General features: G+C 48.4%; 5 protein-coding genes and 2 long non-coding RNA genes across 31 annotated transcripts in view; 2 read left to right on the forward strand and 5 right to left on the reverse strand.

The window, feature by feature from the left end:
• Nucleotides 1-8,034: 8,034 nt before the first annotated feature.
• PIGZ (phosphatidylinositol glycan anchor biosynthesis class Z) lies at nucleotides 8,035-153,338 on the reverse strand. 7 transcript variants are annotated; one of them, XM_083612637.1, is made up of 7 exons: nucleotides 152,828-153,338; nucleotides 144,978-145,176; nucleotides 126,374-126,478; nucleotides 124,763-124,913; nucleotides 124,277-124,533; nucleotides 123,759-123,934; nucleotides 122,566-122,743 (listed from the first exon to the last, which is right to left on the reverse strand). In XM_083612637.1, exons 1-7 carry the CDS (start codon nucleotides 152,969-152,971, stop codon nucleotides 122,594-122,596), a joined length of 1,182 nt encoding a protein of 393 aa, XP_083468763.1. In that variant the 5' UTR covers nucleotides 152,972-153,338; the 3' UTR covers nucleotides 122,566-122,593. The 7 variants fall into 7 exon arrangements, with proteins under 7 accessions (XP_083468759.1, XP_083468758.1, XP_083468763.1 ...); XM_083612634.1 differs by lacking the exons at nucleotides 122,566-122,743; nucleotides 123,759-123,934; nucleotides 124,277-124,533; nucleotides 124,763-124,913; nucleotides 126,374-126,478 and adding exons at nucleotides 139,009-144,515; nucleotides 146,523-146,629; nucleotides 146,788-146,869 and having other exon boundaries at nucleotides 152,828-152,971; XM_083612633.1 differs by lacking the exons at nucleotides 122,566-122,743; nucleotides 123,759-123,934; nucleotides 124,277-124,533; nucleotides 124,763-124,913; nucleotides 126,374-126,478 and adding exons at nucleotides 8,035-8,051; nucleotides 142,902-144,515.
• Nucleotides 37,354-104,980, reverse strand: LOC310762131 (maestro heat-like repeat family member 5). 2 transcript variants are annotated; one of them, XM_083612626.1, is made up of 23 exons: nucleotides 104,900-104,980; nucleotides 102,111-102,422; nucleotides 94,957-95,309; nucleotides 87,607-87,746; nucleotides 85,466-85,492; nucleotides 74,348-74,464; nucleotides 72,850-72,960; nucleotides 70,745-70,885; nucleotides 69,617-69,736; nucleotides 68,383-68,456; nucleotides 68,155-68,290; nucleotides 67,326-67,421; nucleotides 66,398-66,502; nucleotides 52,805-52,940; nucleotides 51,803-51,924; nucleotides 50,576-50,725; nucleotides 42,142-42,296; nucleotides 40,964-41,111; nucleotides 40,478-40,659; nucleotides 39,529-39,657; nucleotides 38,417-38,531; nucleotides 38,117-38,187; nucleotides 37,354-37,806 (listed from the first exon to the last, which is right to left on the reverse strand). In XM_083612626.1, exons 3-22 carry the CDS (start codon nucleotides 95,306-95,308, stop codon nucleotides 38,149-38,151), a joined length of 2,595 nt encoding a protein of 864 aa, XP_083468752.1. In that variant the 5' UTR covers nucleotide 95,309; nucleotides 102,111-102,422; nucleotides 104,900-104,980; the 3' UTR covers nucleotides 37,354-37,806; nucleotides 38,117-38,148. The 2 variants fall into 2 exon arrangements, with proteins under 2 accessions (XP_083468752.1, XP_083468753.1); XM_083612627.1 differs by lacking the exon at nucleotides 104,900-104,980 and adding an exon at nucleotides 102,864-103,427.
• On the forward strand, nucleotides 40,610-41,257 carry LOC310762138. Its single transcript, XR_014547885.1, has 2 exons — nucleotides 40,610-40,739; nucleotides 40,917-41,257. It is a non-coding gene; the product is annotated as an uncharacterized lncRNA (long non-coding RNA).
• An 875-nt stretch (nucleotides 153,339-154,213) lies between the features above and the next one.
• On the forward strand, nucleotides 154,214-156,734 carry LOC310762137. Its single transcript, XR_014547884.1, has 2 exons — nucleotides 154,214-154,922; nucleotides 154,964-156,734. It is a non-coding gene; the product is annotated as an uncharacterized lncRNA (long non-coding RNA).
• Nucleotides 156,052-177,867, reverse strand: MELTF (melanotransferrin). 2 transcript variants are annotated; one of them, XM_083612629.1, is made up of 16 exons: nucleotides 176,543-177,865; nucleotides 173,521-173,675; nucleotides 171,635-171,734; nucleotides 170,914-171,096; nucleotides 170,061-170,217; nucleotides 169,184-169,251; nucleotides 168,319-168,509; nucleotides 167,883-168,063; nucleotides 166,869-167,020; nucleotides 164,932-165,028; nucleotides 163,901-164,095; nucleotides 161,158-161,314; nucleotides 160,669-160,736; nucleotides 160,393-160,580; nucleotides 157,366-157,561; nucleotides 156,052-156,185 (listed from the first exon to the last, which is right to left on the reverse strand). In XM_083612629.1, the coding sequence occupies exons 1-16, from the start codon at nucleotides 176,589-176,591 to the stop codon at nucleotides 156,115-156,117; spliced, it is 2,208 nt and encodes a 735-aa protein (XP_083468755.1). In that variant the 5' UTR covers nucleotides 176,592-177,865; the 3' UTR covers nucleotides 156,052-156,114. The 2 variants fall into 2 exon arrangements, with proteins under 2 accessions (XP_083468755.1, XP_083468754.1); XM_083612628.1 differs by lacking the exon at nucleotides 156,052-156,185 and having other exon boundaries at nucleotides 156,880-157,561; nucleotides 176,543-177,867.
• Nucleotides 177,868-187,282: 9,415 nt separating this feature from the next.
• On the reverse strand, nucleotides 187,283-269,797 carry DLG1 (discs large MAGUK scaffold protein 1). 14 transcript variants are annotated; one of them, XM_083612622.1, is made up of 25 exons: nucleotides 269,684-269,725; nucleotides 269,294-269,425; nucleotides 267,336-267,502; nucleotides 246,926-247,096; nucleotides 224,249-224,338; nucleotides 222,788-222,841; nucleotides 218,673-218,723; nucleotides 217,821-217,945; nucleotides 216,951-217,120; nucleotides 216,176-216,312; nucleotides 214,173-214,317; nucleotides 213,180-213,306; nucleotides 210,900-211,056; nucleotides 210,155-210,257; nucleotides 205,149-205,263; nucleotides 202,954-203,130; nucleotides 201,543-201,612; nucleotides 197,399-197,432; nucleotides 194,728-194,769; nucleotides 193,230-193,280; nucleotides 192,588-192,689; nucleotides 190,322-190,494; nucleotides 189,016-189,125; nucleotides 188,457-188,548; nucleotides 187,283-188,323 (listed from the first exon to the last, which is right to left on the reverse strand). In XM_083612622.1, the coding sequence occupies exons 1-25, from the start codon at nucleotides 269,700-269,702 to the stop codon at nucleotides 188,217-188,219; spliced, it is 2,721 nt and encodes a 906-aa protein (XP_083468748.1). In that variant the 5' UTR covers nucleotides 269,703-269,725; the 3' UTR covers nucleotides 187,283-188,216. The 14 variants fall into 14 exon arrangements, with proteins under 14 accessions (XP_083468748.1, XP_083468745.1, XP_083468743.1 ...); XM_083612619.1 differs by lacking the exon at nucleotides 197,399-197,432 and adding an exon at nucleotides 197,854-197,950; XM_083612617.1 differs by lacking the exon at nucleotides 197,399-197,432 and adding an exon at nucleotides 197,854-197,953.
• Nucleotides 269,798-283,634: 13,837 nt separating this feature from the next.
• Nucleotides 283,635-283,990, reverse strand: part of BDH1 (3-hydroxybutyrate dehydrogenase 1) — a 9,591-nt gene continuing 9,235 nt past the window's right edge. For all 4 annotated transcript variants that reach the window (XM_083612642.1, XM_083612639.1, XM_083612641.1 and 1 more), the window contains exon 7: nucleotides 283,635-283,990. This exon is cut by the window's right edge and continues 1,258 nt beyond it. The gene's annotated coding sequence lies outside the window, so the exon portion shown is untranslated.

The following is a 283,990-nucleotide window of genomic DNA, read 5'->3' on the forward strand; positions in this document are numbered from 1 at the left end:
TGCTCCTGATTCCCTGACAACTGCCTTTATTCCTTTCATGAATTCGCCCTCTATCCCTGCCTTTTCCATACTTTTTAATAGGAACGACCATGAGACATTGTCAAATGCCTTCTCCGCATCGATAAAAATCAGCGCCGCAGGTATCTCATTCTTACACTCCAGATATTCAATGATGTTTATAGTATGTGTCAGAGGCTCAGGAGCAGAAGAGCAGGGGAGAGAGCAAATAGAGAGCGGAGGAGAGGAATCAGAGGGGAGCGTAGGGGAATATGACAGTGGACCGAGAGATTCCATGAGCTTCTCCAGCGAATCTGAAGATTCCCAGGAGGGGGCGCCTATGGTAAGGGCGAGGCGAATCCCAGAGGGGACGATCCATAAACAAGGAACCAGAGGGGAGTCCCAAGGGAGTAGCGGAGCAGTAGGGCCAGTTCCCCCACCAGAGCACAGTGGGGGGGAAGAGTCACGTGAGTCAGGACCAGCTTCTCCTCCATCGGGGAGTGGGGAGACGGAGGGAAGGCCAGGTCCAGCTAGCCTCCCCGAAAGGGGGAGCAGTGACACAAGTGTAACGGTCAGAAGGAAAGTGGGAGGCTGCGCGCGCGCACCAAGTTCAAATGTGGAGGAGCGCGGGACAGCAGAAAACCCGGATTGGGAGCCAGGTCCTAAAGCCCGAAAGAGGGGGGGGAGGAGTCGGGAGAATCAGCGTCAGAAGAATCTCGGAGGGCTGAGACTCCGACTAGCAGAAGGACCCAGAGAAAGAAGGAACAGAGGAAAAGGTGGAGTAAGGCTAGAATCGTAAGCTGGTGTCAGGGGGGAGGAGATTCAGATGGGAGTTCTACGGTCTGACGGACAGATGTAGCGTTGCACGCTGCGCGTCTAGAAATGAGACTGAACTTCAATAAAGACTTTTAAACTTGGGCAAGGAGCAGCGTTGGTCTTGTGTGAGCTGGGACCTTGGGCAGCGCTGACAGTATGTCTTACATTATCTTTAAGAAACCTGTTTGGGAGGAATCCTGCTTGATCTTATGAATTAGATTTGCTAGACACTTTTTAAGTCTGTTTGCCATTACCTCTGCAAAGATTTTGTAGTCATTATTTAATAATGATATAGGCCTGTAGTTTTTGATGTTTAATTTATGCGTGTCCGGTTTAGGGATCATCGTGATGTGAGCCTCTTTCCATGACTCTGGTATCTTTCCTCCCCCTAATATTTTATTCATGATATCACATAGCACTGGCGTTAGTTGATTTTCTAATACTTTGTAGTATTTTGCAGACAGTCCATCCGGTCCTGGGGCCTTCCCTAGTTTCATTTTTCTTATCGCATTCTGGATCTCTTCTATTTTTATAGGTTTGTTTAGTTATGGTCTTCCCGCTGCAGTCTTCTAAATATTTTTCTATTTGGTTTAAATCTTCGTCTTCCTTTTTATACAGTTTCTCATAAAATTTGAGGAAATTTTCCTTTATTCCTTTTGGATCTTCTATCAATTGCTCCCCTATTTTTATCTTATTTATCACATTTTGTTTTTGCCTTCTTCGCAATTGCCAAGCCAGTAGTTTACCTGTTTTATTAGCTGATTCGAAATATTTTTGCTTCATTAACTTAATTTTCCATTCGATTTCATGATTTGTCAGCATTGAATATTGTGTTTGTAATCAGGTCGTCGAGTCTTTGACAGCCAGAAGAGGCAGAGGCAGCAGCTCAGGTCATTGACTCTTTGACAGCCAGAAGAGGCAGAGGCAGAAGCGCAGATCGTCGAAGCTTTGACAGCCAGAACGGGCTGCGGCAGAAGCACAGGTCATCAAGGCTTTGACAGCCAGAAGAGGCAGAGGCAGCAGTGCAGGTCATCGACTCTTTGACAGCCAGAAGAGGCAGAGGCAGAAGCGCAGATCGTCGAAGCTTTGACAGCCAGAACGGGCTGCGGCAGAAGCACAGGTCATCGAGGCTTTGACAGCCAGAAGAGGCAGAGGCAGCAGTGCAGGTCATCGACTCTTTGACAGCCAGAAGGGGCAGAGGCAGCAGCACAGGTCATCAACTCTTTGACAGCCAGAAGAGGCAGAGGCAGCAGCACAGGTCATCGAAGCTTTGACAGCCAGAAGGGGCTGCAGCAGCAGCGCAGGTCGTCGAGTCTTTGACAGCCAGAAGAGGCAGAGGCAGCAGCGCCGGTCATCAAGGCTTTGACAGCCAGAAAAGGCAGAGGCAGCAGCACAGGTCATGGAGGCTTTGACAGCCAGAAGGTGTTGATATCAAGCCATATATCAGAGGAATTTGGCCACCCTCCAGGTGCCCGGCTTGAATCCTTGTGACCTCCTGTCTGCGACTCCCGGCAGGATCAAGGGAGGTCTCCAATCGGCGATTCTTCCCAACGTGAAAGAAGAACACACCATTCCTCCCCCTCCTCTCCCAGGGAGGGGAATGAGACAGACAGAAATATATTTACATGTCTTTATTCCTGTCTTTCACCAGTACAGAGAAAACATGTCTGTACCCTCTGATACCCAGCTGCAGAGAGAGAATTACTCCACCCATGTACTTCCAGTACAGGGTCATGTGACACTCTGAGCTAACATCCGGTGCTCAGTGCACATAATAGACTGTCCCTTGTTCCCACGGTACAGTCCCAAAACATCAACATCCTGTTTGGCTTTCCAGCCATCTGGAGCACTCAGCAGCATTGCTCCTTTTTCGTAACAACCTCCCCCAAAAGAATCAATGCATGTTGCGGCAAGCAAAGCGTGATCCAGAGAAGAAAACAAACAGTTGTTATACACATAACACTCCCCTGTTGTTTCAGTTCCACCCTTGGAACTACCCGCCACTGGTTTCCCCAGTGTACCTCTCTGGTTGTCTGGCTTCCAAGGAATGAGTGCATCTGCATTACCTTGGCTAGCAACTCTCTGTTGTGTCTTTGTCTCTGCCTTAGACACAGCTCCAACCTGTCCTCGGTTGTGTACAACAGCAACACATGCAACAGCTAAATTAGCATACTCTTCTGAGTACCTTTTGGGTGGTTCACCCTTTGTGACTCTCTCAGACCTGCGTATGAGGTGCTGATCCTCTCTGCTCACTGGTTCTGTCTCAGGACTCTTAGGAGAACCAGTTCCAACAGTAAACAGTGGTTCAACCTTCACCTGTGAAGGTCTATCCTTTGTGTGAGATTTCCTCTCAATGACTGTGACAACTGAGCTCTCTGAGCTATCACTGTCACTCTCAGTACCACTGTACTCTGTGAAATCACCATCATCATCTGAATCGTCCTCTGTGGGAAATGTGTGTGCTATCACTCTCTCCTTTTCAGGAGCACTCTCTAGAAATTTTGTGAGAATCACCTGACCAGATTCAGACAAAATTACTCTGTAGAGACCCTTTTCATATCCCACAAAAATGCCTCTGGCATTCTTTACTCCACCTGGAGCTTCTGTCCTCACATGAGACCCAAAAACCTTGAAATGGGCAACAGAAGGTTTTCTCCGGAACAGTTTCTCAAAAGGAGAACTTCCCAACTCTTTTGAAACCTTTCTCACCCACGCATGACAAAACGACATGAGTGACTCCGCCCAGAACTCATGTGGCAGATGTGAACTAAGCAATTGCGCATTCATCCCCTTTTGCAATTCTTTGTTCACTTTTACACAGACACCCCTGTTCCACGCTTCCGCTGAAACAGCAACCTTGTGTCTAATTCCTTTCTTCTGCAGGAACCTCTGGAAATCCTGTAAAAGAAAAATCTGCTTCTCATCTGTCAAAAGACAATCAATGTTAGCATCATGCATATCTTTAACTTTGTCACAAAACTCCTGAAACCTTTCCAAGGCTTCCTGTGGTTTCTTTAACACATAAACCCAGACAAAGTTAGAGAAATGATCCACACACACAAGATAAAATCTTGCATTGCCTCTAGATGGTTCTAGAGGACCAATCACATCAGCATACACCCGCTGAAACGCTCTGTCGACCCTGGCCACCTTCTTGGCGCTCGTTTTGGTCACACCTGCAAGAGAAATCAAGTTAGACTCAGAATTACATTCCATGTAATCACTTTGCTCAAAGTCCAACAAATACAGTCCACCTTTCTGTCTGGCAGAAAGATATAACTCTCCATCTTTGAAGATCTCGCAGCTCTTATCATCATAGGACAGTTTCAGTCCTTTCTTTGCAATCTGCGAAACACTCAGCAGATTGAACTTCAATTCAGGAACCAAGTAAACATTGTTTATAGTCAGGTTCAGACTCTTAAGATACACAGTTCCAACCCCGGTCGCCTCCAGCTTCTGACCGTTGGCTTGTTCCACAGCGAAGCTTTGCTTCTTAAACGTCGAAAAGAGTTCTCTGTGCGGGGACATATGAAAATTACAGCCCGTATCGATCACAAAAGAGTGTCCAACATCTGGCGTGGTTCCTTTCGCCATCAGGGCCTTTGCAGGTTTCACCGAAGACTTGGTACAACCTTTGCCTGCTGCCTCAGGCTTTGTTGAGCGGCCCTTCGCTCCTTTCGGCTGGCGTGGCTTCTTGCAGCTCCGCTGAAGATGCCCAGCCTGTCCGCAATTGTAGCATCGGACAACGTTCAAAGCTACAGCATCCTCTCCAGTAGCAACATCAGTGGGGGAATTAGAACTCCGTTCTTCCCTCCCCCTGTCCTTGGCATCCATTTTGAATCCAAGTCTCAGCTCTCTCATTCGAGCTAGTTAAAATCCAAAAGCTCCTTTTTGAGCTGTCTTTCTGCCTCTCTCTCAGGCAGGCAATCTGCAAGCTGTCTCAAAGTCAAAACAAACTTTCGCTTTCCCGGCTCTGACTGAGCCAGCCCCAGGTGTCAGTAGTTTTCCACTTTCCTGACTGTCGTTGCTTAGCAACTGTGCATACCTCTTCGTTATCTCACCGCAAATATGCCTGGTATGCAAGGCTAGGCTCTCAGAGCTGTTTTTCCAAACGCAGCTCTCTCGTGAACCAGAGAATAAATCAATCTGCATTCACACTTTTAGCCCGATATTCAGCATACCTTTTTGGGGCTCCGTTGCTTTGAAAACACCCCCTCTTGGTGTCCTTCCGTCTGTTCAGCTTCTGGCTGCAATGCAGACGTTATCTTCTTTCCTTGGTGCAGAGGATGGCACACGATCCATCAACCTCTCACCTCTCATGCTGATTCCCATGGATCAGATAACCATCCTCTGCTACCATATGTTGATATCAAGCCATATATCAGAGGAATTTGGCCACCCTCCAGGTGCCCGGCTTGAATCCTTGTGACCTCCTGTCTGCGACTCCCGGCAGGATCAAGGGAGGTCTCCAATCGGCGATTCTTCCCAACGTGAAAGAAGAACACACCATTCCTCCCCCTCCTCTCCCAGGGAGGGGAATGAGACAGACAGAAATATATTTACATGTCTTTATTCCTGTCTTTCACCAGTACAGAGAAAACATGTCTGTACCCTCTGATACCCAGCTGCAGAGAGAGAATTACTCCACCCATGTACTTCCAGTACAGGGTCATGTGACACTCTGAGCTAACATCCGGTGCTCAGTGCACATAATAGACTGTCCCTTGTTCCCACGGTACAGTCCCAAAACATCAACATCCTGTTTGGCTTTCCAGCCATCTGGAGCACTCAGCAGCATTGCTCCTTTTTCGTAACAGAAGGTGCAGGGGCAGCAGCGCAGGTCGTCGAGGCTTTGACAGCCAGAAGGGGCTGCGGCAGCAGCGCAGGTCATCGAGGCTTTGACAGCCAGAAGGGGCAGTGACATCAGCACAGGTCGTCGAGTCTTTGACAGCCAAAAGAGGCAGAGGCAGCAGCACAGGTTGTCGAGGCTTTGACAGCCAGAAGAGGCAGAGGCAGCAGCACAGGTCGTCGAGTCTTTGACAGCCAAAAGAGGCAGAGGCAGCAGCGCAGGTCATCGACTCTTTGACAGCCAGAAGAGGCAGAGGCAGCAGCGCAGATCGTCGAAGCTTTGACAGCCAGAAGGGGCTGCGGCAGAAGCACAGGTCATCGAGGCTTTGACAGCCAGAAGGGGAAGAGGCAGCAGTGCAGGTCATCGAAGCTTTGACAGCCAGAAGAGGCGGAGGCAGCAGCGCAGGTCATCGACTCTTTGACAGCCAGAAGAGGCAGAGGCAGCAGCACAGGTCGTCGAGGCTTTGACAGCCAGAAGGGGAAGAGGCAGCAGCACAGGTCATCGAAGCTTTGACAGCCAGAAGGGGCTGCAGCAGCAGCGCAGGTCATCGAGTCTTTGACAGCCAGAAGAGGCAGAGGCAGCAGCGCAGGTCATCAATGCTTTGACAACCAGAAAAGGCAGAGGCAGCAGCACAGGTCATGGAGGCTTTGACAGCCAGAAGGGGCAGTGACATCAGCACAGGTCGTCGAGTGATTGACAGCCAGAAGAGGCAGAGGCAGCAGCACAGGGCGTCGAGGCTTTGACAGCCAGAAGAGGCAGAGGCAGCAGCGCAGGTCGTCGTGGCTTTGACAGCCAGAAGGGGCTGCAGCAGCAGCGCAGGTCGTCGAGTCTTTGACAGCCAGAAGAGGCAGAGGCAGCAGCGCAGGTTGTCGAGGCTTTGACAGCCAGAAGGGGCAGTGACATCAGCACAGGTCGTCGAGTCTTTGACAGCCAGAAGAGGCTGCGGCAGCAGCGCAGGTCATTGAGTCTTTGACAGCCAGAAGAGGCAGAGGCAGCAGCGCAGGTCATCAAGGCTTTGACAGCCAGAATAGGCAGAGGCAGCAGCGCAGGTCGTCGTGGCTTTCACAGCCAGAAGAGGCGGAGGCAGCAGCACAGGTCATCAAGGCTTTGACAGCCCTAAAAGGCAGATGCAGCAGGTGATCGAGGCTTTCACAGCCAGAAGGGGCAGTGACATCAGCACAGGTCATCGAGTCTTTGACAGCCAGAAGAGGCAGAGGCAGCAGCACAGGTCGTCGAGTCTTTGACAGCCAGAAGAGGCAGAGGCAGCAGCGCAGGTCATCGACTCTTTGACAGCCAGAAGAGGCAGCGGCAGCAGCGTAGATCGTTCAGGCTTTGACAGCCAGAAGGGGCAGGGGCAGCAGCACAGGTCATCGAGTCTTTGACAGCCAGAAGAGGCAGAGGCAACAGCACAGGTCGTTGAGGCTTTGACAGCCAGAAGGGGCAGCGCACAGGTCATTGAGGCTTTGACAGCCTGAAGAGGCAGAGGCAGCAGCGCAGGTCGTCGAGGCTTTGACAGCCAGAAAGCCAGATTCAGCAGCGCAGGTCATCGAGGCTTTGACAGCCATAAGAGGCGGAGGCAGCAGCGCAGGTCATCGAGGCTTTGACATCCAGAAGAGGCACAGTCAGCAGCGCAGGTCATCGAGGCTTTGACAGCCAGAAGAGGCAGAGGAAGCAACGCAGATTGTCGAGGCAGCAGCGCAGGTCATCTAGGCTTTGACATCCAGAAGAGGCACAGTCAGCAGCGCAGGTCATCGTGGCTTTGACAGTGAGAAGAGGCGGAAGCAGCAGCACAGGTCATCAAGGCTTTGACAGCCAGAAGGGGCAGCCGGAGCAGCGCAGGTCATCGAGTCTTTGTTGTTGTTTTTTATAAAATATTTATTGAGATTTTGCAAAAACATAGGTTTACAAAATACAAAGAAGACATATGAAAAGAAAAAGATAAAAAAAGAAAACATACAGAAATACATAAAAAATAAAAAATAAAAATAAAAATACAAAATACAAAAAATGAGTAGATAAATAAAAATTAAAAACAAATCATTTTTTGTAACTTTAAACTCATTAGCTTGCTCCTTGACCTCTTCACACCTCCCCTTTTTGTATTCCCATTTAAATAATCAAATCAGCAAATCCTTACCCTCTTTCGTTTATCTTAACATATTATAACTCTATATTTTCATCCATTATCAATTCATTTTTGCATATTCTTATTAACTTTGTTGCTAATGCCACTTATTTTCAATCCAACATCATTTTAGCATTCATTAATTTTACAGTGTTTCTGCAGATAGTCTTTAAATTTCTTCCAATCTTCTTCCACCAACTCTTCTCCCAGGTCTCGGATTCTGCCAGTCATTTCCGCCAATTCCATATAGTCCATCACCTTCATCTGCCACTCTTCCAGGGTGGGTAAATCTTGTGTCTTCCAATTCTTTGCAATAAGTATTCTTGCTGCTGTTGTTGTATACATAAAGAAAGTTCTATCCTTCTTTGGCACCAATTGGCCGACTATGCCCAGGAGAAAGGCCTCTGGTTTCTTCAGGAAGGTATATTTAAATACCTTTTTCATTTCATTATAGATCATCTCCCAGAAAGCCTTAATCTTTGGGCACGTCCACCAAAGGTGAAAGAATGTACCTTCATTTTCTTTACATTTCCAACATTTGTTATCGGGCAAATGATATATTTTTGCAAGCTTGACTGGTGTCATGTACCACCTGTATATCATTTTCATAATATTCTCTCTTAAGGCATTACATGCCGTAAATTTCATACCGGTGGTCCACAACTGTTCCCAGTCAGCAAACATAATGTTGTGACCAATATCTTGTGCCCATTTGATCATAGCAGATTTAACCGTTTCATCCTGGTTATTCCATTTTAACAGCAAGTTATACATTCTTGAAAGTATCTTAGTTTTGGGATCTAACAGTTCTGTTTCCAATTTTGATTTTTCCACCTGGAAGCCAATTTTTTAATCCAAATTATAGGCCTCTCTTATTTGATAATAATGAAGCCAGTCTCGCACTTTATCTTTTAATTTCTCAAAACTCTGCAATTTCAATTTGTCTCCTTCTTGTTCCAATATTTCCCAATATTTCGGCCATTTGTTGTTGTTTTTAAAGATATTTATTGAAATTTTCAAAAAATAAAGAAAAAACAAAATAAATAAATAAAAATAATAATAAAAAACACACGTATTGTTACATTCCTTTCTTTCAATAACATATTTCCTTGACTTCCCCACACCTCCCCTTCTTGTATTCCAATTCAATTTTTAGTTCAGCAAGTTCTTATCCCCAAATTTTACCTTATTATATTTAAATCCTTTTGGTTAACCAATTTTAACATAAACCTCAGTCTTTATGCATCAGTACTTATTCTTAATATCTTTTTCTAAGATCGACCCCAATTCCCTTTCACGAGTTCCCCATTTTAATATAAGTAACTGTCAGAGCTACCCTAGGTCCCAGCTCACAAAGGACCAACGCTGCTTCGTTGTTAAGTATAAAAGTCTTTATTGAAGTTCAGTTTCACTTCCAGAGCCGCAGCGCGCAGCCCCACGTCTCAAGTGTCAGACCACTGATGCTCCGTCTGAGTCTCCTCCCCCTTGACACCAATTTAAGATTCTAGCCTTGCTCCACCTTCTCCGCTGCTCCTTCCTCCTCTGGGTCCGCCTGCCCGCCGGGGTTCCGCCCTTTCTAGCCTCTTCTCCCGCTGATTCCCCTGAGCCTTCTCCCTCCCTCCGGCGGGCTTTAGGAGCTGGTTCCCCATCCGGGTCTCCTGCTGTTCCGCGCGCCTGTACATTTGAACTTGGCGCGCGCGCCCAGCCAGCAGCTTTCCTTCTGACCGTTCCACTGCTGCTGTCACTGCTTCCCCCTTCGGGGGGGCTAGCTGCAACTGACCTCCCCTCCGTTGGAGGCGTGGTCAGCCCTGACTCCCTCTCTGGAGGAGACACTGCCCCTGACACATGTGACTCCTCCACCCCACTACGCTCTGGTGGGGAAACTGGTCCCGATCCTCCACTGCTGCTTTGGGGTTCCCCTCTGGCTCCTTGTTTCTGGTGTGTCCCCCCTGGGACCCCCCTTGCCCTGACCATCGGCGCCCCCTTCTGGGAATCTTCTGATTCGCTGGAGAAGCTCATGGAATCTCTCGGGCCACTGTCATACTCCCCTACGCTGCCCTCGGATTCTTCCCCTTCGCTCTCCCAATCCTCTCTCCCCAGTGCTCCTGCTCCTGATTCCCTGACAGTAACAAAACAAAGTATATAAAAACAAAGTATAATTGTACAGCCTTTGGATACCCAAAACCCCACTCCCCACCTTTCCCGGTTTCAAGCTCCAACAAATGTCCATCAGTCTATCTGCTGTCAGCCTGGTGATCTCACATCCGAGGCTCTTAAGTCTCTCTCATTTCCTCTCTGCCGGTTTTTTTGGTAGTCCTTTATATTAAACACTAAATCTCAGAGAAGCTCTGTCCCAATAAGGTCCATGTTTCTTCCAGCCAGACCTCCATATTTAAAATTGTAGTCCAAATCTTGTTTCTTACTTCTTTTAAGTCCAAATGTCCCAGAAACTCCAGCTTCCACTTTAGTAAGGTTTGTAATCCATAAGTCTTCAGATCTCCACATGAGGAGATCTCTCCATTCCTCATTCTTCCATTCAAACCAGATTTTCATAATCTCATTCTTCTTTTCCTTTATATCCATCTTAGCAGGCCTCTGGCTCTCCTTAATCATCTGCGGCATTATAGCTCCTCCTTCCTTTCCCTCTAAATTATCATGTATCTCTTTCCCCACTTTCTCAAATTTCTCGGATTTCTTTTCTTGTTCAGCTGCAAATTTTTTTAGCTTAGATACAAAATCTTTTTGTTCTGATACAAAGACTTGAGTCAAGTCCCTTCCAGTTTCAGCAAGATTATTTACTGTTTCATTCAATGTTGTAACATTTATAGCCAAAACATTGCTTTGTTCTTGGAATTTTCCCAGAAGAAGAAAGGTCTTTTCCAGTTCAATCAGTATTTTTCCACTTACAGCCATTCTTGTAATGTCCCAGAGCCCCCTCTAGAGGAGTTCTGGTTACTTAGTATTCCTTCCAGTTCCAATCCAAAAGTCAATATAACTTTTTCTCTTTATTTTCAACAATTTATTACCTGAATGTAACAAATATAACCAGCCGAGGCAACAGAAACAAAGTTCTCTTTTTCCCCCAGCTTTGACAGCTAGTTTGACAGCTGTCAAAATCTTCTATGTCTCTTCAACAGGCTCTCTCACGAATCACTCCCGGGTCCTGGGGGGGGTGGCAGTTCCACTCTCAAAATTAGCTCTTATCCTCCAGCAAAGTCACTTATACTGCCAAAACGTGAAATCAATTACTTTTATCCTCTCAAGAAGAAGGTGTTCTCTCAACCTTAGTTATCTAGTCCTTGCTTTAAAATGTTTACAAGACGGGGAGACGGACTTCCTCTTTGCGCCTTCCCCGCTCGTGCCAAATCCAAAAAAGAAATTTTAAGTCCAATTTCCGTATTACTCACGGGTTGTTACTTTTAGTCCAAATGTTCAAAGGAAGAAGTCAGCACTCTCCGACCATGGCATGCGACTTCACTCCGTAGGGGAAGCAGTCGACTCACAGCACCGCGCCGCTCCCTGTCCCCCGTTCCGAAGCCTTTAAAAAGGCTCCTTCGCGGGTCGGGGGGCGCAAATGGTGCCCGCCGAGTCACCAGGTCCACAGGCTTCAGCACCTGTGGTTTCTGAGGGTCCCCGCGTCGCCGCCGCGGCAGGACCCGTCCCCTACTGAGCAGATTCCCTCCGGAGCTCGGAGGGAATCCGCCATTAGCCGTTCGCGCTAACCCGGAAGTCCAATTTGGCCTCCATATTGAGCTTTTTCTGAGCCTTCGCTTCCATTGGTGACAACCACCTTGGGGTTTTATTTTCCAGTAAATCTTTGTAACTTATCCAGACATTGAACAATGCTTTCCTGACAATATGGTTTTTAAATGCTTTATGTGCTTTAACCTTGTCATACCACAAATATGCATGCCATCCAAAAACGTTAAAACCTTCTAGGTCCAAAATGTCTGTGTTCTCAAGAAGCAGCCAGTCTTTCAACCAGCAGAATGCTGCTGATTCATAGTAAAGTTTAAGGTCTGGCAGGGCAAATCCGCCTCTTTCCTTTGCGTCAGTTAATATTTTAAATTTTATTCTAGGCTTCTTGCCCTGCCAGACAAATTTAAGAATGTCTTTCTGCCACTTCTTGAAACAGTCCATCTTGTCCAAAATTTGCAATGACTGAAACAGAAATAACATTTTTGGCAATACATTCATCTTTATAGCTGCAATTCGACCCAACAAGGAAAGCTTCAAATTTGACCATATTTCCAAATCTTTTTTCACTTCTATCCAACATTTCTCATAGTTATCTTTAAATAAATTTAAATTCTTAGCAGTCATATTAACCCCCAAATATTTTACTTTCTTAACTAATGTTAAACCTGTCTCCTTCTGAAACCTCTCTTTCTCAGTTGGTGTAATTTTTTTCTCAAGCACTTTAGTTTTTGACTTGTTCAGCTTAAATCCTGCCACATGACCAAATTCTTGAATCAATTCTAATACTCTTTTCGTACTAGATTCTGGCTCCTGTAACGTCAAAACTAGGTCATCTGCAAAAGCTTTCAATTTGTATTGTTTAGCCAACCTGAATACCTTTAATCAGACGGTCCCTTCTAATCATATTCAGCAAAACCTCCAGAACCGAAATAAAAAGCAATGGGGAAATTAGGCAGCCTTGTCATGTCCCTTTCTCTATATTAAATTCCTGTGTCATCACATTATTGACTATTAACTTAGCCTTTTGTTCTGAGTAAATTACACTTATACCATTTTCAAACCCTTGGCCCACCCCCATTCCCTGAATATTTTTCTTCATAAAATTCCAAGAAATAGTATCAAAGGCTTTTTCCGCATCTATAAAAATTAAAACTGCTTTGGTATTGATGTTCACTTGCAGCTTCTCCAAAATGTTAATTATGTTCCTCGTATTGTCAGACAGATGTCTACCTGGGAGAAAGCCGGCTTAATCTTTATGTATCTCTTCAACTAATACCTTTTTTAATCTGTTAGCCAAGATATCAGCAAAAATTTTGTAATCCACATTAAGCAGGGATATGGGGCGGTAGTTCTTGAGTTGTGTCTTTTCAGACTCAGTTTTCGGTATAAGTGTAATGTAAGCTTCCTTCCACAACTCTGGCGCCTTTTCCCCCTCCAAAATTTCATTACAGACCTCCTTTAGTGGCTGAATTAACCACTCTTTCAAAGATCTATAGTATTTGGAGGTTAGACCATCCGGCCCTGGAGATTTACCCAACTGCATGTTCTGAATGGCACCTTCTACGTCTTGTTCTGTAATTTTGTAGTTCAACATTATCTTATTTTCTTGAGAGATTTTTTATAATCCATTTGTTCTTAAAAATTGGCCTAAATCAGTCTCTTTCTGTGGCCCTTGTGTGTATAGTTGTTTAAAATATCTCTGGAAGCACTTTATAATCCCCAATGGATTAGGTCATCGAGTCTTTGACAGCCAGAAGAGGCAGAGGCAGCAGCGCAGGTCATCGTGGCTTTGACAGCCAGAAAAGCCAGAGGCAGCAGCGCAGGTCATCGAGGCTTTGACCGCCAGAAGGGGCAGAGTCAGCAGCGTAGATCGTTCAGGCTTTGACAGCCAGAAGGGGCAGAGGCAGCAGCATAGGTCGTCGAGGCTTTGACAGCCAGAAGAGGCGGAGGCAGCAGCGCAGGTCGTCAAGGCTTTGACAGCCAGAAGGGGCAGCGGCGGCAGCGCAGGTCGTCAAGTCTTTGACAGCCAGAAAAGCCAGAGCCAGAGGCAGCAGCACATGTCAACGAGGCTTTGACAACCAGAAGGGCCAGCGGCAGCAGCATAGGTCGTCGAGGCTTTGACAGCCAGAAGGGGCAGCGGCGGCAGCGCTGGTCGTCGAGGCTTTGACAGCCAGAAGAGGCGGAGGCAGCAACGCAGGTCGTCGAGGCATTGACAGCCAGAAGGGGCAGCGGCAGCAGCACAGGTCATCGAGGCTTTGACCGCCAGAAGGGGCAGAGTCAGCAGCGTAGATCGTTCAGGCTTTGACAGCCAGAAGGGGCTGCGGCAGCAACATGGGTCGTCACGGCTTTGACAGCCAGAAGGGGCAGCGGCAGCAGCACAGGTCGTTGAGGCTTTGACAGCCAGAAAAGCCAAAGCCAGAGGCAGCAGCGCAGATCGTCAAGGATTTGACAGCCAGACGGGGCAGCGGCAGCAGCGCAGGTCGTCGAGACTTTGACAGCCAGAAGGGGGTGCGGCAGCAGCGCAGGTCATCAAGGCTTTGACAGCCAGAAGAGGCAGAGGCAGCAGTGCAGGTCATCGAGGCTTTGACAGCCAAAAGAGGCAGAAGCAGCAGCACAGGTCGTCGACGCTTTGACAGCCAGAAAAGGAAGAGGCAGCAGCGCAGGTTGTTGAGGCTTTGACAGCCAGAAAAGCCAGAGGCAGCAGCGCAGGTCATCGAGGCTTTGACAGCCAGAAGAGGCGGAGGCAGCAGCACAGGTCATCGAGGCTTTGACATCCAGAAGAGGCACAGGCAGCAGCACAGGTCATCGAGGCTTTGACAGCCAGAAGAGGCGTATATTACACTTATACCGAAAACAGAGACTGAAAAGACCCAGCTTAAGAACTACCGCCCTATATCGTTACTTAATGTGGATTACAAAATTTTTGCTGATATTCTGGCCAAGAGATTGAAAAAAGTATTGATGGAAGAGATTCATAGAGACCAAGCGGGCTTTCTCCCGGGAAGACATTTGTCTGATAATCTGAGGAACATAATTGATATTTTGGAAAAATTAGAAGTGAATATAAACACTAAAGCAGTTCTGATATTTGTGGACGCGGAGAAAGCCTTTGACAATATCTCTTGGAGTGTTATGAAAAAGAACCTACAGGGGATGGGGGTAGGCCAAGGTTTTGAAAATGGTATAGGTGCAATATATTCTGAACAAAAGGCTAAATTAATAGTAAATAATGTGGTGACGGAAGAATTTAAGATAGAAAAAGGGACACGACAGGGGTGCCCAATCTCCCCATTGCTTTTTATATCGGTCCTGGAGGTTCTGCTGAATATGATTAGAAGGGACCGGTTGGTTAAAGGTATACAGGTCGGAGCCAAACAGTACAAATTGAGAGCATTTGCAGATGATTTAGTATTAACGTTACAGGAGCCAGAATCTAGTACTAAAAGGGTTTTAGAACTAATTCAAGAATTTGGTCAAATGGCAGGATTTAAATTGAACAAGTCAAAAACTAAGGTTTTAGAGAAAAATTTAACACTGACTGAAAGAGAGAGGTTCCAGAATGAGACAGGTTTGACTGTGGTTAAGAAAGTGAAATACTTGGGGATTAATATGACAGCAAAAAATGCGAACGTATTTAAAGATAATTATGAAAAATGTTGGACGGAAGTGAAAAAAGACTTAGAAATTTGGTCAAATTTGAAGCTTTCCTTGTTGGGTTGAATTGCAGCTATAAAGATGAATGTATTGCCTAGAATGCTGTTTTTGTTTCAAACACTGCAAATCGTGGACAAGAAAATGATATACAGGTGGTACATGACACCAGTCAAGCTTGCAAAAATATATCATTTGCCCGATAACAAATGTTGGAAATGTAAAGAAAATGAAGGTACATTCTTTCACCTTTGGTGGACGTGCCCAAAGATTAAGGCTTTCTGGGAAATGATTTATAATGAAATGAAAAAAATATTTAAATATACATTCCTTAAGAAGCCAGAGGCCTTTCTCTTGGGCATGGTCGGCCAATTGGTGCCAAAGAAGGACAGAACTTTCTTTATGTATGCAACAACAGCAGCAAGAATTCTCATCGCAAAGTATTGGAAGACACAAGAGCTACCCACCCTGGAAGAGTGGCAGATGAAGCTGATGGACTATATGGAATTGGCGGAAATGACTGGCAGAATCCGAGACCTGGGAGAAGAGTTGGTGGAAGAAGACTGGAAGAAATTTAAAGACTATCTTCAGAAATACTGTAAAATTAATGAATGTTAAAATTATGCTTGGATTGGTAATAAGTGGTAACTAGTGACAAAAGTTAATAAGATTATGTAAAAAATGTATTGATAAATGGTTGAAAATATTGAGGTATAATATGTTATGGTATAAAGTTAAAATATTTGAAAAAGGGTAAGAATTTGCTGAATTAAGTATGCAAATGGGAACACAAAAGCGGGGAAGTTTGAGGTGGTCAAGGATTTAAGCATATGAAATTGAGGATACTGAGAAAAATGGATTTGTTTTATTTCTTTTATCAAATTTCTTTTTTCTTAATTAGTTGTTTTTTGTGTATTTTTTGTGTTTTCTTTTTTGTAATGTTTATTTTTATCTATGGTTTTTTTTATTCTGTGAATTTTTATTTTTCTCTTTTGTAAAACTCCAATAAAAATTTATTTAAAAAAAAAAGAAGAGGCATAGGCAGCTGCACAGGTCGTCGAGGCTTTGACAGCCAGAAGGGGCAGTGGCAGCAGCACAGGTCATTAAGGCTTTGACAGCCAGAAAAGGAAGAGGCAGTAGCGCAGGTCGTCGAGGCTTTGACAGCCAGAAAAGCCAGAGGCAGCAGCGCAGGTCATCGAGGCTTTGACATCCAGAAGAGGCACAGTCAGCAGCGCAGGTCCTCGAGGCTTTGACAGCCAGAAGAGGCAGAGGCAGCAGCATAGGTCGTCGAGGCTTTTACATCCAGAGGGGGCGGAGGCAGCAGTGCAGGTCATCGAGGCTTTGACAGCCAAAAGAGGCAGAGGCGGCAGCACAGATCGCCGAGGCTTTGACAGCCAGAAAGGGCAGCGGCAGCAGCACAGGTCATTGAGGCTTTGACAGCCAGAAGAGGCAGAGGAAGCAGTGTAGATCGTCGATGCTTTGACAGCCAGACGGGGCAGCGGCAGCAGCGCAGGTCGTCGTGGCTTTGACAGCCAGAAAGGGCAGTGGCAGCAGCACAGGTCATTGAGGCTTTGACAGCCAGAACAGGAAGAGGCAGCAGCGCAGCTCGTCGTGGCTTTGACAGCTAGAAGAGGCGGAGGCAGCAGCACAGGTCGTCGAGGCTTTGAGAGCCAGAACGGGCTGCGGCAGCAGCATACGTCGTCACGGCTTTGACAGCCAGAAGAGGCGGAGGCAGCAGTGCAGGTCTTCGAGGCTTTGACACCCAAAAGAGGCAGAGGCAGCAGCACAGGTCTTCGAGGCTTTGACAGCCAGAAGAGGCATAGGCAGCTGCACAGGTCGTCGAGGCTTTGACAGCCAGAAGAGGCGGAGGCAGCAGTGCAGGTCTTCGAGGCTTTGACCCCCAAAAGAGGCAGCGGCAGCAGTGCAGGTCGTCAAGACTTTGACAGCCAGAAGTGGCAGCGGCTGCAGCACAGGTCATCGAGTCTTTGACAGCCAGAAGAGGCAGAGGCAGCAGTGCAGGTCATCGAGGCTTTGACAGCCAGAAGAGGCAGAGGCAGCAGCACAGATCGTCGAGGCTTTGACAGCCAGAAGAGGCAGAGGCAGCAGTGTAGATCGTCGATGCTTTGACAGCCAGTAGGGGCAGCGGCAGCAGCGCAGGTCGTCGTGGCTTTGACAGCCAGAAAGGGCAGTGGCAGCAGCACAGGTCATTGAGGCTTTGACAGCCAGAACAGGAAGAGGCAGCAGCGCAGCTCGTCATGGCTTTGACAGCTAGAAGAGGCGGAGGCAGCAGCACAGGTCGTCGGGGCTTTGAGAGCCAGAACGGGCTGCGGCAGCAGCGCAGGTCATCGAGGCTTTGACCGCCAGATGGGACTGTGGCAGCAGCGCAGGTCATCGAGGCTTTGACAGCCAAAAGAGGCAGAGGCAGCAGCGCAAATCGTCGAGGCTTTGACAGCCAGAAGGGCCAGCGGCAGCAGCGCATGTCATCGAGGCTTTGACAGCCAGAAGAGGCACAGGCAGCAGCGCAGGTCATTAAGGCTTTGACAGCCAGAAGAGGCACAGGCAGCAGCGCAGGTCATCGAGGCTTTGACAGCCAGAAGAGGCAGAGGCAGCAGCACAGGTCGTTGAGTCTTTGACAGCCAGAAGAGGCAGAGGCAGCAGCATAGGTCATCGAGGCTTTGACAGCCAGAAGAGGCACAGGCAGCAGCACAGGTCATCAAGGCTTTGACAGCCAGAAGAGGCACAGGCAGCAGTGCAGGTCATCGAGGCTTTGGCAGCCAGAAGGGGCAGCGACAGCAGCACAGATCGTCGAGTCTTTGACAGCCAGAAGAGGCATAGGCAGCAGCATAGGTCATCGAGGCTTTGACAGCCAGAAGAGGCACAGGCAGCAGCACAGGTAATCGAGGCTTTGACAGCCAGAAGAGGCAGAGGCAGCAGCGCAGGTCATCGAGGCTTTGACAGCCAGAAGAGGCACAGGCAGCAGCGCAGGTAATAGAGGCTTTGACAGCCATAAGAGGCGGAGCCAGCAGCACAGGTCATTAAGGCTTTGACAGCCAGAAAAGGAAGAGGCAGCCGCGCAGATCGTCGAGGCTTTGACAGCCAGAAAAGCCAGAGGCAGCAGCGCAGGTCATCAAGGCTTTGACAGTCAGAAGGGGCAGCGGCAGCAGCGCAGGTCGTCGAGTCTTTGACAGCCAGAAGAGGCAGAGGCATCAGCACAGGTCATCAAGGCTTTGACAGCCAGAAGGGGCAGCAGCAGCAGCGCAGGTCGTCGAGTCTTTGACAGCCAGAAGAGGCAGAGGCAGCAGCACAGCTCGTCGAGTCTTTGACAGCCATACAGGGCAGCGGCAGTAGCACAGGTCATTGTGGGTTTGACAGCCAGAAGGGGCAGCGGCAGCAGCACAGGTCGTCGAGGCTTTGACAGCCAGAAGAGGCATAGGCAGCAGCGCAGGTCATCATGGCTTTGACAGCCTGAAGAGGCGGAGGCAGCACGGCAGGTCATCGAGGCTTTGACCGCCAGAAGGGACTGTGGCAGCAGCGCAGGTCATCGAGGCTTTGACAGCCAGAAGGGGCAGTGGCAGCAGCGCAGGTCGTCGAGGCTTTGACCGCCAGAAGGGACTGAGGCAGCAGCGCAGGTCATTGAGGCTTTGACCGCCAGAAGGGACTGTGGCAGCAGCGCAGGTCATCGAGGCTTGGACCGCCAGAAGGGACTGTGGCAGCAGCGCAGGTCATTGAGGCTTTAACAGCCAGAAGAGGCGGAGGCAGCAGCGCAGGTCATCGAGGCTTTGACAGCCAGAAAAGCCAGAGGCAGCAGCGCAGGTCATCGAGGCTTTGACAGCTAGAAGAGGCAGAGACAGCAGCGTAAATCGTTCAGGCTTTGACAGCCAGAAGGGGCAGCGGCAGCAGCATAGGTCGTCGCGGCTTTGACAGCCAGAAGAGGCGGACAGCATGGCAGGTCTTCGAGGCTTTGACAGCCAGAAGTGGCAGCGGCGGCAGCGCAGGTCGTCAAGACTTTGACAGCCAGAAGTGGCAGCGGCGGCAGCGCAGGTCGTCAAGTCTTTGACAGACAGAAGAGGCATAGGCAGCTGCACAGGTCGTTGAGGCTTTGATAGCCAGAAGAGCCAGAGGCAGCAACGCAGATTGTCGAGGCTTTGACAGCCAGAAGGGGCAGCGGCAGCAGCGCAGGTCGTCGAGGCTTTGACAGCCATAAGAGGCGGAGGCAGCAGCGCAGGTCATCGAGGCTTTGACAGCCAGAAGGGGCAGCGGCAGCAGCGCAGGTCATCGAGGCTTTGACAGCCAGAAGAGGCGGAGGCAGCAGCGCAGGTCATCAAGGCTTTGACAGCCAGAAGAGGCAGAGGCAGCAGCACAGCTCATTGAGGCTTTGACAGCCAGAAAAGGAAGAGGCAGCAGCACAGGTCGTCGAGACTTTGACAGCCAGACCGGGCAGCAGCAGCAGCGCAGGTCATCGTGGCTTTGACTGACAGAAGAGGCGGAGGCAGCAGCCCTGGTCATCGAGGCTTTGACCGCCAGAAGGGGCGGAAGCAGCGCAGGTCATCAAGGCTTTGACAGCCAGAAGGGGCAGCGGCAGCAGCGCAGGTCGTCGAGTCTTTGACAGCCAGAAGAGGCAGAGGCAGCAGCACAGGGCGTCGAGGCTTTGACTGCAAGAAGACGCGGACGCAGCAGCGCAGGTCATCGACTCTTTGACAGCCATAAGAGGCAGAGGCAGCAGCACAGGTCTTCGAGGCTTTGACAGCCAGAAGTGGCAGCGGCGGCAGCGCAGGTCGTCAAAACTTTGACAGCCAGAAGTGGCAACGGCGGCAGCGCAGGTCGTCAAGTCTTTGACAGCCAGAAGAGGCAAAGGCAGCTGCACAGGTCGTCGAGGCTTTGACAGCCAGAAGGGGCAGTGGCAGCAGCACAGGTCATTAAGGCTTTGACAGCCAGAAAAGGAAGAGGCAGTAGCGCAGGTCGTCGAGGCTTTGACAGCCAGAAAAGCCAGAGGCAGCAGCGCAGGTCATCGAGGCTTTGACATCCAGAAGAGGCACAGTCAGCAGCACAGGTCATCGAGGTTTTGACAGCCAGAAGAGGCAGAGGCAGCAGCACAGGTCCTCGAGTCTTTGACAGCCAGAAGAGGCACAGTCAGCAGCACAGGTCATCGAGGTTTTGACAGCCAGAAGAGGCAGAGGCAGCAGCACAGGTCCTCGAGGTTTTGACAGCCAGAAGAGGCAGAGGCAGCAGCACAGGTCATCGAGGTTTTGACAGCCAGAAGAGGCACAGTCAGCAGCGCAGGTCCTCGAGGTTTTGACAGCCAGAAGAGGCAGAGGAAGCAGCACAGGTCATCGAGTCTTTGACAGCCAGAAGAGGCACAGTCAGCAGCGCAGGTCCTCGAGGTTTTGACAGCCAGAAGAGGCACAGTCAGCAGCACAGGTCATCGAGTCTTTGACAGCCAGAAGAGGCAGAGGCAGCAGCACAGATCGTCGAGGCTTTGACAGCCAGAAGGGGCAGCGGCAGCAGCACAGGTCATTGAGGCTTTGACAGCCAGACGGGGCAGCGGCAGCAGCGCAGGTCGTCGTGGCTTTGACAGCCAGAAAGGGCAGTGGCAGCAGCACAGGTCATTGAGGCTTTGACAGCCAGAACAGGAAGAGGCAGCAGCGCAGCTCGTCGTGGCTTTGACAGCTAGAAGAGGCAGAGGCAGCAGCACAGGTCGTCGAGGCTTTGACCGCCAGAAGTGGCAGCGGCGGCAGCGCAGGTCGTCAAGTCTTTGACAGCCAAAAGAGGCAGAGGCAGCAGCGCAAATCGTCGAGGATTTGACAGCCAGAAGGGCCAGCGGCAGCAGCACAGGTCGTCGAGGCTTTCACAGACAGAAGGGGCTGCGGCAGCAGCGCAGGTCATTGAGGCTTTGACAGCCAGAAGAGGCACAGGCAGCAGTGCAGGTCGTTGAGTCTTTGACAGCCAGAAGAGGCAGAGGCAGCAGCATAGGTCATCGAGGCTTTGACAGCCAGAAGAGGCACAGGCAGCAGCACAGGTCATCAAGGCTTTGACAGCCAGAAGAGGCACAGGCAGCAGTGCAGGTCATCGAGGCTTTGGCAGCCAGAAGGGGCAGCGACAGCAGCACAGATCGTCGAGTCTTTGACAGCCAGAAGAGGCATAGGCAGCAGCATAGGTCATCGAGGCTTTGACAGCCAGAAGAGGCACAGGCAGCAGCACAGGTAATCGAGGCTTTGACAGCCAGAAGAGGCAGAGGCAGCAGCGCAGGTCATCGAGGCTTTGACAGCCAGAAGAGGCACAGGCAGCAGCGCAGGTAATAGAGGCTTTGACAGCCATAAGAGGCGGAGCCAGCAGCACAGGTCATTAAGGCTTTGACAGCCAGAAAAGGAAGAGGCAGCCGCGCAGATCGTCGAGGCTTTGACAGCCAGAAAAGCCAGAGGCAGCAGCGCAGGTCATCAAGGCTTTGACAGTCAGAAGGGGCAGCGGCAGCAGCGCAGGTCGTCGAGTCTTTGACAGCCAGAAGAGGCAGAGGCATCAGCACAGGTCATCAAGGCTTTGACAGCCAGAAGGGGCAGCAGCAGCAGCGCAGGTCGTCGAGTCTTTGACAGCCAGAAGAGGCAGAGGCAGCAGCACAGCTCGTCGAGTCTTTGACAGCCATACAGGGCAGCGGCAGTAGCACAGGTCATTGTGGGTTTGACAGCCAGAAGGGGCAGCGGCAGCAGCACAGGTCGTCGAGGCTTTGACAGCCAGAAGAGGCATAGGCAGCAGCGCAGGTCATCATGGCTTTGACAGCCTGAAGAGGCGGAGGCAGCACGGCAGGTCATCGAGGCTTTGACCGCCAGAAGGGACTGTGGCAGCAGCGCAGGTCATCGAGGCTTTGACAGCCAGAAGGGGCAGTGGCAGCAGCGCAGGTCGTCGAGGCTTTGACCGCCAGAAGGGACTGAGGCAGCAGCGCAGGTCATTGAGGCTTTGACCGCCAGAAGGGACTGTGGCAGCAGCGCAGGTCATCGAGGCTTGGACCGCCAGAAGGGACTGTGGCAGCAGCGCAGGTCATTGAGGCTTTAACAGCCAGAAGAGGCGGAGGCAGCAGCGCAGGTCATCGAGGCTTTGACAGCCAGAAAAGCCAGAGGCAGCAGCGCAGGTCATCGAGGCTTTGACAGCTAGAAGAGGCAGAGACAGCAGCGTAAATCGTTCAGGCTTTGACAGCCAGAAGGGGCAGCGGCAGCAGCATAGGTCGTCGCGGCTTTGACAGCCAGAAGAGGCGGACAGCATGGCAGGTCTTCGAGGCTTTGACAGCCAGAAGTGGCAGCGGCGGCAGCGCAGGTCGTCAAGACTTTGACAGCCAGAAGTGGCAGCGGCGGCAGCGCAGGTCGTCAAGTCTTTGACAGACAGAAGAGGCATAGGCAGCTGCACAGGTCGTTGAGGCTTTGATAGCCAGAAGAGCCAGAGGCAGCAACGCAGATTGTCGAGGCTTTGACAGCCAGAAGGGGCAGCGGCAGCAGCGCAGGTCGTCGAGGCTTTGACAGCCATAAGAGGCGGAGGCAGCAGCGCAGGTCATCGAGGCTTTGACAGCCAGAAGGGGCAGCGGCAGCAGCGCAGGTCATCGAGGCTTTGACAGCCAGAAGAGGCGGAGGCAGCAGCGCAGGTCATCAAGGCTTTGACAGCCAGAAGAGGCAGAGGCAGCAGCACAGCTCATTGAGGCTTTGACAGCCAGAAAAGGAAGAGGCAGCAGCACAGGTCGTCGAGACTTTGACAGCCAGACCGGGCAGCAGCAGCAGCGCAGGTCATCGTGGCTTTGACTGACAGAAGAGGCGGAGGCAGCAGCCCTGGTCATCGAGGCTTTGACCGCCAGAAGGGGCGGAAGCAGCGCAGGTCATCAAGGCTTTGACAGCCAGAAGGGGCAGCGGCAGCAGCGCAGGTCGTCGAGTCTTTGACAGCCAGAAGAGGCAGAGGCAGCAGCACAGGGCGTCGAGGCTTTGACTGCAAGAAGACGCGGACGCAGCAGCGCAGGTCATCGACTCTTTGACAGCCATAAGAGGCAGAGGCAGCAGCACAGGTCTTCGAGGCTTTGACAGCCAGAAGTGGCAGCGGCGGCAGCGCAGGTCGTCAAAACTTTGACAGCCAGAAGTGGCAACGGCGGCAGCGCAGGTCGTCAAGTCTTTGACAGCCAGAAGAGGCAAAGGCAGCTGCACAGGTCGTCGAGGCTTTGACAGCCAGAAGGGGCAGTGGCAGCAGCACAGGTCATTAAGGCTTTGACAGCCAGAAAAGGAAGAGGCAGTAGCGCAGGTCGTCGAGGCTTTGACAGCCAGAAAAGCCAGAGGCAGCAGCGCAGGTCATCGAGGCTTTGACATCCAGAAGAGGCACAGTCAGCAGCACAGGTCATCGAGGTTTTGACAGCCAGAAGAGGCAGAGGCAGCAGCACAGGTCCTCGAGTCTTTGACAGCCAGAAGAGGCACAGTCAGCAGCACAGGTCATCGAGGTTTTGACAGCCAGAAGAGGCAGAGGCAGCAGCACAGGTCCTCGAGGTTTTGACAGCCAGAAGAGGCAGAGGCAGCAGCACAGGTCATCGAGGTTTTGACAGCCAGAAGAGGCACAGTCAGCAGCGCAGGTCCTCGAGGTTTTGACAGCCAGAAGAGGCAGAGGCAGCAGCACAGGTCATCGAGTCTTTGACAGCCAGAAGAGGCACAGTCAGCAGCGCAGGTCCTCGAGGTTTTGACAGCCAGAAGAGGCAGAGGCAGCAGCACAGGTCCTCGAGGTTTTGACAGCCAGAAGAGGCAGAGGCAGCAGCACAGGTCATCGAGGTTTTGACAGTCAGAAGGGGCAGCGGCAGCAGCGCAGGTCGTCGAGTCTTTGACAGCCAGAAGAGGCAGAGGCATCAGCACAGGTCATCAAGGCTTTGACAGCCAGAAGGGGCAGCAGCAGCAGCGCAGGTCGTCGAGTCTTTGACAGCCAGAAGAGGCAGAGGCAGCAGCACAGCTCGTCGAGTCTTTGACAGCCATACAGGGCAGCGGCAGTAGCACAGGTCATTGTGGGTTTGACAGCCAGAAGGGGCAGCGGCAGCAGCACAGGTCGTCGAGGCTTTGACAGCCAGAAGAGGCATAGGCAGCAGCGCAGGTCATCATGGCTTTGACAGCCTGAAGAGGCGGAGGCAGCACGGCAGGTCATCGAGGCTTTGACCGCCAGAAGGGACTGTGGCAGCAGCGCAGGTCATCGAGGCTTTGACAGCCAGAAGGGGCAGTGGCAGCAGCGCAGGTCGTCGAGGCTTTGACCGCCAGAAGGGACTGAGGCAGCAGCGCAGGTCATTGAGGCTTTGACCGCCAGAAGGGACTGTGGCAGCAGCGCAGGTCATCGAGGCTTGGACCGCCAGAAGGGACTGTGGCAGCAGCGCAGGTCATTGAGGCTTTAACAGCCAGAAGAGGCGGAGGCAGCAGCGCAGGTCATCGAGGCTTTGACAGCCAGAAAAGCCAGAGGCAGCAGCGCAGGTCATCGAGGCTTTGACAGCTAGAAGAGGCAGAGACAGCAGCGTAAATCGTTCAGGCTTTGACAGCCAGAAGGGGCAGCGGCAGCAGCATAGGTCGTCGCGGCTTTGACAGCCAGAAGAGGCGGACAGCATGGCAGGTCTTCGAGGCTTTGACAGCCAGAAGTGGCAGCGGCGGCAGCGCAGGTCGTCAAGACTTTGACAGCCAGAAGTGGCAGCGGCGGCAGCGCAGGTCGTCAAGTCTTTGACAGACAGAAGAGGCATAGGCAGCTGCACAGGTCGTTGAGGCTTTGATAGCCAGAAGAGCCAGAGGCAGCAACGCAGATTGTCGAGGCTTTGACAGCCAGAAGGGGCAGCGGCAGCAGCGCAGGTCGTCGAGGCTTTGACAGCCATAAGAGGCGGAGGCAGCAGCGCAGGTCATCGAGGCTTTGACAGCCAGAAGGGGCAGCGGCAGCAGCGCAGGTCATCGAGGCTTTGACAGCCAGAAGAGGCGGAGGCAGCAGCGCAGGTCATCAAGGCTTTGACAGCCAGAAGAGGCAGAGGCAGCAGCACAGCTCATTGAGGCTTTGACAGCCAGAAAAGGAAGAGGCAGCAGCACAGGTCGTCGAGACTTTGACAGCCAGACCGGGCAGCAGCAGCAGCGCAGGTCATCGTGGCTTTGACTGACAGAAGAGGCGGAGGCAGCAGCCCTGGTCATCGAGGCTTTGACCGCCAGAAGGGGCGGAAGCAGCGCAGGTCATCAAGGCTTTGACAGCCAGAAGGGGCAGCGGCAGCAGCGCAGGTCGTCGAGTCTTTGACAGCCAGAAGAGGCAGAGGCAGCAGCACAGGGCGTCGAGGCTTTGACTGCAAGAAGACGCGGACGCAGCAGCGCAGGTCATCGACTCTTTGACAGCCATAAGAGGCAGAGGCAGCAGCACAGGTCTTCGAGGCTTTGACAGCCAGAAGTGGCAGCGGCGGCAGCGCAGGTCGTCAAAACTTTGACAGCCAGAAGTGGCAACGGCGGCAGCGCAGGTCGTCAAGTCTTTGACAGCCAGAAGAGGCAAAGGCAGCTGCACAGGTCGTCGAGGCTTTGACAGCCAGAAGGGGCAGTGGCAGCAGCACAGGTCATTAAGGCTTTGACAGCCAGAAAAGGAAGAGGCAGTAGCGCAGGTCGTCGAGGCTTTGACAGCCAGAAAAGCCAGAGGCAGCAGCGCAGGTCATCGAGGCTTTGACATCCAGAAGAGGCACAGTCAGCAGCACAGGTCATCGAGGTTTTGACAGCCAGAAGAGGCAGAGGCAGCAGCACAGGTCCTCGAGTCTTTGACAGCCAGAAGAGGCACAGTCAGCAGCACAGGTCATCGAGGTTTTGACAGCCAGAAGAGGCAGAGGCAGCAGCACAGGTCCTCGAGGTTTTGACAGCCAGAAGAGGCAGAGGCAGCAGCACAGGTCATCGAGGTTTTGACAGCCAGAAGAGGCACAGTCAGCAGCGCAGGTCCTCGAGGTTTTGACAGCCAGAAGAGGCAGAGGCAGCAGCACAGGTCATCGAGTCTTTGACAGCCAGAAGAGGCACAGTCAGCAGCGCAGGTCCTCGAGGTTTTGACAGCCAGAAGAGGCACAGTCAGCAGCACAGGTCATCGAGTCTTTGACAGCCAGAAGAGGCAGAGGCAGCAGCACAGATCGTCGAGGCTTTGACAGCCAGAAGGGGCAGCGGCAGCAGCACAGGTCATTGAGGCTTTCACAGCCAGACGGGGCAGCGGCAGCAGCGCAGGTCGTCGTGGCTTTGACAGCCAGAAAGGGCAGTGGCAGCAGCACAGGTCATTGAGGCTTTGACAGCCAGAACAGGAAGAGGCAGCAGCGCAGCTCGTCGTGGCTTTGACAGCTAGAAGAGGCAGAGGCAGCAGCACAGGTCGTCGAGGCTTTGACCGCCAGAAGTGGCAGCGGCGGCAGCGCAGGTCGTCAAGTCTTTGACAGCCAAAAGAGGCAGAGGCAGCAGCGCAAATCGTCGAGGATTTGACAGCCAGAAGGGCCAGCGGCAGCAGCACAGGTCGTCGAGGCTTTCACAGACAGAAGGGGCTGCGGCAGCAGCGCAGGTCATTGAGGCTTTGACAGCCAGAAGAGGCACAGGCAGCAGTGCAGGTCATTGAGGCTTTGACAGCCAGAAGAGGCACAGGCAGCAGCGCAGGTCATCGAGGCTTTGACAGCCAGAAGAGGCAGAGGCAGCAGCGTAGATCGTTCAGGCTTTGACAGCCAGAAGAGGCAGAGGCAGCAGCACAGGTCATCGAGGCTTTTACATCCAGAAGAGGCACAGTCAGCAGTGCAGGTCATCGAGGCTTTGACACCCAGAAGGGGCAGCGACAGCAGCACAGATCGTCGAGTCTTTGACAACCAGAAGAGGCATAGGCAGCAGCATAGGTCATCGAGGCTTTGACAGCCAGAAGAGGCAGAGGCAGCAGCGCAGGTCATCGAGGCTTTGACAGCCAGAAGAGGCACAGGCCGCAGCGCATGTAATCGAGGCTTTGACAGCCATAAGAGGCGGAGGCAGCAGCATAGGTCTTCGAGTCTTTGACAGCCAGAAGAGGCAGAGGCCGCAGTGCAGGTCTTCGAGTCTTTGACAGCCAGAAGGGGCAGCAGCAGCAGCGCAGGTCGTCGAGTCTTTGACAGCCAGAAGAGGCAGAGGCAGCAGCACAGCTCGTCGAGTCTTTGACAGCCATACAGGGCAGCGGCAGTAGCACAGGTCATTGTGGGTTTGACAGCCAGAAGGGGCAGCGGCAGCAGCACAGGTCGTCGAGGCTTTGACAGCCAGAAGAGGCATAGGCAGCAGCGCAGGTCATCGAGGCTTTGACAGCCAGAAGAGGCAGAGGCAGCAGCGCAGGTCATCGTGGCTTTGACAGCCAGAAGAAGCGGAGGCAGCACGGCAGGTCATTGAGGCTTTGACCGCCTGAAGGGACTGTGGCAGCAGCGCAGGTCATCGAGGCTTTGACAGCCAAAAGTGGCAGAGGCAACAGCGCAGATCGTCGAGGCTTTGACAGTCAGAAGGGCCAGCGGCAGCAGCACAGGTCGTCGAGGCTTTGACAGCCAGAAGAGGCGGAGGCAGCAGCGCAGGTCATCGAGGCTTTGACAGCCAGAAGAGGCATAGGCAGCAGCGCAGGTCGTCGAGGCTTTGACAGCCAGAAGAGGCATAGGCAGCAGCGCAGGTCATCGTGGCTTTGACAGCCTGAAGAAGCGGAGGCAGCACGGCAGGTCATTGAGGCTTTGACCGCCTGAAGGGACTGTGGCAGCAGCGCAGGTCATCGAGGCTTTGACAGCCAAAAGTGGCAGAGGCAACAGCGCAGATCGTCGAGGCTTTGACAGTCAGAAGGGCCAGCGGCAGCAGCACAGGTCGTCGAGGCTTTGACAGCCAGAAGAGGCGGAGGCAGCAGCGCAGGTCATCGAGGCTTTGACAGCCAGAAGAGGCACAGGCAGCAGCGCAGGTCATCGAGGCTTTGACAGCCAGAAGAGGCAGAGACAGCAGCGTAGATCGTTCAGGCTTTGACAGCCAGAAGGGGCAGCGGCAGCAGCATAGGTCGTCGCAGCTTTCACAGCCAGAAGGGGCAGAGACAGCAGCGCAGATCGTCGAGACTTTGACAGCCAGAAGAGGCAGAGGCAGCAGCGCAGGTTGTCGTGGCTTTGACAGCGAGAAGAGGCGGAGGCAGCAGCACAGGTCATCAAGGCTTTGACAGCCAGAAGAGGCAGAGGCAGCAACGCAGATTGTCGGGGCCTTGACAGCTAGACGGGGCAGCGGCAGCAGTGCAGGTCGTCGTGGCTTTGTCAGCCAAAAGAGGCAGCGGCAGCAGCGCAGTTTGTCAAGTCTTTGACAGCCAGAAGAGGCAGAGGCAGCAGCACAGGTCGTCGATGCTTTGACAGCCAGAAGAGGCAGAGGCAGCAGCGCAGGTTGTCGTGGCTTTGACAGCGAGAAGAGGCGGAGGCAGCAGCACAGGTCATCAAGGCTTTGACAGCCAGAAGAGGCAGAGGCAGCAGCGCAGATCGTCGATGCTTTGACAGCCAGAAAAGGCAGAGGCAGCAGCGCAGGTCATCGAGGCTTGGACCGCCAGAAGGGACTGTGGCAGCAGCGCAGGTCATTGAGGCTTTAACAGCCAGAAGAGGCGGAGGCAGCAGCGCAGGTCATCGAGGCTTTGACAGCCAGAAAAGCCAGAGGCAGCAGCGCAGGTCATCGAGGCTTTGACAGCTAGAAGAGGCAGAGACAGCAGCGTAAATCGTTCAGGCTTTGACAGCCAGAAGGGGCAGCGGCAGCAGCATAGGTCGTCGCGGCTTTGACAGCCAGAAGAGGCGGACAGCATGGCAGGTCTTCGAGGCTTTGACAGCCAGAAGTGGCAGCGGCGGCAGCGCAGGTCGTCAAGACTTTGACAGCCAGAAGTGGCAGCGGCGGCAGCGCAGGTCGTCAAGTCTTTGACAGACAGAAGAGGCATAGGCAGCTGCACAGGTCGTTGAGGCTTTGATAGCCAGAAGAGCCAGAGGCAGCAACGCAGATTGTCGAGGCTTTGACAGCCAGAAGGGGCAGCGGCAGCAGCGCAGGTCGTCGAGGCTTTGACAGCCATAAGAGGCGGAGGCAGCAGCGCAGGTCATCGAGGCTTTGACAGCCAGAAGGGGCAGCGGCAGCAGCGCAGGTCATCGAGGCTTTGACAGCCAGAAGAGGCGGAGGCAGCAGCGCAGGTCATCAAGGCTTTGACAGCCAGAAGAGGCAGAGGCAGCAGCACAGCTCATTGAGGCTTTGACAGCCAGAAAAGGAAGAGGCAGCAGCACAGGTCGTCGAGACTTTGACAGCCAGACCGGGCAGCAGCAGCAGCGCAGGTCATCGTGGCTTTGACTGACAGAAGAGGCGGAGGCAGCAGCCCTGGTCATCGAGGCTTTGACCGCCAGAAGGGGCGGAAGCAGCGCAGGTCATCAAGGCTTTGACAGCCAGAAGGGGCAGCGGCAGCAGCGCAGGTCGTCGAGTCTTTGACAGCCAGAAGAGGCAGAGGCAGCAGCACAGGGCGTCGAGGCTTTGACTGCAAGAAGACGCGGACGCAGCAGCGCAGGTCATCGACTCTTTGACAGCCATAAGAGGCAGAGGCAGCAGCACAGGTCTTCGAGGCTTTGACAGCCAGAAGTGGCAGCGGCGGCAGCGCAGGTCGTCAAAACTTTGACAGCCAGAAGTGGCAACGGCGGCAGCGCAGGTCGTCAAGTCTTTGACAGCCAGAAGAGGCAAAGGCAGCTGCACAGGTCGTCGAGGCTTTGACAGCCAGAAGGGGCAGTGGCAGCAGCACAGGTCATTAAGGCTTTGACAGCCAGAAAAGGAAGAGGCAGTAGCGCAGGTCGTCGAGGCTTTGACAGCCAGAAAAGCCAGAGGCAGCAGCGCAGGTCATCGAGGCTTTGACATCCAGAAGAGGCACAGTCAGCAGCACAGGTCATCGAGGTTTTGACAGCCAGAAGAGGCAGAGGCAGCAGCACAGGTCCTCGAGTCTTTGACAGCCAGAAGAGGCACAGTCAGCAGCACAGGTCATCGAGGTTTTGACAGCCAGAAGAGGCAGAGGCAGCAGCACAGGTCCTCGAGGTTTTGACAGCCAGAAGAGGCAGAGGCAGCAGCACAGGTCATCGAGGTTTTGACAGCCAGAAGAGGCACAGTCAGCAGCGCAGGTCCTCGAGGTTTTGACAGCCAGAAGAGGCAGAGGCAGCAGCACAGGTCATCGAGTCTTTGACAGCCAGAAGAGGCACAGTCAGCAGCGCAGGTCCTCGAGGTTTTGACAGCCAGAAGAGGCAGAGGCAGCAGCACAGGTCCTCGAGGTTTTGACAGCCAGAAGAGGCAGAGGCAGCAGCACAGGTCATCGAGGTTTTGACAGTCAGAAGGGGCAGCGGCAGCAGCGCAGGTCGTCGAGTCTTTGACAGCCAGAAGAGGCAGAGGCATCAGCACAGGTCATCAAGGCTTTGACAGCCAGAAGGGGCAGCAGCAGCAGCGCAGGTCGTCGAGTCTTTGACAGCCAGAAGAGGCAGAGGCAGCAGCACAGCTCGTCGAGTCTTTGACAGCCATACAGGGCAGCGGCAGTAGCACAGGTCATTGTGGGTTTGACAGCCAGAAGGGGCAGCGGCAGCAGCACAGGTCGTCGAGGCTTTGACAGCCAGAAGAGGCATAGGCAGCAGCGCAGGTCATCATGGCTTTGACAGCCTGAAGAGGCGGAGGCAGCACGGCAGGTCATCGAGGCTTTGACCGCCAGAAGGGACTGTGGCAGCAGCGCAGGTCATCGAGGCTTTGACAGCCAGAAGGGGCAGTGGCAGCAGCGCAGGTCGTCGAGGCTTTGACCGCCAGAAGGGACTGAGGCAGCAGCGCAGGTCATTGAGGCTTTGACCGCCAGAAGGGACTGTGGCAGCAGCGCAGGTCATCGAGGCTTGGACCGCCAGAAGGGACTGTGGCAGCAGCGCAGGTCATTGAGGCTTTAACAGCCAGAAGAGGCGGAGGCAGCAGCGCAGGTCATCGAGGCTTTGACAGCCAGAAAAGCCAGAGGCAGCAGCGCAGGTCATCGAGGCTTTGACAGCTAGAAGAGGCAGAGACAGCAGCGTAAATCGTTCAGGCTTTGACAGCCAGAAGGGGCAGCGGCAGCAGCATAGGTCGTCGCGGCTTTGACAGCCAGAAGAGGCGGACAGCATGGCAGGTCTTCGAGGCTTTGACAGCCAGAAGTGGCAGCGGCGGCAGCGCAGGTCGTCAAGACTTTGACAGCCAGAAGTGGCAGCGGCGGCAGCGCAGGTCGTCAAGTCTTTGACAGACAGAAGAGGCATAGGCAGCTGCACAGGTCGTTGAGGCTTTGATAGCCAGAAGAGCCAGAGGCAGCAACGCAGATTGTCGAGGCTTTGACAGCCAGAAGGGGCAGCGGCAGCAGCGCAGGTCGTCGAGGCTTTGACAGCCATAAGAGGCGGAGGCAGCAGCGCAGGTCATCGAGGCTTTGACAGCCAGAAGGGGCAGCGGCAGCAGCGCAGGTCATCGAGGCTTTGACAGCCAGAAGAGGCGGAGGCAGCAGCGCAGGTCATCAAGGCTTTGACAGCCAGAAGAGGCAGAGGCAGCAGCACAGCTCATTGAGGCTTTGACAGCCAGAAAAGGAAGAGGCAGCAGCACAGGTCGTCGAGACTTTGACAGCCAGACCGGGCAGCAGCAGCAGCGCAGGTCATCGTGGCTTTGACTGACAGAAGAGGCGGAGGCAGCAGCCCTGGTCATCGAGGCTTTGACCGCCAGAAGGGGCGGAAGCAGCGCAGGTCATCAAGGCTTTGACAGCCAGAAGGGGCAGCGGCAGCAGCGCAGGTCGTCGAGTCTTTGACAGCCAGAAGAGGCAGAGGCAGCAGCACAGGGCGTCGAGGCTTTGACTGCAAGAAGACGCGGACGCAGCAGCGCAGGTCATCGACTCTTTGACAGCCATAAGAGGCAGAGGCAGCAGCACAGGTCTTCGAGGCTTTGACAGCCAGAAGTGGCAGCGGCGGCAGCGCAGGTCGTCAAAACTTTGACAGCCAGAAGTGGCAACGGCGGCAGCGCAGGTCGTCAAGTCTTTGACAGCCAGAAGAGGCAAAGGCAGCTGCACAGGTCGTCGAGGCTTTGACAGCCAGAAGGGGCAGTGGCAGCAGCACAGGTCATTAAGGCTTTGACAGCCAGAAAAGGAAGAGGCAGTAGCGCAGGTCGTCGAGGCTTTGACAGCCAGAAAAGCCAGAGGCAGCAGCGCAGGTCATCGAGGCTTTGACATCCAGAAGAGGCACAGTCAGCAGCACAGGTCATCGAGGTTTTGACAGCCAGAAGAGGCAGAGGCAGCAGCACAGGTCCTCGAGTCTTTGACAGCCAGAAGAGGCACAGTCAGCAGCACAGGTCATCGAGGTTTTGACAGCCAGAAGAGGCAGAGGCAGCAGCACAGGTCCTCGAGGTTTTGACAGCCAGAAGAGGCAGAGGCAGCAGCACAGGTCATCGAGGTTTTGACAGCCAGAAGAGGCACAGTCAGCAGCGCAGGTCCTCGAGGTTTTGACAGCCAGAAGAGGCAGAGGCAGCAGCACAGGTCATCGAGTCTTTGACAGCCAGAAGAGGCACAGTCAGCAGCGCAGGTCCTCGAGGTTTTGACAGCCAGAAGAGGCACAGTCAGCAGCACAGGTCATCGAGTCTTTGACAGCCAGAAGAGGCAGAGGCAGCAGCACAGATCGTCGAGGCTTTGACAGCCAGAAGGGGCAGCGGCAGCAGCACAGGTCATTGAGGCTTTCACAGCCAGACGGGGCAGCGGCAGCAGCGCAGGTCGTCGTGGCTTTGACAGCCAGAAAGGGCAGTGGCAGCAGCACAGGTCATTGAGGCTTTGACAGCCAGAACAGGAAGAGGCAGCAGCGCAGCTCGTCGTGGCTTTGACAGCTAGAAGAGGCAGAGGCAGCAGCACAGGTCGTCGAGGCTTTGACCGCCAGAAGTGGCAGCGGCGGCAGCGCAGGTCGTCAAGTCTTTGACAGCCAAAAGAGGCAGAGGCAGCAGCGCAAATCGTCGAGGATTTGACAGCCAGAAGGGCCAGCGGCAGCAGCACAGGTCGTCGAGGCTTTCACAGACAGAAGGGGCTGCGGCAGCAGCGCAGGTCATTGAGGCTTTGACAGCCAGAAGAGGCACAGGCAGCAGTGCAGGTCATTGAGGCTTTGACAGCCAGAAGAGGCACAGGCAGCAGCGCAGGTCATCGAGGCTTTGACAGCCAGAAGAGGCAGAGGCAGCAGCGTAGATCGTTCAGGCTTTGACAGCCAGAAGAGGCAGAGGCAGCAGCACAGGTCATCGAGGCTTTTACATCCAGAAGAGGCACAGTCAGCAGTGCAGGTCATCGAGGCTTTGACACCCAGAAGGGGCAGCGACAGCAGCACAGATCGTCGAGTCTTTGACAACCAGAAGAGGCATAGGCAGCAGCATAGGTCATCGAGGCTTTGACAGCCAGAAGAGGCAGAGGCAGCAGCGCAGGTCATCGAGGCTTTGACAGCCAGAAGAGGCACAGGCCGCAGCGCATGTAATCGAGGCTTTGACAGCCATAAGAGGCGGAGGCAGCAGCATAGGTCTTCGAGTCTTTGACAGCCAGAAGAGGCAGAGGCCGCAGTGCAGGTCTTCGAGTCTTTGACAGCCAGAAGGGGCAGCAGCAGCAGCGCAGGTCGTCGAGTCTTTGACAGCCAGAAGAGGCAGAGGCAGCAGCACAGCTCGTCGAGTCTTTGACAGCCATACAGGGCAGCGGCAGTAGCACAGGTCATTGTGGGTTTGACAGCCAGAAGGGGCAGCGGCAGCAGCACAGGTCGTCGAGGCTTTGACAGCCAGAAGAGGCATAGGCAGCAGCGCAGGTCATCGAGGCTTTGACAGCCAGAAGAGGCAGAGGCAGCAGCGCAGGTCATCGTGGCTTTGACAGCCAGAAGAAGCGGAGGCAGCACGGCAGGTCATTGAGGCTTTGACCGCCTGAAGGGACTGTGGCAGCAGCGCAGGTCATCGAGGCTTTGACAGCCAAAAGTGGCAGAGGCAACAGCGCAGATCGTCGAGGCTTTGACAGTCAGAAGGGCCAGCGGCAGCAGCACAGGTCGTCGAGGCTTTGACAGCCAGAAGAGGCGGAGGCAGCAGCGCAGGTCATCGAGGCTTTGACAGCCAGAAGAGGCATAGGCAGCAGCGCAGGTCGTCGAGGCTTTGACAGCCAGAAGAGGCATAGGCAGCAGCGCAGGTCATCGTGGCTTTGACAGCCTGAAGAAGCGGAGGCAGCACGGCAGGTCATTGAGGCTTTGACCGCCTGAAGGGACTGTGGCAGCAGCGCAGGTCATCGAGGCTTTGACAGCCAAAAGTGGCAGAGGCAACAGCGCAGATCGTCGAGGCTTTGACAGTCAGAAGGGCCAGCGGCAGCAGCACAGGTCGTCGAGGCTTTGACAGCCAGAAGAGGCGGAGGCAGCAGCGCAGGTCATCGAGGCTTTGACAGCCAGAAGAGGCACAGGCAGCAGCGCAGGTCATCGAGGCTTTGACAGCCAGAAGAGGCAGAGACAGCAGCGTAGATCGTTCAGGCTTTGACAGCCAGAAGGGGCAGCGGCAGCAGCATAGGTCGTCGCAGCTTTCACAGCCAGAAGGGGCAGAGACAGCAGCGCAGATCGTCGAGACTTTGACAGCCAGAAGAGGCAGAGGCAGCAGCGCAGGTTGTCGTGGCTTTGACAGCGAGAAGAGGCGGAGGCAGCAGCACAGGTCATCAAGGCTTTGACAGCCAGAAGAGGCAGAGGCAGCAACGCAGATTGTCGGGGCCTTGACAGCTAGACGGGGCAGCGGCAGCAGTGCAGGTCGTCGTGGCTTTGTCAGCCAAAAGAGGCAGCGGCAGCAGCGCAGTTTGTCAAGTCTTTGACAGCCAGAAGAGGCAGAGGCAGCAGCACAGGTCGTCGATGCTTTGACAGCCAGAAGAGGCAGAGGCAGCAGCGCAGGTTGTCGTGGCTTTGACAGCGAGAAGAGGCGGAGGCAGCAGCACAGGTCATCAAGGCTTTGACAGCCAGAAGAGGCAGAGGCAGCAGCGCAGATCGTCGATGCTTTGACAGCCAGAAAAGGCAGAGGCAGCAGCGCAGGTCGTCGATGCTTTGACAGCCAGAAGAGGCAGAGGCAGCAGCGCAGGTCGTCGAGGCTTTGACAGCCAGAAGAGGCAGAGGCAGCAGCGCAGATCGTCGATGCTTTGACAGCCAGAAGAGGCAGAGGCAGCAACGCAGATTGTCGAGGCCTTGAGAGCTAGACGGGGCAGCGGCAGCAGTGCAGGTCGTCGTGGCTTTGACAGCCAAAAGAGGCGGAGGCAGCAGCACAGGTCTTCGAGGCTTTGACAGCCAGAAGAGGCAGCGGCAGCAGCACAGGTCGTCGAGGCTTTGACAGCGTGAAGGGGCTGCGGCAGCAGCACGGGTCATCGATGCTTTGACAACCAGAAGAGGCAGAGGCAGCAACGCAGATTGTCGAGGCTTTGACAGCCAGACGGGGCATCGGCAGCAGTGCAGGTCGTCGTGGCTTTGACAGCCAGAAGAGGCAGAGGCAGCAGTGCAGGTCATCGCGGCTTTGACAGCCAAAAGAGGCAGAGGCAGCAGCACAGGTCTTCGAGGCTTTGACAGCGAGAAGAGGCAGCGGCAGCAGCGCAGGTCGTCAAGTCTTTGACAGCCAGAAGAGGCAGAGGCAGCAGCACAGGTCGTCGAGGCTTTGACAGCAAGAAGAGGCAGAGGCAGCAGCGCAGGTCATCGAGGCTTTGACTGCAAGAAGACGCGGACGCAGCAGCGCAGGTCATCGAGGCTTTGACAGCCAGAAGAGGCACAGGCAGCAGCGCAGATCGTCGAGTCTTTGACAGCCAGAAGAGGCAGAAGCAGCAGCACAGGTCGTCGAGGCTTTGACAGCCAGAAGAGGCACAGGCAGCAGCGCAGGTCATCGAGGCTTTGACAGCCAGAAGAGGCAGAGACAGCAGCGTAGATCGTTCAGGCTTTGACAGCCAGAAGAGGCGGAGGCAGCAGCACAGGTCGTCGAGTCTTTGACAGCCAGAAGAGGCAAAGGCAGCAGCATAGGTCATCAAGGCTTTGATAGCCAGAAGAGGCAGAGTCAGCAACGCAGATTGTCGAGGCTTTGACAGCCAGAAGGGGCAGCGGCAGCAGCGCAGGTCGTCGTGGCTTTGACTGCAAGAAGACGCGGACGCAGCAGCGCAGGTCATCGAGGCTTTGACAGCCAGAAGAGGCACAGGCAGCAGCGCAGATTGTCGAGTCTTTGACAGCCAGAAGAGGCAGAAGCAGCAGCACAGGTCGTTGAGGCTTTGACAGCCAGAAGGAGCTGCAGCAGCAGCACAGGCCCTCGAGGCTTTGACAGCCAGAAGAGGCAGAGTCAGCAACCCAGATTGTCGAGGCTTTGAGAGCCAGAAGGGGCAGCGGCAGCAGCACAGGTCGTCGTGGCTTTGACAGCTAGAAGAGGCGGAGGCAGCAGCACAGGTCATCGAGGCTTTGACCGCCAGAAGAGGCAGAGGCAGCAGCGTTGATCATTCAGGCTTTGACAGCCAGAAGGGGCAGAGGCTGCAGCATAGGTCGTCGCGGCTTTGACAGCCAGAAGGGGCAGCGGCAGCAGCGCAGGTCGTCGAGGCTTTGACAGCCAGAAGGTGCGGATGCAGCAGCGCAGGTCGTCGAGGCTTTGACAGCCAGAAAAGTCAGAGGCAGCAGCGCAGGTCATCAAGGCTTTGACAGCCATAAGAGGCGGAGGAAGCAGCGTAGATCGTTCAGGCTTTGACAGCCATAAGAGGCGGAGGCAGCAGCGTAGATCGTTCAGGCTTTGACAGGCAGAAGGGGCAGTGGCAGCAGCTCAGGTCGTTTAGCCTTTGACAGCCATAAGAGGCAGGTGCAGCAGCATAGGTCGTCTCGGCTTTGACAGCCAGAAAGGGCAGCGGCAGCAGCACAGGTCGTCTCACCGTCAGATCCTAAGTGACACCAGATAAAGTCAAGCAACATTTATGGACTCAAGCCTGATATTCACCTGAGAAGGTGGTGCCTTGTTTTGACCCCCAGGCTTGTTGTGACCCATGGAAGGTATAGAGCTGCCGCCCCCCCTTATCAGACAACTAATATCACGTATTTCATAAGCATATAATGTCATGGTTTTACAGTTGGAGTGTGAGCTCAGTTTCTAAAAAGCACCTCTTGAACGGGTTATTTTGTTTTTTGTTTTTTTATAAATATTTATTAAGTTTTCCAATTTTATGCAAATACAAAAAGAAAAAGAAAAAGAAAAATATTGAAAACAAATCAATTTCAATAACAATTTTTTTGAACGGGTTATTTTGGGATTGATTCAGGTTGGCCCCCAAAGCAGCTCACTTCAGTTCAATGGTCTCCAGCAAGAAGCACCCAGCCACTCATGACCCCTCCTGCCCCTTCTCATCCCAAACTGGCCGCAGCAGAAGCTAGACTGGTGCTTCCATTTGGAACTATGGAGTTCTCCGGTGGTTTCTGGTGGGCCTGGACCCCGCATTCCAACCTCTAGGGCCGGGCATGGCCCTCCCAATCTAATTTGCCTCTGCTCTTCACAGTCAGGTACATTTTGGTGGGAAAGGGAAGGAAGGAGTATGAGCTGGTTGGAATCATGCTGAACCAAATGCATCCTAAGCTGGGTCTGAACTGCACGAGGGTTTGGACCTGGCTCATAAAGAGCATGAGATGAGGCTTGAAACTGGAGAAATCTCTTCAGTTCAAAGACTTAGTGGCCTCAATAAATAAATGAAAAAAGCTTATTTGGACAAGCAAAGGATGATGATGATGATGATTATTATTATTATTATTATTATTATTATTATTATTATGTCTCCCCACCCCGATACATAGTGGAACAAAGAGAAAAAAAGATATATAATAAACCAGCAGACACACATAAATCAATCTTTAAAGCAGGCAAAAATAAATACATATGAACTTATACCAGCTTTAAGGTGTTTCCAATAGTACATATAAAAATGTAATTTTAAGAAAAATCTTAGCCTTCCAAAGGTGAAGACTTGTCCATCCATTAACGGAATACCTGTATGATTGCTGCCTGCAGTAACTTGCGCGCTAGGCCACGGAAGTGTCCGTATCGGAGTCGGACATCCCCTAAGTTGGAGCAAAGCCACTGTAAGTGCATCTTTTATTATGTATACATTCATCTTCTATCAAAAAATATTGTCCATATATATTAGACATGATAGCAGTGAATGCAGCTGAAGTTGTACAATTAAATAAAAAATGTGTAAATGCTAAAGAACATTTGACAGTTAAATTGCGAGGAATAAAGAAACCATTAGAAACATTAGAACAGGCATTCCCTTTTTCCAGTTCCTACCTCCAAGTAAAACGCCATGCCGATGGCTCTCTTCTTATTGTTTGGACAGCACATATATTTCCGTGCCAATCGGGCAATCCTCTTGTACTGTTCTGCCGAGGAGGTGAACAAGGTCCTGAAACATAAGAGTAAGAGACAAAGGATTCACAAGCCTGAAGCTGGCAGGAAGAACCGCTCAGCGTTCCTGCACAACAACCACCACCACCAGGTTACAGTGGTGCCCCGCAAGACGAACGCCTCGCAAGACGAAAAACCCGCTAGACGAAAGGGTTTTCCGTTTTGGAGGCGCTTCGCAAAACGAATTTCCCTATGGGCTTCCTTCGCAAGACGAAAGCCCATAGGGAAATCTCCAGGACAGCGGGGAAGCGCGTCTTCCCCACTGTCCTCGGACCTCCTCCGAAGGCTGGCAGCGGGAGGAGGTCTCTCCGCCCCACCGCCAGCCTTCGGAAGGCTGCTCCGAAGGCTGGCGGCGGGAGGAGGTCTCTCCGCCCCACCGGTAGCCTTCGGAAGGCTGCTCCGAAGGCTGGCGGTGGGGCAGAGAGACCTTCGGATGGCTGTCCTGAAGACTTGCGGTGGGAGGAGGGTTTTCCTTCCCACCGCCAACATTCAGAATGCTGTTCTGAATGCTGACGGTGGGGAGGAAAAACCCTCCTCCCACCGCAAGCCCCGGGAACAGAGGAGAAGCGCTGCGCGCCTTCCCCTCTGTTCCCGTACCTGTCCTGAAGGCTTGCAGTGGGGAGAAAAGCCCTTCTCCGCACCGCCAGCCTGGCAAGTGGTCTCCATAGGAACGCATTAATTGATTTCCAATGCATTCCTATGGGAAACCGTGCTTCGCAAGACGAAAAACTCGCAAGAAGAAAAAACTTGCGGAACAAATTAATTTCGTCTTGCGAGGCACCACTGTACTTGAACGCTGAGCAGAGCCTCCCGCCTGCATTCGCTCCATAAGACGCACACACATTTCACCTTACTTTTTAGGAGGGGGAAATTGCGTCTTATAGAGTGAACAATATGGTACATTTTCTGAAATAAATAAGAAGTTTATCCCCATTTCCCCAGAAAGCAGGCCTTGCTCTTCATGCCTCACCTGCCAGTCCTTTTCACCTTCTTACCTTGCCAGAAGACGAATGCCTTCGAAAAAGCTTTCTGGACTTGACAGCATATCCCAGCAGCCCAAAACCTCAAATTCGTCAAGGTATTCAACACGCCCAATCAGTTGTTTCAGGGCCTGCACAGCGGTCCTGAGTCAAGTGAAGGAATTAAGAATATTATATTTTAAAAATTTGTATACTGCCCTTCACCCATAGATCTCCGGGCAGTTCGCAACATAAAAATGCAAGTTAAAAAGCACAAAATACAGAATAAAAACAAGAACCAAAGCAAACCAATAACTCCTCTCCCTCCAACAAACACAGTTGAAAGGGCATAGGAGGTTAATCTGCCAATGGCCTGATTGAAGAGGACCATTTTTGCCTGGCATCTAAAGGCACCTGGCAAGCCTCCCTGGGGAGAGCAACCCACTAATGGGGAGCCACCACAGAAAAGGCCCCTTCTTGTGTGGAGGAGGCACGTGAAGAGGGGCTTCCGATGATGAGCGCAAGGTCTGGGTAGGTTCATCTGGGGAGTTTTAGGTCCTTGACATCTTGCAGTCCAACCCCAACCATCACCCCCTGCAGCCTCCCCCATGTTTCCAGCACAAGCGGCAACCTTTCGGCTGTGATGGAGACTTAAGGTTTCATGACACGTGAGTCCACCACACCCAAATCAGCCCATCGTGCGGGAGAGTCTCCAACATCCTCTCCCATCCTAGGGTCCTTCAGATGTTTTGGGCTACAACTCCCATCTTCAGTCCAGTTGTGCTGGCTGGGGCTGGTGGGAGTTGTGGTCCAAAGCGACTGAAGAGCACAGGGGTTGGGGAAGCCTGGGTCTCCTAGCTATCTAACCTAAGCAGAACCTCCTTGTCCAAATGAAGCCTATCTCTTGGGGGAGGGCTGAGCCATCACCGCTATGGGTCAGAGAGAGAAGGGAGGGGCCCCCCAAATGCATTAGCAGGTCCCTTACGTCAGCGGATCGAGATGCGAAGAGGGCTCCGGGATTAGACTTGTCGCCCTCGAACCTCTTCTTCTCGCCTCATGGACAAAACAGATCCGAGTGCTAAGTGCAAACAGCAGGTGGTGGAACTTGCTCTTCAGGATACCTGCAGCCTCAGGGAATGACAGGATATGACACAGAGCGTTGGTAGCCTGGAGGGACAAGGACAGGAGAACGGCATTCAGCAGAGGTCATCGTCAGATCAAGATCTCAGACGCGACTCAGAGCCCCGGTCCATCTCACTCAGTGTTGTCTACACTGACTAGCAGTGGCTGTCCAGGGTTTCAGGCGAGGGACTCCCCGACATGGAGATGCTGGGGCCCTTCTGCATACAAAGCAGGTGCTCACAGGATGGACCACTTATTAAGATGCACCCCCCTCCCAGCAAGAAGCCCCCAGCCCCATCCAGCTCCCATTCAAAACAATCCAGGAGAGAGAAACTGAGTGGTTTTGTACCGCCATTGGCATTTGAGAAGTGCTGCGTCGCCTGGAAGTGACTTCCGCTTTGGGGTCTTCATCCTGCAGCCTTTTCAGGAGGGGTCTCAGCAGCTTGACGCTGGAATACGGATCGGTCACCAACGACTTCCAGATCGCTGCGGCACTTCTGCAATTTTTCAAAACAGAATTTTTCCTTTTTCCTTTTCTTAAAAAAAGTCAGGCCTTTGATATTTTCTTTATATTGCACATACATTAGCAAAGAAAGAAACCACAACTCGGAGCACAATTTTTTGCAAGTACGAAATTCAATATCATCAGAGCTGCCCAAGGTCCCAGCTCACAAAGGACCAACGCTGCTTCGTTGTTAAGTACAAAAGTCTTTATTGAAGTTCAGTTTCACTTCCAGAGCCGCAGCGCGCAGCTCTACGTCTCAACTGTCAGACCGCTGATGCTCCGTCTGAGTCTCCTCCCCCCTGACACCAATTTAAGATTCTAGCCTTACTCCACCTCTTCCTCAGTTCCTTCCGCCTCTGGTTCCGCCTGTCCGTTGGGGTCTCGCCCTTTCTAGCCTCTTCTGACGCTGAGTCCCCTGAGCCTTCCCCCTCCCTCCGGCGGGCTTTAGGAGCTGGCTCCCCATCCGGGTCTCCTGCTGTTCCCCGCGCCTGTACATTTGAACTTGGCGTGCGCGCCCAGCCGGTAACTTTTTTCCTGACCGTTTCACTGCTGCTGCTGTCACTGCTTCCCCCTCTGGGGGGGCTAGCTGCAACTGACCTCCCCTCCGTTGGAGGCGTGGTCAGCCCTGACTCACTCTCTCTCCCTGCTGGAGGAGACGCTGGCCCTGACACATGTGACTCCTCCACCCCACTACGCTCTGGTGGGGAAACTGGTCCCGATCCCCCACTGCTGCTTTGGGGTTCCCCTCTGGCTCCTTGTTTCTGGTGCGTCCCCCCTGGGACCCCCCTTGCCCTGACCATCGGCGCCCCCTTCTGGGAATCTTCTGATTCGCTGGAGAAGCTCATGGAATCTCTCGGGCCACTGTCATACTCCCCTACGCTGCCCTCGGATTCTTCCCCTTCGCTCTCCATTTCCTCTCTCCCCAGTGCTCCTGCTCCTGAGTCCCTGACAAATATAAATAAATATAAATTAAGAAACCCCTTAAATCTACCCCTCCCCATTTTCACATCACAAAAACTTACTCATCACACTCCATCGAGCAGTCCAACAGGCTGTCTACGACCGGCTGCAGGCGCTTGGTGGCTAGGCTGACAATAGCCGAAAGCGTCTCTTCCTTAGTGCGGGTGTCGGGGATCTGGTGGAGATGGTTGTAAATCTCCTTCACAACCATAGGCAGCTGGAAGAAGATTAAAGAAGACGAGGGTGAGAAAGTGTGGTGAACCTGGAGGACTTCCGGTCAGCGCCGGCGATTAATGGCTGACTTTCCCCCGAGCTCCGGGGGAAGCCTGCTCCGCGGGTTCGGGTCCTGTCGCAACGGCGAAGCGGGGACCCTAAAAAATCACAGGCGCGGAAGCCTGTGAGCGAAGAGATCCGGCAGGCACCTTTTGCACCCCCCCAAAACCGCAAAGAAGCCTTTTTAAAGGCTTTGGAGCGGCAGCGGGAGAACGGCGCGGTGCTGAGGGTCGCTGACAAAGCCTGCTGAGTGAAGCCGCATTGCCATGATCGGAGAGTGCTGATTTCTTCTCTGAAATTTGGACTTTAAAGCAACTACTCGTTAGTAGTAATAACGGGCTTAATTTGAAACAAAATTGGGAAGAAATTTGGTACTGCACGGGAAAGGTACAAAAAGGAAGTCTGCCTCCCCGTTGTGTAAATAACCTGAAGCAAAGAGACTGAAAGCTGTAACTTAAGAGGGAATATTTTTTTGGAACTAGTAATCCATCGTTTGGAAGAGTATTTCCCCCCAACGTTTGACAGGAGCGGAGGGGGGTGGAAATTGAACTTTTTATGCCTGTAAGAAAGGAACGCTTAAAAAGAACGTCCGCTGCTTTGATCTCTGGAGTCGGACTGCCTTGACAGGGAAACTGAATGGTGGACTGTCAATACATTGGGACTGTTTACAACAGTAACTTTATGTAAAGATACAGTGTCTTTGAATGGACTTATATATAAAATAGCATTGAAAATAAATTTGAAACTGTGGCTAATTGGAAAAAAGGGGGCTTTTAAGAGATATTGGTGTTACGAAAAAGGAGCAATGCTGCTGAGTTACTGCTGAGTTATAAAGTTACAAAGTGAAGCTGGAACTTTTCCCCCTAGTGGAGACTTTGTTGTTACAATAACAATCAAGCCACCAGAGTGAGAGCCAGTGGAAATTTCCTTCTCAAAACAAAGTACAAGAGTAAGACGTGACCTTGGCTCCGAATGAGAGTGTTATGGATAAAGAAAAGGGGAAGTCTGAAGAAAGAAGTTTAAGATCAGGCAGACAATACAAGACTGATTTTTCCCACCAGCGGAGAGCTTCAACATCCGGAGGCACGGGCACAGCTGCTGCCTCTCAAACTAAACCAAAAGTTATGTCAGCAGAAGACGCTTTAGCACAAGCACTTGGCAAGATTAATGTATCTTTGGAATATTTAACGAAGCAGGGAACAGAGACAAGTAAACAAGTTGTGGAAACTAATAAACAAATTCAGGAAACTAATAAACAAGTGGCTGAGATCTCAGCAAAAATTGATCTGAACACGAAAAGTATTGATGAATTGGGAAAGAAGGTAAATTCCAACACAGAGACTATTGTAAGACTTTTGGAGGACTCGGCCACAACTCGAAAGATTGCAGAGGAAGCAAAGGAAATAGCGGTTCTCACTGAAGAGAGGATACCACCGGTCATCAGGAAATTGGAGGATCATGATCTGACTTTGTCTATGATTGAACTGCAGAGAAAAGAGAGGAATTTAAGGATAAGATCGGTTCCGGAAAGTGAGAAAGATAACTTGGTGGACTTCCTGACAAAAGAATTTTTGGACTTTTGGCAACAGGGCCTGGAGAAGGAAGAATTTAAGATAGTGAGTGCATTTAGGCTTGGTACAAGACAAAGGAAGAATAAGGCAAGAGACTGCTTAATAACATTAAGGACAAAGGAAGAAAGGGGTAAAATTTTGAATCTGCACTATCAAAAAACCCTGGAGATTGAAAATTCTTACGTGGAGATCTTTAAGGATATTCCGAAGCACATTTTGGACGTAAGAACCTACTACAGAGATCTGGTCGTTTTATTGAAGAAAAACAAAATATTCTTCAGGTGGGAATTTCCACAAGGCCTATCTTTCAAATACAGAGGAAGGAAGATAAGAATAAGAACATTGAGTGATAAAGACAAATTCCTGAGAGACCACGAAGAGGATCTACAGAAGGAGGTGGATTCCGGGCAGGAACTGACATCATTGGGAAAAGGAACACTGGATATATCAGACATATCGAACTTGTCATTTGGTTTGAAACCATCGACAGAGGAAGAACAACTACTTGGAGCAACAGGAATAAGTAAATAGTCTCATCATGGCTCTGCAACTTCTAAGTTGGAATTGTAATGGCTTGAATATGCCTCGAAAGAGGAAAGCTGTTTTTCATATATTGAAGAAAGAACAACTGGATTTGATCTGTTTACAAGAAACACATGTGACGAGGTTACAAAGGAAAATATTGGTGAATAAAAGATTGGGTCAAGAATTTATTTCATCAGACAAAGTTAAAAAAAGAGGAGTTGTGATATATGCAAAGGAAAAATTACTACCGAAATTTGTTTTTAAAGATGAACAAGGAAGATTCCTGGCAATTGAAATTCAAATCCAAGGAGAGAAATTTTTAGCCATAGGAATTTATGCACCGAACGAGGGGAAATCTGAATTCTTTAAGAAGTTGCATGAGATTTTGTTGAACTATATGGATTATAATCTTATTTTGATGGGAGACATGAATGGAGTAGTATCTACTAATATGGATAAAGCACAAAGACAGGTACTCACTAAGGATGGAAGATTACCAAAAACTTTTTTTGAAATGACTGACAATATGGACTTGATTGATATTTGGAGAACAAAGAATCCTCTTGAGAGAGAGGGAACCTTCTTTTCTGAAGCCAAAATGACATGGACCAGAATCGACCAAATCTGGGTTACTAGAGGAATGGCATCAAAGATAAAGAAAGTGGAAATCTGCCCAAAAACCTGCTCCGACCACAATGCAGTAAGAATGGAGATGAAGCAAATATCAACTGGATCCTTTAGATGGAGGATGAATGACACCTTATTTAGAGATGAAGAAGTGTACAAAAAGGCCCAAAAAACTTTGAGAGATTATTTTGAAATAAACATGAACACTAATGTGGAAAAAAGAGTAATCTGGGACGCAAGTAAAGCCGTTATGCGAGGATTTCTGATACAACAAAATGCAATAAAAAAGAGAAGCCAAAATGAGAAAAAAGACAAGATTTTGGAGAAGATAAAAGAAGGGGGAAAGAAACTAAGATCAAAACCAAAGTCCAAAGAGATTTTGAGAGAAATCAAATTGTATCAAACACAATATATGGAGCTGATGAATCAAGAAATAGAATGGAAAATTAAACAAATGAGACAAAAGACATTTGAATCAGCAGATAAATGCGGCAAACTATTGGCTTGGCAAATGAAGAAAAGACAAAAATTAAATACGGTTACAAATCTAGAAGTGGAAGGAAAGAATGTATATAAGCCAAATGAGATTAGAAACTGCTTCCAGAGATATTTTAAACAATTATATACACAAGGGCCGCAGAAAGAGACAGATATAGACAATTTTCTCAAGACTTATGGATTACAAAAAAATTCTTATGAAAGTAAAATAGGTTTGAACCAGAAAATAACTGAACAGGAAATAGAAGGTGCCATTCAAAATATGCAACTGGGCAAGTCTCCGGGACCGGATGGGCTTACTTCCAGATACTATAAAATGTTAAAGGAGTGGCTATTACAACCTATGAAGGAAGTTTGTAATGAAATTTTGGAGGGGAAAAGGGCACCAGAAACGTGGAAAGAAGCTTATATTACACTTATACCAAAGACTGAGACTGAAAAGAACCAACTTAAGAACTACCGCCCTATTTCGTTACTAAATGTGGATTACAAAATTTTTGCTGATATTCTGGCTAAGAGACTGAAAAAAGTTTTGATGGAGGAGATTCACAGGGACCAAGCGGGCTTTCTCCCGAGAAGGCATATGTCAGATAATGTAAGGAATATAATAGACATTTTGGAAAAGCTAGAAGTGAACATAAATACTAAAGCAGTTTTGATATTTGTGGATGCGGAGAAAGCCTTTGACAATATTTCTTGGAGTTTTATGAAGAAGAATCTTCAGGGGATGGGGGTAGGCCAAGGATTTGAAAATGGTATAGGTGCAATATACTCAGAGCAGAAAGCAAAGTTAATTGTAAACAATATGGTTACGGAAGAGTTTAAGATAGAAAAAGGGACACGTCAGGGGTGCCCAATCTCTCCATTACTTTTTATATCAGTCCTGGAAGTCTTGCTGAATATGATTAGAAAGGACCAGTTGGTTAAGGGAGTACAGGTCGGAGCTAAACAATACAAATTGAGAGCATTTGCAGATGATTTGGTACTTACGTTACAAGAGCCAGAATCTAGTACTAAAAGGGTTTTAGAACTAATTCAAGATTTTGGCCAGGTTGCAGGATTTAAATTGAATAAATCCAAAACTAAGGTATTGGAAAAAAACTTAACACCTATGGAAAGGGAGAAGTTTCAGAATGAGACAGGTTTAACTGTGGTTAAGAAAGTGAAATACTTGGGGAACAATATGACAACTAAAAATGTGAATTTGTTTAAAGATAATTATGAAAAATGCTGGACAGAGGTAAAAAAAGATTTAGAAATTTGGTCAAAATTGAAGCTTTCCTTGTTGGGTCGAATTGCAGCTATAAAGATGAATGTATTGCCTAGAATGTTATTTTTGTTTCAAACATTGCAAATTGTTGACAAGATGGACTGTTTCAAGAAGTGGCAGAAAGATATTTCAAAATTTGTCTGGCAGGGCAAAAAGCCCAGGATAAAATTTAAGATATTAACTGATGCAAAAGAAAGGGGGGGATTTGCCCTGCCAGATTTTAAACTTTATTATGAATCAGTGGCTTTTTGCTGGTTGAAAGACTGGCTACTTCTTGAGAATACAGATATCTTGGATCTAGAAGGGTTCAATAATATTTTGGGGTGGCATGCATATTTGTGGTATGACAAGGTCAAAGCTCATAAAGCTTTTAAAAACCATATTGTCAGGAAAGCACTGTATAATGTCTGGATTAGGTATAAAGACCTGCTGGAGAACAAAACTCCCAGGTGGTTGTCCCCAATGGAGGCAAAGGCTGTGAAAAAACTTAATATGGAGTCTAAATGGCCGAAATATTGGGAAATTTTGGAGCAAGAAGGGGATGTAATGAAATTGCAGAGTTATGAGAAATTGAAAGATAAAGTGAGAGATTGGCTCCATTACTACCAAATAATGGAGGTCTTTAAGTCAGACAGGAAAATTGGCTTCCAGGTGGAAAAATCAAAATTGGAGACAGAACTATTAGAATCCAAAACTAAGAATTTGTCAAAAATGTATAACTTGCTGTTGGAATGGAATACACAGGATGAAATAGTTAAATCAGCTATGATCAAGTGGGCACAAGATATTGGTCATAACATTATGTTCGAGGACTGGGAACGGTTGTGGACCACCGGTATGAAATTTACGGCATGTAATGCCTTGAAAGAAAATATTATGAAAATGATTTATAGGTGGTACATGACTCCAGTTAAGCTCGCAAAAATTTACCACTTGTCTGATAATAAGTGTTGGAAATGTAAAGAGACTGAAGGTACATTCTTTCACCTTTGGTGGACTTGCCCAAGGATTAAGGCTTTCTGGGAAATGATTTATAATGAAATGAAAAAGGTATTTAAACATACCTTCTTGAAGAAACCAGAGGCCTTTCTCCTGGGTATGGTCGGCCAATTGGTGCCAAAGAAGGACAGAACTTTTTTTATGTATGCTACAACAGCAGCAAGAATACTCATCGCAAAGTATTGGAAGACACAAGATCTACCCACCTTGGAAGAATGGCAGATGAAAGTGATAGACTATATGGGACTGGCAGAAATGACCGGCAGAATCCGAGACCAGGGAAAAGAGACGGTGGAAGAAGATTGAAAGAAATTTAAGGACTATCTTAAGAAACATTGTAAAATTATTGAAGGCTAGAACGATGTTGATTTAGAAATTAAGGAGTTAAAAGCTGTAATGATTATGTGGTTAAGAAAAGAAAGGTTAAAAAGTACATAGAAATTAGGGAAAGGATTTGCTGAATTGACTTAATTAGAGAATGGAATACAGAAAGGGGAGGTATGAGGAGGTCGGGAAAGTAAGTTTTATGAATATAAGGGATGGAAACTATACCTGTTTTGTATGTGTGTTTTTTTCTTTTTTGGATTGTATGTATTGTTATTGTTTTTGTTTTTACTGTTCTGTTTATTCTGTTTTATATAAATTCCTAAACTTTAATAAATATTATATATATATATAAAAAGAGAAAGTGTGCTGAACCTGTTTCTATTTGGCTTAATGTATGTAGGGTTTGGTGTCAGCGTTACTCGTGCCGGTTCTCTGCTGTTCACTTGTGTTCCTTTGGTGGTGAGAGAGGTTGGGGTTGGCCTAGGGTGTGGTTGTTTGTTTGTGATTGGCTGTGGTGATCTTTGTTTTCGTGTGTGAGTGTGGTGAGTGGGTGTTTTGGATCAGGTTAGCCATATTGATTTGTATGCTGTTGGTGGATTATTGTCATTGTCTTTTTGGGCTGTGTTTGTGATAAAGGGGAGCCATACCAGGATAAAGGCGTCTTCTTCTGTTTGTCCCCGTGTCAGTTTCAGTTTATTGGTTAATTTTTCTAGTAGGGCTGTTTCCCATACTATTTGGTACCATTGGTCCATGCTTACTCCTGACAGGTCTCTCCAGTGTCTGGTTATGGTGTTTCTGGCTGCTGAAAGTAGGTGGGTTATGAGTTCTTTGTGGTGTAAGTGGGCATTGTTGTCTTGGAAGATGTTTAGTAGGGCCAGTTCTGGGGTGATGTCTGTACTTGCTTAGTTATTTTACATATTTCTCGTATGGCTGTTGTCCAGAATAGTTGGATTTTGGGGCATTCCCACCACATGTGGAGGTATGTGCCTGTGGAGGTGCACCCTCTCCAGCATTTTGGTGAGGTTCCTGGGCGTATTAGCGCTAGTTTTCTTGGTCTTAGGTACCACCTGTAGGTGAGTTTCAGAGTGAGTTCTTTTCGTTGATATGGATTTAAAGGGGGGGGGGTTAGACCACATTCTGATCCATTGAGTGGGGTTAATCTCATAGCCTATGTCATTCTCCCATTGTTTTTTGATTGCGTCTAGGGGGTTTGTGGGATTTTGGAGTAGTATTTTGTATATTGCGGATACCATCCTTTTACCGTTTCCCTTTGTTGTTAGGAGGAGGTTTTCAAAGGTTATCAGGGGCCTAGTTGCTGCTGATTTTACTGTTGGATTGTTTAAGAGGGCATGTAATTGGTGTTGTGTTAACCAGGGCATTTGGGTGTCTTCTAGTTTGTCTTGTATTTCTTGTGTTGACAAAGGTTTGTTATTTTTACAGAAGTCTATTAGGCGATATAAGCCTTTGGTTTGCCAGGTTTTTATCTGGAGGTTTTGTGCTGCATGGTGGAATAATGGGTAGTACGGCAGGGGGATTAGTGGGGATGGGGTTGGTATTTTCAATTATGTCCCTCTCTAGGTGCACCCATTGTTTTGTCTCATCTTCTAGTATATATGGGATTATATGGAGTATTTGGCTGGCAATGTAATATGCTTCTATGTTGGGGATTCCCCATCTTCCTTCTGAGGTGGGGAGGTGCAGGTATTTGGGGCTTATTTTTGGTTTTTTATGTGAGAAGATAAAAGAGTGTAGTTTTCTCTGCCATCTGTGGAGTTGTGTTGGGGGAATCCAGATTGGGAGGGTTTGGAATAGGTAGGTTAGTTTTGGGAGGGTGATCATTTTGATCATAGCAAAGTTTTATTAATTGACCTCAGTGTTGTACACATTGTGTTTCCTTTGCACTGAAATGAACAGGGTGGAATAATGTAATTAAAATACTACCAAAGCAGACAGCGAGATGAAAAACAGGGGGGTTGATTTTTGGAAGCCGAACTGCAGCAGGATGGAAACAGAGGCGCGAGCCACAGACACGGAAATTGAAGAAGAAGAAGAAGAGTTTGGATTTGATATCCCGCTTTATCACTACCCGAAGGAGTCTCCAAGCGGCTAACATTCTCCTTTCCCTTCCTCCCCCACAACAAACACACTGTGAGGTGAGTGAGGCTGAGAGACTTCAGAGAAGTGTGACTGGCCCAAGGTCTCCCAGCAGCTGCATGTGGAGGAGCGGAGACGCGAACCCGGTTCCCCAGATTACGAGACTACCGCTCTTAACCACTACACCACACTGGCTCTTCTTACTTCCCACACAATGCCTTCTTACTTCCCAGAAACAAGCTAATTCTAAGTCTGAAGAGAATGTTTAATTTAGAGGAAACCTGCTCCCCCTGCCTCCGTTTTGAGCCTTACGTTTTCCATTTCCATCCCGCATTCCTCAAGGAAGGACCTCAGGAGCTTTCCTGCAGCCTGAGAGACGGCTCTGTCTTCCACTGTCAAGTTGTCAATCGCCTTCAACACGACTTCGTTGATCTGGCTGGGCTTGAGGTGCTCCCCAAAAGCCTGGCACAAAGAAGAAAGAAGAGGGAGTTTTCTTCTGCTCCACACTCTGACCACGTTTCAGTAGTCCAAGGGTGCCTTCACAAACCAAGTGAAAGACATCTCCACTCTGCCTTGAGAGGGTTGAACTAAGTGACCCCCGCGTCCCTTCCAACTCTACAATTCGGTGATTCTATTTATGTGTTTATTTAAATAGCTGAAAGATTTCACAACAAACAAAACTAAAAGTCAGGTGACACCTTGCTATTTTCGATCCACATCTTAAATTGGTTATGACATTGGAACATGAAGAGGTTCAATCTAAAATCAGACTAGAAAATTTAAAAAAAATTCTCGCAGGAACAGAGAGGGTGAATAATAGTGGCTATCCGTTATATAACCAGTGCCAAACAGACTGGGTGGGAACCTGCTGGCGTTGTGTTTAGTTCTTAATATACAACAAAAACACCCACCACAAGGTTGGCATAGTTCATTGGCTTGGCAGTGCCTTGTGAAAGATGTATTGAATGAGTCAACTTTTCCTATTCTTTTTCCGCCCTGAGGAGCCCAAGGTGGCAATGCATGGTTCTCTCTCCTCCCCGTTTTAGTCTCATGAGGTAGGTTAGACTGAGAGACTGTGACTGACTCGTGAGTTTCAGGGCTGAGTGGGGATCTGAACCCTAGGTCTCCCAGCACCTGGTAGAATTTCAATAAGTAGAATTCTGCATGCAGTTTAGGCTACCGGGCACTTGTCTTTGAGCAATTTATTCTAATACAATGCATTTCTGAATGTTATTTACACTAATAGCTCACACATGGATTTTTTTACACACTGTTTGGCATTGCGAAATTCAAGGACATGTGAATTTCAAAGGCGGGTTGTGTTTCAGTTCTCCTATTGTTTCTGAAAGCCTCGATTTGATAGCTTTGGCTTCCAGTGTGAACTGCTCTGAATCTCTCCCTCATCCCTAGAAGGCGTGGGCTGCCTGAGGGCAGGCTGAAGTTGGTGGGGCAGGGCCCCATTGGCCCGAGTGAGCAAATCTTTGCTAACTGGGAGTGGCTGCGGTCTTAGCAATAAAGAGTACAAAAAGCCACCCCTACCTTGGCCACTTTTGCGATGTGGTAGTGGAAGAGGGAGGGCCCAGGGATGAAGAAGTCTTCTCGGACCCATCTGACCATGTTGCCTTTCTTATTTTTATTCCTCCTCTTCTCCAGTTCCTTACCTAAGCAGGGTCGGGTTTTGGAATATGCATGCAAAAGAACCCAGCATTAGTGCTCCCTGCTCAAAACCTCCAGTTTTCCCACTGGGACCAACAAAAACAATTATCGATTTCACCTCAAAAATTATAATTCAGAACTGGGAAAAAGGTTCAGAAGGGGGCAACCAAAAGGACTGGGGTGCTTGTGGAGCTGGTTGCAGCATTTGGGGGGGGTTCCGTTTAGAAAAATGGCGAGGAAGAGGAGACACAATGTATGGCATGGAGAAAGTGGAGAGAGAAAGCTTTCTCTCTCACCGTCAGAACATGAGAACAACTGGACCTCCAATGAAACTGAAGTTTCAGGATGGTCCTTCTTCTTGCAGTGCACAGCTAAACTCTGGAACTCCCTGCCACAGGAGGCACTGATGGCCATGGACCAAGATGGCTTTCAAAGAAGATGAGGCAAATTCATGGAAGAGAAGGCTACCCATGGCTATTAGCCAGTATGGCTATGCTCTGCCTCCATGGTCAGAGGCAGCAAAGTACAGGAGTAGAAAGAGCTTGAATTCTGCTTGCTGGATTCCCACAGGCATCTGGTCAACCCCTGTGGGAACAGGATGCTGGGCTGGGCTGGGCCACTGGTCAGGTCCAGAAGGCTTTTCTGATCTTCTTCAGCAGTGAATCCCTCCCCCAAGACTGCCCTCTCGTCTCTGGCCAACAGGGTGTTGGCGTTAGGCCAGTGCTGGCACGAATTCTGGCCCTCCTGAACTCCCTGATCAACACCAGCAGCAGCCAGCATGGGCAACACTCAGGGATGATGGGAGTTGGAGCAGCCTCTGGAGGGCTACAGATCTCCCACCCTGCGGCTTACATGAAACAAGCCATTTCCCAGCATCGCCCTCACCCATTTTGGCTATCATGATGTAATGGAGATGGTACAAGGCCTCCGCTGACTGCAGGCCAATCTCCTTCACGTTGTCTGCGAGGTGAAGGGACAAGAGCGCCACCAGCTGTCCAAGAAGGGGGAAATCCTGGGATACCTAGGAGGTGGAAAGAGAGAGATGCACAGTCAGCCCTCGTCCCACAGAGCCCAGCAAGAGAAAACCGTCTGGCATGCTTTCAGTCGGCAAAGGTGACAGAGGGGCGCAGGGCAAGAGAGCTGTGCTTAGGTGGCCCACCCTAGGCTTGCCCCAGGGCTTTTTCCCCAGCCAGAACTCACTGGAACTCAGTTCTGGCTGTTGAATGGTTGAATGTTGAATGGTTGAATGTTGAATGGCTGTGTCAGCATTTGGGTGTAGTATATAAGGAGCAGCACCTAGCTCTCCCATTACCCTGGGGGATGAGTTGGTGGTTGGGTCTGGTTTGTTGATGATGTATTTAGTGTATAAGGAGTTTTTGTTTTTGTTATTAAAACCTTGTTTAAGTTATTTTTGAGTCCCTTTTTAATGCATGGTCTCCCCAGCAAGCTCTCTGCAGTGCTACTATACTGCAAATAGCTAACATCTTTGGTTATGGGCCCAGCTGCTGAGTGGATGACTGCATATTTTTGGACTCTGAGAAAGGTTTGAAAACTCCTTCTCCTGTTAGTGTAGTTTCTGTGGGTCTGGAAGAGTTCCAGAATGGTTGACCGGGTTCCAGAAGCCAAGAAGGCTCTGGTGTTCCCACAGCTAACAGATGAGAACTATAGTTTATGGTCTTTTCGGGTGGAGGCGCTTTTGACCTCTAGAGAAGTATGGACCTATGTAACTGATGACCCTCCTGACCCTCAAAACAAAACAAAAAAAAATTTCCTTCCAGTAGCACCTTAAAGACCAACTAAGTTAGTTCTTGGTATGAGCTTTTGTGTGCATGCACACTTCTTCAGATACACATCTGAAGAAGTGTGCATGCACACGAAAGCTCATACCAAGAACTAACTTAGTTGGTCTTTAAGGTGCTACTGGAAGGAAAAAATTTTTTTGTTTGTTTTGACTATGGCAGACCAACACGGCTACCTATCTGTAACCTCCTGACCCTGTAACTAATGCTTGGTCAAAAGGAGATGCGAAAGCCAGGGCAATAATTAATTTGGCAGTCAGCGACCAGCAAGTAGTCTATATAAGAAATAAGAAAACTGCCAAAGAAATGTGGGACAGTCTTGCAGCAGTGCATATTAGAAAAGAGTCAGCGTCCGCATTGACGTTTTTCAAGCAGCTGTACCAGACCAAGTTGCAGCCTGGTGGTGATTTGGCAGCACACTTTTTTTAAAAAAAATTAATATTTATTAAAATTTCAAAAGAAATTACAAAAGTAATAAAGAGATAGAAAAAAGAAAACAAAAGATACAAAATACAGAGGAAATAAAAACAATTAAAAATAAATCCATCATTCCATGTCTTGCCTTTCATTTACTTGTTTCCCTGACCTCCTCACACCTCCCTTTTTTGTATTCCAGTTCGAATGGTTAATTCAGCAAATCCTTTCCCTCTTTGTTTTTATCTTAATTCTTCATCTTAACATATTATAACTTTATATTTTCATCTATTAACAATCCATTTTACATACTCCTTTTTAACATTGTTGCTAAAACCACTTCATTTCATTCCGACATCATTTTAGCATTCCTTAATTTTACAATGTTTCTGTAGATAATCTTTACATTTCTTCCAATCTTCTTCCACCGACTCTTCTCCCTGGTCTCGGATTCTGCCAGTCATTTCCGCCAATTCCATATAGTCCATCACTTTCATCTGCCATTCTTCCAAGGTGGGAAGATCTTGTGTCTTCCAGTACTTTGCAATGAGTATTCTTGCTGCTGTTGTAACGTACATTAAAAAAGTTCTATCCTTCTTTAACACCAATTGGCCGACCATGCCCAAGAGAAAGGCCTCTGGTTTCTTCAAGAAGGTATATTTAAATACCTTTTTCATTTCATTATATATCATCTCCCAGAAAGCCTTAATCCTTGGGCACGTCCACCAAAGGTGAAAGAATGTGCCTTCATTATCTTTACATTTCCAACATTTATTATCGGGCAAATGGTAGATTTTTGTAAGCTTGACTGGTGTCATGTACCACCTGTATATCATTTTCATAATATTCTCTCTTAAGGCATTACATGCCGTAAATTTCATACCGGTGGTCCACAACTGTTCCCAGTCAGCAAACATAATGTTATGTCCAACATCTTGTGCCCATTTAATCATAGCAGATTTAACCGTTTAATCCTGAGTATTCCATTTCAACAGCAAGTTATATATTCTTGATAGTATCTTAGTTTTGGGGTCTAACAGTTCTGTTTCCAATTTTGATTTTTCCACCTGGAAGCCAATTTTTTTGTCCAGATTGTAAGCCTCCCTTATTTGATAATAATGAAGCCAGTCTCGCACTTTATCTTTTAGTTTCTCAAAACTCTGCAATTTCAATTTGTCTCCTTCTTGTTCCAAAATCTGATTTGGCAGCACACTTGAGACGTCTGGAGGCAATACGCTGCAAATTAATTCAAAGGGACATAGAGATACCTGATATTCAGTATGTTTTTATCATTTTGTTCCCTTAATGAGGACTTTGATGGTGTAGCTAGCCAGATATCTGCCGTTCCACCAGCACAATTAACTGTGGAAGGGATAACGGCAAGATTAATGGGCGAGTTGGATAGAAGGGAGGCTTGTGCCATAAGCACTCCTATTTCCAGAAACAATAAGGAACGCCATATGCAAACTTGTGGTGATACGACTGCATTTAAAGCTGCAAAGCGTTATTGGTTCTGCAATAAGCAGGGACATTTTGCAAAGGACTGCAGATCCAAAAGAAAGCAAAGTACTCCCAAGTCTGTTTCTGTTCGTCAGTCACGGTCGTCAGCCCAGCAGCCGACATCGTACCGTAAAGACAGAAACGAGCCGCGAGCTTTTCATGCTCGGAGTACAGATCGTAAAAGAATTAAAGGTGCCAAGTGGAAGTCTTTTATTGTGGACTCAGGAGCATCCCAGCACATTTGCAATGATCGAAGCTTGTTTATTTCTTTTGAAGAGGAAATTGGTAATGTACATTTAGCCAATTCACAAGTCTTGCAGTCACTTGGCAGGGGTACTATTAAACTTGACTCTTTAAACATTACGATAGCGAACTGCATTTACTGCCCGTCAGTGGACAATTTATTGTCAGTAAGATGTTTTGCTCGTCAAGGCATAACTGTGCGTTTCTTAAAGTCAATGTGTGAGTTTTTCGATGGGAAAAAAAGTCTATTGTATGCCCGGGACTCTGATGGTTTATATAGACTGTATTTTCGCACCTACTCCCAATCGCCTATAAATTGCAGAGCAGCACAGTCAAGCCAGGGGTTGAGGAATGTAAGGCCACATTCCGGGTGTGCCCATGAAGCACACAGAATTCTGGGACATCTGAATTTTGCTGATGTAATTAAGACAAAGAATATTGTTAATGGCCTAAACTTAAAACCATGTAAATTCTTTATACAATGTCTATCCTGTTGCAAGAATAACATTAAGGTTGCACTCAAGGGTAGGTGCTCAGATAGGAAAGTAACTGAGCCATTTGAGCGTGTACATTGTGATTTAGTTGGGCCACTCCCACCATCATTAGGAGGTTCTAAGTACTGGCTTACCCTGACTTCCGGAGGCGGCACCATCGGTAATGGCGGATTCCCTCCAGCTGTGAGGGAATAGCTCCACGGGAATCGGGTCTAGTCGCGACGGCGACGCGGGGACCCCTTAGAAAACTACAGGCGGGAGAAGCCTGTGTTCGTGGGACTCAGCGGGCACCTTCAGCGCCCCCCTAACTGCGAGGGAACCCCGCAAGGGGTCCCGGAGCGAAACGGGGAGATAGGCGCGGTGCTGAGAGCCAACTGCTTCTTCCGTGGAGCGAAGCCGCACAGCTGTTGCCGGAGAGCGCTGACCTTTTTCCTGGGACAATTTGGCTAACAAACAACTACCCGTGAGTAGGTCAAGTTCAAAGACCGGGGAATTTAAGGAAAATAGGATTAATTTGGCACTGAAACGGGAAGGCGCAAACAGGAAGTCCGCCTTCCTTTTTGTATATAGATCAAAGCAAAGACTGATCAAGCTAACGCTGGAGAGCTGGGTTTAAAAGGACTTAAATCCTAACGTCAAATTAAAAGATTTCCCTCCCTGAATTGCAGGAGAGGGGAGGGAAGAGGAGAAAATATATTTTGCCTGCAAAAAAAGTGGAGAGAAAAAGGAGTAAAGACCACCACTTAATCCTTGGGAACGGACTGCCAGATTAATAAAATTGCTGTACTGAGAATCGCACTATTTATGGACAATGTAACTTTGTGATAGTTAACTCTGCAAGTGAGACACTTTTACTCTGAGGGTTACTTTGGACTTGGAACTGTTGCTTTTTTCTTTTGTAGAAGGGGGACTTTGGAAAATCGGAAAAGAGACTCTATTGCAATACCATTGATCGTTACTGTGTCCCCCTAGAGGAACTTTGAAATTGTTGCAACTAGCCAGGGGATTTTCCACTCTCGACTGGCCTGGGAAACTTCCACAGCAAAACAAGTTTTGGCCGTGGGATTGACCTTGATTTTCAGATCCTTAGATAAAGTGGCATGGCAGACTTGCTTCAGGAAAAGACAACAAGATCGGGAAAGGTTAGACAGCAGCAGACTAGTGTAACGCAGCAGCGCAGAGCATCCATATCTGCCTCTGCATCTGTATCTGCCCCTTCTGCATCACAAGGAAAAGATCCTGCACAAGGAAAAGATCCTGCACAAGTTGGGTCTAAAGGAATGGCTACTGAAGAGGGATTCACTTCAGTATTAAATAAAATTTTTGAAACCTTGGAAAAATTAAGTAACCAAGTTACTGAAGCGACTACTAAAATTGACCAAAATACTACTAGCATCAACAATTTGGGGCAGAAGGTGAACTCAAATACAGAAGCTATTGAAAGACTGTTGCAAGAATCCGCTTCGAACCAAAAGGCAGTTGAGGAAGCAAAGGAAAAAGTGCTGGCTGTAGAGGAAAAGATTCCAACTATATGCAAAGAGCTAAAGGACCACCGGTCGCTTCTGTCTATGATCGAACTTAAGGAAAAACAGACTAATCTGAGGATCAGGGCGGTCCCTGAATTGGAAAAAGACAGTTTAAGTGACTTTCTTACGCAGGAATTTGCAGAATTTTGGAATTTGGATGCTAAGCAAGATTTCAAGATAGTAAGTGCTTTTAGACTTGGAAGAGGAGGGAGAAAGAACAGGGTGAGAGACTGTTTGGTTACCCTCCGAACGAAAGAAGAGAGAGATAAAATACTGAGTCTGCACTTCCAGAAGACCTTGGAAATAAACGATTCAAGAGTGGAGATAGTCAAGGATATTCCGAAATACTTATTGGATCTTAGAACTAACTACGGAGATCTGGTGGCCCTGTTGAGAAGTAACAGAATTGTTTTTAGATGGGAATTCCCTCAAGGCCTATCCTTTACCTTTAAAGGGAAAAAGTTCAAAATAAGATCAGTGGAAGACAAGGAAAAATTCCTGAGAGACCACGAAGAAGACCTGCAAAAAGAAGTTCTAGAAGAGCTAAGAGCTTTAAAACCAGGAGTACTAGACATAGTACCACCACCTTTGGGATTGGACAAATTAGAAAAAGTGATACCACCGTCAGAACAAGAGGAATTACTGGGAGCAGTTGGAGGAAAGTAGAATAAATACACCATGTCTCTGCAATTATTAAGTTGGAACATTCATGGACTTAACTCCCCGGAGAAGAGGAGGAAAGTTTTTCATTTATTGAAAAAGGAACTGTCAGAGCTGCCCGAGGTCCCAGCTCACAAAGGACCAACGCTGCTTCGTTGTTAAGTACAAAAGTCTTTATTGAAGTTCAGTTTCACTTCCAGAGCCGCAGCGCGCAGCTCTACGTCTCAACTGTCAGACCGCTGATGCTCCGTCTGAGTCTCCTCCCCCCAGACACCAATTTAAGACTCTAGCCTTACTCCACCTCTTCCTCTGTTCCTTCCGCCTCTGGTTCCGCCTGTCCGTTGGGGTCTCGCCCTTTCTAGACTCTTCTGATGCTGAATCCCCTGAGCCTTCCCCCTCCCTCCGGCGGGCTTTAGGAGCTGGTTCCCCATCCGGGTCTCCTGCTGTCCCCCGCGCCTGTACATTTGAACTTGGCGCGCGCGCCCAGCCAGTAACTTTCCTCCTGACCCTTTCACTGCTGCTGTCACTGCTTCCCCCTCTGGGGGGGCTAGCCGCAACTGACCTCCCCTCCGTTGGAGGCGTGGTCAGCCCTGACTCACTTTCTCTCCCCGCTGGAGGAGACGCTGGCCCTGACACATGTGACTCTTCCCCCCCACTACGCTCTGGTGGGGAAACTGGTCCTGATCCCCCGCTGCTGCTTTGGGGTTCCCCTCTGGCTCCTTGTTTCTGGTGCGTCCCCCCTGGGACCCCCCTTGCCCTGACCGTTGGCGCCCCTTCTGGGAATCTTCTGATTCGCTGGAGAAGCTCATGGAATCTCTCGGGTCACTGTCATACTCCCCTACGCTGCCCTCGGATTCTTCCCCTTCGCTCTCCATTTCCTCTCTCCCCAGTGCTCCTGCTCCTGAGCCCCTGACAGGAACAATTGGACTTAATTTGTTTACAGGAAACACATGTGATAAGGCTACACAGGAAAGTATTGTTTAATAAAAGATTGGGTCAAGAGTTTATTTCATCGGATAAGGTTAAAAAGAGAGGAGTTGTAATTTACACCAAAGAGAGCCTGTCACCGAAATTTGTTTTTAAAGATGATCAAGGAAGATTTGTGGCAATCGAAATTCGATCACAAGGAGAAAAATTTTTAATAGTAGGAGTTTATGCACCAAATGAGGGAAAATCTGAATTTTTTAAGAAATTGCACGAGACATTGTTAGACTATATGGATCACAACATCATTATGATGGGAGATATGAATGGAGTGGTATCTACAAATATGGACAAGTCACAGAGACAGATTGTAACTAAAGATGGCAGACTACCAAAAACCTTTTTTGAACTGACTGAGAATATGGACTTGATTGACATTTGGAGAATTAAGAACCCCCTAGGAAGAGAGGGAACATTCTTCTCTGAAGCCAAAATGACATGGACAAGAATTGACCAAATATGGATAACTAGAGGACTGGCACCTAAGACTCAAAAAGTGGAAATTTGCCCAAAAACTTGCTCCGACCATAATGCTGTGAAAATGGAGATGAAACTAACACCAATCGGTTCCTTCAGATGGAGGATGAATGACACCTTATTTAGAGATCAAGAGGTTATCAAGAAGGCCCAAAAAACCTTGAGAGACTATTTTGAGATAAATCTGAATACTACTACTGAAAAAAGAATAATCTGGGACGCAAGTAAAGCAGTTATGAGGGGGTTTCTGATCCAACAGAATACAATAAAGAAGAGAGCCCAAAATGGAAAAAAGATAAAATTTTAGAAAAAATAAAGGAGGGTGAGAAGAAACTAAGAGCGAAACCAAAGTCACAAGAGATTCTGAGAGACATAAAGTTATATCAAGTGCAATATATGAAGATGATGAACCAAGAAATTGAATGGAAAATTAAACAAATGAGACAAAAGACATTTGAATCGGCTAATAAATGTGGAAAATTGTTAGCTTGGCAAATGAAAAAAAGACAAAAACTTAACACTATCACAAATTTGGAAGTGGAAGGAAAGAACATTCAGAATCCAGTGGAAATTAGAAAATGCTTCCAGAGGTATTTTAAAGAGTTATATACACAAGGGCCACAGAAAGAGTTTGATATAGACCAATTTTTAAAAACAAATGGATTACAAAAAATCTCTCATGAAAATAAGATAATGCTGAACTACAAAATTACAGAACAGGAGGTAGAAGGTGCCATTCAGAATATGCAGTTGGGTAAATCTCCAGGGCTGGATGGCTTAACCTCAAAATTCTATAGATCTTTGAAAGATTGGTTAATTCAACCACTAAAGGAGGTTTGTAATGAAATTTTGGAGGGGAAAAAAGCGCCAGAGTCGTGGAAGGAAGCCTACATTACACTTATACCGAAAACGGAGTCTGAAAAGACACAGCTTAAGAACTACCGCCCCATATCCCTACTCAATGTGGATTACAAAATTTTTGCTGATATTTTGGCTAATAGATTAAAAAAAGTATTAGTGGAAGAGATACATAAGGACCAAGCTGGCTTTCTCCCAGGTAGACATTTGTCTGACAACACGAGGAACATAATTAACATATTGGAGAAGTTGCAAGTGAACATTAATACTAAAGCAGTTTTAATTTTTATAGATGCGGAGAAAGCCTTTGACAATATTTCTTGGAATTTTATGAAGAAAAATCTTCGGGGGATGGGGGTGGGTCAAGGGTTTGAAAATGGTATAAGTGCAATTTATTCAGAACAAAAGGCCAAGCTAATAGTCAATAATGTGATGACAGAGGAATTTAAGATAGAGAAAGGGACACGACAAGGCTGCCCAATTTCCCCATTGCTTTTTATTTCGGTCCTGGAGGTTTTGTTAAATATGATTAGAAGGGACCGTCTGATTAAAGGTATCCAGGTCGGAGCCAAACAATACAAATTGAAAGCTTTTGCAGATGACCTAGTTTTGACGTTACAGGAGCCAGAATCTAGTACGAAAAGAGTATTAGAACTAATTCAAGAATTTGGTCATGTGGCAGGATTTAAGCTGAACAAGTCAAAAACTAAAGTTCTTGAGAAAAATTTAACATCGATTGAGAAAGAGAGGTTTCAGAAGGAGACAGGTTTAACATTAGTTAAGAAAGTAAAATATCTGGGGGTTAATATGACGGCCAAGAACTTAAATTTATTTAAAGATAATTATGAGAAATGTTGGACAGAAGCGAAAAAAGACTTAGTAATATGGTCAAATTTGAAGCTTTCCTTGTTGGGTCAAATTGCAGCTATAAAGATTGCCAAAAATGTTATTTTTGTTTCGATCATTGCAAATTTTGGACAAGATGGACTGTTTCAAGAAGTGGCAGAGAGATATTTCTAGATTTGTCTGGCAGGGCAAGAAGCCCAGAATAAAATTTAAAATATTAACTGATGCAAAGGAAAGAGGCGGATTTGCCCTGCCAGAGCTTAAACTTTACTATGAATCAGCAGCATTCTGCTGGTTGAAAGACTGGCTGCTTCTTGAGAACACGGACACTTTGGACCTAGAAGGATTTAACAATGTTTTTGGGTGGCATGCATATTTGTGGTATGACAAGGTTAAAGCACATAAAGCATTTAAAAACCATATTGTCAGGAAAGCATTGTTCAATGTCTGGATAAGATATAAAGACTTACTGGAAAATAAAACCCCAAGGTGGTTGTCACCAATGGAAGCGAAGGCTCAGAAAAAGCTCAATATGGAGGCCAAATGGCTGAAATATTGGGAAATATTGGAACAAGAAGGAGATAAATTGAAATTGCATAGTTTTGAGAAATTAAAAGATAAAGTGCGAGACTGGCTTCATTATTATCAAATAAGAGAGGCCTATAATTTGGACAAAAAAAATGGCTTCCAGGTGGAAAAATCAAAATTGGAAACAGAATTGTTAGATCCCAAAACTAAGATACTTTCAAGAATGTATAACTTGCTGTTAAAATGGAATACGCAGGATGAAACGGTTAAATCTGCTATGATTAAATGGGCACAAGATATTGGTCATAACATTATGTTTGCGGACTGGGAACAGTTGTGGACCACCGGTATGAAATTTACAGCATGTAATGCCTTAAGAGAGAATATTATGAAAATGATATACAGGTGGTACATGACACCAGTCAAGCTTGCAAAAATATATCATTTGCCCGATAACAAATGTTGGAAATGTAAAGAAAATGAAGGTACATTCTTTCACCTTTGGTGGACGTGCCCGAAGATTAAGGCTTTCTGGGAGATGATCTATAATGAAATGAAAAAGGTATTTAAATATACCTTCCTGAAGAAACCAGAGGCCTTTCTCCTGGGCATAGTCAGCCAATTGGTGCCAAAGAAGGATAGAACTTTCTTCATGTATGCAACAACAGCAGCAAGAATACTCATTGCAAAGTATTGGAAGACACAAGATTTACCCACCCTGGAAGAGTGGCAGATGAAGGTGATGGACTATATGGAATTAGTGGAAATGACTGGCAGAATCCGAGACCTGGGAGAAGAGTTGGTGGAAGAAGATTGGAAGAAATTTAAAGACTATCTTCAGAAACACTGTAAAATTAATGAATATTAAAAATGATGTTGGATTGAAAATAAGAGGTATTAGCAACAAAGTTAATGAGAATATGCAAAAATGAGTTGATAATGGATGAAAATATAGAGTTATAATATGTTAAGATATAGAGTTAAGATAAACGAAAGAGGGTAAGGATTTGCTGATTTGATTATTTAAATGGGAATACAAAAAGGGGAGGTGTGAGGAAGTTAAGGAAACAAGCTAATGAGTTTAAAGTTACAAAAAATGGATTTGTTTTTAACTCTTTTGTATCTATTCGTTTTTTGTACTTTGTATTTTTATTCTTCTTTTTTCTTTTTTGTGTATTTTTGTATGTTTTCTTTTTTTATCTTTTTCTTTTCTTATTTCTTTTATGTTTTTGTAAAATTTCAATAAATATTATACCAAAAAAAAAAAAAAGTACTGGCTTACCCTGATAGACCAGTATAGTAGATATTGTTGGACTTATGCAATAGCTGAGAAGTCCCAAGCATTTGAGAAGTACAGAGCTTTTTGCAACTGGGTAAAAACGCATTTTAACAAACCAATTAAGAACCTGTTTACTGACCGGGGCGGGGAATTTGTTTCTGAGGATTTTGAGAATTTCCTGGAAGCGCAGGGGACTACACATGAGTTATCTTGTGCCCGAAGTCCCTGGCAAAATGGGCTTGTTGAAGTTGTGCAGCGTGACCTGCAGGCAGGGGTTAAAACTTATCTGCACAATGCTAATCTGCCCAAAGTCTTTTGGGCTGAAGCGCTCGATGCCTTTTGTTACGTTAGAAATCGCAGTTATCATTCTGGTTTAGATGTCACCCCTGTTGGGATACTGCCAGGGAGACAAAGGCCATCATGCCCCCACGTCGACTTCGGACGATCCATCAACCTCCCGTAGGAACGCAGTATCAGTCGAGCGACACAAGCCTCAGAAACAGCTTTCCACATTCCAAGGACTTGTGCACGCCCTTTGCAGAGTTCGCACAACGAAAGATGCACTCAGGAGAGCATTATTTACAACTTTATTCAGCGTTGGTCAGAACAAAGAAAAAACATGACTGCTTGCCTGCGTGTTCAGGCACAGAGAGAGAAACAAAAGCTATGTACAAAACATAAACTTCCTGTGAGCCGGAAGTACGCAGACTGTGACTCAAACAACAGCCTGCTCCCTGTTTAAGGTGGAACGGAAATATCCTAACAACCCCCTATGAGAAGCTGTTTAAAAAACGCCCTAATCTGAAATACCTACGCATTTGGGATTCAGATATAATTATGCATTATCCCGCTAAGCAGAAATTGGGTGAGCGTAGTGTTCAGGGAAAATTAATGGGCTACCAGCAGGGGGCGTACAGAATTTACATACCAGCAACTGGCAAATTTCATATTACCAGAAGCATGATACAAACTGTAAATTGGAATGGCGCTGCTGTTTTCCAAGATACTAACGGTATAAATGACACTGAGGAAGAAGAGGAAGCAGCAGCAGCAGCAGGAAATGGTGCTTCTGAATTAATGGAACAAGACAAAAAGCCTGTTGAATCTGATAATTTGTTTGATGATTTAAAGTCACAGGCACCCGAGGGGAGGTTAGATTCTCTTGAGTTTTCTGACTGTGAGCTTAGCCTACAGGCACCTCTTCGGTCTGACAATGATGATTTACAACCTGAAACTAGTAGTTCACTTAGTCCCATTAAGTCTGAGGAGTCTGACTCTCCTTCCGGACTGAGACATTCAGATAGAAAAAGACAGAAGCCACAATGTTTTGCAGATGAACATTTAAATACTGTGTATGCCAATAAGGCTACAATGATGTTCAGAATTTACCTAAGCACCAAGCTGTAAATTGGTATAAAGCTATGAACTCTGAGATAGCTTCTTTAAAAGAGCATAACACCTGGTCTCTTGTACCACAAACCCCAGATATGAGACTTATTGATTCAAAATGGGTTTAAGAAAATGCAAATGGGAAGGAAACGCCTATGGTGTGTGGTTTCACCTTTACAGGTGAAGATAAGCCATTTCCTAACAAAACTTTGTATCGTTCTGCTATAGGCAAGCTAAATTTCATTCAAAGAATCTCAAGACCAGATATAACTTATGCCTTTCACTTTCTGGCAAAATTTGTGGAAAAGCCCACTACGCAATGTTTCTCTGCTCTTAAGAGAGTGGTAATGTACCTTAAACATACCAAACATTATAGGTTGCAGTTTACATCATGTATTGACAAAGGTTTTGAAATTTTCTGCGATGCATCTCATGCAGTGGAACAAAATAATTGCAGGGATGTGTCTGGTATGGTGTTTTGTTATAACGGTTGTCCATTTGAATAGAAGTCCCAGACACAAACCATTATTTGTCTCTCCACAACAGAGAGTGAATTATGTGCATGCGTTCAGGCCACTCATGATGTGGAATGGTATCTGCAAGTATTTGCAGACCTACAGATGAAAGTAACACTACCAGTAAGAGTTTACCTTGATTCCCAGAGCGGACTCGCTATCCTGTGTTCAGAGACCAATACGCAGCGCACTAGAGTCTTAAGGTTACGTTTACAGTTTGTAAAGAAACTAATTGCTGATGAAATGATTGTATTTCAATATGTTCCAGGTGACAATCAAATTGCAGACATTTTTACAAAAGCACTTCCAAAGCTTACTCATGAAAGACATGTACAAAATATGCTTTATGTTTTTGTTCCACAATGATGAACCGCAGGGGAAATGTTGAATGGTTTCTTTAAATGTAAAGGTTCATTATTGTTCCACCAGTTGTGTATGTCTTTAAGGGGCCAGAGCAAGGGCCAGAGCAAAATAACGAGATCCAGCTTTACAGCTGTGAAACACAGCAGGTGCTGAGTTGTATTGATTAAGCTGTGTCAGCATTTGGGTGTAGTATATAAGGAGCAGCACCTAGCTCTCCCATTACCCTGGGGGATGGGTTGGTGGTTGGGTCTGGTTTGTTGTTGGTGTATTTAGTGTATAAGGAGTTTTTGTGTTTGTTATTAAAACCTTGTTTAGTTATTTCTGAGTCCCTTTTTAATGCATGGTCTCCCCAGCAAGCTCTCTGCAGTGCTACTATACTGCAAATAGCTAACACTGGCACCTCTCAGGTGGGCGCTATTGCCATTATAAGAGAATGAGGGAGGTGAGTTCATGGTGAGTCCTGGCACCTCTTTTTCTAGAAAAATAGCACTGGCTGGCACCTTCCCCTGGGATGGCCATGCCATACAGCTTTCATCTAGTTCACACCTGAACTTTCCAACGCAATACGATTTGAAATTGCAGCGTTAAGCCTTGGTCACTCACATCAAAGTCCAAATGCTCGGAGACATATTTCATGAGTACGTTGGTGGTCTTGACTGCTCTTTGCCTCTCACTGATTTTTGTGGAGTCAATCCAGCCATTTGTGTGCTGCGAGAGAGAAATCATCGTCATCACATGGAAGGACAACCCTTAATCCAGGTTTGCAAATTCACAAAGCTTCATAGAGGGGACAAATTGCAAAAAGGGGTTGTTTTGTAAAGGAGAAAGTTTGCTGCAATTTGTTTATTATTATTATTATTAATAATAATAATAATAATAATACCCCACCTTTTTCCCAGACAGGGACTTGAGGCAGCTTACAAACAAAACAAGAACAACTAAAGACACAGAAAAAAGAAGCCATTAAAAAAAAAGCATTAGTAGAATTAGATATTAATTGGCTCTTGCGTTGCTTTTGTTTTATTATGCATTTTCTGTTCTGATTGTGTATTTTTATGTTGTGAACCGCCCTGCAATCTGTCATTTGTGTGTTTGTGTGTGTGATAATTACAACAATACAACATACACCTCACCACAGCCATAGCAATGGAATGCAGGAAGCATCCTTAGACCAAGCCCAGCCATTGATCCACAGGTACTGAGGACTGGCAGTTGGCCCTTTGGCCTTTCAGGCAGAGAGCCTTTTCCCAGCCCCACCTGGAGATGCTGAGGACTGAACCGGGGACCTTGGGCATGCAAGACAGATGCTCTGCCCCAAGCCACGGCCCTTCCCCATACGCCATCAGCAGAGGACATATCTTGTGTGCCTTGCACAAGCATTGCTAGCAGAACAGAGGCCCACTTGACCATCAGCACCCACAACCAGCGAGTTGGCCGCAGATGCCCCACGTGCAATCATTTCAAGAGGGTCTGTCCTCCAGCATGGGAGCTGCTGCTTCCCCCTGCTCTGACACCTTGGGGGCTCCCTTACCACTAATATCTCCTGCAGCGTCTCCAGAGAGGGGGCCTCCGACAGCAAGCTGGTGAGCATGTTGAGCCAGATGTAGATGGTCTCTTGAAAGCAGTCCTGGAAGGAGAGAAGCAAAAGCACTTAGAAGCTGAAGACCCCCATGGAAATCCCACATGCTTTGGAGCCTTCTAGTCCAAATTCGTAACAAAGCTTATGCAGGGCTTCAAGCAAGGCACACAAAGAGTCATAAACAGCAAACGTTTCTTGATATATGTAAGGTTACAGGTCATGTGATATAAAGATACAGGACTCCACACTGGGCTCAACTTCCTTGGGGTGTTCCAAGGCAGAGGGCCTTCTTGGTGGTGGGGCCCACCCCGTGGAACACCCTCCTATCAGATGTCAGAGAGATACATCATTATACTTCCATCTGAAGACATCTGAAGGCAGCCCTGCATAGGGAAGTTTTAAATATTTGATGTCTGGCTGTGTTTTAATTTGTTGGAAGCCGCCCAGAGTGGCTAGAGTAACCCAGTCAGATGGGCAGCATATAAACAAACAAGCAAACAAATAAAATTAAATGCAGCGTAGGAGGGAGGCATGAGAGTCACAAAATGCAGGCATGCAGGAATCATTTGTGGATGCATTTTAGCCAAAGGTGAAATGCAATAAATATGGAAACGTGATTAAAATCAAAAATATACACCCCAAGTCTCTGGCTGTTACATCATTGTGATGGGTCAAGTGTCTCGGGCAGCATTCTTTGCAGCTTACACGGCTCAGACTCTTTGCCCTCAAATCCTTTAACCTGGCAACCCCATTTTCCTCCAGAAGCAGAAGGTCCAGTCACCTGGCTCTGTGTTGCTGGCACAGAGCTCCCGGCTTTCACCTTTGTAACCTGCAATGATGGCAATTGGAAGACCTTCGTGGTGGTTTTCCGTAGCAGCAGAGACCGGAGCAGGGGGTCCATGCGTGGTCTCAAGGCACTGAAACGAGAAAGAAGGGGAGAGGAAAGGATCAGCACCCAGCAGTCCATAAACCTGGTGAAGAAATATGTACTGTGTCTGGCCGTACTTACGTCATGCAATTGATAGTTTCCATCGCTTGGTGTAATATGGTGAGCGATGCCATCGGCTCCTCTTTGATAACCTCCTGTGGTGGGGAAGCACACAGCATGTCAGGGAACTGGAGGCGCCATCCCTGCCACCACCATACCAAGCCCTGAGTTGTGCTCTCTATCCAGCCCACTTGACAACTTCTTTGCAATTGGCAAGTGGGTCCAACTAGGGGAGAAGAGTGGGCTTCCTGGATCTGGGAATAAGAAGGACACTGACAAACTGGAACGTGTCCAGAGGAGGGCAACCAAAATGGTCAAAGGCCTGGAAACGATGCCTTATGAGGAACGGCTAAGGGAGCTGGGCATGTTTAGCCTGGAGAAGAGGAGGTTAAGGGGTGATATGATAGCCATGTTCAAAGATATAAAAGGATGTCACATAGAGGAGGGAGAAAGGTTGTTTTCTGCTGCTCCAGAGAAGTGGACACGGAGCAATGGATCCAAACTACAAGAAAGAAGATTCCACCTAAACATTAGGAAGAACTTCCTGACAGTAAGAGCTGTTTGACAGTGGAATTTGCTGCCAAGGAGTGTGGTGGAGTCTCCTTCTTTGGAGGTCTTTAAGCAGAGGCTTGACAACCATATGTCAGGAGTGCTCTGATGGTGTTTCCTGCTTGGCAGGGGGTTGGACTCGATGGCCCTTGTGGTCTCTTCCAACTCTATGATTCTATGATTCCCTTTTTCTCCTGGGCAGAGCTCTACCACATAAGAACAGCATAAGATCAGCCTTCTGGACCAGGCCAAGGGCCCATCTAGTCCAGCATCCTCACAGCATTCTCACAGTGGCCAACCAGACGTCTGTGAGAAACCAGGGAGCAGACCATGAGCCCAAGAGCCCTCTCCCCACCTGTGGCTTCCAGCAACTATATTCAGAAACATTGCTTCCTTCCTCTGTGGAGGTAGAACATAGCAATCATGGCTGGGAGCCATCGACAGCCCTCTCCTCCTGGGAGAACCTAGCCTCTTTTACTTAGGCGCTGGTGACATCCTGCTGAGGTTGCCACAATGTAGGGCTGCCTTTCAAGAGGGTTTGGAAACTTGAGTTGGAGCAGAACGTGACCACCCAGAAATGGTTTGGGGCCAGATGGTCAGAACATGCAACCCAGAGCTAGACCTACACAGCTATTTTTAAGAAAAAGCGCTCTGAAAATAAACCCCAGGAGATTCCCCCTCTTTTTTTCTTTTTCTTTTTACTCACTATGATGCCGAAGGTGAGCTCGTCTTTGTGGGGGAAGGTGACATATCCCACATTCGATTGCACAAGCGCCTTGGTTGTTAGAGCTGCTGCCTTCATAAAGCTCTTCTTCAAAGCCTCGTTCTGAAAGGAGAAGGGATTTTATAAAATTGAGTTTGAATCAAAATCACAAGGAAACATAAAGCCACACTGACCCTAACCCTAATTCTAATCCTTACCCTAACACTAACCCAATCCAAAAATTAACCCTAACCCAGAAATGGTCTTGTTAGATGGTTAAATTCATGGTAAATTGCTGTTTTAGGGTTTCTTTAAAAAAAGTCTGGAAAGAATTAATCCATTTTGCATTACTTTCTATGGGAAAGCGTGCCTTGGTTTGGAACGCTTTGGTTTCAGAATGGATTAAGTTTGAGAACCAAGGTACCACTGTAATGCCCCATCTGGTCCTAAGGGTGGAGTCAGTATACACCCCAGTCTACAACCTTTCGGTGGATGAAGCCAGAGACCCTGCCCTAGGGCACAGTCTGAAGGCATGTGGTGCAAGGACCTTGACGGAGCTCAGGAGGTCTGCTCAGTGCCTGGATGGTGACCACGGGGGAAATGGAGTCGTATGATAGGAGAAAGGCAGGATATGCCGTATTTTTTCGTGTATAAGACACCCCCTATTTTGGGGGACTCCAAATTAAGAAAATGGGGGAAGGATTGCCCAGAGTTGCTGAGCTTTGGGGGGGAGGATTACCCACAGTTGTTCAGCTATTTCGGGGAGGGGATTCCAAAAATTGCTCACCTGCTGGACCTATGCTGCCACTCACACACGTCGCAAACCTACCTATTGTCTGTCCCTCGCCGGCAGAAACCGCCAATCGCCTTCCCAATTGCCGCAGCGACAGCCAGTCAACACCACCCCTTGCCGCAGCCACCAATAACATGCACAATAGCCGCTGACTATCTCCGGCTTGCAGCGGCAACCAATCCCACGTCCCCCCTATGCACTATCTGTGTATAAGATGACCCTCATTTTTAAACATCATTTTTTAATAATAATAAAAAACACCTCGTCTTATACACGGAAAAGTATGGTATAGCTGAGAGAACAAACAACAGGAGTCTGTGTGATAATCAGAGCCATACCTTCCTGCTGTTCTGGAATTGGAAGAGGAGCTCCACTGTGATGGCGTCTATAAAAAAGGGGAGATCATCCTGCCGTGCCCCGAATGCCATTTGCCCACAGCAAAGGATGACGGTGATACTGGCATTCGTCTTGCTAGTATTCTGGAGGGAAAGGATGGGGAAAGTGAGTTTGGGAACCTTAAGTGCAATTGGAGACAAATCACCATTTAGTTGGGACCTTTTAGCAGCTGGGAAAATATTCATAGAATCATAGAATCATAGAGTTGGAAGAGACCACAAGGGCCATCGAGTCCAACCCCCTGCCAAGCAGGAAACACCATCAGAGCACTCTTGACATATGGTTGTCAAGCCTCTGCTTAAAGACCTCCAAAGAAGGAGACTCCACCACACTCCTTGGCAGCAAATTCCACTGTCGAACAGCTCTTACTGTCAGGAAGTTCTTCCTAATGTTTAGGTGGAATCTTCTTTCTTGTAGTTTGGATCCATTGCTCCGTGTCCGCTTCTCTGGGGCAGCAGAAAACAACCTTTCTCCCTCCTCTATGTGACATCCTTTTATATATTTGAACATGGCTATCATATCACCCCTTAACCTCCTCTTCTCCAGGCTAAACATGCCCAGCTCCCTTAGCCGTTCCTCATAAGGCATTGTTTCCAGGCCTTTGACCATTTTGGTTGCCCTCCTCTGGACACGTTCCAGTTTGTCAGTGTCCTTCTTGAACTGTGGTGCCCAGAACTGGACACAGTACTCCAGGTGAGGTCTGACCAGAGCAGAATACAGTGGCACTATTACTTCCCTTGATCTAGATGCTATACTCCTATTGATGCAGCCCAGAATTGCATTGGCTTTTTTAGCTGCCGCGTCACACTGTTGGCTCATGTCAAGTTTGTGGTCAACCAAGACTCCTAGATCCTTTTCACATGTAGTGCTCTCAAGCCAGGTGTCACCCATCTTGTATTTGTGCCTCTCCTTTTTTTTGCCCAAGTGCAATACTTTACATTTCTCCCTGTAAAAATTCATCTTGTTTGTTTTGGCCCAGTTCTCTAATCTGTCAAGGTCGTTTTGAAGTGTGATCCTGTCCTCTGGGGTGTTAGCCACCCCTCCCAGTTTGGGGTGGACCTGTCGAAATGAATGGGCCTAACTTAGTCATCTTCATTAAATTCAATGGGTCTACTCTAGAACATAGTTGAATGGGGCCAGCAGGCACTCCCGTAAGCAGAAGAACCCTTGCACGAGAGCAACTTGGGCAGCTGCCCTGCCCCGGGATGCAGCTGAAACCTCTCCCCTCTTTCTCTCTGCCTCTCCCAGCCTGCCGCCTGCCTTCTCTCTTGGGTTCTGCTCCCTCCCCTCAGTTGGAGAGGTGTCCCCTCTTCCAAACTCTAAGAGGTTCTTCATTCAAAGCTTTCTGACAGCAGAACACTCTCCCTTGGGAGGTTGTGGACTCTCCGTTGGAGGTTGGATGGCCATCTCTCAGGGATGCTTGAGTTGAGATTCCTGCATCGAAGGGGGTTGGACTAGATGACCCTTGGGGGTCCTCCATTAGCTTCCACTATTGAAGAAATGCCAACCAACCATCTGACAACCAACCTAAAAACAGGGGTCAGCGTACTTTGGGGGATGACCAATGGTTTCTAACGAATCCGTTTGACTGACTGACTGAGCCAAGGGATCAGATCAGATCTAGGATCTGGAGCCACAGAGACAGGACTGCTGGAGCCCACTTCAGAAGGATGACTGAGACATACCCACAGAGGAAGCTGTCTGGCTTCCTACTGAGAGGATGAGCAGATCCAATTGCCTTTTTGGAATGGTAAGGATCCCATCCCTTGAAAAAGAGCATATTTGGAAATGGGGCAGGATTCGTTCTTTTCCAACACAGCTCTGTTTTACTAGATCAGAGGAACCCAGAGGCTGCTTCACGTGCTTTGGTGTGGATGTAAATAGCCGCTAAGGATCCAATTTGCCAGAACCTTTGTCTAACCATTGGCCATGCTGTCAGGGGCTGATGGGAGTTCCAATTCAAAACACACGGATGGGGAAGGGGCACCAGGCTGGGGATGGCTGACCTACACTCTTGCTGCGCTCTTTCCTCACTTCACACCCTTACCTCAGACGTCTCAGTCTTCATTGCAATAGCTGCACGGCCAAAATCCCGCACTGCCATCAGCGCCTGGGAAATATGGGTGCTTGAAGCCACACCAATAGCCTCAGAAATTCCCTAGGGAGAATGAGGCACGTCAAACATGTTGTTTTCTTGATTGCAATTAGTGATAATAATAATAATAATAAATTTTATTTATATCCCGCCCTCCCCAGCCAAAGCCAGGCTCAGGGCAGCTAACAACAATAAAATAGTACAACATTCTAAAAACATTTCATTATAAAAGTTAATTAAAATCAATTAAAATGAAATTGATGGCAACCATTAAGCTAAGCTGATCATGAGGGATGGAGGATAAATGTGATTCTGTAAGCAGATTGCTGCAAAATGTGGGGAACCAAATTTAAGAATGGAGAAATGAGACACTTAGAGAACCAATTTGAACAGATCCTTTCATCCCGGATAATAATAGGGGTGGTTTGAAGAACGATATTTCTGTGGATTCTGATGTGAACTGACCAGACCACACCTCCCAGACTCATGTGCAGCTTGCAATGCAAGGATGCCTTGCATTCTGACATTTTCGAATCTTGTGATACAGTTCTTGGCTTCATTAAACACCCAACTACATTAAAATGCATCATTTATTCCCTGGAAGTATTTGTAATCCACCCCTCACCCAAAGGCGCCAGAGCAGGAATATGCACCATCTAAACCAGGGTGCTCCAATTTCTCATACCAAGTGGGCCACAAGCGTAGTTCAGCACAGAACCTGTGGGCCACACACTGACTTGTCTTGTGGGAGAGGGGAGCAAGGCCAAAATTTGACACACACCCCCGGCCCGCATGCTGCCTTCCCAAAGGTAGGCAGGTGAGGCACTGGGTTTTGGGAAGGAGGCACGAGGCTCTGGTGGGACCTAGAGCCTTCCCACCTTCTTCCCAAAGCTGGGAAAGAGCTAACTGAGGACTCTAGGACCCTGACAGATCACACCTGCCTCCTCCCCCAAGCCCAGCACCTCCTTACCCAGCTTTAGGAAGGCGATGCAAGGCCTACAGGTGTGTAGGGGTGCCTCCAAGGTTGCTGAGGGCTGCCAAGAAAGGCATTGAGGGCCACTTGTTGGCTGCTCTGATCTAACCCAAAACTAAACAAATCTGCCCCAGATATGTTGAATGCTGAAAAGCGGTTCCTCCTGTAAGAGGCTTTGAGGGGGTGACTGGGTGGGCACGAAATCCTTGGAGGAAGGAAGGTCACGAGCAGAAATCAGGACAGAGGGCTGGTGGGGTCTGTGGGGTAATGTCAGGGACTGGCTGGATGAGTAAGAGTGGGGGACCCTGGATTGTGGTGGTGGGACACTGGGGAGCAGCCTGGGGAGGCACTTGAAGCAGGAGGGTTCAGAAGGAGGAGGCTCTTCCAGGACACGGCTGGAGGTGGAGAGTCTCCGTGTGAGCACAGTCCCAGTCCTGCTGGCTCTCCTCCCCCCTGACATCCCACACATTCACTCACCTCTCTGTCTGCTTCCTCTTCGAGAGGCAACGTCAGGAGTAAGTGCAGGTACTGGTGGACTGTCTCTGCGCTCCTGGAATCCCGCAGCTTGAGTCCATAGTATCTATAGAGGGCGTTCTAAGGGTTGGGGAAGGTTTGGGTGAGTCACAGGGAGGAGACCCCACCAGCTACATCAACTGCTTTTGGAAAACCAAAGAATTTCAATTTTACCGTCTGAAAATGTCGGGTAATACTGAATAATAATAATAGATTGCAAGTACTAGGCAATTGTTTTAATGATTTGTATGCAATTTTACAAATCTTCTGAATTCCCAAGTCATGTTACAACTCTTTAAAGGTAAAGGTAAAGGGACCCCTGACAAATAAGTCCAGTCGCAAACAACTCTGGGCTTAAAGCTCATCTCGCTTTAAGGCCGAGGGAGCCGGCATTTGTCCGCTTCCACAGACAGTTTCTCCAGGTCATGTTGCCAGCATGACTAAGCCGCTTCTGGCGAAACCAGAGCAGCACACGGAAACACCGTTTACCTTCCAGCCGGAGCAGTACTGGCTTCGGCTGGGGAGGGTGGGATATAAATAAATTATTATTATTATTATTATTATTATTATTATTATTATTATTATTATTTACTTGCACTGTGTGCTTTTGAACTGCTAGGTGTGTAGGAGCTGGGACCGAACAACGGGAGCTCACCCCGTCGCAGGGATTCGAACCGCCGACCTTCCGATTGGCAAGCCCAAGCGGCACAGTGGTTTAACCCACAGCGCCACCCGCGTCCCTATTACAACTCTTTAGTACTCCTCATTTGGGGAATTTGAAAGTTGACAAGTTCAGCATGTCCTAATTGCTCTGCCTCCACTGTTGGAGGCAGGAAGGCTTCTGAATACCAGTTGCTGGAAACCACAGGAAGGGGAGAGGGCTCTGTGTTCGAATTCTGCTTTCCAGTTTCCCATGGGCATCTGGTTGGTCTCTGTGAGATAAGGATGCTGGACTGTGCAGGCTGCTGGTCTAACCCAGCAGCCTCGTCTTTCATTCTCATGACACACTTTTGTCCTGGATATGCTGACCCTAGGCTCTTCCTGCTTTTTAAGAGAACTAATACCTGCACCCACAGCCTCTTACGGGTTTCCCCACCCTGCCTCCACGACTGAAATTGGGAGAGGGTGTTCTCTTTTGTGGCACCCCACAGTAATGTGATTGGCTGTCACCGGTTTAAAAGGGAAGCCTGTCCAATAGTGGTGGAGTGGTGTAGATGAGTGTGGAGTCTTCTTTTGCCTCAAGGCGCAGGTACTCTGTCTGATTATATGAACTGCTTCTGTAGATATTTGTATATATCATAGAATCATAGAATCATAGAGTTGGAAGAGACCACAAGGGCCATCGAGTCCAACCCCCTGCCAAGCAGGAAACACCATCAGAGCACTCCTGACATATGGTTGTCAAGCCTCTGCTTAAAGACCTCCAAAGAAGGAGACTCCGCCACACTCCTTGGCAGCAAATTCCACTGTCGAACAGCTCTTACTGTCAGGAAGTTCTTCCTAATGTTTAGGTGGAATCTTCTTTCTTGTAGTTTGGATCCATTGCTCCGTGTCCGCTTCTCTGGAGCAGCAGAAAACAACCTTTCTCCCTCCACTGTGTGACATCCTTTTATATATTTGAACATGGCTATCATATCACCCCTTAACCTCCTCTTCTCCAGGCTAAACATGCCCAGCTCCCTTAGCCGTTCCTCATAAGGCATTGTTTCCAGGCCTTTGACCATTTTGGTTGCCCTCCTCTGGACACGTTCCAGTTTGTCAGTGTCCTTCTTGAACTGTGGTGCCCAGAACTGGACACAGTACTCCAGGTGAGGTCTGACCAGAGCAGAATACAGTGGCACTATTACTTCCCTTGATCTAGATGCTATACTCCTATTGATGCAGCCCAGAATTGCATTGGCTTTTTTAGCTGCCGTGTCACACTGTTGGCTCATGTCAAGTTTGTGGTCAACCAAGACTCCTAGATCCTTTTCACACGTAGTGCTCTCAAGCCAGGTGTCACCCATCTTGTATTTGTGCCTCTCATTTTTTTGCCCAAGTGCAATACTTTACATTTCTCCGTTAAAATTCATCTTGTTTGTTTTGGCCCAGTTCTCTAATCTGTCAAGGTCGTTTTGAAGTGTGATCCTGTCCTCTGGGGTGTTAGCCACCCCTCCCAGTTTGGTGTCATCTGCAAATTTGATCAGGATGCCCTTGAGTCCATCATCCAAGTCGTTGATAAAGATGTTGAATAAGACCGGGCCCAAGACAGAACCCTGTGGCACCCCACTAGTCACTCTTCTCCAGGATGAAGAGGAACCATTGATGAGCACCCTTTGGGTTCAGTCAGTCAGCCAGTTACAAATCCACTGAGTGGTAGCATAGTCAAGACCGCATTTTACCAGCTTCTTTACAAGAATATCATGGGGCACCTTGTCAAATGCCTTGCTGAAATCAAGGTAGGCTACATCCACTGCGTTCCCTTCATCTACCAGGCTTGTAATTCTGTCAAAAAATGAGATCAGGTTCGTCTGACATGACTTATTTTTCAGAAATCCATGCTGACTATTGGTGATCACAGCATTCCTTTCTAGGTGCTCACAGACTGTTTGCTTAATGATCTGCTCCAGAATCTTCCCTGGTATTGATGTCAGACTGACTGGGCGGTAATTATTTGGGTCCTCTCTTTTCCCCTTTTTGAAAATAGGGACAACATTTGCCCTCCTCCAGTCTGCCGGGACTTCGCCTGTTCTCCAGGAATTCTCAAAGATGACTGCCAGTGGTTCTGAGATCACATCTGCCAGTTCTTTTAATACTCTTGGATGCAGTTCATCTGGCCCTGGAGACTTGAATACATCTAGACTAGCCAAGTATTCTTGTACTATCTCCTTAGTTATTCTGGGCTGTGTTTCCTCTGCTGAATCATTTGCTCCAAATTCTTCAGGTCGGGCATTGTTTTCTTTATCGGAGAAGACTGAGGCAAAGAAGGCATTGAGGAGTTCAGCCCTTTCTGTGTCCCCTGTTTGCATTTCACCATCTTCTCCTCTGAGTGACCCCACTGTTTCTTTGTTCTTCCTTTTGCTACGAACATACCCATAAAAGCCTTTTTTGTTGCTTTTAACCTCTCTAGCAAGCCTGAGTTCATTCTGTGCTTTAGCTTTTCTGACTTTGTGTCTACACGTGCTGGCTATTTGTTTGAATTCCTCTTTGGTGGTTTCCCCCCTTTTCCATTTTTTGTACACATCCTTTTTTAATCTTAACTCAGTTAAAAGTTCTTTAGATAGCCACCCTGGCTTCTTTAGGCACCTTCCATGTTTCCGTCTCATTGGTATTGCCTGAAGTTGTGCTTTTACTATCTCCCTCTTAACAAACTCCCAGCCATCATGAACTCCCTTTCCTTTTGTATTACTGTCCATGGGATCTCACCCAGCACTTCCCTAAGTTTTATGAAGTCGGCTTTCTTAAAGTCGAGAAATTGTGTCCTAGTATGCTTGGCTGCTCCTTTCCGCTGTATAGTAAACTTCAGAAGAGCATGATCACTCACGCCTAATGATCCTTCCACTTCTACCCCACTAACCAGGTCATCAACATTGGTTAGGACCAGATCTAAAATGGCTGTTCCTCTTGTTGCTTCTCCCACTTTCTGGACAATGAAGTTGTCTGCAAGGCCAGTGAGGAATCTGTTTGACCTTATGCTCTTGGCTGAGTTTGACATCCAACAAATATCCGGGTAATTGAAGTCCCCCATTACTACTATCTCCCTTCCTTTTGCATGCTTGGCCATCTGTTCCAGGAAGGCATCATCTATGTCCTCTGTTTGGCTTGGGGATCTATAGTAAACTCCCACAATGAGGTCACTGTTATTCTTCTCTCCCTTAATTTTGACCCAAATGCTCTCACTTTGGCTTTGAGGTTCTAAATCTTGGATCTCTTCACAGGTATACACATCCCTGACATATAACGCCACTCCTCCTCCTTTCTTGTCTGGTCTGTTCCTCTGAAATAGATTGTATCCCTCCATTATTACATTCCAATCGTGGGACTTATCCCACCAGGTTTCAGTGATTCCTATTATGTCATATTTAGTTTGCTGCACCAAGAGCTCAAGCTCATCTTGTTTATTTCCCATGCTTTGCGCATTAGTGTACAGACATTGAAGTCCATTAATCATTCCCCCGTGTCTCTTATTTAAGGATTTTTTCCTCCCACCACTAGGTCTGCGTGCTGTTTGCTCCATTCGGTCTATGACATTTGGATGATCATCTTCATCAATTGATAGACTCCTACCTTCAGGACCACTGTCTCCCTCCCCCACATTAGTCAGTTTAAAGCCCTCCTGATGAGGTTTCTGAGATTTTTTGCGAAAACATTCCTCCCAACCGTTGTGAGGTGCAGCCCATCGCTTGCCAGAAGTCCATCTTCAAGAAGATGCATTCCGTGATCTAAGAATCCAAACTGTTCCTGTTTACACCATTTGCGAAGCCAGTTGTTCACTTCCACTATTTTTCCCTCTCTCCCTGGGCCACGTCGTTCAACTGGGAGGACAGATGAGATGACAATTTGTGCATTTAATTGCTTCAATTTCCTGCCCAGAGCCTCGTAATCTCTTTTGATCTTCTGGAGGCTATTGCTTGCAGTGTCATTGGTTCCCACATGAACCAAGAGGAAGGGGCATTTGTCAGTGGGTTTTATGTTTCCTTGCAGTCGTTCAGTTACATCTTGGATCTTAGCTCCGGGGAGACAGCACACTTCCCGAGACATCTTGTCAGGCCCACAGATAACTGCTTCTGTTCCCCTCAGTAGGGAATCCCCTATCACCACCACACGCCTCCTCTTAGGTCTGGTCGGGGTTCTTCCGTGAGCTGTCCGTTCCAAGGTCGCCTGCACATTCCCTGAGGGCTGACTTTGCTGCTCGTCTTCATATACCTGATCGACTGTTAATGAGGGAGAGATCCTCAAATGGAGTCTGCTCTTCGTCTTCCATGCTAGGGGAGAGGACCTCAAAGCGATTGTGTATTTCTAAACAATCAGAGCGAACCCTGGGCCTCCTACTTCTTTGAGTCACGTTTCTCCATATATCTGGCTCCTGTGTTGGTGAACTAGCCTCCTTCTCAGGGGAGTCCCCTGTCTCCTCCTTGGTGGAGACGGTGTGCTCTGTTGCTTCCAAGAAGAGCTCCAGCTCTCTAATTCTTTGGAGCGTAGCTACACGTTCCTCCAGTTGCTGGACTTTGTCTTTTCAGAGGGCAATCAACATGCAATTGCTGCAGGTAAAGCTGCCTGCAACCTTTGGCAAGATGGCAAACATTGCGCAGGAACCACAGGCGACTGCAGCTGTTCCCTCACCCTCCATCTTGAGAACGTGTCGTTGGGGCTGACTACAGCGGTCCTCCATCATAAAAAGCATGAAGACAGGACAAATAAATTCCCCCCCAAAAAAATATATATTTAGCTCACAATAATGAATACTGCACTAAAGAACCTGGGACTCTGAGCATTCTGCTAAAAGCGCCGCGAGGAATTCGTGACAGGGTTATGGGCCCAGCACGCTTCCGCTGCGCATGAGTACAGGTGGCAGTTATCTAGCCGTGGGTGCTGGAGGGGAGCTGCAGGGATGGAGCAGTCCAGAGCTGGCGTGTTGCTGGAGAAGCTGATGGCCACAAACTACAGGATCTGGTCAGTCCGCATGCAACACTTCCTCAAGCGTGAGGGCCTGTGGAAAGTGGTGGAAGATCCACCGCAGCCCCCTGAGGAGGATGAAAAGGATGAGAAAGCCTTGGCTACGATCATCCTTGGAGTGGACGACAGCCAGCTAATCTATGTAGCTGATAAGGTGACAGCAAGTGAGGCGTGGAATGCGCTCAAGGCTGTCCATGTGCGAGAGACAGCTGGCTCGCTGATAACACTGACCAGGAGAACGTACCGGTGTCGGAAGACACCGGGAGACTCCCTGGTGAACCACATAAAATTCCTAACAGGCTGTTTCCAGGAGCTAGTCTTAAGAGGGAGGCCTGTGGGGGAAGAGGACAAAGTCTTTATAGTCCTGAGTTCCCTTGATGACAGCTATGATATGCTGGTCAATTCCCTCGAGTCGGTAGAGACTGATAAGCTGACTCTGGAATACGTTACCGGACGGTTGTATGCAGAGGAGAACAGGCATTCAGAGCAAAAGATCACCTCAGTCCAGCTGTTGGAGCATCCCAGAGGGAACAACAGCCGGGAAGAGCAGAGGTGTCAGGAGCCGGAGAAACAACCAGGAGGAGCTGCTGCAGACCAGCTGGTGGTCAACAAAGTAAAAAGGTGTTTTTGCTGCAAGTCCAGTGGACATCTGCTTCGGGACTGCCCGAGGAAACAACAAAAACAGCAGAAGCACAGGAGGCAGCAGAGAGAGTCTAACACTTGGGTGTCTGCAGATGGCCAAGAAAATGAAGAGCTGTGGGTTCTGGACAGCGGAGCTTCTCAAACTTTTTGTAAAAGAAAAGCATTGCTAACTGATGCTAGGGCTTCCAACAAAACCATGTAAGTCTTGCCTCAGGCCAGAAAGCTAATATAGTCTGTGAGGGGGAGATTGTGTTCCCACAGCTGGGACACACATTCAGGAATGTGTTGTGTGTGCCTAGTTTGCAAAACAATCTCCTGAGTATTCCTGACTTAGCAAAAGCGGGCTTTGAAGTAAACTTTGTGGGAGATCAGTGCCAGATAAAGCCAAATGGGGCAGTATTGGCAAATGCTAACCTTAGAACTAATATGTATGTACTGCAGTGTGAGTCTAAGGTTGCGAATGTGCAAAATGTCCCGACCCATGATATGTGTATTCATCTGCTGCACAGGCGTCTGGCTCATGCCAGCTTTAAGGTGCTGAACAAAACATTGGAGTTGTGGGGGGGGATGAAAAACATTACAAGTTGTGATAATTACTTAGACTGCAATATCTGCAAGGAGGTTAAAAGCAGGGCTTGCCCAGTAGCAAGAGCAAGCCAGAGAGAAACAAAAAAAACCACTGGAGTTGGTTCATGCTGATGTAACTGGTCCTTTTCCACCAAGTGTCTCCCGCAACAAGTATTGTTTGATCCTAGTGGATGATTATTCTAGATTTGGCTGGGTCTATCCATTAAAGCAAAAATCTGATGTTGCCCAAACTTTGAAGTTCTGGGTAAGAAGGATAGAAAGACAACTTGGCCAAAAGGTGTGCTCTATTCAGACAGACAGGGGAGGAGAATTTATGGCAAGCTCCCTAAGAAACTGGTTGCGATCCCAAGGGATTAAACATAGGCTTACCAATGTGGCGACTCCTCAGGAGAATGGAGTAGCAGAGCGTAGGGGAGGTGTCTTGCAGACACAAATGAAAGCATTGTTGGCAGATGCAAATCTTCCAATTAAATACTGGACTGAGAGTATTAAGACAGCGAATTATATTGGAAATTGTTTGTGGTCAAGGGTACTAGATGACATACCCTATAAGATTCTCTATAACAAAAGTCCCAGTTTGCAACATTTGAGAATCTTTGGGACAAAGGCACGGGTTGACATACCTATAAAAAAACTGAAGAAAAGGTGGGAAAAGGGCACAGCAGTTGCTATTCCTTGGGTATGAAAGCGGTACGAAAGCCTACAGGCTTGAAGATGATAAAAATCTTTTGAGTTATAGTTGGTCAGCCAGCTTTAATGAGCAAAGAAATTGGCCCAAGATACATGCAAACCTGCTGCCAGAAAAAGTTTTACTGCCAAGCGTACCTGATAAGGCCGTTGAAAGAAAGCTAAGAATTGGCAGCTCTCCCAGAGAAATTGAAAGGGAGGAGGTAAAGACTGAGCATTTTTCTCCAGCTGCTAGCATGGAACGGGGGGGGGGGGGAGAAAGTGCAACAGGGACAGGAGGAGGTAAATCTCCAGAGTCAATCCACCCCAAAAGCAGTCCTGAAGGTAGCCCAGGGGGTGAGATTAATGAACCAAGGAGGTCTGAAAGAAGTAATAAAGGCCAACCTCCAGCCCGTTATGGGTTCCCAGCCACCATAAACCAGGTTTGTGTAACTGAGCCAGCAAACTTTGAAGAAGTGCAAGAGTTACCTACTCTAGAGAAAGAGGTGTGGTTAAAGGCAATGCAGGCAGAGTATAACTCTCTGCTAAATAACAATGTGTTTGTACCTACTGAGGAGATTTCACCCCTCCCATATCCAAGAATCTGCTGATGTTCTCTGCTGATTCTCCAGAGAGGAGGGGGCGGTTTTTGCTCTCTATTTATTCCGCTCCAGCCTCACATCAAAGTGTCGGAGAGAGAGACTGAGTGTTAGAGAGAGATCGTGTGTATAGATAAGGTTGCTGCTAAGAGCAGCTGCAGACACTCAGTGCAGTTCAGCATTCATTTTCGTTTAGACCTCATTTAGCTCTGTATATAGTTGTGTATTATAGTTGTAGATAGAATAAAGAAGATATTCTACAGAGCTGTTCTCCGAGTCATTTATGCTCTGCTGTACTCTGCTATACTCTGCTGTGCGACGACTGTCTTCTTGTGGAAGTGAATCTGGTGCTCACAACTCTAAGCTGTGAGTCCACAGCACTTTGACCTGTTCCTGTGCAGAAGGTGGTCTCTGGAAGTGCTACCCAGCTCGCCTAGCTCAGTTGGGGCTGAAGTGGATGAGTCCAGTTGGTGACACTGGCTCAAGGGCAATGCTGACACCTACAGAATTGCCTGAAGGTAAAAAGCCCATAAGCTGTAAGTGGGTTTTTAAAGTGAAAAAGCTGGCTGATGGTAGTTGTCAGAGGAAAGCCAGGCTGGTTGCAAGGGGCTTTACACAAAGGAAAATGATACATTATGATGAAGTGTTTGCCCCAAGAGCAAAGGCTGAAACAGTAAAATCAGTTTTAGCAATGGCAAGTCTGAGGGGGTTAAAAGTTAATCATTTTGATGTTGCCTCAGCATATCTAAATGCTCCTATTGACGCCGAGGTGTATTTACAGCAAATACCAGGTTATGAGCTGGAAAAAGACAGCATGGTGTTAAAGCTGCAAAGGGCACTATATGGTTTACACCAAAGTGCACGTCTATGGCATGAATGCATAGACACAACTTTGAAAAAGATGGGATTCAAACAAAGCCTGGCTGATTCCTGTTTATATTCAGCAATGGTGCAAGGAAGCGTTTGTTATTTACTTTTGTATGTTGATGATATCTGTCTAATAACAACTGCACTAAAGCAAGGGTCTTGGTTTATAAACAGCCTAGGTAACAAATACAAACTGAAGTATTTGGGAGAGATTCAGAATTACTTAGGAGTAGAGGTTCAGAGAAATGAAGAGGGCGTCTACTCTCTGAGTCAGAAGGAAAAAATCGAAAAGTTACTGAAGACATATGGAATGGAGAGGGCAAATGAGGTTGACACTCCCATAACTAAACAGTACAAAAATGAACCAGAAGGACAAAAATGTGAGAATGCAACTGTGTTTCATTCTTTGTTAAGTTTTCTGTTATATTTAAGTTGCTGGACGAGACCCGACATAACATTGGCAGTGCACATGTTAAGCCAAAGAAGTGCAGACCTGGCTCAGAGAGATTGGGTAGCACTTAAAAGAATCCTAAGGTATCTGAAAGGCACAAAAGATTACAAACTGGTGCTGGATACAGGATATGATCAGCAAGTGTATGCATATACTGATGCCAGCTGGGGAGACAGAGAAAATGGAAAGTCTACCACTGGCTATGCCATATATATTGGAAATGTCCTGGTTCAGTGGAAATCACAGAAACAAACATTTGTTGCCACAAGTACTTGTGAAGCAGAGTACTCAGCCATAAGCGAATGTGTGTCACAAGTAGAGTGGTTTGCTTGCCTAACAAAAGAGCTTGGAATACCTTCTGAAATGCCAATCTCTGTGCTCAGTGACAACATGGCTGCACAACAGCTTGCTAACCAACAGAACTTTAAGAGCAAGAGCAAACATATTGCTATAAGATACGGAAATGTGAAAAATGCTTTGGAAAGAAATGTGTTCAAGGTACAGCACTGTAACACAAAATGTAATGTGGCAGATTTGTATACAAAATGTTTGGATGCTCCTAAATTTCGAGACCTAAGAGAATTATTAGGTCTCAAGCCTTTGACTTAAGGAGGAGTGTTGGGATTCACAGGATGCTGTGCAAGTAAGTCTGCAGGCTTCAGTTTGCAACAGGCTGATGTGAAGGAATGGGTTTCCCAAACCCAAAACTGACTGTGAAGGCAGTTTGAAAACTGCACCAAAATCCCTATTTTTCCTTAGCTAAAATCCATTAACTTGAGCTCTGAGTCAATGTATAAACAAAAACCCGGCTGTGCTCGAAGCTCTCTCCCTTATCAGTCTGTGGCGGCAATGAGTGACCTTGCCAAGTTCCAGTAGAGCAGGGATGATGCGTGTGTGCCTTATCTTATGTGCTGACCACAAAAGACGCACAGACCCAATCTGGGAACAGCACCAGAGCGTGTTCCCGGAGATTATGACCTATTCCTCCCAGATAAGAGTAGGAAGAGGAAGATCCTTTTATGGTCAGAAGTACAGAAAGGAACACCCTTTTATGGTTAAGAATACCAGAGCAAGAACATATGTGATGTCAACCTGCGTACATAAGCTGATGTAGTTGGAAGGAGGGAGAGGGTGCCTGGAGGATATATATACTGCATGAAACTTGTCATTTCTTTGGACTTGCTGTGGACTTGATCACGCAAGTACCTTCTGCTATCCGGAAAGCAGAATAAACTCTTTCTTCTTTGAATCAACCTCGGTGTCATTTGGCTTCCTTCCTCCTGTCCCGGAGCAACGCAGACCCAATCAGTGAACTCCAATAAGGCTACAGATCCAATACTCTCTGTGGAAGTGCTGGGTCAGAATGATGCAGCAGTAATGTGATTGGCTGTCACTGGTTTAAAAGGGAAGCCTGTCCAATAGTGGTGGAGTGGTGTAGATGAGTGTGGAGTCTTCTTTTGCCTCAAGGTGCAGGTACTCTGTCTGATTAGATGAACTGCTTCTGTAGATATTTGTATATATATTGAGCTCACAATAATAAATACTGCACTAAAGAACCTGGGACTCTGAGCATTCTGCTAAAAGCGCCGCGAGGAATTCGCGACAAGGACTTACCTTGTTGTGTCCAGGTTTGGATGTATTCTGCTGGGAATAAAATGAAGAAAAGTGTCATGTTTCTTGTCTAGAGAACAGTTGCCATCTATCTGCCACTTGTCTTCTCTAAAAAAAACCCCACATGCCTAGAAATAGACTTATTGCAAAAATCATTTGGAGTAAAATCTATTGCAATCAATTCTTCTTCTTTTTTAAAGTAACCCTCCAAAGAAGATTAAATAAATCCTCCGGACTGGGAGACACACCATTCATTTAAAGCACTTTGTTTCCTGCCATGAACAAACAGAATCTAGGCATTGTGGCTATTACTATTATTTATTAAATTTCTGTACTGCCCTTCATCCGAAGATCACAGGGCGGTTTACAATATAAAAACTCAAAAATACATACCATAATAACAAACAGACAATACCACTCCCAGTATGATTATTTATTAAATTTTCTGTTGCATAAAGTATTTGCTTGCCTGCTCTGCCAAATGCCCAGGCCTGGCAAATTAACTGCTCTTGAGAGCGAAGAGGAAATATTGGCCATATCAGGCACAATACAGTCACGAAAACTTTTACTGCACAATATCGGGTTCTCAAACGTTCACAGATATCGGGAACGATCAGTTGCAAAAGTTAAAGAAAAAAAATGCAACATTTCCTGGGGTCCAAGTCACCCCACCAAATCAAGTTCATGGATTGGTTCTTCTTCCAGTCTACAGATCCTGCACTGGTCGCCTTCTCTGCTTTCCCAAATTTGCCTGGTCCTCTTTTCAAGCCCCCCAGACTGGCGGCCACCACTCCTTCTCACCAGGGGAAAGTCGTCTCTTGCATCTGCAAATAGGACCTTCCTCCAAGCTGGGCTCCCAATAGTTCAGGCCTAGGCAAACACGGCCCTCCACCTGTTTGGGGACTCCAATGCCCATCACCCCTGACCCGCTGGTCCTGTTAGCTAGGGATGATGGGAGCTGTAGTCCCAAAACAGCTGGAGGGCCGAGTTTGCCTTTGCCTGTGATAGTTCATGGCAGTTCCCCTCAACTTGAACCCTTCTACATGCTCCCACCAGCCCCAGGCAGGATATGGTTCAGAACATTTAGAGGGCACCAGGTTGGGAAATCCTGGTTCACGCTGCGCAACATCAGACCAGGGTGGATAAAAATCAATGACCCATTTTTTTTATTTTTATTTTTTAAATGGATTTCTTTGATTTAAATCACATTTTTTAAAAAATTAAATTGGATTTCTAAAATAAAATGCTTTTGGAGGAAAAATCTTTCGAAATATATTTTTCTTTTTAAGTTGCATTATAGTCCAACGGCTATTCACTGGGAAGTAAGGATTTATTTTAAGTTTTTCATATATGCTAAAATTCATTTTAAGAATTTTTTTTAAAAAAATGTTTAACCACATCAGTTAACAAACATGGATATATATGCTATAATGTTATTGTTTTAGTTAAATAAATTGTTTAAATTCTTATTAAGGAAATGATTATTTTTATCCTTCCAATAAGGTACAGCAGAAAAGTTGTCCAAATATACAGTGGTACCTCATGTTAAGAACTTAATTCGTTCCGGAGGTCCGTTCTTAACCTGAAACTGTTCTTAACCTGAAGCACCACTGATAGAGGTATCGGTTGGTTGCTTGAGAGCAATCAGGAAATATGGCTCAAGAGTCTGTTTTCAAGCTTTCTTCTTACTGATCAAAACCTTTAGAATGCAGAGCGCCTCTATTCCGTGTCTTGCTCATTCACGGGCAGAATCTGAGAGTGGGCGGCCCTTCAACCTTCCCCAGCAGCGTAATTTCTTGGCGCCCAGTCTGCGCCTCCCCTCTCTGCGTGGAAACCTACTGCGCAAGGAAGGCTTGGGTAATGGGGGACCCCCCTTCTCCCCGCTTTGCTCAGGCAAGGTGTCCTGGCACCGCCTTGCCTCCTCCGACCCCTGCATCTCCTCTCCTTCCTCCGCTGAGGAAGTGCTGCTTCCCACGATCTTTGGGGGCTCTTTGTAATCCACCCGGCTTTTCCCCTCTTGCCCCTGAGCCGATGGCAGTTCTTAACCCAAGGTACTATTTCTGGGTTAGCGGAGTCTGTAACCTGAAGCGTATGTAACCTGAAGCGTCTGTACACAGTTAACTTATTATACCCCACAATAATACCTGGGGAGGTGGCTGGAGGTGTTGGAGGATGGTGTCCAAAATCTCCCTTTCATCCATCATCTCCAAGGCTTCTCTGACGGTTCTTCCTCCCAGGATCTTCTTACCCATCCACAAGTACTCAAAGTTTTCATCAGAGAGTTCTTCAGAAAGAAAGAGAGAGAGAGAGAGAGAGAGAGAGAGAGAGAGGTGAGTAAATGAGGCGGATGAGAGGGAAAGGTACCGTATTTTTCCATGTATAACACGCCCCCATATATAAGACGCCCCCTATTTTTGGGCACTCAAAATTTAGAAAATGGGGGCAGATTGCCAAGACTTGTTAAGCTTTTTTGGGGAGGGGTTGCCCAGAGTGGTTGAGCTTTATTTGGGGGGAGGGAGCCATTAATCAAATTGCACAATTGCAGGCATCAACCACCAAGTCACCTATCGTCTGCCAGTCGACAACAGCCCTTTTCACAGCAAAGAAATCATGGCTGGGAATCTCTTCCTGGCGGCTACAACCAAGCGCCCGTCCCCCCTCAGCACTCCCCCTGTAGAAGAGGAGCCCCAATTTGACACTTGATTTTGGGGGTAAAAAACCTCGTCTTATACACGAGAAAAGACGGCAAGTTCTTTCTCAGGGGGCTTCTCGCCTGTTGCAATGAGTGGGTGCATGCCATATCTGAACAGGGATCATAGAACTGTAGCATCTGAAGGGACCTGCGGGGTCACCTAGTCCAACCCCCAGCAATGCAGAACAGGGGCAGCCACCCGGAAGTCCCTGCTCCATGTTACACGCTGTCAGAGCTGCCCGAGGTCCCAGCTCACAAAGGACCAACGCCGCTTCGTTGTTAAGTACGGAAGTCTTTATTGAAGTTCAGTTTCACTTCCAGAGCCGCAGCGTACAGCTCTACGTCTCAAACTTCAGACCGCTGAAGCTCCGTCTGAGTCTCCTCCCCCCAGACACCAGTTTAAGACTCTAGCCTTACTCCACCTCTTCCTCTGCTCTTTCCGCCTCTGGTTCCGCCTGTCCGTCGGGGTCTCGCCCTTTCTAGACTCTTCTGATGCTGAATCCCCTGAGCCTTCCCCCTCCCTCCGGCAGGCTTTAGGAGCTGGTTCCCAATCCGGGTCTCCTGCTGTCCCTCGCGCCTGTACATTTAAACTTGGTGCGCGCGCCCAGCCAGCAACTTTCCTCCTGACCATTTCACTGCTGCTGTCACTGCTTCCCCCTTCGGGGAGGCTAGCTGCAACTGACCTTCCCTCCGTTCCCCCACTCTCCGATGGAGGCGTGGTCAGCCCTGACTCATCTTCTCTCCCCGCTGGAGGAGACGCTGGTCCTGACACATGTGACTCTTCCCCCCCACTACGCTCTGGTGGGGAAACTGGTCCTGATCCCCCGCTGCTGCTTTGGGGTTCCCCGCTGGCTCCTTGTTTCTGGTGCGTCCCCCCTGGGACCCCCCTTGCCCTGACCATCGGCGCCCCCTTCTGGGAATCTTCTGATTCGCTGGAGAAGCTCATGGAATCTCTCGGGCCACTGTCATACTCCCCTACGCTGCCCTCGGATTCTTCCCCTTCGCTCTCCATTTCCTCTCTCCCCTGTGCTGCTGCTCCTGAGCCCCTGACACACACCTCTTAACAAGGGGGGGGGACTTCCACCCAGACATCAAGGAAACCAAGAGAGACCCCGACCTTGTATCATAATAATAATTTATTATTTATACTCCGCCCATCTGGCTGAGTTTCCCCAGCCACTCTGGGCGGCACCCAATCAAGTATTAAAAACAATACAGCGTTAAATGTTAAAAACTTCCCTAAACAGGGCTGCCTTCAGATGTCTTTTAAAGATAGGGTAGCTACTTATTTCCTTCACATCTGAAGGGAGGGTATTCCACAGGGTGGGCGCCACTACCGAGAAGGCCCTCTGACTGGTTCCCTGTAACCTTACTTCTCGCAATGAGGGAACCACCAGAAGGCCCTCGGCGCTGGATCTCAGTGTCCTGGCTGAACGATGGGAGTGGAGAGGCTCCTTCAGGTATACTGGACCGAGACCGTTTAGGGCTTTAACACTTTGAATTGTGCCCGGAAACGTGTTGTTGTTTAGTCGTTTAGTCGTGTCCGACTCTTCGTGACCCCATGGACCAGAGCACGCCAGGCACTTCTGTCTTCCACTGCCTCCCGCAGTTTGGTCAGACTCATGTTTGTAGCTTCGAAGACACTATCCAACCATCTCGCCCTCTGTCGTCCCCTTCTCCTTGTGCCCTCCATCTTTCCCAACATCAGGGTCTTTTCCAGGGAGTCTTCTCTTCTCATGAGGTGGCCAAAGTATTGGAGCCTCAGCTTCATGATCTGTCCTTCCAGTGAGCACTCAGGGCTGATTTCCTTCAGAATGGAGAGGTTTGATCTTCTTGCAGTCCATGGGACTCTCAAGAGTCTCCTCCAGCACCATAATTCAAAAGCATCAATTCTTCGGCGATCAGCCTTCTTTATGGTCCAGCTCTCACTTCCATACATCACTACTGGGAAAACCATAGCTTTAACTATATGGACCTTTGTTGGCAAGGTGATGTCTCTACTTTTTAAGATGCTGTCTAGGTTGGTCATTGCTTTCCTCCCAAGAAGCAGGCGTCTCTTAATTTCGTGGCTGCTGTCACCATCTGCAGTGATCATGGAGCCCAAGAAAGTAAAATCTCTCACTGCCTCCATTTCTTCCCCTTCTATTTGCCAGGAGGTGATGGGACCAGTGGCCATGATCTTCGTTTTTTTGATGTTGAGCTTCAGACCATATTTTGCGCTCTCCTCTTTCACCCTCAATAAAAGGTTCTTTAATTCCTCCTCACTTTCTGCCATCAAGGTTGTGTCATCTGCATATCTGAGGTTGTTGATATTTCTTCCAGCAATCTTAATTCCGGCTAGGGATTCATCCAGCCCAGCCTTTTGCATGATGAATTCTGCATATAAGTTAAATAACCAGGGAGACAATATACAGCCTTGTCGTACTCCTTTCCCAATTTTGAACCAATCAGTTGTTCCATATCGAGTTCTAACTGTAGCTTCTTGTCCCACATAGAGATTTCTCAGGAGACAGATGAGGTGATCAGGCACTCCCATTTCTTTAAGAACTTGCCACAGTTTGCTGTGGTCGACACAGTCAAAGGCTTTTGCATAGTCAATGAAGCAGAAGTAGATGTCTTTCTGGAACTCTCTAGCTTTCTCCATAATCCAGCGCATGTTTGCAATTTGGTCTCTGGTTCCTCTGCCTCTTCTAAATCCAGCTTGCACTTCTGGGAGTTCTCGGTCCACATACTGCTTGAGCCTTCCTTGTAGAATTTTAAGCATAACCTTGCTAGCGTGTGAAATGAGTGCAATTGTGTGGTAGTTGGAGCATTCTTTAGCACTGCCCTTCTTTGGGATTGGGATGTAGACTGATCTTCTCCTATCCTCTGGCCACTGCTGAGTTTTCCAAACTTGCTGGCATATTGAGTGTAGCACCTTAACAGCATCATCTTTTAAAATTTTAAATAGTTCAGCTGGAATACCATCGCTTCCACTGGCCTTGTTATTTGCAGTGCTTTCTAAGGCCCATTTGACTTCACTCTCCAGGATGTCTGGCTCAAGCTCAGCAACCCCACTACCTGGGGTGTACGAGACATCCATATCTTTCTGGTATAATTCCTCTGTGTATTCTTGCCACCTCTTCTTGATGTCTTCTGCTTCTGTTAGGTCCTTACCACTTTTGTCCTTTATTATGGCAATCTTTGAACGAAATGTTCCTTTCATATCTCTAATTTTCTTGAGCAGATCTCTGGTTCTTCCCATTCTGTTGTTTTCCTCTATTTCTTTGCATTGCTCGTTTAAGTAGGCCTTCTTGTCTCTCCTTGCTATTTTTTGGAAATCTGCATTAAATTTCCTGTATCTTTCTCTATCTCCCTCGCATTTTGCTTGCCTTCTCTCCCCCGCTATTTGTAAGGCCTCGTTGCACAGCCACTTTGCTTTCTTGCATTTCCTTTTCATTGGGATGGTTTTCGTTGCTGTCTCCTGTATAATGTTGCGAGCCTCCATCCATAGTTCTTCAGGCACTCTGTCTAGCAAATCTAAATCCTTAAACCTGTTCCTGACTTCCACTGTGTATTCATAAGGGATTTGATTTAGATTGTATCTTACCGGCCCAGTGGTTTTTCCTACTTTCTTCAGTTTAAGCTTGAATTTTGCTATAAGAAGCTGATGATCTGAGCCACAGTCAGCTCCAGGTCTTGTTTTTGCTGACTGTATTGAGCTTCTCCATCTTTGACTGCAGAGAATATAATCAATCTGATTTCGATGCTGCCCATCTGGTGATGTCCACGTGTAGAGTCGTCTCTTGTGTTGTTGGAAAAGCGTGTTTGTGATGACCAGCTTGTTCTCTTGACAGAACTCTATTAGCCTTTGCCCTGCTTCGTTTTGATCTCCAAGGCCAAACTTGCCAGTTGTTCCTTTTATCTCTTGATTCCCTACTTTAGCATTCCAATCCCCTATAATAAGAAGAACATCCTTCTTTGGTGTCACTTCTATAAGGTCTTGTAAGTCCTCATAGAATTGGTCAATTTCAGTTTCTTCAGCACCAGTAGTTGGTGCATAAACTTGGATTACTGTTATTACTGTTATGTTAAAAGGTCTGCCTTGGATTCGTATCGAGATCATTCTATCATTTTTGAGATTGCATCCCAGTACAGCTTTCACCACTCTTTTGTTGACTATTAGGGCCACTCCATTTCTTTTGCGGGTTTCTTGCCCACAGTAGTAGATATGATGGTCATCCGAACTGAATTCGCCCATTCGCGTCCATTTTAGTTCACTGATGCCCAGGATGTCAATATTTATTCTTGCCATCTCATTTTTGACCACATCCAACTTACCCAGGTTCATGGTTCTTACATTCCAGGTTCCTATGCAATATTTTTCTTTACAGCATTGGACTTTCCTTTCGCAGCATTGGACTTTCCCCTTCATGGATCACTGCCTTGCCGTGGCGAAGTGGCTTGAAGAACTCAAAGAAGCTATGAACTATGCCGAGCAGGGCACCCAAGATGAACAGGTCATAGTGGAGAGTTTTGACCAAACGTGATCCACCTGGAGGAGGAACCGGCAAGCCACTCCAGTATCCCTGCCAAGAAAACTCCATGGACAAAGACAACAGGCATATAAAAGTTATGACGCTGGAAGATGAGCCCCTCAGGTCGGAAGGCGTCCAACATGCTACTGGGGAAGAGCGGAGGACAAGTACAAGTAGATCCAGAGCTGATGAAGCGGCTGGGCTAAAGCCGAAAGGACGTTCAGTTGCGGATATGCCTGGAAGCGAAAGGAAAGCCCGGAAACGAACTGGGAGCCAATGCAGATCTCTCAGAACCAGTGTTATGTGGTCCCGGCGGCCGCTCCCAGTCACCAGTCTAGCTGCCGCATTCTGGATTAATTGCAGTTTCTGGGTCACCGTCAAACGTAGCCCCACGTAGAGCGCGTTGCAGTAGTCCAAGCGGGAGATAACTAGAGCATGCACCACTCTGATGAGACAGTCCGTGGGCAGGGAGGGTATCAGCCTGCGTACCAGGTATAGTTGGTAGACAGCTGCCCTGGATACAGAAGTAACCTGCGCCTCCATGGACAGCTGTGAGTCCAAAGTGACTCCCAGGCTGCGCACCTGGTCTTTCAGGGGCACAGTTACCCCATTCAGGACCAGGGAATCCCCCACACCCACCCGCCCCCTGTCCCCCAAAAACAGGACTTCAGTCTTGTCAGGATTCAACCTCAAACTGTTAGCCACCATCCATCATCCAACCGCCTCCAGGCACTCACACAGGACCTTCACCGCCTTCACTGGTTCTGATTTAAAGGAGAGGTAGAGCTGGGTGTCATCTGCATACTGATGAACACCCAGCCCAAACCCCCTGATGATCTCTCCCAGCGGCTTCATATAGATATTAAAAAGCATGGGGGAGAGGACGGAACCCTGAGGCACCCCACACGTGAGAGCCCAGGGGTCTGAAGACTCATTCCCCAACACCACTTTCTGGACACGGCCCAGGAGAAAGGAGCGGAACCACCGTATAACAGTGCCCCCAGCTCCCAGCCCCTCTAGACGGTCCAGAAGGATGTTATGGTCAATGGTGTCAAAGGCTGCTGAGAGATCCAGCAGAACTAGGAAACAGCTCTCACCTTTGTCCCTAGCCCGCCGGAGATCATCGACCAGCGCGACCAAGGCAGTTTCAGTCCCATGGTGAGGCCTGAATCCCGATTGGAAGGGATCCAAATGGTCTGCATCCTCCAGGCATGCTTGGAGTTGTTCGGCAACCACCCGCTCAATCACCTTGCCCAAGAATGGTAAATTTGGCGATAGTTGGCCAAACTGGCTGGGTCTAAAGATGTTTTTTTAAGAAGCGGTTTAATGACCGCCTTTTTCTGCGGGTCTGGGAAGGCTCCCTCACAGAGAGAAGCATTCACCACCCCGCAGAGCCCATCGCCCAGCCCTTCCCGGCTCGCTTTTATCAGCCAGGATGGGCAAGGATCAAGGAGACAGGTGGTCGGTTTCACTTGTCCAAGCAGCATGTCCACATCCTCGGAGGTAACAGATTGGAATTGATCCCATGTAACAGGACTAGACAGAACTCTAGCACTCTCCCGCCCTAGCCCTGCTCCCACAGTGGAGTCTACCTCCTTCTGAATCTGAGTGACTTTATCTGCAAAAAACTTTGCAAAAGCATTGCAGGAGATCTTGGGGTCCCTACCATGCCCCGGTGGTGCAGGTGGTTCCGATAGATTGCAAACCACCTGAAAAGGTCTCCTGCTGCTGTTTTCTGCAGATGCAATGGAGGCGGCGAAGAAGGCGCTCTTCGCCGTCACCATTGCCACTTGGTAGGCTCGACATTGAGCTCTAGCCCGTGTCCGGTCTGATTTAGAGTGAGTTTTCCGCCACCAGCGCTCTAGCCGTCTCAACGATTGTTTCATCGCCCTCAGCTCTGGGGAAAACCATGGAGCTGTCTGGGCTCCATGCAATCGGAGAGGGCGCTTCGGAGCCAGACAGTCAATAGCCCTGGTTAACTCCGCATTCCAAGGGGCCACCAGGGAATCAGCTGAGAGGCCATCAACGTGGGATAAAACATCCCCTGCCACTCTCTGGAAACCAGTTGGATCCATTAAGTAGCGGGGGTGGACCATCCGAATCGGTCCCACCTCCCTGCAGAGGGGAGGGGTCGCGGAGAAGTCCAGTTGCACCAGGAAGTGGTCTGACCATGGCACTTCTTTTGTTTCGCTTTTAGTTAGTGTCAGATCACCAACATCCGTAGAGGTAAACACCAAGTCTAAGGCCAAGGGGAACCCAAAAGGGATCTGGTTCTGCCTACTCACCTGGGAGCGCTGGCCCAGAGTCCTCGAGGCTCTTCTTTTTTGAGGGCCGCTGCTGGCTTGGGTCTTGCTTGCTGGTCTGGGGCTTCACCAGCCCTGGCAAGACTAGGGGTCTGGCCTCTGCTGGTCTGGCCTCTGCCGCTGATGTTGAAGGCTTTGCCAATGCCGGCAGTAGGGCAGGGGCCTCTTCCTCATACGAGGGGTAGATCTTGTTTTTGCGTGCAACTTGATCTTTCCTCCTGCCCTCTGTGGCTGATGTTGAAGGCTTTGCCAATGCCGGCAGTAGGGCAGGGGCCTCTTCCTCATACGAGGGGTAGATCTTGTTTTTCTTTTTTCTTTTTAGAAAAAAAGCCATCCTGCAAGATGCAAAAAGTTTAGGAATTATTGGGGAATGATATATAATGAATTGAAAAAACTGTTTAAAAAGTCTTTTGTTAAGAAACCAGAAACATTCCTTCTAGGAATTTTAGACCAAGATGTAAAAAAAGAAAATTGGAAATTATTTATGTATGCAACAACAGCAGCAAGAATTTTATTAGCACAAACTTGGAAGACAGAAGAAATACCAACGAAAGAACAAGGCAAGGGAAACTTATGGAATATGCAGAACCGGCAAAACTAACAGAAAAATTACATGAAAATGACAACAAAGACTTTAAAAGAGAATGGGAACCATTTACAACATATATGAAGAGGCAACATAAATAAATGGACTCATTGGCAGGGTTTGAGTGAACAATCACAACTGTCTACAACAAAAAATAAGACTATATGTATTGAGGAAATTTTGGGGAAACATCAAATACGCAAGGTGAACAATAGGGAAATAAAACAAAATGTGAGTACGAGGGAAGTCCAGGGGAGGAGGGTCGAAATATGAAAAATTGTTAAAGATATAGTGTTAGAAGTAGAATCCATGGAAAAAATCAATAAAAAATTATTTTAAAAAAATAAATAGAATCTCTGGATAAGAAATTGTCATTTTAAGGTAATCTATTAAGACTGGAGTATGATATTCCAGTTTTGATTGCTGGAAATTTAGCAACTGGGAAATATTATCCTGAATAGTGACAGAATCTGGGAATGATTCAAAGTATTTGGTATGGTATTTTTATTTGTAAACATTGAAATGAGGAAGTCTTTTTACTCAGAGTGAGAAGGATGACCAAATATTTGACAGACCTGGAAATAGCAAGCTCATGTAGATCCAAGGGAGGAGGAAGTGGATACCGCGGAAGAATATTGTAAAATTTGTGGAGGAAAATGATCTGACATGATCTACTATTCCAGCCTGGTTATCTCTTCCTAATTCTGGGTCTGTGTTTTATTATCTTCAATATCTCTTGTGAAAAGGTCTTTTAATGTACGGTCAGTAAAAGCCTGGATGTAAGGCCTGCCTTTTGTGTGAATAGTTTTGTTTTCGTTTTCTCATTATGGGTGGATCCCAGGACAGACTAGGTCTGGCTGAAGGTCTGCCCTGAAACCTTGCTGGAAGGATCTCCCATTGCTGTGCCACTTTGCAGGAGTCGACTCCTGCAGGTGGCTTGTCTTGTGTGCGGGTTCAGGCGTGCTGCCTGCAGAAGTGGACCCTGGGACTAGCTACCTGGAAAGCCTCTGTGCCTGAGGACGCCACAACTCCCGTAGCCTTTTCAGGCTTTGCCCTCAGGTGGGAAGAGCATTGCACCCGGGAGAGGGAAAGGGGAGTCAAACAGGCACTCAAGGGATAATTTCAGAGAAAGAGCTTTATTTCTATCATCCGGGCTTGGTAGAAGGAGCTAGTGTGATAATTTCATAAACAAGCACAAGTTCACAGCCATTTGCACAGAGCATATATTCCCCTCCAGTTCCCTCCTCCTTCTCCCCCTCCTCAGGAGTCCTGCCTCATGAGTTTCCCTGAGCATGAACAGAAAGCTCCTGTCCTGGGACTCTTGGGACTCTTGGCGCCCTTCCCAGGAAAGGGGGATGAGAAGCCAAGGGGGTTGAGAAGCCTTGCGTTCAGCGTGTCCAAGATGTGATGCAACTGGATGAGATAAGACTCAGTTCCCAGACCTGCTTATTCCTGGCATTGACAGAGCCTATTCATTAGCTTTTTGAAGCCTTCTTGTACTGATAAAAAATAACCTTTTGCTTATGCAGCAGCATCTTGTGAGAAAGCAGAGAAGAGCAGAGAAAAGCTGTTGTAGACGAGAGAAATGGGAAATTTGGTTTTGAGGCCTGGGGTGACTTTGGGCCTAGGGGGGGTCACCTGTCCTCACCTCCTTCACTCCCTGGCTTCTCCCCCCCCCCCCGGAGAAAGGGGAAGGCATGGACAACAGACAGTCGCTTCAGGACACCGATCCGCTTTCAAGAAGCCGGCGCATGGGAAGAGCCGCACCCCATCAGCTGCGAGCAGTACCTGTTCCACCTCCAAATAATCATTTGGGCTTCTGTGCATATTCCCAGGTTGTACTTTCAGTTAGTTGGAAGGGGGGTGGTTCTCCAGCAGATGCAGGAGTGAAACGCCATCCCTTTTGTTGTGTTGAAAACAACAACTCTCATCTGTGGGCGCCTCAGCTTCTGATCCTAAGGATGAGGCTAATGTTTCTGGTCCTATCCCTGAAGTTCTTTTATAGGTACTGAAGATTGACTGGATATTCTGTTTATTGGTTTGGTAATGCTGTGTGTCATTTAAAATGTGGTTGAACAACTCACACCGCTCATGTGATGGCTCTCTGGGAAGTCAGCCCAAGTCACGGCGTGCACCACATCCCAGAGAAAGAGGGAAAGTGAATTGCTGTTATTAAGATGAATGTGTTGCCGAGAATGTTGTTTTTGTTTCAAACACTGCAGATTGTGGACAAGATGGACTGTTTCAAGAGGTGGCAGAAAGACATATCTAGATTTGTCTGGCAGGGCAAAAAGCCCAGAATAAAATTTAAGATATTAACTGATGCAAAAGAAAGAGGGGGGTTTGCCCTGCCAGACTTAAAACTGTATTATGAATCAGCGGCTTTTTGCTGGCTGAAAAACTGGCTACTTCTTGAGAACACAGACATTTTGGATCTGGAAGGGTTTAACAATAGGTTTGGTTGGCATGCATATATATGGTATGACAAGGTAAAAATTCACAAAGGTTTCAAAAACCATATTGTTAGGAAAGCACTATATAATGTTTAGATTCGGTATAAAGATTTGTTGGAAAACAAAACCCCTAGGTGGTTGTCACCAATGGAAGCTAAGGAAGTGAAAAAACTTAACATGGAATCTAAATGGCCAAAATACTGGGAAATCATAGAACAAGAGGAGGGAAAAGTGAAATTGCAGAGCTATGAGAAATTGAAGTCAAAAGTAAGGGACTGGCTTCATTACTACCAGATAAATGAAGTTTTCAAACAGGACAGGAAAATCGGCTTTCAGGTGGAGAGATCAAAATTAGAAACTGAATTGTTGGAACCCAATACTAAGAATTTGTCAAGAATGTATAACTTGTTGTTGAAATGGAATACACAGGATGAGATGGTTAAATCAGCTATGATTAAATGGGCACAAGACATTGGTCATGACATTATGTTTGCTGACTGGGAACAGTTATGGACTACCGGTATAAAATTTACGGCATGTAATGCCTTAAGAGAGAACATTATGAAAATGATTTGTAGGTGGTACATTACCCCAGTCAAGCTTGCAAAAATCTATCATACGCCCAATAATAAATGCTGGAAATGTAAGGAAACTGAAGGTACTTTCTACCACCTTTGGTGGACGTGCCCAAGGATCAAGGCCTTCTGGGAAATGATCTATAATGAAATTAAGAAGGTACTTAAGTGTACCTTTCATAAGAAACCAGAGGCCTTTCTCCTGGGCATGGTAGGCCAATTGGTGTCAAGGAAAGATAGGACGTTCTTTATGTATGCTACAACAGCAGCAAGAGTTCTTTTAGCAAAGTATTGGAAGACACAAGAACTACCCACGCTGGAAGAGTGGCAGACGAAGGTGATAGACTATATGGGACTGGCTGAGATGACTGGCAGAATCCGTGACCAAGGAAAAGAGACGGTGGAAGAAGATTGGAAGAAATTTAAAACTTATCTTAAGAACTGTTGTAAAATTAATGAGTGCTAAAATGTTATGGGTAATGTAAAACAGAATTGCAGTGACAAATAATTGGGTAAGAGAAAAAGGATTAAAGAAAGTGAATTATAAGTACACTGGTGCCTCGCAAGACGAAATTAATTCGTTCCACAAGTTTTTTCTTCTTGCGAGTTTTTCGTCTTGCGAAGCACGGTTTCCCATAGGAATGCATTGAAAATCAATTAATGCGTTCCTATGGAGACTGCTTGCCAGGCTGGCGGTGCGGAGAAGGGCTTTTCTCCCCACCGCAAGCCTTCAGGACAGGTAGGGGAACAGAGGGGAAGGCGCGCAGCGCTTCTCCTCTGTTCCCGGGGCTTGCGGTGGGAGGAGGGTTTTTCCTCCCCACCGCCAACATTCAGAACAGCATTCTGAATGTTGGCGGTGGGAAGGAAAACCCTCCTCCCACCGCAAGTCTTCAGGACAGCCATCCGAAGGCTGGCGCGGGGAGAAGGTCTCTCCGCCCCACCGCCAGCCTTCGGGGGAGCCTTCCGAAGGCTGGCGCGGGGAGGAGGTCTCTCCGCCCCACCGCCAGCCTTCGGAGGAGCCTTCCGAAGGCTGGTGCGGGGAGGAGGTCTCTCCGCCCCACCGCCAGCCTTCGGGGGAGCCTTCCGAAGGCTGGCGCGGGGAGGAGGTCTCTCCGCCCCACCGCCAGCCTTCGGAAGGCTGCTCGGAAGGCTGGCGGCGGGGCGGAGAGACCTCCTCCCGCCGCCAGCCTTCGGAGCAGCCTTGCGAAGGCTGGCGGTGGGGCGGAGAGACCTCCTCCCGCCGCCAGCCTTCCGAGCAGCCTTGCGAAGGCTGGCGGTGGGGCGGAGAGACCTCCTCCCGCCGCCAGCCTTCCGAGCAGCCTTGCGAAGGCTGGCGGTGGGGCGGAGAGACCTCCTCCCGCCGCCAGCCTTCCAAGCAGCCTTCCGAAGGCTGGCGGCGGGAGGAGGTCTCTCCGCTCCACCGCCAGCCTTCGGAGGAGCCTTCCGAAGGCTGGCGGCGGGAGGAGGTCTCTCCGCCCCACCGCCAGCCTTCGGAGGAGGTCCGAGGATAGTGGGGAAGACGCGCTGCGCTTCCCCGCTGTCCTGGAGATTTCCCTATGGGCTTTCGTCTTGCGAAGGAAGCCCATAGGGAAATTCGTCTTGCGAAGCGCATCGAAAAACGGAAAACCCTTTCGTCTAGCGGGTTTTTCGTCTTGCGAGGCGTTCGTCTTGCGGGGCACCACTGTAATTGAAATTAGGGGTTGCTGGAAAAGTTTAAAACAGGGATGCAGAAAAGGGAGGTATGGGGAAGTCGTTGAAATAAGGTTTAAGAAAAAGAGGTTATGAAATTATACGTGTTTGTATATTTGTTTGTTTGTGTATTGTTAGTTGTGTTGTGTTTTGATATATGTTGGAAAATTAATAAAAAATTTATTTAAAAAAAGAGAAAGAGGGAAAGTGAGCCTTAAAAACCCTTTTGGATCTCTATCCCAACAGAACAGCTGCATTATTTCTCTGGGAAGGTTTTAGTTTAGGTTTTAGAATCCCAGTTGCTCCCCCCCCCCAATTCAGGTGACCCACCAAATCAGAAATCAGTTAGAGAGATGCCCGAAGTGGCATGCAAGAAAATACTTAAAGAAATTAAGGCAGGGAGGGTAGCCGGCCCCTTTTCTGTCCCTCCCATAGAGGGTTTGCATATATCCCCATTAGGCATCGTCCCCAAAAAGGCACCCAGTGAGTTTCGCATGATTCACAACCTATCCTACCCAAAGGGAGGGTCCGTCAATGATGCGATACCTCAGGAACTTTGCTCTGTGAGGTATGCCTCATTTGACCAAGCGGTTAAACTTATTCGCAAATTTGGAAAAGGCGTGTTGCTGGCGAAATGTGATATAGAGTCTGCTTACTGACTCCTGCCAGTCCACCCGGAAGATTTCCGGTGGCTGGGTTTTAAATTTGATGGGGCATACTTTGTAGACACGGGACATGGGTGGCGCTGTGGGTAAAACCTCAGCGCCTAGGACTTGCCGATCGTATGGTCGGCGGTTTGAATCCCCGCAGCGGGGTGAGCTCCCGTCGTTCGGTCCCAGCTCCTGCCCACCTAGCAGTTCGAAAGCACTCTTAAGTGCAAGTAGATAAATAGGTACCACTTTATAGCGGGAAGGTAAACGGCGTTTCCGTGTGCTGTAATGGTGCTGGCTCGCCAGAGCAGCTTTGTCACGCTGGCCACGTGACCCGGAAGTGTCTCCGGACAGCGCTGGCCCCCGGCCTCTTAAGCGAGATGGGCGCGCAACCCCAGAGTCGGACACGACTGGCCCGTACGGGCAGGGGTACCTTTACCTTTACTTACTTTGTAGACAAAGCAATGCCTATGGGTTGCTCAGTGGCCTGTGCAGCCTTTGAGGCATTTAGTACCTTTTTGGACTGGGCGCTTCATTTTAGAACAGGCTTTGAGGGTGTGTCACACTACTTGGACGACTTTATTCGCATAGCTGATAGTAGGCATAAGTGCTCGGCCCTTCTGGAAGCCTTCACATCTTTAGCAGGAGAGCTGGGAGTACCTTTGGCTGCAGATAAAATGGAGGGCCCAGCTACAACTATGGTTTACCTAGGCATTGAGTTGGACACAGTCACCCAAACCTCAAAACTTCCTAGTGAAAAATTGGTTGCGCTTAGGGACCTCATTCAGCAACTTCTCCCTCTAAGAAAAGTTACGCTCAGGCAGATTCAGTCATTGTTAGGCCATTTGAACTTTGCTTGCCGAGTGGTTTCCCCAGGCCGCCCATTTTGCGGCCGCCTCGCGAGGTTGTCAGCAGGCTTGCGGTCACCCCATCACAGGGTTCGCCTATCTAAAGAGGTAAAATCTGATCTGGAAGTCTGGCTGAAGTTCTTGGAAAGGTATAATGGTGAAGAAGCAACCGTTGGAACGCAAAGGCAACGCGGCCAGTACCAAATGCAAAGGGGTAGCGACAAAGACGTGTCCTTTTAAGCCTCCCTCCTTTTGCTCCACCAAGCCCCCCACAAACGTTAAAGGTGCCCCACCACCCTGCGAATGTGGCTAGAAATAAAAACCCCCAGCCAAACCTGATCCGTCGGGTGAGCTGTGCGCTTCCTAGTAAAAGGACTAAACGGCGATGGGCTGGCGCTGAACGTGCAAACCGCGTTCCGCAAAGCTCCGCTGCAGAGAAGCCACCCAGAGAGAAGGGAACACCCGGTCGATGGGGTTTTCCAGCGCGGTTTCAGCCCTGCTGTTCCGGAGCTAAATGGCTCTGGCTGCCGAAGCGGCTGCCTGGAACACGGGCGGGCTTGAGGCAGGCAATCCGATGGGAGGCACAACACCGATGCGCGGGTAAATCCAAGTGAAAATCGATCACCGAAGGAATTGAGATACACAGCCTAAAGGAAAGGTAAGCAAGAGACAAAACAACCTTAATACAAACCAAAGCGGGATGGCTGGCGAGGTGAAAAGAGGGTGAGCCCCGGCCGCGCCGGCCCTAAATAGGGCAGGCTACGCCCCCCAGCCACCCAACTGGCTGGCTGGGTTGACGACACAGCCGGGATTCCCTCAGTCTCACAGGGGCTGGAACCAGCCCCCGCGCACATGGAGTGGGCATGAAGCCCACAACCCCAACTCCTCGCCAGGTTCGGAAGTGGCTTTGTTGTGTTGAAAACAACAACTCTCATCTGTGGGAGCCTCAGCTTCTGATCCTAAGGATGAGGCTAATGTTTCTGGTCCTATCCCTGAAGTTCTTTTATAGGTACTGAAGATTGACTGGATATTCTGTTTATTGGTTTGGTAATGCTGTATGTCATTTAGAATGCGGTTGAACAACTCACACCGCTCATGAGATGGTGTGATAGGCGCACATACATAGATCAGCACAGGAAGACCGACCTGAAGCCATTTTGATTCCTAAACTGAGCAAATGTTTTCTCTGCAAGGTCAGACTGGAAAAGCCTCCCCACTGTCTTTTCCCTCACAAATCCTGTCTTAAGGGTATGTCTGTGTTTGAATAGGGTGTGAGCCTGTGACCTGGCCCAGGAACTAGGTATTTATCATTACAAAAGACTGGCCAGGCTCCCCAGGCAATCCAGTCAAGTAACCTGCCAAACAGGAGATAAACAAGGACAAAAACAACATCAAATTTCTGTTTAGACCGCCTTTTCAGGGATGTAGGTGTGATGTATCTGAGGGGTGGTCTTAGGTTACACCCCTTCTGTGACGTATGTATGATGTTCCAGGGGTGGTCTTGGTCTACAGGGTGGCAATTTCAAGAGTCCATATAAGGCCTTGCGCACCATTGTTCTGGGTTCCTCATCTTTCCTGCGGGTGAGGGGAGCACCCTGTTGCAACAGATCAATAAAGATCAAGCTTACTAGCTGCCTTGCTTCTCAATATTCTCTGGTTGGCCTCTGTTATCTTCTCCTACCAATAGGGAACCTATGTAAGGACTCTATATGGGCTCTTGGATAACCCCATAAGGAAAAAGGGCAATTTTTTATTTACAACAGAGGCTCTCTGGGAAGTCAGCCCAAATCACAGCCTGCACCGCATCCCAGAGAAAAAGGGAACGTGAGCCTAAAACGTACAGGGGAGGGAACCAAGCAAGCTGTTAGGGGCCAATTCTCATTTACTGCACCCTCATGGTAAGACCTTGGGAGAATGCCACTGTCAGGGGCTCAGGAGCAGGAGCACAGGGGAGAGAGGAAATGGAGAGCGAAGGGGAAGAATCCGAGGGCAGCGTAGGGGAGTATGACAGTGGCCCGAGAGATTCCATGAGCTTCTCCAGCGAATCAGAAGATTCCCAGAAGGGGGCGCCGATGGTCAGGGCAAGGGGGGTCCCAGGGGGGACGCACCAGAAACAAGGAGCCAGCGGGGAACCCCAAAGCAGCAGCGGGGGAGCAGGACCAGTTTCCCCACCAGAGCGTAGTGGGGGGGAAGAGTCACATGTGTCAGGGCCAGCGTCTCCTCCAGCGGGGAGAGAAGGTGAGTCAGGGCTGACCACGCCTCCAACGGAGGGGAGGTCAGTTGCAGCTAGCCTCCCTGAAGGGGGAAGCAGTGACAGCAGCAGTGAAACGGTCAGGAGGAAAGTTGCTGGCTGGGCGCGCGCGCCAAGTTCAAATGTACAGGCACGGGGCACAGCAGGAGACCCGGATTGGGAACCAGCTCCTAAAGCCCGCCGGAGGGAGGGGGAAGGCTCAGGGGATTCAGCGTCAGAAGAGTCTAGAAAGGGCGAGACCCCGACGGACAGGCGGAACCAGAGGCGGAAAGAGCAGAGGAAGAGGTGGAGTATGGCTAGAGTCTTAAACTGCTGTCTGGGGGGAGGAGACTCAGACGGAGCATCAGCGGTCTGACAGTTGAGACGTAGAGCTGCGTGCTGCGGCTCTGGAAGTGAAACTGAACTTCAATAAAGACTTTCGTATTTAACAACGAAGTGGCGTTGGTCCTTTGTGAGCTGGGACCTCGGGCAGCTCTGACAACCACCTTTTCCCAGACATGAGCTATATAGAGAATGGTTATTTCTCTTGTGAAATCAGGGAGACGTTTAATTAGTAAGGAATTCCATGGGTTGTAATGATACCACCACAAATAGCTCTGAACAGGCCTCTGTCTCCAATTTCTACATTTTACCCTGGCCAGCCCCTGAAAGAGCTGAATGGTTCTGGCTTTGGAACAAAATTCTGCCTAAAAGGTCCTTCCTGGGGGTTTTTTATGATGTTAGCCGCTCCGAGCCCAGCCTCAGCCGGGGAGGGCAGGATACAAATAAAAAATTCTTATTCTTATTCTTATTCTTATTAAAAGGGAACACAAATGCCAAATTAAAACTAAATATACCATACTGACTTTGGGGAGAACAAGAAAACACACTCACTCTCTATGGAGGTCGCTGTGTACCAGCGTTGCTAAGGGCCCCCAAGCCCCTGGAGACATGAGGTCACAGCACTATGACAACATGATGGAATGATGATGTCAGTGGAAAGCAGACCTCTTGCTCATCTCTTTTTCTATTTACATTATATTTGCTGATTTATGATCCGGCAAACCTTCATCGAAGATGAACTAAGAACTTATTAATGGATTGAATATTTTTAAAATTAATTCTCCATTAATAACATTCCAATGATAACAAATCAAATCAATTCTTGCCACATCATAATACAAACAATAAAGCCAATTATACATTCCAAACTAAAAAATTTGGGGAGGCCTTTCCATGTTCTGGCTGTCGAGAGAAAGCTTCTTTCACTTGTTCCTGCGTTCTTCTCTCTTGTTTCCCCCCAGATTCAGCTAGGTAGACCAACTACCTACCTCTAAGGGGCTACTGTACAATTTCTTAATTTTTTGGAAAGGATTCTTTTAAATACTTTTTTAGGACTTTTTTTAAAAAGACTTGATTCTTTTAAAGGGATTTTTGGAAGAGTTTTTTCAATATATTTTTTCCAAGTTTCCCCCCCATTTCATAATTCTGATCTTCCAGTCATTTTAAGATATCCTTCCTTCCAGAACACTCTCCTGTTTCTTAGTCCAAATTCTAATAATTTTTGAAGAGCTGAGTCCAGGGTGTCGTACATTGTCCTGAGCAAAGGTGGTTGGCATTGCAGGGTAAATATTAGGCTCAAGTGGCATCGCAAATTTTGCACACAGTGATCTCTAGGATAAGCCAGGCATGTGTTGCACTGGGACCTATAGCACTGTGTTTAGAGGTCAATTACAGTTCCCATGATTCTTGGGGGGAAGGAGTCATGTGCTGTAATGTTATGGCATGTCCACAGCCACTAACAACAACCAAGGTGAATAGTTTCTGATGAATTTTCCTTAAAATGTCTTGTCTCAATTATATTTTTAGAGTTTATCATTGCAATGGTGAGCTAGATACTGCAGTTTTTGGTTGTGGTGACCTGCTATTCGATATAATTAGTTAAAGATGTTTCTATATGTAACAACAGCAGCTAGGATTCTATATGCGCAGAAATGGAAGGAAAAAGAAGTTCCAAAGAAGGGATAAGTGAGATAATGGACTATGCAGAACTAGCAAAATTAGCAGTTTTGTGGACAAATAGGCCTTTTTCGGATTATAGTACGCTGAACTCGTAAGGAGGATTTGAGCTATGAGCAACGTAAGTAATTGGATTATAATACTGGGGTTATGATTTGACAAACAGAAGATGGGGTGCAGCAGGAGAGAAATAACAACTCCATGGAAAACAGGGTGGGAAGTTGACGAAAATTAAGAGAAAAGTCAAAATTGTGTTTTGACTGTATATGATTTTTAAAATATTGAAACAATAAAATATAATTGTAAAAAAAGAAGTTGTAACCACTTTTAAGCTTCTGGGTAGGCAGCCTCAGAATGGCTTGTAAATGTACTTTGAAGAAGCCAGCTTTGGCAGAGGCCACTGTGACTTCAATGCCAGCCCATAATAGGCCTTACGGCAGATGGAAGCTGGGCTCTCTTCCGGCACCTCGGAATTCAAAGAGGTCAGCTCAAGCCCTGCTGTTTCCTAGCTCAGGGCGCCATATCACCAAAGTCTACCCCTGGGGATTTGGGGGGGGGTATTTTGTTGAGTGCTCTCTTGTTGCCACACCTGCTCCTTGCATTTCCTCCTGACCTGAGCACAAGGAGACCCTTTTGTTTCTGGCGGACCACCTGATACAAGCGTTTCCTCACATGCGCAAGCAGACAAATACCTCTGCGCATGCGAAATGCTTTGCTCTGCCTATTTGCTTCTGAATCCCAGTTGCTGGAAACCTCAGGAGCGGGAAGGGCTCATGCGCTCGGGTGCTGCTTGCTGGTTTCCCAAGGCCATCTGGTTGGTCACTGTGAGAACAGGAGGCTGGACTAGATGGGCCATTGGCCTGACCCAGCACAGCCTTTTCTTCTGTTCTTAAGCAACCATAAGGCCTGATTGAAGTGGAAGAAGGTTGCGCTCCATAGACAGAGGGGCATGGAGCTGAGCATGGCTGCGAAGCAAAAGGCTGGGGCAAGGTTTTGGAAAATGCTCCATTCAGTTCTGCCAAGCTTCACCTGGAAACCCAAATCCCCTCTATCGTAGGGCAGCAGTATTCTGAGGGCATCTTCCATGGGCCATGGGCCTGATCCAGCAGCCTCTTCTTGTGTTCTTAATGTAGAACGGTAGCAGAGGAGCGGAATCAGGGTTTCCAGGTGAAGCTGACCTTCTGATTGGCAAGTCCTAGGCTCTGTGGTTTAACCCACAGCGCCACCCGCGTCCCTTTGTAGCAATATAGCAAGTGGGAAAATGAAGAAGGGAGAATCAACAAAAGATCCATGAAAATGTCAATGAATATCAAGCAATACTCATTGGTTAAAATCATGATGCCTGTTTCAGCAAACCAACAAAGCTTTCCAAAGATCTCTGAAGGAAGGGAGGGCTGCTCCTTGACAATATCCGCCCTCCCTTCCCCACAGGTGGGCAGGGTTTGCGGCACCGAGCGAGGCTCACCTGAGCGGGTGCCACCCACCTGCTTGAGCTGGCCTTTGACCCGCCCTCGGCCAGGGAGGACAATGGCCGGCCGGCCGGGGGTGGGCCTAAGGCCAAAAGAAAAGAGGCTGACCCCTGAGCTCAAGCCTCTTTTGCTGTTCTTATGCAAAGCCTTATCTGCTTGCGGTGTTAGTCCCCAGGAATATTCCGGGCACTCGTTCCGTATCGGGGCTGCCACTTCAGCGGCGATACAGGGTTGGGACCTCGCACACATCAAGACACTGGGGCGCTGGCGCTCAACAGCCTACAAAAGTCACATTCGTCCCGGCTCCTCCTCCTTATCACTTGCAATTTAATTGTCTTACAGGTTTGCCCACCATGAAGATCTGGGTTATAGGCCACAGCATTGTCCATTGGGCAGCGGATTATGCACAGTCTCAAAATCGTGGCCATAACCTTAACATCCACCCCAAGGTACGCTTTTGTTGGATGGCCCAGCGGGGCATGCGTTGGTGGAGCTTGATGCCCATGCTGCGTAGTGCCGCAGCGACCCATGGCCCTCCAAGGGTCTTGATTATACATGCGGGGGAGAACGATCTAGTGGAGCAAAAAGGCATTGCCCTTGCCCTTGCTGCAAGGGCAGATTTAAAAAGCCTACATGCCTTGTACCCATCAATGACCATCGGCTGGTCCAATCTCCTACCCCGTCTTCACTGGAGGGGGGCTTCCAATCCCTCTCACCTCAATTATGCAGTGAGTAAAATTAGCAGGGCCATGCGCAACACCATGCGCCGAATTGGTGGGTTCTCTATCCCACATCCCACCATCACAGCAGATAGAGTTGACCTATTCCGGGGGGACAGGGTGCACCTGACCCCACTGGGCAATGACTTCTGGCTCCACGACTTGCGACGAGCCCTTGGGGACTGGATAGATTGCGGGGTTTGATTGGTCCTCGGTTGTGGGACTTGGCGGCGAGGCCCCTTAGGGCCTCGAGTGGCGGTTCTAGGCCTTGGCAAGGTAGCCTTTAGTCTAACATCAAGTTGGGGGGGGATGCAGTCATGCTTGCAGGGCCCATTGAAGGGCAAAACCGGGAGTCCCTGGCCCTAGAGCGGCGGCATGTAGGTCAAACTCCCCAGACGAGGTCAGTGGAAGGGCATGCTGTGTAAGTTTGTGCTTTGCAGTCCCCTCTCACTGGATCTCATCTGCCTGCATATCCTCAGCCAGGCGGGCTGAGAGGGTTACCTGCCAAGGCCTGTGCCAAGTTCCCCACTTCTGAAGCTCAATCAAGTTGTGGCCAATTTGAACCCATACTCTGGTCTCTTGTCTTATCATTTGGGGAAAGGGGTAGGCACCACAGACAGGGTTTAGCGCGTGTGCCCGCAAACGTCTAGTAGCAGGGAGTTCCACAGGGCTTGGCTCTGGGTACATCCCTAGTGAAGACTAGATGAAACTCAGGGGTGCTGGGAACCACCAGAGATTCTCCGTGAGGGAGGTGGAATCATTTGGGTCCTAGTCGTTGAGGAAGCAGGAAGGCCTAGAAGGCCTGGCAAGGCCTGCACAAATCTTCCCAGCCTAACTGTTAGCAGTCAAATGCTGGGACTCCTCCCTGTGATAGGAATTTTGAGGTCTTAGATATATGTTAAATGTTCATAAGTGCACCAACCAAGCACGTACATAGATCAGCACAGGAAGACCGACCTGGAACCATTTTGATTCCCAAACTGTCCCAAACTGACCAAATGTTTTCTCTGCAAGGTCAAAGGAAAATGGAAAAGCCTCCCCATTGTCTTTTCCTTCACAAATCCTGTCTTAAGGGTATGTCTGTGTTTGAATAGGGTGAGCCTGTGACCATCCCAGGAACTAAGTATTTATCATTACGAAAGACTGGTCGGGCTCCCCAGGCAATCCAATCAAGTAAAGCCACTTCCGGCCTGCCCAGGAGGTGGGGTTGCGGGCTTCATGCCCACCCCACGTGAGCAGGGGAATCCCGGCCGGGTCTGCCCCCCCCCAGCCAGCCAATCAGCTGGCTGGGGGGCGTGGCCTGCCCTATTTAGGGCCGGCGCAGAGGGGGCTCGCCCTCTTTTCGCCGGCTAGCCCTCACGTTTTCCCACCCACCCTCCCTCCCTTTAAGTAGGCTTTAGGTAGGTCTTTGACTTTGCTATGGACTTCGGTCTGTCGCCGCAAGGGGCATGGTAGGAATTTTTCCCAATTGGCAATTTCTAGCCTTTTGGTTTTTCACCTACCTCATAGCAACTCGTCACAACTTCTCGGCATTGGCGGTAGGCATTGGTAAGAAGGGGTTAAGAGGATGTGGGGGGGAGGAACGCCATCACCTCCCCCCAGCGAGCGAAGGGTGGTCCGTTAAAGGACTCCGGGGGGCGTGGACCTGTCCGAAGCCTATGGAGGTGTGGGCCAAAGGCACGCCCCAGAGCGGTGACCCGGGGGAGCTCCTAGTCGACGTGCCTCGGCAGGAGACTCCCCCGATATTGTGTTGACCCTTCCCCGTGTCTCCAGCAAATGGGCTGGAGCCGGATAGTCGTTAGGACCAATGCCTAAGCCAATGCCTCTCATTCCTGAATTCAATAAAGTTGTGGCCTAATTCGCCCAATTAACCTTAAAATATGGTGTCTCGTGTCTTTATTTATCCTGGTGGGGGGCGGGAACCCGCCACGCAACCTGCTAGACAGGAGATAAACAAGGACAGGAGAAAAACAACATTCAAATTTCTGTTTTAAACATCCCTCGAAATAGTCGCCAGGTGCTCTGTGGGCCTGAGGGTGTCTCAGCCAGGAGAAGTCTGTGGAATCGGGCTGCTGCTGCTGCTGCTGCTGCTGTGTAAACTAAGGCAGAGTGGCTCCAGGACTGCAGTTAATCTGTAAGGAGCTACTCTGAGCACTCTGTGTATGCTCTTTGGCTGTGCTGTTTAGGAGCAAGTTTATTTTCTCAAGTCAAGTCTCACCGCTGCATGACAACCACTGCACGACGGCTTCCATCGGCTGCCAATCTCCCAGAGGTCTGGGGGAAGACGGAATTGAAGCACGAGTTTCTTAGCCAATCAAAATGACCAAGGATTTGAGGGAAAGCTGCCCTTGATTAGTTGCAACTAGTCTCCAATCTCAAGAGACTGAAGCGATGTATGCACTTCAGGCCAGACCTTGGACCCATTTCGAAAGGCAAGCCCCTCATGACGTAGGAGCAATGAAAACTGCTGCTCTGACATCATTTATGACACAGGATGGAATTCTACAGCACCGCTTTCTTATCTTCAAAGGGTCTTCCATTCTCCGGAGTTGGCCAGTTTTCTCGCTTCCTGGGTGAATGTGGCCTAGGTCGCAAGGATTTCCTAAAGAGCAGTCACTTACTGTTCTCTTCTTTCAGTGTTGGGGTCTCCCTATTAGCTTTGGGGGTACATTCTGTCCTTTTGGTCTCTTCCAAGCAATCTTAAATCTTACAAGCTTCTTTTTAAGGCATTTATTCTCTTGTTGCCCTGTGTCTTCCTTGAGCTATTTTAACTCCCCTTCATTAGCAAGCTCTTGCCTTCCAAGGTAATATCTGTCTCCTATCTCCTGACAAGGTTCCAGCTGCTAGTTTGCTGTTGTTGTTGTTTAGTCGTGTCCGCCTCTTTGTGACCCCCTGGACCAGAGCACGCCAGGCACTCCTGTCTTCCACTGCCTCCCTCATGCTGGTAGCTTCCAGAACACTGTCCCACCATCTCGTCCTCTGTTGTCCCCTTCTCCTTCTGCCCTCCATCTTCCCCAACATCAGGGTCTTTTCCAGGGAGTCTTCTCTTCTCAGGAGGTGGCCAAAGTATTGGAGCCTCAACTTCACGATCTGTCCTTAGTCTTCCTAAAATAGTACTCATTATAAGCAGTTTTCCAAGACTTTTCTATATTTATAGATAATATTGGGGTACACAACAGCCTTCTGTTCAGAGAGACTCTCTACTCAGCTTTTAGGGTGTCCATGTAAATAGTACTCTTTGAGGACAGACAGTCTCTTATATGGATTTTGATCACCTTTTAAAATCATTAAACTTGTAGCATGAACCCCCCACCCCAATCATTCAGTTTGTACAAACTTCACACACACTCACACTCACACACTACATACGCCACGCTTCTTTTATAAATTCATAGAAAAATCAACCATACATCGGATTTGCACTGTTCCACTTTTATTTTACTCCATGAAGGAAAGACTACAAAATGGGGAAGGTTTGATACAGGGCACCATAATCCCTTCATCATCCCAGCACATCCACAAGAGCCCTGCCCAGTTGCTATGCCAACCCTGATGGTCCTAGACAGAAGACAATCAAGATCACAAAGAAGTTGCATATGGGAGTGGGTTCAGCATGGACTGGAACAAAGGACAATGATCAGATCTTCCCTCAGGGGACAGGAAATTGCGACTACCTTTTGCCTTCAGAAAATGACTCATGAGGAGGAGATGAAGGGAACCAGCCAGGTGACAGGACACTCAGGTTACCACCGCAACTCCTCCCTCAACCCCTCCTTTCTGTAATGTCTGCATGATGTTTCTGGGGGTGGGCTTGACCTAGAGGATGGGAATTTCAAAAGTTTTTATAAGGTCTCGCACCATTTTTTTTCTGTGTCTTTTCTCTCTCCTGCAAGTGAGGGGAACACCCTGTTGCAACAGTTCAATAAAGGCCAAGCCTACAGGCTGCTGTTTTGCTCCAAGTTATCCTGGTTGGTGTCTTTGTTTTTGTCCAAGGGAGCCCTTGGATTTTTGTGGTAACAAACTGTACTGTTTTGCTTTCATAAAATTCCATTGTACGCATTCCCTGTACAATTTGCCCCTTGGGAGACCAGAGTTCGAATCCCCACTTGGCCATGGGGTGGGGGGGTCAGTCAGTGCCTATCAGCCTGGTCTACCTCCCAGAAAGTGGGAGAAGCATGATCAAATGGGCACAAGATGTAGGTCATAATATTATGTTTGCTGACTGGGAACAGTTGTGGACCACCGGTATGAAGTTTACGGCATGTAATGCCTTAAAGGAGAATATTATGAAAATCATTTACAGGTGGTACATGACCCCAGTTAAGCTTGCAAAAATTTATCACCTGCCTGATAACAAGTGTTGGAAATGTAAAGAAGCTGAGGGAACATTCTTTCACCTTTGGTGGACGTGCCCAAAGGTTAAGGCTTACTGGGAAATGATCTATAATGAACTGAAGAAGGTATTTAAATTTACCTTTCCTAAGAAACCAGAGGCCTTCCTTTTGGGCATAGTCGGCGAATTGGTGCCAAAGAAAGACAGAACATTTTTTATGTATGCAACAACAGCAGCAAGAATACTTCTCGCTAAATATTGGAAGACACAAGATTTGCCCACCGTGGAAGAATGGCAGATGCAAGTGATAGACTATATGGAGATGGCAGAAATGACCAGCAGAATTCGAGACCTGGGAGAAGAGTTGATGGAAGAGGACTGGAAGAAGTTCAAGGATTATCTACAGAAATATAGTAAATTGTTTGAATGTTAAAATGATGTGGGATTTAAAGGTAACACGGCATTTGGGATATGGTTAAAAGAGGTATGAAAAAAAAGGACTTAAAAAAGAGGGGAAATTAGAGATATAACAAGTGGGAGTACACAATTATAAATGAGATGTGAAAGAGGGTTAGAATTTGCTGAATTTGACGGAATAAAGAGGAACACAAAAAAGGGAGATGTGAGGAGGTCAGGAAAAAGGGTTATAGAACTTTGAAATTTAAAAGTGGATTTTTTTTCTTTTTTATTAAGTGTGTATTTTTTGTTTTTTGTGTTGATATGTATTTGTCTGATTTTTATGTGTTGTAAAATTCTAATAAACATTTATTAAAAAAAAGAAAGAAAGTGGGAGAAGCAACAAGAGGAACAGCCATTTTAGATCTGGTCCTAACCAATTTTGATGACCTGGTTAGTGGGGTAGAAGTGGAAGGATCATTAGGCGCGAGTGATCATGCTCTTCTGAAGTTTACTATACAGCGGAAAGGAGCAGCCAAGCATACTAGGACTCAATTTCTCGACTTTAAGAAAGCCGACTTCATAAAACTTAGGGAAGTGCTGGGTGAGATCCCATGGACAGTAATACCAAAAGGAAAGGGAGTTCATGATGGCTGGGAGTTTGTTAAGAGGGAGATAGTAAAAGCACAACTTCAGACAATACCAATGAGACGGAAACATGGAAGGTGCCTAAAGAAGCCAGGGTGGCTATCTAAAGAACTTTTAACTGAGTTAAGATTAAAAAAGGATGTGTACAAAAAATGGAAAAGGGGGGAAACCACCAAAGAGGAATTCAAACAAATAGCCAGCACGTGTAGACACAAAGTCAGAAAAGCTAAAGCACAGAATGAACTCAGGCTTGCTAGAGAGGTTAAAAGCAACAAAAAAGGCTTTTATGGGTATGTTCGTAGCAAAAGGAAGAACAAAGAAACAGTGGGGTCACTCAGAGGAGAAGATGGTGAAATGCAAACAGGGGACACAGAAAGGGCTGAACACCTCAATGCCTTCTTTGCCTCAGTCTTCTTCGATAAAGAAAACAATGCCCGACCTGAAGAATTTGGAGCAAATGATTCAGCAGAGGAAACACAGCCCAGAATAACTAAGGAGATAGTACAAGAATACTTGGCTAGTCTAGATATATTCAAGTCTCCAGGGCCAGATGAACTGCATCCAAGAGTATTAAAAGAACTGGAAGATGTGATCTCAGAACCACTGGCAGTCATCTTTGAGAATTCCTTTGACAATATTTCTTGCAGTTTTATGAAGAAGAATCTTCAGGGGATGGGGGTTGGCCAAGGGTTTGAAAATGGTATAAGTGCAATTTATTCAGAACAAAAGGCTAAACTAATTGTTAACAACGTGGTGACAGAGGAATTTAAGATAGAGAAAGGTACACGACAAGGTTGCCCAATCTCCCCGCTGCTTTTTATTTCAGTCCTGGAGGTTTTGTTAAATATGATTAGAAGGGACCGTTTGATTAAAGGTATTCAGGTCGGAGCCAAACAATACAAATTGAAGGCTTTTGCAGATGACTTAGTTTTGACGTTACAGGAGCCAGAATCTAGTACGAAAAGAGTATTAGAACTGATTCAAGAATTTGGTCATGTGGCAGGATTTAAACTGAACAAGTTAAAAACTAAAGTTCTTGAGAAAAACTTAACACCGATTGAGAAAGAGAGGTTTCAGAAGGAGACTGGTTTAACATTAGCTAAGAAAGTAAAATACTTGGGGGTTAATATGACTGCTAAGAACTTAAACTTATTTAAAGACAACTATGTTGGACAGAAGTGAAAAAAGATTTAGAAATATGGTCAAATTTGAAGCTTTCCTTGTTGGGCCGAATTGCAGCTATAAAGATGAATGTATTGCCAAAAATGTTGTTTTTGTTTCAATCCTTGCAAATTTTGGACAAGATGGACTGTTTCAAGAAGTGGCAGAGAGACATTTCTAGATTTGTCTGGCAGGGCAAGAAGCCTAGAATAAAATTTAAAATATTAACTGATGCAAAGGAAAGAGGCGGATTTGCCCTGCCAGACCTTAAACTTTACTATGAATCAGCAGCATTCTGCTGGTTGAAAGACTGGCTGCTTCTTGAGAACACAGACATTTTGGATTTGGAAGGTTTCAATAATGTTTTTGGGTGGCATGCATATTTGTGGTACGACAAGGTTAAAGCACATAAAGCATTTAAAAACCATATTGTCAGGAAAGCATTGTTCAATGTCTGGATAAGATACAAAGACTTATTGGAAAACAAAACCCCAAGGTGGTTGTCACCAATGGAAGCGAAGGCTCAGAAAAAGCTCAATATGGAGGCCAAATGGCCGAAATATTGGGAAATATTGGAACAAGAAGGAGACAAATTGAAATTGCAGAGTTTTGAGAAATTAAAAGATAAAGTGCGAGATTGGCTTCATTATTATCAAATAAGAGAGGCCTATAATTTGGACAAAAAAATTGGCTTTCAGGTGGAAAAATCAAAATTGGAAACAGAACTGTTAGATCCCAAAACTAAGATACTTTCAAGAATGTATAACTTGCTGTTAAAATGGAATACGCAGGATGAAACGGTTAAATCTGCAATGATTAAATGGGCACAGGATATCGGTCATAACATCATGTTTGCTGACTGGGAACAGTTGTGGACCACAGGTATGAAATTTACGGCATGTAATGCCTTAAGAGAGAATATTATGAAAATGATATACAGGTGGTACATGACCCCAGTCAAGCTTGCAAAAATATATCATTTGCCCGATAATAAATGTTGGAAATGTAAAGAAACTGAAGGTACATTCTTTCACCTTTGGTGGACGTGCCCAAGAATTAAGGCTTTCTGGGAAATGATCTATAATGAAATGAAAAAGGTATTTAAATATACCTTCCTGAAGAAACCAGAGGCCTTCCTTCTGGGCATTGTCGGCCAATTGGTGCTAAAGAAGGACAGAACTTTCTTTATGTATGCAACAACAGCAGCAAGAATACTTATTGCAAAGTATTGGAAGACACAAGATCTACTCACCCTGGAAGAGTGGCAGATGAAGATGATGGATTATATGGAATTGGCGGAAATGATTGGCAGAATCCGAGACTTGGGAGAAGAGATGGTGGAGGAAGACTGGAAGAAATTTAAAGACTATCTTCAGAAATATTGTAAAATTAATGAATGTTAAAATTATGTTCGGATTGGCAATAAGTGGTATTTAGCAACAAAAGTTAATAAGAATATGTTAAGATATAGAGTTAAGATAAATGAAAGAGGGTAAGGATTTGCTGAATTGATTATGTAAATGGGAATGCAAAAAGGGGAGGTGTGAGGAGGTCAAGGAAACAAGCAAATGAGCTTAAAAATATCAAAAAATGGATTTGTTTTTTGTATTTTGTATTTTTCTTTTTTTTCTTCTCTATGTATCTTTGTATCTTTTGTATTTTTCTTTTTTTTGCTTTTCTTTTATTCTGTAAATCTCTGTTTTTTGTAAAACCCTAATAAATATCTTTTTTTTAAAAAAAAGAGAGAATTCCTGGAGAACAGGCGAAGTCCCGGCAGACTGGAGGAGGGCAAATGTTGTCCCTATTTTCAAAAAGGGGAAAAGAGAGGACCCAAATAATTACCGCCCAGTCAGTCTGACATCAATACCAGGGAAGATTCTGGAGCAGATCATTAAGCAAACAGTCTGTGAGCACCTAGAAAGGAATGCTGTGATCACCAATAGTCAGCATGGATTTCTGAAAAATAAGACATGTCATACTAACCTGATCTCGTTTTTTGACAGAATTACAAGCCTGGTAGATGAAGGGAATGCAGTGGATGTAGCCTACCTTGATTTCAGCAAGGCATTTGACAAGGTGCCCCATGATATTCTTGTAAAGAAGCTGGTAAAATCTGGTCTTGACTATGCTACCACTCAGTGGATTTGTAACTGGCTGACTGACCGAACCCAAAGGGTGCTCATCAATGGTTCCTCTTCATCCTGGAGAAGAGTGACTAGTGGGGTGCCACAGGGTTCTGTCTTGGGCCCGGTCTTATTCAACATCTTTATCAATGACTTGGATGATAGACTCAAGGGCATCCTGATCAAATTTGCAGATGACACCAAACTGGGAGGGGTGGCTAACACCCCAGAGGACAGGATCACACTTCAAAACGACCTTGACAGATTAGAGAACTGGGCCAAAACAAACAAGATGAATTTTTACAGGGAGAAATATAAAGTATTGCACTTGGGCAAAAAAAATGAGAGGCACAAATACAAGATGGGTGACACCTGGCTTGAGAGCACTACATGTGAAAAGGATCTAGGAGTCTTGGTTGACCACAAACTTGACATGAGCCAACAGTGTGACGCGGCAGCTAAAAAAGCCAATGCAATTCTGGGCTGCATCAATAGGAGTATAGCATCTAGATCAAGGTAAGTAATAGTGCCACTGTATTCTGCTCTGGTCAGACCTCACCTGGAGTACTGTGTCCAGTTCTGGGCACCACAGTTCAAGAAGGACACTGACAAACTGGAACGTGTCCAGAGGAGGGCAACCAAAATGGTCAAAGGCCTGGAAACAATGCCTTATGAGGAACGGCTAAGGGAGCTGGGTATGTTTAGCCTGGAGAAGAGGAGGTTAAGGGGTGATATGATAGCCATGTTCAAATATATCAAAGGATGTCACATAGAGGAGGGAGAAAGGTTGTTTTCTGCTGCTCCAGAGAAGCGGACACGGAGCAATGGATCCAAACTACAAGAAAGAAGATTCCACCTAAACATTAGGAAGAACTTCCTGACAGTAAGAGCTGTTCGACAGTGGAATTTGCTGCCAAGGAGTGTGGTGGAGTCTCCTTCTTTGGAGGTCTTTAAGCAGAGGCTTGACAACCATATGTCAGGAGTGCTCTGATGGTGTTTCCTGCTTGGCAGGGGGTTGGACTCGATGGCCCTTGTGGTCTCTTCCATCTCTATGATTCTATGATTCTATTCTATGATTCTATGATTCTAGGGCTGTTGTGGAGATTGAATGAGGAGGGAGAGAACCACCTTGGAGGAAAAGGTGGGATAAAAATGCAATAAAAAATTAGCCCTGGAGCATTTTTGTTCATTACCTTGATATCCCACCTTTGCTCTGAGGAGCCCAAGATGGGGCACGTCATTAACTTCTCCCACATTTTGTCATCACAACGACCCTGCAGGCAGGTTAGGCTGGGAGGAAATAACTGGCTGCGGAGAGTCCCAAGCCCGGAAGGAAGCTAGGCTGATAGCAGAGAGACACTTTAGGAGGGGGTCCTACTGCAAGAGGCCCCACTGCCCCCACAAAACAGGAAAGGGTTGCCAAGGGAAAACCAGAAGGAAAAATCGGGGGAGGAAAGGAGGTGGGGGAAGAATGCACGTCAGAGAGAAACTGCGGCTCATTTGCATCAACTATTTCTTGTGACTTTCAAATTCATCCAATGTTAGCAAGAGCTAATGGAAAGTGTCAGGGAGCTAGCAGTGCCTTTTACCAGCTTTGTCTGGTTTGCTAGCTGCAGTAGGGCCATTCCTGGACAACGGATTGCCCCATTCCCCACTCCCTATAGGTCTTCAGCCCCTCTTATTTCTCTGAGTCTCCATCATGGAATAGGGCAGGACTACTGTTCCTCGCACCATACAGTTGTGCTGGTTGAGACTGATGGGCTTTGGATGGATAGTCCAAAACATCTGGAGGGCACCAGGTTGACAAAGGCTGTTCTCTATCATGGCCTGTGATGAAGTCTTCCTGAAGCAAGCTATGCCTGGCTTTCATCTTTCCCCATTATTATTATTATCTTCATCCACAAATCTCAGGGCGGTTTACCACCTAAAACTGCAATATAAAAAACACAAAATGCATAATAAAAATAAGAAGAAAAACAAGCATCCCCCCACCCAACATATTTAGAAAGATATCAGGTGTCAATCAGCCAAAGGCTGGGTTGAAGAGGAACATTTTCGCCTGACGCCTACAGATAGGTCGCAAAGGTGCCAGGCGAGCCTCCCTGGAGAGAGCCTTCCACAAACAGGGAGCCACTGCAGAAAAGGCCTGTTCTTGTGTAGCCACCCTCCTCTCGGGGAGGAGGCACCCGAAGAAGGGCCTCAGAGGATGAATTTCCTTTGGAAACGCCTTTATCCTTTGTAGAAAGCACCGAGGCCCAGTTCGTCATCCCTAGGCCCCCTTGAAAGGTGGGGTGGTCTGTTCTTCTCATCCTGCGGACTCTCTTCTCTCTTCCAATTGTCACCCGCATTCTGAGATCTGGTTTCTGGACCGAGCTCTCTACTGGCATTTCCTCACCACAACCTTCACCGCTTACTGCCGGCTCCTGATCACCCACCTGGGGCTGCTGCATTGGCAGTATGCCTTCACCAGCTACGGTATCAGCCCCCAGGCTAAAGTGAGAGAATGACAGGTGGCCCCTCATTTTTCCTAGGCTCTGCCACTCCTGCTCATTCTGTCTTCACAAAAGCCCTGTGAGGGAGGTCAGGCTGAGAGTGAGTGACTGGCCAGATGTCACCCAGTGAGCTTCATGGCCAGACGGGAATTTGAACCCCGGCCTCCCGGGCCCTAGACCGACATTCTGATTCACTGTTTCTTCCCAGCTGTTGTCTGGACCCAAGTTTGAGAAACACTGCTCTTACCACTATGCCACACCACCTCTACACTGACTGGCTGCTGCTCTCCAGGGCTTCAGGTGGCATGGTGGGGGTATCTCCCAGCCCTCCTTGCAGATACCAGTGAGGATTTGCCTGCAGCATAAATGCTCTTGCCTCTGAACTTGAAGACTGACTCTCCAGGATTTGGGCCCTGGATCTGCACGCTAGACTTCTGTGGAGGCAGCCGAGAAGAGCGTTTGCCTTTTTTGCTGCTGCTGCTGCTGCTGCTGCATGACAGCGTTAAGCTTCTGGTCTTCGCTCGCCCCCCTCCCCAGCCTAGCCCATTCCCTGCTAGGTTGCATCTGTCCATGGAGGTCCCCCTGCAAGAGCTATGCTTCTCGGCCATACTGGCATCCTGTCCTGCATTTACTCAAGTGAAAATCCCACGGTGCCCCCTGCCCCCCCCCCATGCTCACTGCCAAGGATTTTGCTGCGCTTGCCTGTGCTTTTGCTGGTTTTGTAAACTGCTTTGAGGTTTTTTGTTCTACAATCAAGCAACACATACTTTTCATGAAATAGTGAAATGGAAACATGGCCACCTGCCCAACCTGAGGAGGTGTGTGCAGATCTCCAAAAACAGATTGGGTTTTCGTTGGAAGGGGACAACACCTGCTTCTGGTGCTCATGAGCAATAGTGAGTGAGTGTCAGTTGCAATCAAAGTGTACTTCCTGCATTGCAGGGGGTGGGCTGGATGACCCTTGGGGATCTCTGAAGCCTACAATTCTCTAGAATCTGAGGCAAACTGTCAGAGTGTTTAGCTTGGGTGTTGGTGCCAAATGAAGGCCTTTCTGCGGCAAATAGCCTGGATTGGCATAGATTTTTTCTTTGGGCCTTTCCCTGAACCCCTACATTTGGGACTTGCTTCCAGAAAAATGTGCAGGACAGACCTGCAGCCATTCCATGTAAAGAGAAAAGACCCCCCCCAAAAAAAGAGACCTCTATGCTGACTTGCCCATTTCAGGATAGTTTCACCCAGGTTCCAAAATGTCACACTGATCTCAACAAAATTTATTTCAAGTTAGTGTGCATATAGCCATAGCCTTATATTACTGTTAACTTTGCTTCAGATGATTCAATTGGTTTCACTTCTGCCCTGTGTGTTTGCCAAAGGACTGGCCATGGACTTTTTCGCCTGTTCTTAAAGACCACAAAGACCACACAGAGAGAGCAACTTGCGCAGGGGAAACGTCTGCACCAAATGCATCAGCGAACCCAATGCACCCAGGTATCTCTGCCTCGCGTGAGATAGAGAGTGGTTGCCAGTCAGTGCAGAGCAACCTTTCTCCACCTTGGGTCACCCAATGTTGTGGGAGTACAAGGCCCATCATCCCTGACCACTGGTCCTGCTAATGAGGTCCTGACCACTGGTGGCTTGGGCATGCTGCAGGCCCCGTGGTGAGTGCCGCCCAGCATTTTGTCACCCTCCTCAGTGGTGACGCCCAGGGTGGCACACAACCACCGCACCCCCTTCCTCCGCCCTTGCCTGCAGAGACAATAGAATGCATCCCTCCTGTCATAACCCTGTTTTTATCAAGGGAGTTAAGAGCTTTCAGCAGCAGTAGCCACCTCCAAGGATGCTGTGTTTTGATAATCAGTTGGTGTTTGTTTCAGGCTGCTTTGGGCACCATTCAGTGCAGTGACATAGCGTATGAGCACACTCAACTAAACTTGCCATTTGTGGGCACTCTCAGTTGGCATCTCTGTGGTTGGCAATGGTGGGAAAACAGAACTGAGATCTCTGTAAGAAGCTGGTGAGGTGGGCAAGGGGGCTTGGCTTAGCTCAGGCAAGGGACTGTTGGATGGCCTCCTTAAGTACAACTGATTGCCAGTTTTGATGAAGAGCAAAGAACTGAAGAGGTTGTGCCTCAACCTACCAGGCACTTTCTTGGCAGAAACAGTGACGTCGCAGAGATGGGTACCTTAGGGGGTATGGAAATCAGCAGCTCTGCAACTTACATCCATTGGAGGGGTCGGGCCTCTGAGCACCCCAAGTGCCTCACTTCACAAACAGGCAGACTTCAGAGCCTAGGTGGGTGCTGGTGTGGTAGGTTCTTTCATGGAGCTTTCACTGTGTTAGACCATGGAAGGCTGGGATGCTAACAAAACTGCTCCATGGAGTAAATATTGTGGGTGTTTAGAAATCAAATCTAAAAATGCATATTCTTACTAGTAAGCATGTGTGGGGATTAAAATCACAGAGCAGTATTGCTGTTAGGTGGACTCAGACCAATGCAATTGGTAGAGAAGGCTCTGTGTTATTTCATTTCACCTCCTCTCTTGGGAGGGAAGAAGCAAAGAAGTATTTTCTGTTCCTTCTCTCTCTCTCTCTTCAACCAGCCAATGGGAGAAGACTTGTATCTGCTTGCTCCAGCATCAGGCTCATGCCTGAGGCTGCTTTCACTGTAAATACAAGCATTTTACCTGCATTTATTTTTACTGCTGTTGTTGGTAAGGACAGGTGCTTGACTGTGAGTAAACTATATGTTTTAAGCATACTTCCCAGTCGGTGGCCTGTTTCTATAATAAATGGGGTAACAGAAGGGGGAGATCAGCCTAAAGGCTTTTGTTTTTACTGTTTAAGATGCTCAGCACTGTGCTTCTAAACACAAGCGATAAGCTGATGTTTTGTCTGTTGGCCAGGTTTGTGGAGGAATAAAATATAGTTAATATATTCCCTCACCTACATGGTAAAACCTAAGCAACATCTACCAAAATGTGAAATCAAGCCATTCCAGGAGGTGTGCCGGAAGCTGAGTATGAGGGAGGAAATCATTCGATTCTGCTCCCTTGCCTCAGCCATGACCCCTCTGGTGGTGGGCAGACTGGGGGGTAGACTTCCTAGAAGCCGTCTCTTCTACAGTAGCCAGGCCTGTATAGTCATTGCATTGCTGGTGGTGCCAGATCACAGGGCCTCTCTCAGAGCAGCAAGATACCAGGTCAGAGCTCAATCTGGCTTTATTGCTCTTCAGTTGTTGGCAATTGTGTAGTGGATCCAGTCTTCAAAGATGCAGACCTTGGTGTACAGCCCCAGCCGGTTCTCTTCACTGCAGCTTTTCTTCCAGGACAGCAGTCCTTGGAGGGCTTCTTCACACACCAGGGGGCTGCCCACATCTCCCTAAGACACAGACAACAGCTTTGGGACTCTCCAGGGGACAGGATCAAATCATGGCAATTTCTCACTGTCGTTATTTGAACTCTCAGACCCTGGAGCACTGCCTGCAGCAGGAGAGAGGGAGCTGTGTGAGGCTTTCCCCAGCCACAAGTACCTCCCAAGAGGTTGGCTCTTGCAGCTGGAGAATTTCCCTTCCCCTGTTGGGGTGGGTGTGTGCTTGCGCTTACAGCCCCTCTGGCCCTCTCAAGAATGTAGGAATGACATAAATGCTATTTAACTTTGATATGGGGAGGATTTGGCACATGCCTTTTCATTGTACTTTTCAAATATATTATGCTTTGTTGTTTAGTTCTGGTTAATGTTCGGCCAGTAGCTACTAGCCTGCCTATGGAGAATGCTTGTGCTTGTGAGTGATTTGGTTGGAGACAGCTCTAGTCTGAAGGGAAGCATTCATCTATGGTGTGTGTGGATGCACATAATTAGACCAAAATCAGGGACACCTATACAACCTTACCTCCCACCCAAAAGTGCAGGCACAGGGGGCCACCAAAACCGCACCTCTCACCCATGGCTTGGAGTGGCTAGGAGCACACATGCCCATCTGGGAGGCCAGGCAAGGCATGCAGGCTCCTCTAGGCACCCATCTCATCAGCCCTGCAGGACCATCTCCCAGGTTGGCCAGTGGTGCTATTGGAACTGTGAGTGGAGCGCCAAGTGGCGCTTGGAGAGAAGAAAGATAGAGACAGCAGGTGAGAGTTGCAGGAAGAGAAGGAGGGAGAGAGGAAGAAGAGCAGTCGTGATGGTCATGGAGGAAATCACAGGCAGAGCATGAAAGGTGACAAAAAGCAAACTTTTGGAGTTTCTGGTCCATGGTCTCTCCCAGCTTCAGATGTACTGATGCAGCTTCTGGCCAAGATCACAAGGGAGTCAAGGTATGCCTCTGCTTGTTTGCTCCCCACCCCACCCCACTCCCCCACCCCAATCACTGGACTTGCCAGTAAAAAGAGAAGAGCCTCACCTTGCAGGCATCTTGGCTGCTGTCCAGCTGTCCAGCACAAAGCATCCTGTCAGTGAACCGTCCTGGGTAGACATTGTTGCATGTGGCATCAGATGTGACTGGAAGGTAGGAGCACTGCAGAAGGTTGTCTGTTCCATCAGCTGTAAGCCCAAAATATGTTGATCCTGAGCAGCTGCCTGGGGCAAGGCAGGAGGGAGACTCTTATGCTCAGGCCTCACCCCTCTCGCCTTGAGCTCTTTCTGCTTCAAGGGGGCACTGCCACCTGCCATGAATCTATCATAGTACAATGAATTGTTGGTGCCTCCCTCCCACCATTTGCCGTTCATCTACCCTTCCCTTTTTTGCATGGTGTCATTTATCCCATGCATCACTAAGGAACTTCATTGTCCCCTTGCGCGTCCCAACCATAATCCCCCATGGCCACGAAGAGGGGCATCTTCCAGCAGCCCCCTGCTCCAGTCTGTCACAGTTGTTGCTGGTCCTGGTTAGTCTCTCAGCACCACCCTCTCTGTACTCACAGTTGCTGCTGATCCATTCTGAAGCCAGGCACTGGGTCCCAGCTATGGCACATTGGCTGGGCAAACTGATGGGCTGCACTAGCTCACCCAGGACAGCTGGTTGTGCAAGCTTGATGAGCATGATGTCATAGTCCAGTGTGTAGTTGTTGAACTGCTTATGAGGGACCAGCTTGGCAGCAGCAATGACCTGTTGCTTCTCCTTAGGAGGAGTCTCAGGGACTTGTAGGCCAAGCCAGACCTCCATGTGGTCTGGGCTGCTGGAAGAAGAGCAGGTAGGTCAATAGTGTTCTCCCTAGAGTTTTTCTGCCTCAGCCTGGGTTTAAAGATTCCTTGCTCACCCTCAAGGATTCTAGTAGGCAGGCAGTCAAATGCACAAGTTGCCCTCCTATTTCAAATGAGAACAGAGCAGCCAACAACAGAGAATGGACTTTATTCCCTGTGGGAGACAGATTGTGTGCAAAGGGTGTGAAGCAGGCTTATACCCACCTCCTGCTGCACTGAGCTGAGGACAACACCCATTCTTGGCTGATGAGGGCCCCACTGCAGACATGGTGCACTGACTGGAGGGAGACTTGCCACGGCACAGAATCTTGTTGGCACTTGGCACTACCAACCAACTTCTCAGCAGCTGCAACAGCTCAATATATAATTGGTAGAGGAAAACATCAAGACTTTTTCAATGGTTAGGAACATGCTAAAATGCAATGTGGCCTTGTGAACTCAGGAAATGGTATCCAGCCTATCCCATGACATCTGTCAGCCAAACTACAGTAGCTAGATGAGGGCACTGCATGCAATCTCTTCCTGCTAGTAAACAAAGGCTCAACTTTTTGCCACCATATCCTGCTTTCCACCTCCATCTCCCTGCATAGGAATCCTCTGAATTATTGGTCTCATATTGCAAGTAAGTGTGGCTGGCAACTGTTCCTGATTAATTTCTGCCAGAGTTCTACATACCATCACTCATACTGCTAAAATAAAAGCCACAGTTTTAAACCACAGGAAAGATCATAATGTATTATTGTAGACTATTGTAGACTATAGTAACTATAACAAGTAACTATATAGTACAATGCTGGTTTGCCCCATGTAATAGTGACATTTCCTCTTTGTACAATCAGCCCAAATAATTGACTGCTTTTGATTATTCTGATATGAGCTGTTAATTTATTTTCTTACAACCATATATATGTACTGTATATGTGTATTATTATATATGAGAATAAAATCAGCATGAAAACATCATTAAAATGCCAATAAATACTAATTAGTTGAGATTCCTGCATTGCAGGGGATTGAACTAGATGACCCTAGGGGTCCCTTCCAACTCTACAATACTATGAAAGAAGATTCATGTTACAAAGGCTTCTCTAAACATTAAAGTTTTCAAAAGATGTCTGAAGGGAGGGCTGGCTCTTGGTGGCAGGGAGTTCCACAGGGCAGTGGCTGCCACACCAAAGGCTCAATCCCTAATGACGTCCAGCTAAACCTCAGGGTTCATTGGGGTGAGGAGTCCAGCAGAAGTGCCCCATCAACAGATCTTGGTGGTCACGTTGGAAAGTAAGTACTTTGGGGTCTCATGGTACTTTGGGACCGAGTTGCTTAGGGATATGTCAGTTTCACACACTGTTACAGAACAAATTCAGTGATGGACAGCACAGATTGACCAAATGCTGCTATGGTAAGTCTAACACCATTGAGATTTTTTAAGTGGGGCTGGGTGAATAGTCTGAATGGTCAGTGTAGAGAGTGGGTTTTTGGGTTGTATCCAACTAAGTAATACTCAGAGTAGTCCCACTGAAATCAGTGGACTTAAGTTAGGCATGCCCTTTAATATCAGTGGGTTAAATCTGAGTATGAGTGATAATGGAGATAGCCCTCCTGCATTTCTGTTTCCTGGCTTAACTGCCTGGTTCTCCTTCCCCTCCTCTGTTGCCAGGACACCTCTACTTGCACACTGAAATCTTAGCCCTCTTCTGGATTGATGGCCGTGGATTTGCATTCCAGCTTCTGTACTGCAGTTTTGTTCATCCTCACCCAACATTTCATGACTATTCTTGGGCAGATAAACTGTCCAGATTTGGGGGGGGGTTGTACCTGCAAGAGCCTCCAGCAGTAAACTGCAACTCAGCCACAGCATGTTCTCTTCTCTCAAGCTGGCCTCACTGAGAGTGCGGAGTCCTGTGTGCACCTGGAAGTCGTCTAATCTCACAGAGTGGAGAGAAGAGAAGAAAGAATGTTTGCACAGCTTTCACATTGACTCTTGTCCATGCAGTTAGGCTATTTTTAGTAACATTTCTGAAGGAGATAAGATTGCTGCTCCTTTGGGTTTGTAGGAGGTCTGGGCTGCAGGTTCCCCAAGTTTTCAGAGTGTTTTGTATTCAGACCCAGCATGGGGGCATTGAGCAGCTCTTTCAGCCTAACAAATCATCAGTAAAAACAATTACAGCCTAGAAAACACTACAGTGGTACCTGAGGCGCACTTTCGCTAATGAGGCCTCCCGCTGCTGCCGCCCGCTGGGACGCAATTTCAGTTCTCATCCTGGGGCAAAGTTCTCAACCCAAGGTACTACTTCCGGGTTAGCGGAGTTTGTAACCCAAAGTGTTTGTAACCCGAGGTACCAGTGTATAAACAAAGCGGCAACAAAAATATGCTAAACATTACAATTACAGCAAAAGTCATATTAATAATAATAATAATAATAATAATAATATCTTTATTGTCATTGCCCCCTCTCAGGGACAACGAAATTACTTTTCGTTATATGATTATATTATATGATTAACAAAGCATTTATAATCTATAAAACAGTATTAGCAACTAAAAAAATAAACCAAGCACTGTTAATACACGCACTCTCCATGCCCCCATGACTCATAATCTTTCACTCTATTCAGTTCATTGAAATAAACATAATGTCCATTGCTTAGCCAGCCTAGCCAGATGCTGCAGCAGCTGGTATCCTTAGGTGGTGGGCCAGGGCGGAGACGGTGGGACATAGACCAACATCTACCTTTGGGTAGCTCTTCCAGGTGCTGTTGATGAGGAACATGTTCATGTCACCCTCAGGAGGTCAATTCCCACTCAAGGAAGTCAAGATGAGCCTGTCCCTCCAGAGCAGCAATCCTGCTGACATGTGCTTGAACAACTTCTTCTAGCGGCAATATAGGTGTTCTATGAATTTGAGAGGGGAACCCCCCCAACCCCAAGAAAATAATAAATGATAGGGTTTTGATTCATAGGGTCATTGTCCTTGCCCTTGCAATGCAGGAATCTCAACTAAAGCATCGATTTGGAATATGAAGGGAAAATACAAACGGCAGACGAATTATGGGCAAGCTTATGCAAAACAACCTGGCTACGCTAGGGCTACTAAGAAGCGATGCAGGGTCACTGAGGGCCATTGGTAATGCAAGAGAACTGTCCTTCCTGTTAAGTTGTGGGTTGACATAGCAGACGACACAGCGATTTCTCCAAAGCAGCTCTTTATTTTGTAAGCTGGAACAGAACTGAACTGAGGAGCTCAGTCAGCCTGCTTATATAGAGCTACAGAACAATTGTAACTGTTGGAACGTTCTAAAACTATCCAATCACGGAACGTCACTTTTCGATCCTTCATTTGCATACAAAACTATCCAATCACTAAACGTCACTTTCAATCCTTCATTTGCATAACTATCTACAGTATCCCCCTGCTGGCCCAGGGTGAGAACTTCAGTACATAACACTTCCCCCCTGCCCAGATGTACAAACAGAGACAGGAGATTTGGAAGGTTACTGGGGTAGCAGAGCATGATGTCATATGTAGAGTTGGGGGCTGAGAAAAAAGGAGAGAACCATTTTGGCAGGATGGCTGAAGAGAGGCTGGGAGAGATGCCTTGGACTCCACTGCTGCACTGCTGTGGGGAACAAACCCCTCTTGGATGACCACGTTGTTAGATCTGGACTCCTTCCATCCAAATTCAGGTGTAGATATGTCAGTATATCATATTTCTTAAAGCTACAACAGCCTCCTCCATGCCTTCATTCTCAAGGGAACACAGACCCTGGGTAAGTGCCTGGGACTCCCCTGGACTCTTGCCAAACCTCAGCAGAGATTGTGGGTGGCGTCCAACCAACAGGTGTTATATAGATGTATTTATTTTGTGGAAAGATAACAAAGCAGTTCTGGTATGTTTCAGGGACTTTCCTCTCTCAGTTATTAAGCTGGCATTTGGGAATGCTACAGGCAAGGTTTTCCAGGCCCCCATATGCATCAGGCATCTTCCATATAAAAGACTGAGAGCCAGTGTGGTGTAGTGGTTAAGAGTGGTGGACTCGTAATCTGGTGAACTGGGTTCGCGTCTCCGCTCCTCCACATGCAGCTGCTGGGTGACCTTGGGCTAGTCACACTTCTTTGAAGTCTCTCAGCCTCACTCACCTCACAGAAAATTTGCTGTGGGGGGGGAGGGAAAGGAGATTGTACGCCACTTTGAGGCTCCTTACGTAAAGGTAAAGGGACCCCTGACCATTAGGTCCAGTTGTGACCGACTCTGGGGTTGCGGCACTAATCTCACTTTATTGGCCAAGGGAGCCGGCGTACAGCTTCCGGGTCATGTGGCCAGCATGACTAAGCCACTTCTGGTGAACCAAAGCAGCGCACGGACCTGTGAGCTGAAGGCTCGGCGGGCTCCATTTGTGCCCCCCCTCGCTGCAAAGGAGCCTTTTTAAAGGCTCCGGAACGGACCGGGGGTGAGGGGTGCGGAGCTGAGAGCTGTCTACCCGTCTCCGCGAAGTGAAGCCGCACAGCCAGGGTCGGAGAGCGCTGATTTCTTTTCTGGCTAATTGGACTCGAAAACAACTACCCGTGAGTAGGAATTTGACATATATTGGGAAGAAATTACTAAGAATTCGGCCGAAACGGGGGAAGGTAAAAACAGGAAGTCTGCCTTCCCGGACTGTTAACAGATCAAAGTAAAGAGACTTCAAAGCTGGGACTTGGAAAGAGGAGTTCTCGGGAGGATTAAAACCCAATATCTGAAGAGAAAACCTATCCCACTGTCAGCAGGAACAGTGGATAGATATCTGAAAGATCTTAGACCTGCAAGGAAAGAATTTTTAAAATACATCTGCTGACTTTAAAACTTGGGAACGGACTGCCTATGACAGAGAAACCGATCAGAGGGATCTGTTAAATGGAGAATGGAGTTTAAAGTTTGACTGCTCTGCAAAGGATACAGTAGCTGGGAAAGGAAAGGAACATTTTGGGACTAAAAATTTGATACTAAGAAACGGGGATTTTTTGAACATTATTGGTTATAAAGTTACAACAAGAAGTTGGTTTGAGACCCCTAGTGGTAACTACGTTGCAAAGACATTTTAGACTGTAAGTTTTGCTGTGGGATAATTCCTATGCTATCAAAACAAATTCCTTAAGTGTGTGACTGACCTTGGGAGTGCATGTGAGTGTTATGGCAGACAAAGCAGAGTTGACACAGGAGAAAACTACCAGATCCGGAAAACATTACAAAGTAGATACTACTAGAAGGCCCTCAACGGGGGGTGCAGTGGGCACAGCAGGAGCTGTTGTCCCACAGGCAAAATTAAAGGTTATGTCAACTGATGAATTGTTAGCCCAAGCACTGGGTAAAATTGATGCATCTTTGGAGAAATTGGCAAACAGAGTTGAGGAGACAAATAAACAAGTAGCAGAGGCCTGTGCAAAAATTGAAGCGAACACTGCAAGCATTAATTTGAATACCTCGTATAAATGAATTAGGGAAAAAGGTGAACTCTAATACGCAGTCTATTGAAAAATTATTGGAAGAATCGGCGTCAACTAGAAAATTGGCTGAGGAAGCCAAGGAAATTGCAACTGCTGCCCAGGAACAGATTCCACCGGTACATAAGAAATTTGAAGAGTATGACTTGACGTTCTCGATGATAGATCTTGAAAGAAAGGCGAGAAATTTAAGAATAAGAGGCGTGCCAGAAAGTGAGGATAATTTGGTAGAATTTCTTACAAAAGAATTTACACAATTTTGGCAAAAGGACCTGGGGGAGGAAGAATTCACTATTGTGAGTGCTTTCAGACTTGGCAGAAGACAAGGAAAGAATAAAGCAAGAGACTGTCTGATAATTTTGAAAACTAAGGAAGAAAGAGATAAGATACTGAACTTACATTACCAAAGAACCCTAGAAATTGGGGACACTTATGTGGAAATCTTCAAAGATATACCTAAACATATCTTGGAGGTAAGGGCCCACTACAGAGACTTGGTTGCCCTGCTGAGGAAAAACAGAATAATCTTCAGGTGGGAATTCCCCCAAGGCCTATCTTTTAAATATAGAGGAAAGAAAATAAGAATAAGGACAGTGAACGACAAGGACAAGTTCTTGAAAGACCACGAAGAGGACCTGCAGAAGGAAGTGGACTCTGCTGAGGACGTATTGATGCCAGGACAAGGACTCTTGGAGATTGCAAATTTGATATCTGGACGCTCCGGCCCAAGGAGAGACAAGCCACCGACAGAAGAACAACAACAACTTGGTGCAGTAGGAGGGAAAGCTAACTAATCAATCATGTCTCTGCAACTTTTAAGCTGGAATTGTAATGGATTGAACTCCCCTAGAAAAAGAAAAGAGATATTTCATATATTAAAGAAAGAACATTTGGACCTGATTTGTTTACAAGAGACTCATGTCACGAGGCTACACAGGAAAATATTGGTTAATAAAAGATTAGGGCAAGAATTTATTTCGTCTGACAAAGTTAAAAAAAGAGGAGTGGTGATTTATGCTAAGGAGAAACTCTCACCGAAATTTATCCTCAAAGATGAGCAAGGAAGATATTTGGTCATTGAAATCCAGTTTCAAGGGGAGAAATTTTTGATAGTAGGTGTGTATGCACCAAATGAGGGGAAGTCGGAATTTTTTAAGAAACTGCATGAGACTTTGATGGACTTTATGGATTACAATATAATTTTGATGGGGAACATGAATGGAGTTGTATCAACCAATATGGACAAGGCCCAAAAACAGGTAGTTACCAAAGATGGTAGACTGCCAAAAACCTTTTTTGAAATGACTGACAACATGGACTTGATTGATATTTGGAGAACTAAGAACCCCTTGGAGAGAGAAGGAACATTCTTCTCTGAAGCCAAGATGACATGGACCAGAATTGACCAAATCTGGATTACTAGAGGAATGGCTCCAAAGATAAAAAAAGTGGAAATCTGCCCCAAAACATGCTCCGACCATAACGCTGTAAAGATGGAGATGAACTCAACAACAACCGGAACCTTTAGATGGAGGATGAATGACACCCTATTTAGAGATGAAGAAGTATACAACAAGGCCCAAAAGACTTTAAAAGACTATTTTGAATTAAATTTGCCAACAAATGTGGAGAAAAGAGTAATCTGGGACGCAAGTAAAGCCGTGATGAGAGGGTTTCTGATACAACAGAATGCATTAAAAAAGAGAAGGCAAAATGAGAAAAAAGATAAAATTTTGGAGAAAATTAAAGAAGGTGAGAAAAAATTGAGAGCCAAGCCGAAGTCACAAGAGATTCTGAGAGAAATAAAGATATATCAAACACAATATATGGAATTGATGAATCAGGAAATAGAATGGAAAATTAAACAAATGAGACAGAAGACATTTGAATTGGCGGATAAATGTGGAAAATTACTGGCATGGCAATTGAAAAAAAGACAAAAACTGAATACAATTACAAACCTGGAAGTAGAAGGAAAAGACATAAACAATCCAAATGAGATAAGAAATTGTTTCCAGAAGTACTTTAAGCAATTATATACACAAGGGCCACAGAATGAAAGGGACATTGATGGATTTTTGAAAACAAATGGATTACAAAAAATTTCACAGGAAAGTAAAGCATTGTTGAACTGTAAAATAACAGATCAGGAGATAGAAGGTGCCATCTTAAATATGCAATTGGGCAAATCCCCGGGACCGGATGGACTGACTTCCAGATACTATAGATCCTTGAAGGACTGGATAGTACAACCTCTGAAGGAAGTCTGCAATGAGATTTTGGAAGGGAAAAAGGCACCAGAATCGTGGAAAGAGGCCTACATTACACTTATACCGAAAACAGAGGCTGAAAAGACTCAACTTAAAAACTACCGTCCCATATCCTTATTAAATGTGGATTACAAAATCTTTGCTGACATTTTAGCCAAGAGACTGAAAAGAGTATTGATTGAAGAGATACATAAGGACCAAGCGGGCTTTCTGCCGGGAAGACACATATCTGACAATTTGAGGAATGTAATTGACATTTTGGAAAAGCTAGATGTGGATATAAATACTAAAGCTGTTCTGATATTTGTGGACGCGGAGAAAGCCTTCGACAACATTTCTTGGAGTTTTATGAAAAAGAATCTACAGGGTATGGGGGTAGGCCAAGGTTTTGAAAATGGTATAGGTGCAATATACTCTGAACAAAAGGCCAAATTAATTGTAAATAATGTGGTTACGGAACAATTTAAGATTGAAAAAGGGACATGACAAGGATGCCCAATTTCCCCTTTACTCTTTATATCGGTCCTGGAGGTTTTGCTGAATATGATTAGAAGGGACCGGTTGGTTAAAGGTATACAGGTCGGAGTCAAACAGTATAAACTGAGAGCTTTTGCAGATGATCTAGTTTTGACGTTACAGGAGCCAGAATCTAGTACTAAAAGAGTTTTAGAACTAATTCAAGAATTTGGTCAGGTGGCAGGATTTAAATTGAATAAGACCAAAACTAAGGTTTTAGAGAAAAATATGACATTGTTTGAAAAAGAGAAATTTTAGAATGAAACAGGTCTGTCTGTGGTGAGGAAGGTGAAATATCTGGGGATTAATATGACATCTAAAAATGGGAACCTATTTAAAAATAATTATGAGAAATGCTGGTCAGAAGTGAAAAAAGATCTCGAAACATGGTCAAATTTGAAGCTTTCCTTGATGGGTCGAATAGCAGCTATAAAGATGAATGTATTGCCTAAAATGTTGTTTTTGTTTCAAACATTACAAATTGTGGACAAGATGGAATGTTTTAAGAAGTGGCAGAAAGATATTTCTAAATTTGTCTGGCAGGGCAAGAAGCCTAGGATAAAATATAAGATTCTGACTGACGCAAAAGAAAGGGGTGGCTTCGCCCTGCCAGACTTCAGACTCTATTATGAGTCAGCAGCATTCTGCTGGTTGAAAGACTGGCTGCTTCTTGAAAACACAGACATTTTGGATTTAGAAGGCTTTAACAATGTGTTTGGATGGCATGCATATTTGTGGTATGACAAGGTTAAAGCTCATAAAGCGTTTAAGAATCACATTGTTAGGAGATCTCTGTTTAATGTTTGGACTAGATATAAGGATTTACTGGAAAACAAAACCCCAAGGTGGTTGTCACCAATGGAAGCGAAAGCTCAGAAAAAACTCAATATGGAGGCCAGTTGGCCAAAATATTGGGAAATTTTGGAACAAGAAGGAGATAGACTGAAATTGCAGAGTTTTGAGAAATTAAAAAATAAAGTCCGAGACTGGTTACATTACTTTCAGATAAGGGAGGCATACAATTTGGACAGGAAAATTGGCTTCCAGGTGGGAAAATCTAAATTAGAAACAGAAGTGCTAGAACCTAAAACTAAAATTATGTCAAAAATGTATAACTTGCTGCTGAAATGGAATACACAGGATGAAACGGTTAAGTCAGCTATGATTAAATGGGCACAAGATCTTGGACATAACATCATGTTTGCTGACTGGGAACAGTTATGGACCACAGGTATGAAATTCACGGCATGTAATGCCTTAAGAGAGAATATTATGAAAATGATATACAGGTGGTACATAACCCCAGTCAAGCTCGCAAAAATATATCACTTGCCCGATAATAAATGCTGGAAATGTAAGGAAGTGGAAGGTACATTTTTTCACCTATGGTGGACCTGCCCAAAGATCAAGGCCTTCTGGGAAATGATTTATAATGAAATAAAAAAGATATTTAAGTATACTTTCCTGAAAAAACCAGAGGCTTTTCTCTTGGGTATAGTCGGCCATTTGGTGCCAAAGAAGAACAGAATCTTTTTTATGTATGCTACAACGGCAGCAAGAATACTTATAGCAAAGCACTGGAAGACTCAAGATTTACCCACTCTGGAAGAATGGCAGATGAAGTTGATTGACTGTATGGGACTGGCAGAAATGACCGGCAGAATCCGCGACCAGGGAGAAAAGTCAGCAGAAGAAGATTGGAAGAAATTTAAGGAATATCTACAGAAATATTATAAAATTAATGAACTTTGAAAAGATGTTGGTTTGAACTTTGGTGGTCTCCAGCTGTTATGATAAAGATAATGGGGATTATAATGGTTTTTGTTACTAAATTTAAAAAAAAAAGTTGAGTGGAAAATAAGGTGATATTTTAAAAGGAATGTTAAGAGATTAGGATTTGCTGAATTAACAAATTGAACTAGAGAACAAGAAGGGGAGGTATGAGGAAGTCAAAGAAACATGGAACTGAAAAACTGTTATTGAAACTGAATTGTTTTTAATATTTTTCTTTTTCTTTTTCTTTTTGTCTTTATATAAAATTGGAAAATTTAATAAATATTCATTTAAAAAAAAAACAAAGCAGCGCACGGAAATGCTGTTTACCTTCCTGCCGGAGCGGTACCTATTTATCTACTTGCACTTTGACGTGCTTTCGAACTGCTAGGTTGGCAGGAGCCAACTCCTTATGGTAGTGATAAAGTGGGATATCAAATACAAAATCCAATCTCTCTTTTCTTCCTTCCAAAAATAATCTACAGTTTGCAGCCCACTAGAGCTCAGAATTGCTGGCAGTCCGTGAGTGCCATTGGGATGGCCTCATATTCCTGTTGCAACTGCAGTGTGGCTTTGGCACTGGCTGCAGCTGCAAACCTACTTCTCCTCCAGCTGCTGCTTCATTAACTTCATGAGGCACTGTGACCGGGACCAAACCCTGCAGTTTTTGCACACAGAGTAGCAGACCATGGTGGACAGCTTGGAAAAGGGTCTATAGGAGCTCAGGACAGGAGCCCAGCAAGGGGCTCACAAGCCTTTGGTTGAAGGCCACAAGCAGTTAATTGAAATCAGAAGCCCCCAGCTTTGGCATCCTCAGAGGATGCAAGTGCACTGCCTCCTATGCCTCTCTCAGGATTTCCTCATGCACAGAAGTCACAAGCAGAAGGTAGCTTTTCTGCATTATTTCTTTCCTCAACAGGAGGGCCTTTGGGTCCCAACTCCAAGAGTGACATTTAAACAGTTAAAAATTAAACAACTGCCCCATCCATTCCCCCTTTCCCATCATTTTCTTCACACTCCCAAATCTCTTCCTGAAAGGGGAAGGGATGGCTTTTGTCTCTCCCTTCCTCAAGTACCTGATGAATCTTCTCTTTATTCAGGAAGAACTTTCTGATAGCAAGAGCTGTTTGACAGTGGAACACTCTCCCTCAGGAGAATGTGGACTCTCCTTCATTGAAGGTTTTTAAACACTGGTCATGTCATGGGTCCCTTGCAACTTTACAATTCTGTGATTCTATGATTCTATCATTCTGCCAGAGGTGTATTGGGGAGAAGGGGGAGTCCCAGGGCTGCAGGGGGAGGATGCATGGATCTCCTGCCCTTCCCATGTAGGAGAGAGCTAAGTCAGGGAGCCAAGGTTCATCCCTCTCTTCCTCTCTGCAAGGCCTGGGAGGGAGCAGGTTTGCAGAAGGTCTGCAATGATATTCTTCATTTGTATCAATATGCTGCTTGCAGGGGCAAAACTAGGCTTTCTTTCACCAGGGTCAAAAATGCTTAGGATTCTGGTAAAAGACTGCAAGCCTTTATGCAATGACCTGGGAGTAAGCTCCATTGAATTCAGTGGGGCTTACTTCTGAGTAGACATGTTGCAGTGAAAGGCTCAATTTACAATAAATACTCCACAAGTTTCCTTAAAAAATTGCTGGTTGTGCTGAACCATTCCATTTAAAAAATGTGAGGTGGATTGGCTACATTTTTCTTCAAAATTACAAGAATGCAGGAATCTCAACTAAATGAATCTCCATGACAGATGGCCATCCAACCTCTGCTTAAAGACCTCCAACGAGGGAGAATCCACAACCTTCAGAGGGTGAAGACATGGCAGAGGCGAATGTATCAATAAGATAAAGAGATATAAACAGCAATAAAGGATATTGCTATTAACAGAGATGAAACTGATGTGCACACATTCGTTTCATTGCTTTGACACATTTGGTAATTTTTACAAGTTACAAAATACTATACGCTGGGAAGGGGACGTCTCTGCTTTCTAAGATGCTCTCTCAGTTTGTCTTGACTTCTAGCTGCCCTTTAGCCAAAGGCCCGGAAGCTGCGTTCACTTCCGCCCGCAGGACCCGCTACTCTATGGTCAGGCGGACCAAGTCACGCCAGTCAGGGCGCACGCGCGGCCTTCAGCTCCCCGGCCAATCCCGACGCCAGGCCAGCACGTGACCTGCCCGGCGCCTGCCCCGCCCACTCGCCGCTCGCGACGCGGCTCCTTCTCCCGCCCGGAGTCTTGGGTCGGCGGCGGCCGCCTGCCTTTCGCGGCCAGGATGGTCCTGCGCCGGCTGCTGCTCGCCCTGCTGAACGACCACCGGCTCCTGGAGCGGCTGGCGGAGGCGAGGCCTATCCGGGCGGCGGCGCGCCTCACGGCCTCGGCCCTGACGCGCGGACTGCGCCTGCGCGACACTTTCCTGCGCGAGCTGAAGGAGGAGGCCAAGGCCAGCGGCTGGTCCAATGAGGGTCGCGGAAAGGATAAGGGGCGGGGCCCCTGAGGAAGGCCATTCAGGAAGGACGGAGCCCAAGACGGACGCTGAGGGCGGCCAATAGCGGACTCGGGCCCGCCGCGTCCCCCGCCGGCCAATGGGCGATGCTGCCAGCGCCCCCTGGAGGAGCAAGCGGCGAATAAAGGGGCGGCCCGCTTTGCCCCGCCCACTCCGTCTTCCTGCGTCCGCGTTCGTCTTGCGTGCGGGGGAGGGAGGCGGGAGGAAGCGGTCGCCATGGCAGCGGCCGGATGGAGGCTTGGCCCCGACCCCATTTTACGGCTGTGGAAACTGAGGCTGGCGAGGTCGCTGAGCTGGAGTGGCAGGCCGAGCCCTCCAGAGACGCAGCACCCCCCGCCCCGCTCCCGCCCCGGACAGCCTCCCTGCAGGGGGACCTGGAGCCGCCTCCGCGGCCGCCCTCTCCGCGCTCATTGCAAAACTGGGGGGGGGCAGGAGCAGTTGAGTCCCCCCGAGATTCTCCTGGGGCTCTGCTTGGCGGCAGAAGCAGGCCCCGCCCTCTGGTCCCGCTCCTGTTCCAGCAGCCGCTTCGCCTTCCTGTAGCAGGGAGTTCCACAGGACTGGGCCAGGGACACCAAAGGCGCGACTCCTCCTTGTCAGACGAGCTTCACCAACTCAGGGAATGACCAACGATGGTTCTGCAGATGACCTCTGTGATTGAACTGGGGTATGATGGGGTATCCTGGACCCAAGTTGTTTGGGGCTTTGTCAAGCAATGCAAGGACCTTGAACCTGACTCAGTAGTAAGTGGACAGCCAGTGCAGCTGTTTGAACAATGGCCAGATGCCCACCGCCACCACTGCAGTCCGGTCGCTGCGTTCTCCCATCAGCTGGTGCTTCTGAACCAAACCCAAAGACGGCTCCACACAACAGTGTTGTGTTTCCTTAGAAAAGTTTGAGATGGCTCACAACTTAAAAAACATAAAATACAATAAAACAATTGCAAAACTAAACAGAATTGCAGAGCAAGAAATAAAAGCAGTTAAGACAGCGGCAATGCTATGTTTAAAAACACCTGTAAAAAAGAAATGTAGGTCATAGCTAAAGTCTGATCTTTAATGTAAAATGCAGCATCTTGAATTGGGCTCAAAGAATGAGGAAGTCAGTGCAGTTGCTTTTGCTCTGGAGTAACATGTTCCCTCCCAATGCCTGGTTTTTGTCAGCATCTTAAGCTGTAAATTTTGTCCCAGTGTAATAGCCAGCTCTGCATTCCCCAGTTTGTGGCACAGTTGGCACACCAGCCCCCTAACTGTGTGGTGCCACTTTGGCATCCAAATCCAGAAACAGCTCTGAGGCTATGGACCTATCCAGGAGAGGCCAAACCTGTTTCTAGATGGGTTGTTTTCTTCTTGTGATTTGGAAGTTGTACTGTTTGGAACTGCCTTTGCCTATTTAGCCCTGCAAGGAAACCCTCCCCTGCATAATCGAAGGAGCAGACAGACCAGGAGGACTTTGACTTGTGCCTGGAAATGGAATAAGAGCTAGTGGAGCTCCCAGTATGTGCATCCATCCAGACTTTTAATGATCAGGCCCAAGTCACCATGTTTTGCAGTAGAACTGTGGGATAGGGGGCCTTGAAACAAAATGCTGCAATTGCCACCAGGGATGCTTTTGTTATGGGCTGCTCCAGCCAGCCTGGAACAAGAAAAAGAAAAAGCAGTTTTCTTAAAACAACAAAAACCCTTACCTTTTTGAAATCTTCACAAGCTTGGCTATATATGTAGCCTAAAAGGCTTCAGTTGAGGGCTGACTGCAAGTTCCAACCTGGAGCACTTTGAACATAGTAGAAAGCTACTTTGTACCAGGTCAGGCAAGACCATTACCTATTCTGACTGACACCAGTTCTCTAAAGTGAAGCTTTTATCCTGGAAGTTTCTTTGTTTACAACATACAAACCATGTGCTCTACCAATAAACTGTGATTCCTCCACCTATTATTATTATTGTTGTTGTTATTAATGTTATTTATATTTATCATTACAGCTCAGTTTTAAAAACCAGTCCAATCCAATATACTTTATTGAAGAGTTTGGATTTGATATCCCGCTTTATCACTATCCGAAGAAGTCTCAAAGCGGCTAACATTCTCCTTTCCCTTCCTCCCCCACAACAAACCCTCTGTGAGGTGAGTGGGGCTGAGAGACTTCAGAGAAGTGGGACTGGCCCAAGGTCACCCAGCAGCCGCATGTGGAGGAGCAGGGAAGCGAACCCGGTTCACCAGATTACGAGTCCACTGCTCTGAACCACTACACCAGACTGGCTCTCTATTGCTCTGAGGAAGAGAAGGATATGTTCTTTCCCCCACTTCTTCCCTCCTGAAGCCTTGCATATAGCAGCAGCAGCAGCAGCCTGGAGGGGGCAGTGCTGCCCTCCAAACACCAGTGTCACTCCTACTACCTGGATAGGACTGGCATGAACCTGTGGGGGCCCCCGTGGAGCAAATTGGGGGCATGCTTCAGGGCATTGATTTTATTATATATATACATGTGTGTGTGTGTGTGTATCAAAAATGTATCACAGCGCTTTACAACATAAACACACAAAACCCAACAATAAAATAGCAAGAAATTAAAAACAAGTTAAAAGCAAAAAGAAATGTAAAACACTTTCACAGGTCCAGCCTCACTACTGCCCTTCCCCATGCCAGTCCATCCAGGTAAGCTGCGGCAACAATGGTCAGGAGGACAGCTCCACATGGGCTACTGCTGGGGCACCAACAGGGTTTTTCTGGGGCCAGTACACTAGACGGATTGGGCCCTCTAACCCTCTTGCAATAGAGGACACTGGTTTGCATAATAATTGCAAATGCTTTGAGTCATGCAAAATTATGTGATTTCTTGCAGGTGGTGTGGAGGACCAAAAATAAATTGGTGGTGACACAAGTAATAAAACAGACAGAATGTGAATAGATGAAGCTTTCCCCATAATTGTATTTCTATTCTGCAAAAGGCTGACCTGTTGAATTTCTGCCTGCTACACAGCTGGTAAAGGCAGTAGAGCCAGGGGCATGCTTTGTGAGGATATTATTTATTATTATTAATTTTATTACCCATCCTTCACCAGTGGGCTACAGCACTCTAAACCTCAAAACTGAGGACAGTTACAATCACAGGAATAGGGTGGGCTCCGAAAATGCAGGTGTCAAAGGCTATGGTAAATGTATGTAGAGCTTGTTTTTAGGAAGAATAGACTAAGTACTTGTTCATTTATTGTATTCCACCACGTGTCCTGAAACACCTTCAGGGTAGTTTACAAAACAAAAAAACAGCAATTACATTTTTAAAAAAAAACAGCATTTAAAATTATTATTAAACCAAAACTATCCTAAATCACAACAACAGGCAACAGTATCATAACAGCAGAATCACAGAATCGTAGGCTTGGAAAGGACCCACAAGGATTATCTAGTCCAACCCCTTGCAATACACAGATATACACAGCTATCAAAATTCCCAATACAGATTCCACAATAGGGGAACAACCACTTGTTTCTAATCTAACCTCAGAGGACTGCTTAGTTATGAAGGGCTTAGGACCAGGGGAGGCTTACACCAGGGTGCTCAAACCTTTGCGATCGTCAGAACCAGCATTTAAAATTATGCCCAGAAACCAAGGGAAAGCCACTGCCAGGGCTGGCCCAATACATTTTGTCACCTGAGGCAAACCATAAAATTCCCCCACACCTGAGAAGAAGGCGGTGGCAGAGTTTTATGTCAGGGATAAGGGTGGAAGGAGACCAGAAGCGCTTTCTGTTCCCCAAGAGGCTGCCGGGGGGGGGGGGCGCAGATCTAAAGCACTCTGCAGCCGTCACTGCCAGCACAGCAGCAGCAGCAGTGGGCAATGCATTCCTTGGAGGCTGGATTTGCTGCTCTTGTGGCTTCTGCCAGCCGAGGCAGCCAATTTCTATGTCTTCTAGTGGAGAATTCACATTGCCATCTGGGTTATGGGTAGAAAGGATGCCAGCAGTGTTTGCACATTGTTGCAGGGGGAGTGGCGGTGTTGCTCCAGAAGGAAGCCACGAGGGTTGCTGTGGCAGAGACTGACCCAAGGCATTTCAGGATTTGAGGGTGTTAAATAGCAGCTCCCCACCTCAGTACAGTCTTAGGCATATTTTGATTTTGGGCATTTTCATTTTCTAGCAGATAATGTTCCATGCCATCAGTACTGATGCAATCATGTGCCCTTTGGTCCCTTACTAACAAAGGAGGAGTTTGGCAGTGGCAACTGTGGTGCATAAAGCAAACTTTTTGCAAGGGCCTCTTTCTGGCTTCCAAACGCAAAGAGCACCTTTCAAAGGCAGTTGCCACAAGTGCCCTGGTCAAAGTTTTCTTAAACTGAGCTTAATTTTTATTATTATTTATAATTATTATCCGGTCTTTGCACAAAGTTTTCTCAAGGCAGCTTAGAATCCATTTTAGAACACGTTTTTATAAACAACACTATAAAACAATTTCTTAAAAAGAAACAAGCAAACAACAATAATGACAGACTGAGGTGCTTTTGAAAATGATGGTCTCATGAAACTCAGGTCAGAAGAACAGGTGCCAGGCAAATATTCCTGACGAGAGTGTCCCACAGTCTGGTTTCTCTCCAGGAAAGGCCTTGTCCCCGGGTGCCACCCACTCAATTGGCTCTGGTAGAGGTATCGGGTTCAAGTGGCAACAGAGTTTCTGAAGGTGATATCAGTGAGCTGGCAGCTTCCTAGAGGGGTAGGCAGCCCTTCAAGATCCTCTGATACACCTCAGACTTTTAAAGCCCCAAACAAAATCAGTTTCTTGAATCATGCCCAGAAACAGAGTGTGTGTTGGTGGATGCTGCTGCTCATCTTGGTAGCAGTTTTTGTCTCCATGCCAATTCTAGAGCAGTCCACCAGGTCTAGCTGGTTCTCGCCATTACACCAGGCTGTTTCCACCAGGGTGTCTGTAAACATGTCAGCTGGCCCATCTTGGCTTGGAGGTTTCTCACATTAGCATATAAACACATATTTCCACGTCCGTCTCCAAATGTCTTGGGCGCGAGCATTTTAGCCCAAGGAGCTTTGGCCTCTCTGAATTGCTATCAGTGTCCCTGCACTCTAAATTCCTCATTCTACCCCTCCCCTATTTAAATCATCATGGATCTTTTCTCGCCTTCATCCTTATTACAGGAGAGGGGGAGATATGTTCCGAACCAGATCCTCCTTAGTTTCTTTTGGCTTTCCCTGCAAAAAATTGCTCTGCCACCTTTTAAGCGCCAACAGTCTGGTTCCACACTGGTTCAAGTGAAGCCCATCCCGCTTGTCCCAAAATGTTCCCTGGTGCCTAGAGTTAATCCAGACTTTTCCTCTCCACACCCATGTCTCATCCACGCATTGAAGCTCCACAGATGTGTCTTTCTAGCTGGCCCTGTACATGGACCTGGTAGCATTTCAGAGAAAAGTCACACATATAGCCAAAGTGCCTGTGGTCAGTGGCGTATTGGGGTCCCTAGAAGGCAGAGGCAGACGGAGGCCCTAGGACACACAGCTATGAGACAAAATGGCTATATTTTTGGCTGGAACAGAACAGAAGATGCTGGAAACTGAGAAGTAGGAACTGGGATGGATGGCATTTGGGGCACTTGGAAGTTGAAAAAAGGAAATGGGTTGCTTGGGGGGACACAGGACTGTGACACAGTGTTTGGTGGGTGAGGTGTATTGGGAGATTTCTACCAGCAAATGGGAGCTACAAAATGCACCTGGTCTATATAGGGCTGAGAATAACTAGGGTTGTTGTGGACTGCATGTTTGTGCGCCAAATGTTCTTTAGCTTCTTTGCTTAGCTCACCTTGATGCTAGATGCTCTTTTTATTTCTCTCCAGATACAGGATATGCAGTCCTAACTGGCTTCTCCACTTTTCACTAAGGAGAAAGGACATTTGTGGTGGGTCTTCCATCGTCAGATGTGGAAATATTACTGTCTCCTTCTTGACCAGTAACGGACATTGCTCTATTATGGTTCTGACGGTGCCTGGGATGATAACCAGCACCTGGCAAGTCATTTCCTTGCCCAGTTCTCTATTGACACAGGCAGGACCATTCACTATGGATCCCAGGATCTGGCAAAGGAAGCCTTTCTCGGCCCCAGCCATGTCGACAAGCTCCACCAGCGTGTTGCTCTTGTTAACATTAAGCAGAAACCTGGGAGGCATGTAGGTCCGAGCAAAGAGTAGTGTGTAGTGTGTGCGATGGCTCAGGGACTCTGGGGAATGGGTGAGCTGCTCCAAGTGGAAGAGGCAAGGGACTATGCCTCCCTGGTGGAAGCAGCCAAAGAAAAGGGCACCACAGAGATTGAACACAAGGTTGATGGATTTCCACTGCTGGGCCTGTCTATGCTGCGTGACCAAAAGGACCAGAGGCAAGATGAGAGGGATGAGGAAGCGAGGTTCTTGATGGCTGAATAAAGAAAGAAGTGCCAGAGGGATAAAATAGAAAGCCAGCAGTGCCAGCCTGCCTTCTGGGCATGTGATGGCTGAATGTGAGCTCCTCTTCAAGGCCTTCAACCACATAAATTGGCTGATGTGCACTTTCAGGAGCTTGATGCCATTGCTAACAGCTTCTACATGAAGGATCCCAAAAAGCAGGACCCCGTTAACTGCAAAATGTGTAAGATGTGGGTGAGTCCCGTGTTGTGCAAGGTTATCAGGGTTGAGGTTATAGGTGAGGAAGTTCAAGGGGGTCACAACGACACTCTGGCGCAGCCTGGCAAGAATGCTCAGTGGGCTGGCCTCATAAAAGCTATGCAGGCCAAGTCCTGACAGGGGAGAAGTGAAATACCAGGTGTCAGCAGCTATGAAGAAAACAGCAGTGAAGGCGGCACTTGGGGCAAGACAAAGAACATGGTGTATTGTTCTTCTAACGCTTTGCTGGCATGTAGCACCTGCACATACCCAATGCAACAGCGGCACCAAAGCAAATGCCAGAAACGTTGGCCTGTTAAAAAATCCAGCAACTATGATCATCCCAATAAGTCTGTGATTTAGAGGATTCTGCCACCGATAGGCTGAGGCCGAGGTTTTGCTGGCTGCTTTTGAAGACACTAGTAGAAGCAGCAAGGCAAAGAGAAGTCCTTCCACAGTGTTAGCAAAAGTCCTCGTGTAAAACACAAGTGTGACGTAGGAGCCAGCAAGCAGAGCCAGAGAGTTCCACGGATCCGCTCCCCACAGAGGAGCCAGCTGGTAAACACTGTAGTCAAGGATGAATGAAAAGATGGTGAGGAGGAGGCGGGGTGAGACGAGGAGGGTGTAGCTGGTGATGCAGCTGGTCGAGAGGCCCAGGTGCTGAAGGGCTTTGATGGCCCAGAAAGCAGCTCCAGATGTGATCAAGGGAAACACTACAGTCCTGCAAGGAGACTTGGGGAGGAATTCCCAGGGGTGATAAACCTTTAAGTCCAATATGCTGCCTGAGGATGAGTGGGGAAAGGTTAACACAGTTAGCAGCTGGAGCTCTGTCAGCTAGAAACCTGCTGTCCCCCACCCCAGTGACTTGCAACGTAAGATTAGAAAAGTTAAAAATAATTGAAGTCTTTGACTCACTAAAATAAAAACAAAGAAAGAATCTAATTAAAAGCAGAACCAACTGCAGAAGATCAATAATTCAGCAGCCTCAGAATTGCTCTTGTTGCTCTTTATAAACCAGGCTGCCTATATGTGGCCTGTTTGGAACAATGGAGGAAATGGAAAGCAGCTCACCTGCCATATGGTGGGGGCCCTAGAATTTAACTCGTCACCGACCCACCCCCTGCTCCCAAAGACCTTTTTGAAACCAGGTACAAAGCACTGTCCACACTGGAGCTATCACAAAGACTAGGTTTTGTAAAAACACAAAACCTTTTCATACCACATACATAAGATGTCAACTTTACCTGCCATGACCTCTGGAGACTGGAAAAACTCATCTGGGTGCAGGTAGCCAGTCTGAGGAAGAAGACACCAGCCAACTCTAAGCATGCAAAGAACTCTCCAAAAGGTTTTGGGTGAAGCCATCACAGTTTCACCAGACCTGCCTGGATTGGAAGGTTGTCCACTGGAAACAGCAGCAGTCCTAGTTGTCAAAAGCCAGCCCTGAAAAGGACAAAATACTTAAAGAACAAAACCCGACTGAGCATTGTTGGTGACAGAAATAATGCCTAGTTAGACAAATATTGATACCTTTTTCAAGCCTCACCCCTTAAGATAAAAAGTAAAGGTCCAACAATGATTTACAGTCTTTCCTCTTCCCTCCCCTCTCAAGAGCAAAGAAGAAAAAAGCAAGTTATAACCGTATATCCTTTAAAATGTAGAAGAAGTGGCTACAGACAGTAAATCACCGGGGGGGGGGCGCATCTTAAAGATCAGTCACTTAAGCTTCTCAATTTGACAACCCCCTTCCTTTATTTCTGATGGCAGACTTTTTATTTGTACCTTTATGTTTTCCAACAGCTTATTCCCATGCAAGGCAGCAACCATTTCTGGAGTAGACTCCCTTTTCGTTTTCCAGTCAATACAACAAATAGTTCCAATAGGCTAAATAATTCACAATTAATCCTTTTGTTCCTTTGGTCAAAATTTTGGAAACTGACCACTCCTGAGACGGGGCAGCCTGCTGCTGGACTGTGTCAGAGCCCAGCGACCACGGCTCCACCACCGGGACGACCTGGCTCCTCGTGGGACCAAGCAGCCCCACTGGGAGCTTGTTTGGTCACCACAGGACGCCTCAACATCTTGGTCAACCCCAGGACCTTCTTCGGGGTTCTTGTTGCCTCCGGGCTACTCCAAAACTCCAAAAAAGCAGCAGCTTCTTTAAAAGAGGCCTTACCATCTGAAATAACTCTGCTGGTTGGCTCCTAGAGGATGCCATGCAAGCTGCAAACTGAGCCTTCTTCGCAGCCCACACTACCACATGGTACACCTGATTATGTGCTTTGTTCAGTTGGCTTCAGAGCACGACTTGAATCATTTGCACACTAATCTTTGTCCAGCTTGCTTCATAGTCCAGAGTTCTCCAGGATGCCAAGGGGCCACTTGAGTTTTACTAAGCTGGACAGGATACTTGGGGGTAACTGTGTCATCGCATTGCATAGTGAGACCGGGGCTTTGACAGGATCACAGCTTTCCAAAACATATCAGTTCCATTAGCCTCTGAGGGCAGGCCATCTAAACAGGCCCACCAACCTTTCAGCAGGGAGTTGCCACTGGCATTCCAAGCTTTATTGGGCAATGATCCAACTATGAAAAGGGAGTGCATTTCACCCCAGCCCATCCTTTGTCCATTCCACATATCACTTTGGGCAAAGACTACAGCTCTTTGATGTAGACCAATGGCCACTTGAGAGAGTTGCATGAGCTGGCCTAGTGGGAGCCAACATAAGAATATTGAAGTCACCCAGAACTAACATCCTAGAGTCATCCATCAGTACCCCAGATATCACCTTGGCCAGTTCCATCAGAGAAGCTGCTGGGCAACAAGGTGGTCAGCAGACCATCAGCATTCCCAGTCTGTCTCTTTGGACCAATGCCAGGCGGAGATTCTCTGAACCTGTCTAAAATCAAGAGTGGCTTTTTGGTAAAGGAGATGGTGCTTTATGCACAATAGCTACACACACAACCCTCAACCCTCCCCCATCGAGCCTTGTGCTGTACCAAGTACCCATATGGTCACAGCTGGGTATGGTCAAGCCCTCCCAGCTCACTCACCTAAGTCTCAGTAATGCAAGCCATGCCAGCCTCTTCATATATGATAAAGTTGTAGGTGATCATGGCCTTACTTTGCACCACTCTGAATAAGAAGAAGGAACACGGTGGCTAATAATATATCGACAATATTTTTATGACACTATACTGTTTCAAAGTCTGCTCATGATGACAATTCCCCCTCCTTTATCAGCTGGCTTTATGATAATGTTAGTATCATTTGATAAGTCATTAAGGCAGGCATGTTGGGACTTGGTTAAATTGTCCTGGGTCCTGGGGCTCCTCTTTTCAAGTTTATCCAAATCGCAGATCACCAGTTGATGAAACAAAGTGATGGAAGGATTAAAACTGGGCGGGATAAAAGTTGATGTAGGTCTAAATTGCTGTTGCTGTTGATCTCTGATACCAAACATGTCACGTAACTTAATATTACACACAAATTTATGTAAATCTACCCTGGTGCAAAAAGCATTATAGTGAGGCGTAGGAGCAAAATCAAGTCCCAATTAGAGGACCTGCTTTTCTTCTGTTGTTAAGGAATGTGAAGAATTGCTTACTATTAGTATTTTGTTTCATCAATTGGTGATCCAACCTCCAATGACAATGGGTAGATCACTGCCAGGTGTTTGTTTTACTGTGAGTAGATTGCAGTCTCTTGGAAGTTGGACGTGCCTGACATATCCCATATATATTTCATGCATTCACCTGTGGAGCCAAGCTGAGGAGCTTCATAGTCACATACATAGTAGAATTATATAGCTGATAAATCTCTTACTGATAAATTGTAGGGAAAACTAAGGGCACTCAAAATTAAAATCATTGAATCGTAGAGTTGGAAGGGTTCCCAAGGATCATTCAAGGATCATCCCAGGAAATTCAACTAAAGCATCCATGACAGATGGTTAAAAACTTCCAAGAAAGGAAAGTCCACCACCTCCCATTTCACTGTTGATCAGCTCTCACTATCAGAAATTTCTTCCCCTTGTTTAGTTGGAATCTCCTTTCCTGTAACTTGAAGTCACTGGTACCACTACTCCCCTCTGGAGTAGGAGAAATCAAGCTTGCTCCATCTTCCATGTGACAGCCCATTAGATATTATCATATCTCCTCTCATTCCCATCTTTTCCAGGCCAAACATACCCCGTTAACATATTCAACCATTTCTCATACGGCTTGGTTTCCAGACCCTTGACCATCTTGGTTGTCCTCATCTGCACACGCTCCAGCTTGTCAATATCCTCCTTAAACTGTGGAGCCCAGAACCAGACATGAGATTCCAGGTTTGGTCTGAACAAGGCAGACCACTTACTTCCTCACTCTGGATACTATACTTCTGTTGATATAGGAATATGGGTGGTGCTGTGGTCTAAACCACTGAGCCTCTTGGGCTTGCCAATCAGAAGATTGGTGGTTCAAATCCGTGCAACAGGGTGAGCTCCCGTTGCTCTGTCCTAGCTCCTGCCAACCTAGCAGTTCGAAAGCACACCAGTGCAAGTAGATGAATAGTACTGCTGCAGTGGGAAGGTAGACGGCATTTCCATGCGCTCTGACTTCCATCACAGTGTCCTGTTGTGCCAGAAGCAGTTTAGTCATGCTCGCCACATGGCTGGGTAAGCTGTCTGTGGACAAATACTGGCTCTCTCGGCCTGAAGCAAGATGAGCGCCGCAGCCCCATAGTCGTCTTTGACTGGATTTAATCATCCCAAGATCTTTTACCTTTACCTTTTTTTACTTCTGTTGGTGCAGCCTAGAATAGTAGTACCTTTTCTTGCTGCTGCATCACACTGTTGACTCATCATCATCATAATAATTTATTTCTACCCCGCCCGTCTTGCGGCTCCCAAGAGAATATTATTATTAATAATAAAGCAACAAAACATCAAACGTGGAAAACTTCCCTAAACAGGGCTGCCTTCAGATGTCTTCTAAAAGTCAGATAGTGGTTTATTTCTTGACATCTGATGGGAGGGCATTCCACAGGGTGGGCGCCACTACTGAGAAAGCTCTCTGTCTGGTTCCCTGTTAAGCTTGTGGTCTACTAATATCCCTAGATTCTATTCACATGCATTACTGGTAAGCCCAGTGTCCCCCATTTTATATTTGTGCAGCTGGTTCTTCCTGCCTAATTGCGGAACCATACATTTGTCCCTATTGAAATTCACTTTGTTAGCTTGGACCCAGCTCTCAAATCTGTTAAAGTCATTAATGAACACATTAATGAACACTCTTGGTCAACTAGCTACAATCTACCTAAAAGTTATGTCATCCAGCCCCCACTTTACCCGCTTCTCCTCAAGAATACCATGGTGGCCTTTGTCAAAAACCTTACTGAAATCAAGATACACTATATCCACAGCATTCCCCTGATCCACCAAGCTTGTAACTCAATTTTTTAAAAAATGAGATTTATCTGGCACCACTTTTTTTTAAAAAAAAACAACCATGCTGGGTCTTAGTAATCACAGCATCCTTTCCTAAGTGCTCACAGACCGACTGTTGAATTATCTGTTCTACGAGCTTTTCTGGTATCGATGTCAAGCTCACCGGGCGGCAGTTACCTGGCTCTTCTTTTTTCCTCTTTTGAAGATGGGGACAACATTTGCCCTCCTCCAGCCTGCAGGGACCTCACCCATTCTCCAAGAATTCTCAAAGATTTTAGACAGAGATTGCATTCGCAAGCTCCTTTAGTACCCTTTAGTACCAAGCTTGTTTCCTGCTGCTCCTTATCATAAGACTCAAACCAATGGAAGAGTCCCACTAAACACGTGAAGAACTTTCTAACAGTGAGAACAGTGGGATGGACTCCCTTGGAAGGTGCTGGTCTCTCCTTCATTGAGGATTTTTCAACAGAGGTTGGGTGGCCATCTATCACGGATTCTTCAGCTGTGATTCCAGCATTGCAGGGAGTTGCAATTACATTTGTGGCTCTTTTCCAACTCTTCTATTTTAAGAGTTTATTGGTCTATGATGAAGGCTTTATACATCCAGCATCTTTAAGTGGGTATGATGCATCCCACACATACATGTCTTCTGCCTTGGTGGTACCTGCATCCAACTGTCATTTAATTGGGATTTCCCTGATCCATAGATACTGCAGTAAGGTGGGGAAAATCTAACATAAAACCAAATGTTACCAAATGGTGAGCATATTGAAGTGCATTGTGTGGGCATGTATTTTTACCCCTGTGATGTGATGGTTTGCTAGGTGCCATTTGTCCCCACACCCCCTCTTTCTGTTGGTGAGATGCTTTAGGTGAGTTGCTGGTGGCAGCAGTCATGACACACACTTAAAAAAACCAGTCTACTGTTTTGTGCATATTGGAAAACTTTGTATTTCCAAAATAAAGTTTTAAAAATGACTGCCAGCACAGGTAGTCAAATGCCCTCTCAGCAAAGCTCAGGGAGAGTGGGCTGGAACCCACACTTTTTACAGAAAATATGTTCAACACACTGTTCTGTCAGAAAACTCACATCTATTTTTTAAAAGAAATTGGCCATGTACAAAGGCAAACAAATACCTCCATGTGTGCCCACAATGGACCTCAGATTTCTGGCACTCAGGGAGTGTGGGAAGTCCTGAGTGAGGGGACAATAGCCTCCAGGCAAGCACAACCTACTAGTGTGCTGGGAAACATTGAGGAGTTCAAGTGAAAGTGCTCATGTCAACAAATGTGAACAGAAGCCCACATGGAAAACATGGGATCTGTGTGACCCATGTGCATGTTATCACTCTGGTGTATCCACAGCCTAACACAAATTCCTGGATAGAGTTCTACTGGGGCAGAGCAGGAGGGAATGAAGCCAGACCCACAGAGATGTCTGGGGGAGGATTTTACAAAGGAAGCTGACGGATGAAGGGATTTTCATAAGGACAGTTCTCAATGAAGAATCTCTGGGTGCAAGATGTGGTACTGCATCAAAAGATTAGATTTCCTTATCTGGTCTGGAACAGCAAGGCAAGGAACTGAGTGAGTCACCACTGGGAAGCAAAGAGCCAGGAGCCAATCACAAAAACACACCCTGTGTTGGAAGAAGATAGGGGGGAAGGCAAAGGTGGAGCAGAAAGGAAGAGAAGCTGGAGGAAGGAGTTGTGGAAGTACAGGAGCGTGTGGTGGAACAGCGTGGGATAACCAAGGGAGCATAGAAGAGGTGCAAGAGATCACTCCATCCATCTGCTGTGACAGGACCATCTCATCAGACCTCTTCTCCCTCCATTGTCACTTGGGGGCAGCCATTCCAGCAAACAGTCTTCATGGGAGACGTGGGAAACACAAGGCTCCTTGCATCCACTTGGCTGGTGGTCCAGTGCCATTAGGCACTTACTGCCTCTGAGCTGTGCCACTGGCCAATAGAAACTGGTGCCCCAGTTCTGATTTTCCTCTTTCCTCCTTGTCCCTTTGTGTGTTGTTTTTCTTCCACTGTAAGCCTGAGTGGGGAGCATCTTCTGTGATTTTATGTAAGCTGCTCTGAGAACATTTATAATCTGTTCTTCAAATTCTCTAAATAAATAAATAAACACATTAACAAAGCACCTGGGTTTAGACACAGGAGACACTCCGAATGCTTTATTCTTTTGTGTATGTTGCTCTATTAATCCTGTTACACCTACAGCTGAATAAAACTTTTAAACTATTGGACTTGGACTGATCTATCACCACTGCCTGTTCAGATGGTGGGGAGGCATCAATGGACTCCAGGTTCAACCTTCAAGCAGGGCAGCCAACCGTTGGAGGGGGTTGGGGTCACATTATAATATATCTCACTGGAAGTTCTACTCTTCTGGAGGCTGCCTAAGGGGACCCACACATCCATGTTACTTTGGTCACTGGGACACATGTAAAGTTCTACACTTAGGCAGAAATAACCAGCTGCAGAAATATAAAATGGGGGACACCTGGGTTGCCAGTAGTACATGTGAAAAGGATCTAGGGATCTTAGCAGACCACAAGTTTAGCATGAGTCAATAATGTGATGCAGCTGCAGCAGCAAAAAAAAAAGGGGGGGGAGATAATGCTATTCTAGGCTGCATCAACAGTAGTATACAGATTGAGGGAAGTACTGCTCTATTCTGCCTTGCTCAGACCACACCTGAAGTCTTGTGTCTGGTTCTGGGCTCCACAATTTAAGGAGGATATTGACAAGCTGGAGCATGTGCAGATGAGGGCAACCAAGATGGTCAAGGGTCTGGAAACCAAGCCATATGAGAAATGGTTAAGGGAACTGGATATGTTTAGCCTGGAGAAAGGGAGACTAAGAGAAATGCTAGCCACCTTCAAATATCTAAAGGGTGTCACATGGAAGATGGAACAAGTTTGTTTTCTCCTGGTCCAGAGGGTTGGGGTCAAACCAATGGTTTCAAGTTACAAGAAAGGAGATTCCGACTCAACATCAGGAAGAACTTTCTGACAGTAAGAGCTGTTTGACAGCGGAACAGTCTCCCTCGGGAGGTGGTGGACTCTCCTTCCTTGGAGGTTTGAAAGCAGAGATCGAGCACCCATCTGTCCTGGCTGCTTTAATTGAGATTCCTGCATTTCGGGGGGGGGGGTTAAATGATCCTTGGCATTCCTTCCAACTCTAGACATTTCTTCCAACCTCTGGGCATTTTTTTTACCTGAGAACCTGGGCACCGATTGTGAACCCCCCTGGAAAGAGGAAAGAAGGTGACCAGATGAGAGCTGAGCCGTGGACTATCCCCTGGTGGAGACAGTGTTGGGGCCAGAGGACTGACCGTTGAGGTGAGGATCCCTGCAAGCGGAAGGATGAGGCCGCACAGCGCAGTCACTTTCTTTCGCTCTAACCCAGTGCTTGCTGCTCTGTAATCCTGTCTGTGTTATATTGCTCCATTATAGCAGATACAATATAGCCATTAGGCATATTTAATATCAGAAGGGATAATCAGGGAAGGGAAGAAGGTACTCCACTTGCCAGCCCTGGCCATGATGATTTGGTGGGCAGGCCAAAAAAGTTCTCAGGCCTGTAATACAGTGTCCCCCCCCCTTTAGCTTCTCTCCATTTTAAAGACCTCGTTGCCACATGAACGTACCCGTGAGCATTGAAGTACTGCTGTTAAATGCCAGTCCTGTGCATGGTCGAACAGCAGCTGTTGAGGACATGGAGGAGGTTGCTGACTTGTCTTGCACTGACAAGATCTGGCTGGACCAGGCAAGCTGGATTCTTGGGACAGCATCTTCCACCTAGACTCCCTGACCAGGAAGCCATTTTTCCTGGAAGAGGCTATTGTAATGCCAATCTCCTTTGCGTCTCTGTCAAGGTATTGCCCATGCCGCTGCCAAGTTAGGAGTCTGCCTGAATTGGCAGAGGGGGCTTCAGATTTGGTGTTTCAGGCTGTCAGGCATTTGGCTCTTGGGGCTCTTCAGCAACACCAAGCACCCCCGCACCCCCGGCATCGCTCTAACAACCACAAGGCGATCCCAAAGCATCGTGATCCCTATGCGTGTGGCAGATCCCACCGGACTTGGGGTTCTCTGCTGGGCAAAATGATGGCAGTCCAAGAGTGGGTGAAGCAGCTGTCTGTGACTGGGCGAGGTCTGGGCATCCCGTCTGCAGGTCCAGCTGCTTGGCTTGGCGAGGCGGTCCGATCCTGGCTCTCAGGGCACTCGCGGTCTTTGGCTTTCCTGCCGGCACAGCTGGAGATTCTACCGAAGCTCTGCTCCTGCTCTGGAACACAGAGGGGCTGGACTAGGCCGAGACCCCCACCCTCCCTGCAAAGCGGCGCACGGGGCCGTCCAGCTTAGGAACAGACTGGGGGCCCGGCGGCAGGAGGGTCCTTCGGGTCGGGCCTCCTGCTCGCCCCGGGGAAGCCCCCCAGCAGCGCGGCTCTCCCCGCTCGGCGCTCATTCGGCCGGAGCGAGCGCGACCCCCTCCCGACGCCCGGCCCTCCCCGCCTCCCGCCGGTTGGGCCCCCGCTTTCTCTCCCGGCCACGGCCACCATTCACACGTTCTGGAGAGGGACGCGCATCTCCCGGGAGACGAGCCCAGCCTCCGGGCGCCGCCCTCCCTCCCTCCCTCTCTCTCCTCGGGGGCGGGGCCGGGCCGGGGGCGGGGAGGAGGCTTACCTGGGCGCCAATGGGCGGGCGCCATGCAAATAGCCTGCTCTCCGGGACGCCCGCGGGAGCGCGCCCAGCCGGGAGGTCCCCCAGGGCAGCCGAGAAGAGCGCGCTAGAGCGGCGGCAGAGCTCCGGAAAGCCTAGAGGGGACCGCTCGGTGCTCTGGCCGGGCCACTTCCGGAGGGTCGGGAAAGACGGCGCGGCCTCGGGCGCGGGAGGGGCCAGGCCCCCGTTCCCCTGGCCGCCCCCCTCCGCCAGCGGAGCCGGATTTCCTCGGTGCTTCAGGCCCCGGTGGTCCCCGGGGGCAAGAGTTTCAAATCCAGAATTACAAAGCGCATAAAGCCTGGCCAGTCCCAGGAAGAGGCCAGAGTCCGAGGGAAGGGTTCCAGGCCTCCTCAGAACAAGCTCCGGGCAAGCGGGGATTTCTCTTCTGCCCCCGCAGCAAAGAGGCATCGCTCTCGGCCCAGAATTCACCAGCACGAGGCGGCTTTCCTTGTCCGAGGCTCAGAGAATGCCACCTGCTCCGGTGGTGCTTCAATATTGACACTGTGTTGGGCAGATTACACAATTTGCAAAGCAACAAAGGCCATCCTCTGCCAAGATGGAAAAGTTCCCGCAGAGCAGCTCAGGGAATTGCATGAATGCTGGGGGAAAGTCAGCCATTCCTCAACTGACAGGTGCTGAAATACTGACAGGCACGGGTCTCCTCTCTCAGTAACCCCTAGCCCTACACTCTCACACACACTTGATGTGACATCAGATGATGCCATCTATTTCCTTTGCACTGAATGATGTGTCCAGTGGGGAGGCCAAGCCTTCCATTTCCACCCCTCAAAACATGCTGGAGCACAGGTGCAGTGGAGGCCTGTGCTGATCAGTAGAGAGAAGAAATTGTGATACAGGTGCCGATTCCCACCACACGGAGATGTGGGGTTGTGCAATTAGTGTCTGTGGCAGAAGGACAACCCTCTTTGATCCAGATTATCTGCACCTGCCCCAGCCTGGAGATTATGCTTTATTTCAACCTTTTCAGAGCTGGCTTTTGACAACTAGGGATTGTCGTCATTTCCAGTGGACAACTGCCCAATCGAGGCAGGTCTGGTGAAGCTGAGATGGCTTCATCCAAAGCATTGGGGAGGGTTCTCTGCATGCTTAGTGTTGGCTGGTATATTCTTTCTCAGACTGTTCATCTGCAACCAGGTGAGTTTTCCAGCCCCAGAAACCATGGCAGGTATGGCTGACATCTCATGTTACTAAGGTTTGCTGTTATTGTTGTGGCAAAATCCTGGAAACTGCAGTTACTTAACTTTGTCTCCCTTCCCAATAGCTACTGCAGGCATTTACTAAGAGGTTTTGCCCTTTTGTTGCTTATGGGAGGGCTCTTTGGCGTTGGATTTCTAGGTGCTGCAACATATAGCCAAGATAGGCAGGGCTGGAAAATGCCTTCCTTGCCATCACCTCTGTCTCCTGTTTATTCTGTTTATAGCCTGCTTTTTTATTCATAGCGGGACTCTCAAGGGAGTTAATAAATACAGTAATTGTGTTAGTCTAGTTAGTATAAAAAGATGGACACAGTGACGCTCTTCAAGCAATCAGCAGGCAGAAATGCAGCTCCTTGCCTCCTCCCAGCACACCTGAGCCCAGGGCCATAACTGCAGGCAGACAAGGGGAGGGGAGCCATTTCTCGATCTCTGGATGCAGAGCCAAGTCTCCCAAAAGGGGCTGCAGTCAGACATCACAAGGAAGCCTGGCTAGTCTTGGAGGGGAGGAGACAAGTGCCCCCCCCAGCTCACCTACTCCAAGCTTGTGAGGAGCAAACTGGAAGCTTTTGCTCCTTTTACTTAAGCACAGTTAAGGATGTGGCTATTTTAAAATTTGCTTTGTTGAAACAAGTCTGCTTCATAAGCCATCGCTTGGAGTTAACTTGTTTCAAACACATCTCAGTTATGAATAACCAGTTTGTCAGTTCTGAACGACATGATAATTAACCAAAATGGTAAGCAAAAGCTTCTGAGCCCCCCCCCCCCTCAGGACTGTGCCAGAGAAGGAGAAAGGAAGGCTAGTGCAGGAGCCCTGGAGAGGCCAGGCTTGTTCCCACCACAATGGAAATCGTTTATGGTCTGAGGAAAAAGGAAGGCCCAGCATGCTCCACTTCTTCCAGATGGATCAGGCCAGCTGATTTGATTGGTTTGTTGACTTGGTGGTGGTGGTCCATGTTGCAGCTGCCTTTTGCCTCCTGGCATGTTGGCATTCAGCCAATGGATCACGGACAGCAGAATCCAGCAAGACCAAGACTTGTCATCAGCAGCAGGAGGAAGACATTCACTGACAAAGCTGGAATGTAACATATGGACATAAGGATATTAGAAGGGCCTGCAGGACCAACAACCTGCTCTCACATTGGCCAACTGGAAGCTGGTAGGAAGCCCAGAAGCAGGACCTGCATGTAACAGCACTAGTTGCATTTGGGATTCCCGACAGCTGAGATTCAGAGGCAAACTGCTCCCCACAGTGGAGGTAGAGCAGAGCCATGAGGGCAAGGAGCCACTGACCCTCCAGGAATTTGTCGAATCCTCTTTTAAAGCCATCCAGGTTGGTGGCCATCACTGCCTCCAGTGGGAGGGAGTTCCAGAGTTTAACTAAGCCGTGTGAAGAAGGATTTTCTTTTCTTTCTCCTGAATCTTCCAACACTCAGTTTCATTGGATGTCCACAAGTTTCAGTGTTGGGAGAGAGGGAAAAAGCTTTCCTCTATCTACCTTCCCCATGCCATGCATAAGTTTATAAACTTCCAAGTCAATTGATAAAGTAAGTTGTGGTTTATGGTAAAATTTGTAAAGTTTTTTTCTTTGTGAAAAATTAATTAAAAATATTTTAAAAGCAAACCAACTTCTATGCTACACGGAAGGCGTGAGGATCACTGTGTTCCACAGAACCTTTGAGGCCCAGATATATGCAGGGACAAGATGCCTATCCTCCCCTCGCTCCTTCCCCAGATTGGTGAGGGGGGAGCAGTCTCTTTCCTCTCAGCTCAGTGCTAGGACTGGGATATGGATTGCCCCCTCTCCCCTCACAGCCCAGGATCAGGGATCCCTCCCCTCCAGGGACCCTCAGGAGTAGCCAGACACATTCATTCACAAAAATTCACATAGGCTTTTAAAAGGACATTGTTTCAATGGTGTTTTTGCACCCCAGGCTCCTTTGGGAGAAGGGGTGGGATATAAGTTGAATGAAAGTAATGAAATGGCAGAAATGGCAGAAATGGACAAATCAACTGAACTGATTCAATGGAGAGCAGGGAGGCTGTGACATATTCATGGTGTTGAGAGAGACAGGCCAGTTTTGTCGATTATTGGAATGACAGAAATGGAACTCATATAATAAACTAGTATGCTGGTGTGGGGGGGACCCACACAAAGACACTGGGCATGCTGGATATAGTCCATGGGTCACTTCTCCCTGCTGCAGGGACAGGAGAGGGCAGGGGGGGGAGTCCATGGGGCTCCTCAGACTCACCTGCACCAGAGCACTGGGAAGCCCTCAGGCCCTGCAGGGCCTCCACAAATGGCTCCCCCAGCCAGGAGATGGCCGTCCTCCTCGCCCCAACTGGCACAATGGCAACGGTGGAGTCCCTGAAGATCAAATCTTCCCCTTTGAAGGCTGTAGAGTTGAACATTTGGAATCCATTTTCATTGTGGTCGCCAAAGAAGTCCTGAAAGCCAAGCAGAGGTCCCTGGTTACACCCAGGAGCACCTCTCCTTTTGGAGGGGGGGCTGAGGAGCTGCTGCCTGCCAGAGTTTGCAGAGAGCAGGCAGGGGGGTTCCCAGCACCTTGTGATTCCCAGCACCAGAGCGGGGAGAAGCAAGAAGTTCGCTACACTGGGTTGCCTTGTTTGGCTCACTATTAACTTAATTCCAAAAGGTGAATATGCTTAGAAATTATGCTTCACAACTAGATGGACTAGAAGAAATTGGGGGAGCTCTGACCTTAAGCAAACACTGGCTGATTGCTCTGTCACTGCCATTGTAGTGCTAGGCTTACACCATTTTAAACTGATACTGTTCTAAAAAATACTATGCTGCATTGCTTTAAGTTGCAGTTACAGATAGGTAGCCGTGTTGGTCTGCCATAGTCAAAACAAAAATTTTTTTTCTCCTTCCAGTAGCACCTTAAAGACCAAATAAGTTAGTTCTTGGTATGAGCTTTCGTGTATCTGAAGAAGTGTGCATGCACACGAAAGCTCATACCAAGAACTAACTTAGTTGGTCTTTAAGGTGCTACTGGAAGGGAAAAAGTTTTTTTGCTTTAAGTTGTTTTGTTTTCCTCTAACTTCAAAATACCATTATCTTCTGAGAAGATAACATGCTTTCAGTGAAGCTTTGTACACCAATAAATCGCTTTCTATTATCATCTTGAGTGTGGTTTTTATCACTGGCCGTTTAGGGAACTTTTTAATGTTTGATTTTTTTTCTATTTTTAATCTGTTTGGAGCCACCCAGAGTGGATGGGGAAACCCAGCTGGGTGGGCGGGGCATAAATAAATTCTAATTCTTCTTCTTCCTCCTCCTCCTCCTCCTCCTCCTGAACCTCTACTGGAGGACCCAGTGAAAATTTGTGCGCCAACCAGGAACTGCTCAGGTAAGCAACTAACACTTTTAGTGGGTTACAGGTAGGTAGCCGTGTTGGTCTGCCATAGTCAAAACAAAATAAAAAAAAATTCCTTCCAGTAGCACCTTAGAGACCAACCAAGTGTTACTGGTTTGGCTTTCGTGTGCATGCATACAAAAGCCATACCAATAACAAACTAGTTGGTCTCTAAGGTGCTACTGGAAGGAATTTTTATTTTGTTTCGACTTTTAGTGGGATTCCTTTTTGTGATCTTATCAAGTCTTGTGTTCATTCCTTTTTGTTGTCTGCATTTTAAACTCTTTTGAAATTAATTTCATGTAAAAAAAACCCAGAGAGGTTCAGATCATATTCTTGAGATCATATTTTTGAATGAGACAATTTATACTTTTCAAACATTCCATAAGTGCTGGAAATATAAATGGATAGTTTTGCTAGCGTTTTGCTTTGTAGCATCACAGATGAACCTAATCTGTACTCCTGAATCACAGATTATTCCTCACTCGCCTGGAGGCTCCTGGGCCACCTCCAGACCAAGAATCCTTCCCACTCACAGCCTGCAGTGCTGCTATAAATATTTACCCAAGGAGGAGGCTGAGTCTGCTGGGCTGCCAGGGATGGGTGACACTGCAGTGCTGTGATTCCTTGGATTTTTCCATGAAAGTTTAAACATAACCAGCAACTCCGCTCTACACCTTTCTGCAACAACCTTTGCATTGTTCACCCCCCCCCGCCCCATCATTCATCTGCCCCTTCTCCTCCATTACCGAAACCTTTTCCTGATTTTATTTTATTTTCATTTCATGCTGACGGCACCTAGATGCCCATTTACTATTTCCACGCTTGAAGCTTATAAAAAAAATCTTAGCAAAAGCCAAGCCTGGCTACTGAGAAATGCTGCTGCTCGGCTGTTCCACAATCCTGCTGTGACCATGTTCTAATTTCTTGTTCACTTGCATCCAGAAGTTAAGCACAGACTGGGATGGCCTACCTAGCAGGGATGATGTAGTCTTGGATTTCCTGCACTGCCAGGTGGTTGGACTAGATAACCCTTGAGGTCCCTTCCAACTCTATGGTGCCAAGTGGGGTGGGAGGGGTGGAGAGTTTCCTATGAGGGTACATTGTTGGAAACGGTTGAGAAAGTGCATCAAAACCAAGCCCACAAATCTCAGGAGCAGGAAGTGTGGATGGTAGAAGGGGGCTTCATTTACACCCTGCCTTTTTCTTTGATCCAGACCCACAAGGGGAGTAAGCAGAAACAGAGCAGCTCAACACAGCGACAACAGTAAGGGCTTTAACACTCCGTGTTGGAGCATTTATTTTGCCTCAGAACTTTCCCCACGAAAACCCACTCTTTAGTGCTCGCTCAGAGCAAATGTCAGTTGGGGTTTCCTTTGGATTGCCATTTGCTCCAATTGAGCTTTAAAGAGTGCGGTTGGAGGGGGGAGGCTGTAGAGCAAAAAGGGTGTGTGTGTGTTTGGACACAGAGCATTAAATTGTGGGCCATGCCTGCAAAGAGCGGAGGAAAGGGTGGATAAGCCCCAAGTTCAAATAAACCAGCAGCAGAATAAACTACCTAAACCATGTGAAAACCAAGCAGGGATCCAAGAGCTAGCAGGGACCTCCGCTGTCTGACCTTGCATCCCCACCAGGGGTCAGAGTGCCAAGGGGTGTCAGGGCCCCTCCTGAGAGCACCAGGCTCCTTGCTGCCAGCCTGACCTCTGAGGGCAGAATCACCAGAGCAAATGCAGACAGAAGGAGTGCCCGGCAGTGCTGGATCAGGCCAAGGGGGCCCACCTCCCACTGGCCACCCTGGTGCCCAACAGGAAGCAGTGAGAGAAAAGAGCACCCTCAGGAGGATGGAGATGGCGATGGTGCCCTCTTGTGTTGTCTCTCTTCTAAGCCATAAACCGGTACCTGTGCAATGTTCAGAAGTCCAAAAACAGCCAAAGCATTTGTGTCTGGGTGGACCATGATGGCGTGGGCGGGCACCTGTCCCCAATGACAGTGGGCAAACTGGCTAACTTCTGCACGGGCACCATTTGGGCACAAGAGCTGGAAATCCCCCGAGCGCAGCTGGGAGGCCCAGGAGCCCGTGTTGTTCCCTGGAAGGACAAGAGTGCTCAGAGAGTGGTTTCAAGGAAAGGGAGGGAGGGAGGGAGGGAGCATAAAATACAGGAGTGGGCAACATACCATCTGTGTTTTCAAAGACTGTGGAGTGCTTGACAAAGGCCACATCGCCTTTACCCTCAGCTAAACACCTGCAAAGAACACCAAGAGTTTGACGGCAAGTGGGAAGCAGGTGGCAGAAGGACCTCTAGCAGCAGCAAAGCAAGGCATGCGGACCACCCCCCCCCCCCCCCCGGTGGAATGGCCAGCGGCAGCCAGGAGCTTTGGCTGATGTGAACAACTTCCATGGTTGGTTTTGTGGTTGTGGGCTGAGAGGAACCAAGTACATCCCCCCTTTTTCTGTACTGAAAACACCCTTTCCTGCTGCAATCAGTGCCATCTGACTTGGACAACACATGTGCCGCTCTGTCTCAGGGAATGCCCCATGCTCACGCCCCAAGAGTCTCTCCCCAGAGCCTTCCGGGTGGCAAGCAAGAGGAAAGACCCCCTCCTCTCTCCTGCCAGGCACATGAGGCTCAGGCCAGCTGGCACCCCCCTGCCAGTCCCCGTTACCTGAAAGCTCCAGCGTGGCCATAGTAACGTTCTTGGCTGCTGGCATTGCACTTATATTTGCCACTGAGGTCCCCAATGCAGAGCTCACACAGGCTGTCCAGGTAGCCGTCTCCTGGGGCCCCAGGAACGCAGCTGCCAGAGAAGAAGGTGCTCACCGCTGGAACGAGAGGAGGAGGGCGAAGCCGGGCATGAGCCCATGAGGGTGTGGTTCAGCAAGGCCAGGAGGAGCCCCAAGAACAGCTGGGCACTCGGAACGAGGGACTTGGAAGGGGCCCGGCCCTGCCTGGATGCATGAGGCTTCATCAGGTCCCGGATGAACCAGGATGAGGGTAGAGCTTTGGGCCAAACTCGGACTCACCTGAGAGGCTGGTGGGCCACAGCTCAAGGACAGAGTCCCTGCTAGGCATGCAGAAGGTCCCCGGCGCAACCCCAGGCAGCGCCAGAGAAGACTCCCTGCCTGAGACCAGGAGTGGACTAGATGACCCCAGGGCTCCCTTCCAACTCTACAATTCCACAATGCTGTGAGACTCCAGAGGGCAAGTTCTGTTCAGCACAGGCAAGACTGAGGGGGTGGAGATCACTGGCCTGCTTCAGTATCAGGCGGCTTTAGCGGAACCACCTGCAACATCGGGGCCCAGTACGGGCCACATGTTCTCCTGCAATGATTTTGCAAAGTTTTTTGCAGATAAAATCGCTCAGATTCGGGAAGAAGTAGACTCCACCGTGGGAGCAGGGCCGGGGCGGGAGAGTGCTAGAGTTCTGTCTAGTCAAGTTGAGTGGGATCAATTCCAATCTGTTACCTCCAAGGATGTGGACAGGCTGCTTGGATGAGTGAAGCCAACCACCTGTCTCCTGGATCCTTGCCCATCCTGGCTTATAAAAGCTAGCCGGGAAGGACTGGGCGATGGGCTTCGTGGGGTGGTGAATGCTTCCCTCCGTGAGGGAGCCTTCCCAGACCCGCTGAAAGAGGCGGTTATTAAACCGCTTCTTAAAAAACCATCTTTAGATGCGGCCACGATGGCCAACTATCGCCCAGTCTCAAATCTTCCATTCTTGGGCAAGGTGATTGAGCGAGTGGTTGCCGAACAACTCCAGGCACGCCTGGAAGAAGCGGACCATTTGGATCCCTTCCAGTCGGGATTCAGGCCTCATCATGGGACTGAAACTGCCTTGGTCGCACTGGTTGATGATCTCCGGCGGGCTAGGGACAAAGGTGAGAGCTGTTTCCTAGTTCTGCTGGATCTCTCAGCGGCGTTTGATACCATCGACCATAACATCCTTCTGGACCGTCTTCAGGGGCTGGGAGCTGGAGGCACTGTCATACAGTGGTTCCGCTCCTTCCTCCTGGGCCGTGTTCAGAAAGTGGTGGTGGGGGATGAGTGTTCAGACCCCTGGGCTCTCACTTGTGGGGTGCCTCAGGGTTCTGTCCTCTCCCCCATGCTTTTCAACATTTACATGCAGCCGCTGGGAGAGATCATCAGGAGGTTTGGGCTGGGTGTTCATCAGTATGCGGATGATACCCAGCTCTACCTCTCTTTTAAATCAGAACCAGTGAGGGCGGTGAAGGTCCTGTGTGAGTGTCTGGAAGCGGTTGGAGGATGGATGGCGGCTAACAGATTGAGGTTGAATCCTGACAAGACAGAAGTACTGTTTTTGGGGGACAGGAGGCGGGCAGGTGTGGAGGATTCCCTGGTCCTGAATGGGGTAACTGTGCCCCTGAAGGACCAGGTGCGCAGCCTGGGAGTCATTTTGGACTCACAGCTGTCCATGGAGGCACAGGTCAAATCTGTGTCCAGGGCAGCTGTTTACCAGCTCCATCTGGTACGTAGGCTGAGACCCTATCTGCCTGCAGACTGTCTCACCAGAGTGGTGCATGCTCTGGTTATCTCCCGCTTGGACTACTGCAATGCACTCTATGTGGGGCTACCTTTGAAGGTGACTCGGAAACTACAACTAATCCAGAATGCGGCAGCTAGACTGGTGACTGGGGGCGGCCGCCGAGACCATATAACACCGGTCTTGAAAGACCTACATTGGCTCCCAGTACGTTTCCGAGCACAATTCAAAGTGTTGGTGCTGACCTTTAAAGCCCTAAACGGCCTCGGTCCAGTATACCTGAAGGAGCGTCTCCACCCCCATCATTCTGCCCGGACGCTGAGGTCCAGCGCCGAGGGCCTTCTGGCGGTTCCCTCATTGCGAGAAGCAAAGCTACAGGGAACCAGGCAGAGGGCCTTCTCGGTAGTGGCGCCCGCCCTGTGGAACGCCCTTCCAGCAGATGTCAAAGTGATAAACAACTACCTGACATTCAGAAGACATCTTAAGGCAGCCCTGTTCAGGGAAGTTTTTAACGTGTGATATTTTATTGTATTTTTGGTTTTTATGGAAGCCGCCCAGAGTGGCTGGGGAGGCCCAGCCAGATGGGCGGGGTATAAATAATAAATTATTATTATTATTATTATTATTATTATTATTATTATTATTATTCCTCTGTTGGGCCAGAGGGTGCCTCAGCACCTGCCTTACCTGGCCTGGTGGTGGTGGTCCCATGACCCCCTGGGGGGGGGCAGCCACATGCAGGAGCTGGGAGAAAGGCAGGGGGAGAAGGGGGGTCAAGGGCCCCTCCACCCTTTGCTCCCCCTTCTCTCTCTCTCTCCAGCAGAGGTCTGTGTATGCCCTCCATGTCTCCTTTGGCCCCAAAGGGTCAACCCAGAGTCCCAAGCAGCAGCCCCCTCCTGCCCCCTACCTTTGGGGATGTTGCAGTCCTGAGGACGGATGAACCCCTTCTTCAGCAAGCGGCCAATGGGCATCTTCCACCCCGCCATTGTCCCATAACCTGCGTGGCAGGACTTCCTTCCTTGCAGCTCGTAGATGGTGAAGGCGTCATCAGCCACCCGCCTCACAAGGGCCACTGCATAGTAGGTGCTGGTGGTGTCCTCATCTGGGGGGGGGAGCACAAAAGAAACCCTGAGCCCCCTCTGCCCCCTCCTTGAGCTGTTTAAAGGGGGATCTCTAAAAAAGAGCAGCATTTTGGACAAGAGCCTGAAATGAAGGGGTCAGGAAAGACAAGGGGCACCACAGTGGCACAGGGATCATTTCTGTTTACACAGTGGAGGGTCGCCCCCCCCCCGAGACACGCATGCTTCCCTCCTTGGGTCCTCCTTGTTGAATGACTGTTGTCTTAGAGGAAAGAGGAAGAGCTGGGCAAAGACTGGCAGCCAAAGTGCCCCTCCAAGGCATAGTACGAGACTGGCAAGGCAAGCCCCTGCCCCAGTCGGGGTTACAGGTGGGCAACCTGTGCCCCCCCCCCAGCTCTTGAAGGACTCCTTTCTTGTCCTCCCTGGCCAAACCTTCTGGGGCCAGCGTGACCCAGGAGCCTGACATGTTGCCCACAACTGTCCTCAGGGGAGCCCAGCCCCAGCACGAAGGCCGGAAGGCAGCCCTCGGCTTGTGAGCCCCACGGGGCAAGAGAGCAAGGGGGAAAGGAGTGCGGTGGGTCTCCTGTCTCCTTGAAGATCAGCACCTGAGCGCAGTCTGAGCCAGAAATCTGAGGCCTCCAGGCTCTTTGCGTCTTTGCTGCCAATCACCAATTGCCCCACGGACCTTTGTGCTTGGGGGCTCCTCCTGGAGGCCTGGAAAGGTCCTTAGAGAATCCCTTGGTTCAGCTCTGTGGTGCCCAGCTGGGCGGTGTCCACGTTTGTGGGCACTGAGTCGCCAGCCGGCCGGCCACAAAGCAGCTTGCACACAAGAGGCCTTCAGTCCTGCCAGCCTCCTCACCTGCGTAACGCTCGCCAGCAGCTGGCACCAGGCCATATGTCTCCCCAGCCGTGTAAATATCCTCTCCGGCCAGAGACACAACATCAATGTCTCTGTTCTGAAAGGAAATCAAAACATCCTTTTAAGACCCGGCTGAGTCACGTTGGGGGGGGGGGGGAGCGGAGGTGCCTGCCTGCCCCAATGCCTGTCCCCAAATGGCCCCCTTCTGCACTGTCCTGTCTTGCTCACAGGTCACAGAAGGAAATGGATGCAGAGGGGCAGGCTGAGACCCAAAGGGGATGGCCAGCAGGAGGTGGCAAGGAGAAGCCAGTGCAGCCAGCCCTCCTGTGGCCTGGTGGTCTGTTCCCCACCAGATACGTGACACCCATCCTGCCCTGCATGGCTGCCTGATAGCTTTGCTTCGGCTTAGTCCATGCCCAGATGCTCACATCCCTCTGCTTCACTCCATCTCCACTGCCCTTGGGCTAAGGAGGGCTCCCTGAGCGCAAGCCATGAATTCCAGAGTCCCAGTCTGAAATCACATGGCACATGCTGGGAAGAGCTTCAAGAGGGTAAAGAGCCGTTCAGCGGTGGACGGTGGACTTCCTCAGAAGGTGGTGTTTTGAGCAGAGGTTGGATGGCCATCAGTTGTGGATGCTTTGAGCTGAGATTCCTGCACTGAAGGGCGGGGACTAGAGGTCCCTCAGGGGTCCCTACAATTCTAGGATTCTCAGTGCCCAAAGGACCACCTCAGTGCCCATGCAACTCTGCCAGGCTGTGAAGGCAAGACTAGCCAAAGGCTCTTCTCTGGACGCCAATGACCCCCCCCCCAGACCTCCACCCTGGGATTCATTGATGGTGATGCTCTGGGCTTCACCTGCTGTTTTGACCCAACATCTTTTATTGGTTCTGACAGGTGCAGGTTTTGTGATTTTTTTAACGTTGTTATTTGGCTGCTGGTCATTATTCTGAATGAATAAGGCAAAGGGCCAGCATGGCTTCCTTTAGTAGCTCTGGTGCTCCTGGTGAGGTGAGAGGCATTTGCACCTGGAGGGATGTGCTTGGGAGGCTGTGCGTCCAAATGGCGCCAAACCCCCAATGGAAGAGGAGTGGGGAGAAGAAGAAAGGCCCCCACTGCCCCAACTGGCGCCCGGTGCTTCAGGGCCACTGCACTGATTCTGCTGTGTCGAGGCGCCAATTTGGATGTGGAGAACAGGAAGGAGCAGCTGCCAGGAGCTGGCTCCCCCTGCCTGCCCCCCACGGCCAGAACAAACCCTTGGGCTCCCATGGCCAGTTGCCCTGGTCCTGGGGGGGGAGTTAAGCCCCATCCATCACCAAGGGCAGGAAGAGGGGGCCGTTGCAGCTCCCCTGCCCAGCCAGGGCCACAGGGAGGGAAGATTAGAAGGATCCTGGCAGAGGATCCTGGGCAGCTGCCTCCCCTTCCCAGCACTGTCTGCCCTGACTGGCAGACATGGCTCTCCCGGGATTTGGGGCGAGGCCCTCCCACAGCCCCACCTGGAGTTGCCCTCCGGGATGGAAGCTGCATGCAGAGCCCAGAGCTGCTCCCCTTCCCCTTCTGACCATTTCGCAGCCCCCTGCACCCCCACTTCTCCCTCCTGCCTTTTCTCTCCTTGGGGCAGTGCCTCTCTCTTTTATTCCATCTGTCTGTCTCTCCACCCCCCTTTCAGTTGCCCTGAGCTGCTTTGGGAGACAATATTTGCCTGGAAAGCAGAATGAAAATAGAAAAAAGAGATACAATAGAACACTACCACCCCATGCCAGGTATCCTCGTGCAGCCTAGTCAAACAGCCTGCTGCCTGCCTGGCAAGGACCCTGGGATGAGACCCCTCCCCATCTCCCTGATGGCCACCTGAGGTCTGCCCAGGTGCCCCTGGGCCCTGCCAGGAGAGGGCAGCAGCAGCAGCCCCCCGGCTAACCCATCACGCTCGGCACCACACCTGGATGCGCTCCATGCACTGCTCGGGACTCTCTGCCGAAACACACTGCAGCTCCGGCTTCAGCTGCTTCTCCTTGAAGGCCGTGGCCATCTGGCTGCATTTCCAGATCTCCTCTGTAGACAAGACGCACCAGCGCAGGAAGGGAGGCAGCCCTGTAGCCCCAGAAAAAAGAGCGGCTGAGAACATGGCAGGCCCACGGCAGGCCCAGCTCCCAGGCAAGCAAGCGATGGGCCAGCAAATCCCACGCTGAGGGCGGCATGACTGAGATCCTGGGGGTCCTTGTGCAAAGACACTGAGAAGAAACTCAGTGCCTGCCATGGGGGGGAAAAGAACACCAAGCTGCAAGTGCACTCTTCTCAGAAAGGCTGCCATCAGGCAGGTGAGATGTTGTGGGACTCTAACACTCATCAGAAACACCTGGAGGGCCACAGGTTAAGGAGAGCAGAATGTGGGGGGTCAGAGCATCTGGAAACAGATCAAGGCCCTGAAGCACATGGACCTTGGGCGGGAAAGGTTCAGGAAAGCACCACCAAAACGGTCAGGGGATGCCGCCCCTCCCTTACGAGGGAAGATTGCAGTGCTGGGGACTTCTCTTTAAACTAAAAAGTCCCAGAGGCAAGGAAGAGGCAGCGTGATAGAAGTTTATAAAATTCTGCCTGGCATTGAGAAAGTGGAGAGAGAGAAAGTTTCCTCCCTCTCTTCTAACTCTACAACTGGTGGACCCCGCCTGAAGCTGAACATTGGAAGGCAGATGAGAGGAAGCCCTTCTTCACACAGCACAGAATTCCCCTGTGGAACTCCCTCCCACAGGAGGCAGCTCTCACCACGAAGCCTTCTTGACCACAGACACCCAGGCTAGTTTGCCTGCCCTGCCCATTGCTGACCCTCTGCCCAGCCCTTGTGGCTCTTTCTCTCCCACCCAACTCCCAGGGCCTCCCCTCCACCCAGGGGCTGATTCTGAGATAAAGGAGCCACCACTCTTCCCTAGAGAGACAAACCCCAGATGCCCCATACTTGTAGGGTCACAGTCCAGTCCCCGCACGACATGCATGTACTCTTCCCCCAGCCAGGCCTGGTAGGACTGGCCCACAATAGGAACCAGCTCCATGGTGGAGTCTTTGAAGAGAAGATTCTTTCCATCATAGGCTGAAGAGTCAAACATCTGGAAATCAGCACCTTCGGTGTTAAACCTTTGCTGCAACAATGACAGAAAAGGAAGTCCCGGTTAGGAAACTTGGCTCTTCTTAACACCACAATCTCCCCCAAGTCTGCAGTTGAGGGAGAAGAGCCCAGAGAAGCTCAGCATCCCGCCTTCCTCTCCATCTCTGCAGAGCAGGGGACACTGGGAGATGCAGCAGGCCGTGGGGTGGGGTGGGCACCCCTCATCTCCAGTCAGGCCAGCAGCTGAAGCAGAGGCCGGGGAGGGGGCCGGGGAGCCAGAGGGACCCACCTGCCCCTGGTTGAGCAGCTGGAAGATGAGGCTGGCATTCGCGTCCTCCCTGGCCACCACGGCGTGCGCAGGGACACGGGCCAAGTGGCAGGACCTCCACTCCGTCACGGCCGCTCTGCTGCCATCCCGGCAAAGGAGCTGGAAGTCCGTGGCCTGAAGCCCCGGCGGGATCCACGAGGGGGGAGCTTGGCCTGGAAGGCAGAACAGAGCACAGGCAGTGACGAAGAAGAAGAAGAGTTTGGATTTGATATCCCGCCTTTCACTCCTCTGCAGGAGTCTCAAAGCGGCTAACATTCTCCTTTCCCTTCCTCCCCCACAACAAACACTCTGTGAGGTGAGTGGGGCTGAGAGACTTCAGAAAAGTGTGACTGGCCCAAGGTCACCCAGCAGCTGCATGGGGAGGAGCGGAGACGCGAACCCGGTTCCCCAGATTACGTGACTACCGCTCTTAACCACTACACCACACTGGCTCTGACCCACATAGGCCGGGGACAGCTCCCCTTCCTGCAAACCAGGACTCCCATGGGCACCACTGAAAGGGAGACCACAGGGAACTGTGCCAAGCTGAGCAGTTTTGTCACTGTTCTTGCTTCATGCCTTTGCGTTCCATTTATTTCAAAAACTGCCCCAGGAGAACCATTAGCAGAAAGGCCCTTGTGCCTTCCCCAGGTGAGGTTTCCCTTCTCACCTAGAGAAGCAGAGGGAATAACTCCCTCCTGACCCATAAATCCAATGTTGTTGCATGAAGAATTCAACTCCTGGAAAGGGAGTCAGTACCCCCTCTTCGGTCCCTCTCCCATCACCTGCACATGCCTAAATCTTCACCCAAGAGGCCACCGGCTCCCCCTGGCAGAAGCTGACTCACCCTCGGTGGCTTCGGCGACTGTGCTGTGCTTCACAAAGGCCACCTCCCCTGCTCCGTCCACCAGGCACCTGAGGGGAAACCGAGGCACAGTCAAGGCCCCACAATGGCTGCAGAAGCACAGCGTGGTGAGAAGCTTTTGGCCGCTGCTCCCAGAGAAGGCTCCCACTACCAAGAAGGCGCTCTGCCTGGTTCCCTGTAACTTGGCTTCTCGCAATGAGGGAACCGCCAGAAGGCCCTCGGCACTGGACCTCAGCGTCCGGGCAGAAGGATGGGGGTGGAGACGCTCCTCAGGGTTCAAATTTCTTCTTTCAACCTACAGTGGTACCTCGGGTTACATACGCTTCAGGTTACAGACTCCGCTAACCCAGAAATAGTGCTTCAGGTTAAGAACTTTGCTTCAGAATGAGAACAGAAATTGTGCTCTGGAGGCGCAGCAGCAGGAGGAGGCCCTATAAGCTAAAGTGGTGTTTCAGGTTAAGAACAGTTTCAGGTTAAGTACGGACCTCCGGAACGAATTAAGCACTTAACCCGAGGTATCACTGTATTGCGCTATAAACTTTGGTCTACAGCTATTTGCTCTGGTTGGTGGCTGGAATCCTTCCTTTATCCCGCAGGGACCTGTGAGCTCTGCCCAACCAGCTGGGGGACTGAGCAGCCTCACACCTAGATTTTTCCGTAACAACCTGAATGATTGCCACTTTAGCACAGGGTGTTGTAGGGTTTGCTGCCTGCTTCAATTGTAGTGTTGCTGCCTGAAGAAGCAGCATTGATATATTCTGTTACTTTCATGTCATATAATAAGCCAAGCTTTCTTTATTCCTCAGCATTCATAGATTTCCAGGGGAACGGGCCCCACTCTCTTGTCCCCCAAAGGTACCTGAAGGCGCCCATATAGTCGTAATATTCCTCGTTGGGGCTCAGCTCACATTTCCCCCGGCCGGCCCCGTCTCCTCTGCAGAGCTCACAGAGGTTAGCTGGGTAGCCGTTTCCACTGGCTCCAGGGACGCAGCTGGCACTGAAATAGTTGCCCACGGCTGGAAGAGAAGGAGGAGTGAGGGGCTGGACCCACAAGCCAGGCCAGAGCAGCCCCGCTGCCACCCCTGGCCCCAGGGGAGAAAGCAGCTGGAGAAGCAGCCTTGCTGGGCTCCGGTCAAGGCTGGAAGGAGATCTGAACACAAGGAGGGACAGCCCTCCCTCTGGCCAAGAGAGCCCCCTGGCCCAGCTCAAGGGACACACCTGTGCAGCTCACAGCCAGCCAAGGAGCCACAAAGCCCCACATGCACACACAACCCCCGTTTCCCTCTGTGCTGAGCGCAAACCAATGCTGGGGAGTGAGAGTCTTCTTCTGTGTGTGCAACTGAGTACATCAGGACCCAGCATGTTCAGGGCTCTGCAGGTGATGCTGTGCGCCTTCCCCGACCCCGACCCCAACACACACACACAAACTGTGGGGTGGGAAGAGAACCCTCTCTCTCTGGGACTTTTGCAAAGCAAAGCAAGGCTCTGGACTTGGCAATTGCAGAGAACATGGTCAAATTCTGCACACAAAAACCTCCTTTGGCAGGACATGGGCGTGTTTCTATGCCAGCTGCAACTCAACCACAATCCCAGTCCAGAATATTACATAAATGTATGGTCATCTGTGCAACTGATCAGAGGAGCAGTTTGACTCTCTGCAACTCAGAAGCTGGTGGCATGTCCTCAACCAGCCCTTTGCAGGCAGGCCTCACCTGCAGCTACCTCGCAGCCCATCACTGGCATCCGGCCGCTGTCACGAAGAAAGCCAATGGGGACGTTCCAACCGGCTGTCCTGTTGATGCCCGTGTGGCACGACTTGGTCCTCAGCAAGCTGTCGATAGTCAAGCTGGATTTTGCTCTCACAACAGCCACTGCATAGTAGGACGTGCCAACATCTGCACAGGGATAGTGGGAAGGGGGCCTGTCAGTCTGAGGAAGACCTTGCGCCTCCAGGGCCTCAGCACGATGGCACTGTGGATGCCACTGGAACCCTGTCCAGTCAGCATGGGTTTTCATGCACACAGTCACTTGGCTGTTCTGCACATTTGAACCGTGCTCAGTGCTTGACTTGGCCTGCTGGAATCAATTGCTGCTGCAAGTGGGAAGAGCCGTTGCCCAGGTGGGCAGTGAGTGAACTGGATTTGGCTCAGAGAGATCCTGCCTCCCAGTGCTGGCCTTGCTGGACTGAACTGGCCAAGTCACTTTCTCCACTGAGTTCCTCCACACAAAATGAAAATACCAGTGCTTCTCTTTCCACGTGGGCGTTGTGAGGCTGGATGCAAGGAAGATGGCTGTGCATACAGATTATGTGGCACTGATCTTCCCCCCAGCACCCATGTGTTATCAGCAGAAAAGGCATTTGTGGCACACAAGGGGAGCAGCTGCTGGGTCCTGCCTGAACAGAGGGACGGATGCTGGCAACAACTCACTTACCTTGGCCATAGGCTTCTCCCACCACTGGCTTCAGGTTGTATTCCTTCCCAGCCTGATAAATGGTGCCGCCATCCACGGCTGCCACATCCGCCACACTTGCCTGTCAAGGAAACGGGAGGGCATTTTAGGTACCTGCTTGGCAGCCCCTTAGGAGGGAAGGGAGTTGCAGGCTCATGCCAAGAGACCCCTCTGCCCAGCCCAGCCTCCCTCCTTCAAGATTTTGGTAAGCGGGTCGCCATTTCCACCAGGCTTCCTCAAAGCCACCAGCCCCCAAGTTTCCCAGGGGTCTCATTGAAGCCTCTGAAGGTAGTGTGAAGGTAGAGAGAGTGTTAAAAATAAGCTGAGACCACACAGTGGTCATGAAACAAGAAAAGAGTTTACTAAAGTGGAAAAAATATGGATTTTTAAGAAAAAGAGGTGCAGCGTGTTTCCCTTTGGAGACAAATAGCAAAAGAGAACCAATGAAAATGCCCCCCACTTTCCCTGGGCTAAACATTCCCTCAACTCAGCAGGCTCTCTGGGGAATCCTGCTCTCGAGTAGCAACACTTGGTCTGCCAATCCTGCAGCTCACTAAGGTTTTCCTTCTCTCTCATGCGGAGTTCCACCTTGAACTGCCCATCTGCCAGGATGACGACATCTGGATGCAACCCCCCACCCCCGTAATAAGGCTGTCAGTCACAGGCTCAGCCCAGTGGGATACAGAAAGCCAGAGAGCCTCTCAAACAGGAGGCTGACCTTTCCCACATCCACAATGGGGTTTCACCGCCTTGACCTATAATCCCCAAGGAACCACCAAGGAAGGTACGTCACAGGCAGCAAGATATGTCTGCCCATATCTCACCCATCTGCACAACAGCCCTGGCTAGCAAAGTTCAGTTCCTGGCCAGAAGGAGCTGCCCTCCTCCTGGTGGCTGATCCCAGATCCTGCCCACCTCATAGTCATTTAACAACAGGGTGAATGCCACAGGAATGTTTCAGCACAGCCAAGCCACCAGCCTAGCCTGGCCTTGCTGATGCGCCTGAGGGAGGGAAGGAGGTGACCAAGGGGGAGCAGAAGAAACAAGGATTCAAAACATGAGACTGGAGGAAGAAACAGAGGCAAAGGCATCACCCTGTGCTCTGCACACCTGCCTGCCTGGCAATTAAGGGAAGCAGCAGGGAGGAAGAAGCCCGCCGCTTGCCACTTTCTCCTTCACAACGGCTGGGGAAGCCGATCTCCCAACCTCCCTGTCTCTCTGACAGCATCAGCAAAGTGCAGCCCAGCTGGCATCAGGTTGTCGGAAGGGGAAGCGGGGCAGCCGCTGAGTGCTCAGGACACAAGCCCAGCAACACCTCTTGCTGTGGTCCCCAGCAATTCCTAACACATCCATAGGATGGTACTGCCTGAGACGCGGGTGGCGCTATGGTCTAAACCACTGAGCCTCTTGGGCTTGCCGATCGGAAGGTCGGCAGTTCGAATCCCCGTGACGGGGTGAGCTCCCGTTGCTCTGTCCCACCTCCTGCCAACCTAGCAGTTCGAAAGCATGCCAGTGCAAGTAGATAAATAGGTACTGCTGTGGTGGGAAGGTAAATGGCATTTCTGTGTGCTCTGGTTTCCATCATGGTGTCCCGTTGTGCCAGAAGTGGTATAGTTCGGCTGGCCACATGACCTGGAAAGCTGTCTGTGGACAAACACCGGCTCCCTTGGCCTGAAAGTAAGATGAGTGCCACAACCCCGGTCACCTTTGACTGGACTTAACCGTCCAGGGGTCCTTTACCTTTTTACTGCCTGAGAAAGAAGAGACTCTACACCCGAGGGGACAGGCAGGGCCAGAACTTCCATCCAGTCATAGCCAGAAATGTTGCCTCCCCTCCCCAAACCCAGACCCAAGCAAGTTAGACTTACATTGATCATCGATATGCAGTCGCTGGCTGAGACACCTCTCACACAAGTCAGCAGGGGTCGAATGTTGGCCCTGAAGAAGGCTTTGCTCATGTCGCTGCACTTGGCAAGCTCTTTGTCAGAGACTGTGCACCAATTCAGCTGGTCCAAGGCAAAGACTGAAAAGCACACACATGCCAAGTGAGACAGGGAGGAACTGCTGGGGATGAGCATCTGATCAGGGCCTGTTTGTGTCCCTGGGGAGGATCCCAAAGTCCTGTAGGACCTGAGCGAAAGGGCAGTGCTCCAATTATAATAATAATAATAATAATTTTTTACTCCGCCCGTCTTGCTGGGTTTCCCCAGCCACTCTGGGCGGCTTCCAACAGAATATTAAAACAGGATAAAACATCAAACGTTAAAAACTTCCCTAAACAGGGCTGCCCTCCTCTTGCTGTCTTCAGCAGCTGACATCCAATGGCACAAGGCCTCCCACAGGGAAGAGAGAACCCAGCCATCGGGGTCAGAAGCCACGGACAGCCTTCTCCAGGAATGCGCTTCTCTGTCTCGAAGGGTGTCATTTCCACTTGTCCATCTAGCCACGAGGGGCTGTGCTGGGCCTCCCCAGAAGGGATCTTTTATCCCAGACACAGGGACCCCGTGAGACAGCAGCCAAGCAGGGCCTATTGTTCAGCTTGGCCCGTGTCACCTGGGGGCAGAGGGGTGGAGCAGGACCCTCAGGGGCTGTATCCTCTGGAGGGCTTTGCTGCTGCCGCCCAGGGGCACAGACCCACTCCCACCCTTTGCTTCTGAAATGGCTTCCTCAGTCAATTTCATGTGGTGAATATGGGTGGCAATTTACCACCCAAGGTCGCTTGCTAAGCCTCCAACTTTCCTCCTGATGTGGGAAATCCCAGGTGCCATCATGTGAGGTCATATTCAGTTGTCCAGCAAGAGAAAATGACCAGCAACATTTCTTCAGGTTCTCTTGATTATGGTAAAAATGATGATAGGAACTCGGCCAAAGTGGTGTTTGCAGGTCGCTCTGTTTCTGTATCTTTCTGTCCCATCTTTGCAGAGAAGACAAAAGCTGAGGCCACCTGGTCCTTGCACAAATGGACCAAAGCTGAGCAAAGCCAAATCATTTAGTTTCTACATACATAATATCTCCTGGCTTTTTCCCTGGCAAGATTCAAAGTGGCTCATTTCTCCCAACTCAGCATTGTGTGGAGAACTACAGCTCAGACTGCCGCCATATTTCCACAAACAACATTCCCATCAGCAGTATTAAAACTGGGGTCCCAGAGTTGCTGGAGAAGAGCTGGGTGGCCTGGGGCCTTTCTGCCATGGATGGGCAAAGAGGGGACAGACCTTCTTGCCTTTTCCCCTCCTGAAATATCAGTTTTTGCTGCTGCCTTCAGCAGGATGGCTGAACGCATGGCACCTCCTGGTCTCTGTCTATGGCCCAGCAGCCTCAAGTGCTTCTGAAACTCGAAGCTTGTAGCAGAATCTTGTAGTTCAGTACAATTCCCCAAACCTACAATATGCTCTTGTAAGACTCTGCTGAATGAGGGGATGGTCAATACGGGTGGCCTTATGGAGGACTGGAACAGAGAACTGCACACAAGGCAATGGGAATCCACCCTCCTTGGACCTCAGCCTGCATCTTACCCTCCCTAAGCTTGTTTTCCAGGCATCCCGGACGCCAGCTGCCTCTGTCCAAAGTGCATGGCAGCTGCCCAGAGCCATCAGTAGGATCAGCACTAAACGCCCTGCCTGGCCTTGCCCCACAGGCACCCTGCCCCACATTAGCCTGATCCTAGAAACATTTCTGAAGTCTTCAGGGGTCCACGCTGCACCCATTGTACGCCACTGTCCTGGGATTTGCTAGAGGGACAGCGGAGCTGGACCTGCGTGGCTGGTTGGAGGCCAAGTGGCTGACCTGGCAGGACTGAGCAGCTGCCCCAATCACTCTTCTTGGCCAGAGGGCCTCTCTTCCCTGGACACCTAGGGAAGGGCTCCTTTTGTCCAGCAGCATACAGAAAACAAAAGGTCTCAGATCTGGGACTCCTCTTTGGGACGGTTTGCATGAACCGTCCGTGTGGGCTCTGCCAGAATCCACATCCCCTTTGGACGCCTTCTCTCTTCTTCTTCACTCCTTTTTCACTCTTTCCTTTGATTACATGTCTGATCTCCTTAATGGTATTATGAATTCAGCTGCTGCTATTTTGTTTCTTAGCTCTTAGTGTTTGGGTTCATTATATGTATCATTACAAAAATTATTGAAAGATCAACCAACTGTGCATAAAGCAACAAGAACAGGTTCCTGTCAGCGGCTTTGCAGTTGTAGGACTGGCTGGAACTGCAAAGGGCCTGTGGGGGTTTCTGGCCATCTCTGCCCACCCCCACCCCCGGCCTGCCAAGAAAACGGGTGATGTGGGACGACCATTTCCTCATTTCCTGAGAGAGTTGGTTTTAAACGGACAAGCTCCTGGAAGCCAAAGTCTACCCCAAAGCAGGAAGAACAGCAGCCACTGCCCTAGCGGGTCCTTTGCTCTTTGGACAGGCCCCGCTCCGAGACTCCCACGGCTGAGCCAGAAGGGGAAAGTAACGCTCTTGACCCCAACAGGGTGCTCTGCCAAGGAAGAGTGGGATCGGGCCCTTGCTCACGAGAGAGTGCATGAGTTGGTATTCCTATTGGTATCCCTGCCAAATGAACACTTGGGTCATCCTGTTTGGATCTGTGCATCAGCCAGAAGGGCCTGTTCCCTCGCTGGGGTCTGATCCTGCTGGGCCAGAATCTCTGGGGCTGCTCCCTCCCAGCTGCCCTGTCGTGGCTAGGAATTGGGCCATGCTTAAGCTAGAGAGAGGCTGTGGAAACCCCAGGAGTGGCAACCAGCCCTAAAAAGCCACGGGGTGCCTAAACCCACCATGAAAGGGGGGGTTCTTCTGGCCCAGGCCCTTCCCCCCACCTTGAAAATTCCCAAGAAGAAACTTCCTTCTCCATGGAATCTGACCCTCATCAGAGAAGAGAGTTTCAGCCTACCAGCTTGAAAGCAGAGCAGAAGGGCAGAAGGACGGGCGACGCTCTTCATGCTGGAGGAAGGGAGCTCTCTGGAAGCTGCTGCTCAGCCTTCTCTCTTGGATTCCTCCTCTGGAAAAGGAGGCAGGCGATGCCACCCTGCATGTCCCCACCTCCAGGGGGAGGGGGGAAGACTTTGGATCTGGCAAGGTGAATGACTGCCTTCAAGGAACGCCCCCCCCCAACCTGGCAGTCAGGGGACAACAGAGCTTACCATTGCTTCACTACCACCTAGTGGCTTAGCCGATTAAGAGCCCGTGCAAAGGCATATCCTGGAAGCTGCTGCAGCCTAATGGACTAGCAAGGGCAGGAGGGGCTCCTGGGACCCCTGGGCAGCCTCCTCTTCTGCAGCAGATGCAGACAGAAAAGCAGCAGCTACCAACCACCAGATGAGCACTGGGGGTCCCAGATGGAAAGCCAGCCTCTGCTTGGAGGAAATTAAGGCAGGTACAGCAGGTGGGAAAGTGTGCAGAACAAGAGAAGAGGAAGGAAGTTCAACAGATGGTAGCAGGAATCTCCTCTACCACAAGATCCCAGATAGGTGGGGGACCCCCACCCCCCCGCCTCTGCTGCTTAAAAGCCTCCAATGAAGAAGTCCATCACCTTCTGAGACAGAGTCTGCCTCACAGCTGGCACCAGCATGAAGGTCTTTGTGATGCCCAATTCTGTTCCTTGTGGTGTGAACCTGATGGCCCATATCCTGCCCTCTGGGCAAAAGGAAACAAGCCCTTTGGGTGGCTTTCCTGGTGCTCTTAACCATCAGCCCCCCCCCCCAATTCATCATAGGACATTCTTCAGAGGACACTTCTTGCCACACCTTCCAGACTGTTGATACTCTTCTTAAACTTCTGTGTTCAGAATCAATCTAGGTGAGGTCTAATCAAAATGAACAAATGGCACCATATGCCTTCTTACAGTCAGGAGACTACACATCCATTAAAGCAACCTGGAACTGCATCAGACTTTTTTGCTGCTGCATTGCACTGCTGGCTCTACTCCTGGGTTGCTCATGCTGGGTTTGTGAATCTCACTCTTCCCACCTAAAAAGTAGAACTTTGACTTTCATCCTTGCTTTTAGTATTTTACTCTGAATTTGAATTGCTTTTAATTTTGGGTGGTTGGCAACCTTGGGGGTTATTCTGAAAACTGGAATGTGTATGGGATATTCTTAAAAGGTAAATACAATAGCAGCAGTCAGGCTGGCAGGGACAGGATGTGTCCTGGCGAGCGACACATTCTTCAACAGGTTTCGGGTGGGGATGAGACAAGGGGGTTGAGCCAAAAGTGTGTGTGTGTGTGTGTGTGTGTGTGTGTGTGTGTGTGTTACAGAAGGGGGTGCAGATGGAGCTCCTGGGGGGAGCACCAGGCATGAAGGCAACAGGCAGAGAGAGGGGGGGTCAGAGGGCACAGACTGGCTATGCTGGGATACAAGGGCAGGGAGATAAAAGAGTAAGTAGCTCAAAAGTCCTCTGGGCAAGATGTAACTTCTGGACTTTCAGAATCCTGCCTGAGGGAGCAGTTGCTGAAGGCCAGCAGGGACCCTAGTCTACACTCTGGCACTGGGACCAAGTCGCATGGGACTTTGTTTTTGGGAAAACTGCTGTGGGGAAAAGTTGTATGGGCCACTGTGCCCTATGCAAGGGAGCAACAGAAGCAGGAGAGGACTGTTGTCCTCATGTGCTGCTTTTGGGCTTCCAGAAAGTGCGATGGTGGCCTAGAGGGGCCCCTTTGGGCAGATCAGGCTACAGAGATCTTCTCTTCACACAAATTTGCAAGTGCAATCTTGAGGCTGGAAGGGATGGCGTCTCCAAATCACCCAAGGGGAAAAGAGCGACTGAAAGGTTCACTTACTCCTTCTCTTTCAAAACCAAGCAGCTGCTGTGCCCAATCTCCAGTTAAAGGCATGGCTTTTGACATCACGGAAGCAATTTGCCCGATGGGTTTGGAGGTCCAATTGGGACATTCTGTAGATGTGATGGGCGAGGAAACAGGAGGGGAGCTTCTTCCTTTTGACTGCACTGCACTGATGAAGTCCTGCTCTAACAGGAACTCCTGCGACTTAAAATGAATTTCAATAGGGACAAATATAAGGTTCTGCACTTAGGCAGAAAGAACCAGATGCACAAATATAGGATGGGGGAGACCTGGCTTACTTGCAGTACATGCGAAAAGGATCTAGGGGTCTTGGTGGACCCCAAGCTTCACATGAGTTAACAATCTGATGCAGCAGCAAAAAAGTGATGCTATTCTAGGCTGCATCCACAGAAGTCTAGTGTCCCGACCAAGGGAAGTAATAGTCCCTCTCTCTTCTGCCTTGGTCAGACCACACCTGGAACACTGTGTCCACTTCTGGGCACCACAATTTAAGAAGGGTAGTGACAAGCTGAAAATGTGCAGAGGAGGGAGACGATGATGATCAAGGGTCTAGAAGCAAAGCCTTATGAAGAGTGGTTGAAGGAGCTGGGTATGTTTAGCCTGGAAAAAAGGAGACTGAGAGGAGATATGATAGCCATCTTCAAATATCTCAAGGGCTGCTACATGGAGGAGGGAACTACCGTATTTTTCCCTCTATAACACGCAGATTTTTTCTCCTAAAAAGTAAGGGGAAATGTCTGTGCGTGTTATTGAGCGAATGTGTGGTCCCTGGAGCTGACTGTCCCAAGTACAGGGCAAAAATCAGGCAAAAATCATATCGCGCCGTCAGGGAGGAGAGGAGGCTGCTGCTTTCCTGCATTCTGCCTCAGGGTCTTACTGCCCACCCTCTTCTGTTTCGTTACTGTGTTTGCTCAAACGGAACAAATGGTTAGCGCCGGCGCTTAATGGCGGATCTCAACCGGAGCTCCGGGAGAGATCTGCTTCGCGGGTTCGGGTCCTGTCAGCTACGGCGAAGCGGGGACCCTTAAAAATCACAGGCGCGTTGCCTGTGAACTGGAGACTCGGCGGGCACCTTTGCGCCCCCCCGACGCTGCGAAATAGCCTTTTTAAAGGCTCCGGAGCAGCGGAGGGGTCTTGGAGCGGTGCTGAGAGTCGTCTTCACCCAGCCTGCGAAGCGAAGCCGCGTCGCCATTAGCGGAGAGCGCTGACTTCTTCCCGTGAAATTGGATTAAAAGAACAACTATCCGTGAGTAGGATTGACTGCTAAAGTATAAATTGGACTCTAAAATAAAGAAATTGGGCACCGAGACGGATAAGCACTAAAAAGGAAGTCTGCTTTCCGTTCTGTAGCAAGATCAAAGCGAAAGGCACTCTAGCTGTAACTGCTTGAGAGGAAACTTGCGGGATTTAAGAAATCCACCACCAAAGCTAAGAACTCCCCCCCCGAAGGCAGGAGGGGGGGAAGAAGATTTTAAAAGTGTTTCCCTGCCAATTTAAAAGAATTGGATTAAGTACCGCTGCTCTTTAACCTGGGATCGGACTGCCGGAGAAAAGGAACCGGCTAAGGACTGTTGCTATAAGAAGCTAAAAAGTATCTTAAATTGACTTTGGTTACTTCCAATTTGAAACACTGTTTCTGTGGTATTACAAAGTTACTTACAGGACACTATTGATTGGGATCCCCTTGAAAGAGAAAAGAAAAATTGAAAGGGACTAGGAAACTTTTATTCCTTCTTTTTTGAAGAGTGTGGGATTATTTTGAGAAGCATAGAACTGACTCTACGCCCTCTAGAGGACCTACAAATTGTTTCAGCAACAAGTGGAGTTTAAAATTTGAGAACTTTTGTTTGTGAGCTCCAAAGTCTGGGAATGACCTTGACTAAAAGACTTTGTTATGGCAGATGGTAAAGAGAAAGGGGATTTACAAGAAACAACCTTGAGATCTGGCAGACAATACAAAATTGACCCTTTCATGCAAAGAAGGGCTTCTGTAACAGGAGCCTCTGGAACTATAGTGGCTGCAAAGCCAAAAGTGAAAGCAATGTCTACAGAAGAATCATTTGCTAAGGTATTGGAGAAGATAAATGACTCTTTGGAGGAACTAAAAAAGCAAGGTGCGGAGACTAAATTGCAAGTTGCTGAAACTAAAGTACAAGTTGCTGAAACAAATAAAAAAATTGAAGAAATCTCTGGGAAAATTGACCTAAATACTAAAAGTATAACTGACCTAGGGAATAAAGTGAACTCAAATGCAGAAGCAATTGGGAAATTATTGGAAGATTCATCTATAACACGAAAGATAGCTGAGGAAGCTAAGGAAATTGCAACTGCTGCGGAGGAAAAATTTCCACCAGTTTACAAGAAATTGGACGAATATGAACTGGCACTCTCTATGCAGGATATGCAACGCAAGGAGAGGAACCTAAGGATCAGACTTGTGCCGGAAAAGGAAGGAGACAACTTGGTGGATTATTTGACAAAAGAATTTTCTGATTTTTGGAAGCAGGAGTTGAAGAAAGAGGACTTTAAGATAGAAAGTGCATTTAGATTGGGAATAAGACAGAAGAAGAATCGACCCAGAGATTGTCTTATTACTTTAAGATCAAAGGAGGAGCGAGATAAAATACTGAACCTGCACTACCAAACAGCCCTTCGAATTGAAGACTTTTTTATTGAGATTTTTAAAGACATCCCTAAGAGTATCTTGGACGCAAGAGGACATTATAAGGACCTGGTGACACTGCTGAAGAAGAACTACATACCATTCAGGTGGGAATTTCCCCAAGGCTTGTCTTTTAAATATAAGGGAAAGAAGAGAAGAATAAAGACTGTAAGTGATAAAGACAAGTTCTTGGGAGAGCACGAAGAAGACCTACAGAAAGAGACATTTCCAGGACAGGGGCATCCATCATTGGACACGAACACGGCACCACCGACGGACGAGGAACAAAAACAGGGAGCTGTAGGAGGAAGGAGTAAATAATCCCATCATGGCTCTGCAACTTCTAACCTGGAATTGTAACGGCTTAAACATTCCCAGGAAGAGAAAAAGTATATTTCATGCCTTAAAGAAAGACCAATTGGACTTGATTTGCCTACAAGAGACCCACGTGACAAGAGCACACAGAAAATTACTAATAAATAAAAGACTGGGACAGGAATTTATATCTTCAGACAGAGTAAAAAAGAGAGGAGTGGTGATCTATGCAAAAGAAAAATTGCAACCGAAACAAATCTTTAAAGATGATCAAGGAAGATATTTGGCAATTGAAATTCAATCTCAAGGAGAGAAGTATTTGATAGTGGGAATCTATGCACCAAACGAAGGGAAAGCTGAATTTTTTAAGAAGTTGCATGAAATCTTGATGGACCATATGGATTACAACTTAATTTTGATGGGAGATATGAATGGAGTAGTTTCAACAAATATGGACAAGGCACAAAGACAGGTAATAACAAAAGATGGAAGACTACCAAAGACTTTTTTTGAAATGACTGACAATATGGACTTGATTGATATTTGGAGAACAAAACACCCATTAGAAAGAGAGGGAACCTTCTTTTCTGAAGCCAAAATGACATGGACAAGGATTGACCAAATCTGGGTGACTAGCAGTATGGCTCCGAACATAAAAAAAGTAGAAATCTGCCCAAAAACTTTCTCCGACCATAATGCTGTAAAGATGGTGATGAGGCAAACAACAACTGGTTCCTTCAGATGGAGAATGAATGACACCTTATTCAGAGATGAGGAGATCTGCAAAAAGGCCCAAAAAACCTTGAAAGACTATTTTGAAATCAACTTAAGGTCTGAAGTAGAAAAAAGAATAGTATGGGACGCAAGCAAAGCCGTGATGAGAGGGTTTTTGATTCAACAAAATACTTTAAAGAAGAGAAAGCAAAATGAGAAAAAGGAGAGAATTTTGGAAAAGATAAAAGAAGGGGAAAAACAATTAAGATCGAAGCCAAAATCCCAAGAGATTTTAAGAGAAATCAAATTTCATCAAACACAATATATGGAACTGATGAATCAAGAATTAGAGTGGAAAATTAAACAAATGAGACAAAAGACCTTTGAATCTGCTGATAAATGTGGCAAGTTACTGGCTTGGCAAATAAAGAAGAGACAAAAACTCAACACGGTAACAAATATAGAAGTGGAAGGAAAAAATATAAGCAACCCAGCGGAAATTAGGAATTGTTTTCAGAACTACTTTAGACAACTTTACACACAAGGGCCGCAGAAAGAAATGGACATACAACAGTTCCTCGAGGAAAATGGGCTGAAAAAGGTTTCGCAAGAAAGTAAGACAATATTGAACCAGGAGATATCAGCACAAGAAATAGAAGATGCCATTCAAGGCATGACGCCGGGCAAATCCCCCGGACCGGATGGACTGACTTCCAAATATTACAAAGTTTTGAAGGAAGGGTTGATACAACCTCTGAAGGAAGTCTGCAATGAGATTATGGAGGGGAAAAGGGCACCCGATACGTGGAGAGAGGCCTACATTACACTTATACCAAAGACAGAGACTGAAAAGACCCAACTTAAAAACTACCGACCCATCTCGTTATTGAATGTGGATTACAAAATCTTTGCTGACATTTTAGCAAAGAGACTGAAAAGAGTTTTGATGGAGGAGATTCACGGGGACCAAGCGGGCTTTCTCCCAAAAAGGCATTTGTCGAACAATGTAAGGAATATAATTGACATTTTGGAAAAGCTGGAAGTGAACATAAACACTAAAGCTGTTTTGATATTTGTGGATGCCGAGAAAGCCTTTGACAACATTTCTTGGAGTTTTATGTTGAAGAACCTCCGGGGGATGGGGGTAGGCCAAGGGTTTGAGAATGGTATAGGTGCAATATACTCTGAACAGAAAGCCAAACTAATTGTAAATAATGTGGTTACAGAAGAGTTCAAGATTGAAAAAGGGACACGTCAGGGGTGCCCTATCTCCCCATTACTTTTTATATCGGTCCTGGAGGTTTTGCTTAATATGATTAGGAGGGACCAGTTGGTTAAAGGGATTCAGGTCGGAGCTAAACAATATAAACTGAGAGCATTTGCAGATGACTTAGTACTTACATTGCAAGAGCCAGAAGCTAGCACGAAAAGAGTTTTGGAAATAATTCAAGAGTTTGGTCAAATGGCAGGATTTAAATTGAATAAGTCTAAGACAAAGGTTTTGGAGAAAAATTTGACACAGATAGAAAAGGAAAGGTTTCAGAACGAGACAGGGTTAACTGTGGTTAAAAAAGTGAAATATTTGGGTATAAATATGACAGCTAAAAATGTGAATTTGTTTAAAGATAATTATGAAAAAACTTGGAGAGAAGTGAAAAAAGATCTGGAGATTTGGTCCAACTTAAAGCTTTCCTTGTTAGGCCGTATTGCAGCTATAAAAATGAATGTATTGCCAAGAATGTTGTTTTTGTTCCAAGCATTGCAAATAATTGATAAAATGGATTGTTTCAAGAGGTGGCAGAAAGACATATCTAAATTTGTCTGGCAGGGCAAAAAGCCCAGAATTAAATTTAAGATATTAACGGATTCAAAGGAAAGAGGGGGGTTTGCCCTGCCAGACTTTAAACTTTACTATGAAGCGGCAGCTTTCTGCTGGCTGAAAGAATGGCTACTTCTTGAAAACACAGACATTTTGGATTTGGAAGGTTTTAATAACATTTTTGGGTGGCATGCATATTTGTGGTATGACAAGGTTAAAGCACATAAAAGTTTCAAAAATCATATTGTCAGAAAAGCACTATTAAATGTCTGGGTCAGATATAAAGACTTGCTGGAAAATAAAACTCCAAGGTGGTTGTCGCCAATGGAAGCTAAGGCAGTTAAAAAGTTAAATATGGAGTCCAAGTGGCCAAGATACTGGGAAATTTTGGAAAAGGAAGGGGACAAATTGAGATTGCAGAGTTTTGAGAATTTAAAAGGGAAGGTGAGACTGGTTGCACTATCATCAAATAAATGAAGCGTTTAAACTGGACAGTAAAATTGGCTTCCAGGTGGAAAAATCAAAATTGGAGACAGAACTGTTAGAACCCAGTACTAAGAATTTGTCCAAAATGTACAATTTGCTGCTGAAATGGAATACACAAGATGAAACGGTTAAATCGGTTATGATTAAATGGGCTCAGGACATTGGTCATAATATTTTGTTTGCTGATTGGGAAAAGTTGTGGACCACCGGGAGGAAATTTACGGCATGTAATGCCTTAAGAGAAAACATTATGAAAATGATATATAGGTGGTACATAACCCCAGTCAAGCTTGCAAAGATTTACCATTTGCCTGACAATAAATGTTGGAAATGTAAAGAAACTGAAGGTACATTTTTTCATCTTTGGTGGACTTGCCCGAAGATTAAGGCATTCTGGGAAAGGATCTATAATGAACTTAAAAAGGTATTTAAATATACTTTCCCCAAGAAACCAGAGGCCTTTCTCTTGGGTATTGTCGGCCAAGGGGTGTTAAAGACGGACATAACTTTCTTTATGTATGCTACAACAGCAGCTAGAATACTCATTGCGAAGTACTGGAAGACGCAAGAACTACCCACACTGGAAGAATGGCAGATGAAGGTGATAGACTATATGGGCTTGGCAGAAATGACGAGCAGAATCCGAAACCAGGGAAGAGAAGCAGCGCAAGAAGAATGGAAAAAATTCAAGGACTATTTAAAGAAATATTACAAAGTTAATGAAAGCTAGAATGATGTTGGACTGGAAAGTAAATGGTTACTATTAGTAATGGTTAAGACAAGGAGAATAAGGAAGAATAGTCTAAATTTAAATTAAAATAAGGGAAGATTTGCTGAACAATCGATAAGAATTTGGAATACAGAAAGGGGAGGCATGAGGAAGTCGGGGAAGATAGGATATGAAATTAGGATATGAAATGATACATGTTTTTTGTTTTGTTTTTGTTTTTGTATGTTTATGTTTGTTGTATTGTGTTTATATGGAAAAATAAAAATATTATAAAAAAAAATATTATTAAAAAAAAAAAAAATCAGGCAAAAATCATATCGCGCCGTCAGGGAGGAGAGGAGGCTGCTGCTTTCCTGCATTCTGCCTCAGGGTCTTACTGCCCACCCTCTTCTGTTTCGTTACTGTGTTTGCTCAAACGGAACAAAGAGCAGGCAAATCCCCTCCCCTCCAGGCAAGCAGAGGGGAAAGCAGAGCGTCCTTCCCTCTAATTCCTCTCCGTGCTCCGGTGCTGCTGCTGTCTAGGGACTCGCAGGCAGCAGAAAACATGCAGAGGAGAGAGGGGGGGGCTGGCTTGGGTGGGGGGGACTTTTGCCTTCCTTCCCCCCCCTTTAAACCCCTCTCTTGCATTCTTAGCCAGCTGCTTCTCCGCACACCCCTCTCGTGCTCCTTGTCCCTTCTATGTTTTTCCTTCCCTCCCCACTTAAAACGTGGTTACAAAGCACGGATCCACATGGATCCTCAGGATCTTTGCATTGGGTCACCCCAAATTCACCATCAGATCACATAGCAATGATCTGATGCAAAAACAGGGCTGCAATGGTGCAAAAACGTGGTTACAAAGCACGGATCCACATGGATCCTCAGGATCTTTGCATTGGGTCACCCCAAATTCACCATCAGATCACATAGCATGTCCATGGCTACAGCCTGCACCAAAAAAAATCATGCACCCACTGTTGCCTGGGGCTGCAATGGTGCAAAAACGTGGTTACAAAGCACAGATCGACATGGATTCTCAGGATTTTTGCATTGGGCTACCCCAAACTCACCGTCAAATCACATGTCTGTGGCCACAGCATGAAGCACAAAAATGATACATCCACTGTTTCATTCAGATTTTTTTTTCTTGTTTTCCTCCTCTAAAAACTATGTGCGTGTTATGGTCAGGTGCGTGTTATCGAGCGAAAAATACGGTAGCTTGCTTCCTCCTGCTCTGGATTGCAGGACTCAAACCAAGGGCTTCAAGTTACAAGAAAGGAGATTCCGATTAAACAATAGGAAAAACTTTCTGACAGTAAGAGGTGTTTAGACAGTGGAACAGTCTCCCTCGGAAGGTGATGGACTCTCCTTCCTTGGAGGTTTTTAAGCAGAGGTTGGATGGCCAAATGTCAGGGATGATCTAGTTGGGATTCCTTCATTGCCGGGGGTTGCACTAGATGACCCTTGGTGTCCCTTCCAACTCTATGATTCTATGACTCGGGCAACTTATGCTGACCTTTGGAATATGCATGTCTCCTGCTGCCTTTTTAAAGGTTTATTAAGAAAATTTATGTTCCGCTTTAGTGTTCAATCGGTCAACAGAGGAAATTTAAAACCAAACTGAGAGATTACAGAATCACAGAACTGTAGCACTGGGAGCGACTCCATGGGTCAGTATCATTCAGCATCATTCCTAGTTTGTTGCTATCTCCAACCACCCACCAAAAAGCTCAGCTCCCTCACTCTCTCTCTCTTGGAGGATTTGAACCGTAGCAGCAGATGGAAGCTCTTTACGAAGGACTCAGACTGCCGGCTGGGGCAACGGAAGGAAGGGGGCCAGAGCTGCGCCTGGCGAGGGGGAGAGGAAAGCTCCTTTTGCTCCCACTTCCACTGAGAAGCGGAGCGCCAGCGCAGGGCAACTGCCAGCTCTTCCGGGGCGAAGATGCACGTCCTCCTAGGAGCAAAGAGGAAACTTGAGAGTCGGGAGCTCCTGGTCCAGAAGTGGGGAGGGGAGGGAGCTGGGCAGCTCACAGGGCCGCCATCACCTTGGGCTCTGCAAACCCCCTCAAATGCAAGCAAAGGAGTTCTGTGTACAGCAACAGAAAGAAATTCCCACAGTACAACTTTAGTTAAAGAAAGTTTAATATATATATATATATATTTGTATGTATATAATATGTTTTATTATAACAAAATAGGCAGTTATTGTGGGTAAAATATTCATTAAAATCTGACTTCTAAGAACATATTTATATTTCAGACTCTGAATCGTCTCTTATGATAATCTTTCAGAATATTTTCAGAACAAAATTAATCATTCCTATATGAAGTACAAGCTTTTAAAGCACCTAAACTGTATTTGGATTCAAAAATGTAATGACCGTTACTCATTGATGATATCAGTAAGACACTCCAAATAGTCTTGTGTGTGCTAGTTTAAAAACAGGAGATATTCTTGCCCCCAACAACGGCATCAGCAAAAAATGAAAAAATAGACTATAAAGAATATTCTTATGAAATTATGAAAATGGGTTTTCCCTTGTGAAATAATGGCAACTCCATTTACATTATCTTGGACATTTGAACAAAAATCTCCGATTTAACTGCCTGTAAAATAACTGTGTTGCCAACAACAGAAAACTACAGAACCACGGCCTGCAGCCACCCCGTGAATCAAATCATGCAGGTCAAGTCACGCGTGCAAAACTGCTCACCATTTACATCATTAAGACCACTTTTCTTTTGTTAGGAAATATTTAAAAGGGTGTATATAAAGATTTGTTTTCTCAAAATCTCTGAAGGATACTTTCCCTTAAACATTAAGGAGTTTTACCACAAAATTCTCCGTTTCGTATCCACACAAGCGGATCGAGCCACTGCCCTTTGACCCTTGAGAAAATGGCCGCCCGCCAGCAGCTTGTGAGAATCCACACCATCGGAACAAAAGGGGGCACTGGGAAAATGCTACGGGAGCCACGGGGGCCCATGCAGGACAAGGGCTGCCCCCAGGTGGGACGCACGGGAGGGGGGAGGCACAGCGGCCCCCGCTGGGCGGCCTTCAGAGCTTCTCCTTGGCGGGGACCCAGATGTAGGGGCTGGAGTGCTCCTCAATGACTTGCTTGACTTGGTTGTAGATTTCTTCCAATGTGTCTCCTTGCACAATAGCTGTAGAGGAGAGAAGGAGGAGGAGGAGGAGGAGGCTCTTGAGGGCCTGGACTGGCACAGCTCTTGCACCACTCCCCCCAGAACTGAAACCCCCCAGCCGCTGCCTTGAAAGGAACACAGCTCAGCAACCAACCTGTGAAATGTTCGGTGAATTCTTGCTCCAGCTTCATGGCTCTCTCAAAGGTCTTCCGAGCTTGCTCATCCGTCAGCCGCTTATTCATTTCCCTGAAATTGCAGCACAAATCAAACCAAGATACTGATGACGAGGCTCAGCCTTCGGATGTGATGTTTAAAATGAAGCACCTTCTTGCAACCCCTGGAGGGCACCACGTTGGCGACTCCTGAGCTACCCTCAAGCAGCAGCTCGGGAGCAGCAGAGTCGCTCTGCTCTTCTCCAGAAGGCAGAGCCAAAAACCAGAAGGAGGAAGGACAGACATTTTGCTTTTAAAGTTTGGCTCTGTCTTCTTCCTGCAGAGGATTGGGCCTTTGCTGGCTGCTTTTTTTCTCCTGCTGAAAACGGCAGGATATTATGGGTTGTGGAATACACCCAGCCCCCAGGGAAAGCTCCCTTCCCGGAGTCCGTGGTTGAGGACCTTCCTGGAAGAGGAGGCCACATGCCGCAAGGAGGGTCACCAGAACATGCGCAGAGAGGAAAAGGTCGGAGGGGCAGAAGAAGGCCAGCTTCCACTCACATGATGTTCTCCACTGATTTGGGCTTGATGAAAACGGAGACTGGGTGCAACTGGGCGATTTGGAGCCTCCTGATTGCGTTTCCGGAGACATCGAGAATGCAGTGCTTCCCCTGAGGCACGGAGGGAAGAGGCATCTCAGAGCAGAACATCCAAGGCATCACTGCTGCTGGCAGACAAGCTCAGCCAAGCCCGGCGGCTGAGACTGAGCACCCTTCCCCCTTAGTTTAGCTATTTGCAGACATTCCCTGGAAAGCCATTTTCTTGGGGTTGAGAGGAGGCCTGTTTGGCAAACCTATGGGGATTGTCTTAGGCAGCAACTCTAGGCCCACTTCCTCTGCAGTGTAGCGGCACATTCAGAAAGAAGGGTCCCATCCTGGCAGCCACACCCCTTCCAGATGAGCCAATAAAAAAGAGCTCTCCCTGGCCTTGCCCAAGCTCCTCCCTGTCAGAATCACCCAGGCGCACACAGAGCGGGAGACCCTGGCCAGCTTTCTCTTTGGTTCCCTTTGGTGGAATGTAGCAGAGCTGCCTTGCTTGCGCTGCAGGGCGCCTTGGGCCCCCCAAACCTTTCTTTGCTGAGCTTCCCTTTGTGACTGCCATCCTAAGACTCACAGTAACTGCATCTGGGCAGAGTTGAGTTGGAGGAGGAAACCTAAGCAGGGGAACTCCTGATCCAACCTCTGATATTGGTTGCCCCCGATCCCCGATCTCGGCCAACATGCTTCAAAGGGAAATGCAAAAGCAACATAGATCTCTTTTGCATGTGCCGACCTGCCCCTTTCCCAGAGGGACCTACAAGGCAATCCTCAGTGGCCAGTTCTGCTCCTTTCACTTGGATGGACTCCAGGCAGCACAAAGGGCATGGAAACATTTTCTCAGGCGCTTAAAAGCTCTGCTTCGAGGCTGACAGGGTGCTGGGGCCAGGAGGGACTTTGGAGTTATGGTGTGATGGGGGCAGACTCAAAAACCATACATATCCCTTTAAAAATCACAACATTTTGGGATTTCTAAAAAGACCCAGGCAGTGCTGGGCACTAGCTTTGCTGTATAAGATCTTCAGATATTTCCCATGGCACAACTGAGGCAATGGACTGAGGGCGCTGACTTCATGACATTTAGTTAATAGAGATCTTTGGGCTCAGGAGGCTCCTGAAGCGCTGAAGGTTTAGCGGAGGTCCCACAGCAAGACGCCCTTTCCTCCTTGTGAGGCTGCGTCATGACTGATTGGGGAAGGAGACCCTGGGGCAGACCAGGACCACTCCTCATCTCTCCCAAGCAGACTTTGGAAAGAGAGGAGCTCCTTTACCTTCTCTGCCACCTCCCGCACGGACTGGACACTCGTTCCATACAGGTGGTTGTTGTACTGGCCGGCTTCAATGAACCTGTGATCCTGGATATCTTTCTCCATTTGTTCTCTGGACGTAACAAAGTGGTAATCCCGACCGTCCACCTCGTAGTCTCGCTTTGGCCGGGTCGTATCTTTGTGGAAAGAGACAGGCAGCTTTCAGACAGGCAGGCACAACACACAGAAACCTCAACATTGACGCCAAATATTGGCATCAAGCACCTTCCACTTACTGTGCACATGTGGGAGGAAGCAGATCCAAGGTGGGACCCTGGCACCCTACAAGTGCGTTGACCTTCAAGTGCTAGACCAGAGTCTGACCTTCACATCTAGGGCTGACTGAAGCTTCCAGGCGGCCTTCAAAGGCAGCCCCATGTGGAACGCAGGGCAGCGATCCTGTCTGGATACAGGAATGAACCCGGCCTGCCTTCTCTAGATTGGCCAAAGTGGAGAGAAGGCACTGCTTCAGCCGCCTCCAGAACAGGCTGAGCCCCCCTCACCCAGCAGCCAGCTCCCTGCCTTGTGTGGACCAAGCCCTAGCTTGCAAAGCCCTATCTCCTCCTGCACCGAGTCCATTCCATTGCCTTCCTGGATTGACAGGAGCGAGAAGCACTGCTGGGTGTCGTCTGATGATGCTCCAGCAGGTTTGGAAAGGAAGAACCCAGGGATGCCAGCAGGCAGGGGGAATGAAGGGGCAAATGGGGCCAGGGCAGAACGAGGCCAGGGCTGGGGAATCTCATGGCCTCCATGGGCCAGATCTGACAGGCAGGCAGTGGGGTGTGTGGGTGTGCACACCTAGCAGTCAAACGCCCCGCGGCAGCTCTGCAAAGTGCCCTTTGAGGCAGCCTCTCCCTTCCATTCACACGGCACTTGGCACCAAGAGCCTGAAGCCCATCTCCATGATTGAAGAGGCAGAGCGCCCTTTGAGCCAGCTCCCAACCCCCACCCCAATTAAAGGACAGCCCTTTGCTCTGTTGCACCCTTAAAAGGGAAGGGAAAGGGCTACAATCTTTGCTTATCAGCTGATGAGCAGATTAAATCCTGCTGCCGAGGCTGCATGATCCTGTTCCCTGTGCAGGATCAAAATCCTGCCCTTAGAAGGTGCCAGGCTGGTGTGGTTTGGGCAAGGGTCTAAGGCAGTGGCTTTCAACCCTGGGGTGCCTTGGGCAACACTGGCCTCTGTTCCTCTTTCTTTCCCTCCTTCCTCGGATGCCCTCTTGTGTCTCTGCCTCCCAAAGGCAGGTGCACCTGTTTATTGCAGCAGCCCTGGCTCTAGGCTCCCCAGGCGAATAGTGCCTCTGGGTGGGGCAGCTCAGAGACCAGGGGCCCAAGGAGAGGGGAGAGGAGGCTGAGGGTGTTCAAAAAAGGGTGAGAAGCTGCCAGCTCTGCAGGCAAGGGGGGAACCTAATTGAGCCCCTGAGCCCCACAGGGGAGCTGCAGAAAGAAGGTAGTTGGTCAAGGGAGCCGTGGACTCAAGAAGGTTGAAAGCCTCTGGTCTAAGGAGCCAAACTGGGACAGGGGCCAGAGGTGCCCCCTCCCCACAAATGAGGCAATGAAAGTGTGCTTGGACAGGTTGGCTAGCCCATGAGGCCAAGGGGAAAGCATGTCCAATGCCAAAGATGATGATGATGATGATGATGATGATGATGATGATGATGATGATGATAATAATAATAATAATAATAATAATAATAATAATAATAGTAATTTTAAAAAAATATATTTATATCCCGCCCTCCCCAGCCGAAGCCGGGCTCAGAGCGGCTAACAACCGTAAAAGATAATACAACATTCTAAAATCATTTCATTATAAAATCAGTTCAAATGAAATTAATGGCAAGATGCTAGGAGGATGCTGTGCCCAGGAGCTCCTCATGGCTCCTGACTGAGAAAGGGTCTTCTCTCCCCCAAGGAAAGCACTTGCGGCTTGTGCTTGGCTGGGGACTGCATGAAAGGGCTCGAGGGCAAGAGGCACTCTGCTTGCAGCCAGGCAATGCCCAGAGCTGCCCAAGGGAGGCCCTGGGGTGTCCCCATGCCAAGCAGGAGGACTCTGGCCCCTGCAAGGGCTCTGCACTCACTGCTGGCTCCAAGCCCAACAACATGCAACTGCAGCTCCTCGCACCCGTGCACTGTGACCCTGGCCTGCTCTTTCCCAAGCTGAAACACACTTTCTGTGCTGCTTGCCTGTGTGACAAAACCTTCCCTGGTAGGCCTTTGCCATACATACGTGGAACACAGGATCCGAACTCGTCAGGGAATTCGGAGATGAGGTCGTCATTGATCCGGTCTTTCATCGGTCCCAGAACAATCACAGGCCGCGTGTAGTTGACTGAAGGGGGAACAGACCCAGGAGTCAGAGAGGAAGGAAAACAACCAACAACCTCCTGTCCCTTCCCCAAGTTCCTGGGGGTCAAAGGCTCGCCCAAGTCAACTCCGCCCATCCCCGTCCACCTGCCAGCAGGAGTCCCTGTGGGGCATGCTCCTCATTCCAGAGCTTTGCTCGGCAAGAACGCAGCTGAAGGCCTTTCCTGTGGCCATGGCCAAGTTACGGGAGACACTGCTCTGACAGCTTCCCTTCCGACGGCAGGGGTGAGGAACCTCCAGCCCACAGCCCTAGTTGGGACAGCACATGCCCCCATCCCCCCCCCCACTTAAGGTCCAAAGGAAGCAACTCCAGAGCAACGGCTGGGAGCTTGAAGGGAGCCCTCCGTACCTCCTTCGCAGAAGGTCCTAGTGCAGCCAAGGGCACTGGGTGCCAACCAGCCTGGTGGTGCTGAAAGCGAGCCCTTGGGAGGTGTGCTTGCAAAGGAGAGCCAAAGGCCTCTGTGGCCTTCAGGGCTTTTGGTTTTATATGCAACACGCTACAAACCTTCCTGCTGAGTAACAGGCTCGTAAGACAGGACGTATTCCTCTTGGCCACCTGCAAATTCAGATACACCAGTTTAGAGCTGGAATGTAGTGTCTGCGTAAAATAATACAGATGTACACACGTATCTCTCATATATAAGACTTTTCAGGATAAAAAAAACTGGTATAGAAGCCAGATAGGAAATTAATAAGCACCACTTTCTGTATAGATATGGTGAGCCACAATCTACTCTTAATTATATTTTGATTAAGGTAAAACAAAACAAAAATAAATTTCCCCTTCCAGTAGCACCTTAAAGACCAACTAAGTTAGTTCTTGGTATGAGCTTTCGTGTGCATGCACACTTCTTCAGATACACTGAAACAGAAGTTGCCAGATCCTTCTATATAGTGAGAAGGTGGGGAGGGGTATTACTCAGAAGGGTGGTGGGAATGGGTGATTGGCAGATAGCTGTGATGAGCCTGTTGACGACTCTTACCCCTTCTCACCCCTTGCTTTTTCCTGTAAGACCTATTGCAGTCGTTAAGAGTCGTCAACAGGCTCATCACAGCTATCTGCCAATCACCCATTCCCACCACCCTTCTGAGTAATACCCCTCCCCACCTTCTCACTATATAGAAGGATCTGGCAACTTCTGTTTCAGTGTATCTGAAGAAGTGTGCATGCACACGAAAGCTCATACCAAGAACTAACTTAGTTGGTCTTTAAGGTGCTACTGGAAGGGGGAATTTTTTTGTTTTGTTTTGACTATGGCAGACCATAGTCTACCTATCTGTAACTTGATTAAGGCAAGGTGAGTTTATTGTGGTGATCTTAATAGGTATGCCTCAGTTTTAAGTCTCATATAGCTAAAGAAGCGACTGGGGGACGCTGCTTGCCACGCACTCAACATTTCACATGTGGCCCAGAAATTATGAGTGACCCCTCCTGCCACATTTCTAGAATCTTATTGAGGCTAGAAGACACAGGACTCTATGGTCAGGCGGCTTGAGAGTGCTCAGGGCGTGGAAGACTTTGGATATGATGCCTTAAGCCAAAAACTACATAAGAAAAGAGGAAAATAAAAAAACCACAAGAACAAGGGATACGTTAACAGACTGTCACTGAAATTAAACACAAGTTTAGGCCAGCAGTGCAGCAATGCGGCTAAAAGAGAGCCGGTCTCTTGCCTGGAGTGGCACTTCCTGAGAGCCGAGGGGTCTGTGAGGATCAGCTGCTGATCCGACCCTCTCACACTCCCAGCAACCGGCCTATCCAGCGGAGCGGAGGCACCACGGAAGGAGGGGGTCCGTTGCTCAGGTGCCCGGCCCAGGTAAGCTGGACTGGGGAAGAACCCCATCGCAAGAGCCAAAGCTTGACCCCCCAGCGGAGTTCAGGTACGCTCTGCTGCCGAATGGGCGCCTTGAGAGATGCTTCTAGCTGCAAACACAGGGAAAGCCAAGCGAGCCTTCCTAGCCTGCCCCAAAGGGAGATGTGGGGAAGGCCCCAAGACACTCACGGTAGCTGCTTTCGCTGTCGCTGGCGTTGGACGTCACGTGCTCTGAAACAGGAACAGGAAGGAGAAAATGAGGAGCTGCACCAGACCAGAAAGAATTCCCAAAGAAAAGCAAGACAAGGACAAGTGCCAGACGGGGCTGCCATGACTTGCACTCTGCAGGGAAGAAGGCTCTCTCTCCACATTCAAGGAACGTGACAGGGCTGGGGCTGGGGTGAGTGCACTCTTGGTGCCTTTTGGTAAAGGCAAGAGGACGTCTGGATGCAGACACAGAACAAGGTGGCCCAAACCCCCGAGGAGTTTCTGCGACTTCCCAACTCCGCCTGGAGCTCAGAGGCAGTGGGAGAAGCACAGGGCACAGAGGGAGCCTCCGTTCACATCCAGGCCATTGGTGCCTCCTTGGGGATCTGCCAAACCTGCAGCATGTGTCATGGCCAGAGGGGTTGCCACCACGAGGGTCAGATGGAGCCGGGAAAACCGGTGGAGCTCAGTGGGTCAGGCCAGAAAGGCCACTGGGAGGCTGAAAGCACTGCTCTGCCTCTCCCCACTGATGGTCTAAACTGCTCACACACCACCTGCAGCGACGCACCAGATCACCTGGCAAAGGCACACAGCAGGAGCTGGGAGGGGGCAAGAGGAGTTAGAAAGGGGTTCAGCGGTCTATAGCTGCGGAAGAACCTGCTGAAGCCCACGTCTTCTGAATGCAGCTTTGGCGAAGGCACAAGCATTTAACTTGTCAGGAACTATAAACGTATTTGAAGAAGACCTGGCCTAGGAAATCTCCATCTAGGAAGCATCCCCAGGGAAGGCCGCCAAGTCACTGGGCAGGAGACAGGTGACTCTTTGCTTCATGGGCTGGAAAGCTGTGAGCTGCCAGCAATTACAAGCATGCAAACATCTTTTTGAGCTTCCAGAGCACTCCTGCCACACCAAGAGGTATTCCAAAGAAGGACAGATAAGGATACTCTGGAGGCACATGGACCCACCAGGAACCCTCTTGTGTGGAGACAAGGCCAAATGGCAACAGTCAGAACTGGAAGTGGTTTCGGCTGTAGGGGAACCTCAGGACCTCTCTGTGCTGAAGGTGATTTGGTATGTGGAGGTAAGCCTCTTCTAGGTCTACAGAGGCATGAAAATTCAGACTGCAGAGCGCCCTGCCAATAAAAAGTGACTCTATCCTGAATTTTTGATGGTGGATGAATTGTTTGAGGAATTTCAGGTCTAAGACTTGTTGCATTTGGGTACCATTAAAAAAGATAAAGTCAGTCCCCAAGAAACAGTCTTTGGGTGTCACTGCCTCAACAACCTGAACTCTGAAAAGATGAAGAATGGTTAGATTACTGCAACACGTTATCAATAGGGCTGCCTCTGAAGGCAGTTCGGAAACTTCAGCTGGTGCAGAATTTGGTGGCCAAGCTGCTCACAGGGGCAAGACCATCTGAGCATATTGCACCTATCCTGGCCTGACTGCACTGGTGGAGTGCCTTCTGTCAGCTTCGGTTGGGGCTCAGGACCTCAACACCTTAAGAACCGCCTCTCCCAATACAAACGGACCCAGATCCACACTTGTCACCTGTTACCTGAGAGGTTTGGAGGGTGACAGCATGAGAACAGGACTTTTCTGTGGTGACTCCCTGATTGTGGAACGCCCTCACCAGAGAAGCTCGCCTGGTACCATCATTACATGTCTTTAGTCGCCAGGCCAAAACATTCCTTTTTACCCAAGCCTCTGGCCATTAAATAATTTATGGTCTGTTAAAGGAGGGGAAGTTATTAAGCTTATTTTATCATTATGATTTTTATTCTGCGTTCTTAGTGTTGTACATCACCCTGGAATCTTTTGATAAAAGGCAGCAAATTAATAATAATAATAATAATTATCTATTTAGGCACCTTGTGAAAACATTTCTCTATAACCAGGCGTTTGGCTGATTAACATTCTATAGCCTTTTAAATTGTGGGAGGATGGTTATTGGTCTATTTTTGTTTGATCATGTATTTTGTGTTCTCATTTTGTATTTTTATGTTGTGTACTTCCATGTGATCTTTGGATGAAGAACAGCATACAAATTTATTAAATAATAGTAAAATAATAATAATGATGATGATGTTTTCTTCAGGATCAGTAAGCACCTCTTTTTAAACATCCCCACCAAAAAGCTCAAGTCCCTCATAAAGACTTGTTGAAAGGGCCCCCCTGGCCATTGTATCTGCTGAGCCAACACCAGGGGACCCGTGCAGAACGGAGGAGAACCCCAGGTGAGATCTATGACAGGCCTGCATATGGCTAGAGGCTCTAGCCAGAAAGAGGAAACAGATCAAGCAAGCTGTTTGACAGAGGCATAGACTCCCTCGGAAGGTGTTGGGCTCTCCTTCCTTGGAGGTTTCCAAGCAGAGGGTGGCCAAATGTCTAGTTGGGATTCCTGCACTGCAGGGGGTTGGACTAGATGACCCTTGGTGTCCCTTCCAACTCTACGATTCAATGACTTTTGTGCTTGCAAAACAGGGCAAGGTTTCCCAGCCTCCCAACCAAAAAGTAAATGGAAGTGGCATGACTTGGAGGAGGAGATGGCAAACAAGTGTGGAGGAAAGAGACCCCTGGAGGAAGAGGAGGCATTTCCTTCTGTCTCGGTGAGCGGAGGGCTCAGGGGCCTCTGGGAAGAGGGTCACTTACTCAGGCCTTTTGATCCCATGTCTTCAGGGATCTCCTGCAGAGAAGTTCCCAGAGGGCAAGCAATAAAGAGACAATCACAAAGAAAATAACCGTCAGTAGCATATCAATGAGGGGCTACGGCAAGGTGGTCCCAAGAGCATCCACAGGGGTCCAGGGGGGTGCCCAAAGCTCAGCCAGAAACCCATTTAAGGGCAGCACTTAAACCTCCTGTCCCTCAAACCCACCTCTGAAAGCCAGAGGCCACCTGCCTTTTAGCTGCAGCCAACAGAACTCGCTGCCCCCCCCAATCAGCTGTGGAAGGAGAGCTGGGCCAGCCCCTCCCTGAGGATGGTGGCATCTCTGCCCCTGTGGCAGCTCTTGGGACCCCTTCAAGGCAAGGCCACGTCTGGCACGCAAGGCAGGCCCCCCGGCACATCCGCAGCTGGCGCTTGCCCTGCCCCCACCCACATACTTACGGTCCACATCACTGGTTTCTTGCTCACTCTGGTCCTTGTTCTTGTAGAAGGGAAATTTTCGGGAAAAGAGGTTCTTTTTACGCTTGTCATTGAATGACTGCTGAAGAAGAGAAGGAAGGAGGGGCAAAACAAAGGAGGTCGAATGTCCAGTGTGTCACAGAGGCCCAGTCCAGCAGCTTGGCAGAGGCCGACTTCTAGGACCACAACATGCAGCAGTTCGAGGCTGGCTGGATCCACAGCCCTCCCTTAGGAGGGGAGGGGGCAGCTCCCAGGTGGCGGCTGGAGCCAGGGCTGGGGCATGGAGGGAGAAGGGCCTGGGGAGCAAGCGGCCGGCTCCATTCTGAGGAAGCACTGGCTGCGGGAAGGGGCTCTGTCTCTAGCCCAGGCCGCCGGATGCTGCTGGCAGGAGTGGGAAACAGCCCCCCTTCAACTGCTCCTGAGGAAGAAGCAGGGAGCAGCTACAAGGACCTCTTGCAACACAGACTTTCTCAGAGCAAGTTGTGGGGTGGCTGTCCTCTGCAGAGGGCTTCGTGGTAGAGCATCTGCTCTGAATGCAGAAGGGCCCAGGTGCTACCCCCAGGGTTTCCAGGTAGGGCAGGAAAAGGATCCCTGCCTAGTACCCTGGAGATCCTCTGTCAGTCAGTGCAGACAATGCTGAGCTGGGTGGACCACTGGTCTGACTGGGCATAAGGCCGTCTCCCTGTACTCTCTGAAACTCTGGCTGAAAGGCAGTCTATGCAACTGAGACAAATAAAAGGGAGCTAATGTAGCCTGAGTCGTGATATCTGAGCCGGAGAGCAGTGCCTGGAGGGAACATCCACGTGGCTCCTAATCCAAGCACCACAAGCACAAGGGGTCATTGAGACCCCCCTCAGCCACCTGACCCCACACAATGCATGAATATCCAGAGGGACCAGGGACCCTCAGGGGCTACAGCACAAAGAGGATGTCAGAAGCAGCCCGGCCATCTGGATCCCAACCGCTGGCAGCTCAAGCCAGCATGGTCTCTTAGCTGCCACTGAAGTCCACAGACACACATGCCGTGGGACCTGCCTGGCCGCGTCTGATCTCCTCTTCCTGCTGCAGCCACCTGCTGCGTGTCCCTGGTGGCAGCAGAGGAATGGGCAGGGCAGAAGAGCCACAGCTGAATCTCGGGGTTCTTCCACTGGAGCCCCCCTTGGGAAGAAGCTGCTCAGCCTCAAAGCGAGCCAAGCCCTCTTCCCAACACTTAGAGAATCATGGAACTGTCAAGTTGGAAGGGACCCCGAGGGTCATCTAGTCCAACCCCCTGCAATGCCAGCAAACTGCTGCAGGAGCTCAGTTTAGTCAAGCAGAGCACACCATGAACAGCGTGCGCCTGTGCCTGCTCTGTTTTTAAACCATTTGGACTGGAAGGCCCAGGGCACAGCTCCCCACGCAAATTCACCTCCCTGGTAGGAGCTGCCCAAGCCTCTACCTCTGGGAGATCACGGTGCTGCAAGGCGCCTTCTGGCTAAGAGGGACACATTGGAGCTCTCCTGTCTCCCAGACAACAGCCATTTCCTGTTGTGCAGAGTCTGGAGAGCAACAGCCTCACCTGCTGCATGCTGAGTGGTTAGAAGTCGGCTCCAATAGCAAAAAAAACAAAACATGGTTAGAAGTAATTATGTTTTGATTTGCAGAAAATATCAGCCATGTGTTTTTAAGGCTCTTACAGGCAGGAGAGTCTTGTTTTTAGTACTAAGAGTGTATTAACTTTATTAAGCTCTCACAGCCTCTTTGCAGAATTGCATCATTAGTACAAATGGGTTAGAAAAGGAAGCAGAAAAAAACCCACAGGCCACTCGACATTCTCCTCTTACGCCGGGTGCTCAACGCGGCATAAGCTGATTTTGCCCAGGCAAAAGGACAAGCAGGTCAGTGGCTGGTGCCTGGCATAAAAGGGGGGTGGGGTGGGGGTGGTCCTTGGCAGGACTGTTTGAAAGAAGAAGAGATGGAGGGGGGAACAAGCACAGCAGCTTCAGTTTTCAACACCATCAGTTTTGCCTCCTTCTGCTTTGCCACGTTAGGTGTTAGAATTAAGAGCAGGCTGCCACATCCCCGAGGCAAAGTAGCCCCTGCCAACAGCAAGCATGCACAGAGTTCCCAGGAAGGTACCAACAAAGAGGAGGAAAGGGGGGGAGAAAGACAGAAAAAGAGAAAGAGAACTGGCAGGACAAGAGGAAGGCCGCCCTCTCGAGAGGGCCATGTTAAGCGGAGGGAAGACAGACAAGACGGGCAGTTCTCTCTCAATGGCAAGCGTAGTTTGGTTTCCACTCAGGGGCTCATGCATGGGTCTGGTGCAGTGTTAGGACATGGGAGCCGTGTGCAAACTTGGCAACAGTCAACATACAAGGCTGTGACTCCAACACAACCAGTTTTCAAAACGGCACGGGACCAGGGCTGTGTGTGCAGGCTGCACGGAAACAAATGCAACACCCAAACTCTGTGAGCTGCCCCAAAGGCCCATTTGAACAAAGCGGTATTTGGCTGCACCAGGTGACTAAATGTGTTCTGCTCTTTCTTGCCATAGGGTTAGGGCATTCCCCCCCCCCCCGCCCAGGGCCTGAGGCTTCCCCAGGCACAAGGGCTGAAATGTGGCTCTGGAAAGGAGACCAGGGAGACCCCTCGGCTCTAGCCCCACACCCTGCAGCTTCCCTGCCCTCCTGCACACACAGCCCAGCCTGGGACCAGCCCCGTTCCAGCACCAGTCTGCTTAAACCCACCCCAGTGCATTCCCAACAGTTCCTTTTCACACAAAGTGTTCAGTGCATCCATTTCACGGGGGCGTCTGTAACAGATGTCTGTTAGCACAAGTCACGGAAATATTTTTTTAAAATAATGTTGCTGGTGTGTTAATTTGGAGTCTACTGTAACAATCTGTTCTACCCTTAAGATTATGGTATTTCACACAGCTTTGTGAAAAGATAAACATGGCTGAGGGTCCACTGAGTCCCCTCAGCTGCTCTTCCTCTCTGGTCGGCTGGCCTGCTCCACCCTCTCCTGACTCTGCTCTCCCCTTCCCTGCTGCCTCCCAGCTGCCCACAAGCATGTGGTTACGTACCTTCAAGGCTGTCTCTGGACACCCAGGGGCGTCAAGGAGGGAGCCAGGAAGCCACAGCCCTCACCTTTCCTCATGATACCCCTTCAAGGGACAGAAGCCAGGTGGTCCCACAATGGAAACAAAACAGCCAAGTGCACAACATTCCATGGACCATCCATCCATCTCATGCACTTTCACGCCTAAAGTCTTTTGACTTGAGTTTTCTTGGGTGGCCCCTGACTCTCCTGATTCTAAAGCTGTTTTTAAAGGAGGATTTTCCAGAGAGGAACAGACCAGGAATCCTGACCAAGTCCCTTATTCTCTTGTTCCCCAGTAGCCAGTCCTGTACCCTAACAGGAGGCCTGCAAGTGGGGGCCGAAGGCAACACCCCCACCTTCAAAAGCAGGTCCTAGTGGTTCCCTTGTCCCCACTGCCAGCCACCGAGAGGCCTCTCCTGCTCTACCCTGGATTTCTCTAGTCCTGTCTCCACCTAGGAGATGCCAGACTCACAGGGCGCTGAATCGCTTTCCTGGCCAGTCACCCCACCAGCCTGTAGGTGAAGTGAGCATGCAAGGCTTTCATTATGACAGAGTTTACAGTAGCAACAGCGTAAAGAGTCCAAACTCACCCCTTTGTCACCTCTTGCTTTAGAGTTGAATTTCACTGTCTTTAAACGAGCTCGTTCCTTCTTCTCAACCCTGCCAGAAAAGCACAAAAAGATTAGTGCATCTGCAGCACCTGCGCTCTGCGCTAAATCCCGCTGCACCCCATGGCAGAAGCTGGTGTGGGGGCAATCTGGAAAACACGTGGGCCTTGGAAGGAGGCCACGGGAGGCATTGCTGGCTTTAGCCTGAGTGTCAGGGCAAAGGGGCCTAGAGTCGATGGCCTTCTTTGGATAGCAGAACTGAATGGCTGCTGGAGGGGTCAAGCCACCTGTTGGGGGGGGAGCCCTAGCCCTCCTGCAAAAGGTGGCTGCAGCAGGGGAGCAGCAGCAGGGAATCATTCCTGCAACCTCTGTTGTCTTCTCCAAGTCTCATCAGGGACGGGAAGGCCTTGGTGGCAAGCGCCAAGAGTGGCAGCCTCAGACACCAGGCCAATATAGGCTGGCTGCTGGAGTCAAGGAACACGGCCAGTTCCAACCAAGCAGCGGTGCTCCTGGTGACCTCTGCTCTTCCTGCCAGGGGGCAGTGGAGGTTTCTTCTCAGCGCACACTGCAGCTTTAGAGGAGAGGCTTTGCTCAGGACAGTGAGAGGGGAGGAAAATGCTGGTTTGTTTTGTTTTAAACCTGCATGTTAAAGGCTAAGACCCACTTGGCTCTAATGCACGCTAACCTAGAGTGAGTATTTTGGCTGCTGGAGGCCCATGTGGGTTACCGTAGTGGTCCCTGGAGCAAACCAAACATGCCCTCTTGCTGGCACAAGCCCAACTGCCAAATTATGCAGCCGCCAGAATGTGGAACTGGGAGGGGCGCACCTCTGTGCTACACCTGAGAAACATTTTAAAACACTTAAACATGTCTGCAATAGGGAATTTGGTTTGGATGCATAGGACAGAAATTAAGAGTCTTCAAGGCCAGAATCACAGGAAATGGTTTCTTGACATCTTATGTCATATTTGTCAACTGTAGGTAGAACTGTTTGATTATAGGGGCCTGACATGGTAGCTGTGGGAGTTGCAGTGAAGAACAATTCCTGCTACTCCCCAGAGGAGGAAGAGGAGTGTGGTGGTGACACAGGACTCCTTACTGGGGGGGGGGGCAGAGGCAAAAAGTTGCCCAGGGAGGTGTCCTGTCTTCCAAGATTCACAACAGAGAAGTTGTCGTGTCTCAAAACGCCTGCCGACCACAACCCCTTCCTTCTGATTCATGGAGGTACAAAAGATACTGCCAGGCACTGCCTTCGACATCTAGCAAGGCTCTATGAGACTGTGGGCAGGAAGGGGGAGGGTCTTGGGGCACAGGTGGTCTTCTCAACACTCCCTCTTGTTGAAGGTTGTGGCCCAGGAAGAGAGGAAAACCCCAGCAGGAAAGAGAGAGCTACCTGCGCTTGCTGGGGATGACGCCAACCTCGTCCTTCTCGCCATCTGGCATCACCGGCCGTGCCTGCCACCACTCATCATCAGAAGCGTTGATGACATGGAGGATGTCGCCAAATCGGAAATTCAGTCCCTGGCTTGGGAGGCCACTGTCTTTTGTCTTGTCGTAGTCAAAGAGGGCTCTGGAGGCACAAAGGGAGCGCATTTGATGAGTAAGGAAACAAAGGCCCCACTGGCAAGCTGTCATCACTTGCCTCCCTTGGAACTGCCTTGCAGTCAAACTGGGCGGTGGCAGAAGAGGAGCCCAGTCCTTCTCCTCAAGCAGCTCCGCCTTGATGCCGGCTGTGCGTGAGCAAGCACCTCCCTCTCCCCAGGCACAAGGTCTCTAGTGCTGAGCCCCCTTGTGCTCCTGGCTCTCTCTCTGCTCTGTCGGAAGGGGTCTATGAGTCGCCCAGAAAATAACTTACAATTCTCCTCCTAATGCACTCAAGTGTTTAACAAGCCTCGTGGCTCCTCCTAGACCAACACACTCACTGCAGCATCAGTGCTCATAGACCGGACAGAACTCTAGTCTGTGGCAGCTTATGCCATGATACATTTGCTCAGGACCCTTTGTTATTGCTGCAAAAGACAAATCTGGCTATTCCACCTTAGTCATGAGACCTTGTTGTGGTTTGACATTGCTACTTTTAAGTCTATTAACAGCTGCAAAGATGGAAAACCCAAGAGAGAAGAAACCATTTATTCAAAAGCCCAAGGAGTTTCAGAGAAATTTGTCAAGGCATCATTATGAATTAACATGGTCTAGTCCTCCTCTTGCTGATCAAAACCTCAGTCTTATGGACATGAAGCACAGGGTGTAATTTGCACCCTGCCAGCACCAGCAGGACAAATAGGCCTGTCCACAAAGATCTGACTTGAGCCTCCTGTCCTTGCCTGGAGACTTTCCCCCCATCACCCATGGAGGGAAGGACACTCAAGACCCAGCAGACCAAACAAAGGAGCCAGCAGTCAAGGCAACTGTTCAGCCACTCTGAGAAGAGGGTGCTGGACTAGATGGGCCAGATTCAGCAGGCTCTTCTGGTGTTCTGGATGTTAGCATTTTCATTCTCCCATTGCTGGATATGTGATTGTTACATCACATGTCTGTGGTTTTTTTCCAGGCTTGGAAAGTGTACTTTTGTACTTACTTACTTACTCTCTCTCTCTCTCTTGGAGATGTGTGAGGACGCCATGATTGCTTTGTTCTGTACATATTGCTTAATAAATTACTTAGAATGCCACACCTAAGCTCCACATCATTTCTGCTCTACTCTGCTGATTGAGTGTGCACATATCTTCGGATATGTGTCGCTGGTGCACACCGGGACTGAAGATTTATGGACGTCCGGGGCTGCGCTTCATCAGGAAGACGCCTGGAGAGGTTTGTCTTGGTCCGTGGTCCCCTCTTTATGTACCAGGCAATGAGAGAACGGGGCAGTTGAGCTTACAGAGGTTTCTGGCAGGCAGGTGGCCTCCCGCATCTGCAGCTACTCTGACTGTTCAACAACATCAGCCGCCACCCACCGCCTCTCCTTCTCCTCAAGAGAAAGGCAGAACGCCCCCCTCACCCTCTTGCAGTCAGCTGCCCTTTTGACAAACCTCCCGACTTCAGCAATGGAGGCACAGGCTGCCTGCCAGTGGCCCCTCCTCAGCAAGCGCTCTGCCTTGGAACCGCTAAGCTGCAAGGCAACTAACCAGCAAGCCCTCCAGTCGGTCAGCTCACCCTCCTCCACCCCCGTCCATCATGGAATCCCTTTGGCCACTGCTAGCTCTCCATAAGCCAGTTTGCCATTCTGGGTGACAGACAAAGGTGCAACCCTGGTCAGCAATTCTGCCCCTTGGGGAGGTCACAGTGCAACACATGCCTGCAGAACCAGAATTCTGGGAGACCCCTGCTGCCCTCCTAGGTGCATGCCAGCAAACCTTGGCAACTTCCTCTGGGATATTCTTGATCTTGAAAATTGCATTCAAGCAAGAAAGCCAATTTTCCCAAGACCATTTGATTGCTCCAAGGTGACTGAGCCAACCACAAAGAAAGTGCCAGCAAAGCTGCATCCTGTGCAGCCGCCACAGTCTCCGCATCCTCTGAGGAGCAAGCCCAGTCACCAAAGAGCAGCTCCTGGACAAGTCCCACCAACTGGCTCAGAAGGCAACTTACCTGACATAGAGAGACCGTTTCTGGCTTGTCCGCAGGGACCCCGACCCCGAACTGATGCTGCTGCTCATCATCTGCTCTCGCAAGTCGTGTATTTTAGCTTCAAAACGGCTGTATTCTGACAAACAGAAATGAAAAGGGAGAATGCTGCTAGCTCAAAATAAGTCAGCATCTTGGAACCCTACAACAACTGCTGCTGCTGCTGCTGCTGCAAAGTGTGCTCCCTCCAAAGGCTTCAAGTTCTGTTGTGTTTCCCACAGTCTAGATTTTGTGACAAACGGTGAAGTCTCTCCAGCACTCTTTCTCTCCCTGGCATAAAACCAGAATTTTAACTCTCTGAAAATGTGCACACCACATTTCAACTGAAGTGGCTCAAAACAAAATGGTTTAAACCCACAGTATATATAAAACAAAATATTAAAAATAAGCACACACCCAAGTCCCCAGAGCCATGCAGAATTACAGTATGGAATTCCAGGACAGGACCCAGCACTGCCCAGAATGGGCAGACTTCAAGCTTGCTGGATCTACTCTGCCCTTTGCCAGAAGAGCCGTCTGCACAAGGCAGGACAACTAGAGCACAAAAGGGCATTTTGAGCCTAGGACTGAACTGAGCTCATCACCACCGTTCTGGGTTGGCTTTATTCATTTCAGTAGCCTAACGTAGCTTGAGAAAGTTGTTTGTTGTTGCTATTGGTTAACCAGCTGGGAGTCAGAAACCCTCCTTGCCGATCTACTACAAATGAGCCAGAGATCTACTGGCAGATCCCAATTACCTTCTGCCAACCACCAGCTCAACAAGCCATCCCTACCCCCCAGGTATGCCTGCAGGGAACATGCCTGGCAAACGGCCGGGGGAGAAAATTCCCCTCTCTGGATACCAACCGCCAGACCACTGTCTGTGGCAACAAGACAACACCAGAAGCACCATGGCTGCTTCTAAGCAAGGAGAATCCTTTGCACAGTGTAGCACCAGGGGGTTCTGTGAACACTTCCTGGCCAGCCAGCCAGAGCAAAGAGCCGGCAAAGGGCCCTTGCAGGGGCAATTCTGGCGGAGACTTTTTGTAACGACTTGGTTGCCACCTGCAAGAAAACACTCCAGCTGCATCTCCCTCCTTCCTCCCACTCTAATCTGCACTAACTGGATTGCCTTCTCCAGCAAGACAAAGCCCCGACCAGGGGCCCCTGCTAACCCTGGCAGTGCTGCGTTTGCTTGTCTGATCTCATGGCGCTCTCTACTCACATGCCTCTCTCCAGCTGACGGGTCCAGCCAAAGCAAGCCAAGCACCTTTCACTAAAGCAGCCAGGAAGCAGCAGAACTCACGGCAGCTCTGCTTCTCAGTCCTCCTGGGCAGAAGCCGCACCTCCGCCGTCTCTGCCTGCTGCCCACGTGACTCGGATTAAAGCCAGTCCACGCTGGGAGCACAAGCAGAGCAAGGGAAGGGGGGCCCATCAGGACCATCACCTGCTCCAGAAGGTGCAGAGAGGGTTGTGCCAACGGCAGCCTTGGCAATCCTGACTTCCTCCCCCACCCTCCACACAATTGGCTGCAGAGTCCAGATCACGATCCCATCAAAGAGAAACTGGACATCTCTTGAAAGGACACAGTGGTCTCTTTCATACAACGGCCAGAAGGAGAAATCAGCAGTGAAGGTCGTAGGCTTGGATGAAGAAACACAAAGCACCTCTGGGGAAAAGGCAGCCTGGGTGCCAGGAGGGGCTTCCATGCCCAACTCACCCAGCCGCCTGCCTGCTGCTTCTGCCCTGTCACTCCACGGCCATTATGGAAATGGCACACATCCAACTTGGGCGCATGGCGACAAGCAGCTCCTTCCTTCGCCAGCAGCGCCACCTGCTCTGCTAACAGCGGCTGGACTCCCAGCAGCGCCAGACCAAGGGGCCAGGGGCTTGGCAGCCTCCTGCAGGGCGGAGCTTCGGAGATCAGCAAGTGGTGGGATCCTGGCTGGCTCAGACCCTCCTTTCTGTGGCACAAGCCTATTTCTCAGGCTCCTGCCTGAAGTGCTATTTGAAAGCAACACTGTAAGTAACTTAACTTAGTGCACAGAAAGTTGACTTTTACCTGGGAACTAAAGCTTCCCACCTGCAGCTGGCACAGATAACCAGAGCAGACGACTGTGATCGGAGAGCTGGTGCTGTGCTGTTTTCACTGTAATTATCAGTATGTTCTTAATAGACCTTTTATATTTATATCAATATATAGTGCTCTGGTCCATGGGGTCACGAAGAGTCGGACACGACTAAACGACTAAACAACAACATAGTTTTAATTCTATGTTTGTTTTACAATGATAGTTTCATTCTCTCTATGTGTTTTTAGCCGCTCCTATTTTATCTGCAAGCTGCCTTGAGCCCGTCAGGGAAAAAGGCAGGGTATAAATAAATTAATCATTGTCATCATCTAAGCCAGCACAGGGAGGGAAGGGGGGGGGGAGATCCCAGCTCCCCTCACCTACAGGCTTTTTGCTTTTGTTTTGAACAGTCTTTATTATTGTTGTTTAAAAAGTTCTTTATTACAAAACAATTTACATAAAAGAGAAACAAAACAGAAAACACCATAAACAAGCCATAGACACTAACTAACAATGTATCATCTAACATTACACATACAGTGGTACCTCGGGTTAAGAACTTAATTCGTTCTGGAGGTCCGTTCTTAACCTGAAACTGTTCTTAACCTGAGGTACCACTTTAGCTAATGGGGCCTCCCGCCGCCGCCGCACAATTTCTGTTCTCATCCTGAAGCAAAATTCTTAACCAGAGGTACTATTTCTGGGTTAGTGGAGTCTGTAACCGGAAGCGTCTGTAACCCAAGGTACCACTGTACTTTAACTTCTGATTCACCTCATTGTACCTCTTACACCTTATTAATCTATATGCACTTCCTTATTTTTTCTGTTACTTATCAAGAGTAATTTTTACTTTTATGGTTTCTTTGTAATTCAAGATTCAATCTAAATCTGTCAGGAGATTTGCATTATCACAGTACTTTTTGAGGTATTCTTGGAATATTGTCCAATCTTTACTTGTTTTGAACAGTCAACTCTCTGCCCCTGGAAGAGAAGATGTTGGGAACAAAGGTGTTTCTGTCCCTCTTCAAACGTAGCTCAGTGCAGATTCTGGGAGCTCATGACCAGGGCCTGCAAACTGGCCTTGCAAACAGGGGGAAGGATTGCTGGAGGAGACTGAAGAGAGTGAAGCCTGTGTCTTTGGGAGCCTGAGGGTGTGGCTGATTGCTCTGCTGGAGCACAAGATCAGATGGGGAGGAGTGACAGCTGAGAGGAAGCCAGCCTGAGGGAGCAGCTAGCAGCCAGCAGCAGGCAACCTTCACTCAGTGCAGATGCTGGGAGCTTGCCAACAGGGATGTTTGCAAGGGTGTTTAATGGGAGAGTTCAAGGGGGAGGCCCAGAGCGCTGTCTCTCGGTGTGCATAGGACCAAGAGACATGGAGGGTGAGGGAGCTGCTGCAGTGACCTGCAACACCTGCGCTATGTTTGTCTTAAAACCAGATCTTGAGGGGGAGGGAGAAAACACAAGACAAACGTCAAAAGGACACCTGACACTGGGGATAAGAGCTTCACTGATGCACAGGAGACTGAGGTGGTGCTCTAGAAACCTGCTAAAGGGCAGGAAGGAAATAGCTGCAGGGAATGTCTCATGGTTTCAGTTGTCTCTGCACAAATGCACAGAATATGGGAAACAAGCAAGATGAACGGGAGCTTTTAGTACAGGATGGCAAATATGGCCTGGTAGGCATTACTGAAACCTGGTGGGACGAGACTCATGACTAGAATGTAGGAATTGAGGGGTATAACCTGTTCAAAAGGAAGACCGAACAGGAAGGGAGGAGTAGCAGCATTATATATAAAGGATGCGTACATTTGAAGAAATCCATGACCTGGAGCATGAAAAGCAGATTGAGAGTATATGGGTAAAAACTGTAGGAGAAACAGTGACCTTACTGTCGGTGTCTGCTATAGACCGCCAAGCCAGACTGAACACTTGAATGGTGCCTTATTAGAGCAGATTAGTATATCTCTTATTTTTGAATGTTTGGTAATCCTGGGGGACTTCAACTTCCCCAATAACTGTTGGGACTCACGACTCTGCCAAGAATGACAAATTCCTCTGTTGCCTCACTGACAATTTTATTTCCCAGAAGGTGGAAGAAGCAACAAGAGGATTATCTCTCTTGGTCCTCACCCATAGGGAGGAACTGATCAACAAAGTGGAAGTACTTGGAAACTTGGGAGAAAGTGATCATGTTCTCCTGGGTTTCAGGATACAGAGGTAAGGGAAAACTGAGTGTACTATAGTCAGACACACACTCTGGACTTTAAGAAGGCCAATTTCAAAAAGCTGAAGGAGCTACTGGGTGAGATCCCAGGGTCAGAAATACTCAAAGAGAAGGGAGTCCAAGAAGGATGCGAGTTTCTAAAAGGAGAAATATTGAAGGCCCAAATGCAGACAATACCAACAAGAAAGAAAAGTGGGGGGCATCGAAGGAAACCAATGTGGCTGCATAAGGAGCTTATGGATGAGCTGTGAGTTAAAAAGGGCATGTATAAGAAATGGAAGAAAGGGAGCATACATGAGGAGGAGTATACATGAGTAGCCAACAGTTGCAGGGGGGGAAGTCAGGCTGGCGAATCCCTTTAGGTTAGTCATTGGCACAGGAACAGGATTCTGCTGCCGATTCCAGGAGCAGGACACATCCCTTGGCCACTTGCAATGTCGACCTCACTTGCCCTGAGCAACTGGCATTGTTCCAGCACGTATGGGGAGGGGGTTGCAGTGTCCTTCTCTGAAACTCTAACCCATGGTGGGAAACCAACCAACTGGGGGCTTCATGTGGGCAAATTCTGCTCACGTTCAGAGATGTTCTTTCTGCCTGCTGTTGCCAGTACCCTAACCCCCTTCCCCTCCCCCCACGCCTTAATCAACGCAGCTTTCCCCTGCAGGACAGGTGGATTAACTCAGTAATTCACTTGCCTTCTGGACGGTATTGAGCCACTATGGTGACAGCTTGGCCGGCGTTTTTCAAGGCAGCAGCTGCTTCTTCGTGAGTTGCAGCTTTGAGGTCTACACCATTTACCTGCAAAACAAATGTAAACACAGAGTATTTAGGAAATCAAGGAGGGACACTGCGCAGAACATGAAGGCTGGGATCTTTGAGCAGGGGCAGGGAGCTGCAGACTCCGGCACCTTCTGCTGACCTATCCTAGACCCTCAAAATTATGTAAACTGCACAGAGAACTTGGTTGGTGGGTGGTTTATAAATATCACAGATAAATACATAAGTAATAAAAAGGCCGTGTGGTGTAGATTGTAGAGCGCTGGATTCTAGGACTTGGGAGACCAGGCTCAAATCCCCACCTGGCCATGTAGCTCGTTGGGTGTGGCCCATCCCTGCCTCTCAGGCTAACCTACCTCACAGGGTTGTTGTGGGGAATAAATGAGAAGGGGCAGAACCATGTAGGCCGCGTTGAGCTCCTTGGAGAAATGATTGGATACAATGCAATGAATAAATAAAGCAAGACCTTCCAAGGGATAACCTGTGGACTGAGATGCTGGAGAGACCCAGAACTGTCCCCCCGGTGGTTCCAAGAAGAACACTGCCCCACACTCAGTGCTCCACATGGGCTGGCTACATGCTGCCCACCTTCCTCAAGGGTCAAAAAAACAAGCAGAGTCAGAAAAGGGGAGAGTCCTGCTCTTCCCCTTTCAGTCATCTTACTGAAATTATACGGTCTCCTTTCCTGAGCTCGCCACTTAGATCTGCAGGTCCCCCTGCAAGGATGAAGGAGACAAAGATGCCTTCGCCGTCTTCTCCTCCCACTATGTTGAAGCCAAGCCCTGTGGATCCTCGATGGAGCACCAGCTTCCGTGGCTCCCTGAAAGATGGAGAGAATTCCCGCCATTAGCCTGCCAATATTAGGGCTAGAACTCAAAACACCTTTTGGTCAATTAGATTTCAGTCCGTTAACAACAACATCAGACTGGGTTGCCTCAGCCCCTCCGGGCTGCTTCCAAAATATATAAAAACATAATAAAGAAAAGAATAAAGAAACTGCCAGTCGTGAAACTGCGAGGCTGGTCAGAGTCAGAAGCCAAGGCTGTCTTGGCCAGACAGGGCCTATGAGGAATACGGTTGCCCTTCCTTCTTCCACCTGCCTGTGTCTTGCCCACTCCTCTGTCTGAAGCCAATCCGCCTCCACCAGGCGGACTAGGTCCCTGAGCGGTTCTGCCTGGTGAAGCCTTGTAAGCAAAGAGAAGGGTTCCCACAACTTTCACCATAGAGCTTCAATATGCTGATGACAACATAGTGTGCGCACACTTTGGTTTCTGGGATACTGAGCGATAGGCCAAGTTTCCTGCAAGCTTCTGTGAATACATTTAGTACCGCTCCATATCCCAAAAACCAAAGTGAAGCACCAACATGCACAAAACAACCCTTCTGCAGTGCCACAAATCCAACTTAATGGTGTAACGTTGGAAAGTGTCAGTTACTTCTCCTGCCTGGGCAGTTATATTTCCACACATTGATGCCGAACTCCAGCATCGCCTGAGCTCTGCAAGTGCAGCTTTCTCCCAATTGAAGCATAGTGTTTGAGTACATTTGCAGGGAAACCTAAATGCTCGTTTACAAAGCTATTCTACTACCAACTTTACTACATGCTTGTGAAACATGGACCACTTATAAACACCATCTCCAACTCCTCAAAAGATTCGATCTCTGAAAATTTTTACATATCACTTGGGAAGACAGGTGAACTAATGTCAGTGTAGTGGAAGGAGCAAAGATCACCCATGTCAAAGCAATGATTCTTCAGCATCAACTTCATTGGACTGGTTGTGTTGAACCATCGGTGAGTTGTTCCAGGAGCTCTGCTAGAACCAGCTGAATACTCAAAATAAACTCACAATTGGTGGCAGCTGTAACACTAAGCTTTCATGCAACACACTTGGGAAGCAGGTTAATTGACCAGCTCAAGAAAGGGAGTTGTCGTCATCCATGGGAAAGGGATACTAGGCTCCAGGCCTAATTAGAGCAATACCAGCCACCTGTGGGGAACCTTGGCTGTGGTGGAGATCATGGCCACCTGTGGGCTGCTCTACTGTATCAAGTACATTTGCTCCAGTGCCTGGGGGCAAACAAGCCATCTTCTTGCTGGGGAGTCCGCCCCACAGAGTGCTGGAAACAGGGGCAAGGAGGGAGCCTTCAGACCTTTTGTGGTGATTTTGTTTTTTCCTTTAAATAATAATAATAATAATTATTATTATTATTATTATTATTTATACCCTGCCCATCTGGCTGGGTTTCCCCAGCCACTCTGGCCGGCTTCCAACAAAATATTAAAATACAATAGTCCTTCAGATATTAAGCGCTTCCCTAAACAGAGCTGCCTTCAGATGTCTCCTAAAAGTCTGGTAGTTGTTTTTTCCTTTGACATCTGGTGGGAGGGAGTTCCACAGGGCGGGTGCCACTCCCAAGAAGGCCCTGATCTGTAATAAACCACCAATCAACCTGGTAGTGTGGAAGCGAGTTTCTGGATCCCTGTGAGCCCACCTATGGCTCTGCGGGATAAAACTACTAGGTATGTTGTTCAGATGCCTGATTATCATCTTCCAAAGCAACTACTCTATTCCCCACTTAAGAATGGAAAATGAAATACCAGTGGACAACAAAAGATGTTTAAAGACGCTCTCAAGGCAAATCTAAAAAAAAGTAGTATAAACACTGACAACTGGGAATCACTGGCTTGCGAGTGCTCCAACTGGAGAACAGCCTTTACCAAAGGTGTCATAAAGGCGTCAAGGACTTTGAAGAAGCACAAACTCAGGATGAAAGGGAGATACGTGCTAAGAGGAAGACATGTTTGGCAAATCCTCGCCATGATCAACTCCTGCCTGGAAACCTATGTCCCCACTGCGGCAGGACGTGTGGATCCAGAAGAGGAAGAGGAGGTGCAGGAGCCTTGTGGGACATTCTGCAAGGGACCCAGCAGCTCCCTACCTGGTGATCTCATCGTCTCCGAGCATCCCTTTGGGGATAGGGGAGTATCTCCCTGGCGACGCTGGCGGAAGGGTCTGCCCCAAGTAGGTTGATGGGCTGATGTGGTTGTCGGCAGGCTGAGAATAAGCTGGGAAGGAGAGAAATGTAGATGGTGAACTCTGTGCAAGTGTCATATGTGGGAACTTAACTTACTGGCACATCAGAAAAAACTGTGCAAACCATTTGCACTGAAGCCAAATCTTTTGCTTTCAACTCTGCCAGTGCCTCCTTCCCCCACAAGCTGCTTCCTAATGTCTGGGCCAAGCCGCCTCCTGCACTCACGGGGAGAGAGAGGGAAACTGACCTCCCCAACAGCTGGCTGCGGGGAGGGCTTCTTTGGCTGGCCATTTAGATGGGCTAAAGTTGTGCACAGGATCCAGCATTCCTTCAGCTGGACCACAGCTTCCTTGGAAATGCCTGCTGAGTTTTAAGTTATAGCATGCCTCAGTGTGTACCTCCAGATGCATCTATCTTAATTTCAAGGAGACAGCAGGGGATGCTGCCACTGGGTGGAGCCTGGGATCTCCTGCATGCAAAGCTACAGCCCTCCTGGCCCCGTCCTAAGAAAAACAACTCTCTGCACAGATACAATGAATTTGGGAGTTGTATCCAATTAAGTCCTTCCTACTCAGAGTAGGCCCATTGAAAATAATAGCCCTAAGTTAGTCAGAGCCACTGTTTCAACCGATTTAAGCCTTGTTTTCTCTTAAAAACTAATGAGATGAACACATTTTCCCATATACAGGCCACCTTGAGATTTTGTAATAATTAAGTTACTAGTTCTTGAAAATTATTGCTTACGTCATCTTTTACATAACCGAAAAAAAGGAAACGGACCAGCAGGCATAGAATCTGAAAATCTCCTTTTACAAGCACACCGTACAAGGTATGAATGCCTCCGTCAAAGGAAGGAGCCGAAGTGCAGTAATCGCCGGTTGCCAGAGAACAACTCACCGTTGGTGATGTCTGGCGGGGCGTAGCTGTCGTTCATGAACATGCTGGTGGGTTTTGCCACTTTCAGGTAAACAAAGTCGGAGGTGTTTTTTAAGGCAGTCACTGCTTCTTCATGTGTCACTTCCTCTAAGCAAACACTGTTGACCTAGAGAGAGAGGGGGGAGACCAAATGAACTCATCCCTAAGAAGTCTCTGGCCCCGCACGTACAACAGTAAGGAAGGAGCCTGCACTTTGCTCAGAATTCAACCTCCTTGTGTCTAGAAGGGCTTCAGCTGCCCACTCCGACTGGAAACAGCTTTCACTGGCCTCAACTGACATGGTCTTTAAAAAAAAAGCCAATTTGGGACGTCCAGGAGCAGTGCGTTCTAGGGTGGTCCTCTGTTCCAACAAGCCCCCGCTCTGGATAACTGTCGGATGAGGGACCCTTCCTCCAGAGGTGCTCTCAGAGGAAGACAGGGCATTTATTTTGCAGGACCTTGTGCAGGTGGGGTCCCCTGGGGTGTCCCCTCACAAAATCCTCCTGAAATGGTTACCCACTGACAGTTTCTCAGACTTCCTTCCTGTGGAAGTGAGTTCTGGCACTGGGATCTGCCCTGTTTCTTCTGCTGTGAAGACAGGCACAAGAGGTTCGTTCAGATTCCCCACAATCTCCTTATCCTCCTCTGACTTGCTTGCCATTCAACTTTAATAATTATACTACAATCTATGGCCTTTTAAACTATGGTGGGGTATTGTTTTCTTTTGTTATTATGATGCTATTTTTCTGTTATTATATTGCACGGTGCCCTGTGATCTTCAGATGAAAGGTGGTATAGAAATTTAATACCAGCCATCCTAATCTGAGGGTCCAACTGCCGCCCCAACAGTATCCTGCTACTAACACCTTTAAAGGGCTTCTTGTTGGTCTTAATGCTTTTAGCAATGTGCTCCTTAAATTCTTTTTTTTTTTAAAGCATCTTACTGTCCGCTTGCACTTTTTTGGCAAAAGCTTGTGTTCCTTCTTGTTGCAGGATGTGCCTACAAAGTCCAGCAGGGAGCTCAACGTGAGCCCCCAATTCTATTCTCTGCCCACTGCCTGGTGGAAACCACCATCGGGTGGAATCCTGCTTCTAAGCTGCCTGGTTGACCACAGCAGGACGCTGGCCCAGATGGCTCTCCTTTGGCCTGATCCAGCACAGAGCAGCTCTGCTCTTGTTCTCACTGCACTTTTTCATAAAGGCATTGCAATGGGGGCAGCTTTATTTTATTGGCTGAAGGGCTTCCTTTGGGGTTTGGCTTCATTTTCATTATTCCTTATCAAGAGCTGTCTTCTTAGCTGTCTTTAACTATGCTGCTATATTATGTAATCCTAATCTCTTAAATCTCCTGTCATTTAATTATCAGGACTGCTTCCATTTCCACATTTCCTCTCAGTTATGATGCTCAAAACCATAATCCAAAACAAAGTCCCTTGTTTACAAGCCCAGTTCCAGGCCAGGCCCTGGACAGCCTGATTAAATGGCACTGGCTGGATTCTCCCAGGAATGGCTGAGAGCAGCACAAGGGGCCAGCACATGAGCCCTAGTGCACAGACCTCGGGGTTTTCTATAGCCAAGCATATCTTGTTTTCAGTTCTCTACTGCTGTCTTTGTACATTAGAGCCTCTTCTGTGGACTGACAGCCCTCCCATGTTTGACTTCCCATATTACAGTGCCATTTAGAGGATTTTCTTAGCTGTGCAAGGTGTTCTGAGTCCAGGGCCCGTTTCCCAGCAAAGAAAACTGGATACATCTGGCTCTGATAAGCCAGAGGCAGTCAAGTGAGCTTTGCAGTCTTCTCCATGATAAACCACTAACCTGCCAAGATGCAGCAGGCAACACTGCAGAGACTCAGGGAGACCCCCAAGGCAGCTTTGTAGCTTAGAAATGACTCACTGGCTCCCAAAGGAGGGCAACCCCTGGCTTTGAGGACAGCCTCTGTGGAGCTGTGCCAAAAACAGAGGGATACTGCAACTTCAACTCACAGCCATCAGTTTGTCTCCAATCTGGAGCTTGCCATCCTTGTGTGCTGCACCTCCTTCAATGATCTTGGTGACATAGATGCTGTTGTCTCCAGGAATGTGCTGGTTTCCAACACCCCCAGCGATGCTAAACCCAAGACCTGCTTCAAGAGAGCAAAGACCGTCATCAGCACAACTTCCGCAGACTGTCTGCAACTCTACAACCAGCTTGCATGTCAAAGTATCTGACCACAGTCCAGACCTCTGTGGGAAAAGCAGAGGAATGGTAGAATGGTAGAGCTGGAAGGGATCCCATGGGTCATCTAGTCCAGCCCCCTGCAATGCAGGAATCTTGGCTAAAGCGCTCGTGACAGAGAGCCATTCAACTTCTGCTTAGAAACCTCCAAGGAAGGAGAATCCCCAGCCTCCTGAGGGAGACCGCTCCACTGTTGAGCCGGGGACTCTGGAGCAGGGAATGGTCCGGTGAGAATCAGGCAAGGGCAGGGACACCCTCACCCCCCAGTCCATGTGCTGGAAGGCTCACAGTCACCAACCAGTGATAACGGGGGGGTGAAGGCTGCCCACAGCCTTCAAGGCCACAAGGCATGGGCTCTCTTCCAGCTTCTACAGGAGCGACTGGAATTTCCAACCAAAACCACGCACTGCTGTGTGCAGTCCAAATGCCACCCCATCCCAGGCCTTTGAGAACTGCAGGCAGGCTAACCACCACAAAGAGGAGCTGCAGCCACCCCCACCCCATCCCTAAACTAAGCATGGCTTGCTCCCTTCCGCCACAAACCTTTGGGGCCTTTCACGAGCTTGATCTCCATGATTTTTTCCGTTACTTGCTTTCTTCTCTTGACATGCAGCCGGACTACGGAGCCTGCCTCCTTCAAGGCTTCTACGGCTTTGCTATGCGTCACATCACGGACGTCCACCTCGTTGACACGCAAAATGCAGTCGTTCACCCTGCAAGTAGAGAGCAAAGATGGCCCTGAATGGCATCCAGGTGTGTACACACACACACACACACACACACACGTGCTTTTGTCCTCTCAGAATGCTAAATCCATGGGCTCATTGAATGGAACTCAATGATGGAAGGTAAGACGAAAGTACTTCTTACACAGCACACACACACAAACTAAGATTCAGTGCCACCAACATGGATGGCTTCAAAAGAGGAAGAGACAAATTCATGAAGGAGAGGGTTATCAATGGTTATCCTCTTTCTCCACCGTCAGAGGCATTAATGCTGTTGCTGCACTCAGGTCTTGCTTGTGGGCTGCCCATAATGGGCACCTGGATGGCCACTGCTAACAAGATGCTGGGCTAGAAGGGCGCCCTTTGGTCTCGGAAGGCCTCCACTGCCACTGGCCTAGAGCTCCCCCCCCCCCGGGCCTGCTGCCTGCGGCTGATGGGAACACCTGGAGGGGCACAGGTTCCCCAGTTCGGCCTTATGGCCAACCCTGGAGAGACGGCTAATGCTGAAGGCTCCAGGCTGCTGCAAGCATCCTCCTAAGAGCCAGGAATCAGGACTGGATGAATCCCACACCAGCTCAGCTTGCTCTCTGCAGGAACAGCAGCCATGCTGCCTCTTTTCCCGGACTGTTGCGAAGATGGACATTAGATGGAGCCAAAGCCTGGAACACAGAAGGAACTGACGTACCGCAGTCTTCCATCTTGCGCAGCAGCTCCTCCCGGGATGATCTTTGTAATGAAGATACTCGAGTCGTCCCCAATGTGGGGGTTGTCCGTACCTCCTGCAATGCTGAAGCCAAGTCCTGAATTGCCCTGGGGGAAGAGAACCAAAGCACCTGTGATCGACCAAGAGGGACACCGACTTCAAAGTATACTTTTGGATGAGCCAAGAGGGGTTGTCAGCATGTGGAAGGAAGCAGGAAATGCTGTATGGTGCCAACATTTCCATTTGACAGGGAAAACTGTCAGCTCCACAGGAAAATTAACAGTAAAAGGAATGAATTTAAAGTTATTTCATTATGATTGTTGAAACAGCACATGAAGGTCTTGGCACTGGCGAACTCTCCCCCCATCACCTTCCTGATGCTTGATGATAGCCCAGGAATCTGTCTGGCAGAAAAGCTTGCAGCTGGAACTTTCCATCTCGTTCATTTGCCACAAGGATCAGTACCTGGCTTACAGCCCCAATGCAATGGCAGCTGGACTTTGAGCAAGGATTTGAGCTGTGGCCCTTCCAACAGGCTCTACTCCAGGAGCCACGTGTGTGTGGAATGGCAGCTCCAAAAAGCCACGGCAGCAGCAGGATGGGTGCCATGAGGCCAGGCAGACCTGCCTCTCCTGCCTGCTTTGGCCAGAGCATCATGAACCACGCCAGGCAACAGAGCTCCTCTGGCAAATGGGCATTAAGAAGCCATAAGAGCAGGGCAGCAGCCAGATCCAACCGCAGCAGCCAAGAGAGGGAAGCAGAAGCAACCCCTCCCAGATAGAGAGAAAAAGCAAACCCCTTGGGAAATCAAAGGTTGCAGGAGCTCCTCCTTACCCTTTCCAGTGTAATTTCTTCATATTCAAAATCTGCATCTGTGCCATTGACCTACATGAAGACAAAAGCATGGAATGTTTGTGATTCTTCAGAGGAAGTGTGTGCAGCATGGCCCCAGCTGATGGCTGCTGACACCATGTTTGATGGTCCACTCTGCTTGGCGCAACTGCCGCAGGGACCATGCAAGGGGAGGAGAGATTGCAAAAATATTAAGAACTCCTGTTTCCTGCTGGTGTGTGCATGCGCACTAGAGACAGAAATAACTACAAGAAGCCCCCTCCCCCCATTCCAGAAAGAGAACATTTTGTTGCTCAAGGAACAGAAAAACACAGCAGAGCAACAGGTGCTGACAGACCCAGAGACTGACTGGCTAGCTTGGAAAACACCAAATAGTTTGCCATCTGACTTGTCCACCTTCTTCAGAGACTGACTCTTCCTAACACTCCCTTTGGGTAGATGAGGAAAGGAAGCAGTCACCTGCTTAAGACTAGTGGTGTGGGTTTTCTGGGGAAATGTGATTGGATAAACTGTGAAGAAAACTTTCTGCTGCCTAAATTTAACTTACTGTGTTTATTTGACATATTTAATAAACAAAACTTGAAAAGTTTGCCATGCTAGTTCTATGTGCTACCGAAATATCTGGATAGTTTGTGTTTTAACAATAGCTGCAAAGTAGCTGAGGACTTCAATAAAAGTGCTGTTCAAATGGAATTCAAACAAATCCAAAGTTTTACACAATTGGGTTCCTTCATTACAAATCTTTAGGCACCAGGCAAAAACTTCCCTCTTCTCCCAGGCCTTGGGCTGATTCAATACTCTATGGCCTTATAAACTGGGAGGGGTGGTGGTTTTTGCTTGCTATTATGGTGTGTAGTTTTGTGTTTTTATACTGTAAACTGCCCTGTGATCCTCTGATGGCTTATCAATCTCCTTGTTCTGGAGGTAAAACCAATGCAAAAGAGATCCATCTGAAGGCGCAATCCTGAGCTCCTTGGAGAAAGGGTGGCATGACTAGATTAAATCAAAATCTTCACACAGCCCTCAGCAGCCAGTCCTGGGCATCCCTGCAGCTTGTTCAAAATGCAGCACCTTTAGGTGCCTAAACAGCTGCTTGTAGGACCACTCCTGTTCAAGCCACCAATCAAGCAAAATGCCACGTTTTGCTCCTTCCCGCTGGAAGCAGAATCTGCGTTCAACATGTGATCCTGCTTCCAGGGCAAGAGGCTGCCAGCCCAAAGTCATTAACATGTGGAACCTGATCTCCTCCAGGCTGGCTCCAGACAAAGCAAAGGCTCTCAAAGGAGTCCTTGGTGTTGCATTACTCCGCTGGCGAGGGCGACAGGTCGGGAACAAACAGCCCTCTGCCGAAGGTGCTGCTGCTGCGCTTCTGCACTATCTGAACACAGGAAGCAGAAAGAGCCGGCCAGAAAATGGGTCAGCCGACTGAGGGGTGGGAGGCCACTTTTAAGTGCACCTGACGCTTCTGGAGTGTGGCAGCTGCAAAGACCACTGTGCATTGCACTGGGCTCTGGCCCTGCCGGCAAAGGAGGGTTGGAAATGGCCCTGTGCCAAAACAGAGAACGCCTCCGTCATGTGAGAAGCCATCCTGGGACTTGTGAGGAATGATTCTCCTCCACTGTCTCAAGATGAGCATAAGAATGGAAGAGAGTGGGGTCATCCAGGGATTTGGAATGTGCCATTATCAACGTGCAGATGGCACGGAACTCTGCTTCTCATTCACACAGGCATCAACAGGCCCCACATTCATCACCTGAGGCCCTTCTTTGTGTGCCTCCTTCGAGCGGTGGATGGCAGCATGGGATCAGGCCTTCTCAGTGGTGGCTCCCCAACTGTGGGGTGCTTTCCCTAGGCAGATGCGCCTTTAGGCACAGTGAAGATGTGCTTCTTTACCCCGGGCTCATCTTTTAGATGAGTGGAATGGGAGCTGTGCTATGTTATTGCAGGATGGGCACTTTATTAAAAAAAATATTAACTCTTTGAAATCGTTTGGTGTGTTTTACATTTGGTATGCTTTTTTTAAAAAAAACTGTAAGTCACTTTGAGACATTTTTTCCTGTGGTAAGCAATTAATTTTATTTTATTTTTAAATAGTTATTAGCCGGCATGTCTTGCTTGTGAGTTTCCAAAGACATCTGTCCAGCTACTGTTGCCAACAGAATGTTGGTCTAGGGCAGGTGTGGGGAACTGTCCTCTCCCGGTGTTACTAAACTACAACTCCCATCATGCCTGGCAATTGGCTATGCTTGCTAAGCCAATGGTAGTTGTAAGTTCAGCAACCTCTCAAAAGCTCCCCAATTCTAATCTAGTGTAAACTTTGGGTTGAACCAGCAAGACACTTTGTATGCTGCCTTTGAGCCTGGAGTTCCATTTCGCTTCCACCCACAAAACTCCGTGGCAGAGCCCTCTTCCCCTTACACCCTGGTCTGGGCATCTATCTCAGCTGAGCTAGGAGCTGATGGCAGATGCCACCCCATCGTGGGGCAACCAATGCCCAGTGCTAGCTCTGCAGATGCCTCAAACCTATCAAGTGTAACTGGTTCACCCCCAACTTCTAACATGGCAAGAGATTTTCTCTCTTTCCCCACCAGAGAGAGCTTTCTTATTTCCCTGCAGATAGATAGATAGATAGCCCAGGTGATATGGGAAGCTAAAGCATAACCCTAAAGAATGCTCCAACTACCGCACAATTGCACTCATTTCACACGCTAGCAAGGTTATGCTTAAAATTCTACAAGGAAGGCTCAAGCAGTATGTGGACCGAGAACTCCCAGAAGTGCAAGCTGGATTTAGAAGAGGCAGAGGAACCAGAGACCAAATTGCAAACATGCGCTGGATTATGGAGAAAGCTAGAGAGTTCCAGAAAGACATCTACTTCTGCTTCATTGACTATGCAAAAGCCTTTGACTGTGTCGACCACAGCAAACTATGGCAAGTTCTTAAAGAAATGGGAGTGCCTGATCACCTCATCTGTCTCCTAAGAAATCTCTATGTGGGACAAGAAGCTACAGTTAGAACTGGATATGGAACAACTGATTGGTTCAAAATTGGGAAAGGAGTACGACAAGGCTGTATATTGTCTCCCTGGTTATTTAACTTATATGCAGAATTCATCATGCAAAAGGCTGGGCTGGATGAATCCCTAGCCGGAATTAAAATTGCTGGAGGAAATATCAACAACCTCAGGTATGCAGATGACACAACCTTGATGGCAGAAAGTGAGGAGGAATTAAAGAACCTTTTATTGAGGGTGAAAGAGGAGAGCGCAAAATATGGTCTGAAGCTCAACATCAAAAATACGAAGATCATGGCCACTGGTCCCATCACCTCCTGGCAAATAGAAGGGGAAGAAATGGAGGCAGTGAGAGATTTTACTTTCTTGGGCTCCATGATCACTGCAGATGGTGACAGCAGCCACGAAATTAAGAGACGCCTGCTTCTTGGGAGGAAAGCAATGACCAACCTAGACAGCATCTTAAAAAGTAGAGACATCACCTTGCCAACAAAGGTCCGTATAGTTAAAGCTATGGTTTTCCCAGTAGTGATGAATGGAAGTGAGAGCTGGACCATAAAGAAGGCTGATCGCCGAAGAATTGATGCTTTTGAATTATGGTGCTGGAGGAGACTCTTGAGAGTCCCATGGACTGCAAGAAGATCAAACCTCTCCATTCTGAAGGAAATCAGCCCTGAGTGCTCACTGGAAGGACAGATCCTGAAGCTGAGGCTCCAAGACTTTGGCCACCTCATGAGAAGAGAAGACTCCCTGGAAAAGACCCTGATGTTGGGAAAGATGGAGGGCACAAGGAGAAGGGGACGACAGAGGGCGAGATGGTTGGATAGTGTCTTCGAAGATACAAACATGAGTCTGAACAAACTGCGGGAGGCAGTGGAAGACAGAAGTGCCTGGCGTGCTCTGGTCCATGGGGTCACGAAGAGTCGGACACGACTAAACGACTAAACAACAACAAAGCATAACTGCCTAAATGTGGATTCACCACTTTTTTTAATAAAAAAAATTAGCACAGCACAGAGCATATGTTTTCACTGAGCTTCATTGGAAAGACATACAAGGCAATCAAATATCAATAGACACTTACGTAGGTTGGGGTCTCCGAAGTTTCGGTGTTCACCACCACTGGAGGAGGATTTGCCTTAGGATTAAAAAGATAACGGTCGTGCATTAGAAGGAATGCCCAAAGGGAAGCCACAGAGCCTTGCTTCTCTCTGGGCAGATGACTGCCGCTCCCTTTAAGGGTTGCCCACTCTGCAGTGCAACAGGGTCAAGCTGCTTGCTCCTGACAGCAAATACCAGGGGACACCCAGAGGAAGAGGCCAGTTGCAGCTGAAAGAGCAAAACGGATCCCTACCAAAGCGGTTAATAAACTGCAGCCCATTTTGAAGCCAGAGTGCAACAGGCATGCTTTGCTGACGCAATCCCATAAACCTCCCCAACCCATATATTTCTCTGCTCTTGTGAGAAGACAAATGTTATGTGCTAGAGCAAGAGCTGGGCATCCCTTACTGCCTCCTTGCACTCCCCAACCCACCTTTTAGTTCTCTTCATTTGGACATGACTTCTTCTTTGACTCTTCTCAAAAACTACTAATGTTAGACTGTAAGCTCCTTGGGACAGGGACCTGTCATCTTATTCACTATAAAGCACCAGGACACTGGTGGTGCCATACAATAAACATTAACAATTATTTTTCCAGGCTTGCAATCTGCTTTGCCTCTGCTATAGTCACTGCTCTGTTATATATTGCTGCCTTTAGTATGTACAGATCTGTTTGAAGCGCAGAGTAGAAATCTATATAATAAATTCTACTATTTTATTTTATGATTTCTAGGTCGGCCAGTGTCAAAGGGTCTAGCACCATCTGCCTGGGCGCCGGTCAAGCTTACAAGCTGTTCACCTTCACATTCCAGAACAGGAAGCAGTTCTGATGCAACTGCTCCAGACCAACAACTTAGAGAGTGCTTTGCTGAGCCAAATATAAGGAGGCATCTTTTATGTATGTGGAGAATGACTCAGCTGAGAAAAGAATTAGCCTGGATTAGCCAGCCTACCCATCTGCCTTTTACAGCAAGGCGTGCCGTGAGTGCCAAGGCCCACTTCCCCTCCTCTCAGTCGGACCATGAAGTCAGTGGGCATCTTCCTAGAAGAGCCTGGCCTCTGAGCAGATGTCGCAGTGGGAGCAGGTCCCCCAGCACCGCTGTGCAGCAGGAGTCCTGAGAGGTCAACAGGCCAGCGTCTTCATGGCAGGGGCCACAGCAGTTGAGCCAGGCTCCTGGGCAGCGGCTCTCCACATGGTCAGGCGGTGCTCAGCTCCTGCCTGGCCTGGGGCCTTCTGCAGGAAAAGCCTTCCCCTGCCACTGAGATGCACATGCAGTCAACCCAAGGAGGCAATGCAACCACTCCATTCTGCAGCATGCCCAAAGGGGAAGAAAAAGCTACACTGAGTTCCAAGGACCCCAGGACCAAACGGGCATGCAATCACAGAGACAACCATAGCAAGACAGGCCCTGGCATGCCAGGGGGTGGGGTGAGGAATAAAAACCTGTGAGATGGAAGATGGGATGAGTGTGGTCTCAGCAGGGACTGGCAGGACAGAGACAACGGGAAGAGAAAGAGGAACAGCTTCTGGTATCTAAAAGCATGAATGGAGAGAAGTCAGGAGTTGAATCTAAAGGTTGCGGGTGGAAGAGGCACTCCCCCCCCCCGGGCTCTTGCGGATGGAACTGGCCGCAGCGCAGACATTCCCCAAATGCTGAAGGATCGCCTAAGACCCCAGCGCATGTGGCTCACATTTGGGGCCGTTGTAGGCAAAAGTCCAGCAGGGGCTGCTCCGAAGACAAACTTGCAACCCCAGCATCTTTTGGAAAACACAAACATACACACACATTCCCCTTTTCTTCTCACCAGCAAGGCACAACACAACGGCTCATCAAGTGATTCTGAGGGTCAAGGCTGCCTCATAAAAGGGGCTGGACTAGCTGACCCCTGGGGTCCCTCCCAACTCTACAATTCTAAGTTGGCTCAAGCTCCACAAATTCAGGAAACTGGAAGCGAAGGCTGATGCTGTGACATTTGTGCCCCTTTACCGATAAAGATGCTGTGCAGTGTTGAAAGTCACAACGGCTTACCAGTTACTTTCCATGTGCCCCTTCCCCAATTTCCTTGGGCTTTCAGACCCCAATCCATAGGAGGAGGCTGGAGTGCCTGGGTGGAAGCAGCAAAGACGCCCCACCTTTTCCTGTGTGGAGTCCTCCTGGGAGAGGGCCCAGGCCAGTATGCAGACTGCGCTAGACCGTGGCAGAGGGAGGTCTCCCTCGGAGAGGCACTGCTGCAAAGGACCCCAGGAGTCAGGGCTGCAGCTGTGTTTCAGAGACCCAGGACAACATGGAGCATTTTTGCCAGTCCCAGGCTCTCCTGGATTTGGCACTGCAAGGCGTAAGCAAGCACAACTTGTGGCACACCTGTTCTAGTCTTCTTGGCTTCCAATCAGCTGGATTTGTAGAGCTGAGGACAAGATGAGGTAGACTTAACTGTGGCCTTAAACCAGCAGGCCTCTCCCCCTCCCCCTCTGCACAGCCCCCAGCCCCCTTGGCACTTGGGGGGAACTGGAGTCCAGCAACCAGTGGAGAGCCACAGGTTCCCGATCCCTGTGCACCCCCAATATTTTTTTACTTTTGGGGGTGGTTTTGTTAAAAGGAAAAGAAAAAATACAGATACAAACAGTGGTTTTCCTATCAGATAATATCTTATAACCTAGTTCATATGTTAACACACACACACACACACACACATATATATGTATGTATGTATGTCCATGGCTGTACAGAGGCTATATGAACTGACATCTTTTTTATCACTGAATTTCTCTGGTTTTGGAAAGGGAAACTGTCATTACAATGTTAGCAACTGCCGCTGCCGGATCCCTGGCAGGTGGCCATCCAGCTGCTGCTTCAAAACTTCCACGGAAGGAAAGGCCACCCCCTGAAGAGGCTGTCCGTTCTGCTGCTGAACAGCTCTCACTGTCAGAAAGCTCTTCACCTGCTTAGTGGGACTCTGCCACTGGTTCGAGTCCTACCTTCAGGAGCAGCAGGAGGCAAGCTGGCTCTGACTGTGTGCTTGCCTGGAAAAGCCTCAGGGGGCCAAAGGTGGGCCAGGCAGACATCACTATCCTGCTTGCTCAGAAGAGCTCAGCACCCACCACTCTAAATTCTGACTTTCCTGGAAACCTTCTGGTGCCAACGGGTCCAGGCCTAGTTTAAAATGTCCCTCGAGTAGCCTGTCATTCTAATGAATGCTTCACGCTGCTTTTAAATGTTTTTATGGTGTTATGCTATGCACTGCCCTGAGGATTTGCAATAGGGTGGTATATAAACACTTGAATAAATATATAATAAATGACCCCCTCCAAAAAATGGGAGGGGGAGTTATCAGGATGCTCCCTCACCCCTGAGTCTTCGACATCCTTAATTCCACCCCTTGACAGGATCACTGGCCACTAAAAAGTAATTTTTGCACAGCCAGCAGTCTGTAAAGCCTGGCTGCACACACATCTATCAGCAGCAACAAAGCAGCACTTGAAGAAGCATTTGAGTATCTCTTCTTCCTGCTCCCCACACCCCTAATCACCAGAGCCCATAAGCTGCTCACGCTGCACACTCTAAACCAGGAAGACAACAGATACCAAGCAGGCTGACAAAAGCAGAGCAGGAGGTCATATTTTTGCATCCGCAAAGTCAAACCCTCAGACGTTGGGGGCGCCCTGGGCTTGCTGGGAGCCAGAGCAGAACTGCGGCTGAGTGCCCCTTCCTCCCCTTGCGTCCCCCTGCCAGGGGGGGAATCCGGGGGTGGGGGGTGGACCACAATGCTATTAAGACATCTCCACCTACCCAGAGGCATCCAGCACACACAAGGCTGAATCCACAATCACTCAAAAGAATAATGCACCTGCCATTTTTACTTCACTGGTCCTATTAGGCACTTCCACAGAGCAAGGAAGAGTGAGCAGCAAGTACTGTAACAGAAGGAGGGGAGACCTTTGGGTGCCTTCCTCCCACAACGGCCAGTCCAGGTAGGCCTCTCAAGGGGCTGCCACCCCCTGAGGTCCCCTCTAGCCACAGGCAGGGGAGGCTCTTTCTGGGAATACAAGGCAAACCTTTAGAAGGAAAGCAGAGAGACCACCCAACTTACCTAGCTTTCCACTGCCCAAGCCCTCTCACACTCTCCTTTTGAGACTTGCAGAAATGCACCCAACCCCAACATCAATTTCAGGGAGTTTATTAAGACTAAAGACCAAAGGAGAAAGGAGCAGGACAGACAGCCGTCACAGAACGTTGAAGGCCGAGTCCATCTATCCTATCCTGATCACCAATAGTCAGCATGGATTTCTGAAAAATAAGTCATGTCAGACTAACCTGATCTCGTTTTTTGACAGAATTACAAGCCTGGTAGATGAAGGGAACGCAGTGGATGTAGCCTACCTTGATTTCAGCAAGGCATTTGACAAGGTGCCCCATGATATTCTTGTAAAGAAGCTGGTAAAATGCGGTCTTGACTATGCTACCACTCAGTGGATTTGTAACTGGCTGACTGACCGAACCCAAAGGGTGCTCATCAATGGTTCCTCTTCATCCTGGAGAAGAGTGACTAGTGGAGTGCCACAGGGTTCTGTCTTGGGCCCGGTCTTATTCAACATCTTTATCAACGACTTGGATGATGGACTCAAGGGCATCCTGATCAAATTTGCAGATGACACCAAACTGGGAGGGGTGGCTAACACCCCAGAGGACAGGATCACACTTCAAAACGACCTTGACAGATTAGAGAACTGGGCCAAAACAAACAAGGTGAATTTTAACAGGGAGAAATGTAAAGTATTGCACTTGGGCAAAAAAAATGAGAGGCACAAATACAAGATGGGTGACACCTGGCTTGAGAGCACTACATGTGAAAAGGATCTAGGAGTCTTGGTGGACCACAAACTTGACATGAGCCAACAGTGTGACGCGGCAGCTAAAAAAGCCAATGCAATTCTGGGCTGCATCAATAGGAGTATAGCATCTAGATCAAGGGAAGTAATAGTGCCACTGTATTCTGCTCTGGTAGACCTCACCTGGAGTACTGTGTCCAGTTCTGGGCACCACAGTTCAAGAAGGACACTGACAAACTGGAACGTGTCCAGAGGAGGGCAACCAAAATGGTCAAAGGCCTGGAAACGATGCCTTATGAGGAACGGCTAAGGGAGCTGGCCATGTTTAGCCCGGAGAAGAGGAGGTTAAGGGGTGATATGATAGCCATGTTCAAATATATAAAAGGATGTCACATAGAGGAGGGAGAAAGGTTGTTTTCTGCTGCTCCTGAGAAGCGGACACGGAGCAATGGATCCAAACTACAAGAAAGAAGATTCCACCTAAACATTAGGAAGAACTTCCTGACCGTAAGAGCTGTTCGACAGTGGAATTTGCTGCCAAGGAGTGTGGTGGAGTCTCCTTCTTTGGAGGTCTTTAAGCAGAGGCTTGACAACCATATGTCAAGAGTGCTCTGATGGTGTTTCCTGCTTGGCAGGGGGTTGGACTCGATGGCCCTTGTGGTCTCTTCCAACTCTATGATTCTATGATTCTATCCATCCAGGGAGACTCACCTGGAGCCTTTATTATACACCTTTGGGTGCCAGGAGAAAATGTTCCTCTATAACCAGGCCTTTTGCTGATTACACACTCAAATGGCCTTGGAAATGTGTTTGTGGGACGGAGATTATTAGTTTACTTTTGTTTTTCCCTATGTTCTTTGTGTTCTTCTTTTGTAAGCTTATGTTGTGAACTGCCCTGTGATCTTCAGATGAAGAGCAGTATAAAAAAGTTAATAAATAAATGGTTGTTGCTGGCATCCATCTGCCTCGAGAGACAACGGCGTGTCCCTCCGGGAGTCAAGTCAAACCGCTGCCAAAGTGACTCCCCAGGGCACAAGCCTGGCCAGGGTGTGAAGCAGAAACAGCTCCCTTGGGCATTATGTAAATGTTCAGCACATGTAAATTAATACTACTAAAGATGCAAGCAAGTGCCCTAAAGACCTCTCAAGCCCGGCCACCCTTTAGAAGCAAAGGACAAGCAAGCCGGCCTCTAAATTGGGGCCACAGGCAAATTATTTGGCCTATTTTTACGGAGCCCTCAACCAAATGCCAATGGCCCCCTAGTGAGGCAGAGTGGCCTGGGCCCAAAGGGAGAGAAGAGGGGGGCAGAGAAAGAGGGGCAGGATCCTGGCCAGCACCCACTCTGTTCCTTCTCCCGGTCAGCAGATAAGCGTGAGAGAAAAGGCTGCCAAGCCCTGGTCCAACTGAATCCTCTACAAGCACACAGCATGTGACCTGCTTTATAAATAGGTTATTGGAATTGGACAGAATCAATATGGTCACTGGAGAGCTCTGCTCATCATGTGCTGCCCCTTGTTTCCTACCCACAAACACTCAGCCACCAAAGAATCAGGCACCCCCCTCAGAGCCCCCCACTCATCCAAATACCTTTTAAAGTGTTTAAAAAACCACTCCTGCTGCTGAAGCCCCCTCCAAAGGGTGGGCTCTGGGGGTTGCACAATTTTACAGTTCCATTCACAGAAAACCAAATCCTCAGAAAACCCACCTGAGGTTTCCTGCACAGTCACTCACAACCAACATGTGGGGAAACCACCTTCCTTGGCCTGACATCGTGGCAACTCAAGGGAGCAGGCAAGCGCTTCAAGAGCACGCCAGCCCCTTCCAGCTGACGCCTTGCGCTGGAGTCCTGCACGGAGGGAGAAGGAGCTGGGGCGGAGCCGGGGGGGGGGGCTTACCTTTTCCAAGGAGCAATTGGACCACGAGCTGTCGGAGCCCCACCCGCTGGCAGCCCTCACCTTGGCGGTGCTCTTGGTGGGGCTCTTCTTCACACTGTCGCGCAGGTTGGTGAACCTGCCCCTGTGTTTGGATGCCACAGGCAACGTGGCTGAAACACAAGGCGGCTGCCCGGCTGCATCCTGGGGCTGGAGCCCCGGAGGTGCCTCTGCCCAGGCCTTGGCGGCAGAGCCAGCATGCCTCAGAGGCCCCACTTCACAGCCGTCAGGAGCCCCACAGCAGCACTTGCGTGGGGGGGGACAGGCGGCCATCCAGGAGCCCAGTTAAGCTGCTCGGCCAGCTAAAAGGGAGCCCCGGCAGAAGCGGAGAGGCAGTGGCACATTTCCTCCGGACAGCTGAGCAAAATGCTCTCCTGGCCAGTCCAGCAGAAGCCCGGCTTTGCACGCCCTCTCCAGAGACAGAAGGCGTCCCATTGGGCAACACGCTGTCGGCCCCTTTGCCAGGCAAACAGAATCAATGCTCTGCAGAGGGAAGAGAAGCTGCGCCAAAGGTCACCTGGCACGTCCACAGTGCCTTTATGCTGCAAACTCCAACACGGCAAGGAAGCCCGAGACCCTGCGCCACGACTGAGCATGAGGGCAAATGCTCATCAGTACATCGCATGGCTGCAGGTGTGCTGGGGACGGCCAGGTCTGCTTGCCAAGGCCAGGCCAGCCCTTCTGCACTCAAATGGAATGCTGCCTCCAGGCCCTGCAAAGGAGGCAACCAAGATACCCAAAAGCTGTAACCCCCCCCCACTGCCTCTCTCCAAAGGAAAGGAAAAGCCCCCCTCAGAGAGGGCGAAGGAGGCGGAGGAGGAAGCATCCCTGCTGGAGGAGCTACCAAGCGAGGAAGTGTGTGGTGTGGTGGGCTCCAGCTGCTAGGTGAGGAGGAGGACTCCAGAGACCTCCCAAACCATCCTGCCCCAAGCTAATCTTGTGGATTGCAGCTGCTGAAGACAAAGAGTGGTAGAGTACGAGAAGGCCACCACTCTGATCCCCTACCTCCAAAGGCTGCTGTGCTTCTGTCTTGGAGGTGCAAGGGGCTGCCGGGTGGGAACTAGTCCTTAGAGATGGGCTCTGTGGATTAACAAGAGGGTCTGCATCCACCTCACTCGACAGCTCAGAATTCAGGGGGCAGTGGATGCAGCGGAGAGGCGCAGGGGCCCACCGTTGAGACACTCTGGGGCCTCTTTCCCTGGGTTTACCAGCTCTTGGACTCCCTGGGGAGGAGACCATTTCTTCAGCCCCTTCCTGGGAAGCAGGGGTCATGTGTGACTTCCAAGACCTCCTCTGAGGCAAGCCAGAGCGACCACTGTGAGGGAACAGGAGAAAGAAAACTGGACACCAACGTCTGCGGAACAGCTCAATCCAAGGTGGCTCCTGACCTGAAGACTCTCCTTCCCCAAAGTTTTTAGGTCGCTGTTTCCTCCTGGTATTCTTAGGACACAGAATTCTTTTGGTTTGACCATTCTGGTGGATCTTAATGGAACTTTCCTCATCATGGTACAGTCTGTTCAACTTCTGAAAAGGTTTGACAACCAAGGCGCGGCTTCCAATTGGCTGCAGAAGCTTCCTGCACCCAATTGGAAGCTGCGTCGATCGTTCGGGATCCAAAAAACATTTGCAAACCAGAACACTCACTTCCGGGTTTGCTGCATTCGGGAGCCGAAATGTTTGAGTTGCAAGGCGTTTGGGATCCAAGGTACGACTGTATATGATCTTGTAAGGGCTATGCCCTAAAAGGGGACATATAAATCCTTGAGATACATGAATAAAAAGCTGGCAAAGCTCAGGTGCATCAAACACCTGGGCAGAACACAGCAAGGAGCACACGATTAGCTGCCTCTGGATTCATCACATGGCCCCAGGACAAGAGACCTGTCCCAAGTATCCCCTGCATGGGCCAAGCTGCTCACAGCCTGATCTGCCACAGGACATAACATGCGCCTTACAATGGAGGGAAGAGAGAGCAGGACATGATTTCACTCTGCCTCTTACTGGGGAGAAGAGGAAGGCCCACAGAAGGTCATCAACTGGCCCCAAATAAGGCACTTTCCCCCTTGCTGAAACCTTAAGAGACAAGAGGAAAGTGAGCGCAGGAGGGTCTGATTCCAGCTGGTTTCACGTCAGCAGGAGCTAAAAGGAATTACTGGAGGTGGGGACCTAGGTGGGATATCACACAGTTGCTAGGTAACCAAGGAAGCATCTCCTATTGCTTCTTTTAAAACTGGAAGTAAAATATGATGCACCATCTCACCTAAAAACATGAACTGGCAACCTATATTATTATTATTCATCCAACATTACAGGGGAAGAAGAAGAAGAAGAAGTCGTCTGGAGAAAGGAAGAGGGGCAATTTGGTGGCTCAGGATGACATCTGTGATATACTGTAAAAATGTGAAGGGAAACATCTGTTGGTGCTTCTGCATTTGGTTGTGTGTCTGCATGACAACGAATCCATCACTGGAGAATCCCCAAGCCATTTCCGTACACAACTGCACACAAGAGGGCAGGATGCGACCCTCTCCAGACTCCAGGGCCTAAGTGTGGGGAGCAGAGGGCTGTCCTTTTGGCCTCACCTGGCACCGTAGAGCTGCCTCCACATACACACCACCAAGAACCACATGCTGCACACAGCTGTGTGAGAAAGGAGCCCCGTTTGCAAGTGCCTGCTCATGAGTAGGTGCTCCACATGGCTGAGGCACTCGACTGTGCAGGTGTCCCAGCGGCATGGAGCCTTTCCACACACAGGCAGGCGCTTGCCCACGGGGCTTTCTTTTCACACAACCATCTGCAAGAAGCACTGGCTTGGGGAAAGCGCATGACCTCAGAGAGAGGGATAAAGCTGCAGCCCCACTCCTGGCCCTGGGAAACGGCCGGCGAATTGAGGCACAATCTGGGCTCTTCAAATCTATTGACAGCTCACACAATCCCTGCCAAACAGACACAAGAAGCACTGCTCTAGTTCCCAGCAGCGAGTGGGAAGGCAGAAAAAATCTGAGAGATGCATAATAAAAACAACAGCCATGTCTTTAAATACATCAGAAGCAAGAGACCAGCCGGGGAGATGATGGAGCATTACACAAGGGAGCAAACAGAGTACTTGGGAAGGAGAGAAGCGGAATTTAATCTCTCTCTCTGTGTGTGTGTGTGTGTGCGTGTGTGTGTGTGTGTGAGAGAGAGAGAGAGAGAGAGAGAGAGAGAGAGAGAGAGAGAGAGAGAGAGACCCAAAAAATTGAGCCACATGCCAACAAGGGCTTATTGACATTAAAAGTTAACCAGTCACCAGGTCCCCACAGCATCCACCTGCGAGTTAAAGAATGTAAATGGGAATGCTGGTCTTCTAAGGAAATTACATAACTTGTCCCTAAAATCAGCCTACATTCTAGAGAACTGGAAAGTAGCCAAAGTAAGACTTGAGACTGAAAAAATTATAGGCAGGTCAGCTTCAGGCCTAGCGATATATTGATATATCGCCCAGGACCGTTATGAGGGGCTCACCACAATGGGGGTTTCACTCAGCGCTGTATCACGGGTGAAACCTCTGCCACTCCTCAGTCCCCCCCCCCCAGCACTCAGCATGCCTAGGGAGAAACAAGCTGCAGCCGGGCTGGGCTGGAGCCAGAGGGACTCAGGAGCCACGGTGGTTTTACTAGCGATATACCACTGAGTGAAGCCGCCATCGTTGCCCTCGCCTCAGCCAAGCAGTTTGACAGAGACCCAGACCCGCCACCAGTTCACACGAGTCATCAGGGGGGCAGGCGTAAATCTGCTCCTGCTCCCAAGCTGAGGAAGCCCCAATAATTTTCCTGTTTGCACAAGAGCAGGAGGAGGATCCAGACCCACTCAGCTGGGTGGGGGGAGCAAGTGGCCTCTTTCTCCCAGGAGAAGGAGGTTGCTTGCCCCCCTTCCCCTCGCAGGCGAATTAGCCTTGCCAAGGGAGCCTGTCAGGGCTCCCTCCATCTTGGGGAGTGGTCTGGATCACTCAGCTTTTGGACGCATGCCTCCCCCCCCCCAGCTGAGCAGGGGGCTTGGGCCCTGCAAGGCTCTGGGATGAAAGAGCCTCGGCTCCGCAGTGAGAGCTGTGGCAGTTTCACCCAGCTCCTCAAGGGATGGGGCCAATGCAGCTTTTTTCAACATCATGGTATATCGGCAAACCGCGATGTCTGGCTGGTGACACACTGTGATGTTGAAAACCTAATATTGCCCAGCCCTAGTTAGCTTAATATTTGTTCCAGACCGAAGGGTGGAAACTTGTGAGATACAACCATTGAGTCTTGCTGAAGCTGGATCAATGTGGCTTCTGCAAAAGGAAATCCTTACTAACATTTCAGACTGTCATTTAAGAATGCCAACAAGCAAGTTAGTAGACAGATGAACTAGTAGACATCAAATTCTTGTACTTTCAAAAGGTTTCCACCAATTCCCCGACAAAGGCTCCTGAGCAACCTTCACAGTCCTGGAATTAGCAGGTAAGTCCTCATTTGATGGGTAAATGGTTAAAGAATACAAAACAGAGCATGAGATCTACAACAAGGTGTTGCCAAAGAAAATGTTCCTATTTGGTGTGCAGGCAGCCAGTCTTGCTTTTCACCCACCTGCCAGTTTTCTATTCCCACCCCCCACAAGCCAACAGACCATCGGGATTTCTAAGACACTGAGCATGCTCAATTGTCAGTAGGATGTGATGACACAGATTGACACCAGCCCTCAGTTTGTGCTCCCCCCCCTACTTTTGCAAACCTTTGTTTGCGGGGAGGGGGGATGCTGCACAGTCTGATACACGCCCCTCTTGTTTCTCCGTCATCTTGTTTGGGCTACACAGCTGCCAGAACTCGGCACCTAATGTGATATGATAGCAGAGTAGCTCTCACAATGAAGACAGATAAGAATGGGCGCTTTTCAAAGTTTTCTCAAACAATATGGAGTTATGGGTGAGCTGAGAGGTGGCCAAATTTGCAGGTGATACCAAATTATTCACAATACAGTATTGAAAATCCAAGTGGCTTTCAGCGTTCTAAATAGAGCTCTGCTTACTAAGAAAATGTGATGCACACAGGAAGAATCTCAATCCCTCTCCTCCTCCAGCCACCCCTTCTAGGGACGTTCAGGGTTGGCAAGTTGAAATTAAACACACAGCAAGCCTTCCTGATTGCAATTTAGAAGCATTTAAGCTCAAGCAACACCTTGGAGAAAAATGCCAGACCAAATTGAGATTTAACTGCTCCACGTGCATAGATAAATAGTTTCCCAAGCTTTTTGCAATAGCATGTTTGTTTGTTATTCACCGAAATTTTGCATCTCTGCCTGTGGGACAGCAGGACACCTGCTGGCTCCTAACCATCCACCCCAGCTAACTCTGCCCCACCCAGCTAATCCTCCCCATTCATCCCTGGCTCAGCCTTTCCGTGGTGGGTCATTGCCAAAAACCTTCTTCTGAAAGCCACTGGAGTGCTTAAAGGCTTTCATACTCTGCAGTGGCAACCGCAGCTACTGGGCTGCAACTGCCCACAATGGATGCTGCAGGATTCCTGCCACAAATAATGGCATCAAGCTGCTGGGGGGCGTTTTTGTCCCTCGGTGTTTGGGCGCCTCTGAGACGGGCGCTACTGGCGCCAGCAGGGTGGCTCCAGAGCAGCACCTGCCAGAGCTACCAAGCAGCAGCCACCAGTGCCCAGAGTACAGGGATTCCCGTGATCCCTGAACATTGGCTGAGCGGCTGGGGGCGATGTGAGTTCTTGCCCACAGCATCTGGAGGGCACCGAGGGGGGGCGGGCTGCCCTCTGCACTGAAGCATCCAGACAGGCCTGTTCTTTCCATGTTTCATACGCTAACCACCTTGTTTTACTAATTCAGACCTGGCTGCCAATTCATTTGCAAGCCCAGCCCCACAGGCTGGTTTCAACCTACAACTCTTGGAAACCTCCTGTGAATTTTGCTCTCGCAGGTGCCAGACAACGTGCTCCTGTCACCCAGGCATCGGATCGCAAGTATGACCATATCCAAGTCTTCATAGGTGTTCAAGAAGCATCTGTTCTTTTTACATTCTTGCAAGATTTTGGCTAATTAATGTTCCTGTATACATATACATGTGTGTGTGTGTCTTACATTTTATATTAGGAATGCCTTTATAATTAGACGTTGTTTTGAGCCAATTTTGTAGCAAGTGACAAATCAATGTAAAAAACAGCAATGATGATTATGTATACTATAGCTGAGAAAAAGTGTCACCAAGGTCAACAGGATACCTGTGTGGTCAGCAAGCAGTCAGGGAAGCTGGGAGGAGGCCAGGAGGCTCCCTTTAAAAACCAGAAGGGCTGCTCACATGAGGGGAACAAAAAGGAACACAAACTCTGGCAAAAGGAAGACAAGCAGACAGTAAGGGGTACAGCAGATAGCCAAGACCATTAGAATCCACAATAAAAAATATTTCAACGAATCAGGGGAAGCAACTGGACCATTTGAGAACAAGGGAGTTAAAGGTGTGCTAAAGAGGTTGGAGCAATTCCACTATGAGAAAAGGCTGTGAGGGGCTTTTTGGTTTTGGGAAAAAAACAACACTAAACTATTTTAAAAAACTAGTTTAGGTGTGGCATGATAGAAGTCTATGAAATCATGCCGGGTGTGGTAGAAATAAAGACAACTTTGTCTTCCTGTTACATAACACTAAAAGAACCCAGAGGTATCCAACAAAGCTAAATATTGGAGAATTAAGGATGGGCAAGTATTTCTTCACACAGCACAGACGTACAACTATAGAATTTACTCCCAGGGGTTGCAGCGATGGCCACCATCTTGAATGGACGGCTTTGAAAGGGTTTAGCCAAATTAGTGGAGAATTAAGCTCAACGGCTTCCAGATATGAGGTCTCGGAATATTAGCTGTTGGGGAACAACAGTGGGGAGAGCACTGATGTCCTGCTTGCAGGCTCCTCATAGGAGCATCGGGTTGGCCACTGTGAGAACAGGAACGTGGACAGACAGGCACCAGCTGCCGTCTGGACCAACCTAAAGGCCAGCCCCACATAGAGCCGACTGCAGTAATCCAAGCTTGAGGACAACTGCACGGACAACTGTGGTCGAGGGATCCGAACTCAGGAGCAGCTATACTTGTCTTACCAGAGTAGATGAAAGCACCAAAAGATACCAAACTTACTGAATACATATGCCAAGATCAAACTAGAGCAGATCGGCATCAGATGGAGAAGAGAAATTCAGCTGGTTCAAGGATTGTCAGCATCTTTGGAACAATTTGGCAGGAAGTCTAAGTCAACACTCTTGCAGGAGCATCAGAATGGGATGATGCTCCTGGAACAAGAGAATGGGATGCTTGGGCAGCGAAGAGCAACAGAATGCTAGCAAAAAAGTGGTATGGACATCAAGGGCCTGAACATGTGCAAAGAAGGACATGCCCCCTTCCCTCTCTGCCTATATCTGCAATACAGGCCTGTCTTGTGGGCTTGTGGCTGGTATAAACCATGGAGGTGGGAGAACTCAAGTCGAAAAGGCAAGTCCTAAGTAAAGGCTGAGAAAAGGCCACAAGGGAGCATGTGGGTGTCAGATATTGACAAAGGTGCCAAAAAGGAGGAGAAAACTTGCCCTATCTATATCCACCCAGGAAGGAACTTGAAAGTAATGTGCTTGAGTTACAGGAAGGAAGCAGCCCAACATTTTTTCATAGCTCTCAGAGCAGCCCAGCAGGAGCCAAGGCTGCCTTGCAAAGCTGTGGAAATTCACCCCTTGGAAACTTTTCAAACAAAGTTGGGAAAGTTACAATCCCAGGGATGCTCTGGGAATAAAAGTGCTCTCCTTTCCTGCACTCAGGGTGGGAAACTGAACTCACTGCCCTCCCGGCCTGGTCGTTTCCTGGGGCTCTGCAGAGACAAGCCTCCCGGGTCTTGGCTGCCAGCTCCTGTAAAGAGGCACTTCCAACTCTGTTCTCTTCCTTTATCTCACCAGGCCTACCAAGACCCCGTTGGGGTCAGACATCTCAGCCATGGTGACCCAGAGCCCTCGGAACAGAGTCAGGACTCTTCACTCCAGGACAACGCTTGCCCACCCAACCAAACAAGGCCATGCAGCCTGCTACTTGTGCCCTAGGTTGCCCTCCCAGCCTCTCCCTGGAATCCAGCTGTTTGACTAAGTCTAATTTTGCAGCCTCAATCGTGTCAGACATTTGTGCCAAAATCCCCATTTATGTGGCAGGTCAGAAGAAATGTTAAGCCACCAAGCTGGTGTTCATGCAAGTTTTTAATATGCTCAAAGCCAAATCCAGGCACCTATGAGGCTGACTGCAATATTCCTTCCTCTTCTAACCCTGCCCTAATCCTGGCAGCTGTGGAAGGAGATCCCATTGCCAGATCCAGCCCTTCTATCGATGGCTGCCCTCCCTCTCCCCCCCCCCCCGGATTTCAACAAGTGACGCTTTACCTGGCTGGAGCTGGCAGCCACAGAGATGCAGTCAAAGAAGAAGAAGCGATGCCTGCGAGTGAAGAAGGCAGCAATCTGCTGCCAGCGCGAAGTCTCGGCCGCCTCGGAAGGCAGGGCATCCCCAGAGCCCTTCTTTGCCCACAGCTTCTGCTTGGGCCCTCCCGAGCTATGGCCGGATCCAGTGTTGCCGCCCCGACTGGTGCGCGAGTAGAGCAGAGTGTTGTTTCCAAAAATGTAATTCATCTCTGCAGCCCAGCAGGTGGCTGGCTGGCAGGCAGGCAGGCAGGCAGGCAGGCAGGCAGGCAGGCAGGCAGGCAGGCAGGCAGGCGTGGGTCCCCGTCAGCTGCTGAGCCACAGTGAGTGATCAGCCAAATGGCAGGCAGGATTACAGCTGCATCACTCAGGGAAGGACAGCAGCCAGCCTCACTCACTCAGGCTCCTCTCCAGGCCAGCTCCCATCCATCGCGCCCGTGGCCAGACTCTTGCCGCACCTGTTACTCCCCCGGGGGGCACTTCCATGGGTGGAAGGCAAAGGGGCAATCCTGCCACCTTCCAGGCTATTATCTGCTTCTGTGGTCTGCCAAGATCAAAAACCTCCTCCTTTTGTCAGCAGTGAGGCAGGCGGAGTGGAACTCGGGGAGAGAGACCCATTAGCAGGTAGAGAGGGATGCTGCCGGCATCAGACAACAGATGCTCTCTGGGGACGCCTGACAAAGCACAGCGCTGGGCGGGTGGGAGGAACACCCGGAGCCAATCGCCACCAGCGCCTGTGCGAAAAAGCCAGAGGTGCCTTGCGGCTGCTTGCAGCCACTCCAGAAAAGGGGGAGCAGCACTGCCCACCCACCTCATGGCCAAACAGTTATTAATAATATGGAAGCATCTTTAAACACACACAGACCAGAAGCCCCTTTTAAGCCTCAGAACAAATCTCTGAAACTACACAGGTGGCAGTTTCGGCAAGCCCACCAAGCAGGTTCCATTTCTCACCTATTAGAAACTAGCAGCAACAGTAATTGCTCATACTATTTCCTCCATCCCATAATAAACCAACAAGCAGCTGCTATATTGTGCATCGTTAGGTGTTCACAATCCCTGTCTGCAGGCTAACAAGGCAAGACTGAGACACCCGTAAAGCAGGACGCATCTCACACAAAGGGGAGGAAGAAAACTGGAACCAGAGATGGAGATTCATGTCACTGGGGGAAAAGACCACGTCCAAATAATTCTCTTGAAGCAAAAGCCCCTACGCAGAAGTGCTCCTGCATCCCCATCAGGCCACATCCTCTCTTTTTAAGGTGATACAACAGCCCCGTGAATATCCAAAAATAAGGTGCCACAGCAGAAAATTAGGAAGACTGGGGTTCACAAACTGTACTTAATACAAAATACAGCTTCTAAGCTGCTCAGTGAGGCACCCAGCTTTGCACACACCAAGCTCTCTACTAACTGCCTCTCAGCTACTGAGCCAAGTTCAGGGTCCAAGCCCTAAGCAACCTGGAACCAGGGTGCCCGGACGCTGGTCACTTTGTGACACAGAAGAGGGCTCTTGCTGTGGCAGCAGCACCCTTAGCTTGAGAGAGGGAGATGGAGACAACAAGCAACGTTAAATGCCTCTTATAGACGTTTATGCTTACCCAAACTTCCCTGGACTCCGATTCCTGGTTCTTAAGCTTTCTTTTAGTGTTCTACTAAGTTTTATCTATGGTATATAGTTTTATTCTCTTCTTGAGCTTCCTAAAGGGAAATGTATTGTTTTTCTTTTGCTCCTGATTATATTTTAACTGCTTAAGAGATTTATGTTTATCTTAAGCAGCACATAAATTTCATACATAAATTAATGAATACAACCACCTAATGGAAAATCTGTATCTCCTCGAGCTGCTGACTCGCAAATAACAACAGAGGTTCTCCAGAGAGTCATTTTGCTTTGGCTGCTGCCCATCACTCCGCGTCCTAGCACTTTCCATTCTGTTGCAAGCTTCCCTCTCCAGAGAAGGGGCCCAGCTCAGTGATGGAGCACACGCGGCAGGTGCAAAAATCTCCAGGTAGGCAACTCCAGCCTGACATCACAACAGCCGCTGCCAGTTGGTACAGAGACAGGACCAGGCCAGGTGGCCTAAAGGTCTGGCTAGGTAATAAGGTTGCTCATTGTGCTCCTCCTGCTCTTCGCTTATCTGATACTGCAAGTTGCCCCATAGACTGACTGCATAATAATACAGTCATACCTCATGTTACGGCCACTTCAGGTTATGTGTTTTCGGGTTGCGGACCGCAGGAAACCTGGAAGTACCGGAACGGGTTACTTCCGTGTTTTGCTGCTCGCACAGAAGCGCTAAATCGTGCTTCACACATGTGCAGAAGCGCCAAATCGCACCAGCGAAGACGCAACACTTCAGGATGCAAACTCTGCGGGTTGTGGACGTGCCTCCGTCATGGATTATGTCCGCAGCCCAAAGTTCCACTGTATATACATGAATATTCAACAATGCTAGTTGAGTGGTTTCTGGAAGGAATTATTCAGATAATTTAGAATTATGGTACTGTATTCTGTAGGTACTTGAAAAAGTTCTAGATGGACTTTTGATCACCTCCCCTAAGTCATTAATGAGATAAAAATGCAAAGAGCTCCTTGGGACACCAGAAGAGTCTTCTGGACAAGGCCAGGGGCCCATTCGGTCCAACATTTGCTGCTCACCCTGGCCAACCAGATGCCACTATGGGAAGTCCCCAAGCAGCTCCTCTCTTCTCCTGCACTTCCTGGAACTGGTTTTCAGAACATGTGAGAGTGGGAGCCTTCGAGGACTCAGGCTCAGTTCAGAGGTTACTCAACAGACAAGTAAACATGGAAAAACCTTCAATAGTAGGAAGCTGGAAAATTATCAACTCAGAGCAGCAGCAAACCTCTAAAACCTCTTACTGGCTAACAGCAACATACAGTGATTTAATATCCTCCAACATCTCAACAATATGCAATCAAAATTAATTTTAACTCTTTCTCCTTTAGTGACTGTCAGGAGAGAAAGGTCGGGCCCTGGGCATGTGTGTGTCTTCCTTACTTGAGCCTGCGGCTGAGTCAGCATCAAATATAAGAACCTCTGCTCTAATTTGGGCCTGGCTTAATGTGCAAGACTTAATTTATTTTAGTTTAAAATTACATCCAGTCTTCACAGAAGCCAATGACATGTGAGGCTCCTACAAGGAGCCTTGAGAGGGAATGTAAATGAATGACTTTTGCTGCAATCTGAGAGGTGGGGGGGTTTGCTTTCTTTTTATAGAATTTATTTGCATGCAAAAGCTATACCGTAATAGGGACAATGTAATTAACAGATGATTAACATTACTACATGAGCAATAATATCATGTTCCTCTTTGCAAAAGTATCGTGTTATTTCTCTCACGTATCACATGGGGACATCCCAAAGGAAACCAAGCTAAGATTACTTTAATGAACACTGTCAAAACAGAAACAGAAGCTATCACAGATAAAAGCTGTGGGGATTTTTTTTACTGGAATCCAAACCGGGGGGGGGGGGTTTAGCCTACTTAGAGCAATCCTAGGAGGGATGGCTGAGGGGCCAGAGGATGCTGTGGGCCTCTCACTTCTCCACTGTGGGGGGGGGTCCTTGCAGGTGGAGCAGGGGGGCTGCCTTTGGAGGCCACAATACAGCAGTTGCAGGAGAAGAAAGTTTGGCTTTTGCCAGTGAGGTTACAGTGACAGAGCAAACAGATTCAAAGCTTTACTAGGAAACTATTTTTATTGGAATACTTACTTGACAGCTTTGGGGGTTCGACTAGACGGCTCTTGGGGTCCCTTCCAGCCCTATGATTCAATGTCATACCCTTACCTTACCTTATTTAAAAGAAAATATATAGGCACTGAATACGATCAACATGCTAACTGTAGCATGCTGGACGGCTGGCATTATGTTCATTTATTTATGTTCCTAATTTATTTCAGGAAACAATGCATTTCTAAAAATTCAAAAATTTCCACCCCACATAACTGATGTTCTCCAAATGCTACTGAAATGGATGTGTGTTAAGCAAAGATGCTTTTTGTTGGGCTTCAGCCAGGGAGGCTAAACCAGTCAAGCTCTTCTATGGGACTGGCAAGCAGCGTGACCCACCAGCCACTGAAGCCACGTGCAAACTGGGATGACGCAGGGCTCACTCTTAACAGGGCTTTTAAATGGCCGGCACCTTATTCATAGCTGCAATGGGCACCATGGGTAGAAGGACAAAGACTTGAGACCGAGGAGGGGATACAGTCCTGCGTGTGGTCTTTTCCAGTGCAACGTGAAGACCTTATTTCCCCAAGGCTTCTAGTTTTCAAAACAGACATTTTGGCAGTGCTGTTTTTTTCTGCTGTGGTTTTCACTTTGGATTTATCTATTTGGAGTTGTCTTCTACATTTTGTCTGGAAGGGCTGGTTTTCTTTTTCTTTTTCTCCTGACCAGTGGATCACAGCAAGGAGAATGTGGGAGGGAGAAAGAGGGTTGGAGACAAGGAAGCAGCCCTTGGACGGAAGCACCACAACAGCAGGGAACTCACGGGATGGGGACGGGAGAGCCCACTGCATATCCTGCGAGTTTTGTGTTGTGCTCAGATCAAGCAAGTTGCCTGCCAGTTGGCTTTATCGGATGACCCCCCAATCCCTAGTAAAAGCTTCTATCTATCCCCTTGCCTGGGTCCACACTCAAATGAAGAGTGGAGGCATCAGGTATATGTACTTCAAGAGGGGAGAGGATACAAAGGCTAATAAATGTTCCAATCCTTGAATGGCAGAGATGTGGAACCTTAAGCATCATTCTTTCTTTTTCTTAAAAAACACACACACATTCAAAGCAAAAAAACAGCACCTCTGGGGGAAGATGTGGCTTGGTCCTAGGAGCAAACAGATTGAGCTCTGGAAGATTTGGCACCCCCACCAGAGAAGCCCAGCATCAGTCAAGCTCTGGATCCAGCTGCATCACCAACAATGAAGTGCACAAACATTACTGTACAAAAGCAAAGGACCCTCTGAAGATGCCCGAAATCTTCCTGAATCTGACTCCAGGGATCTCCCCACCTCTGGTCTTGAAAACACCCCCGTAATAAGCGTGGTTTAAATATTTGTAAATTGCAGAATGCCAAAAGAAGATACATGTTTTCTATGTATCAGAAGTATCTCCCCTTGAATTAAGAACCGGACCACCATTAGGCTATGTTAGTTCACCTACCAAAATATGAAGATTGAAGTGCCTGGACTGCCGGACACTCTTTAGGATCCTCCTGCTCATCTTCTGAGCATGCCACATTGAAATGAACATGGTGGCCTTATTACAAGTTGCTCCAAAAACGTCTTGCAGTGGAGAAGCAAACAGCTCAGCTCAAAGCAGAATCATAAGCAGCAGCTGTGATGGACGGACAGACGGGCACTGCCTCCCCCCTCCCAACTGCCTTAGTGCCTCTTGATTAATCCAACTTCCGTCTGTTACACGTTCTGCCCACTTCAGATCCACAGATTATGCTGCTCCCAAGTGAAGAGTCTTTCTTGCCCAGTTATCCAGGTCAAGGAGCCACCCACTGAGACCCTTCTGCTCCCACCTAGAGAGGAAAGATGCCTCACCTCCAGCCAACAAAAACACCTAGAACCTGTTCTTCACCAATGCTTTGCAAACAGATCCCAAGCTGACCCTGGGTTTACATTGGGGAACAGGCATAGGAATGGCTGCAACCAAGCCTCCAGCCACGACGGCTCTGGAAGCAGCCCCAGGGCACACAGGTGCCCCTTCCGGGTGGAGCACTCCCCCCCCCCCCGAACAGGCAGTCTTTCTCATTCCCAGGCCCAAGAACCGCCCACCCATCCACAAGAGCACCTCCAGCCTTGTCAAAATCCCACTTCAGTTTGCTGGCCCTCATCCAGCCCACCACAGAGTCCAGGTGCGTCTCCCTGGCCACACCACAGATGTCACAGAAACTGTGCTGAGTATTATCAGCATACGGATGGCACCACTGCTGCCTGATGTTTATTGTATGTTTTGGTTTTATTATGTATCAAATCCTGGGACTGCATAGATGAAAGGTAGGAATGAAACTGAACAAACAAACAGGGCTGCATTCACCTGCCAGTTTACTTCGTTTTCATGACTTTTCCTTAACTGTTAAGTCCACATTATATTTCAGTTTTCATACAACGTAAAAGCCACTTCTCAAACTATTGCAGTGCAGTGCAAGCTTAGTGCTCATTTTTGCTTCCAGAAAAAAACTGCTTACAAATAACAGAGCAAGTTTAGCATTTGTTTCCATATGTTCCACTATATTCCGCTATAGTTCTGTTACGTTGTGTGTAAACTCAAACCTAACATGGAAATCAACAGTTGGGGAAGGCCATGAGAATGGAATCAATGGTCACGTGAATGCAGCCAAAACAGTATTTGGATAACCTGAGAGGCCTGTGGCCAAGGTCTTCCTTTGCAACATCTCCACCTAGAGGCCATTACAAAAGCAAATGCCCCGCCAAAGATTTCTGTTCAGAGGGACAACCACCACAGAGCAGAGTTCGAATTCCTCAGCCAGCCAGCCAATCTCTGCAGGCCCACATTAAGCCATTCCATTGCATTAAGCCGCTTCAGGGTCCCTGAGGATTCTGCCCCTAGCAGAGGAAGGCAGGCAGGCAGACGAGGCAGCTGCCCCCACCCTCCGAATCCCTGAGCAGGCTGCTTCTTCCTGTCTTTCTGGAGCTGGGAGACCTGCTCTGCCTCCATCCTCCCCTGGGCTGGTCCAGGTAAGAAGAGGCTGGCATGGGGTGTGTTTCAAGGCAGGGCTGGGGAGAAGGAAAGGGCAGGAGGCATCTGCCATTGACTGCTGTGGGTTACTTCCAAGTTCTGACACCAGCTTCCCGTATTCCCTGCCTGACACTGCTATCTGCCTCAGTTCTTCAAGCCCCCTTCCTGTCAAAGTGAGTCCAGGCCCACCTATCTGCCATCTCACTGTGAGGATGGCAGAGGCAAATAGCTCATTCAGCCTCTCCTTTAGCACACCTCAGGCCCCGATGTGTGCAGGGTTAGAAACAGAGAGAGGAAAGCCAGGAGCTAAAGGGCACCTTAAACCAAGGTTATGGGCGCAACACCGGAATGTCTAGGCCCGCTTTTTATAACAAGAATACAAAGCTGAAAGTGAATGAACTGCAGCTAAAATATTCATGTTCATTTTTCACATGGTCTAGTCCTTTGTGTGCCCCCTCCCTAATATTCTTAAGAGGGTCTCTTCTCCAGTCTTCAGAGAGTAGCTGGAAGTGGGGAGGCAGAAAAAGGTCCTCCTTTCCTTCCACTCTGCAATTTTAATCTGAAATCTTAGGCACAGTATTTGCACCCAGAGCTCAGAAACTGCTCACGCTAATGAAATTCCCTATCACAAAATGCGCCTAGAACAACGGGAGTTTCAAACACTGGGTGTGTCCAAAGCCCACGAAGAATTTTGCATGATGCATCATTCAACATACTTCACATGCATTCTTATGAAGCAGCTTGACAGAAGCAACCCTATTCTGCAGGTGGTAGCAATAGGGAGGGGGCTGAGGGTACAGCTGCTTTCCTAAGGCGGCCTTCCCCAACCCGGTTGGTGCACTACAACTCCCATCAGTCCCACCCACCACGGTCAATGTTCAGGGATGATGGGAGTTGCAGACCAGTTGCAGCTGGAGGGCAGCATGTTGGGGGAGGGTGACCTGAGGAGTTCATGCCCAGCCTCCCAGCACACCATCTGGACTGTGCCAGCTGCACCACAACCTCCCATGGCAGCCTCCCCTCTCCTGAACTGCTTTTACACCATCCACCATCCACCTTTCTGTTGTTTAAACAAGGACTCTTCTTGTCCGGTTCATCATGGTCTTTCCATCCCAGCCCATGAGCCATTCCGCTTTTCAAAAACAGCCCACCAGCTGCTGCTCCCTAGTACTGAAAGAACTGCTTCAGGGTCCCGCCCTTCTCACAGCTGTCCTCCAGCCCCACTGGCAGCTTCTCCACAGCCCTCTTGAACCCACTGCCCAGAACTCACCACCCAAGGCAACCTTGTGCTGAGCAGGGAACTCCTGAATCTCAGAACCCCACGCCACTCCCACTGCTGCCACCATGATACAAAAGGTCAATGCCAGGTCAGTGCAGGCTCAAAATTTGCCAGCAGTCCAGTTCCTGTGTGTGTTGTTCTGAGCACCCCTCTTTTAAGGTCACATATTATTATCAGAGAAACTGTGGGGTGGGATAAGTGAAGGCAAGTGACAACAATAAGATGTAAGCCATTCACTGTTCCCGCTCAGGCTGCACAGAAAAAGCATTTTGCTTTCATTCTGATTGTGCAGATAAAAGATAACAAATGGATTTCTACAGGATGGGGTATTAGTATGTGAAAACAGTCCAGATCCACTGATCCCCAGGCATGAACCTTCAGATAGTGGAAATGTCAGGCGCCATCCTGGTACCCAGGCATCTTCACTTACTCGTAAGTAGCTGATAGCCAGTTGTAAAATGCCCCTGACACCTGGCTAATTTCGCAAATTGTTGGGAAACCCTGCTCTCAACCCTAAACTCAACTGAATAAAAAATCTTACAACAAAGGGATACTCGGGTTTTCATGCCATAACCTAGAAATAGACTAAGAATTTGCAGACAAAATCCTACACAGCCATCAAAACAATGATTTGTGAGAGAGTGAAACCTTAGATTCCTCAAACAGGAAGAACCGGTTACCTTGCTTCAGAGATGCAGTAGGAAATGAATGAATAACACGTCAGAACTTCATGTTATGATGAGAACCCACCAATTAGAAAGACATAAGGGTAGGACTTGGAATGAACATGAAATCTTTACAACAAGAAGAAGGCATGCAACTTTTCACCAGACACCTGACCCATCATACCCAAAGAGGCTCTGAAATATGTGCACGCCTCCTACCTTGACTGGCGAAATGTGAGAGTGGGACACAAATCCATGGACACTCTCAACTTGAGAGAGGCTCTTCTCAGAAACATGCACAAGCTCTGGAGCTGCTGCCTCACTGGGAGTTTCCCGGGGGGAGCCGTGCTCTGGCGAAGGAGTGTCATCGTCATCTTGAGAACGGTATTTCTGGGGGAGGAAAAAAGGTTCAAAAGGAGACCAATTTTACAAGGCAAACCTCAACAACACAACTTGCTTCCCCAACTTAAGAGGGGAAGAAGGCGGCAACAAGAGAGCGCTGGCTTCTCTGCAACGGTCCCAGCACAGGCTGCCCAAGTTGCGCATCAAGGTTGCGCCCCTCCGCTTGTGCAGCGGAGTCTCTGCCAGACTCCACCCCCCCCATGTAGAACCACCCGTTTTTACTTATTTATGACATTTAAATTCCATCTTTCTGCAGACCAGAATTCAAGACACCTTAAGTCAAAATGACACACATACTCATCCCAGAAAATGCCACAAATAATAATTATTATTATTATAATAATTATTATTATTATTAATTTCATTTCTATGCCACTTTATGCTTTTTAAAAAGAAATCTCCAAGTGGCTTACAACCTACATTAAAACATCAAATAAAACAATCCAGAATAAAGCATCAATGAATATTTTTTTTTTATAATATTTTTATTCAAGAATTTTTTCCATATAAACATAACATACATAAACATACAAAGACAAAAACAAAACAAAAAACATGTACCATTTCATATCCTTATTTCTTATACCTTTCTTCCCCGACTTCCTCATGCCTCCCTTTTCTGTATTCCAAATTCTTATCGATTACTCAGCAAATCTTCCCTTATTTTAATTTAGATTTAAACTAATCTTCCTTATTCTCCTTGTCTTAACCATTGCTAATAGCAACCATTTACTTTCCAGTCCAACATCATTCTAACTTTCATTAACTTTGTGATATTTCTTTAAATAGTCCTTGAATTTTTTCCATTCTTCTTGCGCTGCTTCTCTTCCCTGGTTTCGGATTCTGCTCGTCATTTCTGCCAAGCCCATGTAGTCTATCACCTTCATCTGCCATTCTTCCAGTGTGGGTAGCTCTTGCGTCTTCCAGTACTTCGCAATGAGTATTCTAGCTGCTGTTGTAGCATACATAAAGAAAGTTATATCCGTCTTTAACACCCCTTGGCCGACAATACCCAAGAGAAAGGCCTCTGGTTTCTTGGGGAAAGTATATTTAAATACCTTTTTAAGTTCATTATAGATCATTTCCCAGAATGCCTTAATCTTCGGGCAAGTCCACCAAAGATGAAAAAATGTACCTTCAGTTTCTTTACATTTCCAACATTTATTATCAGGCAAATGGTAAATCTTTGCAAGCTTGACTGGGGTTATGTACCACCTATATATCATTTTCATAATATTTTCTCTTAAGGCATTACATGCCGTAAATTTCATCCCGGTGGTCCACAACTTTTCCCAATCAGCAAACAAAATATTATGACCAATGTCCTGAGCCCATTTAATCATGGCTGATTTAACCGTTTCATCTTGTGTATTCCATTTCAGCAGCAAATTGTACATATTTGACAAATTCTTAGTACTGGGTTCTAACAGTTCTGTCTCCAATTTTGATTTTTCCACCTGGAAGCCAATTTTACTGTCTAGTTTAAACGCTTCATTTATTTGATGATAGTGCAACCAATCTCTCACCTTCCCTTTTAATTTCTCAAAGCTCTGCAATCTCAGTTTGTCCCCTTCCTTTTCCAAAATTTCCCAGTATCTTGGCCACTTGGACTCCATGTTTAATTTTTTAACTGCCTTAGCTTCCATTGGCGACAGCCACCTTGGAGTTTTATTTTCCAGCAAATCTTTATATCTAACCCAAACATTTAATAGTGCTTTTCTGACAATATGATTTTTAAAACTTTTGTGTGCTTTAACCTTGTCATACCACAAATATGCATGCCACCCAAAAATATTGTTAAAACCTTCCAAATCCAAAATGTCTGTGTTTTCAAGAAGCAGCCATTCTTTCAGCCAGCAAAAAGCTGCCGCTTCATAGTACAATTTAAAGTCTGGCAGGGCAAACCCCCCTCTTTCCTTTGAATCCGTTAATATCTTAAATTTAATTCTGGGCTTTTTGCCCTGCCAGACAAATTTAGATATATCTTTTTGCCACTTCTTGAAACAATCCATTTTGTCCATTATTTGCAATGCTTGGAACAAAAACAACATTCATTTTTATAACTGCAATTCGGCCTAACAAGGAAAGCTTTAAATTAGACCAAGTCTCCAAATCTTTTTTCACTTCTCTCCAAGTTTTTTCATAATTATCTTTAAACAAATTCACATTTTTAGCTGTCATATTTATACCCAAATATTTCACTTTTTTAACCACAGTCAACCCTGTCTCGTTCTGAAACCTTTCTTTTTCTATCTGTGTCAAATTTTTCTCCAAAACCTTTGTCTTTGACTTATTCAATTTAAATCCTGCCATTTGACCAAACTCTTGAATTATTTCCAAAACTCTTTTCGTGCTAGCTTCTGGCTCTAAAGCATCAATGAATAAAGTCAAATAAAAAGTATACATTCAAGCAAAATACAAAACAAAACAAAAAATAGTGAAATAAAGAAATAAATCCTGGCAGACATCAAAAGCCGTCAATAAACATTTTAGCCATTAGAAAACCAGTTCTATAACCTAAACTAAAGAGCTTGGACAAAAACAAACCATTAGCACATTAACAACCAAAAGCCAAGAGAAACACAGATTTTACCTAGTGCCCACAGGCTAGTGAACAAGATGCCAGGAGAACTCCCCTGCCGGGGTGGGGAGAGGGGAAATACAAAGGAAGATACACAGAGAAAAAGAAGTTTTCTCCAGAAAAAGGCCACCCACAAGCGAAGGTCCCTGAAGACGCTGGGCAGGTTCACAGGCCAAGAGGAAGTCCTTTGACAACCCATCTGCGACCATTTCTAAAGCCACCATTTAGAACTGTGCCCAGAAATGAGCCAGGAGCCAACAGAGTCCCCTGGAAGAGCCAAGCCAACAGGCTCATAACCACAGGCCCCTGGTCAACAGCCTGGATGCCCTGCTTGACCCAGCACAAGCCCTGAGGAAAGGGAGTCAGGATGTGACTCACGTGGGGACACCTGGCACGAGGCCATCCTGGAACCAAAGGGACCGCAGCTGATGCACCCAATGATGCTGGGAAAAGACATCCCGGTGGACCAGTCGCCAAGGCCGTCTAGGCATAGCCAGCAGGCCCGGGCTTTCCATCGAATCATTGAGGAGGGGCGGGGTGCTTGCGTGTGTGTTGAGAGGCCAACCCATCCCACCTTACCCAGGGGGGCACTGGCTGAATGGGGTGCCAGTGGATATTTATTTATTTCATAAAATTTCATTTAAAATTATATACTGCTTGGGTGTAGAAAAACTTCACAGCTTATCCCCACTGCGTGTTTCAGGTTGGAGACTGCCTGAGCACTCAAGCAAAATGGCCATGCTCTGCCTTTTGTTCAGAGCCAGGCGCTGGGAATTCAAGTGCTCTCTCTGCCCTGCGGCTCCCAGTTCTCCCTCTGCAGACAGAGTGCTGCCAACTCCAGCATTCACCCTCCCGTTTCAGTGCAGTGGGCAAATGGCAGTTTGCAGCCTTCCCGCCTCTTTTGCCCAGCAGTCTGAATCATTCTGAGAACAAAAGATGGCCAGGAGGAGGAAATCAGCTGTCACAGGGAAGAATCAGACCATGGAGCCAAGGGATTATTTAAAGAAGAAGACCAAGAGGAGGAGGAGGAAGAGGAAGAAGAGACCTTTCTCCTCCTTGATGGAATAAATATCTGAAGTTCTGCACAAGAACTGTGAAAGGCACACAACCATTGGCACTCAAGAAACAGCAGCTGGAGCTAGGAGCCATGTGTGGGTCACTGTTTCATTAGGCCAGTTACAGAAGCCAAAGATATGGTTCTTCCTTTCTGCCAAGACAGAGGATACTGCAAATGTGAGTAACACTGAAGTTGGGCTGGCGTTGGTACAGGTCAGGCTATAATACTGCTCACATGTCCTAGGCATGTTATTTCTTAGCCCGCTTGTGCAAAAAGCAAACCAGAAATAAGCCCTTCTAAGTAAGCTTCTCCATTTTGGGTTTGGCTTGCCTGGTCCTTCAACCACCACCGTTAGCACCGTTAACAGAGCATTTTAATCATTTCCCATGGACTGGATATGCTTCAGGAGTAACAGCAATAAACAACTGGGGGAGGGGACCTACAAACATTCCTTTCAAGCACCACTGGGACTCCCCAAGCTTCACTGGCCTCTGGGACCAGTAAGTTTAAAATGGTACTTTGGAAAAAGACACCCGCACACAGAGTGCTTGGGAGCAGATGCAGAGACAAACCTTGGCAGCCTTGTGGAAACCACAATGGAATGTGGAGATGCGCTGCACCTCACCCCAGGCCAATATGGGGAAGGGGAAACATCATGAAACCTCAACTTGTGCCCCCCCCAAAGTTATTGGTCCATCACTGGTGGGGAAGAGAAGGAAACACGAATCTGAAGTTGCAGGCAGCATCTATAACCTCTCCAGGGCAAGTTTTCTCCTGGCATATTAAACCTCCTCTGCTCACAACCAGCATGCAAAACACAGCCTGAGTGGTACGGAAAGTCATAGCTGCCATCCAGACACTCAGACACACTATTTATTCGTTTAAATTTCCACAAGGTCTCAGGGCAGGTAACAACTATTTTAAAACACAACATTAAAATCTGTTACAACAAATCATGGTCAAAAGCATAGGGTGGGTCCAAATATGTCTCAGGTGTCAAAAGCCAGGGAAAAGAGGTGCATCTTCAGCATATAACAAAAGCTACGCAACAAAGGTGCCAGACACACCTCTCTGTGAAGGGACTGGCTATTCAGCCACTAAATTAAAGGGTCCGCCTAGCACTGGGTACTTGCAGGCCACACTGGAAGTTGGAAGAGCTAATCTACAAACTGCTGAGATTTCACATGAAACATGCACCCAACAGGAAGATTTTTTAAAAAGAATGGAGCTGAGCATTTTTGCCATTCCCCAAGAGGGGCAGCTGTGAGGCAGCTGCCTGAAAACTCTTTATTGCCTTCCTGCAACCCTCTCCCCCATTTCCCTCCCAGTGCCAACCCCAAAGCTGCCTTCCAGACATTTCACTTTCCCTGCAAGATTTCAGTTGCAAGTCAGTCCTCAAAAACCCTGGCTGGGTCAACTGAACTTGCCTGGAGATCCTCTCAGAGGCAAAATGCATGCTTCAGCTGTTCTCTCTCTAAAGTATCTGGAAACCAATTGCAGCCTGGGGTATCTCAACCCACATTGTTATGAGGAAACCCCCAAATACTGGGTAATAACATGCATTTCACTTTTTTAAAAATGAGGGAAGAAAGAAAAGCCATCAAGTCAATCCAAATGGATGCTCTGCATTAAAGGTCACTATGGCCCCTTCACTGCTCCATCACAGTTTGTCAACACAGCCCCCAAAGCCCTCAGGTGTTCCCCCAGGGACCTCAGGATGCTTCCATTCCAACAGACAGAACCCTTGATAGCCACAGAATAAAGCAGGAGCAAAACATTTAAGATGGCAATTAATAGAGCTACTTCCTGCTGTAGAAACCTTTTTATTCCTATAAGCCACCCCAGGAGCTCAATAAACAAAAGAACAGGGTATGAATATCACAAAGTAAAAACGGTAACTACAAAAACATGCCGTGCTTTGCCAGGGCAGTGCTTCAGCCTTCCCCCGAGGTTTTTCTACTCTGCCTTTTAATTGTTCTCCTGCAGAGGGTGCGTGTGCAATATCCCTCTTCCACAAGGCACACAGACCGAGCAGAGATCGCAGCTGCCTGCCTGCCTGCCTGCCTGCCTGCCCCCAGCACGTCACCAAAAGCATATGACTTAATCCCATCCCATGGCATAATTCTATTGCTACAGATCCCATTAACAAGGAGATGCTGCTAATTTATTTAGATGTGCCAGAGGTTCGCCAGAAACCCCGTTCGGACCCACCTTGCATCCAAACATTAAAGAGACAGTGTTGTTGCTGCATGCTACTTTGCAGTGGCACAGCACTGGAGAAAAGCAATCCACGTTTTTTGTGCTAGGAGACATCTTTTCAGACCCAGGACACCTCCATCATTCAGCAACCGAGATTCAAGAAGAATGCTTTTGGAAAGAAGGGCTTGCTGCCTGCCTTGGACGTGTGAGTCCATGATCCTCTCAACAGAAAGCTGAGACAGAAAAACAGCACGGAATTATTTTTCGTGGCAGAAGTCCCCACCGCCTGTGGGATCGAGCTGAAGAGGTCCATGTGTCCCTTTCCAAGAGGGTGGCTCCCTCTTCAGTTAGAGAAAAGGCATCAGCATGAAGAGAACCCTGCAAGGGCTCCCTTTTGGAATCCTCTTGGCCAAAAATCTCCAGGGAGGGGAGCAGGAAGGGAGGGAGAGAAGGGGATGAGGCAGTTCCACCTGCTGCAGGCAAAGTAAGCTCCGCTACCTCCTCCATAAGGATGAAAGCGGCTCATCTGGCTGCAGCCACTGCTCCGTTGATGCCAGATGCTGAGGGGGAGGGGCAAAACGCTGCAGCAACCGACCCATCATCGCAGGGGGCACACACAAGCACACGCCAGAGAGAGAGAAGCTCCAGCAAGCACATTTCAGACTGTAGCAGGAACTTGGAAATCCAAGTAAATGCAGCCAACTTCAAAATATCCAGCCACTCGCTGCTCATTTCCTGGTCCTGTTACTTCTGTCTACCTGGAAGGCAGGGAGGGCTGGCACCTGGAACAGCCAACCAATATATGGGGCATCCTGAAGCTGTCTCTCTTGGAGCCCATTTCCATTGGTGAATGGAGACATCGGGTATCAGCAGAGGTTTCATTGCAATGGCAGGGCAACGGAGGGGCAGCCGTGTTAGTGGGTAGCAAAGAACGATGTTAATTATTGCAGCCTGCATATGTGGAATGCTTCACAGTGAATCAGCACCAGGAATGAAAAGCTGACATCAATGTGGGCAGCCATGAATCACCCAGACATTCCCATCAGAATAAAAGGGGCTTCCCTTCTCTCCACTGTGCCTTCATTTCCAGCCCACAGACTGCAGTAAGAGTTATTAGCACTGCAGGGTCCTGTTAAATCTATCCTGCCTTACAGCCAGTTTCGCAGGGCTGGACAATGGCTTTGGGGAGCAGGATTTATTGCTGAGACTAGATAAGGATTTGAAATAAAAGGGCAATCCAATAGCAATATTCACTGCTGCCTTAAAGAAATTGCAGGAGAGAGGATTTATTGTTTCATCTGTCACCTCAAACAACAAGCTCTTGCACTTAGACCTGGAACTGGCAGAGCTGACCGCTCATCTGACCGTTATGCTGCCGCCTAAGGGGGGACCATCTATCAGCACATGGCACTTTTGATGCAGGGTCCCTGCCTGCACTGCTTTGGAACAAAAACAAAGGGAAGCAGCCAGGGCAAGGCAATGTGGTGCCCCCCCTGCCCCTCCGATCACCAAGTCTAGAAAACAGACACAACCCTCCCAAGGACAGTGTGGCCGTGGAAAGGGTAAAAACAGGCAGAAGTTCAATCCCACTACACTGCTAACTTCTCAGAATAGTTTGGGCCAGCTTTGAGGGGCTAGTTTAGTTCTTTTGTGCTTCTCCCCCTAGGAGGAAGAGGGCTTTTTTAGCCTAAAGTGCGCTGGCAGCACATATTTGGTCCAAGCATGGCTGTTTTATTCCAGGACCAGTTATTTTACTTGGGCTCAGGCAGCCCTCCTAGCCAGGTACACACACAGAAGAGGGGGAAGAGGACCATGGGCTTACACCTGAACTGCATGTGATTCCTTCTCTCTCCAACAGGGAACCTCTTCAGCTTCAGGAACACCTTGGAAGCCAAGTGATGGACTAGAGGGCCACATCCAGTACACAACAACTGGCAGTTAATGTGCGTATCATTTTCACAAACACCGCAGGCGGATCATTCCACATGGTTTTAGAATAAATGATTTAGACTAATTGCCCTCAAAATAGGAACACTGCAGATCTTTTTTTCAAATGCCTGGTGTGTTTCCATTTGAGTTCATCCATACCTATTCTGCGAAGGCCTGCTTTCTAAAATAACATAACAGTCAGACAGGCTCTCCAAGATTTAGCCAACCTGGGCAAACGGCATAAAAGGAACAGGATGCGGTCCTTGGGTCCATACAGTGTTGGGGGTGGGGAATCACAAGCTCTCAGCCCATTTTCTTGGATGATGCCTCAGGACCCACCTCAGGACCCACCCCACCAGGCACACCCAGAGAATGCATTTGAGGCACATTAAGAGGTTGTCTTGCCTAACAATACGATGGACAAAGACTCCCACTTCAGCAAGGCAAGTCAATGGCTGCCTTGCAAACATCCGCTTGTCCAAAGGACTTGCTCACAATCATTCAAACCAGTAGGATACCAATGCATAGATGATTTTGCCATCTTTTCTAATTGAAATCAAAGCAGCCAATACAGTGGTACCTCGGGTTAAGAACTTAATTCGTTCCGGAGGTCTGTTCTTAACCTTTAAGAACTGTACCACTTTAACTAATGGGACCTCCCGCTGCCACCGCGTGATTTCTGTTCACATTCTGAAGCAAAGTTCTTAACCCGAGGTACTATTTCTGGGTTAATGGGGTCTGTAACCTGAAGTGTCTGTAACCTGAGGTACCACTGTACATGGAACTCTGCCGGACTGATATTGCCTATACTAGAAACGTATATGGTTCACAGGAAACCATGGTCCACAACACATCTCTAAAGCCAGCTTTAGAAACAGAAAATGCATATACAAGTAGAATTTGTCTCACAGGAAAAGAGGCCCGTTTAATTCATGGAAAGTGTATAATAATCAACAGTGACACTATGCTAAAGCCCTGAAGTACACGTCTGATTCTGTGACATCTGGTTATAAGGAACTGGGGGCTTGTGCCGGATGGTTTAAGGTTGCCGGCTCCCTCCAGCAGGATCAGCCTCTGAGGGGCTGCTGCTCCAAGGGGAGAGAAGATGCGGCAGCAGCTGCAGCAAGAGAGGCTTTGGGGGGAGTGCCCCATTTTTGGAATTCCCTTCTTAAAAGAGGTTCAGTGGCACCCTCTTCATTTTCTTCTCAGCATCAGCTGAAATCCAGGCCTTTTCATTCTATTTGGTTTTAATTCTGATTGTTCCATCTGCTGTAATTAGCTATTTGCTGTGTTTTTAATATTATACTTTGTGAACAGCTGAGAGCTCCAGCTGAAGAGTGGCTAATATAGGTTTGAAATCAATAAAGCTGGAATAGGCTTACAAAAGATTATGGAAGCAATTCTGGGGCCAGCATGACACTTTAGGTCTCTCTAGGTACGTATAAGTGACTCAAGATGAGACTTCAGTGAAAAAGGTTGCAAAGTCACAACAAAGGGCTACAAAGTTTTCAACATTACGAATACAAAAGTTTGGCATAAATAGAAGATGTTTATAAACCTCTGAAAGTTTTCGTCCTTATTTATTATATCTAGATGCTTTCCTGCCCTGATATTTCTGAGCACACATGAGAGAAAGTGATCATATTATTGCAATAATCTCATCCAGACACAGTGAGGATGCTCACAGCTCCTCTTCTGCCTTCCACAGAGAATCAGCCACCTGCAAACTGCTATTGCAAAGGGCCCACAATTCCTTTCTTCCCATTGCTCAAAATGGATGCAACACATCCAACCCTTTCATTTTCCTCACAGTGGATGTCAGAACAAGACATGCCTTTTGCCAGCAGCAGAGGGCAGCATGTCTTCTCTATTCCTGAACACACTCCAGAACCATAGAATCACAGAATCACAGGGTCAGGACTGGTCTCTTCCCTGACACACAGAATGGCAGAGGTGGGAGGAACGCCCCCCCCCCCGGTCACATCGAGTCCACCTTTCTGCAATGCAGAAAACAGAACCATCTTAACCAAAGGTAGGCACTTTTCAGCATATTTACACAATAAATACACACGGTCCTTTGTTAGGGTGCCTTATAAATGAATAAAAACTTACATTGCAAAGTAAATAGAACAAAAATATAATAGTGGAAGAATGCAGACATTTTATCACAAATTTATGCCCTAAAACTCCTGAATTGGTGGGCTAGGCCTTCAAGCCGGTGGTGGATGGTGGCCATTGGACCTGGTGGGGCCTCAGGAGGCCACAGACAGTGCAGTGGTCGACTTGCTCTGGGTTTCTCCAAACCTCCTTCCATTGCAAAGATACTGTGCACACGTAAGCATTGCAATTGTACAAATGTGTAACCATTTAAAAGGAAAGGACATATATAAAAAATAAGAATTCATTTCCACTGAATTTGGGGATCAAACCTGGGACTGTAGCTGCAAAGCACGTTCTCTTTCCCCAAAGGTCTAACAGATGGAACTTGGGAGTTTAACTTAAGCGTTAGTTATGCGCTTGGTATCCTACGGTCCCCAAGAAACCACCTCCCTTCTGTATTTGAGTTGTTTGAAATATTATTTATATTAAACAATGGTGGCCAGGATCTAAACTTTAGCTTCAAGATGTGTAAATGTTAGCAAAGGTATAAGATGTCATACTTCAGAAGCAGAGGTGTTGAAAACAATTATAAAATACTGACGGTATAGTAGGGGAGGGAGAGATGCCAAGGTGCGGTGCTGTTTCTTGATCATCAAGATTTTGAAAGACGCTTCTGTTTTGGAGACTACCAGTCTTTATACCAGCTACAGTCATCACGGCAAAAATGCAAGTTAATATTATATGGCAAAGAAACTGCCACAACTCACAATAAAAGGTATGTCTGACACCTACATTATTTAGCTCCTGAAGAATGCCGAAGACACACCTCTTTACCCTGGCATTTGACAAATGAAATGTCTATTACCCACCTTATTACTGTGATTGTTAAGTTGTGTAAAACTGTTGTAAATACTGTGTTTTAATGTTATAACCTGCCCTGCGACCTTACGGTGAAGGACGGGTAATAAGCAGTTATAATACTAACGATAACAGTAGCTCCCAACTGTTACATTAGGCCCGTTGTAATCAATAGACAAGTTACTTTCCAGCGGGTTTTCTCTGTCTCAGGCTCACTATCGCTAAGACATCAGGAAGAGCTACAAAAATGCAAGGCTGCCCTATGACTAATCAAGGCTTTTCATTTGCTTCAGGTGCTTATAACAGAATGTGATAAAACATAGGGATATTGATAAGGGAAGGCAATCTGAACATTAGGTTCCTTCTACATAATTATATTGGTATTATAATAGTGAGGTATCACTGACAGCTAAAGAAAAATCTGCTCCTCACCAATATTAAAAATATCTAAATGGAAGATTCATGTTCCAAGAACAGGGTGCAATATGCTGAAAACCACAACACACACATGCGAGACAAAATAAGTTACGGAAATGTAATTTTAAAACATACAGAATCCTTTTGTAGCATACTGAACAACTGATTACTTTGAGTAATACAGAGATTGAACTGATGTGATTAAACCACTTATTTGTAATCTTCTTAGAACAGATGGTATTTTTAGTGCCCCAGATGTTAAATTTATGGTTAATATTATGATTACCTGGGAAGTTTTGTTGTTTCAAAAGTGTGAAAATTAAAAAAGGAACAGCATAATCTATTTTCAGTATATTTTATATGCTTTTCTTTTACATGTTTTTAATTTTCTTGACTGTTTTGAAATGTTGCAATTTTATTAAACGATGGGTTATACATTTCTTAAAATAAATAATACATGACCTGAACGCTTCATTCTGCGCGGCACCAGCTCACACTGCTTGAGACAAGTTGCTAAACCCCAGAACACCACCCTGTTATAGAGATTGAAGTCAAAACCTCTTGGAAGGTTCACTATTAAAGCTCAGAGCTTGGACGGTCCAGAGAAGTTTTCCTACTCAGGGACTGACACTCTAAATGTGCAATGCCAGTTATCTTAATGACATCAAGCCTGGATCCAACACAAATGCAACACTCACTTAGACATTCCCTGAGCTCAAAACAGAACTCTAAGATAAAACTGTCAGGCAAAAGACGAGACTTCATCTGTTTCAGCCATCAAGGCAAAACCCTTTGAAGACGACATTTGCGCAAACAGAGAGTAGGTATCAAAGGATGCATTCATTTTCCTACCATAAGAAAAATTCACAGGCTTTCACATCTATTGCTCTAAAAAGCCATCACCTGTAAACTGCCAAGATACTCTCATTAAAAGTTGTCAGATTCTATTCTCACATGCAGACTTGATGAAGTAGTTTTCATTTCATTCCAATGACTGTGCTTGCTGAAGGCAGAATTACGGGGGTGGGGATGGGCTTTTAAGCGTCTCACAGGAAGAAAAAGGTCTTCAATAGTACAGAGCACGCCAGTCCTCTCTCAGCCCAACTTTTGCGGGACCCCCATTCTGCTTCCCCAAGTCAGGACGCTTGGCTGTTTGCAAGAGATGAGGAAGACTGACCATTGTAAAGCACTGGCCAGCGTCAGCACAGCCAAGATGCCCCTGGACAACATGGAACCTTTGTGTCACAGGACATTTAAAAATGGAATCCCAATAAAGCTTCCTCAGATTAAGATAACCATTAAAAAGGGAAGATTAAAGGTTATGTAAAAGTAGCATATGAGTTCTATTCTGAGAGTTCAAGCAAAGCAGCAAGAAGATGCTAGCATTTGTATGCATTCAATACCATAAAGTATTAAGTTGAAGAGAAAATACAACCATTTACATGCACTCGTTTTGTGTCCTGCTAAGCAAGCTAAGATATCTCAGAGGAGGCTTGAAATGAAATTCTCCCTACAAAAAGTTGCAAAGCATGGAAGTTAACATACGGCTTCCCACAAACATAGCCACAAGCCCTGCTGAAACTCCGTCTCTTACCTTGGTGGTTACAATGCAAAGGCAGTCCATTGCTCCACACAGCCAGTTAGCTTACTTTAAGTCCATTATTTGGCCTGTGGTTGTTTACTGAAAACTGTGGTGGGGGGAGAGAATGAGGGGGGAAGAAAGAAAGGGGGGTCAAAGCATCAAGACCTTTCGCAGGATGCAGCCAAGGAAGAAAGAACCCAATAGGCAGAAACACGTTGGGAAATGAGAAAAGCTCCCTAGAAACAAACAACTGTAGAGGAAGGGGGCTTTTCCAATGTGCTCCAAATTATTCCTGAGGTTTACAATTAACCTGCTTCTTCATGCAGTTTGCTCCAGCGCTCCCTGTTCTAAAGATGGCTTGATGGATGAGATTCAAAGCTGTATTTAATTAAACATATTTTGAATAAACCGCTGAATAAAAAAAAATCTCTCCCTCCCCAACGAAGCATTCCAGCGAATGAAAGCTACAGTTACATGCAAAGGTTTCCCCCATTAAACAATTTCAGCATCTGGAGTCAATAAGATAACAGATGGAATATTCCATGTAGAATTTCTGAAGGGGTGGGAAGTGAAAACAGAGCTTAGGAAGACAAACAACAAAGCTTGATTTTAACTATTTTTAGCACTTGCCCGTCTTGAATGTACCAGATTTCACAGGGTGTGGCTCAAAGGCAGCACCTGCTGGCACACGGAAGACCCCGATTTCTTCCCAATCCAAAGGGCTCAGGCAGCAGGGCTGAGAATCAGTACTGAGCAAGACCGACTAGCGGTTTGTCTCTGCCTAAGACAACTTCTGCCTATGTCTAAATGATTCCAGAATTATTATTATTATTATTAAGTAAACACTAAAAAGACTCAGGAGCTGCTACAACCAGACCAACAGCACTCCTGCAAGCTTTGCTGATCACAGTGCAGGACAAAGTCACAATTTACATAAACTGTGTGCTCTATCCAGTAGACCCAGTGAGATTCATGGCCATGGCTAATTGAGGTCCAGTAATTTAAAGGGGTCTACTGTGAGTGCAACTTCGTTGGCAGATGAGGAACCCAGTGACTCTGACCCTCTGGGCTACCGAGGCTGGCAGCCAGGCTGAGCTCTCCTCCTCCCTCACCTTGCATAGACCAGACCCGCGTGACCCTGAACGATGGAGAGATCCGGAGTTCACTGTGCAGGAACCGAGTCCATGTGGGTGTCTGCGCTAAGATGACAAAGTTGCTCCACAGGTGTGAGTGGGAGCCCCTCTTAGCACCACTGACAAAGTGTTAAGTTACCAAACTTAAAAGGAACAAGACACAGACTTGAAGGAGGAGGGATACTCAGCAGAGCCTCTCCTCCCCCTTCCCTGTCTAACTGCTGCCTGTTGAATCTTACCCTTTCTAGGTCACCAACCAGTCCAAGAAACAAGGGGGACACTGAGTATATGATCAATAGTTAAATCCCGGGATCCTGGACCAGCGCACCTTGTACCTCCAGCAAATCCCTTGCAATTTACAGAGCATCAAGCCTGCTCTCCAGACCTCTGCTTCTCCCTGAGAACAAGGCAAGTTCCCGGCTTTACTAACTCTGGTCTTCCAACTAGGTGGAACCCAAAGCCACCTAGATGCACAGGAATTCCTCAGACCTGAGACTGGCAAACACACACAAACCTCACTGGTCCAATTATGAAACTTTATTAAGAGTATACAGTGGTGCCTCAGTTTTGAAACAGCTTGGTTTCCAAACAACTTGGAAATTCAACACCGCAAACTCGGAAGTCAGTGTTCCGGTTTGCAAACTTTGCTTCGGAAGCCAAAGGTGCTCCTGAGCTTCCGTTTGTACTGATGCACGGCTAATTTGCACACACACACACACACACACCGCGCATTGTAATTGAAGCCTTCTGTTTCCGTTCTGAGGTGATATTTGGTGCTTTCGTTTTTGCTAATTTTTTTGCTTTTGTTTTTGTGAGTGTGGCTTGCTCTTCGTTTTATGGGACTCTGACGTGACTTGTTTTTGTGACTGGAACCCAGTTCAGCTACTGATTGATTGTGTGACTGCGGAAATGGATAAAAGCCCCCCATCCAAACAATGACTATCATCAGTGCAGGTAAGAAAAAGAATTAATTTTAATTTTTATCATCTACAAGACTGTTTTATTTATTTTATAGTACCGTACATTGATTATTGTTTTGATTTTATGGATCAATGATCTTGTTTCATAGCAAAATTAATGTTAAATTGCTGTTTTAGGGGCTGTTTTTAAAAGTCTGGATGGGATGCAGGTGGCGCTGTGGGTAAAAACCTCAGCGCCTAGGACTTGCTGATTGCATGGTCGGCGGTTTGAATCCCCGCGGTGGGGTGCGCTCCCGTCGTTCGGTCCCAGCGCCTGCCAACCTAGCAGCTCGAAAGCAGCCCCAGGTGCAAGTAGATAAATAGGGACCGCTTACCAGCGGGAAGGTAAACGGCGTTCCATGTGCTGCGCTGGCTCGCCAGATGCAGCTTGTCACGCTGGCCACGTGACCCGGAAGTGTCTGCGGACAGCGCTGGCTCCCGGCCTATAGAATGAGATGAGCGCACAACCCTAGAGTCTGGCAAGACTGGCCCGAAGGGAAGGGGTACCTTTACCTTTAAAAGTCTGGAACGGATTAATCCATTTTGCATTACTTTCGATGGGAAAATGCGCCTTGGTTTTGGAACGCTTTGGTTTTAGAACAGACTTCCGGAACGGATTACGTTTGGGAACCAAGGTACCAGTGTATTAGAAAGAGTATACAAGGAATTTTGGGGCTGGCCTAATTGGCCAGCGGTTTATAGCCGGGTGGGTGGGGCACAGGGAAATGTCTTGCAAAGGCAGGCAGCAGCGTCTAGGACATGGGTGTCAAACACAAGGCCCGCGGGCCGAATCCGACCCGCCAGACCTCGTCATGTGGCCCGTGTAGCCGCCGCCAGCTGCCAGCCTTTACCTTTTATTCTCGCTTTTTTTTTTTTGACACAAGAAAGCCGCCTCTTCAGCGCATGCGTGGCAGCCTACAAGCCAGAGAACGTCTGCCCTCTAGCGGCGCCGGCCGTTCTACACAGGAAACCTCCACTTTACATGCATTCAGGAAACCTCCACTTGTTTTTATATTGAGCGCATGCCATCCTGTGATGTAACTGAATGCAGTGACAATAATTTATGATAATAAAGAGTGGACACACAGTCCTACAGATACAACCGGCCCTTTGAGGGTGACCAAACTGCTGATGCGGCCCCCGGTGAATTTGAGTTTGACACCCCTGGTCTAGGATGTGGCTTGTTTTAATAACGTGTAGCCTAAGGCTGGATTTGAAAGAAGGTCCTGCTGCTCCTCGCACTTTTTTGGAAACAGTCCTTCAGGCTTTTGTGCTCCAAAATCCTGCCACGTCTGTCTAAGGAGAGGACTTATGTGTGGTGGGTGAGAAATTCGCCTTGGATTTCTAATTTGAACTTCCTGAAACAATATGTGAGCTGAAATGCATCCTTCTTTCAGAATCTACACTTCCCCAAATTTTGTGGTGCGTTTCCCCAACCGACTATTAAGGGAGCGTAAGACAAATGCTGATATTAGTGAAAATGACACACAAAAACACATTATGCGTCTTGCATGACAGAGTGTTGCATGCATGACAGCTGAACAGAAGTCATGGGCGTGTGTCAAGAGCAATGAGCTCTTGGTCCTCCATGTACAAGTTTCTTCAGCTGGAGAAATTGAGACGGGCTGGACAGATGTGAGGATGAGGCCCCCAAGGACGTGGTAGCAACATGCCACTCCCAGGATGACAGCTCCTCTGCCGCCACAGAGATGGAGGTTCTCAGGAAAGGAAGGGAATGATTCCTCAGAAGGAACTCTTGGAGGATGAAGCACAGCATGCTCACACGCCGAGCATATGCCTCTGGATTTGTGACAGGCCAGCACCCAGGCCTGCAGCCGCAGTACATTAGGGATAGATAAGTCACGGTGTGGTCCTGGAAGCAAAATTTAGGTTGCTAGGTAGAACGTTGGAATATGGTACCTCCAAGGTATTTTGCATGTACAGCCAGAAGGACAAGCAGAGTTAAGGGATATCCATGTACCTTGGTTCTCAAACGCCTTGGTACCCAAACAACTTGGAACCCAAACACTCGGTAGTGGCGCCCGCCCTGTGGAACGCCCTCCCATCAGATGTCAAAGCGATAAACATCTACCTGACATTCAGAAGACATCTGAAGGCAGCCCTGTTCAGGGAAGTTTTTAATATGTGACATTTTAGTGTATCTTTCATCTTTGTTGGAAGCCGCCCAGAGTGGCTGGGGAAACCCAGCCAGATGGGCGGGGTACAAATAATAAATTATTATTATTATTATTATAAACCCGGAAGTTAGTGTTCCAGGGTGCGAACTTTTATCGGAAGCCAAACATGCTCAGTTTTGAGTGTTACGCTTCTGTTTTGAGTGTTACACTGAGGTCTGTCTGTTTTTGCAGCTCTTTTTGTTTTGTTTTTGTGACTGTGTGGAAGCTAGTTCAGCTGATTGATTGATTGATTAATTGACTGAAGTACATTGTTTATTGCTTTCATTTTACGGATCAGTGGTCTTGTTAGATAGCAAAATTCATGTTAAATTGCAGTTTTAGGGGTTGTTTTTAAAAGTCTGGTTAAGAAAGTGAAATACCTAGGGGTTAACATGACTGCTAAGAATGTGAATTTATTTAAGGATAACTATGAAAAATGTTGGAAGGAAGTGAAAAAGGATTTAGAAATATGGTCAAACCTGAAGCTATCATTGCTAGGCCGAATTGCTGCGATAAAGATGAATGTATTGCCAAGGATGCTGTTTTTGTTTCAAACATTGCAAATTTTGGATAAAATGGAGTGTTTCAAGAAGTGGCAGAGAGATATCTCTAGATTTGTCTGGCAGGGCAAGAAGCCTCGAATAAAATTCAAGATATTAACTGATGCTAAAGAAAGAGGTGGATTTGCCCTGCCAGACTTTAAACTTTATTATGAATCAGCCGCTTTTTGCTGGCTGAGAGAATGGATGCTTCTTGAGAACACTGACGTGTTGGATCTAGAAGGCTTTAACAATGTTTTTGGGTGGCATGCATATTTGTGGTATGATAAGGTCAAAGCACATAAAGCGTTTAAAAACCATATTGTCAGAAAAGCACTTTTTAATGTTTGGATAAGATATAAGGACTTGCTTGAAAATAAAACCCCAAGGTGGTTGTCACCAATGGAAGCCAAGGCTCAGAAAAAGCTCAATATGGAGGCCAAATGGCCAAAATATTGGGAAATTTTGGAACAAGAGGGAGACAGATTAAATTTGCAGAGTTTTGAAAAATTTAAAAATAGAGTGCGAGATTGGCTTCATTATTACCAGATAATGGAGGCATAACGTGGACCAAAAAATTGGCTTCCAGGTGGAAAAATCAAAATTGGAAACAGAACTGCTAGATCCTAAAATTAAGAACTTGTCAAGAATGTATAACTTGCTGTTGAAATGGAATACTCAGGATGAAATGGTAAAATCTGCTATGATTAAATGGGCACAAGATGTTGGACACAATATTATGATGGCTGACTGGGAACAGTTATGGACCACAGGTATGAAGTTCACGGCATGTAATGCCTTAAGAGAGAATATAATGAAAATGATCTACAGGTGGTACATGACACCAGTCAAGCTTGCAAAAATCTACCATTTGCCCGATAATAAATGTTGGAAATGTAAAGAGACTGAAGGTACATTCTTTCACCTTTGGTGGACGTGCCCAAGGATTAAGACTTTCTGGGAGATGATCTATAATGAAATGAAAAAGGTATTTAAATATACCTTTTTGAAAAAAACAGAGGCCTTTCTCCTGGGCATGGTCGGCCAATTGGTGTTAAAGAAGGATAGAACTTTCTTTATGTATGCCACAACAGCAGCAAGAATACTTATTGCAAAGTACTGGAAGACACAAGATCTACCCACCCGGGAAGAATGGCAGATGAAGGTGATGGACTACATGGAACTGGCGGAAATGACTGGCAGAATCCAAGACCAGGGAGAAGAGTCGGTGGAGGAAGATTGGAAGAAATTTAAAGACTATTTACAGAAACATTGTAAAATTAATGAATGTTAGAAGGATGTTGGAATGATGTTATGTGGCTTTAGCAGAAATGATACAAAGGATTTGGGAAAAACTGACTGTTAATTGGTGAAAGGAGGGAAAGTAAAGCTACATTATACTAAGATAAATTACAGGACTAAAATTTGAAAAGATGGAAAGGATTTGCTGAGATAGATAATCGAATTAGAATACAAAAAAGGGAGGTGTGAGGAGGTCAAGGAAATAAGCTAATGAAAGATAAGTAATGGGAAGATTTGTTGTATTTTTCTTTGTTTTTTTTTTTGTTTAATGGATTTTATTTTTCTGTTTTCTCTTTTTTTGTATCTCATCCTTTTTTCTTTATTTATTGTGATGTGTGGTATTGTTTTTTGTTTAAAATGATGTTTTTTACTTTTTCTTTTTGTAACCCTTAAAACTTTAATAAATATTATTTTTAAAAAAAGAACGTGCAGCAGGAACCAGCTGCCTCTCTAAGAAGGTCTTGAAAGATCATGGGGGCTGTCACTTCCTACATCAAAGAGGACACAGAATCAAACAAACTAGGCATCCCAGAAGGGGTAGACTCCCCCTTGGATCATTCTGAGGGGCAAAACAGAATGCTAAGCTGGAGAGACCCTCAGTTTGATCAATTTTATCACATATAACATCAGGTGACTATCTCAACTTGAAGGTGTTAAACATTCTTAAGCATCATCTGAGAGTCAATCCTACTCCAATGTGAAACAGAAGCAGGCTGGATAATGAAGACATGCTGTTGCCCAAGAACAAAACTGAGAGAGACCGGATGGCACTGTAAGCCTTCACTGCAAACAATAAAATCCAAAAATGTATGTGCCTTTGTTTTACAAGTTCTTTCCAGATTGCTCACTTCCACCTTTGGCAACACAGAGAACATTCCACATCCCTCCATAACCTCAGTGGAGCAACAGATGACAAGGTACTCTTGTGGACATTTCCACTGGAACAAACAACTATTACATACTGTTATCTCTTGATGCCACAAAAACTCAGAGAGTTTTGTAGGTTGATTAAACTGAAGGACAGCAACATTCCTCAAATTCCACCAACTAGCAAGCTTCATAAGCCTGGGTTCCCCACATATTTCTAGTCACTGAGACACAATTGTTCACTCTTCAATGACTTCTATATGGAGAAACAGGAAGACTGTACAACTTGGAAGAAGTGAGGGCTGGTGGGTACACCCTGCCTGACCCCCGTTTCCAACTCTGGTGTTTCCAGCTCATTGTCCAAACAGAAAAATACTGCAGATTCCCTGCCACACAAGGATACAAGCTTGGCAACCATCACTCTTTGATTTACTGTCAAAGTGACCACATGTCTGTACAGGAGATCTAGATCTAAGAATGGCCATCCCATTGGCTCAAGAGCCAGAGCAAACATTTTAAAGTCATACCTCTGTGGTTGGGCTAAGGCTGCTTGGCAGTGTTTCAGAAGTCACTGTTGTGCTTGGAAGGCTGGAGAAGTCCCACGTATTCACAGGCTGTACAAATTCAATCTGCTTTGAGCGATCAACACTTTTGGGATTGTCAAGTAAAGTCACTTCATAAAATTCTTGAATATCTGGAGAGTGAGAAAATATGGTTCAGCACTTGATTTTCAGAAGAGATACTGTATGCAGTTGTTGCTTTCTACTTGACCTTCCTTCCACCTTCAATTTATAATCAGATCTCCATCAGAATAAGGGAGCATCTTGTGAGCAAAAACACCAGCGCCACATGGCACAGACATGCTAACTGTCAGTGGCAGAACTTACAAAGCCTGTAAAGAAAGCACAACTTTAGGATATACAGCCAATTATACAAGATGGGGGGGCAGTAAACTCTTAGAATGAGAAAACCATTCCAGGCTTTCTAGCATCTACCTGAGAGTTCCCATGGAAAAGAAATGTGAAATTGCTAAGCTTCTAACAGAAAAAATTAACTGAGATCAGCCTCCACACCTGAGGACTGGAAAGCAGCCAGTGTAACACGAATGACTGAAATCATAAGATAGGGGACACCTGGCTTATCAGTTGTCATGTGAAAAGGATCCAGGGGTAGACCACAAGCGTAACGTGAGTCAACAGTGTGATGCAACAGCAAAAAATGTTAACGCTATTCTAGGCTGCATCAACAGAAGTTGAGTGTCCAGATCAAGAGAAGTAATAGTCCCACTCTGTTCCACCTGGGTCAGACCCCACCTGGAGTCCAGTGTCGTTCTGGGCCCCACAATTTAAGAAGGATGCGGACAAGCTGGAATGTGTGCAGAGGAGGGCGACCAAGATGATCAAGGGTCTGGAAACCAAGCTTTATAGGGAGCAGTTGAAGGAGCTGGGTATGTTTAGCCTGGAAAAGAGGAGACTGAGAGGAAATATTTCAAGGGCTGTCATATGGAGGAGGGAACAAGATGGTTTTGTCTTGCTCTTGAGTGCAGGACTCAAACCAATGGTTTCAAGTTACAAGAAAGGAGATTCCAACTAAACATCAGGAAGAGCTTTCTGACACTTAACATTAATATTAATAATTATTTTATTATTATTTGTATGCCGCGCATCTGACTTGGTTGCCCCGGCCACTCTGAGCAGCTCCCAATGGAATATTAAAAACACGATAAAACATCAAACATTAAATCTTCCCTCAACAGGGTCAGATAGTTGTTTATTTCCTTGACATCCGATGGGAGGGCGTTCCACAGGGCGGGTGCTCTTTGACAACGGAAAGAGGTTGTGGACTCACCTTTCTTGGAGGTTTTTAAGCCGAGGTTGGGTGGCCAACTGTCATGGATGTTTTGGCTGAGATTCCTGCATTGCAGGAGGTGGGACTAGATGACTCTGGGGGTCCCTTCCAACTCTACAATTCTATGATTCTATTCTATGAAGCAGAAGCAACAGGCTTCTGCAAGGAAAAAGTCTGTCTCACAAACTATGCTCTTTCCAAGAGCATCAACAGGGAGGCAGACAGAGGTGATCTGACTGACATTGTGTACTTTGATTTTTAAATTTTTTTTACAAGATACTTCTTCAAAGACCTTTGAGTAAACTTAGCAATCATGGATTAAGAGGAGAGGCCCTTTGTGGATTAGGAGTTGGCTAAATGGTAGTGAAAGTTTTCCAACTGGAGATACAGAAAGTGGAAAGTGTGCCTTTTAAACTTGCTCATAAATGATCTAGAGTCAGGGACAAGCAGAGAGGTAGCCAAGTTTGTCTAGACACAGGAACTTGCCAAACGGAGTGAATGTGCTGCAAAAGAAGCAGGGCAGCAAATGCAATTCCATTTCAATGAGCGTCGAGTGCTGGATGTCTGCGCAGAAAAGGCGCTCGGCGTCCCAGCGGGTCCAGCAGCCTTCTTCCCTCCCCGCTGCCCCGATACTCGCCTAGGAGAGCCTGGAAGAGGCTGCTCTGGAAGATGCCGATGACTCTCTCCACCGAGCTCCGCAGCTGCCTCTCGTCCGCCCGGCTCAGCTTGGCGCGGTAGTCCTCCAGAAGGCGCAGGGCGCGCTGCGTGTCTGCAAAAGGGGCATCGTCGCTGCACGGGGGCGCCTCCTCCGCCCGCCCGGCCCTCCCCGCGCAGCCGGAGACTCCGGACCGCGCTCTGCACGCGCTCAGAGGCTCCCGGGCGCGCCGGCTCCCCCTCCTCCTCCTCCTCTGCCCGCCGCCCTCCCGCCCGCCCGCCCCGGGGCGCCGCCGCCGAGGAAAACTTTCCCGGAGGAGGCGGCCGGGCTGCCGGGCGCGCGCTCTCGCCCCTCTTCCCTCCGGCGCCTCACCTTGTTTGCGGACGGGCATGGCGGGGCGCGGAGAGCGGGGGGGGCCGCCTGCGCCTCGCCCTCCACGCCGGCCCTGCTCCCCCGACGGGCGGCCGCTGAGGGGGCTCCTCCGCCCGCCCGCCCTCCTCCTGCTCCCGCCGCCTCCCGCCGCCCCGCTGGCCCCGCTCCGCCGCCTGGGCCTCCTCCGCCTCCGCCTCCTCCTCCGCCGCCTCCGCGCTCCCTCCGGGGGGGCCGCTCCGAAATTCCAAACTTTCCAGGCAAGATGGCGTCGCGGGCCTGGCCGGAGGAGGCGGAGGGCGGGGCAGACACGCCCCTCCCGCGCCCGCCCGCCAATCCGCGCCGCCGCCCGCCGCCAGCTACCTACGGGCGGGGCGGGACAGGTGAGAGGCGGCCGGGCGGAGCCCCGCCCACCGGGGGAGAAGCGCGGCCGAGAGCGGGCTTCCCAAGGCGCTAGTCCTCAGCGGGCGGAGGCTGGAACCCCGCCGGGGGGGCGCCCTGGGGGCGTCTGGAGCGAGCCCTCCGGGGGTCCCGTGTTCGTCAGAAGAGCCTTGGGGAAGCCTCTTCGCCCCCGTCCCTTTTCGACTCTGCCCGCCTCGTGGCGCCCTCGTCCCGCCGAAGCTGCTGAGAGGGAAGCGTCCCTCCATTTCCACAGCCCCCTCTTGTCCCCTCCGCCGGACGCCTTTGAAGCAGGCCGGGCCCGGGGGCTCAGAGCTGGAGCCGGGACTCGGAAAGGCCCGTCTCCGCCCCTGGTGGGCTCAGCCACGGGCCTCCCTCCGCCGTATGGGGCAGATAAGGCTGCTGCTGCTGCTGCTGCTGCTGGAATACCGTAAGCGCCCCTCACTCTCTCCGGCAGCCCCGGGTCCCTGCCGCGCACTAGGATCACGCCCCCCCCTTGGACCAACGTTTGGCTCACGGGGTGTGAAGGGCCATGAGACGGGAGTGGGTTGCTGCCAGGCTGGGCCCTCTCTGCCCAAAGGGAGACACGGGGACACCCAGCAGGCCTGGTCAGGTGGTGGTGGGTCTTCAGGTGGCCAGAAACCGGCCAGAGGTCCAGCCCGGGTGCAGCTGCTTCCCACTCTTTGGGGGCGGGGAGGGGCATTTGGACCCAAAAGCATGAAAACCTTGCAGCCTACCAAATGCATACTCTGGGTTCCAGAATCTGGATCCTGCTGCTGCATTTCAGGAAAGAGAGAGCGCACACCTCTCCTTCAGGGGAGATACCATCTCTTGGCACAGCCTTCTTCCTCACTTCAGGGCAAGGGCCATTGTTTGCTCTCTCCACAGATGGCTTCATGTGCCTTGGGAGAGATGCCCTGGATGGCTGGTGCATCTGGAGGCTGGCCAGACCGTTGGATGGGCTGCCATGAAGGCACCCACAAGGCTTGGGCTGCTGGGCAGGGAGCCAGTCCACAACAGTATCAAGGGGATACTGGGGTTAGTTGACAAAAATAAAAAATGTTGTTGTTGTTTAGTCATTTAGTCATGTCCGACTCTTTGTGACCCCCTGGACCAGAGCACGCCAGGCACTCCTGTCTTCCACTGCCTCCCGCAGTTTGGTCAGACTCATGCTGTCCCACCATCTGGTCCTCTGTCGTCCCCTTCTCCTTGTGCCCTCCATCTCTCCCAACATCAGGGTCTTTTCCAGGGAGTCTTCTCTTCTCATGAGGTGGCCAAAGTCTTGGAGCCTCAGCTTCACGAAATAAATAATATAATACAAAATAAAAAATATAATACGTTAATAGAAGCACAGTGCACTGAGCAAATGCAGTGGGGGGGGGGCTTGAATTAAATTTAACAGGTGTTGGATCAGCCAGTGTCAACCCCAGGACTGGAGGGAAGGAGGAAGGATGGCAGAGGTCTTGGGGGATCCAGAAACAGGAATGGCCTCTTGCTTCTGTTTCCTGAGCCAGCCCAATTTTGCCAGCGGGTTGGTGGACCACTGGATGTGATCACATATGCTGCCCCCACCTCCTCCCAATGCAAAGGCGAAAATCCAGCTTGGCCTGTAAGGGCTCACAAAGGAGAGGTTTCTGTGAGAGTGAGTGCGTGGAATAGCTGCTCCTGTAGTCGGCTGGTGGGGATGGAAGGGCTACGGCTTGGGGTGGGGCACCAGCTTGGCATGCAGAAGATCCCTGGCCCAGTCCCTGTGGCATCCCAGGTGGGCAAGGAGAAGCTCCTGTCCAGGATTGCTGGAGAGCTGCTTCCAGCCAGGGAAGGTGATGCGGAGCTCAAAGGCTCAGTGACCTGGAGCTTCCAGAGTGTTTCCAGCTTCCCAGGGAAGGAGGCAGCCCTGCCTGTGCCAACTGCCATGCGCCAGTGTCCAAAGGAAAACCTTGCTCTCGTTCTTCTGCTTGGAGGCCAACGCTGAGCTGCCTCTAGAATGAGGCTGAAGTTGGGTCTGGCCAGGGAGGTGGCTGAGCTGATCATGAGCAAACCTTTCCACAGCCACATTTGGGCAATGACGTTTGAGATGTTTATTTCTCATGATTGCAAAGGAAAATTCTTCTGAACAGCCAAGCTTATTCTGTGGCTAAGAAGCTTTGGCGTTTGTGGAGCCAGCCCCACGGGAAAGTGTTGTGGGGCAGAGAGATCACATAGCCAAGTTCCCAGGCTCCAGGCCGGAGGACTTGGGCTCAGACTGGCTAAGCCTGGCATTGGCCCTTTGCAGGTGGAGTTTTGCCAGCAAAATGGACCCAGTAAAAATGTGCAAAGGGATATCCCTCAGTGTTTGCCCGCAAAGCAGTTCTGTGGGGTGGACCAGCCACTCTCTGTCCCTTTTTACTGATGGGGAGGGAGGGCCACACAGAGGAGCCTGCGCCTCCAGAATCAGGCCCCCTGGAAGGGTGCAAAACGTCTGAGCCGCAGGGGCAGCCTGGCTGAGGGGAGGGAAAGAGGGAGCAAAATCCAGAGGTTGGCTATCCTTGCACTTACCAAGAGACTTTCCAGGAAAATGTTCAAGGCCGTTATTAGGGGGAAAATAGACATGGAAAAGCAGCACGCACTAGGAAGCACTGAAATCAGTGAAATGCCAGGACAAGGATGCCTGCTTGAATTCCTGCATTGCAGTGGGATGGACTAGATGACCCATGGGGTCCCTTCCAGTTCTGTGATTCTGTATCCCCTTCTGGGGTCCTCCAGGCCCCCTGTCTGTTGAGCCCCCTTCCTTCCTTGCTTGCACAAAGCTTCTCCCACAGAAATTAAGCAAGGTCCCTCCTCTTTGGGCATTTGCTCTGACTTGTTTGCATGGAGGTTAGACATCTTCTCCCCAACGAATTGTTTTCCCACACTTTCTAGCACACTTCACTATCACTTTCTGAACTTCAAAAAGTCTTTGCTGTTGTTTTTTAAGGGGATTTGTTCTGACTGAGTACTTTCACCCACTCCCATTGCACAAACCTAAATTTCCAGCATGAGACAGAATCCTTCCTGCAAAATGCTGGAGGTGACCATGATTCTATGACCATGGGCTGAAAAAGTTTTAGCAAACCTCAAAAGGTATTCGCCTTCCAGCCACTGGAATTCCAGCCAATGAGCAGGTTGGGCAAAGCAAGCAAGGTAGGCTGTGACTTGTCGGCATCCATCCCGAAGCAAGGAGGGAGCCATCACCGGAAGGGCCCTGTCCAGTCACACAGTCACCCATATTCTCTGCAGCTCATGGTGCTGTCTCCATCTGTTCAAGGTCAAGTCAAGTAAAAGCACCCAATATTTGGTTTTCAGTGGGAATAACACACACTCTTCACTTTCCAACAGAGATGTTACACCTGCTTTTTCTTCAGAATAGAAGAGCATTATAGAAGCACAAATAACCTGATGTGTAGTTTCCTGCAGAATTCTTTCTCAACAGTGGCTCATTCCCTTCCAGTGTGGCTGTTGGACTCTGTCCCTTCAGCACTGCCAGCCGCACCTCAGTTTTGGGCTGGGCAGAAGGCGCCCTTTGTGGCCGGCCAGAGGAGCTGAAAGAGCCTGAAGCCCTCACCCTCCTCCCTAACCACTACTCGTGCTGGCTGCCTGGGCTGATGATGGGAGCTGCCATCCCACAATACTAAGATTTGTGGCCCCTTCTATTTGTGCTGGGTGAGGGAATGGTGGTTGCTCAGAGGCCGTGCTGCACAGTGACCAGAAATTGGTCCTGGCTATCAATGCTGTGCATTGTGGCTTGTTGCTGATCTTCATCTAATTGCATCCAGGTAGACTTTGAAGCCCCCAAGGCTCCCTTTTGGGCCATTTCAGCATGTATTTTCTTCCCAAATTTGCTGAAGGTGCACTCCTTCCTGCCCCCCCTCGCCATCACAACTGCTTTCTGCCATCCTGCAACTCTCTTGCATGAAGCACGTTTGCTGCCGTTCAAAGATTTATGGCGCATCCTTTGAAGATCCGGAAGCTGCTCTGCACCGCTCTCAGCCACAGGTCTCCCTGGGTAAAGGATCCCTCCTGTTCTTGTCCTAGCTCCTGCCAACCTAGCAGGTCTCCCTAGCGCCACATCGACAGGCCTCCTTTCCGGCCTCTGCACCCTCAGCGCAGACCGGCTCCTCCAAGAAGCCTGCACAGGACAGAGACACAGACCCTCCAAGTGCCCTTATTTTCCAGGGACAGTCCTGGCTTCTGATTTGATCCCCGAATGTCCTGCTTTTCCTTAGGCTGCCCCTATTTTCATTGGTGAAATGTTGCAATGTATGGAGACACAGTCCGTTCTGGTACGTCATGGTGAACAATGGTACAGTCTGTACACAGTCTGTGGAGCAAAGGGAAAGGGGCTTCTAGATCCGGGTGTTCACAGCCCCGTCTGCCAAACCTGAAAGGTTGGTTCCAAAACACCACCAAGTGGGTCTGTGCGCCAACAGCAGCCAATGCAAGTGGAAATAAGGGAGGAACTGATCCCACAACAAGCCTTGAGCCTTCCAGTTCATGCTCCCACTTTGCCAGGAGAGCAGCCACATGTCACTCAAGGCACAAGGTTTTGAGGGGGCCCCAAACTCCATTTTTCAGGTGCACCCCCCACATGTTTTTTACATGATAGGGAAGGGGCACACTCAGCAAGATGGGGTGCAAATGCTTTAAACAAATGAATAATAACTAAATAAAGGCTAGTCGGTATCTTCAGCCTCATTCTGCCACTCAGGCAATGTTCAGGATCTTTCTTGCTGTGACGATGCCAGCCAGGATCACCCGGCAGCACTCAAAGCATTTGAAAGAAACCCCAAATCTCCACTTCCCGGCGCCTCAGGAGCAGCGAACCCTGAAAAGGCCAACCAGAGCCCAATGGGCAGCTTCACGTTGATCTAAGTAGAGAGCAAATTAATGTGGACTTGGCCAGAGGATTAATGGCAGGACTTGGCTGCTGCAAATTCAAACAACCTCTTTGGTGCCCTTTGAGTTGTGCTTCCAGCAGAGCCAGCAGAAGCTCCTTCACACCCCACCCTATCAGCAGTCTCTGCTGCGCCTGAAGACCTGTCCTCTTGAAATCAGGGGATGCAAAGCTGTTGTGTTCTCTTCCCCTTCACTGGAGAGGAGTGGAGGGAGGAAAGGGCACGGAGGCCGGACCCTGGCACGGCACCCCTCCCTCCCTTGGCCTCCCTTGGCCTCCCTTGGCCTTAAGCAGCTGGGCTGGGGAAGGGCAGCATCTGCAGAGGCCTCTGCCACCACCAGGCAGGAGGAGGCTGCTGGCTGGCCTTGGAGCTCTCAAGAAGGGCTGTCACTCAGAGGAAGCAGAAGTGGTCATTTAGAAAGGGGCACCTGCCTTGCAGGAGCAACAAATGCCCTCGTGTGCTGAGGAGATTCATCCAGTACAGAGAAGGACCCTCAGTCAGAAGGAACGTAAATACACGGTGGGCATGCAAATCGCAGGGTGAATTGTCTGCCTGGGGTGAAGGCTGCAGATGTTGCCTAGATAGCCTGATAGATTTCAGTCTGGATAGCTCAGCTGGTTAGAGCCCGGTGCTGATCCTGCCGAGTTTGCAGGTTCAGTCCCCGAATGGGACAGCTGCAGATTCCTCCCTTGCAGGGGGTTAGACTAGATGGTTCTCGGGGTCCCTTCCACCTCTACAATTCTATGATTTTATGATCACACTAGGCACAAGATGATGGCCAGAAATGAGAAACTGGAAGCCGGATGTAGATTGCTAGGTAGGATTCTGAAAGTCAGAATCTCTATGGCAGCTTTCTGGTGAAGTGCTGCTGGTTCCACACACAGGGCCAGCCAGCCAGGCTCCCCTTTGTGGTCTCAGTGAGTGGGAGAGACAATGGTCTCAGGCTTGGATCTGTTAGGCACTAGGGAACATGCTGGGACAAGCCTGGTTTGAACAAAAGGGTCGGGCGTATCTGGATATTCTTCGTCTTCTCTTTGGCGATCCCTCCTAGCCGAGTGAGTTTGTCTTCCATAAACACAGTCTTAACAGTGAGTCTGTAAGTGTCTGTGAAAGCCAATTCTGGATCCACACATCCTTCCACAGTGGGGACATAGGTTTTCATGTGGGAGTTGATCATGGTGAGGGTTTGCCAGGCGTGGCTTCCTCTTAGCTCGTTTCTCCCTTTCGTCTGAAGTTCGTGCTTCTTCAAAGTCCACAACACTTTTGTTAAAGGCTGTTCTCCAATTGGAGTGCTCACAGGCCAGTGTTTCCCAAGTATCAGTATCAGTGCTTATACTACATTTTTAAAGATTTGTCTTGAGAGCATCTGTTAAACCTCTTTTGTTGTCCACCGGTATTACATTTTCCATTCTTGAGTTGGGAATAGAGTAGTTGCTTTAGAAGACGATAGTCAGGCGTCCGAACAACATGACCAGTCCAACGAAGTTGATGTTGAAGAATCATTGCTTTGACACTGGTGATCTTTGCTTCTTCCAGTACACTGGCATTAGTTCACCTGTCTTCCCAAATGATGTGTAAAAATTTTCAGAGACACCATTGATAGAATATTTCGAGGAGTTTATAAGTGGTCCATGTTTCACAAGCGTACAGTAAAGCTGGTAGTATGATAGCTTTGTAAACAAGCATTTTGGTTTCTCTGTGAATGTACCTTTATCTGGTTATAAGCTCTATAGGAAGGACAGAAAAGGACATACCAGAGATGGTGTCACGCTGTATGTCAAAGAAGGCATCAAGTCGAACAAACAAGAAATCCCCAAAAGGGCAGGGTCATTGTGGGTGTAAATACTGGCCCCCAATAGTCATTTGGTACTGGGATGCGCTTTTATCTGCCTGATCAAAATGCTCAGAGAGATCTTGAGATGAAGAAGAAAATCAAGGAAGCATCTAACAGGAGAGACCGTGTAGTAATGGGCAACTTCAACTCACATAGAATTGGCCACATATGTGCTCCCATCATGACAGAGGTACTATTTCTAGATAGCCTAAATGACTGTAGCTCAGAGCAGTTGATGTTGGAATTGACCAGAGGGGAGGTGACCCTGGACCTGGGGCAGATTGTATCTATCCAACTCAAATGTGAGGATTGGAAAATAGCCAATGTTACACCAATTTTTAAAAATGGATCCAGGGAGAATCCTGGAAATTACAGGCTGCTTAGCTTAAGTCTGTCCCTGGAAAACTGGTGGAAAGTACTGTTAACAATAAAATAACCCAACATATAGAAGCATATAGAAGAACAAGCCTTACTGAAGCAGAGGCAACATGGTTTCTGTGACAGAAAGCCCTGTCCTATTAGATTGATTGATTGATTTCATTTGTATCCCATCTTTTTTTCCAAGGAGCTCAAAGTGGCATACATGGTTCTTCCCCTCCTCGTTTAAATAGGGACTAATTGAGCATCTCTCCAAGAGAGTTATGTACATACACACCTTTCTTTCAGGTGAAACACAGAATCAGAAGAAGCAATTTCTGGGCACATGCAAGTCACAATATGCTAGTTCTCAATTAGTTTCCCTGCTAGAAAGAAACCACAGCACTCTTGAGAGTGTCAGCAAGCAGATACCTAATTCTGATCCAGTTGATCAGCTTTAATTAAATAACTAAATAAATAAATTGATGTTGCTGACACTCTCCTTGCATGTCAGCTTAACCCTTCATCCACCGGGGCTCCCTCCAACTTGAGGAGCTGGGCCAAATGGACCATTGCTTTGATCCAGCAAGTTCTTCTTTTGTCCTTGGGTTTGGGTGACCTCTGGCCTCTGTAGGGTGGTGGGTTCATTAAGGTGGTCTGATCCCAGGAAACTTATGGGTCCAGGTGGTTTCCTGGTAGCTTAAGGGATCTTTCATTGATCTGGCCAGCTGCCCTGTAGAAATCCTAGCTGAATCCCTGAAAGCGGAGCTATTTTAGGCAGTTGACAGGAGACCTCTGGGGTGTCCTCTCCTGACTGGAGCGGGGGGGGGGGGATGAGATCTGTATTGGCAGAGAATGTGCGCCAGTCACGTCCTTGCTGGGAAAAGAGACCCCAGGTGACCCTGCTAGGAGGCATGCCCTGCTGACCTCTTGACTGTGGTATTGCGCTGCACATGAAAGCTGCCAACACAGGAAAGTCCATCAGCCAGCCAGTTAGCCACCGGAGCCTCTTACTCCTGTCCTGGAGAGTTTCTGCTTGCTCCTGACCTAATTTAACAAGTTTCATGGAAAATGAGGAGGTCCCAACCAAAGAAGAATGGCAACTTTAGTTGACAGAATATGCACAACTTGCAGACTTAACACATAGAATAAGAGAACAAGAAGAACATACGTTTAAAGAAAATTGGAAAACGTTTATTGAATATATGTAAAATAATTGTGTACAGCTAAAAACGCTGGCAGCATTAAGATAAATACAACAGTAAAGAAGTTTTGATGGATGCAACAATGGAAAACCGATTGGTATAGTTTTAGTAAAATATGCAGGGATTTAAGATATATAAAAAGAACCATGGAAAGAGAAGAAGGGAAGTCATTGATATCTTAATGTGTATTTGAAATTGTAAAACAGAAAATTTAATAAAAATGATTTATTATTATTATTATTTCACAAGTCTCCTAGTTTCCTGAAGAGCCTCGATCCGGGATGCTCCAGAGAGCCAGCAGTGAGCTGGCCTGGGCAGTGGCTGCTTCCCTTCCTTCTGCCCTCCTCTTCCTTGTGCAAATGGGCAGAGCAGGGAAGCACTGGCAAAATGGCCTTTTGGAGGTGTCTCAGAAGCCTCTCCATGCCCCCGTTCACACCAGCAGCCCCACCCAAAGGTCCTGAAGCATAGCAGCTCCCGCTCTGGCAGGCGCACCCAGCCTTGGCTGAGAAGGGGAAATGTCCTCTTTCAGGACCTCCCCGTTTCTAGGTGAGCCAGCATTGAGGCAAAGGGCTCTCCCCGAGGTCTGCTTCCTTCCCTGCCTGTGCTGACCCCCTGAAGGGGCTCAGGAGGAGGAACGCAGCCCCCCCCCCGGGCAGCAGCACCTTCCTACCCCAGAAACCTCCTTTCTGCCTGCCCTCCTGGTACCCTTTTCCCTCCCGCCAGAGCTCCTCTTTTAGGGGCTTTTCCCAAATCATGTCTTGACGGCAGCATCTCACCCCTGCTGGTCTCTGCCAGACCACCGTGGGATGCTGCCCTGACTCTGTGTCCATGTAGGCAGGGAGCAGCATCACTGAGATCCAGTGCAGATTCCCTCCTGGGCTGCCCATCCTCCTTTCCTCTGGGGCTGAGGGGGCTCTTGGCAGTCATCCCCCCCCACCCTGTGCCTGTGTCTTCATTGCTGCTGGAGAATGGCTGGATGCCAGAATGTGGCCCTTTCAGTGGGGCTCCTAAGCAAGACTTTCCCCTCCAAGTGGAACAGGCTTTGGGGCTGCATTCGCATTACTCACCCTGCAGTGAAAGTAATGCTGCTGATTTATTTACTTCATAAAAGTTTGTTTAAAAATGACTATATTTTCTCCTCAGGGGTTTGAATGCATTTTGTTTGTCTTCACTTTGAAAGTTTGCTTCAGTTGAAAAGCAGGTAACTGGCCTGGCCTGGAGTGATGGCCTGAGCCACGCCAGGGAGGGGGAGCATGAGGGCTGTGCCCGACAGCGGAGCAGGTGCCGCCTCTCAGCTGGGCACAGCTCACTTTCCGCACAAAGCCCGATTCAGCCACTTTGGGAGGGCCCAAGTCCCATGGTGGTGCCAGCCTGCGCCAAGCAGGGAGACAGGGTGCCTTGGTACGTGACGCCTCTCTTGCAAACACCCCGCCTGGCCCCTCCAGGAGCGCAGAAGGGAGTCAGCCTGGCATCTTGTGCACAGACGGATCCTGCCCCCCCCTGCCCCACACCACCACCCCCAACGTTTCCAGGAGGAGCGCCAGCAGGGGCAGGGTCTGCCCCAGCCCCACCCCCCTGGGTCTTCATCATGCCCCCTGGAGCACAAAGGCAGTTCACCCCAGATGGGCCACCTGCTCAGATCTGGGCATGCACACAACGCAAAGGCCATGTTTGTGCGTGTGCATGAGGGAGGGAGGCAGGGTGCATAGGAGGGGAGGAGTGCAGGACTCAATTGGGTGCCAGTGCAGGAGGCAGAGCAGCAGTGGAGGTGGCACAGACGGGCACTGGTGGGCAGCTCCGTCTTCTCCTGGCTGCAGGTGGTGGGCAGCCCTTGGGATGTGAGGAGAGCCTTGCAGCTGGATCAGGCCAAGGTGTGTGTGTGGGGGGGGGAGCCCTCTAGTTTCTCCCTCCCCACCCAGCAGAGAGAAACTTGTCTTCCCAGGAGCTGAAGGGGCTGCTTTCTGCAGCATCCTGAATGCCTTTTGCTGCTGAGGCCACAAGAACCGTATCTGGAGGAGGGTGAAGGCCTGGAGAAGGTCTCTCTCCTCCTCCTCCTCCTCCCCCGCTTTCCGTGCCAGCATTTGCCCAGGCCAGACTCCTGGCTCTGCTGGGCTCCTGTAAGCTATGAATCCCGAAGGACGACGACGACAATCAGGGTCTTGTCCTCTCCTGCCGCCCTGTGCCAGGCACAGCCTTTAGCTAAGCAGAGTCCAGAATGAGTGAGGGCTGCAGCTCAATGACAGAGTATAGAATCGTAGAGTTTGAAGGGACCCCAAGGGTCATCTAGTCCAACCCCGTCATTCCGGAATCTCAGCTAAAGCATCCATGACAGGTGGCCGCACAACCTCTGCTTAAAAACTTCCAAGGAAGGCATCTGCCTCGCCTGCTCAAGGCCCCAATCCTGTTTGCTGCCAGCCAGTGCAGAGGCCGGCCCTGGCCAGCACTTTGAGACCTGAGACCTGCACTGCACTCAAAGGGTTGTTTGGGATCCCTCTGTGCTTTTGTCTGCCGTTCTGTTCGCTGACCAGATCCAGGTGCTCTTGGAGCAGACTGGTTTTTTAGATCCATATATGATGACCTCTGTTGAGAGAGGCGGGCAATGTTAATCTTCCTTGACCTCTCGCAGGTTTCAATATCACCCCAGAATCCTGGAGAGGCTGTCTTGGGGGCAAGTGGTAGGGCTCTGCAGTGGTTCCAGTCCTCCTTGGATGCTTGTCTTCAGAAGCCCCAAGGAGCCTTCCATGGGGGGTCCCTCGGGGCTCCATTCCACCCCCCCCCATGAAGCCACTGAGCGGAGTCATCCGGAGATTTGCAGTGTGTTGGCAGCAATATGCTGGTGATGCACAGCTCTTTTTCTCCTTTATATCCACAGGCCAGGCAGTAGATGGGCCAGAATGCTGTCTTTCCTCAGTAACAGACTGGATGAGAGCCCATCAACGGAAGCTCAATCGAGACAAGGCTCAGGACCTCAGTGCCTTCGGAGCCGCCTCTCCCCATGCAAACCACCCTGGGCTCTGCCCTTGTCACCCGAGGCCCTTCTCTATGTTCCCCCTCCTGGAGAGGTTTGGAGGGTGACACCACCAGAAGGGCCTATTCTGTGGCGGCTCCCCAGTTGTGGAGTCACCACAGGAGAGAAGCTCACTTGGCGCCGTCCTTATATGGTCTTTATGTGCCAGGCAAAAACATTTCTCTTTACCCAAGCCTCTGGCCATTAAATTATGGCCTTTTAAAAGTGAAGAGACTATTATGATTTTTTTCTAGATTCAGGTAGGTGGCCGTGTTGGTCTGACACAGTAGAAATATATAAAAAAAAATGTCTAGTAGCACCTTAGAGACCAACCAAGTTTGTTCTTGGTATGAGCTTTCATGCATACATCTTCAGATACACATGATTTTTTCTCTGATTGTTTTTTTTCCATTCTTATTCTTATGCTATATAAATTATGTTTTTGTGCTGTACACTGCTCTGGGATTTTTGGATAAAGAGCAGTATATAAACTGAATACATAATAAATAAATAATAAATACTATCGGTGCCCAGTGGCTGCTGCCGCTCTCCCCAGCAAGGTTACGACTTCCCGTAAGGCTGGTCTTGGGGAGCAGAGGGGGCTCAGCTCCTCTGAGGCTGCTCTCAGGACTGAGGCGCAGGGCAAGGCTTCTCTGCCGGCCGGTCCTGGCTGCTGAAATATTTCTGGCCTCCTGGTGATGGGAGGCTGCTCTGGCAAAGTTGCCCTGTTTCGTGTCTCACTTTTCTCACCGATTTGGACAGGAATTGCGGGTTGTTGTGTGGCACAAAGCAGCTGTTTCCTGCGCATCCCTTTTCCCCACCAGGAAGGAACTTTCCACCAGGAAAATTCCCAAGAGCATTTTCCCGGCAAGCCATCCAGCGAAGGCAGACAAGGCCTGCCCTTCGTGAAACAGGCACGGGAGCGTTGCCTGCATGACATAGACTTGGACCAGACGACAATTGGCGACCCTTCCAGCCCTACAACTCTGATTCTACAGCACCCCCCACCCCCAGGGCCTGGTCCACCCAGAAGGATGACTTGGCCTTCAGTCTGGGGGAGGAGGAGAGCAGACCTGAGAAACAGCTGGCCAGTGAAGAGCAGTGGGTGGCAAGAAGATGCGTGGGGGGTTCCTGGCCTGAAGCTGGAGTGGGAGGTGCTGCCCTTCCATGCCATCCTGCCATGAGGCTGGGGGCTGTGCAGCTGGGGGGGGCAGCGGCAAGGATGAACTGGGGAGGCTTTTGCCTTTCCCCTCGGGCTCTAGGGCGGCTAGCACCTCCTTGCCTTGCCCCCCCCCGGGCCATTTCCCCCCTAAAAAGCTGCCCTTGGCCTGCGATGAAGGGGCAGCTTCTCGCATGGGCTCTTCTTGCACTCCTGGCCCAGCTTTGCCAGGCAGCCCCTGACCCAGCCAGGAGGATGGAGGCGTTTGGCACCCGGCACAGCAAGCAGATGCCACAGCACAGAGACCCTCCAGGTCACCATGCCCAGGGGAATGCTGGGGAAAGGGAGGTGGGGAGCAGCTGCAGGCCAGCCCTGCCAGGCCTCACAAGGAAACACTTTCTTGAAAGGGGGTCCCTATCTCTGCTTCATACATTGGGAGGAGCCCCCTCCTGTGGCCTAAAGGACCCCCCCCAAGCATCAACCCTATTCTCCACCCCCCAAGCCCGCCAGACAGGCTCCCCACAATGCCCTGGGGCAGCTCTGCCGAGGCATGGCCAAGAGACACCCCCCCCCCGGTGGCCCCCATTGCAGAAGAGACTGGCCGCCTAACATGGGGGGGGGGGGGCTCAGCCCCAGCCAGATGCTTCAACAGGCAGCACAGAGGGCGGTGATATAATAGCACAATGCGAAGTTACAGAAAAATATCTCACCACGGACAAGTGCTCCGCGATAAGGAGGACAGACAAGCAGACAAATCTAGACGTCGTCCTTTTCTTTACAATCTCCACTTCTCTTTCCCAAGGGAAGAACAGAGAGAGGCTCTTCATCCTTCTATTTGTTAGCCTTCCTTCAAGGGAAGTATTAATACAGGCACAGATTTGTCCTGTTTTCTAAGCGATTGCTTCTTTACTACTTCATTGTGCAGCTCGATGATTAAGTTCGTCTGTGGGAAGAAACGCCGAGTTTACCGGAACAAAGTTGATGTTACTTCTATCAAATACACGAGGGATTGTAAAGAAGACGACGTCTATATTTGCCTGCCAGCCAGAAAGAGAGAGAGGAAGGAAGGAGTCTGGCAGTGTCTTCCTTGTCACTGTTGTTTAATGTTAATCAAGGCAGAGGATATTTGATCACAGACTCCCCCTCCCCCGTTACAGAAGTGCAGGCCCCCCCTGCCCCCCACTTTCACAAACACTTTCATCAGCTTCCAGTGACAGTTTTGTTCGCCTCTGAAGCATCACAAAAATATCTCCACGTGGCTTTTTTGTACAAAAGTGTGTTCCTCAAACTGCAGTGGAGCAGAGACTCTGCCGTCCTGCTTTGCAGGGCTTGTTCCCTTTCCCAGAGGCCCCCCCCCAGTCCTCGCTCAGTGGCTGGGGGGGGCATGGCTAGCCTGCGGCTCCTTGGTGTGCGCTACCGACAGCGAGAGCCACTTATTG

This window comes from Podarcis filfolensis (genome assembly GCF_964270895.1).
Source record: "Podarcis filfolensis genome assembly, chromosome: 5".
In the NCBI taxonomy this organism is placed as follows: domain Eukaryota; kingdom Metazoa; phylum Chordata; class Lepidosauria; order Squamata; family Lacertidae; genus Podarcis; species Podarcis filfolensis.

Coding starts and splice junctions, on each gene's coding strand:
- PIGZ (XM_083612633.1), bottom strand. CDS start 152,971: ATGCTGTCCCAAGAATCCAGCTTGCCTGGTCCAGCCAGATCTTGTCAG. Junction 145,177..152,827: donor CAGTACTTCAATGCTCACGG/GTACGTTCATGT, acceptor TGTCCTTTTCAG/GGCTGGCTTTTGACAACTAG. Junction 144,516..144,977: donor GTCTCCAGAGGTCATGGCAG/GTAAAGTTGACA, acceptor ACTCATCCTCAG/GCAGCATATTGGACTTAAAG.
- DLG1 (XM_083612611.1), bottom strand. Junction 203,131..205,148: donor AAACGGTCTCTCTATGTCAG/GTAAGTTGCCTT, acceptor TTGTGCCTCCAG/AGCCCTCTTTGACTACGACA. Junction 188,549..189,015: donor AAATCAGTGGAGAACATCAT/GTGAGTGGAAGC, acceptor CTGCAATTTCAG/GGAAATGAATAAGCGGCTGA.
- LOC310762131 (XM_083612626.1), bottom strand. CDS start 95,308: ATGGCTTTTTTTCTAAAAAGAAAAAAGAAAAACAAGATCTACCCCTCG. Junction 69,737..70,744: donor AATTCCAGAACAGCAGGAAG/GTATGGCTCTGA, acceptor TTCTCCTTTCAG/AACGAGGCTTTGAAGAAGAG. Junction 39,658..40,477: donor TCGCATCTCGATCCGCTGAC/GTAAGGGACCTG, acceptor CACTTGACTCAG/GACCGCTGTGCAGGCCCTGA.
- MELTF (XM_083612628.1), bottom strand. CDS start 176,591: ATGAAGAGCGTCGCCCGTCCTTCTGCCCTTCTGCTCTGCTTTCAAGCT. Junction 168,510..169,183: donor AGTCGCCGAAGCCACCGAGG/GTGAGTCAGCTT, acceptor TCTGCCTTCCAG/GCCAAGCTCCCCCCTCGTGG. Junction 164,096..164,931: donor TGCTGGCGAGCGTTACGCAG/GTGAGGAGGCTG, acceptor TCCCCCCCCCAG/ATGAGGACACCACCAGCACC.